This window comes from Myotis myotis, unplaced genomic scaffold (assembly GCF_014108235.1).
Source record: "Myotis myotis isolate mMyoMyo1 unplaced genomic scaffold, mMyoMyo1.p scaffold_m19_p_19, whole genome shotgun sequence".
Taxonomy (NCBI): domain Eukaryota; kingdom Metazoa; phylum Chordata; class Mammalia; order Chiroptera; family Vespertilionidae; genus Myotis; species Myotis myotis.
In genome coordinates, this window is record NW_023416323.1 from 20403806 (window position 1) to 20661006 (window position 257201).

Consider the following 257201-nt stretch of genomic DNA (forward strand, 5'->3'; position numbering starts at 1 on the left):
CCCTCTCTGTCTCTCCTCCTCCCTTCCACTCTCTCTAAACATCAATGGAAACATATTGTCAGGTGAGGATTAAAAGAGAGAGAGAGAGAGAGAGAGAGAGAAGGCAAGAGACATTTCTCACTAGATAATTATGCAACACTGTTTTAGGTATTTGATTATCTAAAACTTTGTTATTAGATATTTAAAAGAGATAGAATTTAAAGATCCAATCCCTTAGATAACTTGTAATGACAGAATTAAGAAAGAACAAGCTTTCTTAAAGAATATAGTCATAACTGAGCGCCTCAGAGGTCACAGAAATGGGATTTTTGCAACGAGACAAAGTTGGTAAGTTTAAAATGAAAATAACGATAGAGTTCCTTCTGAAAAATACAAACATTTTTAAAAGATGTCAGCTGGCTTGAAAAAAAAAAATCTATAGGTCAATACTACTGAGACTTTACAGCCAACAGGCAGGACAAACTCTCACCTGAGTTCATGTTCGCAAATATGGGCAAGTGGGCTATTCCTCACCTTACACCACACATTTCTATAATTTCTGAGCTGGCTAGAAAGAATACTTCAGGGCTTACTAACAAACTAGTGAAATGCTTTTCTCAACATTCTAAAACACAATTTCTTGTCCCTTATTGATTACATATGGCAAGAAAGAGAAGTATAAATGAAGATCCAGCTCTTTAACGCAAAAGTAGCTTCTCTTTCAAACACACTTATTACTTTTTGTTTTAGTAAATTCTGAAATTTCCTATAGCTAACTGATAAAGAAAACCTAAGATCTTTCATCTTATATCTGTGCAACTTGCAAAAAATATGGTTGGGGATTTCATGGTTATGATATGTTTATAAACATCCTTGTCGGCCTAGAAAGGTAAGTGATAGTCTACGAGGCTGAGGAGTGAAATGATCATCCCAAGGCCTGGATTCTGCTGCTCTGCAGTGGAGCGAAGCTGCACCCACTGGGCCCTGGACTGCTCTCCGTCCAGTGGGGAGCACCACCCCTTCACACAGATGCCAGGATCAAAGAGTCCCATATAAAGAGCAGTAAATATAACTCAGTAGCCACTAGGATAAGCGTTATCAGGTATGCCAAGCAGAGGTCTCGAAAATCCTACAGAACAAGTGGAGACCATAGAGTTGTGCGTCACATGTCAGGCACTTTGCGTTTTTTATTCTGTGCTAGTTTCCCACTTCATAAGGCCAGCCATCTGTGCACAAACTTTCGCGTTTAAAACCCAGAAAAATTTTAAGTCACTCTCGGAGGGTACTTTTCCATCCGGTGAAGAACATCACTTTGATCACAGCATTCTATATTCACCCATCAAAATTTACTGACTGCCTACTGTGTGCACGCACTGGGATTCGCAGATGATTAAGGGATGGCCCTGCCCACAGGACTTTACAATCCAGAGGAAGGGCAGTGCTACATCTGCCTCACTCTTCTGCTTCCCAGAAATCCAAGCAGAATTGTTAGCAGGTGCTCAATAATTTGTTGAAAAAACCCAGAGCAGGCTTTTCTGCACTAATCAGAGCCTCCTCCAAGGCTTGGAGGCTCGGAGGTTTGAGGGGCAGCCACTGAACAAGGACAACCTCGCCCTTCCCTTCCACCAGGTGCTTTTTAAGGGGGTCCCAGAACTCTTTAAATTGATGCAATGTGCAGTGAAGTGCATCTTATTCTCTCCCCAGATAATCAAATGTCTTCATCTGACCACAGGAGGCCTCCTCTTGAATCAAGAAAGCCAACATTCTGGAAGGTAATACTGCAGTGTTTTTAGTGGTCCCTGAAAAACATTTTGGGATCCTGGTTTGGTACACTGAAGTAGGAACGCTTCAAATGGGACCCCAATGAACCAAGGCAGCTAATGTATTTCTCTAAAAACCTAACTCACTGCCATGAGTAACTGAGGTGCCATAGCAAAGACAGCCCTATTTTTACCATGTCAGCATAAAGAATGTATTTCCTGTACATCACCTAGGGAACCCCCCACACTTATGATTAAAAAGGCACTTCTAAAGCACCACTGAAGAAAGTGCCATATTAAAGTGGTAGTGCAATATAATAGAACACTTCAATACAGACAATACACCATCCAACATCCCCCAAATGTCCCTTTTTGGTTGTTATAGTTTGAAAAAAGCCTACTGAAATAACGAATTAATGAAATACACAATGAATTTAGAAATTTCTTAGGCCAAATCTTTAGTATACCAACTACTAGTTGGTAAACATTGTTTTTAACCCCACTAAAGAAAAGAAATGCAAACACCAAGTAAAACTACAAATGTATCAATATTTACACTCAACATGAGTGTAATACAGTAGTATAAACTGAAGGGCCACAGGCTCAGAATTTATCTGAAGCACCAGGAGACAGTAATATACGTAGTCTGGACTACAATTCAAAGGAAACATACACAAACAGACTTACCAAGTCACGTAACACACACACACACACACACACACACACACACACACACACACACACTCTCTCTCTCTCTCTCTCTCTCTCTCTTTCGCTTTCTCGCTCTCTCATCTCTCTTCTCACACTTTTCCTCTCACAGGATATAAGTACTATCACAAAAAAAAAAAAAAATCACACAAAACTTCACTGTAAATTAAACACTTAAAAATCTTGGAAAAAATCTGCATTTGGATGTGTTAAACAAATAAACAAACAAATCTACTTTTGACTGTAGCATAGGAGAGATCCTTTAAATATTCACTTATTCTAACCTGAGACAACTTTCCTTCTGTTTGGTGGGATAATGAAAATAAATTGCACTTCCCCCAAAGATATTATATTTAAAATTTTAAGATCTATCCTTAGCCGCCAATTCCAACATACTCCTGGTAAAAGTGCCTTATGGAAAAAGAAGTATCAAAAATTTATCAAGAAAAGATGTTTCAAGTCATAAGTGGAATGTTAAAACACAAACCTGCATGAAATAAGTTAAAATTTATTTCACAATACTGAAATAACTGTAATTTACAAAAAAAGTCATGGTTAATTTTGGAACATAATAAAGTTAAATACATCCCTACACTCCAACATAATATTTTTATATTTATATATAGTAAAAAACAGTTTGGCACTTAACAGCTTTTGTTAGTTGTTGCATCCCATATTATGTGGCAAGTTTATTTTATAAAACATTCCCTAATTTCTGCAGCAATAGTGTCATCAAACTGAATTTAAAAAAATACTTTATAAAATGAATTGACCAAGTCATGCAGGCACTGACAATACTGCATCCGGGACCCATTCACGCCTGGACAATGAACTGTCTCCTTGGAAAGGCCTGGCATAGACCGGGAAGAATTTTAAACTTCAGAAATTTAAAAAAGAGAGAGAACTGCTGATTGTCATGGCTTTAATAAGATAACAATTACCACTGTAATGTACCTCATCTGCAGCTTCTGAATGTCAAAGTTGTGTTCTGTACAAGATATTTTACCAAAGCAAATTCATTTTTCAGCAATTTATCTTTTCTAAAACTGATACCTAATTGTAAAAAGCAAGTTTTCTTTCTTTGCAGTGGCCATGGAGCTTGCTTTGATTAATAAATATCCAAAGTATCCTTGGGAAAGTGTGCGGACAGTTGACTGGTACACAACACAAAGAAAAAAGACCGGCTTTGATTTACAGATTGAATTTGACTGTTACATAAATGTGTGGCAAACCTGGCCTCGTGTCCTGACACAGAATATAAAAACCTCATACCTTCTTTTACCAACATTTCTGCCAGAATGGAGAGTAAATGAGCCAAACACAACATTCTTTAGAACCCCCACAGGCAAGGCTCCTTTCAGCAACTTTGATAGCATTGTGTTGACTTCTAATGGGTATTAAAAACAACAACAAAAACTCTCACTCTTTTTTCTGTCATGGTGGGAAAACACAAGCGACATTTCATATGCATGTTAACAACATACAAACATTCCATATAGCAGTTTCCTAAAAAAATCCTGGTCTCAAATTTGCAACCAGAGGATAGATACATTTATACATTAATCTTTATGACAAAATGCTGTGCATAGAGCCATATTCTAAGAGAGAGAAAAAAGCTGTAGAAAACAATTAAAAATGAAGAATTCTATATTCAATTGACTAGAAACCTGATATTGCATAAAATTCAAATGATGAAGCAATCAAGCACTTTGAAGTCCCTGATTTCACACTAAGGTGGTGTAATTTGAATGGGAAATAAAATATCTTTAAAGATAAATGCTACTAATGACAGACTTTCCCCCCCATAGAAAGTGGGTAGAGTGGCATGGGAGTGAGAGATAGGAAAGGAGGAAAAGATGAATTTGCTCTACTATGAACAGAATGAAATTAGGTTGAGGTAGTGTATTCTACCAGCCAAACTTTATCATAATTTGTCTAAATCTCTTACTAGTGAACGGCATTGAGAAAATTCTACTACAAAGACTAGATTCTGAACACATGTTCGCATTCTAAGACAAGTTTTCAAATCCTAAACAGTAGTAAACAAGACTGTGTGTGCTTTCGGACAGATTTTTTAAAAAAGTTTTGATCCCTTTATATTTTGCCTGGACAGTTTTTTGTATGTTTTTGTAGTCACAGCAGACCTTTACTGTTTGTCTGACTCAGGCCTTTCTTTTGTAAAAGCTCCTACTCTCTAATGGCCTCCGATTTATAAATCGGTTCTGATGAACTGAAGGACGAGTGGCACTGCTGAGACCCTTCCCAACTCCACCAGTACCACCCAGAAAGTATGGCATGACGTACCTTAATCTTAATTAACACAGATTTTAGCAACTTCTTTTAAAGTCACATGAGGGCTGCAACTTGACTCACTCATTTATTGAGTCTTTACATTACTAAGATAGAATGTCACCAAACAAATTTTATCTTAGTTTCAATTCATCATAATATAGTTTAAAAAATATTCTCAGCACAGAATACTAATAGTAAATGGAGACTAGCTGGCATACAGTACAATCTAACATTTTAGGCACAATCCTTAATTTGTTGGGCAGGGTTAGGCATAATATTTCCTTCCAAGTGCAGAACAAAGCAGTCTTGGTATGTTTGGGTATATTGATTTGCATATATGGATTTTTGTTTGTTTGTTTACCAAAGCCAGGTACACAGCAGTCAGATACGAGTTCCCTTCAGGGAAAACGCACCTTAGTATTTTAACTTTAGTATTTTCCATTATGCCAATTCTCACTTCCCTCTTCCCTTTGACACTGACTAGCCTCCATTTGTCTATAGACACATCTAACTGGAGGAACTAATTCCTCCCAGGCAGTTTGTCAACAGTTACATGTTCTCCCAAACAAGAGCTGAAGCTCAAGCGTCTAAGCATTATAAAACCACCAGAGTTACCACACAAAGCCTGGCACGCAGAGCAAGGTTTGGCTGCCATCTCTGTCCCCCTCGCATAGAGCCACCTTATGGTGCTTGGTCAGGAGCTCTGCTTCGGCTCTGCTTCCTCTTCAAGGTGAATGAACACGGATACGGAATAAGCCTTGTTGAAGCTGCAGGCGGAAAAGCTTGCAATTTGCAATACGTAAGGCTGCACACCCAGTGCGGCGGAGGTCAGACGGAAGGAGTGGTTTAGTGTGGTGCCAGGTTCCTGTGCTCCTTTTAAACTCACGCACGTAGTCGTAATTGGTACCTAAACCACAGAATAAGCAGCGATGAGAGAACATGCCTCAGAATCACTAGGAAACAGTCCTGACAAATATCACCGTCACATTCTTACCTGTGTCAAGATCTCCGATAACATAAATACTGGCTCCTATGGGTACAGCTCCATAAACAAAAGAGGAACTGGCGGGGATGCATAAATTCTGGTCATTAAGATAGATCCACCTGAAAACAAACAGAAGGACAAGATTAAGGACATCAAAGGATGACCACACATCTAGAAGACTCCAGCGACAATAAAACTTGGTGAGCCTCCAACAGTACTAGACATCACATCAGTAAATCTCAACCCTACACTCCACCACTGATTTGCTTTCTTTTTATTTTATTTTACTTCTTTATTTTTAATCCTCACCTGAGGATATGCTTTTATTGAGAGAGAGGAAGGGAGAGGGAGAGGGAGAGAAAGAGAAACATCGATCAGGTGCCTCCCGTACGCACCTGACCGGCGAATGAACCTGCAACCTTGGTATGTGCCCTGATCAGGAATCAAACCTGCAATTTTTTGGTGTGTGGGACAACACTCCACCAACTGAGCCACCTGGCCAGGACACCAGTGATTTGTTTTGTCACTCTAGATCAGCCGTGGGCAAACTACGGCCTGCGGGCCGGATCCGGCCCGTTCGGCTGTTCTGTCCGGCCCGCGGAACCGAAAGAGCGGAGGGTTCTCTTGCTCTCCCCTCCGCTCCTTCACCAGCAGCAGTGTTAACATGGCAACGTCGGGAAACACGGCCGCAGCTCCTTCTTCTGAGTCCAGTTTAAGAACCCATTGTGGCCCTCGAGTCAAAAAGTTTGCCCACCCCTGCTCTAGACATTAGTTTTGCCTGTCCTAGAATGTCATATATATTGAATCATAAAGAATATGCACTTTTCAATCTGGTCCTTTTGCTCAGCACAATGTTTCTGAGATTCACCCATGTGTCGCCTGCATTAATAATTTATTTTCATTTCCAAGTATATTCCATTATATGGACATGCCAGCATGTGTTTACACATTCACCTGCTAATGCTCATTTGGGTAGTGTCTAATTTTGGTTATTGCAATAATGCCATTTTGGACATTAAGAGTGCAAATCTTTTTTGTGAGCCTATGTTATGAACTTGACTGGTTATATGGTTAAAAGTATATTTCACTTGATAAAAAAAATGCCTCACTATTTTCCACTGTGTTCTGCCACTTTGCATTCCGGTTAGCAATGTGTAAGAAGTCCGTCTGCTTGGCATTACCGCCAGTCTTTGTCATTTTATCTGTGTTAGTGGTATGCGCTGCTCTGCAGACTAATGACGTTGAACGTCTCTGCATGTATTTAATGGCCATTTTATATCTTCTTTTGTGAAATGTCTGCTCAAAGATATGCTAAAATTGGGTTTTCTGTCTCCTATTGACTTTAATATTCTTTATGTTTGTGGACACAAGTCCTTTGTTAGATACATACATCACAAAAATTTTTCTCGGCATGTAGACTGCCGTCATTTTCTTAATGGAGCCTTTTGAAGAACAGAAGTTTCCATTTTGATGCATTCCAGTTCATCCTTTTTTTCTGTTATAGGTCATGCTTTCTGTGTCCTTCTAGGAAATCTCTGCCTACTCCAAGGCTGCAAATATTTTCCTCCTGTGCTCTTTTCTGGAAATTTCATGGTGCCAACTTTTACATTTAGGTCTTATGGATACATTTCAAGTCAATTTTTGTGTATGGTATGAGGTAAGAAAGAGGCATGGTTCTTTTTCTTTTTTGTACATGTATCTAGTTGTTCCAGCATCATTAGCTGAAAAGATGTTTCTTTCCTCTCTAAATGGCCTTAGCACTTCTGTTGAAAATCAATTTAATAACCACTAAAAGGATTTGGGGCTCCCTGAAGAAGTGGTTGGTTCCACAGCTGAGACAGAAAATACAAGATGAGCCTGGAGCATCCTGTGCTGGCAGAGAGGAAGTGCTTAAGTGAGGATGGGGTGTGTCAGAGGGACCCGGGGGCCGATTCCCAATGGCCAGAGCTGGAACAAACTGCGTAACCAAATAAGGCTCGTATCAGATTTATAACTCAGAATAAAATAAACACCAATGCATCCATACTGATATAAATAATTGAATACATTAAAAAATAGGGAGAAGGGACAGGTCTTCTTTAGGGAATTCCTGTTAATAAATGTAGAAAAATGAGAGTAATAGAAAAATCACCATGGGCAAACACCACAGGAATAACTATTGCAGGCTAGTCCACTGATGGGTGCTAAATTAGTGGTGAGAGTTTGAGGAAAAACAATGCATGCATATTCATAAATTCTCTCTTCCAAGATATTTATTAATTATAAAGGGAAAAATAGCAACTTCATAGTGGAGAAACCCAACAGACACCATTTTAACCAGGTAATCAAGGTTAGCAACACAGTAATACAACATATTTTAAAAAAAATTTTTTTTATTGATTTCAGAGAGGAAGGGAGAGGGAGAGATAGAAACATTGATGATGAGAGAGAATCATTGATAAGGCTGCCTCCGCACGCCCCTTACTGGGGATCAAGTCCACAACCTGGACATGTGCCCTGACTAGGAATCGAACCATGACCTCCTGGTTCTTGGTGGATGTTCAACCGTGAGCCACACCAGCCATGCAGTAACACGGCATATTGACATCATGTTCTACCTGACGTGGTGCAGAGAAGGACATGGCACCACTACTGTGGTATTCCTGCCCCCAAATGCCTAACCACAGCCAAATCACAAGATATCATTAGACAAACCCAAATTAAGAGACATCCTTTAAAAATCTGACCAATGATCTTCAAGAGTATTGTGAAAGACCAGGAAGACTGGGGAACCGTCACACATGAAAGGAGACTAAAGAAATGCAACAACCAAGTGTACTGTCAGACCTGAGCTGGATTCTGGAGCAGAGGGAAAAAGACAGCAGGAGACAAGCTGGTCAAATTCAAATAAAGTCTATAGTTTACTTAATAATATACCAATGTTAATACCCTGGTTTTTAGATCTGAACTGTCTTTATGTAAGATGTTAACGTAAGAAAAAGATGGGTGAGTAGCTTATGGGAACTCTATTTTTGCAATTTTTCTACAAGTCTAAAATTATTCCAAAATAAAAGTTTGGGAGTTTTTGTTTGTTTGTTTTGCTTACACACACACACACACACACACACACACACACACACACACAAAACTAGACTGCTGAATAATGATGCTCACTCACGGTAATCTAACCAATTTCCCTTTTATAGCTAAAGGCACAACCTGGTCAGAGTAGATATTAGTCAGACCTTGGAAATGTCTCTAAACCATTGAGAATCACCGAAGTCCAGGCCGACACCCATTGCTGGAGCACACAGATGCACGGGCATTGCTCCTGTATCTCTAACTCTCTATGAGGTGTCTAATAAGCCAGAGGTGTAGTTGAGAGCATCTCGATGCTAAATAAAAATGCAAAACTATCTCACTGCAAACAGCACCTTTATTTCAATGAATACTATTCCAAGACTGTTATAAAAAAGTAACTTCCATAATTTTGAATTTCAAGAAACATGAAAGCAAATGATTTGTCCAAGATCCTGTACAAGTCAGAAGCAAAGCTAATAAGAGCTGCCATATTTCTAAATACTTCATCTACCATTGAATCATCTAACACCTGAATGTTGACTAGTATCCAATAGTTGTCTGGGACTGGGAACAGTTAATAGGAAAAGTGAAAAATCTAACAGCTTTCACTGAAAAGTGGAAACAGGGACCTGAATAGGCCTTTGAAAGAAACAGTTTGAAATGTCGAACTACAATAACTAACTGGCTTATTCGCATTTTTTGTCTTTAGGGCTAAACATAAATATCTAAACCCCGACATTTAATTTTTTCCCAGGCTCTGAATCAAACAAGTTGAAGAAAATCCCTATGCCTTGTCAGCCGCTGAAACGCACCGCAGGGCCAATCCCAGAGGAGACACACAACTCTTCTGAACAAACCCATTAAAAGACCATGTGTGCTTAGCAGGTCAATGTCACTTCTAAATTAAGAAATTATGATTACATTATCTGCAGAAAAAGCACACCAGGATACAATGTTTTGGAGTAATTTTACAGAGTTGAAAACTTAACATAATCCTTCTCTGGAATAAGTAATGCTGAAGAAACTGGTCTATGTGGATGATGTACCAAAAGCAGGTCTCTAATTCAGACTTCCTGGGTTTCAGAAAAGTCATCCTAGGTCAGTGGTCGGCAAACTCATTAGTCAACAGAGCCAAATATCAACAGTACTTCTTCAAAATAGACTCTCCCAGGCTGAAAACCGACTTCTGCGCATGGGCCACGAAGTTTCAATCGCACTGTACGTGCGCCCACACATGGTATTTTGTGGAAGAGCCACACTCAAGGGGCCAAAGAGCCGCATGTGGCTCTCGAGCTGCAGTTTGCCGACCACGGTTAGGTGATCTATTTTATATAGTGCTGAGGCTTCAAATTAACTAAAACTAACATGAAAACTGGAGCACATACTTGCTGTTGCTTATAAAACAGATATAAAAGGCATATGGTTTTCCATTTCTTTTTCTACCACCTATCACCTTGTTGACCTGGAACAATTTAGCTAACCCAGTCTTGTTCTGTCATCTTTAAAGTTAGGGATACCAGACACCATCACCAACCTCAAGTGACTGTTGAGAGGATGAAATGAAATTGCCAACATAAAGCACTTTGCATAGTGTCTAGTGCAGTGATGGCGAACCTTTTGAGCTCGGCGTGTCAGCATTTTGAAAAACCCTAACTTAACTCTGGTGCCGTGTCACATATAGAAATTTTTTGATCTTTGCAACCATAGTAAAACAAAGACTTATATTTTTGATATTTATTTTATGTATTTAAATGCCATTTAACAAAGAAAAATTAACCAAAAAAATGAGTTCGCGTGTCACCTCTGACACACGTGTCATAGGTTCGCCATCACTGGTCTAGTGCATAGTAGGCACCGTTAAGTGGTAGTAGATTTTTATAATGGCCAAGGCAATGTTACGCCTTTAGTTACAAGGTTTTTAAACACAGGCTTATTAGACATGGAGGCTATCATGATGAGTCTGCTGGTAACTCAGGATATAGCAGGGCTCAATAGCAGCAAGCTTCAGAGAGAGGAGAGCAGGAGGGGAAACAGCCAAGGAGAGGAGAGAAGGAAGGAGGGATAGGGGGAAGAAGGGGAAATCAACTCAGGAGAGAGAAGGAAAGAGGGAATCCTGGCTGGTGTGGTTCCGTGGTTAGAGCGTCAGCCCATGCACCAAAGGAAGGGTCTCGGGTTTGATTCCTAGTCAAGGGCACATACCTGGGTTGCAGGTTTGATCCTCACCCCAGTCAGTGTGCATGTGGGAGGCAACCAATTGATGTGTCTTTCTCACATCAATGCTTTTCTTCTCTCTCTCTCTCTCTCTCTCTCTCTCTCTCTCTCTCTCTTTCTCTCCCTCACTCCCTCCCTTCCTTCCACTCTCTCTAAAAATCAAAAGAAAAAATATCCTTGGGTGAAGATTAACAAAAATAAAAAAAGGAAGGAAAGAGGAAGCTTTAGTGAGGTTTCTGCTTTTAGGGAGGAAGGAACTTTTTTTTTATAAACATATTTTTATTTATTTTAGAGAGAAAGGGAGAGGGAGAGAGAGATAGAAACATTGATGAGAGAATCATTGACTGGCTGCTTCCTGCATGCCCCACACTGGGGACTAAACCTGCAAATCGGGCATGTGCCCTGACCAGGAATTGAACCGTGACCTCCTGGTTCATAGGTCCATGCTCAACCACTGAGCCACACTGGCCGGTCAGGAAGGAACTCTTAACAAGCTGATCCTCCTGCAAGGAACAGCTACAGGCTCTGGACAAAATACAACAAACTGCCTGAGGGCCTGGAGTGTGAACAAAAGCAGGCAGATTTGGGGAAGATGCTGAAAATTGAACAGGCATCTCACGTGGAGTATTTCCATTCCTTGGTAGCTTCACCGGAGGGCAGTGGCTTGGGACAGCTGAAACCCCGAGAGAAAACCCTGCCATCTTTCTGGCCATTGGAATCAGGGTAGACAGAGCAACCAGAATCACTAAAGAGTGTGTGTGTGTGTGTGTGTGTGTGTGTGTGTGTGTGTGTATCTCTGAAAGATGAGAGGTAGAGAAGAACCCCTAAATTTATGGGCACTCAAGTCTCAAGTCTTTGACCCCAGAACCACGAATGCTTGTAACTAAAGCTTGAAAGATAGACGGCCGCCCGCTGTGGATGTGACAGCCTGCAGTCTGAGTCTAACCAAGTCTACTGCCTGCTGAAGATCTCAGAACAGCACTCTAAAGCAATATAAGAGTCCTCAGGGCCTCGACAACGTTCAGTTCACAGCGTCCAGGATGCAATCCAAAATTACTCAACAAAAAAAGAGCCAGAAAAATAACTCATTCTCAAGGGAATAAATAATCAACAGACGCCAACTCTGCGATGACTCAGATGCTGAGATTATCTATCAGGCAGGGACTTGAACGCAGCTACCATGACTCTGTTCAGTAAGGGAGAGGAAAATGTGCTTATGATGAAACACAGGAGGTTTCAGCAGAGAAATAAAAAAAATGAAAAACTCTACCTGAAGAAGCTAGGAAAGGAGGAGCACAATAAACCCTAAGTAAAAGGAAAGGAACAATATAGACAGAAGCAGAAGCCAATGGAATGAAAACACACGGTGGAGAAATGACCAACAACAGCTGGTTCCTGGGAAAGATAAACGCAGTGGTAGGCTTTGTCAACAGAGGGTGCTGGAGGGACTGCAGGCCTATCCTGGTGCTGAACATGGTTAGCTCAATTTGGTAAGCAGTGGAGAAACAGGAAGACTCTCCCGCAGGAGATGATAGATCAGAGTGACATTACTCCTTCAGAAGCACAAGTGGGTGAGATGATTAGAGAAGACGGGTTAGGGTTAGGGGCTAATGACGTGCACAGAGGAAAGAGAATGCCTTGAAAGTAGGAGCAGAGAAATAAAGGTGGGGTGCATGTAAAACACATTAGAGTTTAAACAAGAAGATAAGACTTGACAGCTGATGAGACGTGAGGCACAGGAGAGATCAAAGAGGACCTTTTTGAGTATGGACAACGGGGAGGTGGTAGGATTAGTAAAAGAATGGGGGCATAAGGAACAGGAGTAGAGACACTGTCATTCTGACAAAGTCGTTCCTATGACTGGGTTTAACTTATGGCAATTTCTTTGCTCTCTTTCAGTTTGTTTTTTTAGTCAGAAACACAGAAAATAATAAGATATGGCATTTTTCCAGGAAAGTTTTAACCTAAAAATAGGGAACAAAGGCAGGAAAGACAAGAGATTATCTAAAAACAATAAATCCGATTTTATACAGATTGTTCATCTGGCAACAGTTTCCAGAGAATGCAAATATAACATACTTGGAAACATCTGATCTTTTAAGGAATAAAAAACGTTACTTTATTTCTATAGATATTTATGGGAAAGCCTATGTTTAGCAAGATAGTATGGGAGCTGAGAAGGTTGACTCTGGGGCCAGAATATCTGAGTTCAAATGCAAGCTCTGCCACTGGCAATCCATGTGTCTTTGGGCAGATACCTAACCTCTGTGTATTTTGGTTTCCTCATAAATAATAAAAGGAGCAAAAAGAGTACCTATAATGCAGAGGGTTGCTGTGAAGATTAAATGAGTTGAATGAGTTAATACACGGTGCTTAGAGGTACAAATGTGTTTAGTGTCATCCAAACAAGTAAGAATTCTATATAAACTGACCCCCACACCATCCCCTGTGGATGAAAATCTGTGTATAACTTCTGTCTCTCCCCAAAATTAACTACTAATAGCCTGCGGTTAACCAGAAGCCTTACTGATAACATAAACCGTCAATTAACACATATTCTAACAATAAACTGTATTCTAACAATAAACTAGAGAAAAAATGTTAAGAAAATCATAAGGAAGAGAAAATACATTTATATTGCTGTATGTATTTATTGGGGAAAAAATCTGCATTTAAATGGACCCACACAGTTCAAACCCATGTTGTTCAAGGGTGAACTGTATGCTATATTAACAACAGAAATTTAGCTTTCTTCATTTTATCTATGAACTAACATTCAGCTTAGAAATAAGAAAACTAAAGATACATGCATTTTATTTGTAAGTGCTTTTAAATAGCAAGAAAGGAGCAATTCTCTTATGTTTAACCATTATGAGCTGAAAGCAATACACTGACATTTAAAGCTTATCAACCAAAAATATGAAACCTGATAGAAATATAAAGGGCAGACTGAGAAACTTTGCAGCCTGATCTAAGTCCTATATACTCAAAACAGGGACAGAAAATGGTAAAATCATAAACAACCTTGATTATTCCAACCTTGATTATTATAGCTCTCTAGCTTGTACTATCTAAACAGTAATTCAGCCATTATAAAAAAAAAAAGCTTGTATCAATACTTTATCAGAAACCAAACACACTGTCCACTGCTGGTTAATGAAACTGGGCAGACTATCTCAAGATTCATTAGGGCAGGAAATTAATATACTACTTCATACCTTGGACTATTAACCCTCATAGTAGTAGTATGTTAAGGAAGAGAAATCTAGAAAAGTCTGAAATTTTGCCTCCCAGCCCCACCATAGCAAACATCCTCTAAACTGTTCTCACACTTTGTCTAATAAATTCTCCTAAGATAGTTTACCCCTGTAATTGAAAGGGAAAAAAGGCTATGCAAATACCCTAAATTTACAATACATTAAGTTAGGTAATATTTTTACATTTTACTAAAATCTTGGTAAGTGCTCACTGCTTGCTCTAATAAAAAATCATGAGCCCTGGCTGGTATGGTTCAATTGGCTGAGCAACATCCCCTGCACCAAAAGTTTGCCGGTTTGATTCCCGATCAGGGCACATGCCTGGGTTGCGGGCTCAATCCCTGGTAGGGAGCATGCAAGAGGCAGCCCATCAGTGTTTCGTTATTATAATGGTGTTTCTCTCTCTCTCCCTTCTTCTCTCTCTAAATCAATAAAAATTCTTTTTAAAAAATATGAAATTAGCCGAAACCGGTTTGGCTCGGTGGATAGAGCGTCAGCCTGCGGACTGAAAGGTCCCAGGTTCGATTCCGGTCAAGGGCATGTGCCTGGGTTGCGGGCACATCCCCAGTGGGAGATGTGCAGGAGGCGGCTGATCGATGTTTCTCTCTCATCGATGTTTCTAGCTTTCTATCTCTCTCCCTTCCTCTCTGTGAAAAATCAATAAAATATATTTTTAAAAAAAATATATGAAATTAAACATTATATTATGGCACCCCCTTCTGGTAACAGGACTGAAACACTATCACAAGATTAATTTTAGCATGGCAGCTTCCCTGCAGGATTTGAACATATTACTGCAATAAGAATATTCTTTAGTGGTTATAACAACAACAACAAAAAATACCACAAAAACCAAAAACCTATGAGAGAGGGGAAGGGGGGGGATGTTGGGAAGAATGCTACCCACTCCATAAGACATTTATGCAGCCTGTCAGAGGTAGTCTCTGGCACAACACTTCACTCAGTTAATTAGCATTTTGCTGAATGTCTAATACAGGCCAGTTGTAAAGCTGAAGCTAGGATTTAAAGTTGGCATGGTTGGACCATGCCCTGATGGAGCTTACGGTGAACAACTACAATCCAAGACTAAGACATGTACAGAGTATTATGAAATCACAGACTGAGGAACCCAATCAGACCTCTAGAGAGTGATAAATAAGCAGAGTTTTGGAAGAGGCCAAATTAACTGGATAAATGTGGGAAGGGAAATTTTAGGCAAAAGAATAGTATAAAAGCACAGATAATCATGACATGTTTGGGGGGGAAAATATACTGGGTTGAACAGTAGCAGAAAAAGAAGCCAAAGGTCATATCACAAAAGGCCAAATATGCTAAGTTAAGGAGTTCAATATCTAGTATGCATTAGACATAGATACTAAATAGATAATTCTGTTAACGTTGTAATTAGCTACTTACTAATAGGAAAGGAGCAAAGGGAAGGCCAGACATTATAAGCATGGCTATCTGGCAACTTTACCAGGAAGCTGCAATTTTACACTGGGAAGGGGTTCAACAAAGGGGAAGATGGATGCATGTAGAGTCAAGTTGGGGTGACATAAGGAAAATACTGGTCTGTCACTCTAACCTGGGAACGAAGATCATTGGCTTTGGGTAGAGCCAAAGCAAGCCCATGAAAATTTGGGAGTATAAAATCCCAAGGCTAAGGAATTCTCTCTCTCTTTGCTCCTGCTTCTTTGCACTTGCCCATGTTCTCTCCAGAGCCAGGTGGCCCTAGAAGTCCCAGGCCATGCAGACCCCAAACACAATGGATTGCAGATGGAAACACAAGCTAACCTAGCCTGATGCTGGACTGTGCAAATATGGAACGAAGGCTCTGGGCTGTGGCTTTAATTCTAACTCTGCTAAGATACAGCTGGACTTTTTCCTGTGGGACAAAGGGAGATGGGATCTTGGAAACTCAGGGGTTTAATTCCATGTAAATAAGTATCTCTCATTCTCCTATGCAAGTCTCAGAAAATTCCTTTTCTCATGACATCACAAGAAGCCCACTTCCACCAGCAACAGGTGGGGACAAGAGAACACCCCACCAATAACAATTCCATGAAGTAACTTGAAAACAAAACTAAATAAACCTAAAACATGACTTTGAAAGGAAAAAAAAAATTGCAGAAGCTACGTGAAAAAATTCATAATTACCTTTTAAACTCATCATGGTAGAATTCAGACTTGCAAGTTACCATCTCGCTACCCTGGATGTCCTCGCGACTTCTGACTCCCCCAAATACATACAGTTCCATGGCAACTCCACAGGCTACAGCTCCAAATCTGAAAGGCCACACAAAGCTGATTAGGCATTTGATTTACAACTCATGACCCAATTCCCTAATTCCTCTTCTGCTTGTTTTAATTCTGCAATATTCAGTGTTTGGTGAATATGCATTCTTCCTTTTTCAGGAAATGGATTATTCATTTAATTTTATATGAACTAAATGCCAAGTCAAATAAAAGGTTCATTTAAACGAAAAGAAGAGCAAAAGCCAGGTTTGGGGAAAGTCCATATGCACATTCTTTCACCTTCTCTCTTTCAGCGGACATATAGCAGTCCATTGCTGGGTCCTTGGGTCATAACATTCCACAGATTCAAAAAGTTTTCCATATGACCCTCCACCCATGGCATAGATTTTCTTTTTCATAGCTGCATAGCAGCCAATCTGAAATAAGAAAGCAACAGTGGGGAGGCAACATTTATTATTAAAGTTAGATAGATTAATATTCACTTATCTAAGAGCACTGTAAGACTTCTAATAGTAAAACTATGGTGTTTTCCAATATTACAAATGATTTAAAAATGAGAAAAAGAGAAAGGTACTACACATATTATTAATCCTCAGAAAAGAATTAACTTCATCTAATACTATTTCACTAATTAATAACCCTCTTATTCAGGGAACTTTCCAGTCTATCTTTTCATCACTGTTAAAGATTCCAAGATTTAATTCTATGGAGCAAGATGTCACTCAATTCCTGCCCAAATAATTTAGTTGAAAGGGCACAGACAGTGAGAGAACATATTATGAGTAGATGTCAGTATTTTAAAGGTGGACATACCTACAGCACTGGACAAAACTCTGGTTTGATGATAAATTCACTGCTCTCTCAGAGAGTATAAATAAAGACAGATGCTCTATTGAGCCAATGTGACCATTTGTGTCTTTATATTCTACCCAGTGAGCAATGGTAGTTCTTTACCTCAAAATTAATGTTTCTCCCTCGTCCTGCATGATGATTAAGAAAATAGGTTTAGAAGATGTGGTTGCTTCCTAAGTTAGTGCACTAACAAAGCATTTATCAAGTGTAGGCCTTGGACACAGCAGTGCCAGACAGCCACTGTTAGGTAAATGCTCACATACCCTCCGTTTCCCACCTTGGTGTATGGCTGATAGCAAAGGCAAACTACCAATAGAGGCAGAATTCTGTAACATTAATTCTTTTAACACTATCAATTGTATTAAAAGACTTATGTAGGAAATAAAAAAACATCCACTATAAAATCCAGTTTGTAAACACAAGATATGGTTCTCACCTTTCTAACCATGGTCAAATCAGGTTGCTTTGTCCAGGTTTTAGAATAAATATCATAACACTCCATGGAAATTAGCTCTTTTTCACCATCCTCTCCTCCTAAAATGTACAGCATTCCATCGATCTCCACAATTCCAAAGTTATGTCTTGCCTGAAAAGACATCAAAGATCTTTGTATACAAAAGGCTGTCATAATGAAAGCCGGTATTATGAATTTAATAAAAATTACAGATATGTTCCAGCAAGGACGTCCATGCTCAAAACCCTCTCTCTCAAACATTTCTGCTTTCCCTAGCAGCTCATTCTGTCTATCACAATAGACAGAGAACCCAAGCCTAGAAATTTCTCAAAACAAGGGAATTACCTGCATGGTAAATTCTCAGTCAGAATCAGTACTTTTTACTCACAATAGCTCACAAATAGAAAAAAACACACATTAACTTCTGGTTCAGTGAGATTCTTTGTGCAAGTTTATCCAAGTTGATGTGTGAAAGACAAGAACCACAGTAACAGGACTGCCTGCAGCAGAGAAGCAGTGTGGGAAACAGGTCTGTGCTAAGGCTATGGCAATGACAGAATCTGGAGGCATTTCACATTCATTTGTCAATATTTTCTTAGTGTCCCCTATGCACCTAGCATTATTCTAGCACTAAAGATAGAATGTCAGCCAAACACAGACAAACTCCTCTGCCATCAAGAGTTTGTGTGAACGCTCTAGTTGGTTTGACTCGGTGGATAGAGCATCAGCCTGAAGACTGAAGGGTCCCGGATTTGATTCCGGGCAAGTATCTCAGTTGCAGGCTCAATCCCCAGCCCTGGTCGGGGCATGTGTGGGAGGCAACCAATCGATGCGTCTCTCTCACATCGATGTTTCTCTCTCCGTCTCTCCCTGTCCATTCCACTCTCTCTAAAAAAACCAATGGAAAAATACCCTCAAGTGAGGATTAACAAAAAAACAAAAAGAATTTGCGTGAACTTTGCAGTATGTGAGAAGGTGTTACATGGTATGAAGAGAAAGAAGGTAGGGTAGGGGAGACAGGAGAACAGATGGACCAGAGGCAAGGTTGCCCTGACAAGGTGCTATATGGGCAAACATTGAAGGAAGCAAAGAACATGGGCATCTGGCAACGATTCTGAAGCAGGAGTATTTCTAGGTCTGAGAGACTGCGAGGAGATCAGACTGAGCAAGGGGATGGCACAGAGAGGAGAGCTGGGAGGGCAGGCATTGGCCTTAGGCAAGGGGGCCTGGCAGGGTTGCTACATTTTTTCTTATACTCAAGTGCAAAACAAAAGTGCCAAAGGGAAAAAACAAACATGCCGAACAAATAAAAAAGCAATGTTTTACCTCATTCATTGGTGGCAATGCAGTCCATGAATTTGCATCTGGGTCATACTTTTCTCCTGAGCTCAGGGTCTGCTTATTTTCATCTTGGCCCCCAAATACAAACAAAAATCCTTCTGCAAAAATCAAAGGAGACACACAAGAAAGTTAAAACAAATCTTCAATACCCACCTCCAGTTGAATATAAATGCCACAGCTGTAGAGAGAGAATGTAGAGAAACCTTCTCTGATAACAACAACAGATTTGAGATCTTTATCAGATTCCATTCCTTCCTTGGTGAGAGAGGAAGTCTGAGTCACTGACCATTTTACTTCACTCAGTATGTTTGAATGGATTCCCTCTACCCTACAGCATAAAAGGAAGACACCACCCACTCAACCCACCAAGCAGCTCTGGGTTATCTCAGTTCATCTATTCTGGGAAACTATTCAACCTTTCTTTTAATGGCTTTGAGGGGATGAAAAAGACAAATCTAAACCCCAGGCCCACAGCAAATGTGCCTCTCCGAAGTTTTAACCCTCAGGATGAAGTCCAACCAGAACTAGAAACCAGATTTAAATCTCCTTGCCTATCCAGGAAATCTCAAGATTTGAATTTGATTAATAGTAATTCCAAATTAATACTGTACTCAGGTATACAAAGAAACTAGACTCTATGAAGCAGACAATAGGAGGTAGTCTTGCAAAAAATTCAAATTTCAAATATTGAAATAATCAAAAGACTTAAACAACAATGCTTACTATGTTTAAGAAATAATGACAAATTTGAAGATAACTCTTCGGAAATAGGACTAAAGAAGTGACTAGCAGATTTGAAAAAGATTTAAAGAAAATTTCTAGAAATAAAAAAAAGATAAAATTAAAAGTTCAATAGATGGTTTTAATGGCAGATCCATCATATTAAAGTGGTAATTCATTAAATGGGAGATAAATAAAAAGAAATAATAAAGAAAGCAATATAGTGTGGCAAAAACATAAAAAACAAAGCAATGGTAGGAGGCAGAGGATGGAGTAAAAATGTCTAGCCATGTTTAATCTGACTTCCAAAATCAAAGGAAGAAAGGAGAACAGAGGCAATATTTTGAAGATATAATGAATAAGATCCAGACTCAAAAGGCTGAGCCACAGAGTCAAGATGACCAACAATCCCCAAATATGGTAAAATGTCAAATAAAATGTGCATGTAAGCACACTGTAATGAAATGGCAGAAAACTAAGGAAAAATATTTTAAATACAATCCTGAGAAAAGATAGATTTTTAGGCTGACAACAATAACAACCAGAAGTTAGTAGAAAGATATTTTCAATGTGCTGGAAAATAGTAAATACCAACCTTAAATTCTATACCTAGCAAAAATATCCTTTAAAAATGAAGGCAAAGTAATGATACTTTCAGACAAATAAATCTGAAGAGTTTGCTACCAATAGAACCACAATGAAGAAAATTCAAAGGGATGAACTTTAAAGAGAAGGAAAATGATCCTAAATGGAAGGTCTGAGGAGCAAGGAAGAAAAAACAAAGTGGTAACATGTGGGTAAGTTTACACAATCTACCTATAGATACATATATAAAACATAGATTAATGAAACATGTACATATGCAAATATTGTATTTATAAATGATCATGTATTTTAATACTACTAAACTAGAAAACATGAAAAATAGAGTATAAAAGTACTGGTTAACTTTAGGCTTTGATAATAGGCTCTGGTTTCTAAGGAAACCTTCAAAGGAATATACACAAAGAATATAACTTCTAAACTAGTATAGAGGGAAAGAATAAATGACCAAAAAAGTCAATCAATTAAAAAATGCAAGAAAAGAAGAAATGCAGAATGGCTGGGCAAATAGGAACTACTTCAATCATTTCACAACCTCAGTCCATACAACTGGACACAATCCCTCTCCTCATGGTTTAAAGTTTCTGAAATGTCAAACTCTCTAGGAAACTTTTGAAAATTAGTGATATAGGAACCTTTGTGGTTAGGTGTGCATGTGAGAAAATTCTAAATATGTATATACATCATGGGAGGAAAATTTAAGGAAGCAAGTTCTGAAAAGGTAGAACAGAGAAATCAGCCCTACATCCTGCTGGCTATACCACTCCATCCAGCTGTTTATTTTGACAATACTTTCAATTAACCTGGCACCCAGAAAATTATTCCATTTCTACACTATAGTATAGATTTAGCCATTTCTATAACATGGTATGGTGTGATAAAGATTTATTTATTTTTTTAAATATATATTTCTTTATTGATTTCAGAGAGGAAGGAAGAGGGAGAGAGAGAGAAACATCAATGATGGGAGAGAATCATTGATTGGCTGCCTCCTGCACACCCCCTTCTGAGGATCAAGCCCGCAACCCGAGCGTGTGACCTTGGCCAGAATCGAACCTGGGACCCTTCAGTCCGCAGGCTGACGCTCTATCCACTGAGCCAAACTAGCTAGGGCGGTGTGATATAGCTTTAAAAAATAAAGTAAGCATCCCAGAAGGACTGCTGACAAAAATTAGAATGAAGTAAAATGGTACTTGTGGGGTGAACCCAAAAGGCAGATCCAAGATTAAGAGAAAGGAGGCTAACGGGTAAGGCAGCAAAGACAACCTTTTCTCTCATTTCCTTGAGTAAGAGCTTTGAATACCGTGGAGCTATTTTCAAACTTGTAAAGGTCAACTAAAACATCCTTTCTGTGGTAAAATAACTTTATGTCATTGTTAAGTAATGTCTTCTAGAGTCTCATATGAAATGCCTGCTTTTACAATATACTCTTATTTTAGACACAGTTATATCTTGTGATTCTAAATTGAATTTCAAAGATGATGTGACTATCACAGCTAAGAGAAATTCTGTGTTCCAAGTATGGTCACACAGCTCATTGCTCTTCTATCAGTTAGGCAAACTCATTAGTCAACAGAGCCAAATATCAACAGTACAACGATAGAAATTTCTTTTGAGAGCCAAATTTTTTAAACTTAAACTATATAGGTAGGTACATTGTTATTAACTTAATTAGGGTACTCCTAAGCTGGCCTTTGCTAAAAACGTCCTCAATCTGATTGAGGTACGTTCGCTGAGGTCAACCCCTTCCAACTCTCCCATCCACACTCATCTATCTGAAACAAGTATACAAGACGAGTGTGGATAGGAGAGTTGGAAGGGGTCAACCTCAGCGAACGTACCTCAAAACAATGTACCTCCCCCGCACTGCATATCCCGTCACCCGAACGACACCCCCCACTTCTTCTAACGCCAATTCTTCAAAATAGACTCACCCAGGCTGAAAACCGACTACTGGGCATGGGCCACGAAGTTTCAATCGCACTGTATGTGCGCGCCCGCACGTGGTATTTTGTGGAAGAGCCACACTCAAGGGGCCAAAAAGCTGCATGTGGCTCGCGAGCTACGGTTTGCCGACCACTGAGTTAGGTCATTAAGTAATATACTAAAGTCTGAAAAATTGCTATGTATTATAATCTGGGGACAACAAGGACTGACAGAAGACACTCTTCTTACCATAGTCTTAAAAGTTAGAAATACATTAAAAATGTCATCACAGAGATAATAAAATTGTCTCTTTAAAAGGCTGTCAGCCCTGGTTGGTGTGGTTCAGCAGTTAGAGCATCAGCTAGTGAAGTGAAGGATCAAAGGGTTGAGGGTTCGAATCTGGGTCAAGGGCATCTACCTCGGATGCAGGTTCGATCCCTGGCCCCAGTTGGGGTGTGTGCAGGAGGCAACCAATTGATGTGTCTCTCTTACATTCATGTTTTACTTTCTCTCTCCACCCTCCCGCCCCCACCATCCCTTCTACTCTGTCTAGAAATCAATGGGAAAAATATACTTGGGTGAAGATTAACCAAAAGAAAAAATAAATAAATAAATAAAGGCTGAGTTGTTCTGCACAACCCAGAAATTACACATTACTTGATCATGTGTTTAAGTAAAATTTGCCACAGAACAGTACCTGCTGAGAGCACTCCATGGTTAATTCTTGGCATGCTTAAAGGGGCCAGTTCAATCCAAAGCTGCCTATTAGGGTCATAAAGAGGGCACATGCAGCGCATTGCTGCTGTTGGTTTCCGTGAACTAAAAAGGGAAATAGATTAGCAGTTAGTATGTTTTATGTAGTTCTGCTACAATAACTATGACTGGTTTGCCACTCCAAAAAATGTTTAAACCATTTAGAAAATCTACTGCTATCATGCTTTAGATACTGAAAAATATTATGAATTCTTGTTCACACAGAGATCTTTCTTCCCCTATACCATTTTCAAACAACACACACCCATACTTACACTCTTTCTTCTCCACCAACGGTCACAATGCACTCTGAGTAGCCCCGGGGTTTGAAATTGGCCAACATTGCCTCTCCTTGCTGTGGCTGGCTCAGTGGTATATTGCTGCACTCTTTGACAATTTCTCGTACTAATGGTTCATTCAGCATCTGTTCCCGCAAGTAGCTGGAGTCTAATCCTGAAACCCACAGTGCTGACATCACATCCTTCATGTGGACCTGCAGAAGAGGGTAGAGAGGATGGGGAGGAAAAATGGAGAATGTGATACATAGCTTTTAGAATATGGATTTCCCAACTCATGGAACACTGAAATTGTTGATAGAATATCACAAGGCAAGTTATAAATGCTAGTACTCCATGAATATGCTTACCAGCCCTGTTCCTTTCTATTTCCCATAGCCTTGATTTTTTAAAAAGTTTGATTTTAAAAAAATCAATTCATATTTATATTTGATGTATCACTGTAAAGTTTCAAGCAGCTTTCTTTACACCCTATAGGGTTCTCATAGCAATAAGAAAACTTGCAAGAACTCTGCTACAATTTGCTTGAATGTGCTGTGAATTAAATCATGTTTATAGAAGTATTATATACAGTAATAGCTTGATACAATATGGTAAACCAGTTAGTGAAAATGTTTCAACATTATTATTATATGAAAAAATTAGAAAAGACAAGGTTTATTAAACTGATAAGAACAGATACTACACTTGATCTTAGCCAAAAGGCCGAGAAGCGATAGAAAAGACAAAGTTTAAAAAAATCCTGAGTACTATATAATTATTTCTTAAGTAATTATTGTTAAACATATCTAATATGTAAATATGAATTATATATTTTTCATGATCCATCATTAAATCTGAACCAAATGATTATAGCATTCTACATACATAAGGTGAAACTCTTTAATGATAGTCTTTCTTGGTTTTGAAATAGTCATTTTAAGGTATACTCTTCTATACCCTGAGTATTAAAAGGTAACAGTTTTTACAGCATCATGTTCAGATTAACCAAAGGATGAAAAACTGCCTCTTGTTTCCCCAGCAGTCAGTTGACCTTAGCATCCTCATCACTTTCCGGCAAGAAGAGGGTAAGGGAGAAACTACTGATAGTGGACTCAGTGAATGGCACAAGCTGGAAAATGTTCTATCTCCTTTCCTAACTTACCCAACTAATGTGGAAAATAGAGCATCAACTGTATAACTATGCTGAGTCTACAAGCATAGTTTCTGAACATGCTCATAGGCCTACAGAATTTACATAATTATACAATAATCATTAAAACATAAGTCAATGGTTATCAAGAACTTAATAATGCAATTGTACATTTGAAAACTACTCTAAAACCTAATGTAGTTTTCATTGTAAGTATAGTAATTGAAGCTAGCATCTAATTTATAAGTACTGGACTTAAAGCCCTGTGATTTTGCTCCCTCCCCCAGTGCAAAAACAATTTGGATCTAAAGTCTGATATTCTTGAAGACCCTTCCTTCCCAGGCTCACTCCAAGAGCCTTCCTATTTGGACCTGCATTATCATGAAAACTTCAGAGTGCTCTCCTGCTTTCTCCCCAGTGGTGTCAATCACTCCAGGGAGAGCCCACAGCCCTCCCCCTTGTGCCAGAGCTCCCAGTGCCCCCCTTGCCCTGCTGCCTGCATCAGAGTTACTGAAGAGGTTAGCCAATGATTTAGGGTGATGAAAGTGAGTCTGGGACACTGCATTTCAATAATCTCCAGCTTAACCTGGAAATGCATTTTCCCATAAAGAACAACATACAGAGGATAGTATGTTCTGAAACACCAACCGCTTTAATGATCCTATGGGAAGATGCTTTACAGAGATCTTTTAGAATGTAACTTTGCAAGTCTTTCACGTTGAAGGAGAAAGACATCGATAATTTGGATTAAAAGTAACTAAATCAATGAAATAAGTAAAAAGGCAAAGTTAGACAACATTATAAACTACAAATACCTTTCTCATTTCTGTATCATGTGCTATCCATCGAATTACTGCCTCAAATACGTATCTTTCATTGCCAACGTTTAGCTTCTCAAGAGAAATCACTTCCTTAAGCTTCTGAGGACTCAGTTCTAGGAATTCTTCTGTGCTGCTGACATCTCGAAAGTGAGTCTCCAGGTATTCCGTGGCAAGGTAATGCACGTGGTGCAGACAGTAGTGAAGTGCAAAGTCACGGATCCCGATGCAGTTCTCAGCAGCAATGCAGCCTTCTAAAAACTCGCAGCACAGAGTCTTAAGATCCGTCAGCAGGAGCAGGTCCGCTGCCTGGACAACATCTTGGATGGTATCTTCATTTAGCCGGATCTGTCAGAATTTCATAAATATTTTACATTTGAATGTATATATTTAAAACCCAAACCACGAATCTATTAGGCTGAACCACATGAAAGCTCCATTTCTGTAGGTCAAAGATGATAAAATATTGGCGATTTCATATGGTTTAACATTGTACTTTTATCCAAGAAGAGTTTGAGTTCCCTAAGGAACCTTTCAATAACATAAGCAGTGGGTGGCTGGTTAACTTTTCCTACCATGTCCCTTGCTTTACCAATGTTAACTACCAACAACTCTTCAAGGTGAGCTGTCCAGTTGGCTTACTTCTATACTCAATTTAGAGAAAAACCTTAAATGACTGAAATGCTTAGGAAATTGAAAGTTCTATATTCTATGGTAAACTGAAGGTGATTTCTTTAAATAGTAGCACCAGGGCTATGGGAAATGTTGCCTCCAATATATTAAGTTAATGCCTTTGCCAAATGGTATGCAAGCTGAATGTAAGCCGCTTGAAGAAAGGGGCTCCATACTGCCTTAGAAGCCTTGTCTAAACACCAAACACTGTACTCGGCTTGGTAAAACAGATACAATTTGGTCCCAAAGCTACTTTCTGGAAAGAATCCCTTTTATAAGACTTTAATAATAATTTTGAATATTTACTTATCCTTAATTTTCTTAGTTTTCTGACTGATGCTTCTTCCTCCACCCACTTGACAGTTTTTCTATTCAACAGTAAGGCAATGTAAAGAAACAGGCCTCTAAGATATTGCCATGATCACAAGTGGTCCCAAGAATGGTATTTATCCTCCATTCGGAAATGGGAGGAGAAGGTTCAGAGTACAGAACAGCAAGAAACACTTTACTACAGTTCACACATTTGTATCACAGATTTAAAAAAATGTATAATTGCCAACCACCTTGGAAAGCAAGCAACAAAAATAGGAAGAAGTGTATGGGGTAAGCTACAAGTATGGAGAAATTTCCCGTTTACATAACATTAAATTTAGCCACAAGACAGTGGATAGCTGTAGACTATTCAAATGTAGGCATGTAAACAAAAACAAAAACAAAAAACCCCACTGAATTCTATTTCAGTAAAACTAAACTGCCATATCAGGAGTTTGCTATAACTTACCTTGTAACTATGATTTTAAAACCACAATTAATTTAAATTGGGAACAAAATCTGTAAATAAGGCTTTAGGTTTCAAACCTAAGCCTTAACATGAGTAACCTCTTACTGGCTCATAACTTGTTACAACTGCTGCTGAATCAATTTTACAAGTTAGATAAGAGCCTGGTTTTCTCCAGGATTTTAAGGGCTGCCCTAAAATTAATTTAAATTCATTTATTTGTAACAATCATATAACACATAACCTTACATCCACACACCCACCACCTAGTGTTTAGAGAAACGGAGATAACATCATGAAACTAAACCAAAAACTTCAAAAAAGGGTGACAATCACTGAGTTTGACTAGACCAGTGGTCGGCAAACTGTGGCTCGCGAGCCACATGCGGCTCTTTGGCCCCTTGAGTGTGGCTCTTCCACAAAATACCATGTGCGGGCACGCATGTACAGTGCAATCGAAACTTCGTGGCCTATGCGCAGAAGTCGGTATTTTGTGGAAGAGCCACACTCAAGGGGCCAAAGAGCCGCATGTGGCTCGCGAGCCGCAGTTTGCCAACCACTGGACTAGACAGAATGAATATATTTAGAGAAAGTGAACAGCACACTTAGAATATTTAGAAACATGTAGGAGACACAGCCTTTACAAAAAGGAAAAGTAACGTAAGATGAAGAAGGAATAAAGACAGTCAGGAACAAACTCTCAAAGAATAAAGATACAATGCATTCTCACTCACTTCTTCCTGTTAAAAAAAAAAATGAGCCCTAATTCACACCTAAGATTTTTCTTAGGAGTCCTCATGCTATACTTTCAATCACATAGCAGGCAGGGGTTAGAAGAGGGCAAAGAAAAGAAGTCTAATCACGTATCACTTTCCTCCCCAGGTTTCATTAAACCCCCAGAAACGTAAGTGGAAATAAAGGGAAATCAGAAAGGAAGAATAGGGGTGGTGCAGGGATATTGGTCCTGCTCAGGAAACAGGACCAATCATGAATACAATGCAGGTGCCTGTCATTTGTGAGTCTAGAACTCTTTATTTCTAAATATCCCCCTGCCCAAGGAAGTTCCCATTTCCATGCTATGGAGACAGAATGAGTTCCTCAACAGAATGGGAAAAAAGCAAAATTGGAATTAAGATTTAAAAACAAAAAGTCAGCAGTGAAGGGAGCATCCCACGGTCTTCACATCTCATGCTAGAAGGTGGAGCTCAGGATGTACAATAAAAAACGGGGACTGGGGAAGATCTTGCTCAGTCTGCCTTTCTGTAAAGAGCAGAGCCCTGGAAGAACACAATGGGCGCCATTAACAGGAGCAGAGACCAGGCAAGCACATGGCGACAGAAGATGAAGATGAAGGTTACGTGGTCACAGAATGGATGAAAGGAGACCCTCACCCTGAGCTTGAGAAGCCTCTACTTAGTCTTCCTTCCTTTGTGTCTCATCATACCTGCCCACTGAAGATGTAATCCAGGATCTCTCTCATAACCATTACCGATATCCCTTCAAGTTCAATCTTATAGGTTGATCCATCATCTTTTGGAGGATTATAGTTTAACTTTGTCCTAAGAAAGGAAAAAAAATGTAAAATTTCTATGAAAGAACAAATAGGCATAAATAATTATGCACTAAATATTCTATAAAGTTATGATAATTACCAGTATATGAACCCCACCTAGAAAATTCAGGTTGTTAACTTTAGATTAATATATATATATATGTATTTTATAACTTTCAACTCCTAAACATTTGTTCCTGGACTCAAAATGCTACTTCTTAAAAACACACACACCAAACAAACAAATAAACAAACAAATAAGACAACCAGATAAGATCCCTTGAACAAGGATCTCTACTACTTCACCTTGGGAACCTCAGGTCTTTCAGCTTATTTTTTCATGTATTTAATTATCCAATTATTTTTTAATAAAGTAACTAGGACCCCACAAACCTACCAACCAAAACAAAAGCTATGATGCTGACAACAACCTGCTTCTAACCAATGTTCCTCTTCACCACTCCATTCTTCTACTTCCGCCATCTGAAGTAACTATTACCCTAAATCCTATGTTCAATTTTCTCTTGTGTTCTTTTTGTATCCATGAAATATATGTGACACAATATTATTGTATTCATTAAATATATAATATATACATACTTATTATTGTATCCATGAAATATAATATAAACATCCATGAAATAAATAATATGTAAGTAAATGTATCTACATATAATTTTAAGTTGTTAATTTTATGAGTTTCATGTTGTCTATAATCTTTTGGGGCTTTTTTTTTCATTTAATATTACATTGCTAAGAGTCATTTACATTGCTGCATATCACACTGGTTCTCTGTTCTTTCTACTGTATAATACTCCACTTTCCTGTTGATGGGCATCTGGGCCATTTCCAGGTTTTCAGTATTGTGAACAGTATTGCTAGGACTATTTTCGTACATGTCTTCTTTTGTATTAGGCAAAACAAATTTCCCTTGGTGGTACCTCTGGGAGTAGAATTATGCTAATTATTCTCCAAAGTATAAGATGATAGTAAATGATTCTCCAAAGTAGTTAGAGCAGTTTATAGCCTCATCACGTATGTGTAAGAGAACCTGTGGACCCACAAATTCTACGACACTTGAATCTGTCATACTTCCTAAATTCTGCCAATCTGGTGAGTGAAATATAATCTCTCATTGCATTGTGATCTGCATTTCCCTCACAATCCAGGTGCTGAACATCTCTTCTTATGTTTGTGGTCACATGTATTTCCTCTTCTGTGGAACACATGTTCAGTTCCAATTTCTTCTTCAGTTTTTTACTGAGTACATTGTCTTCCTCATATTGAGGTGGAGAAGTCCTTTATTATATTCTTGATATTAATCTTTTGGCAGACTTGACACTTAATGTGATGAACGATAATTTTTCATGGTCAATGCTTTTTTGTGTCTTGTTTAAGAACTGGTACCTTAGCCAAAGTCTAAAAGAAACTCCTAATTTAGCAGAGGAAAGCTGAGACACTGTCTAAATTGCACTTAAGATCCCCCAAAGGATCGGAATTGGTAGTATGAGGAAGCTGTGAATACTAGTAGAAGAGTAAAAGATGAGCTAAAAATAGAAGAATGGATTGACAAAGTCTTAAGAAATAGTTGAATTCCCAGATCCTTCTTCCACATATACACACAACTCTCCTGCACAGTTCAGTAAGGCTCTCCCCAGTTCCAATTGAAGGTAAGTGGTTTATATTCTGAAATATAAAACTGAGGGTGGGTCTCTGGGCAGGGTGATATTAGGCTCATTTGAGGTAGGTGTACCATGCCAAAAACTGAGTTGAGTGTTTACATACTGAATGCTGAGACTATCAGTCTTTTTTCTCATCTCTGCTCCTAAAATGCTGAAAGCCAGACCTATGGCCTCCATGCAAGAAACTGGAAGACTCTTTTGGAGGATCTGATCAGCTCAAAAGGAAAGACTTAAAGATATGGACATAGATCTGCAACTAGAAAACAACCTAGCTTGATCATGCAACAGCGAAACCCACAGTCAATAAACCTAATTTACAGGCTCTGGGCTTCCAATACATTATGGAGCAGCACTTCTGAAACTTCTTCATGTCACACCACTCGTAGAAAATGTAACCTTACTCTGGGGCAGACAGATGAGGCTGTGCACAGGCCAGGGGCGGACAGAGGCCCTGCCTCGCCAGATGCTGCCCAGACACTCCAGGACTGACACCATCATTATCTTCACACACTTGTAACAGTTTTGTTTTGTTTTTTGTTAATCCTCATTTGAGGATATTTTTTACATTGATTTTTAGAGAGTGGAAGGGAGGAGGAAAGACAGAGAGAAAGAAATATCGATGTGAGAGAGACACATCGATTGGTTGCCCCCTGCACATACCCCAACCAGGGTCAGGGATAGAGCCTGCAACCAAGGTACATGCCCTTGATCAGGAATAGAACCCGGGATCCTTCAGTCCTTGGGACAATGCTCTGTCCACTGAGCCAAAACACTAGGGTTCTAACCTAGATTTTTTTTATAACCAGCCAGCCTACCAATCAAATGTCAGCAGAGAACAGGCAATTTCAGCTTCACAAGGTCTCAAAACAATTTATCCCCCATGAAACCTTTCTCAGAATGATGCTGGAAAATATGTCCCAACAAACAAGGCAGTGCATCAAGGCAGTGCATTTAGTATCCCCTGGATATTAAACAGGGAATAATGAAGGAGGGTGTTAGGATAACAGCTATGTACCAGTACAAGGAAGCCAGTCGATTTTGGTGTCAGTAGAAGACCTTGGAAGACCTCAAAGATGAAACTGATAGAATATATAATGACCTGAGGTATAAAGAGGATATTCAGATAACTTTGTTTCCTCCCCATATTTCATATCTGCTATTCCTGCCTCTATAGTTTCTACTGAACTGTTTTACTCAAAAGGTATTTCATTGCCAAAACTGGTTTGGCTCAGTGGATAGAGCGTCGGCTTGTGGACTGAAAGGTCCCAGGTTTGATTCCGGTCAAGGGCATGTACCTGGGTTGCGGGCACATCCCCAGTGGGAGATGTGCAGGAGGCAGCTGATCGATGTTTCTCTCTCGTCGATGTTTCTAACTCTCTATCTCTCTCCCTTCCTCTCTGTAAAAAAATCAATAAAATATATTTAAAAAAAAAAAGGTATTTCATTGTTTACTTGTTGTACCCTAGCTTTATCTATATGCCTAACACTTTCATTAAAGTGAAGAAAAATTTCAGTCAATTCTTAATCAAGAGATAAAAATAGTATAAGTGGTATGAATAATACCTAAAACATTAATATTTGGCTCTGAAATGCATCATGTACTATTTTGGCAGCAGATGCATCTTCTAATAATGTTTCACTTAGGATGTCATGATTATATTTTTCAGTCACTGTGCTGGTTATCAACGTATCAATTCTCGGATCCAAACTCACCATTTATTTATTTTAAATATTTTTTTATTGATTTCAGAAAAGAAGGGAGAGGGTAAGAAAGAAACATCAATAATGACAAAGAATCAATGATTGGTTGCCTCTTGCACGCCCCCCACTGGAGATCAAGCCCGCAACCCAGGCATGTGCCCTTGACTAGAATTGAACCTAGGACCCTTAAGTCCTCAGGCTGACACTCTATTCACTGAGCCAAACCAGTTAGGGCTTTATTTATTTATTTATTTATTTATTTATTTATTTATTTAATCCTTACCTGAGGATATTTTTCCATTGATTTTTAGAGAGAGTGGAAGAGACAGGGAAAGACAGAGAGAAATATCAACGTGAGAGAAACACACCGATTGGTTGCCTTCTGCATGTGCCCCAACCAGGACCCAGGCTGGGGAGGAGCCTGCAACTGAGGTAGGTGCCCTTGACCAGAATCAAATCCAGGACCCTTCGGTCCGCACCGATGCTCTATCCACTGAGCCAAACCGGCTAGGGCCCAAGTTCACCCTTTTTGCAGGCTCTGTGAAAATGGATCTGAGCCTTTAAAAATGATTCTTTTGTCAACTAGCAAGATGTTATGGTTTTCAGTAGAGGGAGCTGGAAGACACTGGAGGAGAAAGAGTTCGGCTTCTGGGCTCTGGTACAGCAGCTAGGTAGGCTGCTACAACATAGCCTGCATTTCAGTGTCAGGCTCCTGCTACAACAGTGGTTCTCAACCTTTCTAATGCCACGACCCTTTAATACAGTTCCTCATGTTGTGGTGACCCCCAATTTCATTGTTACAAATTGAACATAATTAAAGCACAGTGATTAATCACAAAACCAATATGTAATTATATATGTGTTTTCCGATGGTCTTAGGCGACCCCTGTAAAAGGGTCATTTGACCCCCAAAGGGGTCGCGACCCACTGGTTGAGAACCACTGTGCTACAACATAGCCTGCATTTCAGCATCAGGCTCCTGCTACAACACAGCCTGCATTTCAGCATCAGGCTCCTGCTACAACATAGCCTGCATTTCAGCATCAGGCTCCTGCTACAACATAGCCTGCATTTCAGCGTCAAGCTCCTGCAGTACACAGCTACTTCAGTGTCCAGTAGTTTTCCCCAGAATCTCCTTCAGGCAGTTCAGTGGTGGAGTGTTTCTGGTGAGATACCTCTCCATGAACACATTAGAAGGCAGATTTCAGAGGGCTGGTTTAAATCAAGTCCCACCAGTGTGGCTTCTCTGCCATGCAGAGAGCCATGGCTGTGCCTATCCAAAAAATTCTACATCTCAGCTGGGGATGGTGGCTACCTCTTTTATCAGGGATTCCTGTATTTTTTAGTTTTCTTTGTTAATAGAGGCCCGGTGCACAAAAATTTGTGCACTCGGGGGGGGGGGGGGGTCCCTCAGCCCGGCTTGTGCCCTCTCGCAGTCTGGGACCCCTCGGCGGATATCCACTTGCCAGCGGGGAGCAGGCCTAAGCTGCAGTTGGACATCCTTAGCACTGCTGAGGAGGTGGGAGATGCTCCCACCACCACCGCTGTGCTGGCAGCCGTCAGCCTGGCTTGTGGCTGAGCAGAGCTCCCCCTGTGGGACTGCACTGACAACCAGGGGGCAGCTCCTGCATTGAACATCTGCCCCCTGGTGGTCAGTGTGTGTCATAGTGACCAGTCATTCCCAGTGGTTCTGCTGTTAGGGTCAATTTGCATATTACCCTTTTATTATATAGGATTAGCCAATCTCTCATTACTCCAATCTCCTATTGTAGTTCATAATTCTTTTTTTTTTTAATCCTCACCCAAGGATATTTTTCCATTGATTTTTAGAGAGAGGGGAAAGACAGAGAGAAATATCGATGTGAGAGAAACACATCGATTGGTTGCCTCCTGCATGCACCCTGACCAGGGCCCAAGCTGGGGAGCAGCCTGCAACCGAGGTATGTGCCTTTGACTGGAATTAAGCCCAGGACCCTTTGGTCTGTTGGCCGACCCTCTATCCACTGAGCCAAACTGGCTAGGGCAGTCCTTTCCAATATTAGATGGTAAGAGTCACTCAAATCAATCATGAAAGCCCAGCTGGTGTTGCTCAGTGGTTGACTTAAGAACCAGGAGGTTGAGATTCGATTACCAGTCAGGGCACATGCCTGGATTGCAGGCTCAATCCTTGGTAGGGGGCATGCAAGAGGCAAATGATCAATGATTCTCTCTCATCATTGAAGTTTCTATCTCTTTTTCTCTTTCCCTTCCTCTCTGAAATCAATAAAAAAAATTTTTTTAAAAATTTGTGAGTCTTGGTTCATACTTATTGTTATTCATAGTTACTTCCTTCTTTCATTTCTTAGTCACCATGCCTTTCTTATTTAGTAACCTCATAAACTTGTTTTATCCTCCCTTTTTGTCTTCACTTTCCCCCCATCCCTTTAGTTTTTGTTCCATTCTGTTTTACATTTCTTTCCTTCAGTGAATACCCTAATTTTTACATGCTATTTTCCCCCCAATACCTACCAGGTGGCTATCCTTAGCACTCCTCTAGCCCAATACATTCTCTCCATAGCTTTTACCTTGCACATCATCTCTAGCTCCTCTGCCAAATATAACCGAGAATTCAATGAACTGAACTGAATGAGTTAATGAATTTTTTTTTTAAAGCTAAAGGATTAATAACTGATAGGTTTGTTTCTAAAGTTAGCCCATATATGTGTGTGTGTGTGTGTGTGTGTGTGTGTGTGTGTGTGTATATATATATATATATATATATATATATATATATATATATATATATATAAAACAGGAGGTATATATGGGCTAACTCTTCTTTTCTATGTTCTTCCATCTCTGCCCCAGCAGGCTATAGAGTCATATGTAAATAGCACAATATCTTTGTTTTTATTATATGATTGTCAATTTACAAACTCCCTCTTAGAAAATGCAGCAGTCATAAATATCACTTTCAGAATTTCATAACCCTCTTTGAAAAAATGAGAAATAATTAGGAGTATGGTAAAATTGGGCCTCAGGTATTCAGATATAAATATCCATGCCTATCACATTCTTCCTCAGTCTTCTGTTTCTAGGACAAGACATTCCCCTCTCTGCCCATTTTCTCATTTGTAAAAAGAAGAGGTAAAATGAGGTGATTTGCGAGCTCTTCCTCCCTGAACATTGCTGGACTAACCTGCTGGAACAGGCTGTGTGCACTTACTACAGAGATTGCTCCGGAGACACATCCTGCTGAGTCCTAGAGGACAGGGTCCACCCAACTCAATCAGTTACCTAGGATTTATGCCTTCTATCGGGCATGTGGTAGAAGTTTATTATTTTCTATTAAAGTTGAACAGAGGTGAAACAAAATCAATTTTCTTTCTTTGACAACACTAAAAAGTGGTTTTGTAAGAAAAAAATTGTCAGCTACTAGCTGGTAATAAAGCTGGTATTATTTGAAGTTTTACACCCATGAATGAGGTCTACAACTTTTAAATAAGTATAATAGAGCCAAAGTTCTGTTGGTTATATATACAGTCCTGTTATTACTGGCTTCTAATTCCTGAAAAAGTTGCATGTGTCTAAATGCCATAACACCCCAGATAATCAGACCTGGTTGTTTTCTTCCAAGAATCACTTTCCAGTGGTTCTCAACCTTCCTAATGCTGCGACCCTTTAATACAGTTCCTCATGTTGTGGTGACCCCCAACCATAAAATTATTTTCGTTGCTACTTCATAACTGCAATTTTGCTATTGTTATGAATAGTAATGTAAATATCTAATGTGCTATATGTGTTTTCCGATGGTCAAAACCCACAGGTTGAGAACCGCTGCTTTAGACAATACTGAATAGGATTTGATGTAACAGTGAACAAAGAATATGTCTAAGCGACTTTTCTTCCTCTCTGATGCAAAAGCTTGTCTGCAATAAAAGCAAGGAAACATAATCAAAGAGTGAAAGAGAATGTAAAGTTCAAGAAGTCAAGGGTGATTTGTAGCATTACTCATACAGTTTCAAATGATTCCTATCACATCAAACTATGTAGCTACCAAGAGCAGGCTCATTGAGATATGTGCAGAGGGGCTTGGGCCCACCACTCTATTTGCCCAGTTAGGCCTAAGTAATAATTTATGTTCCTGTGGGAGTCTACTTTACAGATGCCCCCACTTCCCTTTGTCTTCATGAGCTCCTAAAAACTGTATCAAAAAAGGATCTTCAGGCCCTAGCTGGTTTGGCTCAGTGGACAGAGTGTCGGCCAATCGGACAGGATTCCGGGTTTGATTCTAGTCAAGGGCACACACCTCAGTTGCATGCTGGATCCCCGGCCCTGGTCACAGTACATTTGGGCGGCAACCAATAGATGAGTCTCTCTCACGTTGATGTCTCTCTCTCTCCCCCTTCCTCCCAATCTCTCTAAAAATCAATGGAAAAATATCCTCTGAATTAACAACAATAGAAAAGATCTTCAGGGCAGAGGATTTTTAGGGCAGTGAAATCTCTCTGTATGATACCATAGTGGTGGATACATGTCTTTATAGTACATTTACCCAAATCCATAAAATATACAACACCAAGAGTGAACCCTAATGTAATCTATGGACTTTGGGTGAGTGTGGATCAGTATAGATTTATCAGTTGTAACAAAGCTACTCCTCTTGTGGGGCATGTTGATAATGGGAGAGGCTATGCATGTGAGGGACAGGGGTATATGGGAAATCTCTGTGCCTTCCTTTCAATTTTTCTGTGAACTTTAAACTGTTCTAAAAATAAAGTCTATTTAAAAGTGTACTCCTTTAGTCCCCATTCAACTTAATAAAATAAAAATTTGTAGGTAATATTTCCATCAACAGATGGCATCCTCTCATGTCAAGGCTTTTTATGGCCTGCTTTTTCCATCGATCTCGCAGTTCCTGCCACCCAAGAACTCCATCTACATGGAAGAAGAGCATTTACACGGCTATGAGACATGACCGGGGCCCTAGAGGAAGGCCCAAGGAAGCCCCAGGCACATGGTGGGATAAGAACCAGATGTTACAGCCGAAACCGATTTGGCTCAGTGGATAGAGCGTCGGCCTGCAGACTGAAAGGTCCCAGGTTCGATTCCGGTCAAGGGCATGTACCTGGGTTGCGGGCACATCCCCAGTAGGAGATGTGCAGGAGGCAACTGATCGATGTTTCTCTCTCATCAATGTTTCTAACTCTCTATCTCTCTCCCTTCCTCTCTGTAAAAAATCAATAAAATATATAAAAAAATTTAAAAAAAAAAAAAAAAAAAAAAAAAAAAAGAACCAGATGTTACAGACTGACTTCTAGGGAAGCTTCCCTTCCATAGCACCTTTACCTACTCAGGGTAACTAATCATTGAGGCTCTCTTCCTACAGGGCCAATCAAAGCCAGGGGAGCAGTGAGGAGAAGGAACCACAAGAAAGCACAGGCATTATGCTAGGTGACCCATCTGTGTCTGTCACCAGCCTAGTGTTGATACACTTTAGATCAGGAGGTGGCCAAGAAAAGGTACAACTGGGGCTACATTCCTCCTATTACAACTCTAGGAGTTGAACTTTATCACAGAGTGGAATTATAATGGAAATTCCATACTATTTATTTTCCTTCATTATTTTTTTTTTATTTTCCTCTATTCATGTCTCTCTGCCTCCAATTCTTTTCACCTAGAGAGATTACGGTTTTCACTTCTTTACCATCAAAACTTTTCCCTCATATACTAGTAGATCCTGGAATGACTCAGAAGTTGAAAGGGTTTTAAGAGTAGCTCCCCAGCCTGGCATCCTAGAATGTTCTGGAGAGCTTTTCCAGACCTGAGTCCAATCCCAGACAAACTAAGTCAGGTTCAGGACTGTGTATATTTAAAAAGTCCCCAGCTAATTCTGATATATTCCCTCCTCTTGGAATGTTCTCTCCATTTCCCACTCCCCTATTACCTGGTTTAACTCTTCACTGACTTCAGGTGAATGCTCTAATAACACCTCCAAAGAGCAGCCCAGGTGCCACACTATGTAAAATAACACTATACTCCCTTCCCTGCTTTATTCTTCTTCATAGAATTTATCACCATCTAAGAAACTGCATTTGTTTAATGTCAACATCCAGGAAAACAGGGACTTTGTTTTACTCACTGTTCTATCCCCAATCACTTCTGGCACTGAATAGGCACTTGATAAGTATGTACGGACATGGTAACAGCACACAGCCAGGTTCGGAACCACTGGATTTTAACCCTGCAGTGTCAGTTACTGAAATAAAGTGGCCCTCAAACAAAATGAGCACAACTGTTTAGAATGGCATCAGTAACCAGCAGAACGGCTGTGAGCTGTGAGCTGCCTTACACTGCATCCTGCAGGTTCGTCCACACAAGGGGGAGATGCTTCCCCACAGCACTCAACCCAGGGTGTGTTGTACAGCCAGCAATTCAAGAACTGGATGTCAAATGCTCCACTACTGCAAAGCCACCCAAATGACCATGATGCACTAGTCCACCTCCGTGCTGAGGCCAACTGGACTCTAAGGTTGGTTGTCGAGGAGGTTTGTAGTCTGTGAATAAACCTAATTATCCAGTGGACCATTTCACTTGCTCCGTTGACTTCTACTCACCATCACCAGTGCACTGCATGGGAAAATTAGGAATGTAAGTGATGGAAAATTGCAAGGATTAGGAAAGGTTTCTGGAAAATCAAGGGTTTACTGTCCAGGTGTTACCTCACCAACCAACCCTGTGATAATAAGCTGAAGCAGAGCTGCTTCTCCATAGAGGATGCAGAATCAACTACTCCAATGAGGCCAGGTCCACAGCAATCTCCCTGCCACTGACTATGCAACACAAGAGGATTCATAAAGTCTTCCATTTTCTCTTGATATCACATCATCCACTCTTAAGAACACAGCACTTTGTATTTTGACCAGCTCCAAGTAATCATGTCCAAATACATCAGTATCTGGAAGACATACGAGAACAAAAAGCATATGCTTTGAGAGTCATGTGATTTGAACAAAGGGGCAATTTATGTGAGGGGAGATAATGTTTTCTAAAGAGAGAACATGGAAATGCAAATTACATCTTAAGCAGGGAACAGCTCAAGGAAACTAGAGTTTGTTTTTGTGTTTGGGGGACCGGGAGGAAGGGAGAGGAGGCAAGACACACAGAATATCACAGGGACTGGATATGCACAACTACAAGTGACGTTAATTACACCTGGCAGCAGCACAGCAATCCCTGGAGGGAAAAGACAAAGTGTGGCCAAACCAATAAAAACCGCAGTGTCCAGGCGCAGTATTAAGTACTGTTCCAGGGATGGACTCAGAAATTGGATCTCAACTAGCTGGTGGTCCCCACCTCTGAGGAACTGGCAAGCCATCACTTCTAACCATGCGTTTCATGTCAGTAAAATGAAATGTTGCAGCTATTTCTAGTAGCATTATGTTCCAGGACCTACTACCTGTATGTCCCACAGTAATCCTGTTTTCCCAGCCTGCCACAACCTGAAAGCCTATTTCTTTTCCCGCATTGTCTCCATCTTACTAGGAAATGGCACTATTTTCTGCCCAGCTGCTTAAGCCTAAAATTTAGGAGTCCAACTAACAAAGCACAAAAGGAATGATTGAGTTACAAAGTGTAAGTGGATGCTAAACCTACCAAGTGAAAGTTGATGAGGAATGGAATACAGGCATGTTTCACTTCATTGCACTTCACCAATATTACCGTTTTTTACAAATTGAAGGTAAGACCATCCACCAGCAAAACAATTATGACTCGTGAACACTCAGATGATGGTTAGCAATTTTTAGAAAAAAATTATTTAATTAAGGCATGCATATTTTTAGACACAATGCTATTGCACACTTCCTAGACTACGGTACAGTGTAAACACAACTTTCTATACACGAGGAAACCAAAAAATCTGTGACTCCCATTACTGAGAATTCACTAAACCTGCACTATCTCTGAGGTATACGATATTCACATAATCTCTAAGTACTGCCCCATAATTTACTTGTTAATTACAAAGAGAAAAGTAGTGGATTAACCCGGTGAATACCATCTTTACCCACATGATCAAACTAACATTACCAAAGTTGGGACAAAATAACATCATGGGCCCCTGACATAATGCACTGAGGGGGACGCAATGTCCTCCTGTGTGAGTCTTACCAAAAATGCATCCATAACCTCAATCTAATTGTAAGAAATCAAACAAACCCAAGTTGAGGGACATTCTACAAAATAACTGACCAGTATTCACCAGTGCCACGGCCATGAAAGACCCAGGAAGGCTGACCAACTGTCATAGACTAAGGAAACCAAGGGACATGACAAGTAAATCATTGTAAACTTTGAAGCAGGTGCTATGCAAAGTACCAGGGAGTCAAAAAGCTCCCTGGGGAGACCTGGCAGAGAAGGCTTCACAGAGGTGGCACCTGATCTGGGTCTAGCTGAGTATTTTACAGGCTTATTTACAGCATACCAAGAAGGGGGACAGCTAAGGCTTAGAAGTAAAGAGCTGTATATTCAATGAATGACAGGCACAAGTCCTTTAGGAAGACAGGAAGGGAAAACAGAGATAAGATATATGGGAGAAGGGAGTGGAGAGGGGCCGGCTCCTGGAGGACCTGCACACCACAGAAATGATTTTGGATTTCAGCTTGAGGGAAATGGAGCTGCCCAGGATGAGTTTTAGTGTTTTAAAAATATTTTTATTTTGTGCCTGCCTGGCATGGCTCAGTGATTGAGCACTGACTTATGAACCAGAAAATCACAGTTCAATTCCTGGTCAGGGCATATGCCCGGGCTGTGGGCTCAGTCCACAGTGTGGGACATGCAGGAGGCAACTGATCAGTGATTCTCTCTCATCATTGATGTTTCTTTCTCTCCCTCTCCCTTCCTCTCTGAAATCAACAAAATATTTAAAAAAAATAAAAATATTTTTCCCCAGAATGTCCTTTCTCTGCTCTGGGATCCAATCTAGGGTTCCAAACTACCTTTAGCTGTTGTGTCTCTATGGTGTGATATTTCTTTAATCTTTCTTCATCTTTCACTTCAAAGACCTTGACACTTTGTTAAATACTGGTCAATTATTTAGTCCCTCAACTTGGGTTTGTTAATAACTTATGATGACACTGAGCTGATGCATTTTTGGCAGAAACAATATTGAAGTGTTGTCATGCCCTCCTCCACATCATATCAGGGAGAACATGATGTCAATATGCATTATTACTGGTGATGTTAAACTCAGCCACTTGGCTATGGTGATGTCTGTTGGGTTTCTTCACTACAAAGTGAAATTTATGATTTCCCCCCTTGTTACAAATAAATAGTATATTGAAGGAGATAATTTGAGAATATACAAATGTCCTTTTTCTCCTCACATTCTGGCCCCCTAATTTTAGTATCCACTGGTGGATCCTGTCTACAGTTATTACTATGGTGTGCAAAGGATGATTTTCTGTTCTCTTATTCCTTCTACATTTATTAATTGAAATTCATCTGTAAGAGTTGTCTCTTCAACCCCACTTATTTCTTTATTCATCTTTCATTTATTTATCCCTAGATACATGGGTGTTTATTTTATTCTATGGATTATAATGCAATGATATATATATATATATATATAAATTGATTTCAGAGAGGAAGGAAGAGGGAGAGAAAGAGATAGAAACATCAATGATGAGAGAGAATCATTCATTGGCTGCCTCCTTCACGCCCCACATTGGGGATTGAGCCCACAGCCCGGGCATGTGCCCTGATGGGGAATAGAACTGTGGCCTCCTGGTTCATAGGTTGATGCTCAACCACTGAGCCATGATGGCTGAGCTGGAATGTTATTGATACTCATTTTCTAGCTCAAATTATTGCAGGGGTGGCCATTGGGAGTTCTTTAAGATTGGCTTCTATGTTGATCTTCTTTCGAGCACCTCCTTACTTTCTGGCACAAATACTACAGGTTCGTGGTGTATTTCTCCAACCATGTCTCCAAAGACATTACTTTTAAGCATGATCTAACTACATTCTCGAAACATCACTCCGGCAGCAGCAGGGTGGAACTGAGAATGGAGGAAGACCAACCAGTATTATCCTATCATAACTCAGAACTAATAAAAGCTAGAACGTGAGCACTGGCAATGGTGAAGAAGAGACAGATTCCAGAGAGTTGAGAGGTTGAATGATAGGTCTTGGGAACAGTGAGATGCTGAGGAATGGAGGAAGAGGTGACATTCCCAAGGATCCCATGTTTTTCCTAGGGAGCGTGGTAGCATATTACCCTCCTCAGTAAATGAAGAACAGCCTTCTTGGGGGCAGAGGGAGCTGGGGCTGCCTGAGTTTAGAGTGGTCGTGTAGTGGGCTATCTATAATAATAAAAGGGTAATATGCTAATTAGACCGAACATCCTTCTGGGTGTCATTCCGGAAGAAGCCGGGGCCGGAGCAAAGCAGTCTGGGTCCCAGGCGCCTGCCAGCAGCGGCGACCAGAGGGAAGCAGCCCGGGTCCCGGGTCCCAGGTGCCAGAGGGAAGCCAGTGCCGGCAGCCGGGGGAAGGAAGGCTTAGTCTTGCACGAATTTTCGTGCACAGGGCCTCAAGTTGGAGCTAAAGGCTCAGGAGAGAGGGGGAGGTGGAGGCAGCTTTGGGGTGTATGAGATTGTCATGGAGAGTAGAGGGCGAGGACAGAATCTTGTGCCACACTGAGTCTAGGGACAGATAAGGAGAGTAAAAAAAGCAGACTGTAGGGGAAATGGGTCAAAAGGTCAGAGAAGCCCTGAGAGTCCAAGTGTCAAGAAAAGGACCAAGAGTGACAAATATAGTAGACAGGTCCAGTAAGATAAATTCTTAAAAGATTTGGTGATCATACTTAGCAAAACTTTAAAGAACAGTTTTAATGGAGTGATAAGATAGGAGTCTAAGTACAAAGTGAAGGAAAAAACAAGGTGAGACTGTGGACAAGATAAACATTTCTTTTAAAAATCTTGCTTGCAAAGTGAAGGAAATCATGCACTTAGGAGAGGACACAGAGGCTGCCTGCTTGTAACAGATGCATTTATTCAACATTTGCACATTTCCTATATGCCAGGCACTAGAAAAGACCTAAGCATACTTTTATGCTACAGAAAGGAGCCAGAAGAGAAGGGAAAAAAATAAAAAACACCAGAGAAGGATGAGGATATACGACAGGACAACATCCTAAAAGAAAAGGGAGAATATGGGTGGGTGAGCTGGGAGGTAGGGTGGGGGGAGGGTCAGGGAAAAGTAACCCCAACTTCCTGCTCTACAGAAGACTGACATGCAAATCATTAAATGACATTTAAACAGCATCAAAATTTATCTTCAGAGTTAAAGTTTTTAGACCGAAATTTTTAAAATCTAATACTCTAGATCAATGGTGGACAAACTACAACCGACAGTCTGTTTTTGTATGACCTTTGAGCTAAAAATGGTTTTTATATTTGTAAAAGGTTTTTAAAACCAAAACAAAGAATGTGTGATGGAGACCACATGAGGCCTGGAAAGCTTAAAATATGTCTGACTCTTTACCGAACAAATTTGCCAAACCCTGCTCTAAATGTTTCTACAATGGCAAACACACATTTTAAAATCCAGCTCAACAGATGTGCAAAATAACAACTTTGAGAAACCACTTGCAAAAGTGACAAGGCAGTGGTGAGAGATCTGAGAAAAAACATCAGATACACACTGCAAATTCCAGATTTTCTACTCAGATATGATTTTTCAGATGCCACTCATCTTATAACCTTTATATGATAACGTGTCTTTCTAGACAATAATCTGATTTCTTATAATGAGAAGAAGCCTGTTTCTATCTTCAAAAACAGAGGTACCTGGGACACAGACCCCAAAGTCGGTTTCCTGGCACCCACAAAAATACAAAGAAAATATACCCAAAGTTTTTTTCTGATTTGTTTCAGAAGAAAAGAGAACTGGAAATTAAAATGTCAAACCGGGGAATGATGAAGCAAATTATATGGAACAGCAATATTATGTAATAACAAAGAGCTATTAAAAATGATTATGGGCATTACATTGAGATACAAGAGGGATATGAAATGACTTCAAGTGAAAACATAATGTGTATATAGATCACAACTCTAACAATATATTAAGTACACTGTTCAGAACCAGAATTAATTTTGGGTGACATAAATAATTGAACTCTCCTGTGATTTCCCATAAATTTTTTTTGGTAAAAAAACAGATGCTTAAAATTTAAATCTAGTTCTTGTAATTTTTATAGTAAAGCAGTCTATAAATTTTATGTCTTGAAAGACAAGGTCTGAAAATGCATGTTAAAAATTTTAAGATGAGTTCAAAGACAGAATCATGATGCAGCAACTTGTGAAGCAGAAAATTCTTCTAGAATGAAACAAGCCTGGTTCCTTGTTCTGGTCACACCCTGACCTTTTAGAAATAGACATAAAAGAAAGATATTCATGCCTCGACCTGTCACACAGTTCCAGCTTTTTTACTTAGGTATGATTTTTCAGAGGCTATAAGGAGGCTCCTTCTAGAACCTTAGACCCCATGCAAAGGATCATCTCTAAGCCCCTTTTATTTGGGGGCACTCTTATAAGTCTTCTAATGAAAAACTGGCTGATCTGGCTCTTTTTGCTGCTCTATACAAATGGCACGAAATACTACAGAAGTTGAGTATTTCAGAAGTAGGTCCATATTTCTACGCATTTTCCATTCTCTCTTTCCCAATGTAGAGAGTTATAAGAAAGGTTCAGGCCCTTTCACAGGCAGAGGAAGTAGAGCTCCTGAATAAATTCACAGAGAAAGTAAGAATTTATATGAGTTTTTTGTTGTCTTTGAATTTATCCTTTCAAAGCAGCTCAAATCAAAGTATTAAGTGAAGGTTAAGAAACTATCTCTTTGTTTCTTTTTTAAAAAGGAGAGGTGGGAGTAGGGAAAATAAAACCCCAAAATGGGGGGAGAGGGAGAACAAAAACTACAGCTGAAGCACACCCCTTTCAGTTCCCTTTAATAAATGAGAGCAGCTCCTGCTTCAGCTTCACGTTAGCATTTTTAAACTCAATCTTAAAACCACCTTTTTGCTTCTGGCACTCCTTAATTTATAATCTACTGTCATAAACTTCTCCAAACAACCTGAAGCTGGAAAGTGCCTTCCAAAGTGTTGTCAAGGGAATGAATGCTTCTCAATGAATTCTTTAGTCGTGTTGTAACAAAAGCTCTCTCACTGGAGCTACTACTTCTGAATAAAGAATTTGGTCCCTTCTTCTCCCGGTTTCTTGGCACCAGAAATGGACTTGGTTGGAGCTGACTGTACCATCTAAAATAGCCCCAAAGTGAACCCTCTCTTGTTAGATGGGTTATTTTGTCCCTCTCCCCCAGTCCTCAATACATATTCAGCTACTAAAATGTTATAGCAAAAAGACTGATCCTATTTAGAAGCAGTGTGCATATAGCATCCTGAACTCTGATCTTATACTTCATCAGTACTTGCAAACGGCAGTCAACTCAACTCTCTTATGTACAGAATTTCACTAATGGATTTGGTGCCTCTGGCCCTGAGATAAAAAGATGGGCTTTAAAAGCACCCAGGCCATCTGTCTGTTCTATTTCTCCTCCCTGAATAGAAGTCTGATCACTAAGGCACACTGAAGGTACACAAACCACTCAAGGAGCCTGTGGGAGGGAGAGACTGTTTCACAGAATTGGACAAATGTGACAAAGGAAGGGATATTGGAGCAAGGTCCTGAAGGATGAATACAAATTGATATGCCAGAAAAAAACAGGAGGTCAAGAAAGGCAGAGAGAAGAAGAATGTGCAAAAACAAACACACATATTCACAGATACATGAAGTACTGCATCGAATTTTCAAGAAATAGAAGAGTGTAATTAAGGTGTTTATATAGCAATTGTCACCTCAAATTTACCACATCAAAGACAGATTATCTTCCTCACTTTCCTTAAGCAGCCAGGTTCAAAACCTGTTATCTCTTCCTTCTTCCTCATATGCAAATAGCAGACAGTTGCTTTCTTCCCTAACCCCAGACATCAGCCATTGGACTTTGCCATGCTCTGCTAATCTGAATTAACAACTCCAGTCTCATCTCCTCCCAGTCTTGAGAACAAAAAAGTTACCTTCTTAAAATAGAGCTCCATTCACATTAGAGCACTTTTGTTTAATAACTGAATAAAAATCTAAGTTAACTCAGCACTCTAGAACAGCAGTCGCCAACCTTTTGGACCACATGGACCACCAGTTGTCCGTGGACCACCGGTTGGCGACCGCTGCTCTAGAATACTGTTCTTACCTGTCCGCCCATATACACTTCCCACGATTCCTGTGCAAGCCTGTAGTGCAGTCCAGTGTACCTACTGCCCTGAGCGCATACACCTATGTTCCTGCACTTACACCTGTGTTCTACCTGAATGATCCTTCTTGCCCTTCTCTTTATCTACCCCCCACCACTTACTCTTCCTCTCAAGGTCTTGTTCAAATTGTTTCCTCCAGGAAAGCTTATGCAATCACCCAAGTAGTTCTTCCTCCTCAGAACTCCCATAGCTAGAACTATCCATACAATTAAAATAGCTTTTGTTCCATAATTTGTTTTTTCTTCACAATTAAGCTCTAAACTTTAAGAACAGGTTCTGGACTTCACAGAATATCTTTTACACTGTCCCTAGGTTAACACTCCCAGTAAGTGATGATAAGCATTGCTTACTGGTGATAAAGAACTTGGTGTTCCCTTTCTCTCACTGACAAGTCCTACTGCTAACATCTATAATCCAGTCACTTTACTCCGACTCCACTGACAAACCGTCATCCAAGGCATCCTGATTTCCTGTCCGAATGACTGCAGTACCCTCCTAATAAGACTACATATTCTGAAAACCCAGAAATACCTACCCATAACCCTTAAAATAAAACTTACACTCTCACGCAGACTAAACTAAGTTGGAAGATTTATATGGGTCCCTTTTCCACATCCCACCAGGTCCCAACACACATTCAGTAACTCGGAAATGTTCCAGCAAAAGCTGAAATCTCACTGGGGAGCACTGTAACCTGAACTTGGGACTCTGGGACCCTGCCCACCCCTCTACTCCTGTTTCATGCCACTCTACCAACTGCTCACCATCCGGTCATGCCTCCCTGTGCCTCCCCCACACCTTCCCAGCCCAGTTCTGTTCCTCCTCCCTTAGATCTTCCTCTGAGGGGTGCTCCCCTCACCCAGTCTACAGCAGCAACCATGTCCACTCCTCACACTTCTGTAACTAGACTTCTCCACTGTCTGCCTCCAGAGCAGGATTCCATGCATGCCGAAGCCGTCTGCCCAGTGCACGGCAGTGACACACATAACCACTCAAGGAAAGGTTAGTGAATGAACGAGCATATTAGGGAACCTTAATCAAGAAACCTCTGTTCTCTGCTTTTAAAAAGTTGTTTCTATAGCCCTGGCCAGTGTGGCTCATTTGGCTGAGTGTTGTCCCCATCCTGTGCATCGAAAGGTGGCCAGTTCGATTCCCACTCAGGGCACGTGCATATGGCTCGATCCCCAAACTGCAGGAGACAGCTGATTGACGTTACACTCTCAAATGGATGTTTCTCTCCCTCTCCTCTCCCTGTAAAAATCAATAAAAATATTTTTTAAAGTCATTTCTGTAAATGTGATTCGTTGGGGTTACTAATATAGTGGTGAATGATCAGATAAATAATTTAAATATACTTTTAGAGTACACTTTAAGAGTGTCTACTCCAAATATAACACTAATCTATTCTTCTTTCCCCCATCATTGAAATTCTGGTATGACTACGTAACACTAGGATATACAGTATTGAAAGATTGAGTGAACATCAAAAATAATTTAAAAACCGTTGGTTTTATATTTATTTCCTTTCCTAGCCCCATAGAGGCAGAAGAAATAAGCTGAGTGATTTAGGTCTCCACGGCCTCAGTTCTGACACTGTTGGTAGGAGACCACTGAATACTCATTCAAATGGCAGCCAGCACACAGGCAGGAAAATGAAGTCATAACTCTCCGCAAACTACTGACATGTAAACTCCTCGTCTGTCTCTTGCCACCACTGTCTCTCTAGCACCTACTGCTGCTGATACTGAGTATCTCTTGTGTATTTGTTGAATGAATGAAAACCTATAATCAAGCCCCCAGTCAACATTAGTTACATAAGGTATCTTTACTGGGAAATGCATCTGTGATGATTAACACACAGCACACTTCGATACTTTCAGACAATGCCAATTCTTGAACTGTAGTTTATTAATGGTAAGCACGTTCCCACGAACAGTGATGACATTTCTAAAGAGTGCAGTAACAGCTGTGACAGTGGGGAATGTTTTCATAAACCCCTTTCCCATGATCGGAGAGAAGAGGGTAAACAAAGGAAGCAGACAACTACTCTGTTCCTGCCCCACTGCAGGCGTGATAAAAAAAATGAGAATTTCCCTCCCTCCCTGCCAACAGGGATTATAATTTCCACGCAGGGGACAGAGTAGGTGGCTCTGCTCACCCAGGCCAGGCAGGAAAATAAAGCAAGCAAGCAAACAAACAAACAAACCACACCCAAAGGGAAGCTCCTAATCTGCTAAGGTAAGTCTGCACTTCCCATGCTAGCTTTGGTGTAGGGCAGGGGTGGGCAAACTTTTTGACTCGAGGGCCACAATGGGTTCTTAAACTGGACCGGAGGGCCGGAACAAAAGCATGGATGGAGTGTTTGTGTGAACTAATATAAATTCAAAGTAAACATCACTACATAAAAAGGTACGGTCGTATTCATTTCAAACGGGCCGGATCCAGCCCGCGGGCCGTAGTTTGCCCACGGCTGGTGTAGGGGGAAAGCTGGATGTTGGTGGGAAACTTCTTTTTCCAACCAAACGAAAGGCTATGCAAGAAGACACGGGTCCTGCTGGCCTTCAATTCCACCCCTGAAGTAGAAGTGGGCAATGGGAAGGGGAGAATGGAAACAATTATCAATGAACTTTCTAAGGATTCTCACCACTCTTCACCATCCTACTTTCCTCAAACTTCTGGCTACTCCCTGTGGAAGAATGTGCTCTACATGCTAGAAGAGACTCTAACCAACCACATATCACATCCTTAAATGTGAGGTTCCCTCTAATTCAGGGATTGATTGAAATAAAACTATGTTTCACAATATTTCTGCTCGCCTTACCATGTTAAGATAAAAATCACAAGCATCAAATGGTTTTTAAAATCATTCCTAAAAAGATACAGAAATACTTAATAGTGAAAGAATTACAAAATGCCTATGAGCAAAATTATGCAGTTAAGGTTTATTCAACAGTCTATTTTTTAAAACCAGTCCTTCCATCTTCCATTTATGATATACCCTGCTTCTCAAAGCTTTGTTGCTTGAAGGCTAACTCTTTTATCTAACAAAACATTTCACCAAGATCTTCCCTAAGTCTTCTATTTCTAATATCTCTCAATAGAGTAAGACATATTATAATGTATTCCCACAGAGAAATGGAAGCAGCAAACATTAGATCATCATTTTATGGCTAAGTCACTCTTTGGCAATAAATACTTAAGAGGACTTCACTCTGCTTTTCTGAGCACAACGGGTCAAGAGCTACAGCTGAGCCTTGAAGGGCATTTAGGTGGACACATGACCTTTACCCTCCATAGAGCTACAACTGTCGCCTTTTACCTGAGCCTTTGATGTCCTTCCTTCTTTGGACTCATCGTGTTTTAGGAGGCAAAGAAACCATGGGAAGCACTCAAATTCAAGGCTGCAACCATAGCCTTGTCACACCCTGCAGCCTAGAATTCTAACTTACAAATTATTCATTTCTATTGTACCTTCAGTACACAAAATGATAGACCCGTATCCTTCAGAAGGCTGGTACAGCTTCCTCAAGGACTTAAGCATAGTACTCATAAGCCCAATGACTCCTTATTTGTCCTAATTATGTCTCCTTTATGGATTATAAATAGATTTTAAGCCTCGATTTGATATCATGAGTTGAACTGATAAACAGTTTAAACAATGGATAAAGTGGTTATGTAATCTGGAGGCTACAGTGGTTATGTAGCCTACATCAGTGGTCGCCAATCTTTCGGACCTCACAGACCACCAGTGGTCCACGGACCACAGGTCGGCGACCGCTGGTCTACATAACGCAAATCTAAACCCAAAGACCCAGCATTTCTATGTGGAAAAGCACTTTGCTTGACTCTCTAAAATACATAATAAAAATGACTCTAAGAACATTTAAAGGACTTGTAGGGGAAAATACAGATTCAAGAAGAGGTAGAAGTGTAAAGGCACAGGTAGAAGAGTGAGGACTTACCAGTTAGTATTCATTAGAGCTAGGTATTACTTTTATCACATTATTATTACTCAAAATAATCCTCAGAAAAGTTTTTCAATAAACCTAAACACTCAATACTTCACTTTATGTTAAATTCACTTCCTTCTTTGGATTCATCGTGTGTTAGTCTAACAAGAATTTTATTGATTTGTTTCATCATTTTAAACCTTCCAAAAACCTCTCCAGAATTAGAGCATTTACTGCTATGAACAGTGACACCACAATCTTGTGTAAATAAACAAATAATTTAAAGCTGAAATGAGTAACCTATATTAAACTTAGAGCTCCAATTTACAAGTGCTTTGTTTCCTTAGAAGCCCAGAGAGAATACTTCTTTGATCTTCTGAAAGGGAACATACTTTAATATCACTTTTGAAAAACTCACATAAGAACAGGGTTTAATCAAACACAATTGCAAATACTAGAAAAAAGGTAAGGGGGGGGGAGGAGAAAAACTAATTTTCAACCATGAGATTGTAAGCCCTTCAGGATAGATTTCATCTTTTTAAGCAGTTGTTAAGGATGCCTTGCAGTAGGTGGATAAAAACAAACAAGGCCCAGATCCATTAAAAGATAATCAGGCCCCACTTATTTCCCATCACCCTAAGAGTACAGCAAGAGACAGGTATAGTCGATTTATTTTATTATTTATTAAATTTAATGGGGTGACACTGAATAAGATCATATAGGTTTTTAGAGTACATTTCTATGATACATGATCTGTATATTGTATTGTGTGTTCACTATCCAGTCAAATGCAAGGGTCTCAGAACCTGGAGCTTCGACCTGAACCCTTGAGCACTAAGAAACTTAGTTACAAGCTATTCAAAATCCTCTTGACAATCACCTTTGGGCTGAAACCACCATCTTCCAGTAATTCGCCAAAATGACCAACACAAAGAGAAAGAGGAGAGGTACCCACTATATGGTCACTAGGCCTTTTAAAAAACATGAAGTTGTTCCTTTGATTACATGCATGGGAATCTAAAAGAAAGGTGGTATTGTAGACATCAAGGGAATGGCACTGTTCAAAAAGGAGTGCCCACAAATGTTCCCATGGAAAAACTGGAAGAGACTACAATGTCACCCAGTATGTGGTGGGCATTGTTGTGAACAAACAAGTTAAGGGCAAGATTCTTGCCTGGAGAATTAATGTACCTATTGAGCATATTAAGCCCTCTAAGAGTTGAGATAATTTCCTGAAACGTGTGAAGGGAAAGATCAGAAAAAGAAGGAAGCCAAAGAGAAAGGTACCTGGATTCACCTGAAGTGCCAGACTGCTCCACCCAGACAAGCACACTTTGTGAGAACCAGTGGAAAGGAGCTGAGCTGCTGGAACCCATTCCCTGTGAATTCATGGCATGATAAGTATAAAAGACATAAATAAAAGCCTTCTGTATTGTTAAAAAATTCCTATGACAATCATTCAGGAGCTGCTATCTATACAAGGTGACATTAAACTCAAAGCACAAGTGGAAGAAAGGGACTTGGGGAGTACTAGCATGCTCTGCACACAGCGTACAATACCAATGGACCTTGATGCCATCAACTACAGGGCAGATTTCAGGTACCCAAAGAAAGGATGATAATTTCTATGTTACTATGAAACTTGGACTCCTAGAGAGATCATATTAGTCTCCTTAAGTAGTTTCATCAGCACCATCTATGAGTCAAACTTTATATTTAATATAGGCCCTGGAACACATCCAGATTAGCAGCATAAAATAAATGCTTGTTACAAAACAACTCTTCAGGGCTGGGTTTATATAGCAGAGTACCCCACCAAGAAGGCCTGCATGACAGGGCAAAGGGAACGCTTTAATGTCAATGTATAACAAAACTTAAATGATACATTTGTTACATATTTGTCAATATATAACAAAGCTTAAATATACAATATGTAACAAAACTTAAATGAACAGAAATAGACCCCATCCACACAACATACACACACAAAACACAACAAAAATAGCCTAGAGCCACACAATTTAGACTTACAGGGGCTTTGCTATTCCTGTCCAACCAACCTCACTCTGCACATGAGGAAACTATGTCTCAGAAAAGTTGTCCAATATGACTTAGGTTGGATTCTAGGCCCAATGTCTCCCCTCCACTCTCATCAGAACAGCTTTCTATAAAAACCTTGAGGGGGGGAGGGGATTGCCATTCTTGTTGTTGGCTGACTCATCAAAGGATCCCAAGATCTTGGGAGTAGAGGAGATCTCTCCTTTACTCTCCAGTACTCAAAGCTAAACATTTCCCAGAAAAACTGAAATTCTCAACAGCAAAAACAGGGTTGGAACCTGCACAGAGCCACTATGTTACTGCAGAATCACAAAGCAATCCACTTTCAAATCCTTTCACATACATTACTCCCTAAGAACCACAGCTCATGAGAGAAAGGAGTCTGAACTCCAAATCAGATCTATGGGATTGTGCCAGAGCAGAAGAGCCTCGGACATGAGCAAAGCAAACTTTGCAATATTCAGAAGAAAGGGAAATTTCCTGTAAGCCTCAGGGAACCTTTCCCAGAAGGTCTCAGAGTTGCTGAGAATGGAAAGATTCTGTGGGTCGTTAGGTCCATGAATCAACTTCGTCATTCTTAAAGGTCATCAGCTACGTTTAGATTTCATTTTTCCCATTAAATCAAAGGAAAAATGTCATTCAGAGATCAGAATGAGGAAAAGCTGGGAAGTGGGTATGTTGGGAAAACAGCATCTCACTTACATGATGGACTACACAAGGTCCTGCCTGACTTCCCATAGCATCTGTATCCTAAGGCTATATGACATACTCTACACAACCTTTTTTCAGGTTATCAATTGGGTTCTGTTGCTAAAGTTGAATTTTCTGTTTTTTTCCTTTTATACCGAAAAGCCTTTCTAGTGCAGTTTGATTGTTAAGATGATCAAGAGGAAAAGCAAATGTTAAACTGAAGATAAAGCACAGGAAAAGATTAAACCAGTAAGTTAGGTGAAAAGACTTTTCTATAGTAAGTAGAAAGTATGCAAATGAGTTGCTTTAATTCCTAGTTTACAAAGTTGGATTGGTTCCTTTTGTTGAGCATATAGAAGCAATATACAACATTGTTTCCAAACCATACCTTCAGAAGCTTATGACAGTTACTAAAACTAGGCTAACTATAGACTTTAAACAAAACTCAGATTTTTATAAAACTTTGGAGACTAGCAAACTTTTGAAAACCCAATCCATACATTAATGACATCACAGACCTAAATGCTTAAGCTTCAAAAGGGAAAGTAAGAAAATCAAATTCTGGAATATACAAATTCATTTTGTTTCAATATAATTCTTTAAAGTTCTGTTCAAACAAAACAGACCTAACTATATCTCTATATATCTATATCTATATCTATATCTATATCTATATCTATATCTATATCTATATCTATATCTATATCTATATCTATAACACACTAATGTGCAAACAGACCAAATGGCAGAACCAAACAACCGATCACTATGACATGCGCTGACCACCGGGGGCATGCGTGGAACATGGTGGACGTTGGCAGCAGGTGGCAGAGCGTGGAACATGGCGGACGTCGACCATGGCGGGATAGTAGAGCAGGTAAGCAGGGTCCCCAGACCAAGGCGGGCAAGCCTCTGGTGGTTACTGGAAATTCTTTGCTCCCGCGTGCTGCGGTCCCGCCTGGCACTCGCACCTGGTGCTGGCGCCGGCCCCGCTTGCACCCTCTACTTGCGCTGGAGCCACTGCTTGCACCTGCTGCTGGCGCCTGGTGCCAGCCCTGATCACTCAGCACCATCAGCGGGTGCATGAGTGGCAGCTACCAGCCCCAATCGCCCCTCAGGGCTTCTCCACCTCTCCCTGCTTCTGAGAGGCAATCGGAGTCAGCAGCCAGCACTGGCCCCGCTTGCACCCACTGTAGGTGCCTGGCATGGGTCCTGATCACTTGGTGCTGTCAGCAGGTGCGAACAGTGGCTGCTGGCCCCAATCTCCCCTGAGGGCTTCTCCACTTCCTTCTGCTCCTGAGAGGCGATCGGGGCAGCTGCTGCTGATGGCACCAGCTCCGCTTGCACCCACTGTTGGTGCCGGCCCCAACTGCTCTGTGCTGTGAGTGGGTACAAGCGGGGGCGGGGCCAGCACCAATATGGTTAATATCATAAAATTACTAAACACTTTGTTCCTAAGTAATACAGATTAGTGAAATTACTTTTAAGTGGCCTTGAGATTAATAATTTTAAAAGACCCCCCAAGAACATTCTACCACTTCAATAGCCAAATAAACTTCGAGCAATTAGTCACTGAAACACACACATACATTGACTGATTCATGTTTATCTGCAAAACCTCAAAAATATCCACCTGCCCTACCTACAGCACAAGATGGCTGAAAATAAAAATCAAGGTGCGGTCTTCCTCCCCAGAGCACGCCCACGCTGCCCCTCACCCCTTTTCCCCCACAGGCATGCAGCTCCTAAACTCGGAGACCCCATGATGGGCAGCAACAATTTGTCCCAGACAAACTCCCTGAACCTGTTCCCAAGGCCCTTTTTCTCTGACTTAATGAGCCAAAGCAGAGCAGCGTAGGCTCATTTCCCCAGTCCTTCCTTGTTTCACTGTCCCCAGCTTTCATAAACGTCTTCTAAAATTCATAAAAAGAAAAAAGAAAATCAAAATGAGGCAGTATATGAAAGTACTTGATAAGCACTTGAAATCCTAACACAGTATATGTCAGCAAGTAGTGGAGTGTACACAAAGAATAGGTAAATACAAGTAATGCTCTAAGCTGGTACAGTAAATGAGTAGGAGACATGGTGTCATTAGCTTGGCATCTAATTTTAGTTCAACCATTAAGCACCAATAACCTCATCGTAAGACAAGTCACTGATGCCCACTGAGCCCCATTTTCTTGTTGTGGAAAGTAACAGAATTGAACTGGACATCTGAAGTCCTTTCCGGCTCCTCTACTTTGATTAGTAATATTTCCTACCTAAATTACTGTATTAAATAAATAAATTTCACATAACTAAATATTCTCATTGTGTGCCACCATGTCACAAGTGGATACCCCAGCTTTCATAATTCAGCAGATAGAGCAGAGAATACTACCACCTTTTATAGACTTATGTACAGACCTGTGCCATGTTCAAAGCATTATTACATATTCCTTCACAGGATGGATCGAAGATTAAATGAGATGAAGACACATTGTATCCCTCACTTATCAGACTAGTGAGCCGAAGCCAAGATCAAGTCATCTACAACAACGCACAGCTGCAAGAGTAAAAGCTGGAGGGAGAAAGCAGCTCCCATGCTCTTCTCAGTCAGGGATAACAGAGCATCTGAAGTGGAAATGTAACAGGACCAACCTTCCAATGTCCAATTGGCTGTGGCAGAAAAGCAGGCAGTCCCTCCTTCGCATTTGCTAAACCACTAGGCACTTGTTTCTGGCTGCCAGGGACACAGTAATGAACAAAAGAAAAACCCCTGGCCTCACTGAACTTACATTGTGGTTGGGAAAGAGCAACAAGGTAAAGGAGTAAAATATAGGTTATATTATAGTGGTAAGTGCTATGGAGAAAAAGAAAACATGAAAAGGGGAGAGAGAGCATGTGTTTGGGGATTTGCAATTTTCTTTTAAGCTGGCAGGATGCCACTTAAAGAACTACAATAATAATGCATCTAGAGTTGTTCTACTAAGCATTTCCCCAAACAGGGAACACTTCGGATACCGGGAAGACTCTGGCCACTGATTCCAATTTGAGAATGATTGCTCAAACCTCTGAAATGCCAGCTATGAGTTGTCATATCGGCAATCTAAACACCCTACTAACGAAGACTCCCACCACAACCCAGCTTTAAAATCACAGAGTGAAAACTGATTTACAAAAGAGCCTTGAGAAGTTACAAGAGCATTTGAACTGCTTGTGAGTTAGCACGAATGTCTCCTTATGCAAAGATTAAAATGTAGTTTGGATGCTGAGTTCTGCTAAGGCAAAGCACTAAGAATGCCGTACGTACGCATCCTTTTGCTTTTTCTGACTTGTCAATTCTATTGAGTTCTCTACTATTAGTCTATATTTAACCAGCTTATTGGGAAGTTTCTCCAGCTTTTAGCATTTTTTTTCTCTTTTATTAAAAGAGCAACCTAGTTTGCAAGAAAGTTGCTGTAAGAAAGTAACCCCCCCCCCCCCCCCGCAAGATCTGACACACTTGGTTAATCACTATCTCATCAACCTTTAATCAGGTTAGTTGGAATGGCAAGTCAGGTTAAGCTTTGTTTCACTGAAGTTTTAAAATGCTTTCTGAGTCGCTAAAATCGCTTGGTCCTCGAGCTGTAACCGCATCCTGAGAACTGCAGTCGTCTAAAAATTCCCTACAGCTTACTTGGACCCGTCTGTCTATAACGCACAGACAGCCCTTCCTTTAAACGGAGTTCCCACAAGGAAGCGGAAAAGACACACTGGACAGAACTTCAGCCCTGGCGGTCGGATCGCCAAGCCGAGGAGAAGAGCCAGGACCAGAGGGTTTTCGCTCAGCCCACACCCGGCGTGGAGCTTGTTTGGCTTCTCCGCGCGGGAGCGGCGCTGCCGGCCGCGGGCCCCGCCGGCTGCGCGTCGCTTTGGAGGCGAGCCGCCGGCAAACTTCAGCCGGGATCCGCGGGCTGGGCCCGGCCGAGGGGCGGCTCTTCGCGGGCGCGGCCCCGCTCTGCTCGCGGGTCCGGGTCCCGGGACGGCCCGGGACGGCCCCTGGGCGCCTGCGGGGTTCGGAGGCCCGGGCGAGCGCTGGGCCGTGGGAATCGGAGGAGGGCCGAGGGACTGCGGCCCGGGTCCGAGGTCATCTACAGGGGGGGGCGAGGGTCCCGTGGGGCCCTGCCTGAGGGTGGGCGAGGACACCGGAGCTGTCCCGGGGCCCAGCAGGGGTGTCTGCCGGGAGGGACCCAGGCGGCTGGCCTGGGGACTCGGGAGCCACGCCCGGCCGGCCCCGCCCCGCCCCCGGGCTCGGGCAGCGCAGCCGCGCCCGGCCCCTTCCTCACCTGATGTACGGGCTGGCCGCCGCCAGGATGTTCTTCTGCACCGGGATCTCCTCCCCGTCGAGGACCAGGTGAGCGTCGCAGAAGCGGGACTCCTCGCGGAAAGAGCTGAGCGCTCGCAGCAGGCGCGCGGCGTGCTGAGGGTCGCACACGGCGCTACCCTCGGCCATCGCGGCGCCCGCTAGTCAGCCGGCCGGACCTGCTCCCCACGCCGCCTCGCCGGACCCCTAGGGCTGTCCGCGTCCGGCGCGCTCCCGTCTACACAGCCCGCGCGCCCGCGCCCGTCCGGCCCGGGTATCCGTGATCCGTGAACAAGCGAGAGCCCTCGCACCGCGCCTGCGCCATCCTCGGTGCGAGGGGCCGGTACCTTTAAGGAGCCGCGGCATCACGTCATTTTTCCGCGACGCCCCCACGCTCTTGCCCCCGCCCTCTCGCCTGTCGCAGCCAATCAGAAGCGTCGTTCTCCTGTAGGGCCCTCGGGTGCCGCCCCCGCGCCGTCAGAGGCTGTCCACGGCCGGGAGGGATCGCTGCGGCGCCGGAAGGCTGTGCGGCCGGCGGGGACTCTGTGGTGGAGCCGGTGGCCTCTGGACCCCCGGGTCTCGGCTCCTGCGCTCTAGCTGTGGCCACGGGCACGGTGCCATCCTCACCTCTCCGTCTGCAGCCTGAAGACGATGACTTCTTAGTGTTGTGGACTAGCCTGTGAGCAAGGACGCAGTAGGTGTAGTTCTCATTCTGTTTGAGGGAAAAGCCGCTTCCCAAGTAAGAGCCGAGACGCGAGAACACAGGCTCTGAAAAGAGCGATGAGGTCGCGGCCTAGGGAGGAGAGGTAGCAGAGGAAGCTGGAGACGGAAGCGGCAGGTCTTGCGTTCTGCAGGGCCTCCTTGGCCGTGGGAAGGGAGTTGGTCTTGGTTCCTGCAGGTGTTAGGAACCGGGAAAGGGCTTTGAGCGGGTGGTGATCACTCCGCGGCTGCATGGAGAGAGAGAGAGAGAGAGAGATCGTGTGTTCCAGAGACAGAATGGTGCTTCTATATTGCAGTACTTGAGGGAAGGGAACAGTGGCCTAGAAGGAAGGCTGATGATGGCGGTGCACAACAGTGGATGGTTTGCAAAGAGTAGACAGAATTGCGAGGGAAGGGGAGTCCAGGATAATGTTCTGGGTTGAGAAACTGCCAGGGTGTTGGGACCTTTCAGAGAGAGAGGCAACGCTGAAGGGGCGGAAGCGAGAGAGGCCAGACATCATCTGTGACAGGAAGCCACCCTGGGTCCGCTTGGCTGTTAGAGCGAGCCCTGTTCTGTCCGAGGTTTGCCCGTGGGAATGGGGAATGTAGCCGCCATTTCCTGCAAACAGGTGCTCAGTAAGCTTCTAAAGAAATTGCAATTTTACGAGGACCAAGGGCCAGAAGAATGTGACCCGCGTTCCAGATAAGGCGGGATGTGGTTCTCAAGGGATCAGCTCAGCCTTTTCTTTCGGCCCAAGGCTCCGATAAAGTCTTGGGTCTTTACCCTGAATCAGCCAAGGCTCTGCAGTTGCTGGTAGGAATCAGAGTATATAACTCCGCTGGAGTCACTGGCAAAAGGATAGATGAGAAGAAGGATGTTACCAGTGAAAGATCCAGAAATGTACAGTCCCTTCTTCAAACACAGCTCAGTATTTATGGGTGAAATGACAAAAATGTTTAGCATTAGCTTCAAAACAAAAGGAAGGGATGGAGGGAAGCAGGTGGGGGTACAGGTGCATCAAAAGTGGCTGTGCGTGATTGGTTGTTAAAGCCGGGTTAGGTGTACATGGAGGTTTGTTGTACTAGTCTCTATGTTTGAGTATGTTGTAAAAAACAAGCAACTCAAGCCTTTCTTCACCATGATACCTGCCCAGTATCCCAGGGAGCAATCAGCACTCTGTTCTCCCAAGTTGTTGCTGTGTTTCGAACATTGCTTTGGCAGGAAACTTACTGTAATGAGTTTATTTATTCATTCACCTGCTAGCTTGTGTATTTTAGTGTGTGTCTGTTTCCAAGTGCCAAGTACAGTGCCTAGTAGTGCTCAGTGAATGTTGGATGGAGGGATTACTATTTTTTAATTGATTTTAGAGAGCGAGGAAGGGAGGAAAGAAGGAAGGAAGGAAGGAAGGAAGGAAGGAAGGCAGGAAGGAAGGAAGGAGGGAAGGAAGGAAGGAAGGAAGGAAGGAAAAGAGGACATCGATATGAAAGAGAGACATCAGTAGGTTGCCTCCTGTATGTGCCCTGACTTGGAATCGAATCCACAACCTCACAACCTTCTGGTGCACGAGACAACACTCCAACCAACTGAGCCACATGGGCTAGGGCAGGTAGATGGAGGAATCTAAAAAAACTGTGAATACCAGGCACTTAATAAATGTTTTCTGAATCACATTCTACATTTTTAGTGTATTTGTCTTTTTAAGGTCAAAATGATACCCAGGACAGAGAGAGTTCTCTATACCATGTAGACATTTGATGGATTCTTATTGATTCATTGCTTGGAATGCCAGTCTACTCTTCAAATGTCAGAGGTTCCAAAACAAAACAAAGAGCTCAAATAACAGAATCACCCTCAGGTAACCAGTTATCCCGGAATGGGAGTGTTGCCTTAATTGAAGAGGTGAGTGGGGATTAGTCAGGCAGGCCCTTCCTGGTAAGGATGAACCTTCTCTGATGTTTTGACAGAAGGAAGGAATGAGAGGGCCTGGTTAGAGGATTGTAGACAGACCAGCATCATTCAAGTGCAAGGTAGTTGCTGGCTTCAGAGGGTCACCCATGCAACAGCAGAAGAACTTGTATTTGCTTTCAATACCACCCTCACTGCAGTATTCCCCACCAACCCACCTGCCTGAATAACTCACATTCATCCTTCAAAACCCAGCTCAAAATGACCTTCGGAGACCCTCCAACCCGCTTCTCATGGCAGAGTCCCCATGCTATGCCATGTTCATGTGTTCTGTGCTGCATGGCCTTCACCACACTGTAATTAACTGGTTTACAAGTTGGTTTGTGTGCTTCTCCAGAGTGCTTAGTTGGTGCCCCCTCATTCTTTTACTTAATTAGTTAGAGGTAGCAAGTTGAGTAATTGAGCAGGAGAGGCAGGATATAACACAATAGGGGTAGGTGGGATTACAGGGAGCTGAAGGACACACACCCATCTCAAGTGGGAGGATGCTCCTCGGCTGATTGCACGTGCCCAGTGGTGCCAAATCCAGCCATTTTTCAAGAGATCTGAACATTCAGATTCACATGTTGGATGTTTTTTCCAACGTTAGCCACTAATTCCATTTGGGAAATAAAGATACAGCATATGTCTGCAGACAGGATCTGGTTTTAATTCATTCCCAGAGGTAATCAGAAACCCATCTTGGTTTACTGAGAAGGGAGTTAACAATCAAAAGGATGCTAAGCTCTCAATAGACATTGTTGAGTTGAACTCAAGTGCCCCAAGAAAACTCATCCTAGTGCTGTAGGAAAGGAAGAAGGATTTTGGGGAGGGGCAGAGCCTACCCTTCCATCTGCTGTAGGAGCCACTCCTGGTTGGGCAATGGACTGTTTTGCAGCCTTTCTTGATATTGCTCAAACTGAGCTGGCTTTGATATTGTTTATGGCCATCAGAATGGTGTATTTGTTGTTATTGTCTCTCTACATTCCATAGATGTAAGACACCAGCTATTGTGAAACAGATAATCTAAGAGATCGGATATCATCCTAGCAGTTTCAGTCTCTGGTGACTATAACTGTCCCCTTCTGGTTTAGAGGCTAAACAACCCCCAGAAATAGGACTTGTTTTGTTTTGTTTTTGGTTTAAAGGATGCTCACAAGATATTAACAGTAGTCACTCATTCAACAGATATTAAGCACCTGCTATCTGGTACACATTGCAGATACAATGATGGTGAAAACATAATTACCTCATTGGTATCATTGTAGAGATTTTTTACTCTCTGTGCTTTTCTGATCATGTATCATTTTTTACAATCAGAAAAAAATAAGAAAACAATTGCACTTGCAAAAAGAAAAGAACAGTTTTGCTTTGCTTTGAAAAAATGATCCCCCAAAGAAGAGAAGAATCACCCTGGGGTTTTATTTTGTAATAAAAAAAAGAGGAATGGGAATCCAGTAAAAGAACTAATACAAAGGGAAAAAATGAATAGTTTGAAAGCTCTTTACAAGTCATCAAATCCAGTGGATTCATTTTATTGAAGAGAAAACTTAAGTAAGATGAGCACACAGCTTGGTCAGGGTCATACATGTGACCTCGTCGGGCGGAGCAGACAGCCCCAGAGCTTCTGCCTCCCAGCTCTGTAAGCTTTTCCATTACACCAACTTGACTCTTTGTAAACATTAATTTGGTTGAGACAGTCTCTTCTGATTCATTTTAAGGCGGTCTGCATATATTTTATTGGGTAAATCTGCCATTTATCCAAATCTATATGTAGCCCATTTCTTTCCAAAAATCTAAGCTCTTCCAAATTGCTGAGTCAGAGAACATCTCAGTATTTATAACTCTTTAGTTGCTTCTGTATATTTATACAATATTCAGAGAAGTGTCTCAGAAACCAGTGAACTAATGAAGTTGTAATGAAGGTAGTGACTGTTTCTGTCAAAATCGATGCTATACTCCTTAGCACCCAGCACAATGCCAGACACATAGTTAGGTGCTCAATAAGTACTTGCCAAATGAATAAATGTGAATGGGTAGGAGAACTGAGATTTTTCTATCCATAAGGGATTACTTAAGATGTTGTTTTCCGTAAGTCCCCACTGAACTCCAAGCTGGTACAGCTAACAGCCTACCTGACATCTTCAGTTGAATATCTAATAAACACCTGCAACTTAGCATGTCAGAATTAAACTTGAACCTAGTCATTCTCCAAATAAATGGCAGCACCAAAGGACAGAAACTTAAGGGCAATCTTGACCTCTGTCTCTCACACCTTTCATCCAATTCACCAACAAACCCTGCAGCTCTTCCAACAGACTGTCTCCTGAATCCTGCCTTGTCTCACAACCTCCACCAGTACCACCCTGGTCCAGACGCTAACTCCACCTGGACTCCTGTAATAGCCTCCTAGCTGCTCTCCCTGATTCTCCTCTTACCCCTTTAATCAGATCGAGTTAATCTGTCATTCTCCAGTGCAAAACCCTCCAATGGCTTCTCATCAAACTTAGAAAAAAAATCCAAAGTCCTTACCATGCCTTACAGATCCTATATGATCTGGCCTTGTACTTCCTCTGTGACCTTGTTTCCTAACACTCCTCTTCCTCTGTGTGCACTAACCAAAAGGGCGAATTTGCTCTTCCTTGAATAGGCCTTGCATATGCCCACCCCAGGGCCTTTTCATCAGCTGATTTCTCAGCCCAAAAGTTTCTTTCCTCATTCTCATAGCTTGCTCTTTCCTTCTACTTAGATCAGAGCTCAGATGTCATCTCATCAGAAAGGCCTTCTCTTATCTTGTATAATGCCTCCCCTTAACCTGTTCATTTTTCTTCATTGCATTTAATTACTACCTAATATTATACATGTTTATGTATTGTGTGTCTCCTACTATAATACAGGTTTCCTGAGGTCTGGCAGGAACTATTTTGTTTATCACAGCCTTTAAAACAGCGCATGGGATATAATATGTACTCAATAAATATACTGAAAAGAAGGAAGAAAGAGGGAGAAAGGTAGGGAGGAAGAGAGGAGGGGCGGGGGAGAAGGAAGAGAGGGAGGTGAGGGAGAAAGAAAAAGCTTACTGGACCTTTTCATCCCTTGCTGTCTAACCTGACATTTCCAATCTTACAGGAAGATGAATTATCAAGAATGATTCAAAGGACCTGAAAGGAAACTTCCAAACCTTAGAAGGTTACAATATAACAGCCCTGGGCATAGGTTGCCCTAATAATGTCTTCCAAACTAAGTCCAGTGCAAGAAACTTTATTTCACTTCCTAAAGGTACACCACTTTGCACTTGTACTCTGTAAATTTGATTTGGATGTTGGATGTTGTTTATATACCCAAAAGCATGTAAAAGATAGTGAATTTTTGTCCTCCCCCTAAAATTCTAGCCAATACACTTAGATCTGTTTAAACGTCTGTGAAGTCATTTGAGTTTCTTTAATTCATTGGTTTTCCTCACTGCCTCTCCCCTCTTTCTTCTATCCTTGGAGACTCTGATTAAGTTATTCCCCTTCTTCAGTCTCTTCCTCTGTACAACTGGGATAATCATAATAACTTCTAGAGAGTGGTTGTGAGGTTTAAATGAGAGGATAGGAGTAGTGCTGACAACAGGGTCTGGCACATAGTAGGTGCTCAATAAATGCTAAGTGTTGTTATGTTTATTATCAATCACGATTCTTGCCCAGCTTCTAGTTTACTTTCAAGTAAAAAATCTAGTCTCTTCACCTCTACAGTCAGGGCCCTACCAGCTACATCCTCTCCAGGTCTGAGTTGACAGCCTCACTTCTTCTTTCTCCCTGACATTAATGCTAGGCTTTAGGTGAACTTAATTTATTTTCTAACTCCATCTGACATTTAAATTTCCTACTCCAGTCCTTTAGACATCTCATTCGACTCCTTTTCTTTCATGCTCCAGCCTTTAATTTTATTTTTTAACATTTAAATTCACCTGATATTTTCTGAAATATGTTAGACCTCTTTAGCCAGCAAGTTTTGAAACTAATTAACTTTCACATTTTTAAATGCTTTTTAGTGATTTTACAGAGAGGAAGCGAGAAGGAGAGAAAGAAACATGGATGTGAGTTGCCTCCTGTCAGCAGCCCAACTGGGGACCAAACCCGAAACCTGGGAATATGCCCTGACTGGGAATCAAACGAGCAACCTTTTGGTGCATGGGACAATGCTCAACCAGATGGCCACACTGGCCAGGGCTCTTTTTTTAAAAAATCTGTTAAAAAACATTTTTATTGAGATATATCATGCAGTAAACTGTTCCATATGGATACACCTGTGAAATCACCAAGTGATTCACAGATCAAGATAAAAAAACCATTTCCAGTAACTGAGAAGGTTCCCTCAAGTCCATTTCCAGTCAATACATCCCAAAGGAAACCACTGCTCTGACAATATTGCTATTGATTAGTTTTTACTGTTCTTTAGCTTTTCTCACTCAATACTACATCTTTGAAATTCTTCCATTTTGTTGCTTGTGCATTTAGCTTTTCTCACGCAATACAGGGTCTTTGAAATACTTCCATTTTATTACTGGGACTATACCATTGTGCAAATATGCCACAATTTATCCGTTTTTTGTTGATGGATATTTGGATTGTTTCCAGTTCGGGGCTGTTATAATAAAGCTGTATGAACATCCTTAAACAAGTCATCAGGTGGATATAGCGCTCTTTTCTCTTGTAGCTGTGCCCAGGTTCAGTTGCTGGATCATAGGGTGAGCATATGTTCAGCTTTAGCAAATCCTGCCAAACAGTGTTCCAAAATGATTGTGTCAAATTATACTCCCACCGGTCACATGTGAGAGGTCCAGTTGCTCCACATCCTTAAGTAATTGATGGTGTCAGTCTTTTAATTACCATTCTGCTGGGTGTGAAGTGATATCTTGTTTTAATTTCCCTGAGAATAATGATGTTGAGCACCATTTTATATGCTTTTGACCACTTGGATAACTTTTTAAAAAGTATTTGTTCAAGTTTTGCATCATTTTAAAAAATTGAATTTTAATTTGATTTTTAGGAGGAGTTCTTTATTTTATATATATATATATATATATATATATATATATATATATATATATATATGTATATAAAAACAAATTTCTCCTCCCAATCTGTGACTCACCTTTTCACTCTCCTACTGATGTCTTTGATGAAGACATTATTTTTTTTCTTTTTGAAAAAAAATTTTTATCGAATTTATTGGGGTTACATTGGTAAATAAAATTATATAGGTTTCAGTTTTACAATTCTATTAACACATCATCTGTATATTGTATTGTGTGTTCATCACTCCAGGTCAAGTCTCCTTCCATCACCATTTGTCTCTTGCTTTACCCTCTTCTACTCTCCCAGCCCCTTTTCCTCTGGTAATCACCATACTGTTGTCTGTATCTGTGAGTTTTGTTTTGTGCGTAATCCCTTCACCTTTTTCTCCCAACCTCCTAACCCCCTTTCCCTTTGACAGCTGCCAATCTGTTCTCTGTATCTATGAGTCTGTTTCTATTTTGTCTGTTAGTTTATCTTGTTCACTAGATTTCACATATAAGTGAAATCGTATGGTGTTTGCTTTTCTCTGACTGGCTTATTTCACTTAGCATAATACTGTCCAGGTCCATCCATGATGTCTTTTTTTTATGGCCGAAAAGTATTCCACTGTGTAAATGTACCACAGCTTTTTTAATATACTTATCTACTGATGGGCACTTGGGCTGCTTCCAAATCTTGGCTGTTGTAAATAACACTCCAATGAACATAGGGGTGCATATATCCTTTCAAATTAATAGAACAGTCATTCTTAATTTTAATGAAGTTTGATTTATCAACCCTCTCTTTTTAAAAATATGTTTTCTTGATTTTAGAGAGATTGAGGAAAGGAGAGAGAGAAAAACAGAGGTGGTGCTGGAGCAGCGAGCCTCCTTCACATCCCCACTGGGGATCGAGCCTGCAACCCGACATGTGCTCTGATCCGGAATCAAACTAGTGACCTTTTGGTGCATGGGACTAAGCTCAACCAACTGTGCCACACTGGCCAGGGCTCAGCCTTCTCTTTTATGGTGAGTTCTGTTTGGAAATCTTTGCAATCATGATACTATCCTCCTATGCTTTCTTCTAGAAGCTTTTCTTTTCTCTTTCACATTTAGGTCTATGATCCACCTCAAATGCATGCATTTCTTTAAAAAAAAAACACAACTCAAAATTCAGTTTTTCAGAGACTCGCTCATTCATTCATTCATTCATTCTATCAATCACTTATTCATTTAACAGAATTTTTAGTCACCTATCATAAACCAGGCAATTGTGGGAGAACAAAAGCAATTAGAGTCAACATGTAAGGCACTTGTTGGCCAGCAGGGGAAAGGGTGAGACTTGCACTTAAACAACATCTAGAAAGTAGTAATTTAGTTGGAAAATATGAGATGGCCTAATTATTCAGATGTGCTGCCCAGAGTCATTTTCTCTTTGAACACAGGCAGATAGATTACATTTCCTACATGCCAGTGATCCTGTCTTTCTCATCCTTCATTGGCCCCCATGTCCTCCAAGTAAAAGTCGTAGTCCCTGTGCTTGGTACATGAGGTGTCCCACCATCTGGCCCCTCCTCACTCCTGACCCTCATCTTCTAGACCCCTCCATCTCCATCCCACAGCCTCTGCACAGACACCTGAACTCCTGACCAGAGCGAGCTGTTCATCCTGCCAGCTCTTTGTCTCTGCTTTCCTTCTGCCTGGATTCCTCCCATGACACTGATGTCTGAATATCTGCTCACTGCTCCAGCACCACCTCTGTGAAGCCTCCCCTGGTTCCTTTCTGCCTCATTGTTTGTGCCTTGAAGTCTACCTCTGGAGCCAGACTGGTAGGTTTGAACCCCGCTTGTCACTTTCCAGCTCTGTGACCCTGGGCATGTTACCTAAACTGCCAACCAAGTCTCATGTTCTTCAGTGGGAATGGTTGTGGATCCTGGTATGGATAGTTTTGTGCAGAATAAATGAGATTATCCAGATGCAATTGTTTAACACAGTGGCTAGCTGCTCTAGCACATAGTAAGGGCTCAGTAATTATTTGCTTAAAAAACAATAAAAATAGTTCTAACCATCATACAAATGACATTTATCAGCTAATATATTGGTCTTTTCAGTAGACAGGTGTTTTCCTTAGATTATAAATCACTTCCTTAATTTTTCTACAATTGCCACTGGAACTAGTACCCCCCTTGGAGGTCCTAGTGCAGTTCTCTATGCAGGGAGCTTTATGTCCGTTACCCCAATGAATCTTTACAGCAACTTACAAGGTAAGGACTAGGATCTCCAGGCTATGGTTTAAAAAACTGAGGCTCAGACAGCTGAAACTCTGTCCCATGTCCCTCAGCTGATTTGTTGAGGAACCAGGATTTTGACTCCCTGCTTCATTGCAAAGTTTGTGAGCTACTAATTACATATCCCATCACATCACAGTGAGCTCACATTTGATGAATAGAATGGAGTCTAATAAACCCAGAACCTACCCTAGTTTGTTAAAAGGAGCATGGGCTTATCTGCACTGCTAAGTCTCGAATGTGACCATCAAAGGTCAAGCAACCAGAGGCTGAGACCCTCCCGGCAAACAGATAGCATCTAGAGCAGGTGCTTTCCACTTTTCCCTCTTGGGAAATGGCGGTTTCATCATCAATAATTTATACTCTGTGACTTCAAGGTGTGCTCTTTAATTGATACAATGCTACCTTTCCAGAGGAACAGGTTGTCACTTTTCACAAAATTTGCCCTATTTAATGAAACTTTGTTGTCTAATTACAGACCATTTCCTCTATTGCTGTATCACAGTCCCAACCAGCAGTCTTAGGAAGATTGTTTTCAAGCAGATTCTGGAACCTTGACCTCTCCAGCCCAGTTGTAAATGTCTTGAGAGCTGGGACCCCACCGTACTTGTCTGTGTCTCCCAGGCCACCTGACTTGGTTAGGCAGGAATTCAATAATCATGTTTACTTGTTTCATGCTCGGTACTGGGCTAGGCCTTGGGAGGGAGAAAGGAGGAAGCAGATTCAGATCTTGCCCTCCAGGAGCTTCTGGTCCAACCCAGAAGATAAGACTCAAACATAAGCAACAAACATCTGATACGGGAAATGGGGGATGTGGTAGGGATTGTAGCAGAGAGCTACACTGGGGTACACCCCCGTCCCAAAGCATCACTTGTACTTCAAGATTACTGGGGGATGCTCGGCTGGCATGGCTCAGTGGTTGAGCATCAACTGATGAATCAGGAAGTCACAGTTCAATTCCCAGTCAGGGCACATGCCCAGGTTGCAGGCTCGATCTCCAGTGTGGAGCATGCAGAAAGCAGCCTATCAATGATTCTCTCTCATCATTGATGTTTCTATCTCTCCTCCTTTCCTCTCTGAAATCAATAAAAAATATTTTCAAAAAAAGATTGCTGGGGAATTCTTTGCAAATATGAGCATGTTACACAGTTCTATAACATATCATCTGTTATGTGCATGCATTTTAGGTAAAACAAATTTCAAGGTGCTATATTTGGTAGACCCTTCCCCCTGCCTTCCTCCTAGGCTAGGTGGCTCCCTCTCCTCTGTCTTGAGGAATGTTTTGGTGGGTGATAAGCATGACTGTTGGAATCAGGCAGAATTAGGTTTTCAATCACTTTCCAGCTATGTGAATTTGAGCAAGTGGTCTGAGCTCTCTGAACATGAGTTTATTCATGATTTTATGAGGCTTATGAAAATCAGTGTTTTACATAAAGCTTTTGTCATAAATACAGTAGCTTTTATGCATGTTGTGAAGAAATGAATGTTCATGGGACAGATGGATGGATGGACGGATGGACGGATGGGTGGAGTAGAGAACAAGTCAGTCTGTTGCCACATAGCAAAAAAAAAAAAAAAAAAAGGCACATATTCCCTTGGTCATTAATACTTTGCAATTCTATGGCATTTTGTACCCTTGAAACACTTTCGTATCCACACAAAAATCAAAGAAAGTACAGCCATCTCAATTCTGCCTCTGAGAAAAAAATGAGGCCTCAAGAAAAGCCCAGAGTCTTGCCAAAACTGAGATTGGTCAACTTGAAACTGCACCTGGTTCAGCATCTTTAACACAATAACTTGGGGACGTGTTAGGGGGTGAGGATGAGGGGAAGAGGACATGCCTTTTAAATTACTTCCTGTCCTTTCTGAGCTGTGTACAGCCTGCTAATTGAACTACATGTCATGGGCCATAAAATTCCAGAATCCACACAGCTGGGGCAGGGCAGAAGTTCTTCACTTTCCCTGTTGAGAAACTGAAACAAGCTATGGACTAGAATCTCCTTAACATACATACACACATAAATTCACATGTAACTTCAGGAAGCCTGTGGGCACCCTGAAGGCCCTCTACTATGCCCCCTCAGGTGCTCAAGACCCCTCTAAAGCAGGCATCCTGGACCTGACCAACTGCAGAAACCACAAACTCATTAGCTCCAGGCAGAGGAGTAGAAACAGTACATCCAACATAGCAAACCTCAGCAACTTCAGCCAGGGACAGCCTACACTCCCAACTCTGCAATCATCTCAATTCTGGAAAATTTATCTTTCAATGAATATCCAAAGCCAAGCCATCCTTTTCCCTACCAGCTTTTGGAAAGTTTTGGTGGAAATCAAAATTGAGGTCATCTGTGTTTTAGAGATGAAAATTGCCAGCGTGTTAATGGAACAGGGTGGAGACTGGTGAATAGGATAACACATAGTTATCTAGAATCAACTGGCTTCACCAAGGGCAATGCCTTCACTGTCATGTAAGCCAAGATCAGGTGTGAAAGATAAAGAACCAGACTCGCTGCTGGAAGGAAACATGTTAAGGTCATTCACATACTCATTCAACACTTGTGTATTGAGCAGCTACTATGTGCCAGGCACTGTTCTAGACCCCTAAGATATACATGATACTAAAACAGAGGAAAATTCTTGTCCCACATATAATCGTTGAGCCTATATCCTAGTGAGGAAGATGAACAAATACCCCTAAGTGTAATAAATAAATTGTATAGTACATCAGAAGGCAAAAAGTGCTGGTGGGGAGGGGGAAGAAAGGAAGTCAATCAGGATAAAAGGATTGGGGGGCGTGTGATGGAGGAAGAAGTTGCAACAGGGTCAGGAAATCTTCATTGAGGTAAGACTTGGGTGAGGTTTGGGCAAGGCTTGAAGACGAGGCTGCCAAGAAGATGCCAATAACAATACTAAATGGCTAATATTCAGGCATTCACTCACAAGTGTGTATTGGGTGCATGAAGATCTGCTTGAGGTAGGCTGAATAACAGCCCCCAAACACACACAGGTCCTAATTCCTGGAACCTGTGAATGTCACGTTCAGGGCAAAAGGAACTTTGCAGATGTCATAAAGTTAAGGATTTTTTAAAAAATAATTCTTTTATTTTAAAATGTTTTTATTGATTTGAGATAGAGAGAGAGGGAGAGAAACATGGATCAGAAAGCACCATGGATTGGCTGCCTCCTGCATGCCCTCTACTGAGGATCAAGCCCACAACCCAGGCATGTGCCCTGACCAGGAATTGAACTGACAACCTCTTGGTGCATGGGACGACGCTCAACCAACTGAGGACACCGATGAGGGCAAGTTAAGGATTTTATGATAGGGATATTATCCAGGATTTTCCAGCAGGCCCTAAGTGTATGCATTAGGGGCCTTATAAGCAGGGAACAGAGGGAGACTTGACTATAGAAGGGAAGAAAGTGATGTGACTATGGAAGAAGGGGGAGAAGGGTGATGTGATGTGATGTGATGTAATGTGAAGCCGCCAGCCAAGGAATGAGGAAGCTGGTAAAGTCAAGCAAACAGACTCTCCCCCAGAGCCTCCTCCTGACACCTTCATGTTATTCCCATAGAACTCATTTGGACTGCTGACCTCCAGAACTGTAAGCATAAACCTGTGCTGCTTTACGCCTCCACATTTGTGGAAATTTATTGAAGCAAATTACTACAAGTGCTATTGTAGACAAGGATTTGGTAATGCGCCAAAGTGACAAAAATCCCTGCCATGTGACGTCCTATCCTTGACCACATGTTCTGTGCCCTGGATATGCACAATCCCTTTGCACACCAGTGCTAGGAGATGGTTGTTACACGAGGCTGTGTAACTCAGAGACCTTGTTCTTTAACCATCCGAGGGTCTTCTGGTCATGCCCAATTAGACTAGGTTTGTGGCTTGATTTGCTCATGTCACCTCCGATGCCATTGGACTCCTGGGTGGATTGTACTACTCTGGGTGCCTGGGAAGCTAACCCCTTCCTCTCTCACCACACCAGGAGTAAGGCTCTTCCCAAAGAGAGGGTGACATCCTTCACTCAAGGTTATATGAATAGCATCCTCTACGTGAATTGCCCACATAATCTTAGCTAACTCAGAGGTGGGACTATGTGGCAGGCACTTCTTCTATGGGTTTTCAGAACAAATTTAGCCCTATAAGGTGGGTTTTTAGTATTCTCCCCATTTCACAGATGAGAAAACACAGGCACAGAGAGATTAAATAATGGTCAAATGTCATATGATCAGTAAGGGTTGGGTGCCAAGATTCAACCTCTTCACTGCTTTTAAGGCTTGTTAATAAAAATTAAGTAGTATTGAGCATCTACTATGTATCAGATACTCTTCATTTAAGCTCCACAACAACTCTTTGAATGAGAGAAAAGTACTATGTCTATTTTATGGATGATGAAACTGAGGACAAAGAGGATAAAGCCCAGGCTGTGAATCTAAAGCCCATTCTCACCTATTGTGCTGTCATGTAACTTAAGCACCCACTTTGTCCCAGGAACTGTACCAAGCCCCTAAAATGACGTGAATAAGATTAAGTCAATAAAAGTAAATGGTTAGGAAGTTGAACTTTGTACTAGACTCATTGGGGTGATTACTTCGTAGGTTATAAATATGTCTAATCACTGTATTGTATACCTGAAGCTAACATAAGAGAACCACCATGTGAAGTGCTAAAGCACAGTGTTTGGCACAGCATGAATTGTCAATACACATCAGTTGTTGTCATATTATTGCTATTATTATAAGAAAGCTCAGTTCCTGGCCTTAAATAGAGAAGAATGCACCAACGATGTAGACATTAATTATAATGGTAATTTAGAGAACCCTGACCTAGGGTTAAACCTCTTGTTTGCATAACCCAAATGTCAGACTGAAGGTGAAACCAGGGAACCCATCCATGTCTTTTACCTCTCCCAAAGACACCTGGAATAGAGTAGGAGATCTAGGAACATTGGTCACTTTTAATCCTCTTGGAACACAGTGGATGTACTTAAAGAAAATTCTAGCCTAGCTGGCGTGGCTCAGTGGTTGAGTGTCAATCTGTGTGAACCAGGAGGTCTTGGTTCAATTCCAGGTCGGGGGCATATGCCCGGGTTGCGGGCTCGGTCCCCAGTTGGGGGCAGGCAGGAGGCAGCTAATCAATGATTCTCTCTCATCATTGATGTTTCTATCTCTCTCTCCCTCTCCCTTCCTCTCTTAAATCAATAAAAAAATATTTTTTAAAAAAGAAAATTCTAGAAAATCCCACCAGGGCGTATGAGTCTGACTTGAGCACTTATATGCTGGACTTACCTGGTGCTCCACCAGGACCCTGTGATGGAGATGAGGAAGAGTTCTAAATCTCCATTGCAGAAAGAGCCATGGCAACCACCACTGACAGAGGATTTCATCTTGGTCTCCAGGTCTGTGAACCAAAGCTTTGCTGGGACCAGTAGAGGACTGCCCCAGAGTTGTTTCTCACTGGTTGAAGGAAACATCTTCTAGGGAATGATGGAGAAATAGGGGCTACATTTTTTTCTCTTCCTGGAAGATTTATAAACCCTAAAATGTGACTTTTATGCTGGGACAACAAGATATCCATATGCAAAAGAATGAAGTAGGACCCCTACCTGGTACTGTATATAAAATTTAACTTGAAATGGATCATAGTGCTAAATGTAAGTGCTAAAACTATAAAATTAATAGAAGAACACATAGGAGTAAATCTTTGGGACTATAGCTTAAGCAACCATTTCTTAGATTTGACACCAAAAGCAGAAAAGATAAAAATTAGATAAATTGGACTTCATAAAACTTTAAAAATTGGTGAATGTCCAAGGGCACCATTAAGAAAGTGAAAAGACTACATACAGAATAGGTGAAAATATTGCAGATCATATGTTTATAAGGGACTTAAATCCACAATATATACAGAACTCTTACAATTCAACAATAGAAAGACAAATACCTCAGTTTATAAATGGCAAAGGGTTAAGAGATTAACCAAAGAACTTACTTACATGCACAGCCCATGGACACAGACAATAATGTGGTGAAAGCCTAGGTGAGGTAGGAGCTGGGTGGAGGGGGGCAAAGGAAAGGGAAATGGGGATGTCTGTAATACTGTCAACAATAAAAATATACATTAAAAAATAAAAATAAAAATGGCAAAGGATTCGAGTGGATATTTCCCCAAGACAGTGTACAAATGACCAGTAAACACATGTGAGATGTTCAACAGCATTAGTTATTAGGGAAATGCAAATCAAAACCACAGTGAGACTCCATTGTATCTAGGACGACTAAAATAAAAACAGCAGACAATAACCAATGAGGGAGGATGTGGACATACTGAAACTCTCATACCTTGCTGGTAGAATTGTAAAATGGTATAGCCACTTTGAAAACCAGTTTGGGAGTTTCTCAAAATGTTAAACATAGAGTTATCATATGACACAGCAATTTCACTCCTAGGAATAGACTCAAAGAGAACTAAAAACATATGTTCACATAAAAAGTTTACACATGAATGTTCACAGCGGCCTTATTCATGATAGTCCCAAAGAGGAAACAACCCAAATATCTACCAGCTGACAAATGGATAAGCAAAATATGGTCTGTTCATACAGTGGAATGTTACTTAGCCAAAAAAGGAATGAAGTACTAGTTCATGTGACAACATAGAGAAATTTGAAAACATTATGCTAAGTGAAAGCAACCAGTCACAAAGAACCCAAACATTGTATGATTCAATGTATATGAAATGTCCAGAATAGGCAAATCTATATATAAAGTAGAAAGTAGGTTTGTGATTGCCTAGAACTGGGGAAGAGGGGTGCAGAATAAGGGGTGACTGCTAATGGGTACAGGGCTCCTTTTGGGAGGTGATGAAAATGTTCTAAAATTAGTGGCAATAGTTGCACAATTTAAAATATACTAAAACCATTAAATTGTACACTTTAAATGAGTGGATTTTTATGGTATGTGAATTAGATCTCAAAAAAAAGGTATTATTTTAAAAAATGACTGTCCATCCTTGAAGAAGTCACTGGAGACTTCTCTTCAGTTAATGCCAATTCCATGCCACCTGAGAATAGATAAATTGGGGGTCTGGTTGGAACTTGTCTTTTCTGTGGTCCTCCTTTTTCAAGTTTCCCATGTTGTCTCCTGATTCCAGATCCAGGCACCACCCCTTTCTTTATCGGGATCACCCATATCACCTAGTTACCTGGTACTATCCTTCACATGTCAGCTGTCCCTGGCTCCCACCACAGCATTTTCTTATCCCCATCCCACTGAATTGTGTTGGCTTGTTTCCTTGGTACTGTGTCCTGTACTATGCCATTCGCTCCCTGAGGACAGTTGAGATACTGGTTTTGCTTACCATTACATGCCAACACGAAATGAATGAATGAATGAATGAATGAATGAATGAATGAATGAAATGAATATATGACTGAAAAGAACAAATATATGTACTGAGTGGAAAGATACAGAGAATAAGAAAGAATAAGGAGCCGAAACCGGTTTGGCTCAGTGGATAGAGCGTTGGTCTGCGGACTGAAAGGTCCCAGGTTCGATTCCGGTCAAGGGCATGTACCTGGGTTGCGGGCACATCCCCAGTGGGAGATGTGCAGGAGGCAGCTGATCGATGTTTCTCTCTCATCGATGTTTCTAACTCTCTATCTCTCTCCCTTCCTCTCTGTAAAAAATCAATAATAAAATATATTTTTTTTTTAAAAAAAAGAAAGAATAAGGAAATGGAAGAAGGGGAGATTTGGACTAAAGTCATATTAGCATGTACTCATACCCACTTTTTTTCTGTTTCTGAGAAATAAGGATTTCTCAGCCCTACAGCCACATTGATCATTTGAGTCTCTCAGATTCTAGAATGGCTACTCGGTTTCCTATGAATCAACCCAAACCCATTGGCCTTTCAAAGAACACCCTAAACCTTGTTTTTCTAACTTTGGCTCAGGAATCCTAAATTGGGAATCTAGCCAAAGAAAATAACAAGCACCTGAACACAGAGCTGGGGAGAGGGGTGAGCTCTTGAAACCCAGGCACAGAATTACTAAACTGGCATGACTTGTAATAGCCAAAACCACCACCAACTTAAATGTCCAGCAGCAGGGTAGTGCACATCATGTCACGTCCCAAAGATGAAGTAATATATACTCATTAGAAGAATTTAGTGACCTAGGAAAATGCGTGAATCATTCGTTGTGAAAAAAACGACAACAGGTTATTAACGGATGAGTAGATTAGAAAGTGATTGCTAATATGCAAACTGTGCACACAAAACAATTTTTAACTGGGGAAAAAATACCCACACCAGAATGATTGAGGGGTTTCCTTTTTGTGGTGTCTTCCTCATTTCTTTTTTTCTTTTTTAAAAATATGTTTTTATTGACTTTAGAGAGAGAGGAAGGGAGGTAGAGATTAAGAGAGAGAGAAATATCAATGTGAGAAAGAAACATCAGATCAGCTGCCTCCTGCATGCCCCCTACTGGGGATGGAGCCCTACTGTCAGGAATCGAACGGGTGACCTTTTGGTACAACAGAGCGACACCAGCCAGGGCCTTCATTTCCTTTTCTTAATGTATCCAGGTGTTCTACAATGACCATATAGGACTTTAATAACCAGAGGGAGGGAAATCCCCCAGTTCTCTCACTCCACTGCTGTTTCTTAGGAAATTCACTCTCCACCTGCTTCTTTCAGTTAACCCACATCCACCTGCAAATCCTCATCCTGAGCTGCACCCTCAGCCTACAAGGACTTTGCTGGGTGCTCCGTCCAACCACTTCTAGGAAGCCTTTCCTGATCACCAGGAGAAGAGGCTGGCTGGGGCCCCATAATGCCACCACATATCCCTCTGCTCATCTTTGTCTGAGGAAATCTCCAGCTTCTTGGCTGGTGCTTGACCTCAAGAGACCATTTCCCAGCAGCTGGCGTAGCCAGGCCTGTGTGCATCTGCACCTGGCTGATGAGTCCGCTCCCCTAACCACTATGGAAAACAGTCTGGCGATTCCTCAAAATATTGAGAATAGAGCTAATATACGACCCCGCAATCCCTCTCCTGGGTATATACCCGAAAACCTTGAAGTCATATAGTCACAAAGATATATGCACCCCTATGTTTATTGCAGCATTTCTCATGGTGACCAAGACACGGAAACAACCAACGTGTCCTGTGATAGAGGACTGGATGAGGAAGATGTGGTTCATATACACAATGGAATTCTACTCAGCTATTAGAAAGGATGAAATAGCGCCATTTGCAACAACATGGATGGACTTTGAAAACACTACGCTAAGTGAAATAAGTCAGTCAGAAAAAGCTAAGAACCATAAGATTTCACTCATATGTGGTATATAAAATGGAAACTCGTGAACAGAAACAGCAGTGTGGTGGTTGCCAGGGGGAAGGGGGTGGGAGGTGAAGGAAGTCCTAATATATAGTGACAGAAGATTTGACTTTGGGTGGTGGGCACAGGGTGCAATATACAGATCTTATAACATAGAAACCCACACCTGAAACCTCTATGCTAATGTTAACCAATGTCACCCCAATAAATTTTAAAACATTTTTAAATGAACCCCCAGAAGGAAGTTGGTGTTGAGGCCATGGTCTCACACTTATTGCTGGATAATGAGGAAGGTGGCCATGACTTTTCTGTCTGCATGTCCTGATTTGCCATGGGAAAGACTTCTCATTTAAAAACCACCCAAACAGTCTTCAAACAGCTTAAGAAGTGATCAAAGGTGTTTGTCTTTAACCTGGACAAGCAACCTTCTTAATGGAGTCAGCCCAATGCTTGGTAACTTTGGTTGGGAAGAAATGAACACGAACCAATACTGCTGATGTAGCTAGAATGCACTTAGATTTTCCGCGAGTTGAGTTGTCTGGGGATATAGATCCAGCTTGTTCCTGAATTGGAACTGACTTAGAGAAACCCTTGAAGGAAAGGGGGAGTATGCCAGCAAATGCTTGAGAGCTTACCGTGTGCCTGGAATCCATCTTAGAGCACTTGTGAAATGTTGTGGCTTTCCCAGAGCAATAAACAGCTGAGTGATTTTTCCTGTAGAGCTTCCTGGTCACGTACTCCACCCACCTGGAGCATAACAAGGAAGGCTCGAGGATAGGATGGACTGTCTTGTGGTGCTTTGAAGAAAGGCGCATGCGTCTTAGCTCCTGCGGCATTTTGAGCTCGTTACCCTGGCCTGTGTATGAAGTGCGATGGAATTAAGGTACAAGAAAAGTCAGATATCATGGGAACTGACCTTTGGTGCTTTTGAAACTGAGAAAAAAGGATTTGTTGTGCCAAGCTTCCTCATCAGTCTGGTATTTCACCTCTCATCTTAAACAAGGTAAACAAACCACCACGGACATATTTTTCTTCCCCGCAGAACTGCACCCTTTTCATGATTAGGTCTGGGTGCTGTTTGGCAATGGGAATTGAGTAGAATGGAGGTGGGGAAGCATTTTTTCATTCCGCCCTCTTCTCAAATATTTAAAGTAGAATAACGAGTAGGTGAGTGACTATCATTGTCACAACCCTTTTCCACTCCTGCCACCTGAATACGGACATCAATCACCCTTTTCTTCGGCCACCACAGATGGCATTTCCTGATGTGCCCTGCAAGACCGGAGGTGCCGAGACCTCTGGGGGAGAGTCTGAGGAAGATGGGATGGTCTTCATTCTGTCATCTTTAGGGTCCGGGTTTTTTTTTTTTATGAGATCTGTAAGCTTTGCATGAAATGGGAGGACAGAAGAGGTTCTGAGGGACCAATAGGGGAAGAGCTAGGCTAGAGATCACAGATGGCAGGAACCTGCATGGGAATTTTGTGTGTTGTCATTGGGGTCCATGTGAACTGTCTTCCTCATCTTCCCAGGAGATCCTCAGTAAAATAAATATCCATTTCTTGTTGGTACATTATTGAGTTGAATCTGTTTGTTGAGGGAATTCATTCATTCAACAGATATTTATTGAGAACCTGAACCTGCCTGCAGTGTTCTAGATGCTGAGGATAAAGTAGTGAGTAAAACATACCCAACAAGGGAACAAATTGGATGAATCTTCAAGGAATTCTGCTGTGTGAGAACAGCCAATCCCTAAAGGTCAATATTGTGTGATTCCATTTACATAACATTTTCAAATGATAAAATTTTAGAAATGGTGGTTGCCAGGGGTGAGGTATGGGAGAGAGGTAGGTGTGGTGATAGACAAGCAACCCGAGACATCCTTGTGTCAATGTACTGTTATTCAGTTTCTTGACTGTAGTCCTGGATACAGGAATTTATACATGTGATAAAATTGTATAGAACTACACACACACACACACACACACACACACACACACACACACTACACTGCCCGCCCCCCCCCCCCCCCCCCCCCGCCCCGACACACACAGGTAAAACTGGGAAAATCCAAATAATATTTGTGGATTGGTCTATGTCAATAGTCTGGTTGTGATATTGTACTAAAATGTTACCATTGGGGGAAACTTTAAAGTTCATGTAGAACAGCGGTTCTCAACCTGTGGGTCACGACCCCTTTGGCAGTCGAATGACATTTTCACAGGGGTCGCCTAAGACCGTCCTGCATATCAGATATTTACATTACGATTCATAACAGTAGCAACATTACATTTATGAAGTAGCAACAAAAATAATTTTATGGTTGGGTCACAACATGAGGAACTGTATTTAAAGGGCCAGAAGATTGAGAACCACTGCATTCTCCTGTTATCATTTCTTAAAATTGCACATGAATCTATAATTATTCCAATAAAAGTTTAAATTTAAAAAATGTCCCTGACCTGATGGTGCCTACATTTGAGTAGAAACTAAGTATGGCTTCAGGGTAGCTGCAGGGCAAAAGCCAAGACCATCTTCCCCCCTCCCCCTTGGAGTATTCATGCACTGTCATGGGAGATCCCATCCCATCCTTGTGACGTGTCATGAATCCCCTCCAGTGACTGAATGCAATCTAGACTCGGGAGTAGGCAGGTGCAACACTAAGGGTGGAATCCCAGGCCTCCCTGACCCCCTGCCATAGGTATCTGGGAACTATCCAGCCTGCCTTTGGTTCTCTAAACCAGGCACCAGGCACATCCCATGGGACCATGCTTGGCTTGCTCCTAGTTTCCTACATCCCCACCACCATGCTCCTTCCACCTCTGCCCCAAATGCCTGATCTGTCCTAACAGCACATTCACCTTGGAGAACCTTCTTTCCTATACACATGGGTGTGGCTTGCTGCCCTGGTTCTCAGCATCAGGCAAGTGCTCCTCAAGCCAGCCTTGGCCTGGGACTCAATCCTGGATCCTGGGCCCTTAGCCATGGCCAGTTGGATCAGTGTCCAGATCTTTAACCCCCTCCTGTAAAAGGCGATTCCCACACCCATCTGTTGAAGCTTTGCTCTACAATGAGCCATCAAGCTTACTACCAACCATCTAGTTCTGCCACTGTATTTTATTGCCTTAGAAGAACTTCAGAGGAAGGAAGCCATGTAAAAATAAAATAAGGTCTGAAGAGACTTTAAAGTTTTTATTATTTTATAGTATGTCATGCCTTGCATAGAATGACCACAAAGCAACATGCCTTCCTGGCCACATAATTTACTAACAGGGCATGGTGAGAAGGCTGGAACTCCCAGACATACAATGTAGCCCACTGGAAAGAATGGAGGGAGGAAAGGGAGAGAAGGGGACAGAGGAAGAAGTAAAGATAAATGTTTATCTCTTCTCTGTCATTCTAAGAGCGATGAATACATGACAACATAATTTCTGATTCATGGTCATTGTCTTTATAGGAAAAGAGCTTTCTTTCTTCTTTCTCTTTCTTTCTTTCTTTCTTTCTTTCTTTCTTCCTTTCTTTCTTTCTTTCTTTCTTTCTTCCTCCATCCCTCCCTCCCTCCCTCTCCCCCCCTCTCTTTCTTTCTTTTCTTTCTTTCTCCTTCCTTCCTTCCTTCCTTCCTTCCTTCCTTCCTTCCTTCCTTCCTTCCTTCCTTCCTTCCTTCCTTCCTTCCTTCCTTTCTTTCTTTCTTTCTTTCTTTCTTTCTTTCTTTCTTTCTTTCTTTCTTTCTTTCTTTCTTTTTCCTCACCCAAGGATATTTTCCATTGATTTTTAGAGAGAATGGAAGAAAGAGGGAAAGAGAGAGAAATATCGATGTGAGAGAAACACTTCGATTGGTTGCCTCCTGCACATACCGACCAGGGCCCGGGCCAAGGAGGAGTCTGCAACCGAGGTACATGCCCTTGACTGGAATCAAACCTGGGACCCTTCAGTCCAAGGGCCGACGCTCTATCTACTGAGCCAAACTGGCCAGGGCAGAAAGGGGCTTTCTTAGAAGTGCTAGAGCTATCAATAAATATTTGATCAATGCTCAAAGTTTTTATGGCCAAAATGAAATGAAAGAAAGATACTGATAAGCTCTATCTCCAAACCTTTGTCTCAAAGCAAACACCGAAAGAATAAGCACCAAATGAAAGGAAGGACCCAGAGAGGGATCACACCTGTGTCCCCGGGAGCCTACCCATGGGGCCGCTCACACCTGTCCTGTCTGCGATGAAGCCCTGTCCTGGACTTCCTGGGAAGGGGCCTGCTTCCTTGGGTCCCAGTCTGTGTCCGGGATGAATAACCCATGGAGATCCAGGTGCATGTCCACATCAACATATGCGCGAGCTAGTTCTGCAAAAGTTTTGGCATCCAGAATAAGCAGAAAAGGCAGCTTTTGGGGATCGGAGGAGACAATGGCCGATAAGAGAATTCCTTTGGGGAAACAAAAAGAGACACTTTGTAAAAGTGCAGCCTTGAACCTCCTCCAGCTGGAGGGACGAGCTTCTCAGCTATGTTTCCCTGTCCTCTATGAATGTCAGTATCTATCAAAACAGAAGGAAAGTGAATTTTATATTCTGTGTGAGCCGAAGAGAAAGATCAGGGAACTGGGAGTCAGGAGACCTGCTTCCAGCCCTGGCTAGGCCAGTCCCTTTACCTCTCTGAACCTCAGTCTCCTCAATTGTAGAGTGGGATAATGTCCCTCCCCTCACAGGCTTGCTGAGAGGATCTCTTGCATGATGAATCATAAAAGCACTTTGTAAATTACTGCATGTGCTGCAAAATGGCTATTTCTCTAGTGTTTAGAAACTGACTATAGAGAATTGGTTTCGATGCTGCATTTAGGCTAATATGTGTCACTTGGCTAAATTCAGACTAGTTACACTCAAATGGCATTTGAATGAGCCCAATTCACCTCAAGGCAGCCTCAGCTTCCCCCTCTGTACAATGGAAACTTTCTAAGCACTCACTCTCAAGGAACAGGGGGTTAAACAAAATAATGCACATAAACTTCCAGCTAACATTTGTGCTTTGTCCCAGGGCCTCCCAGGTTTCAGAGTGGTTGAGCATAACTGAAGTCAGATTGGCTTGGTCTCAAATCCTATCTCTATAAGCGCTGGGCGTGTGACCGTGGGCAAGTTGCTTCATTCTTTTAGCCTCTCCTGTGGTGAAGAGAAGACAATGCTACTCTCTGCCCATGGAGAAAATGCATGGCACACACTCTCAAAGCCCAGCGGAAGGCCGGCCTCAGCAGGAGGTGGTACCCACAACCCCCCACCTCGGAGATGACAGTGACACGAAGTCCCCAGCCTGGAGCCATGCCATGCATGATCAGTAGGTAGAAAACCGCTCCCTTCTCACCTGAGGGAAGCAGCTGGCAGGCTCTGTGGGGCAGCCCCACCCAAGGTTCTTGTTACCATCCTTAGCACCCTCATGGGTGTAGGCAGGGCATTTCTGGGTCAAAGTCAGAATCAAGGAGGAAAAGGACCATCTGTCATATGGAAACCCAGAAAAGCAAGGTGGGCCTCAAACACACATTTCTAGGTGCTCCTTCCCCCAAAAGTTACATGCTTAGATAATGAAGAACTCTGACCCTGCCATGAAAGTGAATTTTAAAACCAAGATTCTACTCTGGGAAAGGGTGGTACTGCTCACTGGGAAGTGGGCTTTTGTGTAGTGAATAATTCAATGCCAGGAGGTAATGGCTAACCTGCGGCCAGCCAGATAACCTACCCTCACAAAGGGACTTAATGGAAGCTTTAAGCCAGAGTCAGCTTGACCTCCAGAAGGGCTGAAGACTAAAGGTCAACCACAGTTACGTGGCCAACCCCCCCCCCCCCCCAACTCCCCACAGGCTCTGACACCAAGGCTCCGGGAAGTGTCCTTGGTCGGTGATACTCCACGGGTATTGTCGGGAGAAGGTGGCATCCATGACTTTCCCAGAGAGAACAACTGAAGCTCCATGCATGGAACTCTGCTGGACATTGCCCCCAACACCTCTTCTCTTTTTATCTGCATCCTTTAGCTGAGATCAACCATAACCATGAGAGGAACAGTTTTCAGTGTGTTCTGTGATCCCTTCTATTGAAACCAAGGGTGGTCTTGGGGACCACAAAACTCGTAGTTGGTGTCAGAGGTATGGGTGGTCTTGAGGACTCCCTAACCCTGCAGTTTTGGATTCATACAGACCTGGGTTTCAAAGCGTGACTCCCCCAGCTGTGTGATGTGGGCAGGGCCACTGTCCCCAAAGGATGTCTCTGTCTGAGGATGTGATCACAGGCAGAGTACAGTGGGTGGGCTCCCCTTCCCCGGGTCTTACCGTCATCCTCCTCTTTGGCATCTGGTGTAGGCACAAACACGGGTTCCGACGGCCAGCAGTGCTGCTCTCCCCATCTTAAGAACGACTTTGTGAGAATGTCATATTTTAGTATCTGCACATCCAAAGAGGAAAACATGGAGATGACTTGTTGGAAAGCATGCTTATCTCACAGAGAAAGAGGATTAAGCCCCTCCAATGTAGACTCCAACATGACATCTTGGAGTCATGAAAGCAATGAGCTTCCTCCTCTAACTTGAAGCAAAGGTCCTCCTGCCACCACGTAGCTGACACTACACACTGAATTCTTTTCAAAACAAAAATCTTGAATTTATTTGGTGTTTGGTATCACATTGCAATTTTTCTATAGTTAAATAAACTAACATATTCAATGCAAACATTTAAAGTATAATACAGCCCTGGCTGGTGTGGCTCAGTTGGTTTCGCATCGCCCTGGGCACTGAAAGGTTGCTAGTTCAATTCCTGGTCAGGGCACATGCTCGGGCTGGTGGCTTGATCTCGGGCTGTTGGGGACTTGCAGGCGGCAGCCAATCTCTCTCTCTCTCTCTCTCTCTCTCTCTCTCTCTCTCTCTCGCCTTCAACTTTTCCTCTCTCTAAAAACCAATAAAAAAATCTTTTTAAAAAATAAAGTATAATACAATTCTTTTGTTGTTTTAAAAGTACAGATCACTGGACTTCTCTTAATCACCAGGAAGCCTGTTTCCCGTAGGGTATGGGGTTAGTGGGAAGTCACTTGTGGGGTGTGTACGTGTGTGTGGAAAACTTTATTTTCTTAGTGTGTACTTTTTTGCAGTGTATATTTTTTTCAGACTTCCCATTGTATTGTTTAAAAATGAAGATAAAAGTGGTATCTGTACAGCACTTAGCCTATCCCGTGGGATACAGCAAGTGTTCCACAAATACTAGTTTGAAAAAAACCACAACTAAATCTTCCAAGTTTCAGCTTTACCCTCCCTGCTTGAGCGGTTGGGCAGGGGATCCCCCTGTATACTTCCTTATCCTCATTGCCTACTACCTTGTAGCACATAGTTGGCGTTCGAAAAACACGTACGGAATAAAGAAATCAATGGATAAACTCCAGCCATGGCCTCTTTCCTGAGCTCCAGCCCAGTAGGTACAGCTCCCTCCCTGGGCTCATCATTGCTTCAAATGTATTGGGTTCCAAACTGGCCTTACTCCCTGACCTACCTCCTGTCCCCCAGGGGACCTCCCTCTTGCCCTCCATCTTCTAATCAAGGTCACCCAGTCTGAGAACCTAGCTTTGTAGACAGACAGGACTGTTGCAAGCGGTGATTACCCAGGAATCAGTACCTTGTTTGGGATGGGACTCCTTTGAACTTCAAAAGCAAAGACATACCGATATCGCTTCCCGTTGTGAGCGTAATTGATCCGAGGCAGGTCTAAGCCTAGAAAGAATGACACAGCTGACAAAGGCCCATCCTGAGGGCTAGGACATCGCCCTTTGTGCAGGGCTGGGCACCCTCTCCACAAAAACATCTCCCAGGCCAGGATCCCTGAACTCCATTCAGGCCCTGGATTGGATCAGGGTAGTCACCAGGCAGGGGAAAGGAACCTCTGATAATTATCCTGGCTCTAGTAGAAGGTTCAGGAGCAAGGTACTTAAGTATATAAAAATCTTTAATTATCCAAGATAGAAATCAAAAATAATTGCACGATTAAAATCAGAAGCCACTGCAATTTTTTAAAGCTCTTGGAAAAAAAAGTACTCATGTGTGCACACACGTGTGTGTGGGTGTGAAAAGAAACTTCTGAATCTGTGTAAAGGAGTGTCAATGGGGAATAATTAAATAAATCTGTCGAATTCATATAAGAACCTTATGTTAAAATAATATCTACAAATAATTTTAATAACATGGGAAAGTATCCATTTCAAAAGATTAAGTGTAAAAGGCTGATTATAGAATTATATCCACTATGCTAAAAAATAAAGCGAAAAGTTTAGAAGCATTGCTGGGGTGATAACTTCCTTATAGTTTATATTGTACACTAGATTTCTCATTTTGTGAAATTTTCATTGTACTTATTGCTTTTAAATTAAAAAATACCCTTAAAATTTTGTCCATGTGAATGCATATATATTGATATATGCCTGTTATGTCAGATTCAATTTGTAAAGCTGAATACAAAAATGAAAGTCCCCCTCTGATGAAATATGCCAGGTAGTTGGAGCCAACTGCTGATGAAAATATAATGTCCAAGAAAAGAGGAAGCAGGCATGGGGACAGCTGCCACAGAAAGGCCTCCTGAGAAGGACCAAAGCATAAATGCTTCTCAGGCTCACTGAGGAGCAAAGGGGAACAGATTCCTGAGATGGGAAGATGTATAATCTTACAGGTGAGTAACCATGAAACTTACAAGACACAGGTCATGATGAATGTGATGAGGAGGGACCTCCCACACACTTAAATCGGAAAAAGATGCCCATAGCCCGGCCAGCATGGCTCAGTGGTTGAGCCTCGACCTATGTACCAAGAGGTCATGGTTCAATTCCCCGTCAGGGCACATGCCTGGGTTGCGGGCTTGATCCCCAGTAGGGGGCGTGCAGGAGGCAGCTGATCAATGATACTCTCTCATCATTGATGTTTCTATCTCTCCCTCTACCTTCCTCTCTGAAATCAATAAAAATATCTAAAAAAAAAAAAAAATGCCCATAGTCAGCCTGAGACTTCCCATGATGCTCCTGGGCCCCTCAATCATGATCTGGGACTCCCTTCCCCCACACTGTAAATGGCCAACCATAGGCACTTGGTTAAGTAAAGTCTGACTCATCCCAGCAAATTCTGCATGGCTTATTAAAGATGCATTCTTGAAGAAGAAGCCATTTCAGAACATTCTAGATAGTATGGTATAGTACACATTCCTAAAAGTATAAATGCAGAGGTTAAGGGTTTTTGAGTCAGAGAAACCTGGGTGCATATCCTGGCTTTGCTGCCTGTTACCATATTGTCCTCAGCTTTGCTGTCCTCAGTTCTAAAGGAAGAAGAGGTCGTGCCAACACCAGCCTGCTGGAGTTGCTCTAATAGTAACGGCTACATCTCTCGGACTCTCACTACCCTGAGCTCAGCCCCTCGTGTGTGAACTCGTTGAATGTGGATGACAACAGGATGAAGTGCCGTGATGAAAGGAGAGGACGGCTGAGCAGCTCCTAGAAGAGTGCCTGGCATCCGCCAAGCAGTCCACACACAAGAGAGGAGACTGGGTGGGTATTTCCAAGGGTTGTCACAGGTGGAGGTATTATGAGGGATTTATTTATTGCCATACTTTACAGTATTGCCCACGGTTGCTATAATAAACAGGAATTCTCAGAAACAAAAGGACTATAATATTTTAAGTCTCCATCTCCCACACCACATGGTGGATGAGAGAAAATGGAAGTTGATGCCTTAAGAATTAGAAATGGGCCCTAGCTGGTTTGGGTCAGTGGATAGAGCGTCAGCCTGCAGACTGAAGGGTCCCGGGTTCGATTCTGGTCAAGGGCACATGCCCGGGTTGCAGGCTCAGTCCTCAGTAGGGGGCATGCAGGAGGCAGCTGATCAATGATTCTCTCACATCATTGATGTTTCTATCTCTTTTTCCCTCTCCCTTCCTCTGAAATCAGTAAAAACAAAACAAAACAAAAAAACACACATATATATAGAATTAGAAATGGCCCTGGCCATTTTTTCTCAATGGTTAGAGCACCAGCCTGTGGATGGAAGGGTCACGGGTTCAATTCCCAGTCAAGGCAGTTGGTTGCACGTTCAATACTGGCCCTGGTTGGGGCACAAGCAGGAGGCAACCAATCGATGTCTCTCTCACATCACTGTTTTTCTCTCTACATATACTCTCTTTCTGTCCCTCCCCACTCCCCCTTCTCTTACATTCTCTCTAAAAGTCAATGGGGAAAAAATATCCTCACTTTTTAGGTGAGGATTTAAAAGAAATTTTTTTAAGAATTAGAAAACGAGATCTGTATTTTCACTTTTAAAGACTCTGAGAGTCTGGGGTGCCACACAGATTGGTTGTTGGATCCATGGGGCACTGTTTACAGAACTGATTGTTAGTGGTCAAATCTGAGGTCATCCCAGGAAAGTCCCCAGACCAGCACCCTTCCAGATGCCTGGACCTGGCATGGGGCAGCCACCTGGGGAGCCACGCCTTGCCACGCCCCGAGTATCCTGGGCAAGCCTGTTCACTACGAACTCAAGTGTTGAACTCAGACCCAGACTTTTGTCACATGGTGATAACACTGAGCACAAAAGCGTGGTCCCCGCCGCATGGACTTGTTATATTCCAGGGCGGAGGTTCTCAATCAGGGCCATGGTGCCCCCCATGGACACTGGCAATGTCCGGGCATGTTTCTGCTTATTCCAGTTCAGGGTGGGGGTGCTCCTGGCATCTGGTAGGTCAAGGCTTGGGATGCGGCTCAACATCCTACAATGCCCAGGATGGCCCCACCATAAAGAATGACCAGCCCCAGGTATCAGCAGTGCCAGGTGGAGGAGCCCTGCTCTAGTGGGCGTGACTTCCATTCAAGGGTTTTACGTTGTGTGTATAGCTCAATCTTTCTGAGGCCTGGTTAGCTCCTCTGTGACATGCTGACAGCACCTGTTATGTGGGCTATTGTGAATGTGTAGAGGTAGGGATCCAAACGTGCTGTGCCTGTTAGTCCGCATTCAGTACAGCACAGCATTTGGGGGGGAGGGGCAGCCGTGAAAATCACCAGGTCCAATGACCACCCAGTGCCTTCCTGGGTGGGGTTTGAGGGCATATGAAAGACAACTGTACCAAAATGCTTTGCACTGGGACAACCCCAAGAGCCTTCCTCTTTGTCCCTTGTCCATGCGTAGCATCTCTAAATCAGAAGGAGGTTACATAAAGAGGCCTGGGGGGGCTTCATGAAATTCTGCTCTTCCCTAAACACAGGGATAGAGGATGTAGTTTACCTTCACAGAGCAACTCTGGTTGGCAGTAGACTTGGTCATCTTTTTCCTTCAGGGCTCTTGCTGTCGTAGATGCCAGTTTGATTAAATTTGAGCCCACTTCTGCATTCTGAAAGAATCAATTTTCCAACAAAAATGAAAACTTGTTACCCAGAAGAAACATTTGTTTTACTGTGTACATTTTTAAAAAAATGCTTCTGTGTATGCCATCTTGCTGTGTTCTCACATTACTCACAGGAAGCAGCTATTTACATAACTGGTATTCTTAGTTAAAAATGCGGATTGGCGATTGTAAGTGACTCCTCCAAGATCGGATAGCTGGTAGACGGTAGGGCAGGGGCCCCTAAAACCGTGGCTCTTTTTTTCTACCATGGGCCACCTTATCCCTCACAGGTGAAATTAATGAACTTTTTAAACACTGGATGATTCACCTGTAAAAGGCTGCATCAGTCATTAAAAGACTGTTTATAAAGAGTTCATAATAACATGGGAAATGCTCATGATAGAATACTGAGTGAAAAGAGCAGCAGAGTAAATTGCATACGCAGTCTGACCTCAGCCAGCGAAAATAATTACATTGAAAAGAGCCTGGGGAGAAATAGACCAAATATTAACAATATAGCAGGCAGTGGCAGTATGAAGACCTTAATTTCTTTTTCTATGTTTATCTATATCTTTGGTATATTCTCCTGTGAAAATGTATCACTGCTGAAAATAAAATAAACATGCAATAAATTTTACTTAGGAGAAAAATATCTATCAAGGACATTCCTTGGTCTCAAGTTTCAATCAGACTTTGCTCTGTTCAGTGCCTTACTGCCATCATTGTAACTCAGGAGAGGGATTTAACACAATTGATTGAATATTTGTTGAGCATTTGCCACTCCCTATTTCTCCACATACTAGTTATGTGAGTTGAGTAAGTTACTTAGTATCTCTGAAATTCAGTGTTTTCACCTGTATAATGGAGTATAGTATACGCATTGTAGGAATAGTATATGTGTCGCTGAATTATTGTGCAGATTAAATAATCCATGCAAATAATTTAAAGAGAGCCTGGTTGGCAGAAAGTGCTAGATAATCAGCTGCTGTTGATGATATGGCTGTTGTATTATTGCCACTAGTACTCCTACTACTACATTACTGCCGTTACCACAGGGAGAGAATGAGAAACAAGCCCCTGTCTTCACAGAGTTTACTGGGGAGAATTATTGTTATGGTTGACTTTTTTTTTTTTTTTAAATATATTTTATTGATTTTTTACAGAGAGGAAGGGAGAGAGATAGAGAGCTAGAAACATCGATGAGAGAGAATCATCGATCAGCTGCCTCCTGCACATCTCCCACTGGGGATACGCCCGCAACCCAGGTACACGCCCTTGACCGGAATTGAACCTGGGACCTCTCAGTCCGCAGGCCGACGCTCTATCCACTGAGCCAAACCGGTTTCGGCGGTTGACTTTTCATTTAAACTTTTCTCTACGTTCCAACTTTTCCAAAATGGGCTTTTATAATTAAAACAACCCTATTTGAACAATCGCTGCTTTTGGCTGGGAAGGACAGGAAATTTACTGCATCCTAGCTATTAAATTGCAGGGGCCGTTCAAGGTATTTTTATTAGTTCAATCCCTCAATTGACAGAAGACTACACTGAGGCCCAGAGAAGGAAAGTGGCTTGTCCAAGGACACACAGAGAGAAGCAGAGTCTGAGCCCAGACCTTCACCTGGCGATTCTTCTACTCAGAAGCAAGAGCACTGCAGGCAGAGGACAAAGCAGGTGCAAAGGCCCGGAGGCCGGCCCGTTCCCATCCTGCAGGTCTCAGCTCAACATCCCTTCCCCAACGACTCAATCTGCAGGGTCTCTGAGGTGTGTGTCCCAACCTGCAATCATCTCTTTAGGGAGCTGCTTCCTTCTTTTATGCTCTTTCCCTGTGAAGACAGGGACCAGATTTTGTTCAGTGCATGGCACATAGCTCCCAGGGAGTAACTGCTAAACAAATGAGTGAATACATGACTCAGTAAGCTTTTCCTTTAACTGTCAAGGGGCAAAACGTGCCTTGCCGAGGGGTTGTAAGAATTAAATGCGATAAAGTGCATTTAAGAGTCACTTAGCACCCAGCACATCTACGGTTTCTTATAAACAAAAGCTCCGAATGCCTCCACCTGTGATGCACAACCAATAGGTGGGAGGCCCCTCCTGGTGACTTGCTAGTCACATGACAGCAATAGGCCTCTCGTGCATGTCCTGGGCTTGATTCTTAGGGAGTCGATCTGCAGAGCCGTCTTAGAACTCCAGCCTGAAACTGGTCAGACTGGTTGAGGGATAAACTGAATTTTTCCACACACAGCAGTAATGAACATGACTCGGCTGCTTTCAGTGGCCAACATGCTCCGCTTTGGGAAGAAATGGCTTTCCAGCCAGAATTCAGCAAAAATTCTGCGAGCTTACTTTGAAATCCCTAAATTCTAGGGGAGAAGAAGTCATCTCAGTAATTCCCCGAAACACGGACTTCGGGGTTCAGCAGCCCTGGGTGTGAAATCTGACTCCACAGCTTTCTCTGTGAACTTGCTCAGCCTCCCTGGGCCCCCTTCCTCCCTCGCTTGGCTTCCTCGTTTGTAAAACCGGGGGGGGGGGCATTTGTAACTTTTGGATGGGTTCCTTTGACCTGCGTCTGAGGATAATGGCTAGGATTAAGTTAAATAATGGTTATGAAAACACCTGGCCCAGGGCCAGACCCATCATAATTAGTAACTGGGAGCCAGGCAGACATGCATTCAAACTCCAACTCAAATCCCACTGACAATTCCGCGATGTTGGGCAGGTGGCTCTCATCTGTAGTCACGGGATAATGAATCATTCAGAGGGCTGTCATAGAGATGAGGTGAGAAGCATGCAAAGCATGTAACCACCCCTAAAACTGCAGGACCCCAATGAGAATGAGGCCCACCAACCCCAGGTCTAAACATAGCCAATGGTTAAGTAAAAGGCCGTTCTCTCCTCTGCCTTGGCACACAGACCTTCACAATGTGGTCGACCGGTGCTGTCCAATACGGCAATCACTAGCCACATGTGGCTATTTAAATTTAATGTTTAATTGAAATTAAATAAAATTTAAAATTCAGTTTCTCAGCTGCACTGGCCACATTTCAATAGTACATGTGGCTGGTGGCTACTACGTTGGGTGGACAGATAAGCGTTCCTTCATTGTAGCAGGTTCCATTGCATGGTGCTGGTCCCAAGTGTGAATTAAAAATTCTAGGAACTCCTGGAGTCTGGAGCTGGAATAGGGTAGTGGAACGAGGGCCAGCTTTTAGGCCCAGGTTCTCTGCCCCTGCCCCTTTTCTTCCCACTGCATGGATGCGCCAGCCAGCACCACCAAGCCAGCAGCCAGCCCTGGCCACCGCGTGGGCCTGAGGAGGACAGGAGCAGGTGCTGCAAGCAGGCTGGGGCTATTTGGGCAGGAAATTCAGGGATCCAGGGTAGCCAGTTCAGGGGTGGGGTGGGGGAGGGTCCCTCTGGGTGGGCATCACTCCATAGCCCTTTAACTCCTCACTCTGGGGGGAAGGGGAACTGCTGGAGAAAGGCCAGAGCAGGGGCCCCTCTTGCTGAGGTCTAAGAGCAGAAGAGTCATCTTAACACAGGGCCTGGGGCACAGTGAACTCCCATGGTGGCTGTCTTATAATATGGGTCATTTTTACATTTGGAGAAAAGACAAAAACCAAACCAACTGAGCTACCCTTTCTAGGTCCAAGATACCTACCCTCCTCCCACCCCCTGCCCGTGAAGGCCCCTATGTGTGGATGGCTGTCAGGAGGGAAGTCAGTGTTTACGAACCCACCTGCAGGACAAGGGCAGGGCACCTGCAGGGACTGTCTGCACACGCCTACGCCCCTCCCAGCCCAGCCCTGCCTTCCACAATCCCCACGCCACTCTACATAAACAGGCCTCTCCTTCCTTTGACCCCAGCTGGCCCAAACACAAGAGAATCTGGGGCAGCTAGGAGGCCCCAGACTTCTGAATATACTTCACTATTCTCATTCTACAAGGCAAACACTTAACACTTGGGAAATGTTCCAAATGCTAAAGGAAGACCTTGTGCCCTTTTGGAGACCTTGATTCATGTTTTCATTCATTCAAAAATATTTAAGAGCTTAATGAGAACTCTTTGAATGCCAGACGCTATGATGGGTGCAGGGGATAAACTGACAAAACAGAGTCCTGGCCCTCTGGGAGCTTCAGCAGGAAGAGGAGACTGAACACGTTCATTACAAAGAGCTGCAGGTGCCATTAGAGTGTATAGACTCATCTGAGGGGAGTAAGGATCTTGAGACCTGCAGGATGACCAGGAATTTGCTTCCTGGATGTGAATTAGAATCCACTGCGGGCTCTGAGGCCATGCCCACCCCTGGACCCCACTCCTGGAGGATGTGGGCTGGGGCCCAGCAGGAGCTGATGTGGTCTCAGAGCCCCCAGGTAAGTCTGACCTGCAGCCAGGACTGGAGTGGAGATCTGATGGGAAGAGAATGGAGTTGCAGGCGGAGGGACAGGGATGTACAAAGGCCCCAGACTGAAGGGCATTAGAGAAAGAGTGGCATGGCCTGCAGTTCTTCCCTGATAAGCCTTTGGATGGGATGAAATGAGAGCTGCTGGATCTGGGCATAGAGGCCAGACTGATTTCCAGATTTCAATATGCAGGCGGGGTTACTTGAAAATGAAGCAAAGAGACATTTTTTAAGGGACAATAAATAGCAATTAGAACGCGTGGCCAGAGCTACCCTTCCCAGACTCACTCTTCCCTTGCAAGTTTCAAAGCAGCAGATGGCTCACTCGGCGCCTTTTAAAAATATACATGCTAAACGTCTTAGCTTGGTTGAGAACCAAGATGGCGGCATAGGTTAACGCCGGAGTTTGCTGCTTTGAACAACTACTTCAAAAGTGAAACCAAAAAACGGAAGGGACATCACCCAGAACCACAGGAACGCTGGCTGAGTGGAAGTCCTACAAATAGGAGGAAAGAGAAACGCATGCGGACACTCAGAGGAGGTGCAGTGCTGAAGTCAAATTCTGAGGTGCGCAGTGCGCGAGCGGGCTGGCGGCGGAGGGCACGGTTGGCGTTTTCAATCGGGAGGGAGTCGCAGACTCTGAGCTCCAGATCCGGGCGAGTCTTTAGGGACCCAGACTCAAACGGGAGAGGCGGGACTGTCTGGCTTCGGTCAGAGCGAGTGCAGCTTTCTCTCCGAGCTTTGCAGCGGGTGCTGGGACTCAGAGAGGCAGAGCCCCTGGGGACAGGACTGAGAGCCGCCATAACTGCTCTCTCCGGCCCACCCTGTTGATCCTGTGCGACCCGCCCTGCCCAAACCCTGCACGGAGGCATTTGCCGGATAGCCTCAGGCAAAGGCTAGATTAGCACCTCCCTAGAGGACAGAAGTTCTCTCACTGCTGACACAGCTGATTCTCATAGCCACTTGGCCTGGAGGTCAAACCCTCCCTGGTATTAGCTACAACAATCAAGGTTTAACTATAAGACTGTGCACAAAGACCACTAGGGGGTGCACCAAGGAAGCATAACAAAATGCGGAGACAAAGAAACAGGACAAAATTGTCAATGGAAGATATAGAGTTCAGAACCACACTTTTAAGGTCTCTCAAGAACTGTTTAGAAGCCGCCGATAAACTTAATGAGATCTACAAGAAAACTAATGAGACCCTCGATCTTATATTGGGGAACCAACTAGAAATTAAGCATACACAGACTGAAATAACGAATATTATACAGACTCCCGACAGCAGACCAGAGGAGCGCAAGAATCAAGTCAATGATTTGAAATGCGAGGAAGCAAAAAACACCCAACCGGAGGGGTGGAATGAAAAAAGAATCCAAAAATGCGAGGATAGTGTAAGGAGCCTCTGGGACAGCTTCAAGCGTACCAACATCAGAATTATAGGGGTGCCAGAAGATGAGAGAGAGCAAGATATTGAAAACCTATTTGAAGAAATAATGACAGAAAACTTCCCCCACCTGGTGAAAGAAATGGACTTACAGGTCCAAGAAGCGCGGAGAACCCCAAACAAAAGGAATCCAAAGAGGACCACACCAAGACACATCATAATTAAAATGCCAAGAGCAAAAGATAAAGAGAGAATCTTAAAAACAGCAAGAGAAAGAAACTCAGTTACCTACAAGGGAATACCCATACAACTGTCAGCTGATTTCTCAACAGAAACTTTGCAGGCCAGAAGGGAGTGGCAAGAAATATTCAAAGTGATGAATACCAAGAACCTACAACCAAGATTACTTTATCCAGCAAAGCTATCATTCAGAATTGAAGGTCAGATAAAGAGCTTCACAGATAAGGAAAAGCTAAAGGAGTTCATCACCACCAAACCAGGATTATATGAAATGCTGAAAGGTATCCTTTAAGAAGAGGAAGAGGAAGAAAAAGGTAAAGATACAAATTATGAACAACAAATATGCATCTATCAACAAGTGAATCTAAGAATCAAGTGAATAAATAATCTGATCAACAGAATGAACTGGTGATTATAATAGAATCAGGGACATAGAAAGGGAATGGACTGACTATTCCTGGGGGGGAAAGGGGTGTGGGAGATGCGGGAAGAGACTGGACAAAAATCGTGCACCTATGGATGAGGACAGTGGGTGGGGAGTGAGGGCGGAGGGTGGGGCGGGAACTGGGAGGAGGGGAGTTATGGGGGGAAAAAAAAAGAGGAACAAATGTAATAATCTGAACAATAAAGATTTAATTAAAAAAAAAAAAAAAAAAAAAAAAAAAAAAAAAAAAACGTCTTAGCTTGGTTCCAAGGAAGCAAATCATTTTCGAGCGTGACAAAAGGTTATAAAATACGGTGGTGTGTGGGCAGTGGGAGGGAGTCTTTCCTCTCTGTCTTTCCCCGGACTGAGGTCGACATGAAGTGGGGGCGGGCTGGGCCTTGGGATTTGCCACCTGTGAGCTTTGTGACACCCCCATTGCTTCCTGGAACCAGGAGCTGCGGTTTGAGGCCCTGCCCAGAGCAAGGGGCACAGAGGGCGGTGGCTCATGTGAAGATTATGTGGGACACGGCCAGTTCATTCAATAGCCCCAGGGAGAAAGCTAATTCCTTTTTCTCTTCCAAGCTTTCTGACAGGTCAAGAAACAAGTCTCAGTTAGGTGCCACTCAGTCTTTAACAGGTAATACATTTTGGAACTTTCTTATTAACAAAGACATTAAGTCTTGGCTAGAGTGTAAGACCTCTGCTTTATTTCCATTTTTTTATGCTTATGATTGCCTGCTATTTGCAGCAAGCAAGGCTGGCTTTCCATTGGGTAGTGATAAGTTTTCTTTCAACAGTGAGTGATTTAAGCAAAAATATGACTTGTAAATGTTAAATAGAGGTGATAGGAAATATGGTGTAAATCACAACAGAGATATGCAGATGGGGAAATGCCAGAGAGACAGGAACAACCAACAGACCTGGTATTTAAATGCAGGCCTTGCTCACTGGTTGGGAGATGCCTGAACTCCAGCACTGAGGAGCCTGGCAGTAAGGAGCCTGGCAGTGAGGGTGGGAGAGGTTCCCTGGGCGCTGTGGGAGTGTCCCCTACCCCTCAGGCCTGCAGAGCCCCAAGAGGCATCAGTGCGACCCATCGGGGTTTCTTTCCAGGAGTTATACCCCTTACCATCCATAAGGATGGGTTTAGAGACAGGCTGGTGCAGATAATAACCTTGGCCCTGCCATTCTGAGTTGTGTGACCTTGGGCACATTCATTAACTTCTCTGAGCCTCAGTGTCTTCATCAATTAAATGAGTCTAATATAAGGACCTCTCCCACAAGTTGGTTGGATCATTAAGTGAGGTAAGGAAAATAAAACACTTAGCAAAGTACCTGGCATATAGAGTGCAGTTAGTAAATATGAGCCATCAAAATTGAATTGAAATGAATTTGGCTTCATTTAAATTAAGTCATGAAGTCAGTGAGTTCTGGAGCCAGAAGCCTCTGTAGCCTCCAAAACCAAGTCCAGAACTCTGGCAGCATCACCCTAATTAAGGATAATATCTGACCTAGTGGTCATTTTTAATGCAAGAACAGAACTATTCAACAGCAGGGCACCTGGTAGGCAAATGGTGTTGAATCCCTGCCATAAGCTGTCAGGAAAATAGTAAAACGATGAATCCCTGCCATAAGCTGTCAGGAAAATAGTAGAAGAACATTTAATGTCATGGAAAGATATTTAGATATACAAATAGGTGGGAAAAGCAGTACACAAAAGAGTATGTACACATTCAGCCATGTATGGACACATACTACAACACAGATGAACCTTGAAAACATGATGCTGAGTGAAAGAAGTCAGTCATAGAAAACCACTCCCGTATGATCCATTTCTATGAAATGCCCGAGAAATATATCCTCAGAGACAGGAAGTAGAGTAGTGGTTGCCTAGGGCAGGGGGATGGAGGGATTTGGGAGGTGTTATGATTAAGGAATACGAGATTTCTTCTGGGGGTAATAAAAATGTTTTAAAATTGATTGTGGTGATAGTTGCACAACTCTGTGAATATACTAAATGCCATTGAATTACAGTTTAAATGGGTGAAAATGGGTAAATTATATGGCATGTGAATTATATCTCAATAAAGCAGTTAGTACTAGCTGGTTTGGCTCAGTAGATAGAGCGTCAGCTTGTGGCCTAAAGGGTCCTGGGTTCAATTCTGGTCAAGGGCACATGCCTGAATTGCAGGCTCAATCCCCATTGTGGGGCGTACAGAAGGCAGCTGATTGATGATTCTCTCTCATCATTGATGTTTCTATCTCTCTCTCCCTCTCCCTTCCTCTCTGAAATCAATAAAAAATAGATTTAAAATAAAAAAATAAAGCAGTTAAAAATATGTACAGTGTAATTGATTTCCTTTTATAAAATTAAATCACACTACATAAGTTTAATCACTAAATCAAGATATATATCAATATGTATGTAGTATATACAATATACATATACTGTATATACATGTCAATTATGTGCATATATACATATATATCAGTGTGTCTGTCTAGCTAGCTAGCTAGCTATGGAGAGAAAGAGAGAGAGACTGACTTGGGGGGGCAATACAAATATATCTACAAGGGGTTTATGGGGAATTTCTTTCCTTTTTACTTAATCTATATTTTCTAGTTTCTACTATGACTATCTACTATGGGAAAATAATAAAAACCTTTTTCTGTCTCTCTTTAAGAACAGCTCATTTTGGATTTCAATGTCAACCAACTCAGCTTCCTACCTGGCACTCCTGTCTCCCCAGGAATAAAACGGCCTTCCTTCAAGCCATTACCTTGTCCGTGCAGAGGGGCACGGCGAACCTCTTGAGGGTGGGGACAGGGATGATCCTGGAGTTCCCTTCGAAGCCTTGTTTCAGGTTGGCCAAGTAGAAGCAGTTGTACAGGCTGCTGTCCTCGTAGGCGATGACGTCAAACAGAAGGCAGCCGTCCTCTTCGTAGGCGTTGATGTGATGAAAGACCACCATAGGGTCCGTGTAAAACTTGGTGGACACGAGCTTCCCAGTCCTTTGGTTGACAATGTGAATGTAAGTCTGAAAGAAGAGGCACATCCAGTGGTCAGCTCCCCCTCTGTTGGCCCAGCGTGGCGGCCTCAGGTACGGGACAAGACCCAGCCCTGCCATGTACTGGCTCATGCCCGGAGTGTCCCTTCCCCCTTCCGACCTTGTGTCCCACTCCAGAGTGCCAGCCCCGCAGAGCACTGGGTATGTGGGGCTGTCACTTGCTGCATGTCTGGGATCACCTCTTTCCCACGGAGAGGAAGTTTGTGGGCCAGGGCTTCTGTGTCCCCAGGACAGTGTTTGGGGAAGGCCCCGGGGGGTGCACTGTTTCCCTTGGTTGTGATTCCAGGTGGGCGGCAACATGCCAGCTCCCTGGAAATGGCCGAGTTGGAGAGAACTGGTGAGGTGCCAGAGCTCTAGGGCTTCCCAGGCTCCATCCACAGCCAGAGCCCCTAACACTCTGAAACCACACCTTCCCTTTTGGGTCCCCTCTCCAACCTGCACCACAGAGCCTGCAACCGGGATGCGGTTGCCACAGCAACACCCCTGCCCTGGAGGGCTGAGTGACCTGGTTCTAGTTAAGGATCCCACATGGGTATCTGCTCATGAGGCCAGGCGCTGCACACACTCTGGGTGTCACGAGGTGGTGCCACCCTGGGTGGTAATTAGCCATATCTGCAGCCCCAGTTGCCTAATCCAAAGGGAGGGGGTGGTTCTATCCTTTGGCAGCTCTGGCCCTATCACCCTCCTCCTGAAAGGAAGGGAGGCCCACTCCTGGCTGATCTTTCACCACCTCCTCCCTGCTTGTTTGCTTCTCTCTCGCCTTCCTCAGAATCAAGCTTTGAATGTTGGGCAGGGTGCAGAGGAGGAAAGCTTTGATAGCGTGGTGGTGGGAGTCAGCAGGACAGTGAGTACAGGGGTAATTATTTTAGGCCTTTTCTTCCCTAGGATCCCAATCCCTGGGTCTTTCAGAAAGTTCTCTTCGAAATGTCTTCCAAAGCTCTCCCAGGGTTCTCAGCCTGCCCTCCAGAGCCGGGGAATCCCCAGGGGCCTCAGGGTGGAGGCACAGAGGGCCCTGCAGCTCCTGGCAGTGGGATGCGCCTCAGGTATTTGAGGATTTTTTATTTTTGGTATGAGCACTCTCTAAAGAAGCAGTCTTTCTTTGCATTTTAAGAGAGTGAACACATAAATGAAAAACACTGCAGACAGGTTGACAAAAAGCTCAGCCCCTTTTTAATTGACATCCTGGGAGAAGTCAGAGATGTGGGGAGGCAGAACAATGGAAGGCACACAAGAGACTACCTATGGTTCACCCTATGAGTAAACAATGTGGCCTAACTTCGCCATTCCCAAGAAGTGTTTGGGGGATTTAACTGGCTCCCCTGCCGCCCCCTTGCCCCACTCATTCATTCCACAAATATTTATAGAGGGTCTATGACACAGACAATTTCTCAGGAACTAGAGAGACAAAACAAAACCAAGCCTCTGCTTTCCTGCAATTTATATTTCAGTTGGGGTGAGGCCGACAGCCCATGATCAAATATATCCTCTGTCAAGGATGATGAGCGCTACTGAGAAAAGTGAAGCAGACCCGGGGATGGAGAAGCCTGGGGAAGGGTCTGTTATAGATAAGTTCGCCAAGGAAGGCCTCGAGGTCAGGGGGCTGGAGCTGAGACCTAGAGTAGTTTCGGTAGGAAGCCATGCAGGGAAGAATATTCCAGGGGATAGAAAACCCAAAGGTTGCTGAGGCAGGAATGTGTGTGGCTGGTTTGAGATACAGGAGGAGGTGGAGTGAGCAGGGAGCCTCTGGTTGGGATGAGGTGTGTAGGGATTTACAGGCCAAAGAGTGAGGCCTTTGGATCTTATTCCAAGGAATATGGAAAATAAGTGGAAGGCCTTAGCAGAGGAGGGACCACACCTAAGTCCTTTGTTCCTTTGAACACCTTACGCTCCTCCCTGAGAAGAAAATATAAGCCTTAAAGAGCCGGGGGGGGGGGGGACGACGACACACATTTGTATATGTACATAAAGATGTGTGTGGTGCGTGGAAAGAGGAACAGAAGGATGTCAAACGGATATGGTAGTTCTCTCTGGAGAGGGCAATGGTTGGGGGGAGGAGTGGGGACGAGGTGGGAAGGGGCCTAATAGGTTGGTTTCTATACTTCCATATTATCTGAATGGCATGGAAGTATAGAAATTACTTGATATATTTCACAAGTAACAGCAGCAAAAAAATATATATACATACACATGTACATGCATATATATAGACATATACACATTTATACACATATACACATGTGAAGACATATATAGACATCATACCTACATGGACACACTCACATGCATTCACACATACATACTTGGTGCACCCAGGTGTCCCTACATGGAAGATGTTTCTGTTGTACTGTCTGGTGGAACGCTCTCATTATGATGTCTGAACAATCTATGGCCCCCCTGCCCTGACATTACACAGCAGCCACAGGGGTGCTGAAAAGGCCTTGTCAATGGACAATGGAGGCTGAAGGAGCCCAGATATTGGTTAGGACTGAGGTGAGTGGGGACTGCCTTGGTTGATGAGGCTACCTTTTCAGGACAGTCTTCTTCACTGACTTATTGATTTGGGACCATAAAGGCCCAGCACCCTTGCCCTAACTCAGGACCTCTCTGAAGGACCACCCTAAGTTCAGACCTCTCTGGAAGGTTGGCTGATGCCTCCGGGGAGGCTGTACGGTAGCTTACTTCCTCCTTTCCTACGAAAGCTCCTCCGTGCTGACCTCCGTCTCAGTGTCCAGGGACACCTCACTCTGGCCGTCCTCATGTTGCGTGTCCTCATGAGGCCCAGCCAGGGCTTACCTTGTCCTCCCTGTGGAAAGCCAGGCAAGAAGCCCAGCTCACTCCCCGGATGTACGCAGTTGCCATCTTGAGAATATCCAACTTGAAGGGCTGCTCGAGAAAAATGATGTAGTTCTCGGTGACCCCGAAGCTGTGGTAATAGCTTGGGGAGAGGAGGGAGCGGGAGGGGATGGAGCAGAGCACCTCCGTGTGCTGCAGGGGGCTCTTCCTCTTCATCCTGTCTGGAGAAAAGCAAGACTCAGGCACCAAGCAGGGCCTGGATGCCCAGACCACAGCACCATCACCTGCAGCAGAGCCCCTCAAACTGACCTGGTCACTAAGAACCTTGGAAAAGGAGCTGACGAGGAAAGCAGGTGAAGGGGTGCTGCCTAGCTGATGCGGGGCACAGGCCCACCCCACTCTGAGACCGGGTTCTGCATCTGAAAACAGTGAACCACAGTCAGACCTCTGGGCCAGGGGTCCACAACACAGCCCCGGGTTTAACCCGCCTCCACCTGCTTTTGGATGAAGGTTTATTTGAAACACAGCATGCTTCCTCCTTTATGCAGGGGCCACGGCTGCTTTTGCTTTCGAGCCACAGCAGTGCTGCTGAGTAGTTGCAACAGAGACTACCTGTCTGCAAAGCCTCAAATATTGACTCTCAGAAATATTTACTGGAAACGTTTGTCAGCCCCTGTTCTGGAGCAATGCTCTCAAACTTTGATGTGCATATGGATCAGCTGAGGAGCATAATGAAACATGGAGTTGGGCTCAGCAGGCGGGCTGGGCCTGAGGCTCCATCAGGCTGGCCCAGGGGAGGGGCCAGCTCCCAGGCTAATGCTTGGATATTTAGCTGAGGACCCTCATTTGACATTGTGAGTTAATAGAAAAAGCATATTTTGGCGTCTGCCCCCAGGCCCTGGCACGGGGCTCCTAAAACCTGTGTAGTTTCCTAAGTAGTGAGAGCATGAGGAACATCCCTTGTTCTAATGTTTGGTCTTTGACCCCATCCATGACCCCAGGCTCCTGAAAGCTCTGTAAACTCCCAAGTGGTAAGAGCATGAGGAGCATCTTTTGAGCTGACTCTGGGTGGGCTCCAGGATGGGGGCTGGTCACCAGAAAGACCAAGTCATAATTACAGCTTGGAATTTTTCAATTCCATCCCTCATCCTCCAGAGACAGCCGTGGGCAAACTACGGCCCGCGGGCCGGATCCGTCCGTTTGAAATTAATAAAACTAAAAAAAAAAAAAGACCGTACCCTTTTATGTAATGATGTTTACTTTGAATTTATATTAGTTCACACAAACACTCCATCCATGCTTTTGTTCCAGCCCTCCGGTCCAGTTTAAGAACCCATTGTGGCCCTCGAGTCAAAAAGTTTGCCCACCCCTGCTCCAGAGAGGAGAGAGGGGCTAGAAATGGAGTTAATCATCCATCATGCCTACCGAAGAAAGCCTCTGTAAAATTCCAACAGTATGGGGTTCAAAGAGCTTACAGGTAAGCAAACACATGCACACTCGGAGCCTGATGTACCCCAACTCCATGGGACAGGCATTCCTGAGCCCCGGAACCTCCCAGACCCTACCCTCTGCATCTCTTCATCTGTATATTCATGTGTATACTCTATTGTGGCCTTTAATAAACTGGCAAACGTGTTTCCCTGAGTTTTATGAGACGCTCTAGCAAATTAATTGAAACCGGGGTGGGGAGGGGGGGCCTGATTTGTAGCCAAGTCGGACAGAAGCTGTGGATAACCTGGGGACCTACTGCTTGTGATTGGCATCTGAAGTGGGTTGGGTAGGAGCAGTCTTGTGGGACTGAGCGCTTAACCTATGGGGTTGTCACTATCAAGTAGATAGCCTTAGGATTGAGTGAAATCACAGGACATCAGCGGGCATTACAGAGAACTGCTTGGTGTGGGGAACCTCTCACCCCCCAGCCAGGGTCAGAACTGTTGTGAGTGTGTGGGAGTGTCAAAGTGAAGGAGACACAAAGGTGGGGAAACTGGAGTTTTCCTAATACAGACATGTATTTCAGAGGGTTTCATGAATTTCTCTTGCCATTGCCCATTCTGAAACACTTGGGAGAGACTAAGTACCTATTGGTGATGAGGGGTTTTTCCATATATTGTGACCATCAAGGTAGGCTGTATAATTCGCATTTTATAGATGGGAACCTGAGACTTGGTGGAATGACCTATCATTATGGCCAAAGTTGCAGGGTAAACCAAGAAGACAGCCCCTTCGCCTGGCTCCCTCCTCTGCTATGTGTTAGGGGTCATAACATTCACGGCATGAAGGACGAGAAAAATGAGATAATGGAGGAGTACGAGTACCTCGCCCAGTGCCCAGGCACGGAAGGTGCTCAGTGCCGTTCAGCTTTCTTATTCCTCTGCAAGCATGAGTCACCCATGGGCCAAAAGGCCTCCCCTCCCAGGCCTGGGGCTAATTTCTAACGAGCCGTCTGCAAGCGTCTCTCCCTTCCTTGTGGCCACCTGTGCACACTGTGAACAGCTGGCTGGTGGGAGGGAGGCTGTGGCTTGTGGGTTAGTTCTTTTTTACACAAAACAAATGAAGCACAAAGCAAACCAAAATGAAAAGCACCCTGGCCTGGCAGGCAGGAGATGGGTGTGATCCTAGGGAAGCCGCCAGCAGGGAGCAGGCGCTCGGGGTAGCTGCTTGCATGACGTTACTGTAAGCTGTGACCGTGGCATGTCACCTGATCCCCTGGGCCTCATAGTCCTCTGTAATATGAGGTGGTAAACTCAAATGCCTAGACCACCCCCAGGCCTGACATTCTAGGATTCTAAGCTACACCCTAGATACATTTATTGGTTTAATTAATAGGAGTTCCATTTAACAAGAATGCTCATTGCACCTTCTGACTTCAGGGGCTTGCTCACATCTGCCAGCAGAGCCTGGTAGCTTGCTTAGGAGGTCCTACAGGACTGGGGAGAGGGAGCAGCCGGGAGCACAGATGGAAATCAGTTTTCCTAAACCAGGAGGCCAAGCCAAGCACCCGTATAGTTCTGCCCTATCTCCAGCCACCACGGGAGGCCTGGTCTCCTGGGTGAGGTGCCCACGAGGGTCCTGGACAAAATAAGGCCACAAGCCCCACCTTCCTCCCCCTCAGGAACACGCAATCGCAATTGGCCTGGGCTTCCCTCCAGGATCCCTGTGCTAAGTGGAGAAGGTCCAGAAGGCCTGCAGAGCAGGGTGGGGAACTGGAGTTGATCCCAGCAGGGCTGAGCTCCCTGAACAACCCTGGGAACCTGGCTTCGGGGGCTGGCATGAAAGTGGGTGGCACAGCCCTGACATACAAAAGTTGGTCAGAAGACTAAAAAAATGACGGAAGGAAGGAAGGAAGGAAGGAAGGAAGGAAGGAAGGAAGGAAGGAAGGGAAGGAAAGGGAAATGGGTAGATGAGATATATATGGATGGATGTGTGGATGACAAATGAGTGGATGGATGGGTGGATGAAGGATGAATAAATAAATAAATAAATAAATAAATAAATAAATAAATAAACTGTAAACTACAGAAAAGGTTAGGATAGTAAAGGATTCACTTCTTCTGAAAGAAAGCCCAGCAACATCTCTTTTCTCCTAGAGAAGGGAAAAGAGCTCATGGTCATCTGGACCATCTGGGAGGGAATGTGTCAGACTGAGTCTGTGTCATGAACAAAAGTCAGAACTCTTCAGAGAGAGCCACTTGGTGTCCGTGCTTCTTGTACCCCCAGGACGACCTACCTGGTGCTGCGGCAGGGATCTTAAAAATCACATATTTTGTCTTCCCCTTGTCCACAATGGATGTGCCTATGTTGAGAACATTTCCAGCCGAATCATAATGAGGATGTGCTGTTGCCATATTTATACCCACATATTTACGATAATCAACCTGAAAAATATGACAGGCACCTGGTTTTAAAAAGAAGAGAAGTTGAAATCCTATGAATAGCTGACTGATTCTAGGTTCAAAGAGATGAAGGCTAGTTCTGCACATTGTCTCATCTGAAAATAAGGCAGACTTCACCTTTCAAGAGAAGGTTTATTCTTGTGAACTGATATAACCTCATGGGGGGCCTCTACAGCAAATAGGTTGCAGGGGGTTAGTGAGCCCTGTGTTTTCTGTGGCAGTTTTTCAGATCCTGCTTCCTGGCCCTGTCGGGGGTCCTCAGAGTGAATACAGGACACCTCACCACAGAGAGCTCTCAGCAATGACCTGTGCAGAGAGGCAGCCATAGTGCTAATTTTGGCCACGGCTCTGTGTCATTCTGCTGAAGTCATTTAAACCATCTCCTTTTGCATTCCACAGAGGCAGAAATCTCCAGGCCTCTCTCATAGGATTATTCTGGGAATGGAGAGGTTACAAAAACATTTGTTCAGCCCTGCCCAATGTGGCAAAGTGATAGAGTGTCGGCCTGTGCACCAAAGGGTGGCAGGAGGCAACCAATCCATGTGTCTCTCTCACATCAATGTTTCTCTCTCTCTCTCTCTCTCTCTCTCTCTCTCTCTCTCTCTCTCTCTCTCTCTCTCTCTCTCTTCTCCTCCCTCCCTTCCTCCCTGCCCCTTTCCATTCTCTCTAAAATCAATGGAAAAAATATCCTTGGGTGAGGAGTAATAAAAAATATACACATAAGACAAAAAAAAAAGGTGGTCAAAGCAAATTCAACTAGCAAGCTCAATAATGGCCCACTCTGAACAAGCCGCAGCTGTAAAACAATGAGGTGGCCTGGGAACTTGCTGTATGCCCTTCCTCCCCAGGACAGCACAGCCCCCCGCTAAAAGTCAGGCAATCCTCTGTTCAAGTAATACTCCTTTCTCTCCTAGGATTTCCTCTCTGCGACTTTGTGGAACTCATACATCAGTTAGACCTATGCCACCTCGCTTAAAAAGAGCTGGATATAATTTCACAGCTAAGAAAAGCACTCCTTTTAACAGACCATTAAAATGTATGATTAAGTCATTGAGGCTTTGAACGGCCAGCTGGAAAAAAATTGAAAGTGGGTCTATTGATTTTGACAAAAATGTTGACTTGATTCGGCCCAGAAAAGGTATCTGCTTGGGCATTTATTTTTGTACTCTTGCTCTCTGTCTAATGCCTCCCTCTTCAGGTCAATACAAGGTAGGGCCACTGCGATTCCTGGGAGGTCCAGCATAGCCATTCACTTAGACACTCACTGAGCTACCACTCAGAGCCAAGAATTATGGACTCTATTAAAGGTTGAGTTGTGGTCTTCCAAAAAGATATGTTGAAGTCCTAACTCATGGTGCCTGTATTTAGAAATGGGGTCTTTGTAGATGTAATCAAGTTAAAATGAAGTCATGCTAGATTAGGGTGGCCTTCATCCAATGATCTATATCCTTAGAAGGGACTAGAGCAGGGGTGGGCAAACTTTTTGACTCGAGGGCCACAATGGGTTCTTAAACTGGACCAGAGGGCCGGAACAAAAGCATGGATGGAGTGTTTGTGTGAACTAATATAAATTCAAAGTAAACATCATTACATAAAAGGGTACAGTCTTTTTTTCTTTTTTTAGTTTTATTCATTTCAAACGGGCCGGATCCGGCCCGCGGGCCGTAGTTTGCCCATGGCTGGACTAGAGTGATACATCCTATCTATCAGTCAAGGAACACCAGGGATTGCTGGCAACCACCAGAAGCTGGAAGAGGCAAGGAATGATCCTCCCCTAGAGAACACTGTCCTCCTTCAGAGAGAACATGGCTCTATGGCACCTTGATTTCAGACTTTCGGCCCTCAGAACTGTGAGAGAACAAATTTCTATTGTTTTAGGCCACCTGGTTTGTGGCGCTTGCTAAGGTAGCCCTAGGAACGAAAACAGCCACAAAAATGAAAAAACACAGTCCCAGCCCTAAAAAAGCTTAGAATCTAGTGTAAATGCCACGAGTTCTTGCAGTCCACATGGCCTCCCCTTAAGGGATTCCTGTCTTGAGTCAAAAACTGATGCTCATTGTAAATTCAGTGATACCTTTTCCAGAGTTTCCAGAGTCTGTGGGTTGATTTTCCTGATGTAATTGGTCTCCGTGGTCACATAGACGTCTTCTCCACACTTCATGAAGTTAATCAGGCAGTTGTCTGTGAAATCTGGGATGGTGTGGGACAAGTAGGTAAAAGCTCTGGGGAAGAAAGCAAATGTATGGGTCAGTGGCTGGGTCTACCCAGCTGGAAAATTCTGCTTGAGATGATTGTAGTTTTCTTAACACTTAAAATGTGCTACTTCAACTTAAGGCAGAAAAAGTGCTGAGTCCCAAAATGTCACTTGAGGACTCAGATATCAAGTGGCCAAAGGTACCACCATAATGAATAAACTAAGGAGTGACAATCAGCTGGACAACATGGCCACCAACTGAGCCCTTTGGGCTCTCAAAAATCCAAAGGTCTCCCGCACCAAAGCCAGAAAGAACTAGTGGGTTATTCTGAAGATTTTAAAGAAGCTCTATAGAAACCATACATGTACCCATAATGGTCCCTAAAGACTAGCAAAACAACTAATCTTTGCTTTTGGCAGGAATGTGAGTCCACACTGGTTACCTCAAATTTGTCCAGGAAATGAGTTGTTGTTGTTGTTTTTTAAAGAAAGCAAACTAATTTTAAGTTAAGAACCCATAACTAATTTGATCATAAGGCAAACTCAAAAAAGTTAAGGGATAAATGGGGATAGAACGAGACTTGACTTGGGGTGGTAAACATACTACAATATACAGATAATGTATTATAGAATTGTATGCCTGAAACTTGTATACTTTTATTAATCAACATCATCCCAATAAAATCAATTAAAAAAAAAGAAAAAGAAAAAAGGCAAACCCAAAGCAGAAAAAAAGGATCCTGGATTCCTGTATTGGTTAGTGCTCCCCCTACTGGCAAGTAATATAACAGCAAGGATGCCCCAAAGGTGGTTTTATATTCATTCCCTCCCCTCCCCTTTTCTTTGCTGCCTCTTCCCCCTCCTGCAAATGTGAGTTTAGAGCAATTCTGGAAAAGCAGAAGCCATCATCCATCTCTGGGCCCCTCTACCCCTAACGCATTTCATAATTCTTTTATAATATATAACGGGTACCAGGAAGGGGATACTGACAGCAAGCCCGATTCCGTGGCCAACAATTTAATTGTTAAATATGTAATACATTCATACGCATCATAACCCAGATGATTTAAAATATATACAACTAAAAATCTTCCCCTACCCTTTTCTCCCATTTGCCAGTTTCCCACCTCCTTTATGCATCTTTCCAGTTTCTTTTTGCATGTACAAGCAAAATAAATCTATATTTCTTCCTGCCTTTTTACACAAAATATAGCATATTTCTTGCTCTTTAAATTATTTATTGATTTCAGAGAAAGGAAGGGGGGAAGAAGGGAGGGAGAGAGAGGAAGGGAGAGAGAGAGAGAGAGAGAGAGACAGAGAGACAGAGAGACAGAGACAGAGACATCAATTTGTGGTTCCACTTATTTATGCATTCATTGGTTGATTCTTATATGTGCCCTGACCAGGGATCAAACCCACAACCTTGGAATATTGGATGACACTCTAACCAACCGAACTACCCGGCCAGGACTTTTGCTATTTATATACCTTGATTTTTTTAACTTAATATATCTTAGAAATCCTCCCATTTGATACATAGGAAACATCCTTTTTTTTTTTTTTTTTTTTTTTACTTCTGCCTGGTACTTTTTTTTTTTTTTTTTGTAGTTTTACTGTTAGTAATCTAACCATTCCTCTGTTGATGAACATTTGGGTTATTTTCAGTTCCTCATTATAACAAATAATGCAGCCATGAATAACCTTGTGCATTTATCATTTCAGCAGGAACAAGTATGCCTCTGGACTGAAGGGAATGTGCATTTGCAATTTTGATAGATACTTTCAAATTGCTCTCCCACCAGCCATGTGGGAGAATACCTAATAATCTGTCAGTTGCTCTTTGCCTCTCTTGCTATCAGTGACCAAAAATTGCATAGCGAAGACAGGCCAAGGCCAGTCACGTGACATTTTCATCTCCCCTAAAGACCATCGTCAGAGCAGCAAACGCTGGTTGTTTTGACCATCAAGGACATCATAAAGCATGACCAGATTAAAAATGGACAGTTACTTGGACAATAGGTTTTTGCTGGGGTCTGGATAGGCCATTGTTCCAAACTCTGACACCACAATCCTGTTTGCCTCCATATTGGCGTTGTAGGTATCACTTCTCAGGTATCTGCTCCTGTAACAGACTTCACCTGAAAGAGAAGAAGCAGAATCATCGCAGGCTAACACCTTCACCAGGCTTTCACGTTGATTTCAGCCATCCCAGGGGTTTTACGGGGGGATATTAGGGTGAGCATGATAGGCATGAGCTTTACCCCTGAGGAGATGCAAGTCTCCACATGGATATGAATCCTTGCTCCATCATCTACCAGCCATGCACTTGACCTTGTGTCACATGCAGGCTTAGCCCCCTTCACTGTGACATGAGGATCCTGATACCTTTCTCACAGAATTACTTTGGCATTTAAGGCCTGTATAGCACTTGGCATATAGTAGGTGCTCAATAAAAGCTACCTATGCTATTGAGATGCAGAGTAGAGTGGACAAGGCTTTGGGCCATTGTCACACATTGATAACTGACGACTGCTGAAATTCTGGATTGTCAGACAAAATCCTGGAGGCAGAAGGATCAGTTAGGGCTTGGTGAGGCTACACACACTGGTCTTTAACCAAATGCTACACAGAACCTGCTCTAGGGACATCCTAGTCTCCCCTTGAACTGGCCTGTTCTTTCCTGGCTTCTCTCTGAGAGTCACCACCCACAGGCACTGGCTAAGGTGCTTTGGCCCTGTGGTGCTTTACTTAAAATGTTGAATTCTGTTTACTTGAAATGCAAACACCCAATCCAGGCGGCCCATTTCATGTAAACAACCAGCCCCAGAGCACGGAGCACTTGGAGTCACAGGAAAATGTCTCTGGAATTGCTCAAGGCTGACATTAAAGAAGGAGTCACCCCCCACCCCACCCCACCCCACCCCCACTCCTGGAAGAGTCCAATTAGCCACATTCCTTTTAAAGCAGCGGTTCTCAACCTGTTGGTCGCGACCCCTTTGGGGGTCAAAAGACCCTTTCACAGGGGTCGCCTAAGACCATCGGAAAACACATATATAATTACATATTGTTTTTGTGATTAATCACTATGCTTTAATTATGTTCAATTTGTAACAATGAAAACACATCCTGCATATCAGATATTTACATTATGATTCATAACAGTAGCAAAATTACAGTTATGAAGTAGCAATGAAAATAATTTTATGGTTGGGGGTCACAACATGAGGAATTGTATTAAAGGGTCACAGTATTAGGAAGGTTGAGAACCACTGTTCTAAAGGAAAACAAGTAAACAGTCTCCTGCTTGGAATCTTCTATAATAAGATCTGGTTTCGGGGGAGGGGAATGGCTATACACACACACACACACACACACACACACACGCGTGTGTGTGTGTGTGTGTGTGTGTGTATGTTGGTCAGCTAACTTTCCAAAGGTTTAACAATCCTTGGAGCTATAACAATTGAAAAAGCTTGCAAAGGCTAAATTCTCAAGATCTCTCTTGTCTGTAAATCTTGGCAACTCTGGTTCTTAGAATTCCCATGTTCCAATCCTCATGGGACAACTTTGACTCTTATAAGAAAATTATTGACTATATTGTTGAGGGAGACCTGGATTCATGCATCTCTATGCCTGCTTTATGAAATGCCTTATTTTGAAATCATTTTATTTTATTTTATTTTTTTTTTATTTAATTAAATCTTTATTGTTCAGATTATTACATTTGTTCCTCTTTTTTTCCCCCCCATAACTCCCCTCCTCCCAGTTCCCGCCCCACCCTCCGCCCTCACTCCCCACCCACTGTCCTCATCCATAGGTGCACGGTTTTTGTCCAGTCTCTTCCCGCATCTCCCACACCCCTTCCCCCCCCAGGAATAGTCAGTCCATTCCCTTTCTATGTCCCTGATTCTATTATAATCACCAGTTCATTCTGTTCATCAGATTATTTATTCACTTGATTCTTAGAATCACTTGTTGATAGATGCATATTTGTTGTTCATAATTTGTATCTTTACCTTTTTCTTCCTCTTCCTCTTCTTAAAGGATACCTTTCAGCATTTCATATAATCCTGGTTTGGTGGTGATGAACTCCTTTAGCTTTTCCTTATCTGTGAAGCTCTTTATCTGACCTTCAATTCTGAATGATAGCTTTGCTGGATAAAGTAATCTTGGTTGTAGGTTCTTGGTATTCATCACTTTGAATATTTCTTGCCACTCCCTTCTGGCCTGCAAAGTTTCTGTTGAGAAATCAGCTGACAGTCGTATGGGTATTCCCTTGTAGGTAACTGAGTTTCTTTCTCTTGCTGTTTTTAAGATTCTCTCTTTATCTTTTGCTCTTGGCATTTTAATTATGATGTGTCTTGGTGTGGTCCTCTTTGGATTCCTTTTGTTTGGGGTTCTCCCCGCTTCTTGGACCTGTAAGTCCATTTCTTTCACCAGGTGGGGGAAGTTTTCTGCCATTATTTCTTCAAATAGGTTTTCAATATCTTGGTCTCTCTCATCTTCTGGCACCCCTATAATTCTGATGTTGGTACGCTTGAAGCTGTCCCAGAGGCTCCTTACACTATCCTCGCATTTTTGGATTCTTTTTTCATTTTGCTTTTCCAGTTGGGTGTTTTTTGCTTCCTCGCATTTCAAATCATTGACTTGATTCTTGCGCTCCTCTGGTCTGCTGTCGGGAGTCTGTATAATATTCGTTATTTCAGTCCGTGTATGCTTAATTTCTAGTTGGTTCCCCATCATAACATCGAGGGTCTCATTAGTTTTCTTGTAGATCTCATTAAGTTTATCGGTGGCTTCTAAACAGTTCTTGAGAGACCTTAAAAGTGTGGTTCTGAACTCTATATCTTCCATTGACAATTTTGTCCTGTTTCTTTGTCTCCGCATTTTGTTATGCTTCCTTGGTGCACCCCCTAGTGGTCTTTGTGCGCAGTCTTATAGTTAAACCTTGATTGTTGTAGCTAATACCAGGGAGGGTTTGACCTCCAGGCCAAGTGGCTATGAGAATCAGCTGTGTCTGCAGTGAGAGAACTTCTGTCCTCTAGGGAGGTGCTAATCTAGCCTTTGCCTGAGGCTATCCAGCAAATGCCTCTGTGCAGGGCTTGGGCGGGGCAGGTCGCACAGGATCAACAGGGTGGGCTGGAGAGAGCAGTTATGGCGACTCTCAGTCCTGTCCCCAGGGGCTCTGCCTCTCTGAGTCCCAGCACCAGCTGCAAACCTCGGAGAGAAAGCTGCACTCGCTCTGACCGAAGCCAGACAGTCCCGCCTCTCCCGTTTGAGTCTGGGTCCCTAAAGACTCGCCTGTATCTGGAGCTCAGATTCTGCGACTCCCTCCCGATTGAAAACGCCAACCACGCCCTCTGCCACCAGCCCGCTCCGCGCACTCCGCACCTCAGAATTTGACTTCAGCACTGCGCCTCCTCTGAGTGTCCGTATGTGTTTCTCTTTCCTCCTAGTTGTAGGACTTCCACTCAGCCAGCCTTCCTGTGGTTCTGGGTGATGTCCGTTTCGTTTTTTAGTTTCACTTTTGAAGTAGTTGTTCAAGGCAGCAAACTCCGGCGTTAACCTATGCCGCCATCTTGGTTCTGCAAATCTTTGTTTTTTTAAAGCATTTCTTCTCAGGCCTCTGCTGAAGGCCACACGTCATTTTTCTGTCTTTTTGTTTTCTTGCTCCAAAGTCTTATTGGTTTGGCACTAACATAGGTTCTCCATGATGGCTGTATACTAGAATCACCTGGTGCTTTTAAAAATTTCAAGAGTCTGAGCCCCACCTCATAGCACCCTGATAAGCTTGGGTGGGTGGGGCTGGGCAGCCAGGCTGGAGGTCCTCGGTGGAGGCATTTTCCAAACCTCTGTATGCTCAGGGTCATCTGGGAAACATTTTAGAAACATGCTAGAAACAGATGCTTTGGCCCTACTTTCAGGATTATGAATCTCTGAAGGTGGTGGTGGTGGCGGTATATGTGTGTGTGTGTGTGTTTGTAGCTTTAATTAGCATCCCAGGGGGTTCCAGTGCAGGAGGTTCACAAACCACCTTTTGAGAAAAACTGACTTTGTGTTCTCTACAAATCCAAGAACCCCACTTGCCCTGTGCATGCCCTCTTGAGTCCTGTATAGTATACTTATCACTTTGGGTTTGTATTTCTATTGTTAGACAATGGGGAGCCATTGAGAGTTCTAGAGGAGAGGAGAGGAGGCCAGGCTGTGCCACACCAACACTGACCATCTGGCAGGCCCAAGAGGACTGGGCTGGGGAGATGGGGAGGGATGGTAGCTGGCAGGATGGGGTAATGGGGGCAGAACTGAATAATGATTGGGAGTTGGGATTCTGGATTTAGAGAGTATTGGGTTTATATCTGACCACCACCACATTTTAGCTGTGTGCATTTGGACAAGAATCTTGGCCTTTCTGGCCTTAGACTCTCACTATAAAATTGAGATAATAACAGTAGTACCTACTTCAGAAACTATAGTGAGGGCTGAGGTGTGAATGGGCATGAAGCACTTAGGCCAGTGGCCAGCAAGCACTTCTTGTAGTGAGTACTGAAGAGATGGGTGGGAAAGGATTGCTTCCTTCTACCAAAACAATCTTTACTTTATTTGTGTCATTTCAGCTCCATAAAGAGTTTTAAAGTGCCTCTCTTTAAAGGGCAAGAACAGGACAAGGGAAGTAACTGGGTGTTCTCTCCATACTTCCCATTTTCCACCCAGTTTCAGATTATGAATAAAACTGTCTTTCATGCTACTGTATTATATCTATTCTAATTGTTTAACTTTATTACTGTTGCACCATTTATACAATTATATCATTTCAATGCATCCATGTGTAGTGTGATGTTTTGACATCTTAAAATACCTTTCTGGCTGGGGAGAGACTGTCCCTCCCTAGACTAGCCAATTCTTAGAGGTAGCAATGGGCCCAGGATGTCTTTGATATGCAAACTAATTCAGAATCAGATGGAAGACAGGAGGTTCTATCTGGTTCTTACACCCCAGGAGCGAATATTCCTCTGCCTTAACCATCGCAGGGCTAGGTGCCAGGCAACTAAAGACCACCACCATAGCCCAAAGTCCATTGAATTATTCATAATGAGCCAATCCTGCTCTGTCTTGCCTTTCCCTCGAAACCGCAATAAAGGCCGTGGCCTAAGCATTTTCCCTGTCCTGTCTTCTGCCTCCTGACCACCCTGGTGTTTTCCTATGTGGCCTTGCGTGATGTACTTTGCCTCCTGTCCCTAGGACCTGTAAGTATAATAACCTTTGTTTCCTGAGCTTCTCTGTGTCTCCTCTTGTGGTCACACCTGTCTGACCATCTCATAAAAGGATATAAAATAACTTCTTACCTTTGACAATGAATTTTTAGTTTGAAAACCTACTAGAAGCTTTTGAAATCCTGAACAGCATGGGATAACTTTGGTCGTTTGCTTATTTATCCCATGCTTCCATAAGACAGCCATGGCTCGGCCACTCCCTGCTGGTTCCCTTGTCCCTGGGAGTCTCTATGGAAGGATGCCAGAGCTACTGCTTGGTAAGCTGTGAGGGGGCCACTTAAGCAACCTGCTATTTCTCAGGTATGGGTGTGTGTGTGTGTGTGTGTGTGTGTGTGTGTGTGTGTGTGAGGGGGATGGCTGCAAACTAAACTCCAGACAACACGAGTTGAGACCTCAGCCCAACCTGGATAAGTCACTCAACCTCTCGAAAGTTTCCATTTCTGCACCTGCAAAGAGGGGACCAGAACACCTCCTACAGCATCAACATGAGCACCAGACATGGCCACAGAGGACCTGGCAGGCTGGTGAGGCAGAGCCTCACAGAAAGGAAGCCACCTTTTATGCACCTCAGCCAGCACAGTATTTATTCCCCCCAGAACCATTGGTGACTTCTGTCTAGTAAAGGAGGAGATTGTTAGAGCTTGGGGCTATCAGGAAATATGGAACCACCCTCTCTGCAGCTCAGTCTGAGTCAAATGTCTAAGTTTTTGCAAACAGAGCTCATGGTTTTCACAAATAGTATCTCCATTCCTGAAACGTTTGAACAAATAGCTGGCATAAAGTCAATAATTGCTGACTGGCTTGGAAGAAATAATAGTTATGCAAAAATAATTGTTAATGCTTATTGAGCATGGATTATATGCCGGATATTATACAAAGCTCCTTACACATATTAATGCCTTTAAATTCCACAGCAACTCTATGAGATATTTGGCCAAGGTCACACAACATAGGTGCATGTTAGCTAGGATGGTGGAGCTGGGATTCAAACCCAGAAATAGTGATGATGGTTTTTAATCTACTGAGCGTCTCCCAGGTGTCAGGCCCTTGCTAGTCATCTATACTTCTAAGCATCACAACAGCAATCAGGGGAGGATGATTATGCTCTTTTCACTGCTGAGGCCAAGGGAGATGAGTGACCACAGATTGCCCAGCCTAAAGCACAGGGGTTAAAGAAAAAGTTCACCGAGCTGAAGTTCTTAAACATGAATTTTCCCACCATGTGCCCCTGAGCTTATTAAAGCCTCATGCAAGCCATCCTGGGCCTCTTGGAGAACTCAGCTCATGCTACTGTGACATAAACCAGCCAGTGGCCAACAGCAAAGAGTTTACCCTCCACTTTTTGTTGTTGTTAATCCTCACCTGAGGATATTTTTCCATTGATTTTTAGAGAGTGGAAGGGAGAGGAAGAAACACAGAGAGAGAAACATCGATGTGTGAGAGACACATTGATTGGTTGCCTCCACACATGGTCTCCAACCAGGGTGGGGGATCAAGCCTGCAACTGAGGTATGTGCCCTTAACGGGAATTGAACCCGGGACCCTGCGGTCTGTGGGTAGACGCTGTATCTACTGAGCCAAACCTGCTAGGGCTACAATCCACTTCTTGAGCCAGTACCCTGAAATCAGAATTTCGCCTTATCGGTGGCACTCCCTACTTTCTGCCCTATATTCTGTGTCCACTCAGGGAGAGCTACTGAATGTATTACTTGAGTGACATGGCTCTCCTGAGCAATACATTCGACTTTGATCTTTTCAGCTCTGTACTCCCCCTATTTTGATTTGATGCATGTTTGATTCCAAAGCCTGTAATCTTCTGCCTGTGGTTGCCCACCTTATTGAGAATACATATTATTTTGCAAGTTGAACTCTTTGAAAAAGAACCTTGGCCACCTTTTCAGGGAGGTTTATGCTTATGGTGGGCTGAATAATCACCTCCCCAAGAGGTCCATGTCCTAGTCCCTGGAACTGTGAATATGTTCCCTGACAGGGCAAAAGAGACTTCATATATATAATTAAGGTAATTACTTAATTACTTTGAGAGTGATGGTGATCCTGGATTATCTGATGTGCTCAATGTCATTATAAAGATCCTTATAAGAGGGAGATAAGGAGGTTAGAGTCAGAGAAGGATATGTGATTACAGAATCAGAGAGACAGAAACAGAGAAAGAGAGAGAGGTAGCTTTGAAGAGGAAGATGGGACCATAAGCCAAGGAATGCTGGTAGCTTCTGAAGATGGATAAGACAAGAAAGTGAATTATCTCCTAGAGCCCTGAAAGAATGCAGCTCTGCCAACACCTCGATTTTAGCCCAGTGAAATCCATTTTAGACTCCCAACTTCCAGAACTATAAAAAAAATTTAATTTGTATTATTTGAAGCTACTAAATTCATGGTCATTTGTTACATCATATAGAAAACTAATATAGTGCTTTTACCATCTCTAATTGTGAAGCTGTGGAGCAAGGCTAGGCCATCAAACCAATGGTTGTATCTGGTCTCCCCCACAGTGTGCTTCCCAGGCCCATTTCGAAGCAGTGTTCCCTGTAGCCAGGTTGGGATCTTGCCTGTTAAGAGAAAGAATGTTTAGTTTCCAGTTTCCATGTCTAAACCAAAAAGCTAGGAGAAATGACCATGGAAAGGAATTGAGGTCATACCACTCACTACATCCATTCATTTACCTAGCAGTCATTTCCAGAAAGTGTGTCATATGCCTGATATGGTGCCATCCCTGAGGAGACCAAGAAGAAGAGGCATCGCCCCTGTCCTTAAGTTGTTCTCTGTCCATTGAGAGACAGAGACAGAAGAATGAACAGACAGTCAAAATGAACTGTGCTAAAGGCAATGCAAGATGCAGCCAGGGGGTGAGGGGAGTACAGTACGGTGAGAGCTGCTTCCTAGGGGAAGCAACTTGGATGAGACTGGAGGGAAAGTTGCCTGAGGAAATAACATTTTAGAGCTGTGCAATCCAGTATGGTAGTAGCCTCCAGCCCCCTGTGGCGATTAAACACTTAAAGTGTGGCTAGTCCAAACTGAAATGTGCTGTAAGTATAAAATATACACCGGGTTTCAGGGACTATGAAAAAATACAAAATATTGCATTAGCAATTTTTAAAATATTGATTACATGTCAAACTGGTCATATTTTGGATATGTTTGGTGTGCAAAATAAAATATACTACTACAATTAACTTCACCTGTTTCTTTTTACTTTTCTGAATGTGGATATTATTAAACTGAAAATTGCACATATGGCATGCATTATATTTCTATTGGACAGCACTGCTCCAAAGATAGAGTACTGTAGCGGATGGTGTTGGTCCCCACCCACATCCCCTGAGGGCTTTGTTCTCCTGCTGGGAGCTGCTCTGCTCATGTGCTGGACAAGCTGACGACGCTCTATCCACTGAGCCAAACCGGTCAGGGCTGGACTGTAATTTGAGTGAGAACATCATAAGTATTGAGGTTAGAGAGGTAAACAGGGGCCAAGTGACAAAGGTCAACAAGACCATACTCCAAGGGCTTTGATTTTATGTTCAGAAGAATGGGACACTTTTGACGGTTATAACAGAGAATAATAGGATCAGACTTTTTTAAATCCTTACCTGAGGATATGCTTACTGATTTTAGAGAGAAAGGGAGGGGGAGAAAGAGAGAAGAAACATTAATGTGAGAGAGAACATCTGCAGGTTGTTTTCCACATGCACCCAAACCAGGGATCAAACCTGCAACCTCTGGGTGTTCGGGATGATGTTCCAATCAGCTGAGCCACATTGGCCAGGGCAGGATCAGATTTTTTTCTTTTTGACATTACAAAAAAATATATGTTTTTATTGTTTTAGAAAGAGAGGAAGGGAGAGAGAGAGATAGAAACATAGATGAGAGAGAAGCATCGATCACCTTGCCTTCTGCACACCACCCACTGGGGATTGAGTCTGCAACCTGGGCATGTGCTGGCCTGGAATTGAACTGTGACCTCCTGATTCACAGGTCGCCATTCAACCACTAAGGCATGCTGACCGGGCTGCAATTTTTTTTTTAATTCTTTATTGTTTAAAGTACTACATGAGTCTTCTTTTTATCCCATTGACCTCTCCTTTGCCACCCCCACCCCCAAGCACAAGCCCTCACCCCCCTACTGTCTGTGTTGATTAGTTTTGCTCATATGCATGCATACAAGTCCTTTGTTTGATCTCTTACCCCCCTCACCCCACTCCCACCTTCCTTCATAGGTTGTATAGTCTGTTTGATACTTCTGTGTCTCTGGCTCTATTTTTGTTCATCAGTTTGTTGTTCATTATATTACACAAATGAGTGAGATCATGTGATATTTATCTTTCTCTGACTGGCTTATTTCGCTTAGCATAATGCTCTCTAGTTCCATCCATGCTGTTTCAAATAGTAAGAATTCCTTCTTTTTTACAGCAGCGTAGAATTCCATTGTGTAGATGTACCACAGTTTTCTAATCCACTCGTCTGCTGATGGGTGCAATTTTTTTTTTATTCAGAAAATTCACACAACATAAGATCCACCATTTTGAAGTGTATAATTCAGGAGTTTTTAGTATATTTCCAATATTGTGCAACCATCACCACTATCTAATTCCAGAATATTTCCATCACCCCCCAAAAGAAGCTCTGTACCCACACATTAGTCATTCCCACTCCCCAGCCCCAGTCCCTGGGCAACCACTGATCTACTTGTTGTCTTTAAGGATCTGCCTCTTCTGAACATCTCATATCAATGAAATATGCTCAGATTTAGGATTTTGAAAGTTGTCTCTGGCTGTGCTATGGAGTGTGGACAGCAAAGAGACTTGGATGACAGAACTGATAGGACTCTGAATTGGACTAAATACAGAGGAAAGGTCTGAGACAACCAAGATGGCGGCATAGGTAAACACCTGAACTTGCTGCCGCACACAACCACATTAAAACTACAACTAAAAGACAAAACGAATATCATCCAGAACCACGGGAAGACTGGCTGAGTGGAAATTCTACAACTAGAAGGAAAGAGAAAAGCACATTGAGTTCGGTAGGAGGAGTGGAGGTGTGGAAGTGTGGAGGTACAGAGACGTGCGTGAAAGGGGCTGTTGTCTTCAATCGGGTGGGAGATACAAGCTCCCAACTGCTCTGAACTCCAGTTCTGGGCAAGAATTTGGGGACCCAGACTCATATGGAGAGAAACTATACTGTCTGGCATTGGGCCAGAATGTGAGGGCAACTTTCTCGCAGAGGTGCTTGCAGTGTTCACTGTTCCTACACAGGGCCGCGGGACACAGACCCCGGGACCTCTCCAAGGCAGAGCAGACTGGTAGCCATTGTAGTTTGCTCCGCCCTGGTGACTCCCTGATACCCCGCACCACCCAATTTACAACCCCACCCAAGCTGTGAGCAGAGGCTTTTGCATACAAATGGCCTGGCCTTTCTCCGCCTAAAAACCTGTTAAACTGTAGCTGGGTCAGAGAATCCCAGAGCTTCCAAAAGAAGGCCTAAGGCTCATCAGCAGCCTGCATTCCTTCACAGCTGTGCCTCATCTGGGCACCTCCAAACCCCAAACAAACAGGAGGAATCTGCAGATCTCTCTGTAGTTCCTGCTGGGTGGCCTCAGGCAGTGGCTGACTTTGTACCTCTTTGGAGATTCAAGAGCCAGTCTACCCAGTGGTCAGAGTGAGACAATCCAGATTACAACTCTTCCCATCCATAAGAGACACACTCAAGGGGGCAGACTCAGTGAGCTCCGAAGCCCCACTGAAGCAAATCCTGCCCCGTAAGGGTGTCTCCAGCATGGAAGTTCTCCCATTGTAGACACAACTAGTCCTCACAGTCAATTGACTTGGAGGTCAATTCCTCCTAGGGATACTAACAGCAATCAAGGCATAACTACAACAAGAGTGTGCACACAGCCCACAAAGGGGTGTACCAAGAGTGTCCATCTCAGGTAATTAGGGAGGCTGAGCCACTGGGCCCTATAGGACACCTAGCACACAAAGCCGCTCTATCAACACAGGGAAGCAGCCAAAATGTGGAGACAAAGAAACAGGTCACAAATGACAGAAATGGAGGAAAGCAAACTACTGGATATAGAGTTCAAAACCACGATTATAAGGTTACTCAGAATCTTCTAGAAACCTCCGAGAAATATAGTGAGACCCTCAAGGATATGAAAAAGGATCAATTAGAAATTAAGCATACACTGACTGAAATAAAGAATAATATACAGCCCTGGCTGGTTTGGCTCACTAGATAGAGCGTCAGCCTGGGGACTGAAGGGTCCCAGGTTCGATCCCGGTCAAGGGCATGTACCTTGGTTGCGGGCACATCCCCAGTAGGGGGGGTGTACAGGAGGCAGCTGATTGATGTTTCTCTCTCATCGATGTTTCTAACTCTCTATCCCTCTCCCTTCCTCTCTGTAAAAAAAATCAATAAAATATATTTTAAAAATTAAAAAAGAGAGAATAATATACAGAGATCCAATAGCAGACTAGAGGATCCCAAGAATCAAGTCAAAGATTTGAAATACAAAGAAGCAAAAAACACCCACCGGAAAAGCAAAAGGAAAAAAGAATACAAAAATATGAAGACAGTGCAAGGAGCCTCTGGGACAACTTCAAGCATACCAACATCCAAATTATAGGGGTGCCAGAAGAAGAGAGAGAGCAAGATACTGAAAACCAATTTGAAGAAAGAATGACAGAAAACTTTCCCTACCTGGTGAAAGAAATAGACTTACAAGTTCAGGAAGCACAGAGAACCCCAGACAAAAGGAATCCAAAGAGGACCACACCAAAACACATCATAATTAAAATGCCAAGGGCAAAAGACAAAGAGAGAATCTTAAAAGCAGCAAGAGAAAAACAGTCAGTTACCTACAAGGGAGTACCCATATGACTGTCAGCTGATTTCTCAACAGAAGCCATACAGGTCAGAAGGGAGTGGCAAGAAATATTCAAAATGATGACTAGCAAGAACCTACAACCAAGATTACTCTACCCAGCAAAGCTATCATTTAGAATTGAAGGTCAGATAAAGAGCTTCACAGATAAGAAAAAGCTAAAGGAGTTCATCACTGCCAAACCAGTATTATATGAAATGCTGAAGGATATTCTTTAAGAAAAGGAAGAAGAAGAAAAATGTAAAGATAAAAATTATGAACAACAAAGTGACAACAAATACATATCTATCAACAAGTGAATCTAAAAATCAAGTGAATAAAAAAATCTGATGAACAGAATAAACTGGTGAATAGAATCAAATCAGGGGCATAGAAAGGGAGTGGACTGACAATTCTCAGGGGGAAGGGGGTGTGGGGGTGTGGGAAGAGACTAGACAAAAATCGTACACATATATAGACGAGGACAGTGCGGGGAGGATAAGGGCAGGGGGTGGTGTGGGAACTGAGTGGAGGGGAGCTATGTGGGGAAAAAGAGGAACAACTGTAATAATCTAAACAATAAAGATTTATTTTAAAAAAAATAAGGAGGAAAGGGGAGGGGAAAAAAGCCAGGTAAGTCTCTTCCCTTGGGACACTAAGTCCCCTTGGGGGGACTATTCAGAGAGACCCAGGATGAAGGAGCAGGTGAGAGGTGAATTGGAGCATAGAGTTAATGTCATAGATACATAGGAACAACATTTATTGAGCACTATGCAATTTCCAAGGCAAATTCTCAGATGAAAAGCTCCAATCTGACCTTCCTCATAAAGAATGCTCACTGTTTTCCTCTCCTCACGTAAAACATCCAGTTAATTTCTCCAAAGATGAACTTTGAACATGAGCTGCCCCACATGCTGTTCCCAGAACACAGAGCAAAAGACAAGCTGGGGATCTGAGAGTTCAGACCCAGTCACTAGCCTGTATGTAGAATCTAAACAAGACGGTACCAGAAAGTCAAGTTGCAATGCAGAAGAGGAGAAAGCCAGAGAAATAAAGGAGACACAAGGAATGGGTCTTTTGGCTCTGCAGGCACTCCATGCCCAAACCACCCCTGTGGTATCTGGGAGGACACCACATCAGGTTCCCCATGCCTTCGGGTGAGCACATGCAGGAGTGGGAACTCGCCCCACTTCTCACACCACTTTGAAATTAATTCAGGATACACACATTTGCACAAATACAGCACCCAGTTGGAATGGGCCACATTTTGCAGAATAATCCCGTTGTATACCAGTATATGCCAGATGCAGCATTCCTGGGACTTTTCTCCTGGAAATAGTGAGGACAGTTCCCTCTCTATTAACCGAGTTATAATATACAAAAGCACACCTAGATTGTCACAGAGAATGTGTCTGGTTTATGGGTCATTTTTTCCCAGGTACTGTTTTCCAGAAATAACTTTAAAAAGCAGAAAAAAGCATACATCTAAACATCAGAGGAGCCAATCATTTATACAAAACACTCACCTGTCACTTTGGCCCTCACAGGCTCTGGTTGTTCTTTCTTATTTCTGCCAAATAGTACCTCCATCGCACAGGCCCCAAGGGAGAGTGGCATTGACAGTGAGCAGAAGCTCCTCTGTGTTCAAGGCAACTGCTCCCTGGCTCCTCCTTGCGCCTCCGGCAGCTTCCCTTCTGGTGTGCCCTGTTTCTCCCTTGGCTTTTCCCTCTCTGAGTGCCTGGTATCTCTTCACCTACCAGGGGGAAGCTGCACCTGGGCTTCTTATGTTTGGTCAAATGTCAATTCCCCAGCCACATGTCCTAGTTAATCTTTAATCCTCCTATTGTCTCTCAATTTTCAGTTCCACTTTTGCTTTAAGGGAGAAAAGCTAGTTTCTTGCTGGGCTTAGATTGGAGAGATAATTTAGCAGTGCATTCAGCTTGGGTATGCCATCTGAAATAATCCGACCAGGAGGTGGGGGTGGTTTATAATCAGGAGAGAGGCTGTCAGGACCATCAAAGACACCTGGACTCAATGATGAGCACTCATATTGTCTTGAAGAAGAAGAAGAAGAAAAGACACCTGGAATCAGGGAGTGCCAAGAGCACGCTAATCATGTGAATCCCTGCTGCACATCATGAGAAGTTCTGCAGAGATGGGAAAGGACTTTTTGGTTCGGTTTTAAATAAAGGTTCCTGAGCCTCCTACCCCACTCTCCATCCCCACCCCCCAATTCATATATAAAGAGCAACTTAATTCGTATTTCTCTTTTGAAGAAGTAAACATAAAATATTTTATGTACCTATTTAAACAATAAATGGAGGAAACCAAGAACAAACTTCAGCTTAACTTCCTGGCCTATCAGGAGGGAGAAGCGATACCTGAATTTGATTTTAGGATCTCCCTATATTTGTGCATCTTGATGCGATGCCATTGCCTAAAATCTATATTCAGTTGCTGGGAATGTTGGGTGATAAATCCGTGAGCTCTTAACTTGTGCTGCTTAAAGAAAGAACCAGCCATTCCCTAAGGAAAGGGGGTGGTGCGGCCGCTGAGTGGAATTACTGTCAGGCCCGGGAGGAGACTGTGTTCCAGTAGCTCAGAGCTTAGTCCCGACAGCAGCTGGCTGTGCTTTCCTTTTGGCTGCACATTCCTTTCACCTGGCTGGGCCCCACTCCAGAGCCATGATTCAGAATCCCTGAAGATGGAGCCCAGCCATTCAATGTCCTAAAAATGTCTCTAGATCAGTGGTTCTCAACTTGGCTGCACATTAGAATCACGTGGGAATCTTTTTAAAATCCTGATTTCTGGGCCTCATCCTCCGGAAATTCTTTCTTTGTTATGGGGTGGGGCCACAACATTAGTAACAAAGAAACAGAATTTCTGGAGGATGAGGCCCAGAAATCAGGATTTTAAAAAGATTCCCAGGTGATTCTAATGTGCAGCCAAGGTTGAGAACCACTGCTCCAGATGAGTCTCTGTGTGCAGCAGACATTGAGAAGCCCAATCCAGGGCAGATGTACAAACTTGTGTTGATACCAGATTCACATTCCTCCCTTTTCTGTGTGTCTTGTCCCCTTTGAACCTCTATTTCCTTAACTGTAAAATGGGGGCATAATGACATCAAAATCTCAAGGTTATTGTAGATCAAAAATCTAGCAAAAGCACCTGGCCCCAAACAGTTATCCATCAATGTAATTGCCTCCCTATTCAGCCCCCTTCTCTCAGAAGCCACTTCCGTTTGACCTTCATTTTCCATTAAATCCCGTAATACTTTCCAGTTTATTCTGCCATCCGGTCTAAACATGTGTATCCATGTCAGGGTTATTTATTCCCAGGTTGTGAAAGCTGCATTCTCACTTTGCAAAACAGGATGGCAATACATATGTCACAAGGTTTGTTGGGAGGATTATATTGAAATTATAAATGAAAACATGACATATTCTCCTTTATTAAAAGTATAAATGAAAACTGACATGTTCTCCTTTCTTGTCCATTTTGTGTCTTCAGAAAAGCAATGCCCCCAACCATTGAGCTCATTCTCTGAGTCAAGTGCTTTGCAAAGCACTCCACATGTAACAGCTTGCTCTGGCCTTATATAATCGTATGAGATGGGTATTCTTAGCATCATTCTAGAGATGAGAAAGCTCAGGGAAGATAACCAACTTGCCTTAGGATACACAGCTATTAAGAGATCGAATTAGGAAGCCAAGTCAGGCAGTCTGACTTCAATGTGTACCATAATCTGTGACAATTCCACACAGCCCCAGTGCATGATGGATGTTTGCTAGATTTTTATTGAATGAAGTATCAGGTGGTTGTGTTAACGAGTGGAGGACCATGAGAGAGCCAGTGTTTAGTTGATACCATTGCCTTATTACAAAATACTGAGGCACCAAGGCAAGCTCTCTTCATTTAGGTCCCTTCTGCACCCTGGGGACAAGGATTCAGAGATAAGGATTTTTTTTAAATAATGCTCAAATATATTGATCATACTGATAGATATCTGTCTTAGTTTTGTAGGGCTACCGTAGCAAAGTACCACAGACTGGGTGGCTTAAACAACAGAAATTTATTTACTTACATTTCTGGGAAGTCCAAGATCAAAGTGTTGGCAGGGCTTCTGAGGCTGTTCTCCTTGGCATGCAGATAGCCTCTTCTCACTGTGTCCTTACATGGTCTTCCTTCTGGGGGCCTGCATCCCTAGTGTCTCTTTGTGTGTCCAAATTTCCTCTTCTAATGACACCAGTCAGGCCCAGTTACTGTGGCTCAGTGGTTGAGCATCGACTTATGAAGCAGGTCACAGTTCTATTCCCAGTCAGGGCACATGCCCGGGTTGCGGGCTCGATCCCCAGTAGGGGGCGTGAAGGAGGCAGCTGATTTAATGATTCTCATCATTGATAATTCTCTCTCTCTCTCTCTCTCTCTCTCTCTCTCTCTCTCTCTCTCTCTCTCTCTCTTCCTCTCAGAAATCAACAAAAATATATTTTAAAAGAAAAGAAGAACACCAGTCAGATTGGATGAGGGCCCAACCTAATGGACTCACTTTAACTTAATCACCCCTTTAAAAATGCTATCAGCCCTGGCCGGATAGCTCAGTTGGTTAGAGCATCATCCTGATATGTCAAAGTTGCAGGTTGGGTCCCCAGTTAAGGCACATGTAAGAACCAACCAATGAATGCTCATTCTTTAAAAAAAAAAAAAAAATCAATAATTAAAAATAAATAAAATAAAAGTGCTATCAGTCACATTCTGAGGTACTAGGGGTTTGGGCTTTAACATATGAATTTTGGGGGGACACAATTCAGCCCATAACAATATCATGAAGGCTCAACAAGTTAATGGAAGATGCTTTAGCTGAAATTAACAAGAATATCTGCTGAACTCCTGAAAATGTGCATTCATCTTGGACATCATGTCATCTGTTGGGTCCTGGTAGCTCAGAAGCTCACCTGAGTCATCTCGTCAGGATCCATTCCGTCCGACACATTGCCATCTTCAGAGAGGTGGTTTCTCATCCATGGGCTTGCTCAGTTTTGCTTATGAATGACTGCCTTCACTCCAGGAATCGTCCTGGCATAGTAATATGCAAAAGCAGGGACATATCAGTAGGTGGAGACAAAAGGGGCATGTTCTCTTCACATCTCTCTCCTTTAAAGCTAAAGGAAAATCTTTCCCAGAATCCCTGATTTTTTTCTTAGTCTCACTGGCTGAACTGTGTCACATGATCATCCCAGGCCAATCCCTGGTGAGGAGGAACTGGAGTGCCCTGATTTCCTTAAATCAGGAGTCTCTTCTGGGGGCAGCAGGTTGTCACATGAATGATATCAGGATTTCATTACCAAGGAAAAAAGGAGGGAATGGCTTGGGATAGGCAACCTACAGGCAGTACAGCATTCATGCATTCTTACATTCATTCACATTCAATATATATTTACTAAGCATCTACTACATGCTATAAATACAGCAGCGAATAAAACACTAATTCTGTGCCTTCTTAGAATTCACACCGACTACACGCCAAGTTCTAGGGATACAGAGGTGATCTGTGAGACTCGATCTCTGCCTTTTTGGGCTCCCGTTAGGTTCTTTTTGTTTGGGGTCGAGTTTGCATATCCCAAAGGACATGAATTTCCCAGAGGGGTTAGGGACTCTCTTCATGTTGACCCTTCATCCTTCCTCTTTATAAACAGAGATAACAAGCAGTAGCTGCTCTTCCCCAAGAAGCTCTGGCATTGCTCTGAGCCTGAGGAAGCCTGATCACTGCTTTGAGGTGTTTACTAACATGGGAAGAGCAGGACAAGGGACTTGTTAGTCTCCTGGCCCATCCTCCAGCCTCTGACAAATGCCATTCACTGGACACTTGACACATGCCAAGTACTATGCTAAGTGTCTTATTAGCAGTCTTTTCTCTAATCCCTATCCATCCCTGAAAGGGAATCATTAGCAATTTTACTTTTATAGACTCAGAGATGCGGAGGGTCAAGGTCAACAGCTGGTCAATGCATAGTCTTTCCCACTACACAGTAGTGCCTCCCACCTTTTGAAGATCCTGGTTGAGGAGATATGAGAGCAAAAGCGGATGTTCCACAGACAATGTTTTTAGAACGTATTTGCTGCCTCAAATGGGATGAAAACTGGCCAGTGCATAAGAGAACAGGGCAACGGGCACGTAAAGGGAGGTAACTCATCTTATAGATGGTTTCAGTTGTCCTTTGGAGAGTCTGAGTTGCTCACAGGGTGAGCCGGAAGGCTTTGTCTCCTCCCTTCAGGGGGGAGAAGGAAGGGTGTTCACCCCTCTCTGGTTTTGCACACACCGTATCTTCTAATCCTGGCACAGGCCTGGCAGGCAATTATTAACCCCTTTGTATTGAGGAAGCAACTGGAGCTTGGTGAGGTTGTGCCCCTAGGCCAGAGATCACACGACATGTGGCAAGGGTAGAAGATTTGAACTGTGCCATCCTCTTACTTCATAAATTGGGGGAAGGATTCCAGAGGAGGAGGCTACCCTTCCCTGAGGCCACTTAGTCCACATATGTGTGATGTCCATAAAACAGTCATGAGGTGAAAAAGTGAAAGCTGAATTCAAAAAGAAACATTTTTGTGCTATAAAAAACAGCAGTCTTAGTTTGCAATTCTGTAGCTCCTATTACAAAGTTATTGCCTGAAGTGAGTTAATATTTCCCTTTCAGAGGTAATGTTATCATATCTAAATTACTTTGCAGTTTTCCAATTAAGTTAGCTTCTAAATGGTACCTTTAATTAGCCAGGGTGATGAGCTGAGCAGATAATGTGGAAATCTTAGATAACAAGGTTCAAGGTGGCAGGCAAAGTCCCAGCAGAGGTGCAGCCGCCTCCCTGAGGGAGAAGCACTGGAGGTGAGCTCCGGAAAACCCCAGTTCTCCGCAGGCCTGTGCAGGAGGGAGGGAGTGGTGGGAGAGCCGCCCTAGGACTCCTGGAGTGAACACTTCACCACTAAAGGAAAGACCACACATTAGGCAATGAACACTTAAGAGCATTCATTAATTCCACAAAGTCCTACTGGACAGCAGAGACTAGTGTCATATTGGGTATTAGAGATTAAACAAAAGTGGGGGTAGGGGGGGAATCATAGCTCCTGACTTCAGTGAACTCAGAGACTAACAAGGGAGAAAGGAATACAAATAGTAGTAGTAGTAGTAATAATAATAAGCCACTCTTGGGAGGTAGAATTGATGAGATTGAAATACAATGGCTATTGCTGTTAGAAAAAGAAGTGCCTTCTAATGAATGAGCTGGAAGACCTACATTTTCCACTGTGTGCTCAGGCCCAATCAGTGAGGCTGGACAAAAAATTCAATTTAAATAGTAACTCCTAGGTTATAGCCTGGATTGTAGTTCTGACATTTCTACTTCCTAAATAACCTTTCAGATTCTCTCTCTCTCCTCCAGCTCTCCAGCCACTGTCCTCACTACCGTGTGCCTCTTGGGAACAGCCTCCTCACGGTCTCCCTGACTTCAGTCCCAACCCCTCCAATCAACCTTCCTTGCTGCCACCAGGTGACCTAGCTGAAATCCACACCCGATCCTGTCACTCTCCCATTTAAAAGCCAGAGTTGAGCACAGTGCCTGGCACCTGGCCTCACTGTGCTACATCATGTTGCCGCGTTTCCTGGGGCTGCCTTAACAAAGAACCACAGACTCACTGGGAACAGACCTGTCCAAGCATGGGCTCTCCCAGAAGCTGACCCCAAGGCAAGGATTCAAATGCAAGTGGTTTATTCAGGAGGTGACCCGGGAAAGGCCAGCAGCAGATGGGGGAGTAAAACAGGGAGGGAAGACACTAGGTACATTGTCGTTGCCATCACGGACACTGAAGCTGTCTGGCTGGGGGACGCGGAGATGCTGTGAACCTGCCGCAGAGTGATTTTGAGGGACATGGGGGACTGGTCCACCACTGCCAGTCAGTCAAGGGTGAGAGTTTCCCATGAGAGGCGTTAACTTCCAGGCACTTCCATCCTGTCCCTCGTATGCAGAGGAAGGCAAAGAGCCATGGGTGCAAAGAGCAGTTAGAAGCCTTACATGGTAAGTGTGATGGGTTAAGGTGGGACATTGACAGTGTCTACAACAACCCTCAGGAGAGAACTCAGCCCAGGCTAAAGGGTAAATGCAAAAAGATGTCCAGTGTTGACTAGAATAGCAAAACTGAACACATGGTAAACAAATGATGAAAACCACACAAAATATCTAGCAATGTGGGGATGGTTTAGTGATGTCCATTTAAATAAAGGAGGCACAGCTACCACCATGCCGCTTTCAAAGACCTTGAGCAGCATAGAAAAGACTCACCATCAGATGCTAAGTGGGAAGTGCAGGATGCAATGTGAACTAGTGATATGTACACTATGGTTGTGTGTAGGTAAATATCTATCTTCAAGCAAGAAGCATTTAAGGGAACCACAAAGAATTGAAAATGTATGAGGGTGATGGGACCAGGAGAATACTTTTGCTAAGTTGTCTTTTCAGCCGAGTGGAGAGCAAAGATTTACTATGACTAATTAAAAACACCAATTCACGAGAGAAACCAAGATGGTGGCATAGGTAAACACCTGAAATTGCTGCCTCACACAACCACTTCAAAATTATAACTAAAAGACAAAATGGACACCATCCAGAACCACAGGAAGGCTGGCTGAGCGGAAATTCTACAACTAGAAGGAAAGAGAAAAGCACACTGAGACTCAGAGGAGGTGAGGAAGTAAAGTGCAGAGGTACTGAGGCGCACGTGGAAAGGGCTGGCAACTGAGGACACGGTTGTCGCTTTCAATCGGGAGGGAGTCTCAAGCTCCCGACTGCTCTGAACTCCAGTTCCAGGCAAGTCTCTGGGGACCCAGACTCATACGGGGAGAAACTGGACTGTCTGGCATCAGTCGGAACTCAAGGGCGGCTTTCTCTCAGAGGTGCTTGTAGGAATTACCACAGGACACTGAGACCCAGGACCTCTTAGGGCAGGGCTGAGGATCAGCCATAGCTGTTTGCTCCACCCTGTTGATTCCCTGAGACCCAGCCTCACCCAAACTGTGTGCAGAGGCTTTTGCATATGAATGGCCTGGCCCTTTGTGATCTAAAATTACCTAACAAACTGCAGCTGGGTCAGAGAGACCCAGAACATCCAAAAGAAAGCCCAAGGCCCCACAGCAGCTTGCATTGCTTCACATCTGGGCCTCATCTGGGCACCTCCAAACCCCAAACAAAGAAGAGGATTCTGCAGATCTCTCCGTAGCTCCTGCTGGGTAGCCTCAGGCAGAGGCTAAATTAGCACCTCCTTAGAGATCCAAGAGCCAGTGTACCCACTGGTCAGAGTGGGACCGCCCAGATTACAGCTACTAAGATCCATAAGGGACACACTCAGGGGCAGACTCAGTGAGCACCAAAGCCCCACTGAAGCAAGTCTTGCCCCATAAGGGTGTCTCCAGCGCAGAAGCAGTTCTCCCACCATAGACACAGCTGATTCTCAGACAATTGGCCTGGAGGTCAATTCCTCCCAGTGATACCAACAACAATTAAGGCTTAAACTACAACAAGACTGTGCACATAGCCCACAAAGGGGTGCACCAAGAGTGTCCACCTCAGGTAATTGGGGAGGCTGAGCCACTGGGCCCTATAAGACACCTAGCACACAAAGCCACTCTATCAACACAGGGAAGCAGCCAAAATGTGGAGACAAAGAAACAGGTCACAAATGACAGAAATGGAGGAAAGCAAACTACTGGATATAGAGTTCAAAACCATGGTTATAAGGTTTTTCAAGAGTTTTCTAGAAACCGCCTATAAATTCAGTGAGACCCTCGATAAATCTAGTGAAACCCTCAAGGATATGAAAAAGGATCAACTAGAAATTAAGCATACACTGACTGAAATAAAGAATATTATACGTAGAATTCAACAGCAGACTAGAGGATCGCAAGAATCAAGTCAAAGATTTGAAATATGAAGAAGTAAAAAACACCCAACCGGAAAAGCAAAAAGAATTCAAAAATATGAAGATAGTGTAAGGAGCCTCTGGGACAACTTCAAGCGTATCAACATCCGAATTATGGGGGTGCCAGAAGAAGAGAGAGAGCAAGATACTGAAAACCTATTTGAAGAAAGAATGACAGAAAACTTTCCCTACCTGGTGAAAGAAATATACTTACAAGTCCAGGAAGCACAGAGAACCCCAAACAAAAGGAATCCAAAGAGGACCACACCAAAACACATCATAATTAAAATGCCAAGGGCAAAAGACAAAGAGAGAATCTTAAAAGCAGCAAGAGAAAAACAGTCAGTTACCTACAAGGGAGTACCCATATGACTGTCAGCTGATTTCTCAATAGAAACTATGCAAGCCAGAAGGGAGTGGCAAGAAATATTCAAAGTGATGAATAGCAAGAACCTACAACCAAGATTACTTTACCCAGCAAAGCTATCATTCAGAATTGAAGGTCAGATAAAGAGCTTCACAGATAAGAAAAAGCTAAAGGAGTTCATCACTGCCAAACCAGTATTATATGAAACTAGGGGCCCGCTGCACGAAATTCGTGCACTGGGTGTGTGTGGGGGGGAGTGTCCCTCAGCCCAGCCTGCCCCCTCTCACATACTGGGAGCCCTCCGGCGTTGACCCCCATCACCCTCCAATCGCAGGATCAGCCCCTTGCCCAGGCCTGATGCCTCTGACAGAGGTGTTAGGCCTGGGCAGGGGACCCTCATTTCCCCCCCATCACTGGTTCTGCCCCCAGCCCAGGCCTGATGCCTCTGGCCCAGGCGTCAGGCCTGGGCAGGGGACCCCCAGACCCCTCCAATTGCTGGCTCTGCCCCTTGCCCAGGCCTGATGCCTCGGCCAGAGGTGTAGACCCCCATCACCCTCCGATCGCCTGATCGGCCCCTTGCCCAGGCCTGACGCCTCCGCCAGAGGTGTCAGGCTTGGACAGGGGACTCCCATCTCCCCCCGATCACTGGCTCTGACCCCCGCCCAGGCCTGAGGCCTCTGGCCCAGGAATCATGCCTGGGCAGGGGACCCCCATCTCCCTCTGATCGCTTGCTCCACCCCCCACCCAAGCCTGATGCCTCTGGCCCAGGCTTCAGGCCTGGGCAAGGGGACCATCATATCCCCCCAATCCCCGGCTCCGCCCCCCGCCCAGGCCTGATGCCTCGGCCAGAGGAGTTGACCCTCATCACCCTCCGATCACCAATCACCGGATCGGCCCCTTGACCAGGCCTGAGGCCTCCAGCAGAGGTGTCAGGCCTGGGTAGGGGACTTCCAGCTCCCCGCGATCTCCCGCTCTGCCCCTGCCCAGGCCTAACACCTCTGGCCGAGGCGTTAGGCCTGGGCAGGGGACCCCCAGCTCCCCGCGGTTGCAGGCTCCGCCCCTGCCCAGGCCGGACGCCTCTGGCCGAGGCGTCCGGCCCGGGGAAGCGGGGACCCGCAGTGGCAGCGGGGGGCACCGCGATCACGCGGGTTCCGCCCCTGCCCCTGCATGACGCCTCTGGCTGAGGCGTCTGGCTCGGGCAGCGGGGACCCGCAGCTGCAGCGGCCCCGCGATCGTGGGCTCCGCTTTAGGCCCAGGCAAGGGACCCCTACCTCCCCGGACTGCCAGCTTTGACCGTGCCCAGCTCCCATCGCTGGCTCCACCCCTACTTCCTGCTATCACTGGCCAGGGCGGCAAAGGCACCTGATTCCCCGATCATGGCTGGGGGGCAGGGCAAAGGCAGCCCCAGGGCTGCCTTTGCCCTGCCCCCCACCTCTTAGCTCCCCCCTGGGTTTCCGATCACTGTCAGTGGCAGGGGGCTTCTTCCTGCTTTCCCTTTCGCCTCCCTGCATTGTGCCTACATATGCAAATTAGCCGCCATCTTTGTTGGCAGTTAACTGCCATCTCAGTTGGCAGTTAATTTGCATATAGCCTTGATTAGCCAATGAAAAGGGTAGCGCCATACGCCAATTACCATTTTTCTCTTTTATTAGTGTAGATGCTGAAAGGTATTTTTTAAGAAGAGGAAGAAGAAGAAAAGGTAAAGATAAAAATTATGAACAACAAAGTGACAACAAATACGTATCTATCAACAAGTGAATCTAAAAATCAAGTGAATAAAAAATCTGATGAACAGAATAAACTGGTGAATAGAATCGAATCAGGGGCATAGAAAGGGAATGGACTGACAATTCTCAGGGGGAAAGGGGTGTGGGGGTGTGGGAAGAGACTGGACAAAAATCGTACACCTATGGATGAGCTCACTGTGGGGGGTGGGTAAGGGCAGAGGGTGGGGTGGGAATGAGGTGGAGGGGAGCTATGGGGGGAAAAAAGAGGAACAACTGTAATAATCTGAACAATAAAGATTTAATTAAAAAAATAAAAACACCAATTCACATAGATCAATGTACTCCACACTCCCCTGCCACTGTTTCCTACTGGTGCTTGAATTCTTGTCTCAGTTAGCTTTTGGGGGAACCCAAACTAAAATTGGTCTATTCCCAGGACTGGCGTGTCTGGGCCACAGGGCATGAACATCTTTATGGTTCTTTTCATGGTTCAATTTAAACCAAACTCCTTCTCTTTCTGTTTTCATTTGCTGATCCCCAAAATCAGCATCTGGCGGCTCAGACAGCTGCTTCAGATCATTGGAAACACGTTCACACGTGTCCAGCCATGTCCTGCGTCCTTTCTTCATGTACACAGAGGCTGAGGAACTTTGGGAGTTGACATCATCAAGACATATTCTGTGCCCAGGAGCCTGCAATTTATCAGAATGTAAACAATGTGAAAATGGAATTTAGCCTGCAGATTGTGTTCCTTATCAAATGTCTCCAAGCACGTTCCACCGGCAGCACAAATTAAGCCTTTACCCAGAAGATACATTATCTCTGTGTGAGGCCTTCCACATAGTTTTCTAATGGAAGTCATTAGAAGTTTGGCTCTCACAGATAAGAGACCAATTCTGCCCATCCTGTGAGTCAGCAATGACATCGAATCCTGCCTTGGGCTCTGTCTGGCAGGGATACTCCGGAGGGCTTGCAAGGGCTTCTGGGAAATCAAAGGGGGACAAGAGTCAGCCCCAGGGACCTGGGTGACAAATGTTCATTGAGTCCTACTATGTACCAGCCATAGGATAGATAGAGAGTTTAAGAGACATGATTTCTTCCCCTCAAAAAATTCACAGAATAAGACAACTCAAATGTCTATCAATGGATGAATGGATGAACAAAATGTGGTTTACTCATATGATAGGATATTATCCAGTCATAAAAAGGAATGAAGCACTGACACAGGCTACAAGATCAGATGAACTTTGAAGACACTGTGCTAAAGTGAAAGAAGTGGGTCACAAAAAGGTCATCATCATATTGTATGATGATGCCACGTATATGAAATGTCTGGAATAGGCAAATCCAGAGACAGAAAGTAGACAAGTGGTTCTCTGATGCTTGGGGAAGGAGGAAATGGGGTGAAAATGCTAATATATTTCCTTTTGGTGGGATGAAAATGTTCTAACACAACCTCGTGAATATACTAAAAAACATCGACTTGCCTTAGCCAGGTGCTCAGTGGTTAGAGCATCATCCCACGGACTGAAGGGTCAAGGGTTCGATTCTAGTCAAGGGAACATAATTCTGTTGCAGGCTCAATCCTTATGTATGTGGGAAGCAACCAATTGGTGTGACTCTCTCACATCAATGTTTCTCTCTCTCTGTCTCTCCCCCTCCCTTCCAGTCTCTCTAAAAAAAAAATCAATGGAAAAAATATCCTTAAGTGAGGATTAATAAAAAAACAAAAAATATAAAACATTGACTTGTAAAGTTTAAATGGGTGAATTGTATGGCATGTGAATTATATCTCAGTAAAGCTTTTATTGAAAAAAGAGAAAAACATTCAGAGAAGAGAAGCATATTATTATATGAAGCAAGTTCTACAAAGTTCACAAACGAAGTGATATTTGAGCTGAATCTTGAAGGTGATCAGGGAAGGACTAGGAAGAAAGTGGCTCCTGGCAGAGGGGACAGCACAGGAGCACACAGTGTGAGGAAAGGTCTCCAGCAATCGATGAAGATAGAAAGAGCTGTGACTTTGAGCTTGTGGAGGATGGGGTGGAGGATATTTTTCCATTGATTTTTAGGGAGAGTGGAAAAGAGAGAAAAGACAGAGAGAAACATCGATGTGAGAGAAATACATCAATTGGTTGCTTCCCGCACGTGCCCCAACCACGGTCCAGACCAGGAAGGAGCCTACAACCGAGGTATGTGCCCCTGACCGGAATCAAACCCTTGACTAGAATTGAACCCGGGACCCTTTGGTCCGGAGGCCTACACTCTATCCACTGAGCCAAACCAGCTAGGACCATATATGTTTTTATGTAAATGCATTCCAGTGGTTCTCAACCTTCTGGCCCTTTAAAACAGCTCCTCATGTTGTGACCCCCCAACCATAAAATTATTTTCATTGCTACTTCATAACTGTAATTTTTCTACTGTTATGAATCATAATGTAAATATCTGATATGCAGGATGGTCTTAGACAACCCCTGTGAAAGGGTCGTTTGACCGCCAAAGGGGTCGTGACCCACAGGTTGAGAACCGCTGCATTAGACCATCAACAATGTCTCATACTTTGCTTTTAATATTAACAAAAATATTAGATATCCTTCCAAATTTGTATGCAATGAATTTGTTCATTTTTTAATGGGTATGTATGATGTACCACATTTTGATAGACCAATTTCCTATCAATGGACATTTAGGTTGTTTCCAATTTTAAAAAATCTGCAATAAATAATCTTATACATAATCTTATACATAGTACATTTCACATATGTATGAATTTATCTGTAGGTGAAATTCCTAGAAGTGGAATTGCTACATTATAGCGCTTGTGCTTTTTAATTTTGTTTTCAGAGTTCAACTTTCTATTGAACGCGTTACAAAAGAAGTTTAGTCCAAAAGACCAAGGCCTGTGTCATCATCAGACTCCAAAGATTCTTCTTTCTTTGCCTCCACTTTCTTCTCCTCAGCTGGGGCAGCAGTGGAGGGGGCAGGACCATTGGCTGGTACAGCACCAGCTACTGGGGCAGGTCTGCCAGCCCCTACATCCCAGATGAGGCTCTTGATGTTGACATTGGATAGAGTTTTGCAAACAAGCTGGACCAGAAGGGTTCAACTTTTACACCAGCTACTTTAATAAGGGCACTGATCTTATCCTCTGTGACCATCACCTCATCGTTTTGCAGGATGAGGTCTGAGCTGGTGTGGGTGGGCACTGGGTGAGTGCTGCCAGCCATGGTGCTAGTCGCTGGATGGAGTGAGGGCCTCACCCCAACTCGGCCTTAGCTTCATAGGAAGAACCCAGCATCTTACCAGCAGCTGGGGAGAGGGACTTAAATTTTGACAGGTATTATAACACTGCTCACAATAGAGGTTGTACCAATTTATTCTTCCATTGGCAATGGGTAAAAGAGCCTGGTTCCCCACCTTTTGGGGAATATGTTTGGAAATATTGTCAATTACCAGTTCATGGAGAGCCTTGAATACTAAGCAAAGAAGTTTGAACTTGATCCACAGACCATGGACACCCACCGGAGGGTTTAAACACTGGATGAGGATGAATAGGTTTGAAGTTTTTTGTTTTGTTTTTTTAATTATTATTTTCTAAATATATTTTATTGATTTTCCACAGAGAGGAAGGGAGAGGGACAGAGAGCCAGAAACATTGATGAGAGAGAAACATTGATCAGCTGCTTCCTGCACACCTTTTACTGGGGATGTGCCCGCAACCAAGGCACATGCCCCTAGCCAGAATTGAACCTGGGACCCTTCAGTCCACAGGCCAACGCTCCATCCACTGAGCCAAACCGGCCAGGGCAGGTTTGAAGTTTTTAAAGCTTATTTGCATGATAACATCAAATTAATGTTGTAGGAAATTTTTATTCTCTAACAGACAATGAGTGGTAATGTGATGAATCAGAGAGGGTGAGGGGGAATCTCCATTAGGATTTAAGCCATGCTGGAGAAAATGTGATTATCATTTAGGTACAGCAGCCATTCTAGATAATAAGATTGGATATGAGTGCAATCTGGTTTTTTTACAATCCCATAACTCTAACTTTCCTGCCATTTTTCTTTTATCACATCCTTCCCACATGCTGATGGCTTCTAATGAAGCATTTGGCCTTTAAGGGTGACGACATAAAACCAATAGCCAGGAATTTTTATCGGAAGCTAACAGTTGAGCAAACGACAAGAGGACAGGTGAGATAGCAGCTTTATCTTTCTCTAGAAGAACATTCTGCAAATTAATTATATTTAGAACTGGCATTAAACAAAGAGCTGGGGAAAACAAAGCAGCAGACACATTCATCCTGAGTCATTGTTTCTTAAACAGGAGGTGGTCGCTGTTATTTGATGCAAAGAGAAAAGGAAGATGGATGGCAGATGGCTGTGAAGGCAACAGCATATGAAGGACGGACAGCCAGCTCCATCCAGACTCTCCAGCTGGTTCAAGGATGAGCGCAGCAGGCTTGGTCCTCCTGGGGCTTGCTCTGAGGTTGATGGCCACTCCTGCTAAGCCAGAGGAGAGGAGCGTTTGCTCTAAGAACCAAGTGGCTTTCAGAGACTCTTGCTATGAATTTGTGCCTTTTGGCCGCTCCTTCTATGGTGCCCAGAACTGGTGTGAGGAGCGAGGAGGCCATTTGGTCTTTATTCACGACGAAGGCACCCAGCAGTTTCTGCAAAAGCACATGTCTCAGGACAGGGAATGGTGGATTGGACTCACAGGGAACTCGGCTCAGAATGGAACTACAGAAGGTAGGTGCTGTGATAACCATGTTTTATGGGAGCTAGTGGCTGCAATTCTCCCATTGCTTTCTACCCAGAGCTCCATAAAACAAATTAATATGCCCCATTCTCAGGGTAAGCAAACCCTCCTCTTTGGTTGTTTAGTGGATAAAATAATTCATGCACAGTATTTAGCACAGTGCCCGGCACAGAGCTGACACCAGAAATGTGCATTGTTTTGCATATGCCTCATATTCATAATATCTATGAATTCTTTGGTTCTTGTTAGAATAGTGTCCAGCACTATCCTGAGTGCGTCATGTCCATTATCATGTGAATCCTCACAATAACTGATAATATAATTATTATTGCTGTCTTTATTTTACAGGTGAGAAAACTGAGCCTTGGGAAATAATTACTAAGCTATTTTCAAAGCATTTCCACATGTCTTCCTCCCTATGAGACTGACGCAGGTCAAGTGCTTAGCGTGGTTCAGTTCACATGGGTTAGTCTCATGTTAATGGTTCTCCCAGGAACTCTCACTTAGCCTTTCTCTGGGAGGGCTCCTTCCTCCAACCCCAGCACAACCAGTTGAGTCCTTCTCTATGTACCTGTAGGACCCTTTTGACATGACTTTAGTTATTTAGGTGTCTTCCCCCATAGACAATAAGCTCTTTAAGGGAAGGAACCATATTCTGGCCAATCCCTCCCACCCCCAATGTCCATACATATCCAAGAATGGACACATAAACCTTTGTATTTAATCCTTACACCGGCCCCATGAGGTAGGCTTTGCTACTCTTATTTTATGGGTGAGGAAAATGAAGTCCAGAGAGAGGAACTGCCTTGCTCAAGAAAACACATCTAGGGAAGGGCAGTGAGGTATTGAGCCAGTGTCCCGCCATCTCAAACTGCTCTGTGGAAGATACTGGGTTTTAGAAAATAAAAACTTGGTCTGTGCTAAGTACCTAGAGAAATATACCAGAGTGGATGGAAATGCTTTAATAAAGGGGCAGATGGGAAGCTCATTTGAGGAAGGTCACAGCCAAAGAGATGCAATTTCTACAATGTGTCTTCAGCCAATATCTCTTGAATGGTTTTTTGCTTTGTAGATGCAGCAATTTGTGGATTTCCATTCGTATGCATTTAAAGGAGTCGGGTCTATTTAAAATATTCAGGGGATACTGCATGGCTTTACAGAAAATGAAGTAGATCTGAGTAGGCTGATATGTAACAGCTTTCAATAAGTAATGTTATTTGAGAGGCAAGAGACAGTGCTGTGAGCAATATGATGGCATTTTTGTAAATAGATTCAGGTACTCACGGGTGCTGCTACATAGATAAAACGCAACATGGAACAACACGCAAGAAACAACAATAATGGGAGTGGTCCATAGTTTGGAAGAGGGAAGATGCTTTCATTTCATTCTCTTTTTACTCTTTAAAAAATTTTAACCATTTGTATGGATTTCTTTTCTTTAAAAAATTAATAAATAGCCCAACCAGCATAGCTCAGTGGTTGAGCACTGGCCTATGAACCAGGACACTGGTTCGATTCTGGGTAAGGGCACATGTCCAGGTTGCAGACTCAATCCCCAGTAGGGGGTGTGCAGAAGGCAGTCGATCAATGATTCTCTCTCATTGATGTCTCTCTCTCTCTCTCTCTCCCTCCCTACCTCCCTTCCTCTCTGAAATAAAAAATATACATATTTTTTAAAATTAATAAATACATTTTTGAGTCTTTACAGCAAATATTTTCTATGTAGTGTTTTCTAGATCTCTAGTGTCCTTGAAATGCCTCTGTATCTCCCTCCCTCCGTCTCTCTCTGTCATGCGCTCTCTCTCTCTCTCTCTCTCTCTCACACACACACACACACACACACACACACACACACACACGTAACATCCTTGGGTTCAAGGCTCTGAAGAGTCCTGAAGTAAGGAAAACTGTTTCTGCAGTAGCTCAGCAGTGCCCATTTCTATTTGTCAAGGACCCCCTTTCTATGTGAAATACCTTTTAACTCCCTAGGGCACACACTGTGCTCTTCTTTAGGTTACGGTTAGATAGAGCTGAAAGCATCATTTATTTAGTCAAGCCAACTTCTACAGGCTCTCCAACTTGGGTTCCCGGTGTTTAGGTCGAGTTCTTGTGTTTGAGTGTTGGAAGATAATGGGTAGGAAATGCTCCATTGCTGGCACGGGAGAGGCCCTCAGCACTGATTGAGCACCTACTGCTCACAAGGAGCTGAGCTGGGACAAGCCTTGCACATAAAAAGGATCAGAAAAAGTCCTGGTGGTTGTGTTCCCTCCCAGGACCGGGGATCTGGCTGGACACCTCAAATGTGAACTATAGCCACTGGCACGGAGGGCAGGCCTCTTCTGCTCCCGACACCTGCGGTTACATCAGGAGAGACCCTTCTGCCAGGTGGGCTGCCTCAGACAACTGCGCACAGCTGTTCGCCTTCATCTGCGAGTTTGGTGAGCCTCTGTTGTAGAGTCTACTTCCTTTGCCCCATCTCTTCGTGTCTCTGTTTCCTTGTTTTCCTGTGTGTCTCTCTACTGCTATCTCTGTCTCTCTGAGTGTCTCTCTAAATGCCCACTTGTCTCTGTGTGATGCTCCATGTCTCTCTGTCTCTGTCTCTCTGTTTCTATCTCTGTTTCTCTCTAAATGCCCACCTACCTCTGTCTATGTGCTCAGTCTCTCTGTGTGTCCCTCCATCTCCCTAGCTCACATCCTTGCTCTCCCTGTCCATTTACCTGCCTATTAGTCTTGCTTGTCTCTCTCTGTCTTTTTTCCTCATATATCTGCCCACTCACCCTTAACTCCTGCTCCCTGGCCAGCCTAAGTCTGAGCCCCCCATGCCCACATCCCACCAGCTCCCAACTGTTCTTCTCTTGTGCCCTTTCTAGCTGCTACCCATGCCCGACTCCCAATGTAGATGCTGGGGACTGTGTATAAGAGACCCTGCCGGAGTGGGATGTAGCCATATACCAGGTCCTACCCACCGGGGGGGGGGGGGGGGGCTGGGATTGGGGCCTGGCCTTAGAGCTGAGCCTCCTGGTCCCCTGACCCACAAGCCAGGCTTGATGGAACCTTCTGGGCTTTCTGGGTCCAGTCCCCTCCCTGGCTCTAAGCTCCTGGTTCCCAGGCCCTGTCCTGGGTTGAACATTCACAGGAGCTCCTGCTCCATTCTTCTCCCCTAGCTTTAAATAGATGCACTTTGCCCTGCCTGACTACTTCTGAAAAGGTGGAAGCGCCTGTGAAGCCCTCCCTGGTCTGTGCATTATGCAACTTCCCTCTTTCTATCACAGCCTCCCCAAGTCCCTGTCCCCTCCACCACCCCAACTTCAAGCCTGTCTCTCAGACTCTGTCACTCCCAGGGCCTTGGAGCCGTGCATGAGGTCACACTATGAAGAACTAATGAGTATCGAGCAAAAGTTCCAGCACTGAGCCAGACACTCCATGTACATTTATTCACCATAATAGAAGTCTGTCCACCATTCTATTGTAGGCCTATTAGAAAGCTAAAAAAAGTGAGACTCAGAAAGGATAAGTTCCTTGTCCAAGGCCAGAGAGCTGGGAAGTGACAGAGATGAGACCTAAAGCAGTTTTGCCTATGGAGAGAGAAAGAGAGAGAGAGAGAGAGGGAGAAGGAGAGGGAGAGGGAGAGGGAGAGGGAGAGGGGGAGAGAGAGAGAGAGAGAGAGAGAGAGAGAGAGAGAGAGAGAGACTGGCTTTGGAGATGGAAGAGGGGGCCACAATCCAAGGAATGCTGACAGCCTGTATAAGCTGGACAAGGCAGGAAACAGATTCTCCCCTAGAGCCTTCAGAAAGAACCTTGATATCAGTGTAGTGATACCCATTTGTGGACTTCTGACCTTCATAACTATAATATTATAAATTTGTGACAATTTGTTACAGCAGCCATAAGAAAATGAACACAGATTTGGTCTCTCCTACTCTGTGGACTTCCCACCAGGCAAACAGGCCTGAGTGTGAATTCAGCATTTCCCACTTTCTGGCTGTGCACACCTGAGCCGTCATTCTTTTGCAACAAATGTTTACTGAGCAGGTGCCAGGAAGCAGGGTTTGTGTGGGGCTCTGGCACAGTGACCCCACTGAGCCCCATGTTCCTAATGGGGAGAATAATAGCTCAGCTCATAGGATTGGTATAAAGACTCATTGAAATCACTCATTCATTCAACAAAAGCTTGTTTGGCATCTATCATGTACCGGACATTGTTTTCAAATAAGGCTCAAGGAAGGTACTTGAAATAGGTAGAATAGTAATTGCTACTTGAATAGCCCATATTCTGAGTGTACAAACTCATTTAACCCTCCTAATGACCATATGGAGTATGGGGTAGAGTCCCCCCTATACAAAGGAGGCACAGAGAAGCTAAGTAATTTGCAGAGGTCACACAGCCACTGGGTGGCTAGGCTGGATCTGCCCTTGGGCAGTCTGGCTCCAGAGTTACTCTCACCCATGCTGAGTCTGCTTCTGCTGTATCCTTGCATCTCACAGTCCTGACCCCTGAGACTCTTCCACTTCCCATCAACGAGGCCAGTGGTCGGCAAACTCATTAGTCAACAGAGCCAAATATCAACAGTACAACAATTGAAATTTCTTTTGAGAGCCAAATTTTTTTAAATTTAAACTATATAGGTAGGTATATTGTTATTAATAATTAGGGTACTCCTAAGCTGGCCTTTGCTAGAAACGTCCTCATTCTGAGGGGTTGACCACAGCGAACGTACCCCCACTTCTTCTAACACCACTTCTTCAAAATAGACTCGCCCAGGGCAAAAACCGACTTCTGCGCATGGGCCACAAAGTTTCAATCGCACTGTATGTGCACGTCCACATGTGGTATTTTGCGGAAGAGCCACACTCAAGGGGCTAAAGAGCCGCATGTGGCTCGCGAGCCGCGGTTTGCCGACCACTGAACCAGGCACTTGCCCACCCATGACCATAGGCCTCCTATGTATCACCTTACCTTTGTACAGGTGTCGGCCAGAGTCTGGCCTGCGAGGGCCATGATGCCACCATGCACTGTGGTTCCTGGGAGGTCATTCAGATCCGGGATGCTTTCTACGGGCGCCAGACTCCCCATTATTGCACCCAGGACACTGGGAGCCCCTTGGACCTGGAGGAGCAATGCAGCTGGGTCAGCGTCAAGGATGAAGTGGCAGGTAGGGCCCAAGGGCTCCACAGCTCTGGCTGTGAGCTCAGGGCAGTTCCTGGTGTCCTGTGCCCAGCAACAGGTTCTGGAAGGCTCCACTAATCCTCACATATGACCTTGAGCCTCCAACATTGGGAAAACTAGCCAGTCTCCGCCACAGCACTGAGTTGGGAAGCAAGGGAGTTACAGCTCACTCCTTCACTTTTGCTCCCCACCCAACTTGGATGCAAGAAACATCACTTTCTTTTTTTAACTTAAAAAAAAATTAAATACTTGAAATACATAGACAAGAATAAAAAATACTTCAATGAACTCCCATAGACCCACTACCCAACATTGTCAAATCATATTTGCTTAAAATTCCCTCATGAAGGAATCAAACACAGCATTGGATATACAGCCAACACTCCTGTGAAGCCCTTCCTGGTCTGCTCCTGTCATAAAGTCAGCGCTTGTTAATTGCATGGGTGGTTTTGTATTGCTGCCTTCTATGTATGCAACCCTAAGCAATATATAGTATTGCTTTGCAGGTTTTTAGTGTTTATAAAAATTGTATCATATTGTATGTCATTCTGCAATGTGCTTTTTTTCTCTTTTCCTTCTTTATTTTATTTTTTGCTCAAAGTATTATCCATCTTGATACATGCAGTGTTAGCTTATCTGTTTCATCTATTGTATGTGCCAGAATTTGTCTCTTCCTCTGTTAAGAGTGTATGGGTTGGGTCTTAATCCTTGGTATTGTGAATAATGCTAAACAAATGTTTCTGGTGGCATCTCTTGTTCACATGGGAGAATTTCTCTAGGACCTGTTTTTCAAAATTAGATTAAATCTGCCTCTGAGCTGCCTTTGCCCCCTGGGAATGATTCGCTTTAGGCCATTTGACTAGATCCACTGGACCAGTGGTTCTCAAAGTGGGGTTCCTGGGCCAGCAGTGTTAACATTACCTGGGAGCTTGTTAGAAGGAAATTCTCAAGCTGCCCTCCACATTGAGACACAAGCCCTCCAGGGAATTCCAGCACAATCCACAGTTTGAGAACCACTGGGAGGGACTCTGAACTACTTGGGGATAGGAACCCTACTTCTCTCTCCCCCAGTACCTAGCACAGTGCCTGGTCTCCAGTAGACACCAACTGGTATTTGTTGGGCGGATGGTGGGTAAATGAATGAACGTGAGGTTATTCATCTGTGTGAACCTATCCCTTTATGTCCTTCACGCCATTTCTGCTTCTGCTGGGATTCGGGTGCTTCCCAGAACAGTGCCAGGGGCTGCAGGCATGCCAGGTGGCAGCAAATGGGACCTTCTCTGGAGACCTGTGCCCCACCAAGGGCAGCTACCTCTGGGTACAGTACCAGTTTCGGGAAGGTGAGTCCCCAGCTTGCCTTGGCGTGGGAATTCCCTTCTTATTTTCACAACAGGCTCAGCAGAGAGAGCAGCTACCCTGGGGATTAATCTACTGTGTACTAAGAGGAACTGATAAGCCAGAAATGTGTGTGTGTGTATATATATATCATCTCTCAAAGTCACTAGCTTATTTTTTTAATAACTGCATAATATCCCAGTATAAGATTATGTCAAAATGTATTTAATCAGTTCCCCTGCCTGTTGATAAACATTTAAGTTGCTTCGGTCTTTTGTTGTTACATATCACTCTGCAGTGCTTTCTTGTACATTCTCGTGCATATATCTTGACATGTACCTGAGATTATTTTTAAAGGAGCGATCCCTAATAGTGGAAATGCTGGGTCACAGGGTCTGCATTTTATTTTATTTTAAATTTACCTTTCTTGTTAAAAGTATTACAGAAGACCCCCCTTATACCCCCCCCCATTGACCCCCTCTACCCTTCTACCCGCTCCCCAGGCCTTCACCACACTATTGTCTGTGTCCATGGGGAGTCTGTGCACTTTAAATGTTAATAGGTACTGCCCAATTACCCTTCAAAATCGCTGTATCGATTTATATTTCCACTAACAGTGCATGAGGGCGCCAGTGTCTCCTACGGCTGTGAAACCACATTATGCCGTTTTCCAACACATTAATCGGTCAGAACAGCTACTCCTATTGAGGGCGTGTGTAATGATGCAAGGAGCTCTGAAGGGGAAAGATAAGTCAGTGAATGTTGGGATTCCCAGGGGCCATCCAGGAGAGCAGGGTCAGTGGGTACAGGAAAAGGGAGGACCACATGGAGGAGAGGGTACAGAAATGGGAGGGTGGCATGGAAGATACATTCTACCAGGGACAGTAGTCTGCTGAGCACGCTTGGGTAGAAAAACAGTGAGCAAGGTGTTGCAATTCTATTTTCTTGGAAGAGGAGGCCACATGTTTTGAAACATGTTCCATTTGGTGGTTTTGCTAATGGATAGAGTACCTTTTGTTCTGCCAGGCCCGGTGCTGCTGTCATTGGACAAATGTGTAGTTCAGAGCAAGGGACAAGCTGGATTTAGCAACTACATGGTCCAGATTTTCTGCCCCAACTTTGTTTCAAACATCCTGTCCCCTTGTGAATCAGTGTGTTCTGATCACAATCAGGTTCTGATTTGTGAAAGGGGGAACTTTATTCAGACATCCCACCCCGACTGTGCCCAGAAGGGCCTGGTTGCATGTGACTTTCCTCAGGTAGCTGAGAATCTGACCTCCTGAAAGTCCCTTTTATTTGCAGTCAGCCTCTTTCCTCTTCCCATTTGTGCTCAGAAACAAAGATTATGCTGCACAAATTAGCCCAGAGCTGTGTGAAGACCCAGAAAATTCTGCCCTTCACCCCATCCTCCATGCCAACTTTTGAAGCTCAAGGTTTTGTAAAATTTAATGTGCATTAAATGGCTTACAATGAATCATCGGCCACCTTAGCCAAATAGATTTTCTTAAAGGTGCTTAGCCTTTTGTCTTTTTAAACATTATAAAATGCATTTGGACAATCAATAGAATCCTGGCAAATAAATTATGGTACATCATGTAGTTATTAAAAAGAACAGGGCAGCTCTAACTGAATTTATATAGAATAATCTCCAAGATATACTATGTGAAAAAAATGGAAGGTGTCAATTAATGAATATAGTATGCACCATTTGTATAAATAGAAAAGTACATATGGGTTGTGGGTATCTCTAGAAGGTGAAACGGGATATTGATAACAGTGGTTGTCTCTGGAAAGCAGAACGGGGGGAGGGGGGGACCGAGGTTTGGCAGTGGGAGGGGGTTGTACATTTCAAATTATTGGTCATATATTACCTATGAACAAAAAATAAAATTCAAAAGAACTTTAAAAGTAAAACTAAAATTTTGAAAACTTTAAAAGTCCCACCTAAAGATGCAGGACAGGTGGATAGAAGGGAGTCAGTTTTTAACATGCAGTTTTGCTCTGCAAATGGCACATGGCCCTCTGTGTTTTCACCTGCAGGCCTGCAGCTGACGGTGTCCAATGAGAGTTTCGTCTTCGATAATGTCACCATCTCCCTGATGTGGCTCCTCTCTCCCTACACTGGAAACCTGTCCTGTATCATTATCACGGGGGATGGCCACACTTTTGATCCCTACTACCCCCCCAGGTAAGAGGAATCTCTGAGCCTTGATTCAGGACGTTATCAAGTCAATTTTTGCTGCATAACAAAACATCCCAAAACTTATAATAGTATTTATTATTTGGCATGTGTCCAGTGGTCAGCTTATCGTCAGCGAGGAGCATGTGTTGCTCATCACCCAATAGGCCAGCTCAGGCTCACTCGAGTGGTGGCAGAAGAGTTTCTAGCAGCAAGTGAGAGCAAGGCCCAATGTGCGGGCATATTTCAAATATACTTGGGTCACATTTTTTAATGACCCATTGGCCAAAGCGAGTTTCATGGCCACGCCCAGATTCAACAGGTAGAGAAACAGACTATACCTGTTGATGGAAGAAATAGCAGAGCCATAGCACAAAGGGGCATGCATATGAGAATGGGAGAATGGATGCTCATCTGTTTTTCATTATGGAAGCCACACAAACGGGCATGGAGAGCTGGTCCTTTTGGCTTGGCGCTGTGTAGTCTCTCCAGGGTCACTGTCTGAGGAGTCGGTAATGGGGTAAAGAAGATGCTCACCTGGGAGTGCTTTTCATTGGTAAGGATTATAAAAGTAATAGTAACAATATTCATAATAGTCCAGCCGGGCAGCTTCACACATAATCTCACTAGAGCTGTGCTGTCTAATGTAACAGCCACTCACCATGTGAGCTACTGAGCACATGACATGTGGCTGTTCTCAGTTAAGATGGGCTGTAAATGTAAAGTACACGTGGGATTTTCAAGACTGAGTTCCCCCATCTGCCCAAAATGAATGTAAATATCTCACTAACAATTTTTTTCTCACTAATCATTTTTATATTGATTACACATTGAAATGATAGTACTTTGGATGTATTGGGTTAAAGAAAATAAATTGAAATTAACTTCACCTGTTTCTTACTTTTTTCAGTGTGGCTATTAAAAAATTTTAAGGAGAAACTAAGATGGCGGCATAGATAAACACCGGGAAATTTCTGCTTCCCACAACAATCGATAAATGCATCAAAAACACAAGGTGGACATCATCCAGAACTACAGGAGGGCTGGCTGAGTGTAAATTCTACAACTAGAAGGAAAGAAAAGCACACTGCGAGCAGGAGGAGCTGCGGAGGTGGCGTGCAGAGGTACGGGGGCTCGCGCGCGCGGAAAGGGTCTGGCACCTGAGGACACGGCTGTCTTTTTGAATCCAGAGGGAGACACAAGCTCCCGACGCCTCTGAAATCCGGTTCCGGGAAGTCTCTGGGGACCCAGGGCTCATACGGGGAGATACTGGACTGTCTGGCAGCGGGCGAGCTTGAGAGCGGCTTTCCCTCAGAGGTGCTTGCAGCCATTGCCGGGACACTGGGACTCGCGACTCCTTAGGGCAGGGCTGAGGCTCCGCCATACCTGCTTTCTCAGCCCTTTGATTCCTTGAGACCCCGCCCCGCCCAGGCTTCGGCAGAGGCTTTTGCATATGAATGCCCCGGCCATTTGCAACCTGTAATTACCTAACCGCAGCCGGGCCAGATAGACTCAGAGCTTCCAAGAGAAGGCCCAGGCCCCACAGCGGCTTGCATTGCTACACAGCTGAGCATCATCAGGGCAGCTGATTCTCGCTGCCAATTGCCCTGGAGGTCAATTCCTCCCAGTGATCCTACAACAACCAAGGCATAGCTACAACAAGACTGTGCACAAAGCCCACGAGGGGGTGCACCAAGAGTGTCCACCTCAGGTAACTGGGGAGGCTGAGCCACTGGGCCCTACAGGACACCTAGCACACAAAGCCACTCTATCAACACAGGGAAGCAGCCAAAATGCGGAGACAAAGAAACAGGTCACAAATGGCAGAAATGGAGGAAAGCAAACGACTGGATATAGAGTTCAAGGCCACGTTTATAAGGTTTTTCAAGAATTTTATGGAAACCGCCGATAAACTTAATGAGTCCCTCAATAAGTATAGTGAGACCATGGAGGACATGAAAAAGGACCAACTAGAAATTAAGCATACACTGACTGAAATAAAGAATAATTTACAGAGATCCAACAGCAGACAAGAGAATCCCAAAAATCAAGTCAAAGATATGAAATACAAAGAAACAAAAAATACCCAACCGAAAAAGAAAAAAGAAAAGAGATTCCAAAAATATGAAGATAGTGTAAGGAGCCTCTGGGACAACTTCAAGCGTACCAACATCAGAATTATAGAAATACCAGAAGAAGAGAGAGGGCAAGATATTGAAAACCTATTTGAAGAAATAATGACAGAAAACTTCCCCCACCTGGTGAAAGAAATAGACTTACAAGTCCAGGAAGTGCAGAGAACCCCAAACAAAAGGAATCCAAAGAGGACCACACCAAGACACATCATAATTAAAATGCCAAGAGCAAAAGACAAAGAGAGAATCTTAAAAGCAGCAAGAGAAAGACAGTCAGTTACCTACAAGGGAGTACCCATACGACTGTCAGCTGATTTCTCAACAGAAACCATGCAGGCCAGAAGGGAGTGGCAAGAAATATTCAAAGTGATGAATAGCATGAACCTGCAACCAAGATTACTTTATCCAGCAAAGCTATCATTCAGAATAGAAGGTCAGAGAAAGACCTTCACGGATAAGAAAAAGCTAAAGGAGTTCATCACCACCAAACCAGCATTATATGAAATGCTGAAAGGTATTCTTTAAGAAGAGGAAGAAGAAAAAGGAACTCTTACCATTTGCCACAGCGTGGATGGAACTGGAGAGCGGATAAATACCACATGATCTCACTCATTTGTGGAATATAATGAACAACATAAACTGATGAACAAGGACTGATCCAGAGACGGAGAGGCATTGATTGGACTGTCGGGCTTTGGAGGGAGGGTAGGGAAGTGTGGGGGTAAGGGGGAAAGATCAACCAAAGGACTTACATGCAGACATATAGGCCTAACCAATGGACACGGACAACAGGGCGGGGGGTGGGGGGTGAGGGCATGAGCGGGGGGGGGTGGGTAGAGGGTAACGTGGGGACAAGGACACATATGTAATATCTTAATCAATAAAAATATATTAAAAAAAATTTAAATTACACATGTGGCTCCTACTATCTGTATTGGATGGTGCTGAGCTAGATAATCATTATCATGTTTTCACAAAGGTACAGTGTTGTTGCCCAAGCCACACAACGCTGTGATGCAGTCAGGACTGTCTAGCCTTGAAAGGAGCTCAGGCTCTGAGGTCCCTGGTGGATTATACAGCGCATTGTATCTGGGCCTGAGAGCACTGCCCCCCCCCCCCACCTTCCCCCTGCTCCCACACACACATCCTCCAGGAAACAGTTACCTCCCCAACCTGAGAGTAGCTAAACCCAACTCATAGTATTTCAAAGTCCTACCTGGGCCTGGGTAAGCTCCGATGGCCCAGCAGGAGGGTGCCCCAGACTGTTTCAGAAAATCTAGGTCCTCTTTGGATCCTGAGGCTCCTTATAGGGACCCCCAGTTCAACATGGATTCCCTGGGAAAGCATAGAGGCCCAAAAGCTTCTCTTTGAATCCCCAAATACCTCCAGTTCTTCCCTGTGGGAGCTAGAGGTTCTGGTCCTGTGGGTGCCAGCATTCCCAATAGCACTGGTTGCAGTGAGGCAAATAGGGGGCCAGCCCTGTCCACAGCCCAAAGCTGCTCCAGTGAGTGCAGGTCTCAAATTCAGCAGTGCTTTGAGGTCTCAGGCATTGTGCCAAACACACTGTGTCTGAGGCTGGGGTTCTAATCCAGGCACTGCTAATGTGTCAGACCCAGAAACAATCCCTGGCCTTGGGTTTCTGTTTCCTTCACTGTCATATATATATATATATATATATATATATATATATATATATATATATATATATACACTAGAGGCCCAGTGCATGAAATTCGTGCATAGGTAGGGTCCCTAGGCCTGGATGGTGATCAGGGCCAATCAGGGCCTTCTGGCTGCTGGCCGAGTCGAGGCCTTCCTTCCCTGGCTGCTGGCTGCCAGCTGGGGCCTTCCTTCATTCTCCGCCACCCCCTGGTGGTCAGCGCATGTCATAGTGAGTGATTGAACTCCCTAGGGGATACTTTGCATATTAGCCTTTTATATATATAGATGTCTATATATATAAAAAGCCAAAGACTGGAATGCCAAAACAATCAGAATGACTGGAACAACTGGCTGCTATGACACCTACTGTGGCTGGCCAACCTCCTGTAGCCCCTCTCCCTGGCTGGCCCTCTCCCCGATCGGCTCCACCCACCCCAATCGGGGGTGTGGCCAATCGGCCAACATCCTGCATCCCCTCCCTCCTCCCCCCCGCCAGCCCGGCCCCCATCGGGCCAGCTGGACCCCCCAACCGGGCAGGAATTCGTGCACTGGACCTCCAGTGTATATATATGACAGAAAAAGGAACAAATCAAGATAACAATAAAAATGGGTGGTATAAAAAGAACACAGGTTGTAAAACCAGAAAAATCTGAATTTGAATTCCTGTTTCATTGCATACCCACTGTATAACTGTCCATTCACACTCCCTCTTACAATATCTATTTCCAAACCCATATAAAACTGTTTGGGCTATCCACAAGATAAATAAGGGTGCATGAAGTTAAATAGCTCCAAATCCCATAGTAGTATCAGAGCCAGGAGGGGGATTAGATTGGTTTTACTATAAAGTCTATGCTCTTTCAATTACTCTAAAGCTACAATGACTAAAGCAGCAAAAAAGGAAATGTTTACATGAAAAACACACAAATCTAAGTGGACCCTACAGATCACCTGGACACTATTCAAAGTGTCCAGGTATTTATCTTTTGTTTCACTCTCTAAACATTTATTGGACAACTACTATAATCCAAACATTGTGTCAAATAGTAACAGGTGACTGTCTATGGTGACATCCCAGGACTGTCTGGCCTTGAACGGAGCTCAGCTACATGAAAGAAAGGAAGGAATCCAGGATCAGTTTTGTTTTGTTTTGTTTTAAGGGTGGTCACAGAAATAGCACATAAAAAGGAATGCCCACTTTGAGATTAGAGGTGATGGCACTGGAAATGAAGACTTCAATAAAGAAAGGTTGTGTCACATTTATATTGATGGCTGCCTTGATTGGAGTAAAATGAGAAATTACACGTGAAGATGCTTAGGGAAAAAATGTTTAATACAAATATCATGGTATTTTCTGTAGGTTTCTTTCCATTTGCTCCCATTTCATCAATAAAACAACAAATGCCAAGTTAAATAATCCTAACCCCCACATTTTATAGAACTTGAATTTGGCATAAGTCAAAATGCACTGTCTGTAGCCCTGCTAAGTCTTTCAGTTACATAAGGACCTTCTAGCAATAAACAAACAGTAGTTAAAAACTGGAGCAAATGGAACAAAATGCAAATATCTGTCAACTCTGGATGGTGAGTCCAAGGGTGTTTGGATTCTGGATTCTGCGTGTGATTAAATTTTTCATAATCTAAGTCAAACAACAATAAGTGATGCTTTACATTTGCAATTCCTTGGGCATTTGCTCTAAGTGAAAGCGACTGTAATTTTTTTTCTCTTTCAAAAGAAATAGATGGTGATATCCTCTGCCATCACCCAACCTGAACACTCAAATTTCCTCTTCTTTAAAGACTTGTTAGACCTTGAAACTACTCACCCACCTTCTTCTATTATTTTTATTAAGATTGGGAAATATATTTCTGGTGCTTTCTAATCAGTCTTAGCAGTCTCAGAACTCAATTTACAATGAAAAATAGCATGAATTTTAAGTCGAATATTTTGTGCAGACGTGACTGTGTTTTTCTTTTATTGTGTTCATACAGACTCCTACTTCTGCTTAAAAACGGAGGCTCCATTTCCATCGTAGAGAAATAACATGAGCTAATGGGGAGAATCCAGCCTCCATTAGGAAAGGCATAATGAAAGTCAAACAATATCTCCTTGAGAAGTTCTTTCTCGCCTTGCACTCCCCATGTCTTGTGCACATTTGCATGGCAGGCTGTTTTGTTTCTCTGTTATGGAAAACTTTCTACATTTCTGAAATCATGGAACAATTGGCATAAGGTGAAATTTGTCCAAGTCTAGCATTAGGTAACTTAGCGCCACCTACTGACAGATCTAGGGATTGCTGCTATTCAGAGCCACACAGCCAAGTCTGGAGGGGGACGTCCCTGGAAATGGATCATTCACAAGCCAGGATAAGCCTTAGAGTGACTGAGATGTACACAGGCTGTTGGGAGGCGCAGAAGAGAGAACTCTGTGAAAGCCAGGTCAGAAAGGACTGTAGAGCCAAAGTCCTTGGTGGGGGACCAGAAATAGGAGGCAGGAGCAGAGAATGTAGAGCAAGGGAAGTCATGGATGTGGAGGGTAACTGTGAGCACCTCACTATACTGGGAGTTCAGGGGTATGTGGGGAAAATGAAAGACGGAAAACGCAAAGGGGAAAGGTGATGAAGAGCCTTGATACCTGCCAGTATAAAGACATTGTTTTTAGGAGCGTGTGCAGGTTAAGCACCAGGACACAGGCTCTGATTTGGGGTGCAGGTTTCCTGGGGGATACTAAGATGGGGCAGGGGGAGATGCAGTAGCAGCACAGGCCCCCCTGACAACTGTGCAGCCATTGGATTCAGGATGTCCCTGGGGAAGGGATGTCACCTGGGAACAGATGGCTCTCTTCGGCTAATAATTCCTGGAGGTGGTTCAGCTGTGAGCCCTCAGCTGCTATCACGCCAGGATGCTGGGCAGGAGTGGTGGGGTGCAGGCCTCGGTCTTGAAGGGTGGAATCTGGGTGACACGCCACCACATCCACTACAAAGGATACACAGGAATCTTTAGGCCATGGAGTTACAAGCTCTGTGATTATTAGTACTGCCAGTATCAACTAATATCCACTGGGTAACTTTAAGGAGTAAATGGGACTACAGAGAATAACTGCTACAGAGTTGATTCTAAAGATTAGGTAATTGTTACTATTATATTAATATTACATGAAAGTATGTATTAATTTTATTTAATAGGCTAAGTGCATAAATGTCATCCTATTATACAAAAAGCTACAATATATGAGACTGTTACATGCCAGATACTTATTCAGCCATGGCCTCATTTGAACTTTACAGCTCAGCCAGGAATAGCTCTCACCTCATTTTATGGACAAGGGCACTGAGGCTCAGAGAGGTTAACTGAGTCATTAGGTTTTACAGGTAATCCTAGGAGCTCTAGGAGATCTCATTTCCAGTTTCCTACCCTTTCCGTTCTGTCACAATGCCCGATCTGGTCAGATGGCCTCATCCACCAAGCTGGCTGGCAATCTGTGAGCAACATAAATAAAATGACACAAATTATGGTGTTCTTAACAATTGGACATTATAAGCAAAGATAAAAAATGTGAGCTTTCTTCTCCACTTTCTTTTTAAGCTGCATCCCATCAACATCAACCATCAAAGCAGTATATACAAATCAGTGGATGTTAGAGTCTTGAACCAATTTTTAAACATTTTTATTTAAGCATAATACATGTACAGGAAAGTGCCCCAAAAGATACGGAACAATTAATTTTTATACAATGAACCAGCACCTAGATCAAGAAATAAAACATGGCCAGTCTCCCAGAAATCCCTCCTCCACCCCATAACCCTCCAAGAATTCTAACATCATCAAATAGTGTGACCTGTATTTGAAACTTATATAAATGGAATCTGATAAAGGACTGTTTATTCTCTTTTTTGTCTGACTTCAGTTCAGTAGTATGTTTTTGAGATTCATCCTTACTGTTGTGTATAATTAGGATTTCTTTTTTATTATCTACTTATATAAAAACCCTGGGTGTAACATAATGGCCAGAACTTTGACCAACTGGAAGGAAGTCAATCCTGCAGGGGTTGTCTTGGAAACGGCTGCACCCTCCTCCCGAGCTGTTTCCCAGAGCTATTTCCTGTAAGGGTGGGGTTTGAGGCAGGAACCCGCCCTTCGAGTGTGGAGGCATATCTTTATAAAGTGTGCCGTGCCAGCACAGCCAAGGGTGAACCTGAGTGGGGGCGGCTGAAAGGCTCAGAAAAAACAGACAAGAGAATGAAATCTGGGTCTCAGTGGGATGCTGCTTCTCTGAGAGGTAGCGACCACGCCCACAGCCCTGTCTTTATTTTATAGCAGATGCCACGAGGCAAAGTAAGGGCATGACCAAGATGTTTACAACATTCTCCTGGGTTTCAATCCTACTCAACTACATGCACCTGAACTCTATCAAGCCTACATCACTCAGGCACGTGGGGCCATGTGTTTGGACCATAGATTCAAGCTTACAACTATAGCTGTTGGCTATAATTGTGCTGGGAGGGTCCTGCCCTCCAAGCTGGGACTTGCACGTGGCAATGAGAGGACTGTGCCCTCTCATCAGTCCAAGGCTTGAACCTGTCCAAAACACTGTAGCGGCTCCCCAGAATAAAGTTTTAATACATTATATTAGAGGTTGTGGTGGTACTGTTTTACCCACAGTGTCTACAGGAATTGCTGCAAATTTACTTCTCGGTGGAAGAACCATTCATTCCCAATATAAATGACCAATTCAAGCACTCTGAAAGTGTTTTCACTCTTAATGTGGGTGTATAGGGAGATATTAGAATAAGTTTAATCAATTTATCAGTCACTGTTTGCATCACTGTTGTTTTATATAATGTTTTTGTTGTTTTCATATCATGCTTTTATTGTTTTCATATCATGTTTTTGTCATTTTTATATCATGCCTCTGTTGTTGTTATATCCTTTTGTTACTGTTTATTTATTAATAAATTTATATTCTTTTCATATACATTTTACTAATTTCCTTTCATTTCTCACACTCCTATTAGAGAGAAAGGGCAAATAGCAATATTAAAATATCTCCACTAATTAATTCCCTTTTAAAAAAATACATATTTTATTGATTTTTTACAGAGAGGAAGGGAGAGGGATAGAGAGTTAGAAACATCGATGAGAGAGAAACCTCGATCAGCTACCTACTGCACACTCCCCACTGGGGATGTGCCTGCAACCAAGGTACATGCCCTTGACCAGAATTGAACCCGAGATCCTTGAGTCCGCAGGCCGATGCTCTATCCACTGAGCCAAACCGGTTAGGGCAATTAATTCCCTTTTAATGTGCACAAATTTCGTGCGCCGGGCTACTAGTTGTTGTATAGCATCTCATTGTGTGAATATATCTCAATTTATCTGTCCATTTTAGCACTGGTAGGCATTTTGAGTGATTTTCCACTTAGAGTATTATAAATTGTGCAGTCATGAACATTTTAGTGCTTGTCTTTGGTGCACATCATACACATTTCTGTTGGGTTTATATCTAAGAGTGGAATTGCACAAATCCATAGGATTATAACACAAAGTTTTGAGTTGTTGTCTCCCTCTCTTTGTATTCCAAGCATATCTTCCATATGCTGGCAGCAGTTTCTAAAACCACTTTTAGGGTTCTCCTTTAGTGAGATCAGTGGGAGAGAAATCAGAAAAAAAAAATCAATTTCTCTGCTTTTCAGTGCTAGACAGTTTCAGTTGGTACCAGAGTTTAAAAAACTTAACAAATTGCTTTTTCCAGACAGATCACTGAAAAACTGGCTGGATTTTGCTATCCAAAACCATCCTTCACATATCCACAAAGAGTTAGCATTTTCTTGTTCTAAAATCTACATTATCTGATATTAACAACGGTCACTGCAGCATTCTTCTGATTAGTGTCGGCTGGTAGATCTTTCTTCCATCCTTTTATTTTTTTTTAACCTATCTATATCATTATATTTATAGTGGGTTTCTTGTAGACAGTATATGGCTGAATCTTGGTTTTTTTACTATCCCATACGGAATGTTAAGAGCATTTACAATTAATGTAATTATTGATTTAGTTGAATTTAGATCTATTATTTTGGTATTTGTTTTCTGTTTTCCCTCTGTTTAATCCCCGCCCCTGGTTCCTCTCCTTTCTTGACTTCTTTTTGATTACTCAATATTTTTAGTATTCCATTTTAGCTTAACTACTGGTTGTGTGCTTTTGTTTTGTTTTCTGTTATATCTCTTTGTATTACTTTTTTTAGTAGATACTTTGGGAATTTCTGGATACATGTCTAACCTTTCACAGTCTACTTAGAGTTACTATTATACCACTTCAAGTAAAATGTTGAAGCCTTACTAGCATAAGCTCATATTCAGCTGCACACACTGCTACAGCCATAGCAGCTGTTATGACTGGTGTCCATTCTCATTGGTCACAGTTTCTTTTCTGATTGGTCACAAAGGCCATTCTAATCATGTCCATTCTGATTAGTCAAAGTGTCCATTCTGATTGGTCATAGCAACGTTTCTCATTGGTCACAATGTCCATTCTGATTGGTCACAGTGATCGTTGTGATTGGTAACAGCATCTAATCTATTCTGATTGGTCACAGTACCCATTCTGATTGGTCACAGAATCTATTCTGCTTTATCAGAATACCCATTCAAATTGGTTCGTACCCATGCAGTTTCAGTGTTAAATATTTTGAATACCACCCCTTCTCTCAGTAGAGACCTTCCCAACTAAAATCCATCCTCACCCAAGCCAGCATCTTTCCTCAAGGCACAGGTCCAATTTGAGATCTAGATAGAGGCCTGTAGAGGTGAAAGCATGACCTCACGTGACCTCACACTACCTGAAACCTCATTCAGAACAGTGACTTACAGGAACTCTAACCAGGCTTTACATACAGTACTTGGGACTCCTGTCTGTGTGGTGTGTTTGTTGGCTGAAGATGGTGGCTGTGTGTAACTGGAGAAGCTTAAAATAATCCTTCATGTATTTATTCATTCTACAAATATAATTGAGAGCATACTCTTTTCCAGGTACGGGAAAGACAGCAGTAAACCTGAAAGTCAGGATTCCTGTTCTCGGGGGCTTACATCACCATCATCGTCGTCGTCATCATCATCATCATCATCATCGTCGTCATCTTTATCATTATCATCATCATCACTCAAACAAGAAACACACTAGCCTAATTACTTTCAGAAAGAATCCTAATTTGTTGGTTGATATCATATTTTAAGAGTCAACCACAATATTTAGCATTCAGTAAGGACAACCAGGCCCAGCCTGTAAGGGAGCACCATCGTGATGTCAACAGGCTGACTTCTCCTGTGAACAGGGTTTCTGGCAGTTAGCTGTGGGAGCAGAAGGAAATGCTTCACCTGCTCCTGCCTGAAACAAGACTTGAGGTTAATCCTCATGCATATATATCAGCTATACCCTTAGCCTTCCCTTTTTAGCCTTCCTCCCTACAAAAATATGGCAACAAGTAATCTAATACTTTTATTACAAACTTTTAAGTTTTTAGGTAACACATTCATAGTATAAATAAATTAGAATATACAAATGAGCAGAGAGGACCCAAAACTCATGAATCCAATACTCAGAGATAATCACTGTTAATATTCAGGGGCAAGTATATCTTTACTTATGTCTTTATAGCTATATCCATATCCATGTCGATTCCCAGAATCTCACTTCAGAGCTTGAGTTTGAATTATCTCAGTATAATCAACTACATGGTTGTTATCACATTCCTAAATGTTTCTTGCCCCACCTAGAAATGGAGGTGACTTACACTGTGCTATCAGATAACACAACCCTGACTGAATCCATCACACACCGCCCTGCTCCCCTACAACCTCACCCTGGACAGAGCAGCCCAGCAGGGTGTGGGTCCAGGGATGCACCACCTGGAGACCCGAGCCACCAGCAACACCACCACCTCTGCACCCTCCACAAACATCACGGTTCACTTCATGAAGCCTCTGCCAGGGCCGCAGGCCTCCTGGGCTTCTGACCACTTGGAGCTTGGACAGGATCTACTGGTCAACATCTCAGTGGCTCATGGCATCCCAGAAGAGTTGACCTTTGAGGCAGCAGGACTCAATGCATCCTCCTCCCATGAGGAAGAGAGCCTTGGGCGGCCATCTGGGATTTACCATGTGGCAGGTCCTCTTGAAGGTACTTGGGATTGATAGCTCCCTTCCAAATCTCCCTCCTCTTCCCTTCCTAACTTAGAATCCAGGCTCCTGCCAGCCAGTTTCCAGGGTGTCCTGGACACAAGCATGGTTAAGAGCATCCAACCTGAGTCACAAAACAAGACAGAGATGGATATTATCTGTCCTCATGAGAATATTGACAGGGGTTCTCAACTTTGGCACTTCAGACATTGGGGACTGGATCATTTTGGTTGTGGAGGCTGTTCTGTGCATTATAGGATGTTCAGTAGCATCTCTAGCTTCTATTCTTTAGATGCCAGTAGCACCAGCCTCCCAAGTCTTGGCAACCAAAAACATCTCCAGACAAAGCCAACTGCCCCTTGGGGAACAAAATCACCCTCACTGAGAACCATTGGGGGAGAGCAGGAGTATTCCAATTTCTTCCATCAGTTCTAGAAAATAGTGTGTTTGGGAAACTGCAGCCCATGCCCTTAGGGGCAAGAGAGGTAAACACTGAAGCATGGGAAGAGAAGAGAGAGGGACAAGAGAAGAAGTGTCATAATTCTTACTGGAATAGAGACAGGGCAACTGACTGGCTGGCAGACAGACTGGCTGGCACCAGCCAGGGGAGGAGACCACGCATACATTTGCATTTAATATAAAAGAACAGGGTCCTTGAGGGCAGTCAGGTTAGCAGGCAGGAATGTGATGAGGGCCCAGAGTCTCCAGCTCACCCAGGACCCTGCCTACAGCATCCTCTGCCCTCAATCTCAGAGGTGTGCAAAATAGAGGGTAATATTATGCAGGTGTAGGCCTACCATGCTGTCAGTAAGGGATTTGGCAAAAGAGATGACAGAAAAGACAATAGATTCAAGAAGAAAAGCATAGGAACTTAGCCAGATAATAAAAGTCCAGTTTGGAACAGGAAGAAGCCAAAATGAAATGATGATGGAAACTATACATAATAAATAGACTATAATTCAAATGCAAATTAATTTTTGTCTCCTATAAAAGTTACTCAGGGGATAATAGATAAATTTTAAGCATGCCCTGTGACTTTATGGCTTACTCTTAGATCAGGGGTGGGGAACACCCAGCCCGCTGGCCATATAAGGTCCACAAAATCATTTGGTCTGGCCCTGCCAAGGCATTAGGGGTGAGTTAATTAAATGTTTGACCAAAGATAGCAGGCTTATTTTGTTGTTGTTAATCCTCGTCTGAGGATATTTTTCCATTGATTCTTAGAGATAGTGGAAGGGAGGGAGAGAAACAGAGAGAGAAAAACATCTATGTGAGAGAAACACATTGATTAGTTGCCTCCTGACTGGGGCTGGGGATCAAGCCTGGAACCCAGGTATGTGCCCTTGACTGGAATCAAACCTGGGACCCTTCAATTCATGAGCTGTCACTCTATCCAGTGAGCCAAACCAGCTGGGGCAGCAGGCTAATTTTTAAGTTGATAATTTTGTATGGCCCACAAATAATGTTATAAATATCCAATGGCAGTAAAAAAGGTTCCCACCTCTGTCTTAGAAGGTAAGCAATCTTCTCCCCACAAGAAAAACAGACTTGGATGACTCCAGTGATGAAGGGGCGAGGAGGAAGACAAGGGAACAGGTAGGACAGGAAGGCTCTCACTTGGAGGGGCTGGCCCAGTCCTGGCTGGCCTTGGTCTCAGGGCCCACCACATATTTGCAACTATCTTTGTAAGAGCTTCTCTGGGCTCTCAAGGCCCCGGGCTGCGCCCCTCTGCTCCAGGGCTGGGTGCCACCTCTCCTTCAGCTGGTCACATCCTCCCACATGCCTCTTTCTTTACTACCAAAGAGGTGTCTTTAGCTCACTGGTAAACATAATGGTTTGCTTTTGATCATTTCCCTATGACCTGAATGTTTGCTATGTTCCCTAAACCATTTCCAAAGACAGGCAGATTCCCCAAGATCTTCAGCATACCTTGTGACTTTGTCCTTTGGCAACTTTATCAATACCACCAAAGTCTGACACCTGTTCCGACTGTGTTCACAGCTCCTTCCAGTCTCCAAGAATTATCTGGAACAAATGCTGAGGAAAAGAATGTATTTTTAAAAACACTTAACCTCACAAGAAAAAGATGTCCAAGCACTCTGTTTTTGGGGGGTTTTGTTTTTTGGGGGGTTTTTTTTGTTCTGGTTTTTCAGAACACTAGGAATCACTGATATTTCTTCTGCTTGAAGAGAGACCCAGATGGATTGAAATTAAACAAAGCATGCTATTTGTGTTATAAATCAATAGTAAGATATCTAGGATATGTACATATCTTTTAGCCATCTTGGAAATTAAACATCACACTTCTAAAAAAATATTAATGGGTAAAAGAAAAAAATCACAAGGGAAATTTAAATATATTTTTGAGTGATAATGACAATACAACCTACCCAAATTTGTGGGATGCAACCAAGGCAGTGCTCAGAGGCATATTTATTTCTTTTAATATGTATATCAGAAAATAGGCTTGCTTCTTACAGGGCTTTGATATTTCATCTTCAGTTAACACTTTGAGATGAGATCTGCCTCTCTTTTCTCATTAGCTATTATTATTAAAGTACTACTGCTTGGTCCCAATTCCATGATAAAAGTGCATTCATGGGCAATGTGATGGTTTTTATAGCAAGACTAAGTCTTTGACTCCTTGCTGTTGACATTGCTCATGCATGCATTTATTCAGTAACAAAGACTTACTTTGCATCTACAATGTTCAAGGCTTAGTTTTAGGGACTGGAGATACAATGGTGAATAAAAAGACATGATCCTGCCTTCATGAACCTTACTGGGTGAGATTAACAAACAAATTAGCATATAACTAGGAATTTTGATATGTCTAACTAGAACCAATAGGGTGCAATGAAAGCAACTAAAAGAGGGTGATCTAGCAATTGTGATTAGACAAGGACTTTTTTTAAAATTCTTTATTGTTTAAAGTATTCCATATGTCTCATTTTCCCCCATTGACCTCTCCCTGGACGTTCCCACCCCAGATAAGGAGTCTTAAGAGGTGACATTTAAGGGGGAACCTACTAGAAAGTAGAATAAGAGCTTTCTGGGTGCATGGATTAGAGGGCTCTGAGGCCTGTGTGGAGGAGGGAAAGGATGTAGAAGATAACACAGAGATGGAGAGATGTCAGATCACATGGGGTCTAAGGTGCCAAGGCTTCAGGTTTTGGGTTTTATTATCAGGCCATGGGAGACCACTGGGGTTGAATTCTGCTGTAGCCTCATGTTATTCCAGGTCAAGCCCTATGAGCATAAGCTGTTTAACAGGTCCTTCCAGAACTGACTCCAGGAACACAGTATGCTGGCTGATCCCTCTTCCTAGAATCCACATGCTCTCCATGTTGCCAGCTCACTTTCACTCCTCCTCACAACAGCTCTCTTTGGGGTCCAGTCCTCTGGGGAAGCTTGCCCTGATGCCAGCTGTCTGCTTTGTAGAGGCAACAGCTCGGTGCCCTCCTCTGCACTAGACACAAGAGGAAACACATCACTAGTGTCTCTCATTTGATCCACAGCAATCCCGGGAATCAGATGTTATCAAACCCTCGGAGGGACAGAAGCTAAGAGGCTTAGATACTGGCCAGAGGTCTCAGGGCCAATGATTCAGCCTGAGATCTGGCTGCCCCAAGGCCTACATTCTTAACTTAATGCCCCCCTCTCATACACTCTCATAATCTCCTGGGCCCCCTCTTTTGCAGCAGTGAGCACTCTGTGTTTTAATCGTTTCCTTGTCTGTCTTCCCTACTAAATGGAAGGACAGAGGCCTGGTCTATATTCCTGTTTGTCTAGGCATCAAGCACAGGGCCTGGCTAGAGCAGGTTCTGATTATGCAGTTGAACACATGGTGGACCTTTAGCACTGAGCCCACATTCCAACTAAAGTTACTTACCCAGTGACCATCCCAAGGGGAACCAGGCAGATCAGACAAGGTCTGTCTCCATTCCACACCTTGGCACAATTGTTCTGAAGTAGAGAGTGGGATGCTAACTGTGGAGAAGTGTCTTACAAACCAGCTGCTTTTTCTGCAGAGAGATAAAGGGGATGTGGAGGTATACGTGGAACCTGGTCTATGTGGATCCTTTCACGACAGTGACTCTGCACTGGCTGGATAGTGACAAGGATTTACGCTTCCACTGGTCATGTGGTAGGTGGCGTTAGAGCTCTGGAGCTGTCCTATTTCACCACAAAGCGATGGATAGCAGTTAGCTTTGCTGTTCTTTTTCTTAACCTTCACACCGGCATACTCATGCCTGACATTTTGTGTATACTGTATATGCCAGAGGCTGCAAATTCCAATGGAAATAAGAGGTAACAGTGAAAAACCAAGGTGGGTTTGGTCCTAGAGGCACGCAACAAGGAGATGCATTTAACTGTAGAGAATTTAAGAACTATAACAAACCTGAAAGTCGGTCTGCTTTTGTATTATCACTACAAACAATGCCAGTGGCAAAATGCTCCTCCCTCTTTGGTGGGTCCTTCCTTTCACCTCCATGCCTTAGAACAGAGGTTCTCGGAGAAAACCAAGATGGCGGCATAGGTAAACACCGGAGTTAGCTGCCTCGAACAACCACTTCAAAAATACAACTAAAAGACGGAACGGACATCGCCCAGAATCACAGGAAGACTGGCTGAGGGGAAATTCTTCAACTAGACGGAAAGAGAACAGCATACAAGACTCAGAGGAGGCGCAGTGCGGAAAATACAAAGGTGCAGAGGTACGCGCAGAGCGGGCTGGTAGCTGAGGGCGCGGTTGTCTGTTTCAGTCCGGAGGGAGTCTCAGGCTCTGAGCTCCAGTTCCGGGCGAGTCTCTAGGGACCCAGACTCAAAAGGGAGAAGCGGGACTGTCTGGCATCGGTCGGAACGCGAGGGCGGCTTTCTCTCTGAGGTTTGCAGCGGCTCCTGGGACTCTGAGAGGCAGAGTCTCTGGGGACGGGACTGAGAGCAGCCATAACTGCTCCCTCCACCCGTTCTGTTGAGCCCGTGTGACCCGCCCCACCCAAGCCCTGCGCAGAGCCATTTGCCAGATAGCCTCAGGCAAAGGCTAGATTAGCACCTCCCTAGAGGACAGAAGTTTTCCCACTGCAGACACAGCTGATTCTCACAGCCAGTTGGCCTGGAGGTCAAATCCCCCTAGTATTAACTACAACAATCAAGGCTTAACTACAACAAGACTGCACACAAAGACCACTAGGGGGTGCACCAAGAAAGCATAAAAAATGCGGAGACAAAGAAACAGGACAAAACTGTCAATGGAGGATATTGAGTTCAGAACCACACTTTTAAGGTCTCTCAAGAACTGTCTAGAAGCCGCCGATAAAGTTATTGAGATCCTCAAGAAATCTAATGAGACCCTCGATGTTGTGATAAACAACCAACTAGAAATTAAGTATATACGGACTGAAATAACGAATATTATACAGACTCCCAACAGCAGACCAGAGGAGCGCAAGAATCAAGGCAAAGATTTGAAATGCGAAGAAGCAAAAAACACCCAACCAGAAAAGCAAAATGAAAAAAGAATCCGAAAATACGAACATAGTGTAAGGAGCCTCTGGGACAGCTTCAAGCATACCAACATCAGAATTATAGGGGTGCCAGAAGATGAGAGAGACCAAGATATTGAAAACCTATTTGAAGAAATAATGACAGAAAACTTCCCCTACCTGGTGAAAGAAATAGACTTACAAGTCCAGGAAGCGCAGAGAACCCCAAACAAAAGGAATCCAAAGAGGACCACACCAAGACACATCATAATTAAAATGCCAAGAGCAAAAGATAAAGAGAGAATCTTAAAAGCAGCAAGAGAAAGAAAGTCAGTTACCTACAAGGGAGTACCCACATGACTGTCTGCTGATTTCTCAACAGAAACTTTGCAGGCCAGAAGGGAGTGGGAAGAAATATTCAAAGTGATGACTAGCAAGAACCTACAACTAGGATTACTTTATCCAGCAAATCTATCATTCAGAATTGAAGGTCAGATAAAGAGCTTCACAGATAAGGAAAAGCTAAAGGAGTTCATCACCACCAAACCAGTATTATATGAAATGCTGAAAGGTATCCTTTAAGAAGAGGAAGAAGAAGAAAAAGGTAAAGATACTAATTATGAACAACAAATATGCATCTATCAACAAGTGAATCTAAGAATCAAGTGAATAAATAATCTGATGAACAGAATGAACTAGTGATTATAATAGAATCAGGGACATAGAAAGGGAATGGACTGACTATTCTTGGGGGGGAAAGGGGTGTGAGAGATGCGGGAAGAGACTGGACAAAAACTGTGCTCCTAGGGATGAGGACAGTGGGGGGGGTAAGGGCAGAGGGTGGGGTGGGAACTGGGTGGAGAGGAGCTATGGGGGGGAAAAAAGAGGAATGTAATAATCTGAACAATAAAGATTTACAAAAAAAAAAGACCAGAGGTTCTCAACCTGTGGGTCACAACCCCTTTGGCGGTCGAACGACCCTTTCACAGGGGTCGCCTAAGACCATCCTGCATATCAGATATTTACATTACGATTCATCACAGTAGCAACATTACAGTTATGAAGTAGCAACGAAAATAATTTTATGGTTGGGTCACAACATGAGGAACTGTATTTAAAGGGCCAGAAGGTTGAGAACCACTGCCTTAGAAGAAGAAAGTGATGACGCATTTTCTGGCAAACCAAAATTGTAACAATAGTGCTTATTTTTAAGAAATGGCTGTCCTGGTCCTGGCTGGGTATCTCCCTTGGTTAGAGCACCATCCAATATGCTAGTTGCAGGTTTAATCCTGGTCAGGGCACATACAAGAATCAATCAGTGAATACATAAATGAGTGAAAAACAAATTGATGTGTTTTTTTTTCTCTCCCTCTCTTTCTTTCCTCCCCCCCTTTCTCTAAAAATAAATAATTTTTAAGTTACAACAACAAAAAAAGAAATGGTTGTCCTCCTTTTCATAAGGATATATTCTAGCTACATACATATTTTTTAGAAAGAAAATGAATGCCATTCATACTATACATATTTCATTTGCTACCCTTTTTAATTGAACAATATATCCTACATACTTCAATGTCACAGTACCTTTGACTCCATCTTGATATTCACAGTAGTTGCATAATGGACTGTCAATTGATGCATGATCATTTATCCACAATTGCCTTCTTTTTGGACATTTTGGCTATTTTCAAATTATTTGCCTTTACAAACACTGTAATGAACATCTTTATAGCTGAATCTTAATTTGCATCAGTGGTTACTTTCATAAACACATTTCTAGAAATGCAATAACTGGGTCAAAGTCATGAAATTTGAAGAGTTTTTTTTGGTTGGTGTTGTTAATCCTCACCTGAGGATATTTTTTCCATTGATTTTTAGAGAGTGGAAGGGAGGGGGAGAGTCAGAGAGAGAAAAACATCTATGTGAGAGAGACACATCGATTGGTTGCTTCCTAAGTTACATGCCCTTGGCCAGAATTGAACCTGTGACCCTTCAGTCTGAGGGTCGAGGCTTTAACCACTGAGCAACTGGCTAGGGCTAAAATTTTAAGGCTTTTGACATTAATTATTAAGTGGTCAGAATGTCCTTTTGCGTATTAGTTCTTGTTATTTAAATTAATAAAGGATACCATGCAGAGTTTAGGTAATTGAGCTGATGACCTGACCCCTGGACATGTCTTTGGAATGACTATCATATTTGGGGCAGGGGATAAATATCAATAAACAAATTTGAAGGGCAAAGAATACAGAGATTTACTGAGCTGGTTTCATAAAGCAGAAAATGACATTGCAGCCTCCCAGATGGAGGGACAGCTCCCCAAGTCCCCAGTGCACCCCACAGTGACATACAGCTGTGGACAATTACTTCCATGTGGAGTGAGAAATACACCAGTGACAAAAAGCTGCCCTGGACATTCTCCCAGGCGGGCACCTCTCATTATATGCCAGCCTGCTCACCAGTGCAAGTTACTGGCACAAAACAAGGCAACATATTCTGCAGGTTTGCTCAGAGTCTGGGTGAAGCACAGGTCATTTTCCCAGAAGTATCTTTCTGCAGTACCATTCCTGCAACCTGCAAGTGAAATTTTAAAAAATATATCAAAATCTCTATTTGAAGCTGATTTTCTTATCTATGACCCTTTTCTTCTAAAAACCCCAAACCAGAAGGTAGCCACATGTGTGAAGTTCAGAGTTCCTGGATGGACAGTGTTTGCCCATCTCTGTTTCTCAGGACGTTGCTGGGCTCAGTGGAACGACTGTATTGAGAGGCAGCTGCTTTGCACAGACCAGAGGGAGTTGGGGGTCCCTCCGTCCTGCCTGCCACCACCCAATTCTGCAGTGACCCTGCACCTGGCCATCTGGAGAGGCCAGGAGCTGGAGAAGCAGGAGGAGCAGTGCCTTTATGTGTCCTCCCCCCTGAAACTCAAGCCTCTAGTCAGGTGGGGCTGAGAGAGCGAACCCCTGCAGTGATGAATTCATTCATCATTCAGGCACCATTTACTGAGAACCAAGCTCATCTGGCATTGACTTAGAGCAGGGCTTACAGTGGTGGTCAAAACCAGACCCGGTCTCAGTTCTTATAGATCTCAGTTACTACCTTGTGGTCAGCAATGATTCGAAAATGAATGAAAGAAGAGAACATACTTCTATGACAACTTTCTTAACTTGGGGTCAGGGAAGGCTTCTCTCAGCAGAGATGAGAAATGTGAAGAGGAATTAAGTTGGCCAGGGAAAAAGGGACTGGGAAGGAAACAGAGTGATAAAGGAGGGAGAACAGAACAACCTGGATGCGAGAGAGGCTGGTGTGGGAAAGAGAGGCAAGAAGAAACTGAAGAGTAGGCAGGGCCTTGCAGTCATGTCAAAGACAGGATTTTGGTCTTTATCCTAAGAGTTTGGGAAAGCCATGCAAGAGTTTTAAGCAGGTTCAGGACATGATCACGTTTTGCTTCAAAATGCTCTGGTAGCAGGGTGGAGGAGGGCAAGAGAGAACTCAGGGAGATTGCTTAGGCTCTTGCAGGAATCTAGGTGAGAGCTCAAGATGGCTTGGTCTATCAGCCAGGTCCCTGCAGGAAGCAGATGGCTCACTCAGACCAGGAGTTGATGAGAGCTGGATGAGAGTCTATTTACAAATGTGGGCAGAAATGAGGGAACAACCTGGGGATGACAATGCAGAACTACAACAGGGAAAAGCCATTATCCCTCTTACTAATGCAGAAGTAAGGGGGTGGGGGATGGCGTTACTAGAAACCTCGAGGATCTGCAGCTTGCGAGAGGTGCCCCCCAACAGGAGCTATGGTCTTGGCTGGAGGAACACAGCCTCTGCCAGCTGCAGCCTACCAGGGGAAGTTGTAAGTAAATAAATACCTCAGCCTCTGTCCTCTCACCCCCAACACCAGCCAGTGCTTCCTATTGGCTAAGCCCAACAGAAAGCCAGAGGGTGCAGGAGCCCAGGTGATGCAGTCTACAGGGATCAGTCTTCTAGTACACAGAGCCCTGGAGTTGATGGACAGTGGGCTGCAGGGTAAACGGAGAATGTCTGGCACATTCGTCCTAGGATAGACATGAAGACAGGAGTAGGGAGATCTAAAGAGCTTCTTTCAAGTTATAACTGGAAGGACCTGGGAATGGATTGAACACACAGCAAGTGCCAAAGTAATTCCCACTGGCTCAAGGGAGGGGGTATTATAGAGAAAGCCCAGGATTCAAATTAAGACATGTTGTTTCACATTCCATCCCCCTACTAAGGAGGATGTCACTGAAACAACTCATATATAAGCTCCCCAATCTGGTTTGCTGGTCTGTATATGGGGATTCTAATATGACACTCATACGGTTGTGGATAAGCTAATAACAGTGGAAGTCATGTATAAACTGTGGCATGCATGCTATAAAATCAGAGCATTCATTTATTATTATTAGAATGAGGAAGAATCATGGACAATGCCTGCTCTAATCCCCTCACAAGGAAACTGAGGCTGAGAGTTCATGCAAGGTGTCAGGGAGAGAATTCAAGGCCAGCGTCCTATCTCAGCCTTACACACTTTCCATATCATTACCCTGGGCAGTGCATGAAATGGAAATTCAGTCAGGCACAGATCACTCCACCTTCACGGCCAAAGCTATTTCCCAGTTTTGGTTGGGTGAGGGTTGCTTTTATTCCATCTTTCACTTGAAAAAAGGGACCTTTCTCACCTTCTCAAAGGACTGAGAACAACTGGACAAAAGACCAGGCAGGTAGGTGGCCACGACGTCTGAATGAGCTTCCTCACTCTGTTCTCTGTCTCCCTTTCAGCTGTGAGAAGAGCTGCGGGTCAGTGAATGCCAGCGAAGATGTTATGCTCAGTCAGGGTCTCCATGGGGAAAGACTCCCCAGCAGCCATGTTCAGCTGGTATTTAGATGACACTCCACTAGAGAAGGTGAGGACACTGGCAACCACTCAAAAATGGAAAAGTTTCCCCACTTTGACTTTCATATGCCCAGGACTAAGCTGGGGTGGGTCAACTCCACCCAGAGCTGGTGGAGAGGGAGTAAAGGGGTAGGGCACATTCCCCAAAGGAAAACCAGGGCATTGGTCAGAGAAAGAATGGATGCCTGGGAGCAAAAACAACGGGGAAACACCACCGCAGATGCTGTTGGTGCCCCAGCCCTGTGGCCAGTAACTGTGCAGCTTATGTGTTCCAGAGCTCCCTGTGGGATCAGGCTGAGGCTGGACACCCCCTGAGACCACTTCTTTGCCTAGTTTCATTCTCCACCCTATTCTGCTTCCTTCCCTTCCCTACTGGTTTTCCCTAAGAGCCCTCCCTCGATAAACTATCTGCAGGTAAATCCTCATCTCAGGCTGTGCTTCTAGGGAACCTGACCTAGGACAATACCCTGACCAGGTTGGAGACTGCACATCCAGGCTGACCTCAGGAAGCACACAGTGCCTGCTACTCATCCATCAGAATAAATCTGAAAGGCCTCCCAGGGTTAGAAACCAGGGCCCTGCTGAGGTCTAGTGGCCTGACTGTAAACTCAGGGGCTCTGGACTGTGCTCTCTTTCAGATCCAGCCCCTCCCAGCAGCCTGTAGACTCCGAGGATTTTGGCCAAGATCTTCAATCCTCCTCCAGAGCAACACATCCGCGCTGCTACTCAACAGCTCCCTGCTGCAGGCCTGGGGCCCGGCCAGCCGCATCCAAGTCACAGGTGGGAAGACCTCCCTCAGTCTCTTGTCATGGATTCGGTCTGTTGCAGAAAAGGAGCCAAGAAAAACCCAGAAGCCTGAAATATGGAACATCAGGCTCTGGTGTGAATCCCATCGACCACCAGCTTCTAGCTTGGAGGGTTTAAACAAGGGATTTAACCTCTCTGTGCCACAGTTTCCACACATGTAAAGTAGGTGTACTAAAATCACCTGCCTCCTAATTGTATGATGCAGGGTACATGAGACAACACCAGCGGTGCAAGCAGATCATCCTGGGGTCGTGCAGCCTGCATGTCTTGCCAGGACAATCAGCACTTTTTACTTAAAACAAGCCCAGTGCGCAGGGCAATGTAGATTCTCAAAAAGATAAATACTGAGAGTGAAATTTTTTTTCTGAATGGATTCCTTTGACTCAGTATTTCTCAAAGTGGCTCATAGACCACCCACACTGGGATAACCTGAGGTACTAATATAGAATGCATACCCCTGGGTTTACCCCAAACTTTCTGAATTAAGTCTAGGCCAAGGAATGAGTTTTAATTAAGATTCTCTTTATGCCCAGTTCTTCCAGGTGCATACTCTTTTTGAAAAAACTAGGAGATTATGCCAGGTGATGCGGGATGTTGGTGCAGCAGGTCAACTTGGGGGTAGCGGGGGTTACTATTCTCAATGCTGTGGGGCCTGGAAAGAGCATGGTCTCAGGTGGGATCAGCCTGTTTCCAGATCCTGGCTGTGGCCCTACCTTGCTGAATGACCTTGAGCAAGTCATTGCTCCCAGTATACTCCCTCCTCACCAAACTCTGAGGAAGCTCCATTTTTACAGCCCCATTTTACAGATGAGGAACTGACTCTCAACAGCTTAAGTCCAAGGTCACATGGCTAATAAATGGCAGAACTAGGATTCAAGCTTAGGTCTGTCTGAATCTGTTCTTCCATCTCTGCCCAATTTCTCAAAGTGAGATGCTGGGATGTCCTGCATCAGGGCATTTGTTAGATTTCCAGATTTCTGGGCCCATCTCAGAACCTCCAGAGAGGTCTGAGGCTCAGGGTCCAGAGAGGGACTTGGGAATCTGCATGTTCAGCAAGTTTCCCAGATGATCCCAAAGCATGGTGGGGTTAGTGTGACCCACACAGCCCTAAGCACCCTTTGTCTTCACTTCCTAGCAATGACCAGGCATGTCTACGGGGAGGACACCTATGCTATCAGCTCTCCGCCTCCCCCTGAGGTGCCCACCTGCATCATTGCCCCGGAGGAGGGCACCGTTCTAACAAGTTTCGCCATCTTCTGCAACACCTCCGCGGTCTTGGGCCCCCTGGAGTACTGCTTCTGTCTGGAATCAGGTACTGGCCAAGGCTAGGCTCCTCCCTCAGCACTCGGGCTCCTCCTTTCCCAGAACAGGGCCCGTCTCTCTCTGGAAGCTGCAAAGAATATGTTCCATGTATGAGAGAGGTTTGCAAGATGAAAACTCCCCTAAATACCCCATCCCCACTGCACAATACCCTGTCACCACAACCCAACCCAGGACAGCAGTAGGGCATCAGCAGGAGAGATGGGGTGAGCAGCCACACTGCATCTGTTCTCCAGTTTATGGATGGTCGACCCTTGGAGAGCTCATATGCATCTTTGTCTCCTCCCAGTGGGTTTTGGCATTTTGGGACCCTCCCATGAGCTCTGAAAATATTCTAGTTAGATTAAAACTTTCTTCCAAACCTGGACATCAGGAGTGTTGCTGGGGCACTCTCCAATATTCAGCACTGAACACTATAAAGATATAAATTGAGTGCCTTGACCAGGGAAAGGTGGACGTAAGCTATCCTGCGAGTGTGGTTTTCATGGGGTGTCCCTCTTCGGAGGCCAATGGCAACCAGGTAGGTGTCCCAACCCAGATGCAGACCTCACACCTACCATATACCCAGCTCACACCAGCTTTTCTAGGTGGATCTTTCACCACATCTTGAAGATGAGGAAATTGAGGCGTGGAGCTGAAAAAATGGTTCCAGAGACCATAACTTCTGAGAGGCAGTATGGTGTAGCGGGCCAAGAGCAGGCTCTAGTCTAGAAGGAGACAGACTGACTTCAAATCCTGCCTCTGTTGCTTACACGCACCTCCCGCACAGAGTTAGTTGTCTAAAGATGAAAAGGGTTCATATAAGTCAAGTGTTAGAAGCTTTATAAGTGCTTACCCTTTGTTCCCTCAATTAATGGCGTCCCATCATGGTCTGCCTCACTCCTCCACCCTCTCTCAGTCCCTGCTGAAGGTCCCACACTAGCCTCGTGACAGTAACCAAAGGTGGCATATGGAGACAGGTCTCTCTCCTTTCTCTCTCCTCTCTCTTCTCTTTGTCCTCTCTCTCCCCTCCCTTTCCTCCTTCTTTCCCCTCTCTCCTTTCTACACACTCCTGCGTTCTTTTCCAGGCGGCCACAGTGCCTCAGATGCTCAAAGTTGTGGAGCCAGGACGCCCTCCTGCTGGGGAGACTGCCCACGGGCCTTCCAGCCACACTGGCCACCCCCTCCATTTTCATGTACACCAATAGGTAACCAACTGCACTGCAGGTCCCCAAGAAAGCCCGTCCCCTGACCTGGCTCATTCCAAGACCCTGCGGCAGGCAGAGCCCAGGAGACCAGCCTTGGAAGTGGGAGAAGTGACAGGACCTAGAAGTGGAAAGGGCTTCTCACTGAGAGATGGTCCCGGTGTTGGGTTGCCCTCTTGGATCCCAGAACAGTTTCCCAAAGCAGTATCCTGATCACACACAAGGTCAAAGGTTATAAAGATGGGGCTGGGAGCCCATAACATCAGAAGTCAAGTGGATAGGGAAGATAAGCCTGGAGAAATGTCCACATCACAGCTCACTTATCCACTCAACAAAATATGTATTGACCACCAGAATGTTCCAGACACTGCTTTAGGCACTGGGGGTACAGCAGTAAATGAAGCTGGCTAAAGCCCTGTCCTCATGGAGCCTGCAACCCAATGCAGGGGTATTGGCGGCCTTTTATGCTGCTGCTACTGACACAAACATGCAGAACCATATAAGGGGATTGAAACAGAGCAGCCTATTCTGATGGTAACGCAGGCCTCAGCTCTTCCTCTGACACAGGCTCTCTCCTCTCTCCCGGCACCTCTGCTCTTACCTTATGGCCAGAATTCAGCCCCGGAGCTGGCAAGACTCCTCTGTGCACATTGCTGCTGCCAACTCTGCGACCTTCACCCTGCCTGCTACCTCCTCCCTTGGCTTCATGCAGGACTGTCAGGAGCCCGTGGACATACGGGTAACAACAGTAATAACCTGCTTGGGAACAGCCCTTTACAGTTTGCAAAGCACTTTCACAACATCTGCTCAGTTATGTTGCTTGATCACAGTCCTGTCAATTACTCAGTATTATGATGCCCATTTTACAGATGAGATTCAATGACTTGCCCAAGGCCACGAGCAAAGTGGGAGAGCTGGGATTCAGACCCAGGCCTTCTGACCTCCAAATCCAACTTTTTCCACTATGTTCTGGAATTTCTCCAGCAGCCTTGGTTCAATTAGTCATTGTAAATGGAGCTCTTTTAACTTCATTCCATAACTAGGAAATGGCAAACCAGGGCTCTTTTCCATTTCCAAATTAGTATGTACCTGACTCTTTGCTCCTTGAGCCCCACTGAAAGCAAACAAACTTCTTTCTCTCAGAGACTTGTTAGCTTTGCTAGAAGAAAGGCTCAGACTATTGTACAGCCTAGTAACTGCTCAGCTATAGCCAATCTGGTTGGGTTGCCTATGCCCAGCTTTCTGAGTCTACAGCGCTGAAGGGTAGACACACACTAGGAAAAACAGCAGCAGCTAAAGGCAGGGACCCCATTTACCCCTAAGAGTGAGGGCCCCTTGTCCATCCCATCTTAAGATACCTCATAATTTCCATAGGGACCTTGTCGCCTTCCAGCCTTTGGGGTCCTGGGCCAACACTCCTTGTTCTTGGTTCCAGATGATGAGTTTCCCAAAAAACCCTTTCGCAGCCCAAAGTCACTTTGATGTCAGCGGAACTGTTGGGGGCCTCTCTCTGACCAGCTCTAGTGGACAGCTCATACCCATGAAGAATCTGTGGGAGAATATGGAGGTAGACATTCAGTGTGCTGTCAGAAGTCAGGTGGTACTTCTATCTTTTTCAACTTGGTTGGGACTAAAAGTTGGTTGGCTATGGAAAAAATATATTAAAGAGGATAATCATTAAAAGTGATCCTTACCCTGCCCGGCCGGTGTGGCTCAGTGGTTGAGCATTGACCCATGAACCAGGAGGTCACATGTTCTATTGATGACAAGGAATTGAGGCTCCTAGAGCTGCTATAGGGCAGACCTCTCTGCCTCTACAGCCTGTGCTCCTAACTTGATCCACACTTTCACCAATACTACCACTAGTTCACAGGGCACCTTCGTGCAAATTACAAAAAGTCTCTGCTCTTTCTGTGCAGCCGCAACCCTGAGCTGTGGTGCAGAGCTTCATGACCATGGCAAGCTGAATAAAGACCCCAAGATGTCCATGTTCTCATCCCTGAGCCTGTGAATATGTCACCTAACATAGTGAAAGGGACTTTTGCAGATGTGACTTAAGTTAAAGATCTTAAGATGATCCTGGATTATCTGGATGGGCCCAATGTTATCACAGGTCCTTATAAAAGGGAGGCAGAGGGGGAGATGACTACAAAAGAAGAAAAGGCAATTTGATTACAGAAGCAAGAAGGCAGGTGATGGGAGGAAGGAGCTATGCGTCAAGGGATGTAGGCAGCCTGCAGAAGTGGGAAAAGGCAAATCAGTGGATTCTCCCAGAGAGCCTCTGGAAGGAACCAGCCCTGCCAATGTTAGCTCTATGAAATGGATTTTGGACTTCTGGCCTCCAGAACTAGAAGATAACAAATTTGTGCTGTCTTAAGCCACCAAGTTTGTGGTCATTTGTTATAGCAGCTCTAGGAAACTAATCGAATGAGCAAAGCACAGAGTGGATTTCAGTTCCCCCAGTGCTCACCTTGCCCAGCTCTGCCCAGCAGCCCTGATGCTCACTGGCATTCCCACCCTGGCTCACCCCTGATTTGGTTGTTTCCGATGACAGATCCTGCTGCCTCGGTTTTCAGGACACAGTGAGCCAACTGTGTTGAATCTGACCAGTCCTGAAGCTCTGTGGGTGAATTTGACTTCAGGGGTGCAGCTTTGGGGATCCAGCTGCACTGGAGACCTGACATCCCACTCACACTCAGCCTGGGCTATGGCTACCACCCCAACAAGACCAGCTACGACGCCAAAGCTCACCTTCCACTAGTGACTTCTCCAGGTAGTCACATCATCAGACCAGTTTCTCAAGCTGCTTCCTGGGAGTGTGAGCAGCTCAAAACTTGAGCATCAGAAGCCAAAGGGAAAAAAGAAAAAGAAAAAAAAAACACACTTGCTATATTAGGTGAGTACTTACTATATGCCCTGATAAGCACTCACAGAACTGACCTCATTGCAATCCTCATAACCCTCAGGAATGGGAACTATTGCAATCTCCACTTTCCAGATAACAGCAGAGAGGTTAAGCAACTGGCCAAAGTCACACGTTCAAGAAGGACAGAGTCAGAATTTGAACCCTCATCTGTTTGACTTGGCAGCCATGCTCTGCACACTAACTGGGAGTGCCTCGTTTAAGCTCCTGATCTCAGGAGGAGAGGGTACTGCTAGCACATTGGGGAGACCATCAGGGTCAGCTTTCCTGGCAAATTATCTCAGTCCCCCTTTTCTATGATGTTAGCCAAGTCTCCACAAGGCTTCAGGCTGACCTTAAGCCCCATTTCCTGCAGATGGGCTGTCCACAGGGAAACTGAGCCCAGAGGTCCTGCACTTTGGAGAAGGTGTCTACTATCTGACTGTGATCCCCGAGTCTGACCTGGAGCTGACCCCTGGCAGAGACCTCACAGTTGGCATCACCACCTTCCTTTTCCATTGTGTGTTTTGGGATGAGATCCAGGAAACTTGGGACAATTCTGGGTGCCAGGTAAGAGGAGGAAGTGAAGAAGACATAACAGCTTGGTGGGGTGTGTCCTGCTCCTTTAGGGTCCTGTTTTAGTGCCTCTGGTATACCATCAGCTCCTCCTTGGGGCCTTTGCATATGTGCCTGGGAATGTGTCCCCAATCCCCATTCAGTGAAGTTAACTCCTCCATCACATTCCACCTGAAATTTCACTTCCTCCAGGAACTTCTCAATGCCCTGCTTAGCTCAGATTTCCTACTGTGAACACTCAGAGCACATAGGCCCGTCTCCTCCATGGACTAAGCAGAATAGTAGTTCACATCCACTCAGATCACTGAACAATGTCTGTACCCTCAGTGCACTGGGAGTCACATGAGACAGGAACAATGTGCTTTGCTCACTGTTAGGAACAAATGACCACTGAACACATGGACAAATGGCTGGGAAGCCCTGCTGACTCAGTTGCGGAGAGAGGCCAGAGTGTCATGTCCAAAAAGTCCTCTATGCCATGGTGCTGTGTTCCATGTTTTCTTGTGTTATCTCATCAAATCTTCACAATAACCCTCTAAGGTAGTTGGTATTCACATTCTACAGATGGTAAAACAAAGGCTCAGGAAATTCAACAAAGGCTCAAGGTGACCTGGGATGAGTCACCCCGCCTCTTAGAGCTTTCCCATCTAGAAATGAACACAAAGATACTTGTAGTTGTAGCCCTGAATCTCTCACCTAGTAGGTAGAAGAGTTGGGACTCAAACTCAGGTCTGTCTGCCTCCAGAGAATAAGCTTTAGCGATATGAGGCACTGTTTCTCCGGAGCCCCGCCCAATCTCACTGAGCCCCTGGGATGGCATGTGGCTCTATTAACTGCAATTAAATCCCTGTCTTGGGTCAGTTCAGCTCTTCTCCCTAGGAGGCAAATGTGCTGGTAGCAGCTATTGGCTTTGATGCCATCAGAAGCCATCGCTGTGGTATCAGTATCCCCCTCCCCACTTCTATGCTACTGTATATGCTGTTCTCTTCCCTGGAATGCCCTTCTTATCTATAATACCTATTCACCCTTCAATCTCCCACTCCACTGCCACTTTCTTCAAGGAGCTTCTCAGATGCCTGGAGTCTCCCTCTGTTGGATTTCCACAGCACTTCATATCCTCCCCAAGAACAGCAGCCTCCATTTCTAGCTCAAATTTATCACACATCTGTCTCCACCTAGAGACCATAAATGCCTTATTTCATTTATTCTACAAATAGCTACCATGTGCCTGGCCAACTGGTGGGGATATAATGGTGAGAAAAACCAGTGAGCTTTCAGTTTAGCAGAGGACACAGACAAGAAACTGATGGCACATGCCATGTCAAATTACACCAGTTACAAGTAGTGTAAGAAGTCAGGTTGCAACAGAGTCACAGAAGGGGACTCAGAGCAAGCTCCTTCCAGGTCTGTTTCTGCTGCCATGTCAACTCCTGCCCTGGCTTCCAGCTGCCACACATGGGGAGCTCCCAGAGCACAGGAAGAGATGAGAGGACACTGAGATGTCCAAGGCACAGCACCTGCAGCACAGGCCTTTGTTCCTTATGAACAATACCCTGGTTGTGTTGTGACCTCCTAGAGTCCTTGCTCCCAGAGGCTGTTTGATCCCCATGTTGCTGGCACAGAGTGCCCACTACAGGCTGCCCTCAGATGCCCGAGGCTCAGAATGTGTAGGGGCTGGCAGCAAGGGCTCCACCACTAGACAGACTTGGGTCCAATCCCACTTCATCAATTCTAGCAAGGTGACCTGGGATGAGTCACCCCGCCTCTTTGAGCTTTCCCATTTGGAAATGAGCACAAAGATACTTGTAGTTGGAGGCGGGAACTTAGATGAGATTAGGGGTATAAAGTACTTAGTGTGGTGTCTGGCACACAGTGAGTGCTCCAAAGATTAAAGAGATGGCTATGTTAGCCAATCTGAACATAGAGAAGACAACACTGTACATAAAATAGAAATCAAGGAGACAATGAACATGGGATTCAGCATGGTGGTTGGGTGGGGAGAAGCATGAGAACAGGTTTGGAAAGGACAACTTCGCTAAAAGTAAGTTATTGGGAAGTTCATAGCTTTTGAGTTGTGGGTTCTTGGGTGCTTATTATGTTATTAAAAATATATACTTACTGACCTAGCTGGTTTGGCTCAGAGGATAGAGCGTCCGCCTGCTGACTGAAGGGTCCCAGGTTTGATTCTGGTCAAGAGCACATGCCTGGGTTTCAGGTTCGATCCCCAGGTGGGGCGTGTAGGAGGCAGCCAACGAATGATTCTCTCTCATCGTTAATGTTTCTATCTCTCTCTCTCTCCCTTACTCTCTGAAATCAATACACACACACACACACACACACACACACACACACACATACATACATGAATGTGGATGTACAAAGGTCATATGTGAAAGTGTGTCACAGACCAAAAGTACCCAATATTGTGCACTTGCTGCTCATTATAGATAGATGTAAATACAGATACAGATATATAGAGGTCATTGAGGACCATAAATAAGTAAATGCGATCATCAAGTTTGCATGGAAAACCACCAATGAATCCTCTAAATAGCTAAAGAAGGTTCCAAATCTATGGACTACAGACCTTATCACGGGGTAAAGGCAGAAATATTGCAAGGGGTCTGAGAGCCATACTAAAGGCGCAACTACTGTTGCAAGAGGATGCACAGATTAATTTCAAATTTTCAACGAGGTCCTCATGCTGGAAAAGGTTGAGAAAGCGGCTTTTCCTTCCTCTCCCCAGGAGTCTTATGAAAACCCAGAACAGCAAAGATCTTAGACATAAATCAGATCTGGTCTCAGGGCTCTCAGCACTGAGATGGTCTTGTTACTGGCACCTGTTTGGGTTTCTTCTCTGAAATTAGCCCCACCCCTTCCGGGTGTGCCAAGTGTTCCCACAAGACCCACAGCTGTATGCCAAATGCTCTGGCCAGAATTGGGAAACAGTGAGAAAAACAACAGAGCACACAAGGGACTAAGACCGATGTGAAATCCACCAATGAATAGTTGGTGCCATGCCTTTGCTGGGTGGCTCATTTAAGGGAAAAGGGGCATGTTTGGAATATGGCAGATTCTTCCTTACCAGGCATTGAGCAGAGTACTTTCCGCATGCCAGTGTTTTCTGCTTCCTCCTACCTTCACCTTGTGGTGGACCCTGAAATGAATAGGTGGTTCTGGGTTGTGGGGTTGAATTAAATCATCTTTGCCCACCAAATGGCCCTGGGGGGAGAATTCAAACTGGCCGAGGGCTTTAGGGAAGGCCTGCTTCTAAGTGCAGGGTATACATTAAGAGCATAGCTAAGGTTTCTGCCCTTACCCATTCCTGTCTCCCTGTCCCCAACCTCACTGTCCCATACCACACGGGACAGCGTGCTAAACTCCATCCACATGCCCTGCCCACTCAAGCTGATGATCCTGAGGAATAGGTCAATGTGGGTCCTAGAAGCAGAGAATTCTGAGGCTCCAGGTCCCCAAGCCTCAGTTTAAAAGTGAAAGGGTAGGATAAGTCAAGTGAGGCACCGGGAGAACAAAATTTAGGGAGGACTCATTCTCAGGGTCATCCAAGGCCTTGCCCTAGTCCTAGCTGGGTGGTATGTGCTGTGGTGCGAGTGTCTCCTCAGCCCCAAAGCCTCATCCTGTGTAGAGGGGCACAGCCCAGGGACAGCTAGAGTGGGACCCTTCTAAGGAGAAGCCCAGGACAAGGGCTCCAGGTGCCTACAGCTAAGGAGGGGGGTCAAGTTTAGGGAATAGTTTCCTGTGCTGAGACACCAGCTTAGAATGAAATATTTACCCTTCCCTTTTCCTTTGCTGTTCAGTGTAAGATGACCAACTTAAGATGTTCAGTTTGAAAAGCAGGAAAGTCCCCAGCAAACTGAGATGCATTGATCATCTTGGATGTCCTCTCAGCACCTAGCCCATTGCCTGGCCTAGATTTAGCATTTGACAAATATCTGTAAAATGAATGAGCATCAGGTGAGAGAATGGACTGGAATGATGCACACCAAAGTGTGATAATGGTTGTTTGTGGAGGGTGAGGGACAGAGGGGACTTTAGCTTGCCCTGCAATACTTATCTAAAAAAGGCAAAGCAGACTGACAAGGTGGACAGTTGCCCATTGATAGGGATGGATGCAAAGATGTTAGTTAAAGGTAAGATTCTCCTCATTTTAAAATTATTTTTTAATTAAATTTTTAAAAACCCAAACAGAATCCTGAAGCTGGTCTCCCAACAGGCTCTCCAGCCCCTCCCCAGGACAGTGTCCACTTCTCATCACTCTCCCTTGGGCTCGAGCCATTCTGGAATGTACTCGCATTGCCACCAGGGCCTCTTTGCAGTTGCAGGTGGGGCCACGAACCACTCCCTTCCAGACACACTGCCTCTGCAACCATCTTACCTTCTTTGGAAGCACATTCTTGGTGATGCCCAATGCTATTGATGTCTGCCATACCAGAGAGCTCTTTGCCACCTTTGAGGACAATCCTGTGGTTGTGACTACCGTGGATTGTCTCATCGTGGCCTATGCATTGGTGGTGATCTGGGCAAGGAAGAAGGATGCTCAAGATCAGGCCAAGGTGAGATTGTATGGTCTTGGGGAATGGGAGGGAGAAGCAGGTGTGAACCCTTGCAGGAGCTCCAGGGAATGGAGCCCAGATGGGAAGCCAAGAGGCTAGATACAAATCTAGGCCATGGCCCCTGTAATCATCTCAGGCAAGCCAGTCCCCAGCCTCTTTATCTGTAAAAATGTTCTTTTTCATAAAATTATCACAAGGATTATGATACTGATCATTTATTGAGGATTTACTATATGCTAGGCATTACCCCATTTAATACTCACAATAGCCCTAAGAAGAAGGTACTGTCTTGAGGGTCCCCAAGACCACCCTCAGATTCAATGCTTTGCTAGTAGGACTCACAGAACCTCAGAAAAGCTGTTATACTCATGATTATGGTTTATCACAGTGAAAGAATACAGATTAAAACCAGTAAAGGGAAGGGTCCATGGGAGATCAGGCGAGAGCTTCCAGTTGCCCTCTCCCAATGGAATTGTACAGGACAATGATGTGTGACAATATGTGCAAAGTATTGCCATCAAGAAAAGCTCACCTAAACTTTGGTGTCTAGGGTTTAATTGGGGGTCAGTCATATAGGTATGGAGTGCGCACATGACTGACTTTCCTTACATAGTCTCCAACAGTCTGACCCTGCCCAGGGTCAAATTGATACAGCATGGCTAAAAGCCCGCACTATAAATCACATTGTTAGCACAGACTACCTGCTGTGGCCCATGGCCCCAGGTATTGAAAGACACACTTATAATACTGGATCTTCTGGGGAGTTATAGATTATCCTTCAGGATCTGGACAAAAGTCAGTCCTTTCTCTGAAATGTGCAGGGTTTGGACAACCCAAGCTTGCTGAGTTCACCCTTTACTGCACAATACCTCTATCATCTTACAGAGGAGGCAACCAAGGATCTGAGAGCACAATTAACTGGTCAAGAGCTACCCTCCCGGGAGGCAGAATTCAAACCTTGAACTCGGATAATAAAGCAGGTCTGAGGATAGAAACAAGATCTAACAACAAATTGTGCAACAAATTACAACAAAGTTCTGATTATTTTTCCAATATATGCCCCATGCCTGACACATAGTGGGCCTCCAATAAATATCTGTGAGTGAGTGAGCACATAAATGAACACTAGTATGCAGGTGCAAAGCTCTGAAACATTTCCATTCTCTGCCCTCTCCCCACATAGCAACACCTCTTGGATGTTAAGATGATATGGCACTTAAGATAAATAGCTGCAGCATTTATACTGCTGTCTTTGATTCATTCAAAGGATTAAACATTAATACTTTAAGTGCTTAGCTGTAGGTTGATTCCACAAGGCAGAGTCTGAGATGGAGTTTAGCATGCAGGGTGTTTATCAAGCAGTGCCCGGGATCAGCCCATGGGAAGGCAGGGAAGGAGATAGGATGAGTAGAGGGAGAAGCTGAGCTGAAATTCAGCCCACTGACTGCCCTGCTGACCCAGAGAGAACTCCAGAGCTCTCCAGAATTGGGTTGAGATGCCCAAGTCTTGATTACACCTGGGCACCACATCAATCTGCCACCTCCCCAGGGGGTGCCTGACCTCAACAGAGGTGGTTCTTGCATCCCTGACAACAGCACCTCAGCAACTGGGGCAACATGCCCTCCCTTGACAGATCTGAGCAGTTCATCACAGCTTTTGAAAATATTTTTTATTTTTTGCTTAGCTACCTTAACATTCATTCCTTTTAAAATCCCTCAAAGGCACAATATGGTTATCAAATGCTATAACAAATTATATCAAATTTTGTATCATTCACCAGATTAAATATTCTCAGCTTAATAATACCAAGTTCATTTCCTGACTACTTTGGGTCATATTTAATAACAAATGCATTTTGTACTTTTTCTTTTAAAAGTGTTTGTTTTTCCCTGTTCTCACCTGATGGAGTAAGTAAATAGCATACATAATTTTGCTTCCTCCCTCTAATTGTCTCTGTTGGCTGCTGTGAAGTGGAAAAACCCACTGAGCAGAGCCCTCCTGACTTAATCCTTCTGTCCAGGTGAAGGTCACAGTGCTGGAGGACAATGATCCCTTTGCCCAGTACCACTACCTGGTGACAGTCTACACTGGACATCGGAGAGGGGCAGCTACTTCCTCAAAGGTACCTGACCATTCAAGGTGGCTCAGTCAATCAGCATGTGCCACTCAGCAAAGTGCTTGCCAGTCCATTGTTGGGTTACTTTAGCAGAGTGGATTTGGCGCTGTAGAGTGTATGTTTCTTGTTGTTGTTGTTTTATCTCTTGCTTTTTGTTTTTTTATAGAAATCAGCTGACAGTCGTATGGGTACTCCCTTGTATGTAACTGACTTTCTTTCTCTTGCTGCTTTTAAGAGTCTCTCTTTGTCTTTTGCTCTTGGCATTTTACTTATGATGTGTCTTGGTGTGGTCCTCTTTGGATTCCTTTTGTTTGGGGTTCTCTGTGCTTCCTGGACTTGTAAGTCTATTTCTTTCACCAGGTAGGGGAAGTTTTCTGTCATTATTTCTTCAAATAGGTTTTCAATATCTTGCTCTCTCTCATCTTCTGGCACCCCTATAATTCAGATGTTGGTACGCTTGAAGCTTTCCCAGAGGCTCCTTACACTATCTTCATATTTTTGGATTCTTTTTTCATTTTGCTTTTCTGGTTGGGTGTTTTTTGCTTCTTCGCATTTCAAATCTTTGACTTGATTCTTGCACTCCTCTGGTCTGCTGTTGGGAGTCTGTATAATATTATTTATTTCAGTCAGTGTATGCTTAATTTCTAGTTGGTCCTTTATCACAACATCAAGGGTCTCATTAGATTTCTTGAGGATCTCACTATATTTATCAGCAGTCTCACCAGTCTTTTCGAGGGCCTTACTAAATTTATTGGTAGCTTCTAGACAGTTCTTGAAACACCTTAAAAGTGTGGTTTTGAACTCTATATCCAGCAGTTTGCGTTCCTCCATTTCTGTCATTTGTGTCCTGTTTCTTTATCTCCACATTTTTTGTGCTTTCTTGGTGCACCCCCTTGTGGTCTTTGTGCACAGTCTTGTTGTAGTTAAGCCTTGATTGTTGTAGGTAACACTGGGGGGGATTTGACCTCCAGGCCAATTGGCTGTGAGAATCAGCTGTGTCTGCAGTGGAAGAACTTCTGTCCTGATCTCTAGGGAGGTGCTAATCTAGCCTTTGCCTGAGGCTATCCAGCAAATGCCTGTGTGCAAGGCTTGGGTGGGGTGAGTCCCAGGGGATCAACAGGGTGGGCGGAGCGAGCAGTTATGGCTGCTCTCAGTCCTGCCTTCAGAGGCTCTGCTTCTCAGTGTCCCAGCAATTGCTGCAAGTACCTTGGAGAGAAAGCTGCCCTCAAGTTCCAACCGATGCCAGACAGACCTGCTTCTCCTGTTTGAGTCTGGGTCCCCAGAGACTCGCCCGGAATTGGAGCTCAGAGCCTGAGACTCCCTCCAGATTGAAAACGACAACCACGCCCTCAGCCGCCAGCCCGCTCTGCATGCACCTCCGCACCTTAGTATTTTACTTCTGCACTGCACTGCCTCTGAGTCTCGGTATGCTTTTCTCTTTCCTTCTAGTTGTAGAATTTCCACTCAGCCAGCCTTCCTGTGGTTCTGGGTGATGTCCGTTCCATCTTTTAGTTGTATTTTTGAAGTGGTTGTGCGAGGCAGCAATGTCCGGTATTTACCTATGCCGCCATCTTGGTTTCTCCCCTAAATTATATTTTTTAGGTAAACTGATTAGCTGGCATCTAGCTAAGAGGTCAAACTGAGCCTTGAGGTCCTTGAACAGGCTGACAGAAGGTAGTAAAGAAACTATTTCACTTATTTATGGATTCTCTGGAATCCTTGAACATTTAGCTGTGGGGCATACAGCAGGTTGTCTCTGTGATGTCTCAGCATCTTTAGTTAAGTCTGCCCTCCCTACACCATATCCCTTATCAGATACATTATCCCTTGCAGCAGCCTCCAAGGTTCCTTTACCAAAACTGAGGGCTCCAAGGAACACAGGTTGAGAACCATTGGCATTTTTAGTCTGTCCTTATTTTACCAAAATTGACATTAGGCGTCATCAGTGTAGGGCATTTATCTGTTTACTTTTTATTTTTTAACCTTATTATTTATTTTTATTTTTAAAAAATTGTTTTGTTTTTATTTATTGCTGTGTCTTAGGTCTTCAACCAGCTCTCTAAAACAGAGTAAGTGCTCAATAACTATCTGTTCAATTAATGTAGGATTCAAAACAAAAAGTAGGATTCAATTTTATCTATCTCATGAAATAACCATCTCATTTCTGTTTCACACTGAAGAGTCCTTAACAGGAAGTAAAACCTGTGATGCACAGGCCATTTCTCTTCGTGGAGAGCTGCAGCCGCATTTTAATCTGATACCGTTTTAGTCTGATTTCCCCTAGCACAGAAAATTAGGCATGCCCATCAGCATCACCTGGATAGCTTTAGGAAAACACAGATTCCTGGGCCCTATCCCTAAATATTCCTACTTGGTAGGTATGCGGCAAGGCCTGGTTATTTTCAACATAGGGGGCACTCATTCATTCATGTCTCAATGCCAGGCCCTCTGGGAGACACTGGGAATATAACTGTTAGGGGGGAAACCAGTTCCTGCTCTACAGCCCTTACAGATAAACATATGGGAAGTTTAAAAAGGCCACTGGACATCAATACAGATAGTATCACCCCAAATCTTCATACAACTAAAAAATAACCAGGCAGGTCCAACATGGGAGGAGAAGAGAGGATGAAAGGGTCATGCTTGCTGGTTTTCCTTGTGTTTGTTTGTTTTTTACATTTCCAGTGAAATACTGTCAGTGGGGCTTGGTTACCATGTGAAGCTGGCCACTCTGGTCTCTGGATTTCAGGTGACTATAATCCTGTATGGCCTGGATGGAGAGAGTGAGCCCCACCACCTGTCAGACCCTGACATTCCAGTTTTTGAACGAGGAGGAGTGAATGTCTTCTTACTCTCCACCCTGTTCCCCCCGGGGGAACTGAGGAGCCTGTGGCTGTGGCATGACAACTCAGGGGATTGGCCATCCTGGTGGGTAGGGGTTGAGCAAACCACAAGAACCTACTAAGCCCTAGGCCAGGGCTGGGCACTGTGCACTTGCTGCCTTGCTGATCCTCACAGCCTCTGAAAGACACATGGAATGGATTCCTATTTCACAGATAAGGAAACTGAGGGTCAGAAAGGACCACCAGAAGATAAACAATCCAATCAAAAAATGGGCAAAGGACCTAAGTAGACACTTTCCGAAAGAGGACATACAAAAGGCCAAGGGAAATATGAAAACATGCTCAAAGTCACTAATTATCCAAGAGATGCAAATCAAAACAACAATGAGGTATTATCTCACACCTGTCAGAATGGCTATCATCAACAAATCAACAAATGACAAGTGCTGGAGAGGATGCGGAGAAAAGGGAATATTCGTGCACTGATGGTGGGAATGCAGACTGATGCAGCCACTATGGAAGACAGTATGGAGTTTCCTCAAAAAGTTAAAAATGGAACTCCCATTTGACCCAGTAATCCCACTTCAAGGAATATATCCCAAGAAACCAGAAATACCAATCAAAAAGGATATACATGTACCCCTATGTTCATAGCAGCACAATTTACCATAGCTAAGATTTGGAAACAACCTAAGTGCCCATCAGCAGATGAATGGATTAGAAAACTGTGGTACATCTACACAATGGAATACTATGCTACTGTAAAAAAGAAGGAATTCTTACCATTTGCAACAGCATGGATGGAACTGGAAAGCATTATGCTAAGTGAAATAAGCCAGTCAATGAAAGAAAAATACCACATGATCTCACTCATTTATGGCTAATAAAGACCATTATAAACTGATGAACAAAAGTAGATACAGAGGCAGAGCAGCATCAAACAGACTGTCAAACTACAGCGGGAAGGCCGGGGAGGGTTGCGGGGGTGGGGGTGAGGAGGGTAAGAGATCAACCAAAGGACTTGTATGCATGCATATAAGCATAACCAATGGACACAGACACTGGGGGGTAGGGGAGACCAGGGGGATGTCAAGGGGCGGGGGGGAAGGAGACAAATGTAATACTCTTTGTAATACTTTAAGCAATAAAACAAAATTTAAAATAAATAAATTTTAAAAAACACATATATAATTACATATTTTTTGTGATTAATCACTATGCTTTAATTATGTTCAATTTGTAACAATGAAAATATATCCTGCATATCAGATATTTACATTACGATTCATAACAATAGCAAAATTACAGTTATGAAGTAGCAACAAAAATAATTTTATGGTTGGGGGTCACCACAACATGAGGAACTGTATTAAAGGGTCACGGCATTAGGAAGGTTGAGAACCACTGGCCTAGACAAAAGGTAATTCTGCCCTGTTTTAACATTCCAAAGGATAGAGGAGTAGAATGTGCAAGGCAGTTCCTCTGGGATGGTAACTCTGACTCAATTTTGAAGTGGTTCTGCTGATATTATTTTTACAATATGTATACTGGGTAGAATATAGAATAGCCCTTTGAAGTGGGTACAAGATATAGAAGAGAAAATTGAGTGTCTAAGAAGTCAGGGAGCTTGGCTAAGGTCAACAAGCTTGGCCAAGGTCACTCAGCTAATGGGGTGGAGTTGGATTTGAACTTGAACCCCAGTGGGTGGTGTCACCCTGACTATATCCACTTTCTATTACAGTTCCCTGAGATCAAGCAAGCCCCTTCGCGGCCTGCCCTGGTGGTGTGTCCTGGTGGGCTGGCTCCTGATAGCCGCCACCAGCAGTGTGGCAGCCACCAGCGGTGTGGCAACCTTCCTCACCATGCTATATGGTTTGCACTACGGGAAGACCAGCTCCCTCAAGTGGCTCATCTCCATGGCTGTCTCCTTTGTAGCGAGTGTGTTTGCCACCCAGCCCCTGAAGGTCAGGACCCCTTACTTTCTCTCCTGCCAGCTGCCGTGTTCTAACTTCAGCTGTTCCTTCATCTATTTGTTCAACAAAACTTCATGGAACACCACCTCTGTGCAGGTCCCAGGGCAGGAACAATAATGAAGATGAGTACCATGATGACCCAAGTTTTTGGCCACCCACTCTGGGCCAGGCTTAGTGGTTTACTGAGATGCTGGCATTTCATCATCACAATCACCCTCAGGAAGGACATTGCCTCCATTTTATAGATGAGAAAACCTGAAGTTAGAAGTTAAGGTCAGCCTTAGCTGGTTTGGCTCAGTGGATAGAGCATCGGCCTTCAGACCAAAGGGTCCCAGGTTTGATTCTAGTCAAGAGCATGTACCTTGGTTGCAGGCTCCTCCCTGGCCCAGACCCTGGTCAGGGCTCATGCAGGAGGCAACCAATTGATGTGTTTCTCTCACATCGATGTTTCTCTGTCTTTCCCTCTCTTCCACTCACCCTAAAAATCAATGGAAAATATCCTTGGGTGAGGATTAACAAAAAGAAAAACAAAATATCATAGAAAGGATATTTTTTTTAAAAAGAAGAAGGTAAGGTCATCCAGCCAGTGAGGCTCAATGGTTAAGTGTAAACCTATGAATCAAGAGGTCATGGTTTGATTCCCAGTCAGGGCACATGCCTAGGTTGTGGGCGCAATCTCCAGTAGGCAGGGTAAAGGAGGCAGTCGATCAATGATTCTCTCTCATTGAAGTTTCTATCTTTCCCTCTCCTTTCCTCTCTCTGAAATCATAAAAGCACTAGAAAAGAAGAAGTAGTAGTAGTAGTAGTAGTTAAGGTCATAAGCATCCTGCCCTAGACTACATATATAAATAGGAATAACACCAAATTTCCTCAATTCTAAGATGCTTTTACTTGTAAAACAGGCCAGCAATTTACAGGAATTTGACCTTCAGATAAAAAACCCAAGTCAACTATTAGAAGATGCAATCCTATTTCTGAAATGTAAAGTTACTGTCAGAGTAGACGAAATATTGAGCCCTGGCCTGGAGTTCGAGGTCACAGCTTTCCCTGGAAAAAAATCAGGTGGTAGGAGTACTGTGTGTGTGGGGGGGGGGGGGGGGGGGTTAGGGGAAGCTAAAGAAAGGAGGAGGCATTTTCAGTGAGTCTTTACGCCTGTGAGACTCACCAAATCCCCTACCCCATTACCTCCCCTTGGCCCTCTGCCTTGTCATCAACAGCCTTTGTCAGAAGATTTCAACAGTTCCTGACACCTCCCCCAACCTAGTCTGAGAATTTTAAGAACAGAGTCCTGGGCCTTTCTGTTTCTAATCAAACCACACAATCCTATTATACTGTGTACTGTTGGGGAGGAATAAACTTTCCTCTACCCTCAAGGTGCTTTCAGCTGGTCTAAGAGTTAAATCTACGTGAGACAGATTAATAAGAGGAAATAACCAAATTTAATACACACATATGAATGGGAACCTGATATACATGAAGGAGTCAGAGAACCCACATACATGAGAGGTTCAAAGACAGAGAGGGAAAATGAGATATTTATGACACTCTGAGCTAAGAATCACCTTGGGGCTTCAGAGGGGAGGAAGGTCATTGCAGGATGATACAGCAGGTGTTCAGCAATTAGTTTACCTTGCCCTACAAATAGGTCCTAAAAACTGTAATAACTCTTACTATAGGCAAGGCCCCCAATTTAAATTAAGAGAGAGGTAAAAATTGCTCATGAGCTTGCAGGGCCTTGATTCCCTCAACTCAAAACAATTCACATGCCAAAAAAACTTATTGGAGAGGCCTGTTCTGAATCCTTACATCAGAGATAGTATAAAGGCTAACCACTTAATACAAGAAGAAAGGGAGGAGGGAAGCTTAACTCACCACACTGGAGTATAAGCCAGGTGCATGTAAGCCCTGGCCCTCACCCTTCATAAACATGTGCCCTCTCTATAGAGGATGGGCTAGTTCCTACCTGACTTCCCCAGAGTATGGCTCCTGGGACAAGGATATAAAAGTGGCCCCAGTCCCACCCTCTCTCAGACCAGTAGTTGATAGTTTCCAACTTGGGCTTGGGGTTCACCATGCGTATTTTCCAGGTGCTGGGGTTTGCTGCCTTCTTTGCACTGGTCTTAAAGAGCGTGGAGGATGAAGAGGAACCTATGGCCTCTCTCCCAGGATATCTATCCAGCCCAGGTAATGGTGCAGGCAGGGGTCTGGAATCTGATAAAGCTGAGAAAGCCCTAGAGAGCCCAAGCACTGAGTGAGTGGTCCAGGCCTCAGATCTTTGCTCCCCATCTGCTCTTCTCCCCTGACTGGTGAAACATCCCCAAACCATCCAGAATAAGTGACTCCATTGTTGCTTGAGCAATCTTATTCCTTCTCTACTGGGCCTTTCTATCTGACACCTAAGCATGACTCCTTGGCCATTAGAGGCACACATGGGGCCGTGCTCTGTGCTATCATTCTCTGTGTAATCTCAATCAAGCAGCTTTCTTCTCCAAGGCTCAGCTCCCTGGTCTTTAGAATGGAAAAAAACACACACACACATACACAAAAGCATGTGGGTGGGCTGCGAAGATTGCTATAAGTTAGAATTCTAGAAAAAGGATCTGCAAACCATAGCCAGGGGCCCGAATCTAGCCCAACCCCTATTTTTGTAGTTTTACTAGAACATAGTCAAGATGAGCCCTGTTGGAGGAGCCCCATGACCAGACCCCTTCCCCCAACCTGATTTCTTACTTCCCAATAGAAACTCCTGAGGGTGCTGACAATAAGAGAATTACAAAAGCAAACAAGCAAACAGAACAGAATCAACACTCTTATAGTCTATGCAGTTCTCTGGAGCTTCAGGGAAAATAAAACAGGAACTAACAAAAGCCCATGTATCTACATCATTATGCAGTGTAGTTTTTACCCACACGGGCCTGTATTCTTCCATTCTAAATTAGGGTTTTGGCTTTGCAAATCCAAAGGTCCATTAAAATCTTCTTCCTAAGACAAGAGTAATTTTTCTCCAAGGAGAGGCCACCCTCCAGACTAATTAAATATTCATTAAGTCATTCCTTTGGCAATTATTCAGGGAGTACTTGCTGTGTGCCAGACAGTGTGATGGTCTGGGAACATAATTTATATGAAATCTACTTGTAATGTATAATTCATTGATTTTAGTAATTTATAGAGTTGTGCAACCATCATCACAATTAAGATTTGGAAAAGCTTCATCACCCCAGATTACCTCTTGCCCATTTGAAGTCAATCTCTACTCCCACCCCAGCCCCAGGCAACACAGCATTGACAAGATGGAACAGGTTGCTGCCCTCACAATGAACAGCCCATGTGGGAGACACATTAAATAATTAAATGCACAAGTAGACATATAAGTGTGAATTGTGATGAGAACTAGGTGTGGGAGAAGAAGAGAGAGCAGGCCTCTCTGCTGAGGTGGTACCTAAGCTGGCTCCTGGAAGATGGGGGCCAGGAGGGATTATACACTGGAAATGTGCAAAGGCCCTGAGGTGATATGCAGCTTGTCATTTTACAGCAATTATTGACAGTGTGGGCGAATCATTTGGGATTGGGGTGGAGGGGAATGGTTCAAGATGAGGGCAGAGAGGTGAGTGGGGAGCAGGTCACTCAAGGGCCTTGTAGGATCTGGGTCAATGTTAGGGTTTCAAAGTGTTTTAAATAGGAGAGCAGCATGGCCTATTCGTGATTTTAGAAAGATTACTGTGGCTACTCTTGGAGAACAGAGGTATTATGTTAAAAGTGGAAGTGGGGAGGCCAGAAGGATGAACATCAAAATGGTCCAGACAAGAGATGACATGTGCTGGCAGTGAGGGTGAACAGAAGGGAATAGATTAAACAAAAAAAATAGTTGGTCTAATACACCCCTACCAGAATGGCTAATGTGAAAAAAAGTGGTATCACCAAAGGCTGACAAGGATGAAGAGAAACTGGAGCATTCATGCATTGCTGGTGGTAACATAAAATGGTATAGCCACTCTGGAAAACAGTTTGGCAGTTCCTTTAAAATCTAAAAACAGACTTACCATATGCTCCAGCAATTGGACTCTTAGGCATTTATCCAAGAAAAACAAAGACTTATATTCACATAGGAACCTGTGGCCAAATGTTCATAGCAGCTTTGCTTCATTTGAAATAGCCAAAAGGTATTTGGCCACTCCAAAGAATCTACCCAAGAGAAATAAAAATATATGTCCACACAAACACCTGTACTTGAATGTTCATAGCAGCATTATTCATATTAGCCAAAACTAGAAACAATCTAAATATCCATCAATGGGTGAATGGAAAAACAAAGGTAGTATATCCATACAATGGAATACTACTCAACAATAAAAATAAACTAACTGCTAATATATACAACAACATGGATGAACTCCAAAAATTGAAAGATGCCAGATACAAGAAACTAGGTACATATGATTACATTTATATGAAATATCTTGAAAAGGAAAAGCTTATAGAGGCAGAAAGCAAATTAATGGGGCTCAGGGTGGAAATAGAGTGAAAGTGGGAACTGACTTCAATGGGACATGAGGGAACCTTCTGGGGGTGATGAAAATGTTCTAAAATTGGATTGTTTTAAATTTACTAAAATCACTGAATTGTAGACTTCCAATGGGTGGATTTATGAAAATTATATCTAAATAATGTGGTCTGAAAAAGAAGATGCTGGAATTAGACATGACAGGACTTTGAAATACTAGTTACCCTCATTCTTCCATTCTTCAAAGTTTTGAAAGTGATGGGATCCATCTTAGAATCCAGGAATGCAAGGAAGATGGCATCCAGGAGTAAGTAACCCTTCAGGGAGGGGAAGGCATTCATTTTTAGTACCAGGAGCATTCCCCACATGAAGAAAAAGGGATGGAGTTCTGGGCACTGGAATAGTATGGCAGAGCATGGAGGGCAGTGTTGGGTCCCACAAAGGAGGAACTGTGAATCCTAGCTGTACCTGGTTGCAAATGTAAAGCCTGATTCGACTGCCCATGGGGGAACTGTCCTTGTGTTCTGCTTTCACAGACCCCTCCACCTTGTTCTGAGTACGAAGAAAAAGCAGAAAGGATGTCTACCAGCTGCCTCTGACTGCCAACATTGAGAAGAAGAAAACCACTCACCTCAAGGAACAGAAAGCATTTGCCCTAACCAGAGAAATCTTGGGTAGGCAGCCAAGATTACCCATGAGCAATCTTCCCACTTGGCTGGTTCTCAACACAGACTTGAAAAGAAACTGTGCAACCTCAGATGAGCCCCACACTGCATCTTGGACATTTTCCCAAGATATTAGCTCACTCCAGCTTCTGCCCAACACTTAAATTCTTTCAATGGCCCTTCAGATCAAATTCCCCACTGTGGCTCCATCCACCGCAGGTCACTTCTCTCGGCCCCTTGTGCCCTGAGCTCCAGTGACACAGGATTCTACAGCTTCTGGGATGCTGTGCCCACTCCCGACCCCAGGCCTTTGCCCAGGCTGTTCCATCTAGTCTGCTAGAATGTGCTTATCCCTCCTCCCTACATTTTCTTATCGCTAAGTCCTCTTATTCTTTCATTCTCAGCCCAAAGACTATTATATCTTCAGGCAGGCTTCCTCTGACCAAAAGCTTTAAAGCCTATGTATATCTTAGACTGGGTTCCCCACAAGCAGATTTGGGTACATATGGTTGGTTTGGGAGGTGATTATGGGGAACATTGGTAGGGAAGGGGAAAGTGCAGGGGGAGAGAAGAAAGCCAGTGGCAAGTGGGGTGATGAGTGGTTTCCATGTGGACAACTGGGGCTCAGTCCTGCTGGGGACCTCAGTGGGAGCATGTAGTACACACCCCCAAGTTGTAACCCACTAGGTCACTGGTGAAGGCTGCTCCTGAGGAGAACATAGGCCTTGCAGCGCTCCTGGCCTGCCTTCCCACTGGCTGATCATGATCCTGGCCAAAGCAGAGAGCAGGGAGGCTTGTGCAGGAGGAGTAGCATGTGCAGAATGAAGAGTTCCAAGGGTGTGTGGGCAAAAGCCCTGAGAAGTCATCGCAGGAAGAGGTTTCCATGATGCAGATTCCCAGGCCCTGACCCCAAGATTCTGATTCAGTAATGCTCCTCATTCCCCACATGATTCTGATATCTGACCTCCTAAACTAAATCTTTGTACCTTCTTTGGCCCTTACATCACACTCACCAGTCTCCTACAAGACAGGTGAGCTCCATGAGGGCAAGGAACACATCTGTCATCTTCACCACTCTCTCCCCAGCATTACAACATGGCAGATGCCCCATTTTTAAAAAATTCTATTTAGGAAACACTTATATAACATGAATTAGAGCAGGCACTATTTTAAGTGCTTCATAAATATTAATTTCTTGACTTCTTTATCACAACCCTGTATAATATAGTTATTATCCCCATTTCATAGATGAGGAAAGTAAGGCACAGAGGGTTAAATCACTTGGAAAGGGCATATAGATAGAAAGTGACAGAGCCAGGATTTGAACCTAGCAGAAGATTCATGATCTGTGAACTCTCTTTCTGTTGTCTCTATAAAAATCAGTTCCGTGTCACCAGAGAGGTGAATAATTGGTCTACAAAACCTCAATAGTTCTGATCCCATTTGCCATTCTGTTTCCTTCCTGGGCTTGATGGGAGTGGGGACTCTGCCTGACCAGGGGCTGTGCTTCCTTTCCCAGCATACCTGGGCTTCCTGTGGATGCTGGTGGCCTATGGACAGAGGGACCCCAGTGCCTACCACTTCAACAGACACCTTAAGCATAGCTTCACCCAAGGCTTTTCAGCTGTCCTGGGCTTCCAGGAGTTCTTCATGTGGGCCAACACCACCCTTGTACAAAACCTGTATAGTCATCACCCAGGTATGGTCCCCTTGCCCCAGGACCTGTGTCAGCCACCTGGTGTACTGTTCTTTCTAGGAACAAGTGTGGGTCTCTGTCAACAACAGCCTTAGGACCATATGCTTTAAAGGAGAAACACTCGGAAGACTGTGTGTAAACAGAGAAGGGCCCTAACCCTCTCCTGATGCAGGGTGGAGAACTTCCTAAATGAGAAGTAACTGAGCATGAATCTGCTAGGTGGAAATGGTGTCCCGGGCAGAAGGAACATGAGAAAATATGAGGCATGGCACATTCTCAGAACTACAACGTGTTGTTTGGCTGCAGTGTGGGGTAGGAGTTGAGTAGCAGTGAGAAGCAAAGCAGAAGAGAGAAACGGGGGCCAGATCAGGAAAGGTCTCGAAGTTCATATTTTATGCTCAAGGAAATGAGAAGCATTGATGGTTTCTACCTGAAGGAGTAACATAATCAAACTTGTAGTATAATCAAACTTCCAGAAGGATCACTCTGGAAATGTGGAATTTGGAGTACAGGGTGGGTAAGTTAGTATGCTGGGGAGAAATAATACAGCTGATGCAAGGCTAAGGGACAGGAGAGATGGGGAGACAAGGATGAATGAAGACAACAATGAAGAGGTAGAATTGATGGCCTTGTTGACCATTAGGATGAGGGTGTTGAGGGAAAAGGTACAGATGGTCTCCAGATTGATGAATAGGTGGTGAGGGTGCCATTCCCTAAAATTAGGCAGGAAGTAGACCATGTCCTGGGTGGGGAGATGGTGGAGCCTGTGATTAGCCATGAACTTCTCTTGGCTGTCTCCACAATGGGTACACTGAAACTTACATTAGCATCCAGGCCAGGAAGCTTGGAATGTGCTAAGATAATTTTGCTTACTTGATTTACTCATTTGCTTACTTAATTAACTTATTATCGATCTTCAGGTTTCATCACTGACGGGAACTCCAAACTGGTTGGCAGTGCTCAGATTTGCCAAGTGAGAGTCTGGGAAAACTCTTGCCCTCTTGCTCCCAGGTTGTGGATTTCTCTTGATGGGTGCCATGCACCATATTCCCTGGATGTTGAAGACCTGTCAGACTATGGGGAACGCTGGAATGCCTCCAACCTCAATAGCAGCAATGGCTTCTCCCAGGCTTGGCAGTACCAGAGCCAGAGCCAGCGCCAAGGGTATCCCATCTGGGGCAAACTCACTGTGTACCGGGGAGGAGGTTACGTGCTCCCCTTGGGCACCAATCGCCAAAGTGCAGCAAGGTAAGGCTAACTTGATCCATGTGGAGCTGAGGAAAGACATTTGCTGGAGTCCAGCTCTGAGTGTCTTGTGCAGGCTTCAAAACAGAGCTGAGCCAACGTCATTTATGTCATTGTGGGGGATTCAGAATCATTCAGGTCATATTTTTCAGGACCCTGGAAACTGCAATCTCGGAGTTGGAAGGGAAGTGCCCCTTCAGCATTCTCAGCCTGGTGACCTCAGTCTAATGCAGGGATGGACAGCTCACACTTACACAGAACTGTCCACCAGGCAAGTGAGAAGTGGTTAAGGCTTAACCTTACAAAGAATCATACAGGGTCTATATGCTACTGTTTCATGGATGTTGGCAGAAGACATGAGACTCCTGAGTTAGAGACAAAGGACTTTATTACAGCAAAAGCTTGTAGCAGAGCTTCGTGGTAGTTTGAGTCAGTTCCCTGCCAAGGGCCATGGTGGATATTTACATATGCAGTGAGTTGCAGGACCAAAGAGAAACAGTGAGCTTGGAAGTGTTCACAGTTTTCACAGTGGCAGAAGCCTGCTGTTTGTCCAAACAAAAATGCCACCTCATCCCTCAAGGTTGTCCACTGCAAACACAGCCCTGAGAAATGGCCTGGGTGAAGCTTAGCCAGGACCTAGCATTTCTGGAACACCCAGCACAGGGACGGTCAGGGCCCATGCAGACTGCCTCTCCCAGTGCATTCTAGAGTCAGAGAGCCCTGGATTGAAACCCTGGCACTGCTCCTATTAGCTGTGTAGCCCCAGTCTCTGACTCTGTATTATTACAACACTGAGGTTGTTTATGATGGCAGGGCCCCCATCCTGCCTACAACACAGGTAACAAACCCCTAAGAGAATAACTGGCAGGAGTCCTCTGAGATTAAGGACAGGCCCAAAATAGTCTATTTCTGATTGAGGTCTTTTCCTACACTTGGAATAACTGATACTCTCTCCCTGCTTCAATGTACCAAGCAAGATGCAGACACACAGGAACAGGGCACATTTTAAAACAGTCCCATCATTATTGTTCTAAGTAATAAAAGCTATCATTACTTTGCACACATACACACACCCATTCCATTTTCTGTGCACAATGATCCTGACGCTGGTGTTAACACCATTGTACAGTAGATGAGGAAACTGAGGCCTAGAGACGTTATTAACTTGCCACAGGGAAGTTAGGATTTGAGGTCCCTCCAGCACATGCCCTTTCCACCACATGAGCAGGCAGATCTCTAGGAACTAATCTCATGGGAGTTGCCAGCCCAAGATGAACATCGGCAGCTGTAGGTGCTCCTGCCTAAGCCCCTGATGTCTTATGTGGCTCCTCTAACACCACGGTCCTCATACTTTACAAAGCATCATAATCCCCTAAAGGGCTCATCAAAGCACAGATCCTCAGGCCCCATCCCTCACGTTTCTGATTCCTGAGGTCTCGGTGGGGGTTGAGAATCTGCATTTCTAACAAGTCTCCAAATGATGACAATGCCAATGCTGCCAGTCTGGGGACTCCACTTTGAGAACCTCTGCTGTAACAGTTAGGAAACACTGGTGCCAACACATTACACTATGGAATGGGAAACTGGGACCACTCCCAGGAGCAGCCCTAAGGCCTGGTGGCCCAGGGAGCAAAACAGAGGCAGAGGGAGTAGTTTCAACAGAAAGCCCTGGCCTCCTCCCCAGGGCTGAGGGGACAGGGAGCCACTTAGGGAACAGATGCTCCTAAATGCCCCTCTTCCCGCAGAATTCTCCAGTATCTCTTTGACAACACCTGGCTGGACAGCCTGACCAGAGCTGTGTTTGTGGAGTTCACTGTCTACAACGCCAACGTCAACCTGTTCTGCATCATCACTCTGACCCTGGAGACCAGCGCCCTGGGTAGGCATTTGCCTGTGAACCCATCTGCAGTGTTCCAGAAGATAAACCCTCCCCTCCCTCTGGGCTAGGGCCCAGCCCCTCATTGCCAGAGCTCCAGGGCAAATGGTGGTCTGGGAAATTCAGGGGTGGTTCTTGGTTCTCCCTGGGCACCAAAGGCAAGGCTTTAGGGTTGCTCCATCCTTATTCCTAGCTGCCCCACACCCCCCTCTTTGGCCTTGTCTCTCAAGTTATCCTAAGAGAACTAGTTGGGGTTTGAAAGCAGTTCATACCCCTGAGCTTCCCACTCTGGTGGTGGTGGGGGGCTGGCAGTGAGGGGCAAGAAGGGGGTGATCTGGTAACAGATACCTTCACCTTAAACAATATTTTACTTGTACCTCAATCTACAGTGTGAAATACATTTTACATCATAATCCAACACACACAAATATACACAACTGATATAACAGCTTCAAAAATATTTCCCTTAACTACGTGATACACTGATATTTTGCATTCTGTTCCGCTTTCTATTCTAGTTCTTTCTCCCCATCCCCCCACCTTTTACCATCTTTTAATGCTAATCACAATTTTTTGAAAACATTGACCTAAGGTCTCTTCAGCTAATAATCAATTTGTCTAAATGTCAACCACCTTTCTTTTGATAAGGAAACATTTTTAAAACATGTATTACTTTTATAAAACACTGTAATGTTTGTAGATTTTTAAAATTTTCAGAACTTTGAAAACACCTTCCATTATCATTATCATATCAATTTCCATTACCATTCCCCATTGTCAAAAATTTATTTCAAATCCTTATTTCGAGTTTATTTGTATCTCTTTTATTTTCCCATTTATTTTTGTCATCTTTTTGGCTTTTAAAAAAAATATGTTTTTATTGAATTTAGAGAGAGAAAGGGGGAGAGGGGGAGAGAGAGAAACATTGATGGATGAGAGAGAACCATCGATCAATCGATGGTCTGCCTTCTGCACACCTCTACCAAGGATGGAGACTGCATGTGTCCTGATCAAACCAGTGACCTCCCAGGGCATGGAACCATGCCCAACCAAATTTGCCACATTGGCCAGGGCCATCTTTTTGGCTTTTTCAGGACCTCTAAACAACTTACACCTGATTCAATTATGTATCTCTACAAATAGAAAGTGTGAGATAGATGTCAGATTTGATTGATGCAACAGGCCACTGATGTCAGTAAGGACTCAGGCTGTTTGCATCTTTCCATCTGCCATTCTTTGGGTTGGCTTTGCTTTTAAAAAAAAAAAAAAAATCCTTACCCCAGGACATGTTTATTGACTTTTAGAGAGAGGGGAAGAGAAAGAGAGAGAGAGAGAGAGAGAGAGAGAGAGAGAGAGAGAGGCTTCAATGTGAAAGAGAAGCATCAATTAGTTGCCCAATCAGGCTAGGGATCGAACCTGAAATCAGCTATGTGCCCTTGTGCCCTGACCAGGAATCAAACCCATGACCTTTCAGTGTACGGGACGATGCTCCTATAGGCTCCTATAAACCCAGCCAGGGTGGCTCCTGGCCACCCAGCCAGGGCTTGGCTTTGTTTTTGTAGGCAGTAGCCTTATTAATCAACTTAGTTTTTAAAAAATAATTTCAATACAAAAAAAAGAGGGGAAAACACAAATAGATAAAGGATGATTCGGAAGAGGGTTGAAGTTTAGGCATATTGGTCAATAGACGAATGGATTCTTGGTGAACTGTATTTATTTATTTATTTATTTATTTTTTAATATATTTTTATTGATTAAGATATTACATATGTGTCCTTGTCCCCACGTTACCCTCTACCCCCCCCCCCCCGCTCATGCCCTCACCCCCCCCCGCCCCCCCGTTGTCCGTGTCCATTGGTTAGGCCTATATGCCTGCATGTAAGTCCTTTGGTTGATCTTTCCCCCTTACCCCCACCCTCCCCTACCCTCCCTCCAAAGCCCGACAGTCCAATCAATGCCTCTCCGTCTCTGGATCAGTCCTTGTTCATCAGTTTATGTTGTTCATTATATTCCACAAATGAGTGAGATCATGTGGTATTTATCCGCTCTCCAGTTCCATCCATGCTGTGGCAAATGGTAAGAGTTCCTTTTTCTTCTTCCTCTTCTTAAAGAATACCTTTCAGCATTTCATATAATGCTGGTTTGGTGGTGATGAATTCCTTTAGCTTTTTCTTATCCGTGAAGCTCTTTCTCTGACCTTCTATTCTGAATGATAGCTTTGCTGGATAAAGTAATCTTGGTTGCAGGTTCATGCTATTCATCACTTTGAATATTTCTTGCCATTCCCTTCTGGCCTGCATGGTTTCTGTTGAGAAATCAGCTGACAGTCGTATGGGTACTCCCTTGTAGGTAACTGACTGTCTTTCTCTTGCTGCTTTTAAGATTCTCTCTTTGTCTTTTGCTCTTGGCATTTTAATTATGATGTGTCTTGGTGTGGTCCTCTTTGGATTCCTTTTGTTTGGGGTTCTCTGTGCTTCCTGGACTTGTAAGTCTATTTCTTTCACCAGGTGGGGGAAGTTTTCTGTCATTATTTCTTCAAATAGGTTTTCAATATCTTGCCCTCTCTCTTCTTCTGGTACCCCTATAATTCTGATGTTGGTACGCTTGAAGTTGTCCCAGAGGCTCCTTACACTATCTTCATATTTTTGGAATCTCTTTTCTTTTTTCTTTTTCAGTTGGGTATTTTTTGTTTCTTTGTATTTCAAATCTTTGACTTGATTTTTGGGATCCTCTTGTCTGCTGTTGGATCTCCGTAGATTATTCTTTATTTCAGTCAGTGTATGCTTAATTTCTAGTTGGTCCTTTTTCATGTCCTCCATGGTCTCACTATACTTATTGAGGGACTCATTAAATTTATCGGCGGTTTCCATAAAATTCTTGAAAAACCTTATAAACGTGGCCTTGAACTCTATATCCAGTCGTTTGCTTTCCTCCATTTCTGCCATTTGTGACCTGTTTCTTTGTCTCCGCATTTTGGCTGCTTCCCTGTGTTGATAGAGTGGCTTTGTGTGCTAGGTGTCCTGTAGGGCCCAGTGGCTCAGCCTCCCCAGTTACCTGAGGTGGACACTCTTGGTGCACCCCCTCGTGGGCTTTGTGCACAGTCTTGTTGTAGCTATGCCTTGGTTGTTGTAGGATCACTGGGAGGAATTGACCTCCAGGGCAATTGGCAGCGAGAATCAGCTGTGTCTGCAGTGGGAGAACTTCTTTGCTGGAGACACCCTTCTGGGGCAAGACTTGCTTCAGTGGGGCTTTGGTGCTCACTGAGACTGCACCCTGAGTGTGTCCCTTATGGATCTGAGGAGTTGTGATCTGGGTGGTTCCCCTCTGACCACTGGGTACAGTGGCTCTTGGATCTAAGGAGGTGCTAATTTAGCCTCTGCCTGAGGTTACACAGCAGGAACTATGAAGAGAACTGCAGATTCCCCTTCCTTTTTTTTGGAGTTTGGAAGTGCCCTGATGATGCTCAGCTGTGTAGCAATGCAAGCCGCTGTGGGGCCTTGGGCCTTCTCTTGGAAGCTCTGGGTCTATCTGGCCCGGCTGCGGTTAGGTAATTACAGGTTGCAAATGGCCGGGGCATTCATATGCAAAAGCCTCTGCCGCAGCCTGGGTGGGGCGGGGTCTCAAGAAATCAAAGGGCGGAGAAAGCAGCTATGGCGGAGCCTCAGCCCCGCCCTAAGGAGTCGCGAGTCCCAGTGTCCCGGCAATGGCTGCAAGCACCTCTGAGGGAAAGCCGCTCTCAAGCTCGCCCGCTGCCAGACAGTCCAGTATCTCCCCGTATGAGTCCTGGGTCCCCAGAGACTTCCCGGAACCAGATTTCAGAGCCGTCGGGAGCTTGTGTCTCCCTCCGGATTCAAAAAGACAGCCGCGTCCTCAGGTGCCAGCCCCTTTCCGCACGCACGAGCCTCCGTACCTCTGCACTCCACCTCCGCAGCTCCTCCCACTCGCAGTGTGCTTTTCTTTCCTTCTAGTTGTAGAATTTACACTCAGCCAGCCCTCCTGTAGTTCTGGATGATGTCCACCTTGTGTTTTTTATGCATTTATCGATTGTTGTGGGAAGCAGCAATTTCCCGGTGTTTATCTATGCCGCCATCTTAGTTTCTCTCCGGTGAACTGTATTTAGATGAAATGTCTTTAAATGGGCCACTGTGAAGTAAACTGATGCTAAGTGGGTAGGTATGCTTTGGCTGAAGATGACTGAGTGCACACACAGCAAGCACCAAATGCAGAGGGGAAGGAGGAAGGTCTTCCACTGCAGCTACCTTTGTCCCTTCTGATCTGCCCATTATCTTTGACATCAGTAATTGTCCCCATTCAGTCTCTTGGGTTTGTGGGTCTGAAGGACGTCTATCTTCTCTTTTGCCCCCAGCCAGCCTCCAGAAAGGCTTGATTTTGAGTCATCCCGCTGATGACTTCTGGTTAGAAACGATGGCTCTGATTGGGAGCAGAGGGTGGGAGTGGGGGCAGTTGGGGGGTGGTGGTGGTGAAAGAAATGCACTCTGCTTCCCAAGAACCTTCTTTACATGCACAGACCTGCAGAGCCTGCGCCTGTATCCCTTCATTGATGGCTGGCACCCCTTTGTGGTGGCGGCAGAGGTAATCTACCTCCTGCTCCTCCTCTACTACATGGTCATGCAGGTGAAGGTGGACTTGTAGCTCTATGTGCAAGGGAAGGAGATGGTGGTGTGCCCGTTCCCTCTCCCATCCTTACCCTCTTCCCTGGAGTGGGGTCTGAAAGAGGGGGAGGAAAAGGTTCTGTTTACCTGTTTGTCTAGGCAACCTTTGGGGGGCCCTTCTGCTGGTCCTGAGGGCTGAACTACTTCAGGAACCCAACTTTGGCACCTCAGAGGAATTAAGAACTCAGAGGGTGGTCCTTCCTCGGTAAGGAAGGAATTGGAGCAAGGCTCCCATTTCTGCTGAACTGAGACTTTCCAAAATGCTGGAGGTGAATATTCTCCATAGCTGGGGTTTCTCTGAACTCATATTGTGGGGGTTCTTAGCACTTTTGTTCTCACGGTGATCCCTGAGAATTAAGAAACATTCCCCTTGCTACCTTTACCACCATGTTGCACAATGAAGTACAGATTTTGATAATGACGATGGGAACACATCCAAAGCATATTAGATGTTGTTTTCCAAAAATGGAAACCAGATACCTAAAAGGGGCATCTTAGGTCCCCAATTCCCTGCTCCAACCACCACCACAGCAACCACTTTAAGAAATATACTTTGAGGGCTTACTAAGAGGCAGGGGTTTTGCTAAGAAACTTATAAGGATTTTCTCCTTTAACACCAGGAGAAAGGTCCTATGGATCCATTTCAGAGTAGGAAGCTAAAGTCCAGATATGAAGTAATTCATCCAAGTTCAGAATTAAATCCTGAGAGTCTGACCACAGATCTTGACACTCAACCCTTATGCCACACCATCAGTCTCAAAACTGGCAACACACATGCTCTCTGAGCATCCAATTCAAACTCATCAGTCAACAGTCATCAAATAGCAACTTATGTCTTATTGTTTCTCTAAGAACATCATAGGAGGCCCATTTAACAACTTTCTGAGCTTCATTCCTCTTCTCTCGATTGCCCCTAAGATGGTTCAGGGAACCACCTTTGGAGTAAAGACAAGCACAGTTCCGGCCACAGCCTTTGATAGAACCTCTGGTTCCTTTCCCAGGGCAAGCTTAGGAGGAAGCAGAAGTGGCGCTATTTCCACAGCAAGTGGAACCTTCTGGAGTTGGCCATCATTCTGGCCAGCTGGAGTGCCCTGGCAGTGTTTGTGAAGAGGGCCATCCTAGCGGAGAGAGACATCCAGCGATATCAGAAACAAGGGGAGGAGTAAGTGGCTCTGCCTCAGTCCCAGGTCCCACCTCTGGTTCTGCTTCCTCCAGCTCTGTGTAGCTCAGGGGGCCTTTAAAGTTGTGTTGACCCCCAGAGGATAAAGGGGCACTCTAAAAATTAGCTATAGCTATCGCTTAGATTTAGGTTTGTGGTCTGAAGACTCTAAGACAAAATAAAACAGGATCTTTTGCAAATCTTACTTAACAGAGGACCCATTGACTCTGTTAAGATCCCTCCCAGCCTGCTGAGCAGGGTTTTTTCAAGTATTTGTGTGATCAACTACATCTGCTACCATTTACCCAGTGTCCACTCTGTGCTAGGCAGGATGCCCTAACCAATCAGATCCTCATGAGAACTGATGGAGATAAATGTTATCATTACCCCATTTTATAAATAAAGAACTTGACATTCAGAGAGATAATATGACTTCCCCAAGGTCACACAGCTAAAAAGTGGCAGAGAAGTAATTTAAACCTACCTTGTATGTCTCCAGGATCCCAGTTTTTACTTTGAACCATTGCGTTTCTTGACTCACTGATTTTATAGATAGAGCTAACATTTATTGAGTTATTGTTGGATGCCATACACAGTCATAACAACACCACCTTAAAATCATCTACTTTCACCTTTCTGAAACTTCTGAGATATTATCATCGTCCCTTTTTCACAGATGAGAAAACTGAGGCTCAGAGAGGTTGAATTGTCTGTGCAAGGTCACACAGCAAGGAAACTCAAGGCCTAGAATTTGAACTCTACACTCCTAACCTCTACTCCAGAATGTCTCTCATTCAACAAACCCAAATTGAGTTCTACTTTGTGCCACACCCACGTTGCCACACCAAATATACAACAAAAACACTACCCTCTCTACAAGCCCCTGTCCATAAAAATGCCTCAGTATCAATAGAATTCTTTGAGCTCAAAAGTTATCAGAAGTACTTTTATTTTTATTTAAGTTGATTGTAAACCTTATGCAGAACAGTTATTTTAAAAACTTAAAGATGGTTTAGCTTTTGAAGGGGTCTGCAAAAGATGACACAGGAGCTAAATCCAGCCCACCACCTGTTTTTGTAAGTTATGTTTATTGGAACACTACCTCACTCATTCATTTATGTGTTATCTATGGCTGCTTTCTGCTAAACTGGGTTAAGTCACTGGGACGGAAACTGGCCCCCAGGGCCTCAAATATGTGCCACCTGGCCCTTTACATTAAAATTGTCTACTCCTGCTGAGAGAACAAAGCCTGAGTTCTAGGAAGGGACAATGGTGAGTCTGTTTTAGGTCACGCATGACTGAGATCATTGGCAGCCAGTGTGATTGTTGTACCAGCACTGTCCCCACACTAGCCATGCTTTATGATTCCTTACAATGATCTAAGCACATTCTTTTTTTGACATTCACACAAACTGGTTTCTTGATTAGATGAATTATAAAACAATTTTACAGCAAGAGAGTACTCTTTTTTACACTGAGTGTCAGAAAACAAAAGAAATCTGCCACTTTTAATAGAAACCTGAATATAGTTAAGTTTGGCATTATAGGAAACCCTCAGTTGTATTTGGATTAGTCAAATAACCAAAGTTCGTGTTTATTTCAGAAACTTGCAAATTTTGTTTTCTTGTTGAAATAGATAAACCATTTTGTAGTTAGATCCTGAATTTTAAAAGTACTTTTTAAGACCAAATTATATGCTTCATATTCATAGTCTCCCTTTAACCCAATGGTTCTCAGGCCTAGCTCCTCAGCAGAATCACTCAGGGGGATGATTCAACTCTGATGCTCAGGCCTATTAAATCGGGATGTCCGGGGACAGAGCCCCAGCACCAGTATTTTTAAGGTTTTCCTGTTTTTTCTAAAATGTAGATGAGTTTAAGCTCGCTGCCTTAATTAGAGCTAATTGCCATCATAAAAGAGGGCTTACATGGTTATTATTTCCACATATATGAACAATTAGATGACATGAGAGAAGGTTGGGTATTTTAAAAGGGGGAGGAACAAGGTGCTGCAGGAGCCGAAGGAGGAGGCCACCATCCATACAAGCCACCCCAGTCTGCTCAAAAAGGGAGGAAAGTTCTAGAAGGCAGGAGATTAGGTAGAAGAAAGACTTTCACTAGGGCATCATATATGTATATGAAATGCTTTTAAAAACTTGAGATCATATAATTTTGTTCTATAGACTGTTCCCATCTGTGTCATTAAATATAAATCTATGCCATTTTTAATGACACACCAACATTAAGACTGAATTTAGAGCCCTAACTGGTTTGGCTCAGTGGATAGAGCGTCGGCCTGCAGACTGAAGGATCCCAGGTTCAATTCCGGTCAAAGGCATGTACCTTGGTTGCGCGCACATCCTCAGTAGGGCGTGTGCAGGAGGCAGCTGGTCGATGTTTCTAACTCTCTATCCCTCTCCCTTCCTCTCTGTAAAAAAATTAATAAAATATATATTTTTTTAAAAAAGAATGAATTTAGAGGGCAAAGGCATGAGAGGGGCATGAACGGCAGGGTGGGATAGGGGAAGAACCTGGATTTTGGAATCAAGACACTCCTGGATCCCAACTGTCATTCTTCCACCACCAGTTATGCCTCTAATTATGTCACTAGCTATGTGACATTATGCCAACTCTCTGTCCTTACCTGTAAAGGGAGACAGCATACTCCCTCATCCGGTGGTTTTCAGTCAGATGACACAATGCAATTACTAGTAAAGTTCATTAGGCCCTCACTTAGCACAGCAACTGGATGGTACTTCCATCCCTCCTTCAAATGTAAGGGCAATAGGGACATTCAAACAGGAGAAAGTGGCATCTAGTGACCCCGAACCAGGAGGGGAGGTTCATAGTACTCCCTCATCTTTGTCCTCTTGACCTGGGGAGGATCCCTCCTTTGTCATTCTTCCATAGCCCTGCAGCCATTAACCAAGACTGCTAGGTAACGGCCTCACGAACTAACTGCTGAGGCCCCGTGACCATCATCACCATCACTATCCCTATCATAATTATCCTCATCATCCTCATTACCATCATCATCGCCACTGTCGTCTCTATCTCCTTCATCATCATCATTATCACCATCATCCTCAGCATCACCATCTCATCATTACCTGGCTTGGGGGATTGGGACAGCTCTGTCTCCCAGACCTGTTGTAGGAAGTGGTGGCCTTTGAGATAAGTCTAATCCTGGGCTGAAATGAGTCCAAATGAACTCTGGCTGAGCTGTATACAGTCTCTGAGACCCAATCTTCCTTCTTGGTCCCAAAGGGGTATCAGTTTCAGTGAGACAGCCACAGCTGACGCTGCCCTTGGCTACATCATTGCCTTCCTGGTACTGCTGTCCATGGCAAAACTTTGGCATCTGCTCAGGTTAAACCCCAAAATGAACATGATCACATCAGCTCTACACTGTGCCTGGGGAGACATTTCAGGCTTTGTCATCATCATCCTTATCATGCTCCTGGCTTACGCCATTGCGGTGAGAGGCTCCTTTGGGAAAACCTCAGGGCTGGTCTCCTTGGAAGCAAAGGCTTCTCAGTGCTAGGGGATTGGGAATTAGGGTAAGGGAAACCCTGGGAACCTGAGGGAGATGGTGAGTCTTCTGAACCTAGGGCCTTTTAGCTGGGAGCTCATGAACTGGTCACTCCAAATGGAGACCTCAGTTGGGTAAGAGTGAGGAGGTACAGTCTCAAGACTGAGAGGGCCAACTATCTCCAATGAAGGATTCCTTTCTGTATCCAGACCCTGCCTGGATGTGCCAGTTCTCCCAGTTGCTCAAACGTGCACAAAGCGCTCCTTCTGTGTCAGGGGATGTGGAGATGAATTGGGCAGTCCTGTTCTTGAGCTGGGGCAGAGATGGGGAAGTGAGGATGGATGTATCTGCAGGCCATGTCAATGCGTGATTCCCTACACATGAGGCATGAAGTTAGTAGGGCCAACGCCATTTTATTCAGCCCCTTAACACTGAGAGCATTTAAAAATTCACATTTCTTTTGTGACTGAAAAAAAAATTAAACTATCAACTCTTTTTCTATATCAAGAAATGTGAGAAACAAAGACCCTATAATACAGTGGTTCTCAACCTTCCTAATGCCGCGTCCCTTTAATACAGTTCCTCATGTTGTGCTGACCCCCAACCATAAAATTATTTTTGTTGTTACTTCATAACTGTAATTTTGCTACTGTTATGAATCATAATGTAAATATCTGATATGCAGGATGTATTTTCATTGTTACAAATTGAACATAATTAAAGCATAGTGATTAATCACAAAAACAATATGTAATTATATATGTGTTTTCCGATGGTCTTAGGCGACCCCTGTGAAAGGGTCATTCGACCCACAAAGGGGTTGCGACCCACAGGTTGGCGACACACAGGTTGAGAACCTCTGCTCTAATACATCCTGATCTTCATCTAAATATGCTCCCCATGCTCTCCAAGTCCATGATTCTCATCATAACCCTGGCTCCCACTCCTGACACTGTTCAATCTTGACTCACTCCTCACCCTAACCCCTTTCTGAATTATCATTCTGGTTGCATCCAGTCTCTCATGTTACACCATGCCCTGATCTCCATACCATCCAATAATCTATCTTATCCTAGTCCCCACTCATCTCTCCCTTCCCATTCCTGATTCTTTCCCTGACTATCACCTCAACCCTGACCCTCTACTCCATCCCTGACCTCACTCCATCTTCCTTTCTCACCCTCAAAAATAGGGTGAAATGCATTGATGGAGTGTATATGCCGAAAAGCTGGAGTCTGCTTTTGTCAAAAGTACCCCATCCAACCTCTTAGTTCATGTGGATTTATTCAGTCCTCCATACCCAATGCACAGACTGCAGGGAATTACAGTGTCCTCTGGGAATAAAGTCACTGACTCAGAGCCAATGGAGTGCAGGGATTCCCTCTGACACAGCCCCCTGTGGAAATCTTTGGGGTGGAGAATGTGGTGGTGAGGGAAAAGTACGGTGTGGAGAAGGTCCTGTTCAGCAGAAGAAGCCTATTGTCCATCCAACCCAGCTCCCCCTGTGCAAGAAGGATTGGGCCTCAGAGAGCCGTTTCATTACTGAATTTTAGAACAGCCATCTGAGAGAATGTCGTAGGAGCCTAGTGGGTGGTGTGTGAGCCCCAGAAGTGCACATGCATCCATGCAAAACTGGGTGTGTACTTCCACCAACTTCCATGCCTCAGTAGGTACCAGTAGCTTAGCCAGGCCAGGCCAAGGATGTGGCTAACTCAGACCACTGACTCTGTCAAACAACAGGCTTTAGGGAACTGCATGTTTTCTTTTGCTGCTCATGAGGACTCTTTCCACAACAGTCAAACTTGATATTTGGTTGGAAACTCCGCTCCTACAAAACCCTCTTTGCTGCAGCAGAAACGATGATCAGCCTTCAGGTAGGAATCTTCAACTATGAGGAGGTAATGGGGTAGGGCAAGGGAACATGGACACTGCTATCTACACCAAGCCTTTACAAAAATTAGAAAAAGCAGTCCCCTCAAATGCCTTCCCAGTGGATATCACCCCTGTATCCATGGCCTGGCGAGTGCATGGTAACTATGGACAAATAAAAAGGCTCCCCTTCCTCCAGGCAGACAGCCCCAATCCAAGGCCCACAGCTCACCCTGGGGACCCCAGCTTACAGAAGAACATCAGGTACAGGCTACTCAGGAGAGGGCTGTGCTAGGGGGTCCCTGGAAGGGAATGCTCCTGACCCTAGCCAGAAATGGTACCATATTTGGAAAAGGCAGCCGTAAGGAGTAGGGATGCTGCCCTCTCACTCTCCTGGCAGCTGTTGAGAGCACTGCCCATACTGCCAGCCTCCAAGCAAAAAGGACTCTTCTGGCTCAAGGCTCTGCCTAACTCTGAGGACCAATTTTCCTTCTGAGGGTATCTAGTGGGTGAGGTGGCCGATAGGACACAGGACTCTCAGGGATGACTCTGGATTTCTTCCTAACAGGTCCTGGACCACAGCCCAGTGCTCAGCTCCTTCCTAATTGGGTCCTGCATTGTTTTCATGACATTTATTGTGCTGAATCTACTTATCTCTGTCATCCTGGTGGCCTTCAATGAAGAGCAAAAATACTATCAGGTGAATTCCTTTGGCCTATTCTTCAATAGTCATTGACCTTGAAATAGAAAAAGGTTGGCTGAGCAGCATTAGACATTAGGGGAACTTGAGAGACCCTGAAAGACCACTGTAGCTTAAAGCCTTCATTTCATGGGAGGGGAAACTGAGGACCAGAAGAAGAAAATTACATCACTAAGATCATAAGCAAATGAAGGACACACTAGAAATGGGTCTCCTGATTCCCAGTGTGGGACTGTTCCTTACAGCGGTGATTCTCAGCTCCGATTGTACATTATAATCACCTGGGGGCTTTTGGAAACTACTACTGTTGTACCTGAGACCACTAAAAACAGAATCCCTGGGTGAATGATGCAAGCATGGGTATTTCTGAAATCTCCCTGTGTTATTTTAATGTTCAGCCAAGGTTGAGAACCCATCTATAATAATAAAAGCATAATATGCAAATTGACTGAACAGCCAAACAGCAGAACGACCATCCAGACAAACTTCCGGACAAAGCCGGCAGCCAGGGCTGCAGGGGCCGAGGCAGCCGGGATTGCAAAGGCCTACTCTTGCACAAATTTCATGCATCGGGCCTCTAGTTATAAATAATGAAAGAAAAGTTAGATAATACAAACAAACTTTAATACTTCATGAAGTGATCAGTATCCATTCAGAGAACTGCAAGGTAGGATGGGAGGCAGGAAGTTTTTATAGGATAAAGAATAAAAATAAAAAACAAGGAAGAGAAAAATGAAAAATATCGATTGGCTGGGGCCACAGAGTCAACCTGTTTGGGGTGAGAAGGAAAAAGAAATAAGTACGGATAGAGCCCAGAGTTGGGTTGGTGTTCGGGGACTGGATGACTGCAGTACTGCATTTCTGTCAAGGGGAGCATTTACCAGGACACATATGTTGTCTAAATTTCAGTTTTTTGACATGGCACCCTGGGCAGGAGCAGCTCCACCCTGGGCCTAGAAATTTATTTCAACAAGTCATATGGTGACTTTGGTTTAAATTTTGAGAAACTGCCAAACTGTTTTCCAAAGCAGTGGAACCATTTCACATTAACAAGAGCAATATATGAGAGGCTTTGTACATACATTCCTAATCACGTCTGATGAGGGGGTGGAGGAATTCTGTCATTTTCATCAGAGGGGAAGAAGGAACCCCTCCTTGGGATAAAGTGGAGAGAACACAATCTTGAGATTCCCTGAAAGAGATGAATCCCTGGATTCACAAAAGCAAGTCAAAAAGTCAAAGTGACTTTGGCAGGGACCAAGTTACACAAGAAAACCATGGTTTCCCCTTAGAAAGAAAAGCCCCCAAAGAGGATGTATCTATATATGTTGTGTGTTCTTTCTCCCTCTGCAGCTGTCGGAGGAAGGAGAGATTGTCGATTTGCTGCTGATGAACATACTCGGTTTCCGGGGCGTTAAATATAAAAAACAGGAGTCTGGAAACTGCAGTGAGCAGCCCAAGTTGCTGTCAGAGGCCCAGCCTCCTCCACCTGCACCAGTGGCACCCCGGGTTTAAGCTGTTCGTCTACACACGATCATCTGTAGAGTCAGCAGAAGGCCAGAGCATTGGGCCTACGCTTACCATTGATTCTGTAATCTCTCCAAGTCAATGTTTTCTGTGTCCATGGATAAGTTACCAAGAGTGGCATGTACAAAAGCTAATAAAAAATGTATTTACATACACATACAATTGCCACTACTGTGATATACTGTTCAAATGTATTTCCTTCTAGAAATAAAAATAGTGCGGACTTCAAGGGGGAAAAAAAAACTCTTTTATAGACTAATTATTTCATTAGTCTTTTACAGACTAATAATTATTATTTTCTTAGTCAGGGTTTGCCTTTGAATGGTTCTAGTTCAGGGTTTCTCAAACTGTGTCTGAGAGACGCTGATGGATGCCATTAGTTTGCTAGGGCAGCCGGAACAAAGTACCACAAACTGGGTATTAAAACAACAGAAGTTATTGTCTCAGAATTCTGGAGGATAGAAGCTCAAAATCAAGGTGTCAACGGGGCCACGCTCCCTCTTAAGGCTCTCCAGAGGAGTCTTCTCTTCTAGCTTCTAGCATTTGCCAGCAATGCTCAGTGTTCCTTGGTTTGTAGATGCATCACTCCAATCTCTGTCTCTGCCATCACTTGGCCTTCTCTCCTATGTCTTTCTCTCTGTGTCTTTTTCTCTTGTCATATTGGATTGAGGGCTCACTCTACTCCACTATAACTTTGTCTTAATTAATGACATCTACAACAGTTCCTATTTCCAAATTTGGTCACATTCTGAGGTAATGGGTGTTAGGACTTCAATGTATCTCTTTAGAGGGCACAAGTCAACCCATAACAGGTGTCATGACCCCAAAAATGTTTCTGGAGCAAATAAATGTGGGAAACACTGGATTATAAAAGGCTATCCAAGTTCTTTAGCATGGGAACTGTCAGAGCTTTTTTAAAATTATTATTACTTTATTTTATTTTATTTTAGTGTGTGTGTGTGTGTGTGTGTGTGTGTGTGAGAGCTTTTAATATGGTAAATGTGCATTGTGAGTCTCCTGGGGTGACATGAGCAAGAGCACCAAAGTGTGTAATGATTCCCAAACATCTTTGACGAAGGCTGCAGTTAGTGATTCTCAACCTTGGCTGTATGCTAGAATCCCTAGACTTCATCCCAATACATCAGAATCTCTGGCTGGGATCCAGGTGTCAATATTTTTTAAGCCACCCAGGTGATTCCAATGTGCAGTCAGACTTGATAACCATGCCCCTAATTCTGAGAACTACAGATCTAGATAGTAAAAGGCTTTCAGATGTCTGTGGATAAGTGCATATTTCCCCTCCCCCATGCAGGGGAAGCACCTCACACATCCTCTCCAGGTCACCCTGTCTTGTCCCTCCTCACACATCCATTGTAGCAGATACCCTAGGTTGCCTGCTCCCAATCCATTCTATGCTTTCCTCCTTGCTATCAGAATCTTTGAGACCATGGGGAACAATCTGAAGATGGCAGAGCAGAAAGATGAGAGGAGCATGCATCCCTGATGAAGTCTTTCAATAGCTGATGTAATCAAGGCTGGAGTCAAACTACTACCTTTTATCTGGACGAGAAAGCTTAAACGTCTTTTTATAATGGTTCAATCAGTATCAGACCCTGATACCCTGACAATCAAAAACCTAAAATCTATTATAAAAAGAGAGCCATATAACATGCAATATACATAAAACCTTGGTGATTTCATTATCTTCCATCCACCCAAAATCCCATGACTATTTTCTATTGTGTCAGGTATGGATACAAGCTATATATGGAGAGATGCTCATCAAATAACCCATAGCAAGGTGTACACATGTCTCCCGATAAGCCGGTACAGAAACCTACCCAGAGACACACAAAACAGTCTATTTTAAATAGGAAATCTGGAGAAGTTGTAAATTCTTCATTTCTCTTTCTCAACTTTCCCATCTACTCTCCACTTCTCTATTGACTGCAAATATTCAAGCTGCCAACTCTTTCAACCACATTATGTATTAAGGAGAGACTGTACCATGATGTGACCCCTGACAACCTTGAGTTAGCTAGATCCAGGCCACAGGAGATTGCTTCCCTTAAATCTCCTCACAGACTATCTGAGCCATCATTCACATATGCCCCAAAGCTTGCTGGCTCCTGGAACAGGCTGTCACCCTGCCCAGGGCAAATAGGCATTTCTCCCTACCTGGAGCAGATTATGCCCCAGTACACCTACCCATCCTGCTCTGTTCTATATAGTTCTTATCACCTGCCATGCCCCACTTCACTCCTAGGCAAGTTAGTTAAACGTTTTGAGCCTCCAGCTCATCTATGAAATGAATTTAATACTTACCAGAAAGGAGTTTGGAGAGGATTAAAGATGTTTGCACAGTCCTGTGGTGAGCAGTTAGACAGACATGAGCAGAGCAAGGACAATGGGCCAGGTACAGAAGATCACCAAGGCAGAAAGCCCTGATGGCCTAGCAATTGTAGGGTGGGACCTGGTCCTCAGAGTGACTTTTCCTCCCCTGGTATTACCCTGGTTATGCGGTTTGGACCCCCTGACTTTTCCTCCCTAGAGATAATATCTAGGCCTCAGTAGTATTTCAGTTCCAAGCCCAGAAAAGCAACACAACCAGACAAGCAATGCCAAGGCTGACCTCAGGACCAGCTGCACTGAATCAATGACCCACCTGCCCTGGCACCAACCAACCAATCAATGGAGACCCTGACCCTGAAAGGACACACCTAGAAAGCTGCTGAATATTCTATTGTGATCTTCACCTGGACCACCCTAAAATCTACACCCTTAAAGCCCTTAGGACAGGACCCAGGGAGCTCTCCCTTCTCTGGGGGCCGCCATCTTGAAAAGGCAAAGGCCAACCCTTCCCTTTGAATTAGCCAATTGAGAAAGACTGTGCACTTGAGCTCCAATCAAGAGTGAGGGACAAGTCACATGCATCATGGATTATAATGCCGAGAGGACCACCTGCTAGGTGTGTGTGTGCTCCCAGGCCATGTATGCGCACCCTTCTACATAGAAGATATTTGCCTTGCTGCCTGGCTCCTGAGTATGTTTTGTGTTCTACCAGAACCCCTAATTGGGGGGCTTGCCTTATTTCTTACACCTCCAGAATTTAGCAATTCTTACTTCTAATAATGGCAATACATTTCTTTTCATGAACTCAATAATGCTAGTTTCCAATTGTGGTTTTATTAACCAAAACTTTGACTAGAATGTCATGTCTAAGAGAAAGCAGAAACACACAATGAAGAAAAGAAAGTCTCTTTAATAAAATTTTTCTCTTGAAAAATTGGAAAGCCACATGCAAAAGAATGAAACTAGATTACAGTTTGTCCCCATGTATAAAAATTAATTCAGAAGGATCAAAGACCTAAATATAAGATCTGAAACAGTAAATTACATAGAAGAAAACATAGGTACTAAACTTATGGACGTAGAAAACATTTTATGAACTTGACCCCAAAGGGAAGGGGAGTAAAGGCAAAAATAAATGAATGGGAGTGTTTCAAACTAAAAAGCTTCTGCACAGTAAAAGAAACTGATAACTAAACAAAGAGGCAGCTGACAAAATGGGAGATATTTCCAAACAATAGCTTCAACAAACATTTACTATCCAAAATACATAAAGAACTCATAAACCTCAATACCAAACAACCCAATTAAAAAATGGGCAGAGGACCTGAATAGACACCTCTTCCAAGAAGACATACAAACAGCCAACAGATACTTGAAAAGATGTTCAACCTCACTAGCAATTAGGGAAATCCAGCAAAAATAGCTCAGTGATTGAGCACTCCACCTATGAACCAGGAGGTCTCTGTTCGATTCCCGGTCAGGGCACATGCCTGGGTGACTGGCTCCATCCACAGTAGGGTGTGTGCAGGAGGCATCCAATCAGTGATTCTCTCTCATCATTGATGTTTCTATCTCTCTCTCTCCCTCTCCCTTCCTCTCTTAAGTCAATAAAAATATACTGGGGGGGAAAAACCTACAATTAGATATAGCCTCACACGTGTTAGAATGGCTATTATCAACAAGACCAGCAATAACAAGTGTTGGAAAGATTGTGGAGAAAAGGGAACCCTCATTCACTGCTGATGAGAATGTACAATGGTACAGCCACTATGGAAAACAGTGACAAAATTGCCTGATTCCTCAAAAAATTAAGAATAGAGTTACCATATGACCCAGCAATCCCTCTCCTTGGTATGTATTCCCAAAACTCGAAAACGTATATTCACAAGATATGTGTGTGTGTGTGTGTGTGTGTGTGTGTGTGTGTTTTTCTTATGTTGGCCTGCTCTAGCCTCCTTGCCAAGATGCCCTTGCCAGCCACAGCCTCGATGCTGGAGACACTGTGGTGAACCTGTTCTGCTGCTCCCACCTCCCCTGGCCTCCACCTTAGGGGAGAAGTGCTTCGCTGTGTTCTTTGGCAGAGCACATGTAGGATGGGATGTAGAGTCAGAGGGGAGAATGACCCTGTCTCCAAATCTATATCTAAACTCTCTGTGAATTTAACTCCTCTTATTTTTCTCCCTAACCTCAGTCTCGATGAAGTGTGTCCCCTGAGGCTGAGCTGGGGAAAGGGAGAGGATGACATGTATTAGCCATGCCCTCTAGTGTCCTTTCTCCCTTATCTCTGTAGTCACTCAAGAATGCAGACTGGTGCAGCCACTGTGGAGAACAGTATGGAGTTTCCTCAAACAACTAAAAATGGAACTCCCATTTGACTGACCCAGTAATCCCACTTCTAAGAATATATCCCAAGAAACTAGAAACACCAATCAGAAAGGATATATGCACCCCTATGTTCATAGCAGCACAATTTACAATAGCTAAGATTTGGAAACAGCCTAAGTGCCCATCAGCGGATGCATGGATTAAAAAACTGTGGTACATCTACACAATGGAATACTAAGCTGCTGTAAAAAGGAAGGAACTCCTACCATTTGCAACAGCATGGATGAACCTGGAGAGCATTATGCTAAGCGAAATAAGTCAGTGAGAGAAAGATAAATATCACATGATCTCACTCATTTGTGGAATATAATGAACAATATACACTGATGAACAAACATAGATCCAGAGACAGAGAATCATCAATCAGACAGTCAAACCTCAGAGGGAAGGTAGGGGAGGGTGGGGGTAAGGGGGAGAGATCAACCAAAGGACTTGTATGCATGCATATAAGCATAACCTATGAACACAGACACCAGGGGGATGACGGCATGAGGGGGGCGGGGGAGGGGGGCGGTAGGGAGCGGGAGGGCAGTGGGGGATAAGGACACATATGTAATACCTTAATCAATAAAGAAAGAAAAAAGGGGGAAAAAAAGAACAAGTATTGACTGACCATTGTAATAGACTGAATGTAAAACAAATTCCAATTCTCTGCACTTTTCTATGCTCTTTGTAATGAGACATTCAGCTCCTCCCATTAAGGAGTGGAATCTCCCCACCCCAGTGAATCTGGGATAGCCTGTGACTTGACTGGCTTTGGTTTGGCTGAAGTAAGAGTACTGTATGTCTGTTCCAAGCCTGAGTTCCACTCATTCTCTTGGCTCCTCCGCCATGCCCTGAAAACAGCCTGGGTTAGAATGCTGGCTGATGAAAAAAAAATGCTTCAGCCCATAACCAGACCAGAAGAGCTGCCCTCTCTGCCAAACTCAGCCCCTATACCCCTATATTCACTGCAATTTTATTCTCAGTGGCCAAGACATAGAAACAGCCAGTGTCTTGTGATAGAGGATTGGATAAAGATGTGGTTCATACACACAGTGGAATACTACTCAGCCATAAGATGAAATACTGCCATTTGCAACAATATGGATGAACCTTGAGAATATTATGCTAAGTGAAATAAGTCAGAAAAAGTTAACCATATTATTTCATGCATATGTGGGATATAAAACTGAAACTTTTTAACACAAAGAGCAGTATTGTGGTTGCCAGTGGGAAGGGAATGGGAGTGGTAGGGAGTGAAGGGGGCCTTATGTATTATGTATGGTAATGAAAGATTAATTTGACTTTGGGTGGTGGGCACACAGATTCTGTATTATAGAAATACTAGAGGCCCAGTGCACAAAATTTGTGCACTGGGGGGAGGGAGGGGTCCTTCAGCCCCCCTGTGCCCTCTTGCAGTCTGGCAGCCTTCAGGGGATGTCTGACTGATGGCTTAGGCCCACTCCCGGCAGTAGGACATTCCTAGTGCTGCCGCTGAGACAGGAGAGGCTTCCGCCATGGTCGCTGCGCTCACCACTAGTGAGCCTGGCGCAGGGCTTCTAGCTGATCAGGGCTCCCCCGGTGGGAGTGCACTGACCACCAGGGGGCAGCTCCTGCATTGAGCATCTGCCGCCTAGTGGTCAGTGTACATCATAGTGATCAGTTCTTCCCCATTCAGTTGATTTGCATATTAATTAGCCTTTTATTATATAGGATACCCTAAAAACCTATATGATCTTATTAACCAGTCACCCCAATAAATTTACTTATTTATTTTTTTTAAATATATTTTCTTGATTTTTTACAGAGAGGAAGGGAGAGAGATAGATAGTTAGAAACATCGATGAGAGAGAAACATCAACCAGCTGCCTCCAGCACACTCCCCACTGGGGATGTGCCTGCAACCAAGGTACATGCCCTTGACCAGAATCGAACCTGGGACCCTTGAGTCCGCAGGCTGACGCTCTATCCGCTGAGCCAAACCAGTTAGGGCCACCCCAATAAATTTAATTTAAAAACTGTAGTTATGTCAGCATGCCCTTGGGCAATGCCATCTCCTGGAATGATTCTGTTTAGACTTGACTGAATACCACTCTGCCTGCCCTAGAACCTCTGTAGGAGGGAAGGATCGCATCCTTTAACAGGACTGGGATTGCCCTGCATTCCCTGGCCCAAAGGCTAGGGGATGCCTACAACCCTGGGGCCTATCCACCCAGGACTCAGGCGAGTTGGGGAAATGGGATTTGCTGATCCATCACTTCAACTGCCTGGAAGCAAGTCCAGAGGTGTAGCCCCACCCCTCCTGAGGAGGCCCCGCTCCGCAGCCCAGCAGCCCAGCAGCCCAGCAGCCCAGCAGCCCAGCAGCCCAGCAGCCCAGCAGCCCAGCAGCCCAGCAGCCCAGCAGCCCAGCAGCCCAGCAGCCCAGCAGCCCAGCAGCCCAGCAGCCCAGCAGCCCTGCCTGGTCCCCGCCCATCGAACTAGTCCTCTTCCCTCTCCTGCTGCCCCTTCCGGGCTTGAGGGCCTTCAGCAAGTTCCCGCCCTACGCGTCGCCCTACCAAACCCCACCCTCTGCACTTCCAGGCTCCGCCCCCGCGTGAGGGCCACCTTCAACTCCAGGGCTGCCCCTGCTCCCGCCTCAACCCGCTAGGGCGGCCTTGGAGCAGTGCCGCAACTCCTCCAGCGAACATGGCGCTCCGGGCCGCAAGGGCCGTGCGGGCCGCGGCCTGCAGCCTGCGCACCGCGTGGGCGCCCGCTGCGCCCTGCCCGCTGCGGCCCTGGGGCCTGAGGGCGGGCGCCATCCGGACGCTGCGCACTGGTCCCAATCTGCTGTTGGGTAAGCTTTGAGTGGGCACGTGGGGCAAGCTGGGATGCCTCAGGTGGGGGTGAGCTGGGACGCTTCCCCCCTCGCCTGATCCTTATCTCAAGTCCCGGTTGCCGATCGCCCGGGTCTAGCAAGCCACGACTCCTGAGCACACTTCTTTTTCGCTGGGATCTCTAATTGTGCAGCCCCTCCTCCCCTCCCTAAGTGGCGTGGCTGACACCGCAGCCTTTGTCCTGCAGGTTAGGGAGGCGGGAGGGGGGTGGGGAGGGAGCCTGGAGCACGCGTGATCGCAGTGTCCGGGGCAGGAGTCTGCCGCTGGCTCCTGGAAAATCCGGCCAGTGCCCCTAAGCTTCTTGACCTTAGGTTATCTCTCATTTGTGGGCATCGTAGACCCTAAAAGTGGCGACTAATAATAGGCTTTTAGTTTGCTCCACGGATCTTATCAGTAACTCTAAAGTAAAATTAAAGCAAGAGCAATAATTGAAGTGAAAGCACTGGATCTAGATTTTTACTAGTTAAAGCGAGCAAAACTTTTGAGTCAGTTTCCCTCATCAGGAAAATGGAAATGATAGTCTTACCTCACAGAGTTGTTGGGAGGGTGAAATAATAGTAATGTAACTGTTGTACATAAAGCCTGGCACATAGTAAGTACTGGATAAATGTTATTAAATTTTAGTTCATAGAATGAAATAGCAAAAAATGGACCGATGTTAATATATTTTATCTGTCTAGTGACTTTGAAAGAAATACAAACCTTTAATAGATTACTCAAAACGCCTAATTTTCTGAGGCTCAAAGCTCAGTAAGAAAGTAATTATTTACATAATCTCCTGTCCACTTTTTTCCTGTTGGGCCAAGGGTTAAAGAATTGTACTAATCATTGAACCTAAATAGGCTGGCCTAGAAAAAAGGCTTAGCAATGTTGCTGCCTCTTCCTCTAAACCAGTGGTTCTCAACCTTCCTAATGCCGCGACCCTTTAATACAGTTCCTCAGGTTGTGCTGACCCCCCATTTCATTGTTACAAATTGAACATAATTAAAGCATAGTGATTAATCACAAAACAATATGTAATTATATATGTGTTTTCCGATGGTCTTAGGCGACCCCTGTGAAAGGGTCATTCGACGCCCAAAGGGGTCTCGACCCACAGGTTGAGAACCACTGCTTGCTTGCTCAGTTGCTAAATTGAATGTGAGAGCCATCTTATTCTTAAGATTATCTTTACAATTGGATAAAATGGCAAGGCCAAAATCAGGACAATGGTCTCAGAGAAGTCATTTATAGTTCTCCAGCCTTTTAGAAGGTATGTTAGGTTTAAACAGCCTGTTCTAGAGTTGTAAGAGAATGATAGGGAGAATTCAGTGTTGTAGCCAAATAATTATATACTAGATATTTTGCTCAGAATCCCTTTTACTTAAACTTTTAAATATTACTTCACTCCAACTTTTAAGAGTTTACTATATGCCCAGCATTGTTTAGAAATGGGAGTACAAATAAAATAAACACTGCACTTGTTTGCTTTGTACTTATAATCTACCATCCTGGAGAAAATTGATAAATGGGCTATATCTGTAGTATGTTAAGTTCTATGAGTGTGTTTGGGGTTATGGTGAGAGGAGAGTAGTACAGAGTTCTATGGGAATGTGCTGGATGGGCCCAGGAACCCAGTCTTGAAGGGCTAGACTAGGCTTGTGGCAGGAAAGAGCTTCTAAACTGAACTATGAAATAGTCAAGAAAAAGTGAAAGGTGGGGACAGTGTTGCAGTCAGGACATAAGTATAAACCTTAAGCTTTTTTTAAAAAATCCTCACTGGAGGAATGAAGATATTTTTTCCATTGACTTTTACAGAGAGTGGGAGGAGGGATGGTGGGAGAGAGACACACACATCGATTGGCTGCCTCCCAAACTCAAGCCCCCACTGGGGCAAGGGATTGAACCTGCAACCGAGGTACATGCCCTTAACTGGCAATCGAACCCACGACCCTTTAATCAGCGGGCCAACACTCTAACCACTGAGCACACCATCGAGGCCAAATCTTAAGCTTTTTAATAGAAGGATTAGATAGACTGAAGCATTCAGTTATTTGAAGTGGAATAAAGTAAAGCAAATTCCTTTGTGACAGATTTTGCAACTTTTTCCACTGAAGAATATAAAATTAAAAGCTTTTTAATGCTAAGAGGAAAAGAAAAGAATAAGCTATGCTCTGTTTACATTCTGTTGCGCATCAGAGCTGTGTAATCAAAGCAACTGAATGCTGTTTTAAGTATAACTATCTTTGGGTAAGGGAGAAGAGTGAACCAGCAAGGCTTACTTTAAAACAGTATTGGAATTAATGAACCATTTTCCAATTCACTTCTGATGCATTATTTTTGGAAAAAATCCTTGATTTTGGAAAGTAATATATATTTAAGATAGTATATACTTTTAAAAAATTACTTATTTCTTAAAGCAAGAACTTTTCACATTAAATCCTAAATAATTTTTTCATATCTCTTAAATTTTGGTCAGTCTTTCTTCCAGGAATTGTTGAATATTTGACCATATCTTTTTTTTTTAATAAACTTTTTTTTATTGATTTTAGAGAGGAAGGGGGAGGGAGAGAGAGATTGAAACATCAATGATGAGAAAGACATTGATTGGCTGCCTTCTGCGCCCCCCCACATGGGATCGAGCCCGAAACCCTGGCACGTGACCTTGACCAGAATTGAATGCGGGACCCTTCAGTCTGCAGGCCAATACTCTATCCACTGAGCCAAACTGACTAGGGCAGTGATGGCGAACCTTTTGAGCTCAGCATGTCAGCATTTTGAAAAACCCTAACTTAACTCTGGTGCCGTGCCACATATAGAAATTTTTTGATATTTGCAACCATAGTAAAACAAAGATTTATATTTTTGATATTTATTTTATATATTTAAATGCCATTTAACAAAGAAAAATCAACCAAAAATGAGTTCGCGTGTCACCTCTGACACGCGTGTCATAGGTTTGCCATCACTGGACTAGGGCGACCATATCTTTGAAGAGAAACTCATAGAAAAAGCCAAGGGCTAACCTGTCCAATGAAAGATCAATAGAACTTGACTTTCCACCTGTTCATGGCTTAGCTCTGAGGTGACTGTTGAGTTATCTTAATAGTTTGCTTCTTTAAATGATGGTAGCCTATTTCTTCCACACAGGCCTGAATTCCAGTAAAATGGAATTTTAAGAACTTATTTAAGTTGTAATTTACTAGGTCAATTTCATTCCTGTAAGATTCCACTTTGCCTGCAAGCAACCAACTTGCAGGGAAGATGTCTTAGGTCAACTTTAAAATGGCACGTTATTTTTTTAGCTTAAATAATTTATGAGCAGTCTGTGCTCATTCCAAAACTTCATCACTCCAAATCTGTCTTCAGAGGGACAAGACTTTTCTGCAAGACAGACCAATTAATAGATAAATATACATTTGAAATAGCCTCAAATTTTTTGTGTGTGATTTAGACTAAGTAAGGTTAGAGCAGATAATCAAATCACCAAAAGATGCGCAAGGTGTTCACATCGAGCCATCTTTGTCTAAGTGATAGCACTGTTAAGATGTACCGTCTAGTTGCGATCATTTTTTCCAGGGCATGTACTATTGAAAGGCAATGTCAATAAGTCAGACCAAATACTGGGAAAGTTTTGCCTTTTGACAGCATTGATATAAAAAATGCATTATAAGAAGTGATGCTACTGCTTTTCTGAAATATTGGTCTTCTATTTTAGTGCGTAAATTCACAGAGAAACATGAATGGATAACAACAGAAAATGGTATTGGAACAGTGGGAATCAGCAATTTTGCACAGGTATTGGACTGTCTCGAAATAGTTAAAGTAGTCTGCTTTCACCTAAATTGGGTTGTCTCTGTCTTTTAAAATTTGTTTATTCTGCCCTTAGTGTTTTAGGCCCTTAACAGGCCCTTAGAGAAACATCAATCATAAGTGAAACAAGTGAAAAACATAACCTGGTTAGGAGAGTATGTAGTGTTAGAGATATTGAAAGGTTAACATTTAAAATTGAAGGTAGGAAACAAATCTTATTCAAGAAAGAAATGTGTTCGTTTCATATTGGGGAAGTTAAGGAAAGAAGCAGCAAAAGGGTAGAGTGTTGATAGTGTTTTGTGGATACAGTGATACACACATGACCAGGGGAGATGAAGAGGGGAAAACCTAGATTGGCACAGATTACGCAGAGGGAAACCTTTTATTTAGCCTATCTATTTCTCTATTAACTCCCCTATTCCCACTGATCCCATATTTGAAATATTGTGTAAAAGAAAACGTTAAGTCAAATGGCAGCACCAGTTAATAATTTTAAACTGGATCTCTGGGAGGTGAGGCACTATGGGGAAAGGGGATGATAACTGATGGAAATATAAAATACTTTATAGAAATGTTGGAATATCAGGTATTGAAAGTCAATGACAAATATATCTTCATTGGTATATCTGTGTACCTACTGAAGTCCAATACAGGGTGCTTGTGAAATACTGTGTAGTGTCCATACCTCCTGGAATTTATCTATGAGTGTAATTACCTACATGGAAAATGACATACAAAACATTACAAGATGGATAACCTGAGTGGTGAAGTGGGTGGTAACCTGATGGAGAGATAATTTCTTATTGGAGTCAAGGTCTTCAAAGCGTATAAGGCATGTGACTATGCGTTGAAGAATTAATGGGTAAGATTTAAGCAAATGCTGAGGGAGAAATGGCTGCAGAAGTGAAAAAATGCAAAGTGTGATTCTTCTCAGGGAAGATAGTAATCTTTTGGAGGATATACGGTTTGTAACCAGTCACTATGGCTGTGGGAAGTCCAGCTAGTGGCCTGTTTCTTTGTAGGTCCTGAGCCAAGAATAGTTTTGTGTTTTAAAGGGTTGTAAGAAAAAAACACAAAAAGTGTGGCCCATCAAATGTAAAATTTGTGCAACTATCTGAAATTACAGGGGATTCGGTGTTTGGCTTGCTCCTATTAGGAGGTTTAATTATATTTCTTAGAGTTTTTTTGTTTGTTGTTTTTAGGAAGCATTGGGAGATGTTGTTTACTGTAGTCTGCCTGAAATTGGGACAAAATTAAACAAGCAAGGTGAGTATTTTTCTTACCTTGGTTTGTCATCATTCATGCCATAAATTTTCTTTACCTAACCTTTACCTTGAATAATAACTTTTAAAAAAATCTTCACCAGAGGATGTTTCCACTAATTTCAGAGTGGGGTATGGGGGATAAGAGGGAGGAAGGGAGGGAGGGAGGGAGGGAGGGAGGGAGGGAGGGAGGGAGGGAGAGAGGGAGAGAGAGAGAGAGAGAGAGAGATCAGTTGCCTCTCTTACACACCACTGGCCAGGGCTTGAATAACTTCTATGCACCCAGGATCATTAGAGTGCTTTTCACTCAAGTAACAGGAAACTTAAAAGAGCGAGGAAGGGAGAGGGAGAGAAATATCAGTTGTTTGACTGGAAGTTGAACTGGAAACCTTTGGTGCACGGGACGATGCTCCACCAACAAAGCCACACTGACCGCGGCTAGGGATTTATATCTTATACTAGTATAAATGGTCTGGACATAGGTGAAGAGAGGATTAGTTGAGTGGCTCAGTGAAGGACATGACCTTTTTTAGTACTTTTTCTGCCTCAATGTGTCACAGTTCACAACATGGCAGCAAAATCTTAAACACTGTCACATTCTCAAATGACAATGTCCAAAAGCAGGAAGAGACAGACAGCCTTTCATTTTTATTCTCTTACATCTCATTAGCCAGATATGGGTTATATTTGCTACCCCTAGTTGTAGGGATGATAGCAAAGAGAAAATGAGCATTTTTAGACATCATAATGGAAGGTAGGAAGAAGTAGAGGGAAATGGGTGTTAGCCTCTTTGCTCTCCACTCCACATATTCATATTGAGGCCTATTAAGTCTAAAAAGTAAAATCTGCTTTTCTTTGAGGTAGTAAAGCATATGAGCTAAAAGGGGTCAGAACCTGGTTTTCAAGCCTGGTCTCACAATATATTAGCTGTGTGATTTTGAGGAACAAACATAATCTAGGTCTCATCTATAAGTTAGGATAATAATAATAATAGTATCTACTTCATAGAGTTATAGTATTGAATGAAATTTAGCATAATGTAAGTATCTTTGACAGTATTGGCCATCTCTTTTTCTGCTTAAACTTTCCCCATCATTTATCTTGTTTGATATTTTTCTGCTTCCTGTCTCTCAACATCCTGGTCAGTCACATCCCTCTTTTTGAACGGCTTCCTAGAAACCATTTCTGATGTCATAATAAAACCCCCAGTGTGGTTAATGATCTTTTTTTCTATACAACAACGCACAGTTCTCATTTTCTCAAGTTCTTTTATTTACTGTACCTGCTTTGCTACTCAAGCAGACCATAAGTTTCAGAACATCTCTTTATAGTAAGTGAATGTCATGAGCCTTTTGTGCATTAAAAAATTCTACTAATATAAATATGCTGGTAACATACTTAACTTAAAAATGCCTTTTAAAAACTTTCTACAAAATGTATTTTTAAATTGATACATATGAAAATACATCGATCTTAATTATACAATCTAATGGCATACTGCATGAATCTTCCCAATTGTCTGATTTCTTTTATCCAATGTCATGATTTTTGATATGCATTCATGTTGACCAGTTTTTTTTTATTGATTTCAGAGAGGAAGGGAGAGAGATAGAAACGTCAATGATGAGAGAGAATCATTGATCAGCTGCCTCCTGTGCACCACCCACTAGGGATTAAGCCCTCAACATGGCATGTGCCCTGACCGGGAATTGAACAGTAACCTTCTGGTTCAAAGGTTGACGCTCAACCACTGAGCTACTCCAGCTGGGCAGTCGTTCAGTTTTTAGTTGCTGAAGAGTGTCCCACTGTATGAATAGACACATTTTTATCCTTTCTCCTGTTGATGGATTTTCATGTTATTTCTAGTTGCGAGTTATCATGAATAAAGCTACTATAAACTGTTTTGTATGTCTCTTTTTGTGAATATATGTACTCATTTCTCTTGGGTAAGTACATACAGGAGTAGTATTTCTGGTTCATAGTGTAGGTATATGTTTAACTTAATAAGAAACTGCCAGTTTTCCATGTTTGTACCATTTTACATTCTCATCAACAATATGAGACTCAGTTTTCCAGAAGCTATAGATCTCATTTTGGTTTAAGCTTGAATTTCCTCAGGAACATTATTGTTGAGCAACTTTGTGCTTTTTACTAACATCTTTATTTGTGAAGTCTCTAGTCAAGTCTTTTACCAATTTCGTTTTTTGGGGGGGGGTTTTTTACCATTGACTTTTAGGCATTCTTTTTGTTTGTTTATCCTCATAGGAGGATATTTTTCCATTGATTTTAGAGACAATGGAAGGGAGGTCGGCAGCCAGGCAGCTTGAAGTGAACATGAGGCTTGCTTGCTTCAGTGACAGAGGACTCCAACGTTCCCCGCCTGCTGCTGCAGGCCTCTGAGCTGCAACTCTAAGCAACTATGTTACAAATATAGAAGCTAAACAAAACCCCAGAAACCTGCTTTAGTCTGTCGGGCTTCAGCCAGCAGGATCACAACATTGTTTCAAATACAGAAGGTAAACAAAGGCCAGAAACCTGCTTTCAGCAGCGGAGGCCTAAGAGCTGGAGCCAAGCCTCAAAGCTAAAGCTGGCCCAGAATAAAAAAGAAAAAAAAGGAGCGGTTGGGAGCTTCAGTCACCCGCCAGCCTGAAAACAGCCCTCAGCCCCTCACCCAGACTGGCCAGGCACCCCAGTGGGGATCCCCACCCTGAAGGGTGTGTGACCAGCTGCAAACAGCCATCATCCCCTCACCCAGGCTGGCCAGGCACTCCAGTGGGGACCCCCACCCTGATCCAGGCGATGTCCCAACCCCCACCCCACGGGCCCTGCTCTGTGTGTGATGGGGTAGAGCCATAACCTCCCCATTGGCCCTGCCCTGACTGTGACAGTGGCGGCGCCCCAACCCCCTGATCGGCCCTGCTGTGTGGGTGATAGAGGGCGATGCCCCAAACCCCTGGTCCGCCCTGCTGTGTGTGTGACGGGGCGGTGCCCCAACTCCCCTATCGGCCCTATTCTGTGACAGGGGGGAGCTCCTCAACCCCCTGATCGGCCCTGCTCTGTGCGTGACGGGGGAGCTCCCTAACCTCCTGATGGGCCCTGCTCTGTGCGTGACAGGGGGCAGTGCCCCAACCCCCTGATTGGCCCTGCTCTGTGACAGGGGGTGGCGCTGCAACCTCCCCATTGACCCTGCCTTGAGTGTGACAGGGGGCGGTGCCCCAACCCCCCAGTCGGCCCTACCCTGAGCGTGACTGAGGGTGGCATCACAACCTCCCAATCTGCCCTGCTCTGTGCATGACAGGGGGCGGCGCCCCAACTCCCCAATTGGCCCTGCTCTGAGCCCAACCAGGGGCTGCACCTAGGGTTGGGCCTGCCCTCTGCCACCAGGGAGCAGGCCTAAGCCAGCAGGTCGTTATCTCCCGAGGGGTCCCAGACTGTGAGAGGGCACAGGCCAGGCTGAGGGACCCCCCCGCCCCCCCGAGTGCACAAATTTTTGTGCACCAGGCCTCTAGTCCTATATAATAAAAGGCTAATATACAAATTGTCCCCTCAGGAGTTCTACCAACCAGGAGTTCGACTGCTTGCTATGATGTGCACTGATCACCAGGGGGCAGTGCAGAAGGCAGGAAGGCTCCAGCCAGCAGCTGGATGGCCCTGATTGGCCCTGATCGCTGGCCAGGCCTAAGGACCCTGCCTGTGCACGAATTTCGTGCACTGAACCTCTAGTGTCCCAAATATTTTGGTATGTTGTATTCTCATCATTCACTTCCGACCACTGGATATTGTCTTATAGGTGACTAAGGCTCTATTAATTTTTCAGCCTTTTAAAAATATATATATTTTTGTTGATTTCAGAGAGGAAGGTAGAGGGAGAGATTGGAACATCAATGATGAGAATCACTGATTGGCTGCCTCTTGCACACCCCTACTGGAGATCAACCTTGCAACCTGGGCACGTGCCCTTCATAGGAATGGAAGCTGGGACCCTTCAGTCTGCAGGCCTGATGCTGTATCCACTGAGCCAAACCAGCTAGAGCCAGCCTTTTTTTTTTTTAACTGTTCTTTAGATTGGTTAATTTTAGATTATCATTCTTCACATTCACTGATCCTTTGTTTTACTATATCCAGTCTGCTGTGTATACCATTCAGGGGATATTTTGTTTTACGTAGTTTACTTTCAGTTCTAAAAAGTTATTTACAAGTATTCCTCCATATGTTCACTTATTATGATGATCTTTTTTAAAAAAAGTCTTTTAATATGCTTATAATAGCTATTTTAAGGTTCTCTGGTAATTCTATCAGGTGGGTCTGTAGGTTGTTTGGGGATCTTTCTGCTGACTACTTTTTCTCTTTTCCATCCTCATTTTCCAGCCACGTTGGCAGCCCCATACTTCATCCTTTGACCCTTCAAAGAAATAAGACTGGTTTTCTACTTGTGTTCTAATTACACTGTGGTCTTTGGATAGCATGGTGTTATCAGTGTATGCATTGTATAAAAGAAGATCTCAGATTGGGTCCCATTTTTTTTTTTCCAATCATTAACTCTCCTTTTGGTTATCCTACAGATCCTTCACATAATTGTTTTTTGTTTGTTTGTTTGTTTGTTTGTTTGTTTTTGGTGTATCTGTAGAAAGGTGAGTCTGAGGTACTGTACTGCTACTGGAATCTTCTGAGTTGTTTTTTTTTTCTGAACCATAGTAAATTGAAAGAAGATTGAGTTTTAGTGAATTCAAGCACTTCTGGTATTCAAATACATCACCATTTGTTTACTCTGTCTAAAAGAAATAGGTCTGCTTTATTGAGGATATTGATACTCTTCTCATAGGTGATACAAACATGACAAAATCTACGATTTTATTTTTAAATAAAGATACTTGGAATTTTATCATGATTGAACTTGAAGTGGCCAATTTTCTATATTGGCATTTTCAGGTCATTAACTTTTGATATTTAATATTTTCTTTCATTTTCTTAATTTAGATGAGTTTGGTGCTTTGGAAAGTGTGAAAGCTGCTAGTGAACTATATTCTCCTCTGTCAGGAGAAGTAACTGAAATTAATACAGCTCTTGTAGAAAATCCAGGACTTGTCAACAAATCTTGTTATGAAGACGGTAAGTTGTTAATCTAAGGTTAAAAGCAAGTTTTAGCGAATTGACTTTATCTCTTTACACTTTTTGGTACTAAATAGAGATGTTCTGCTTTTAATAAAAAAAAGCACAGATTAGCTGAATATCTAAGGTTATGTTTATTAAGATCATTGTTGATTAAAATAAAGCATGGCCTTGTTTTACAGGGTTCTTAGTATTAAACACTTGCAAAATATTTACTTCTTCAAACATAAAGTGTCTATATTGGGATGTAGGGGATAATAGAATAATACTTATTTCATTTATTTTCAGTTTTCTCACATATTCATCTTTATAGTTACCCAGTGAGGTAGGCTAGTAGCAATTTTCTTCATTTTGTAGATGAAATGAGGTCCAGAAAGGATTTATCTGTTAAGGTCACACATCCATAAATGGTAAAATTAGGATTAGGTTGTAGTTCTCTGTTGCCTATCACCACGGCCCTTCTAACTCTCTACTTTCTATGTCCTTCACATCAGTAGTTAACAGTGTTGGTGTTCCTCTTATTAATGAAAGATATACCTAGTCTCTTGTATACTTGGATCCCTATTCAGTGTCATTTGTTGATGCTTATTACAATCTAACAGTTCTTAATCCATTATAGTGGAATCTATTCTAGTTGTAATCTTTTCGATAATGATATGCAAGGATATTAATTTAATTCTTAATGTTAAAACTTAAAATTCCTTGAACAAATGAGTCATTGAGGTAAATAATACTACATTAATTTTGAGGCACTAAAGAATTTATTTTAAAACCAGTGTTGGTAAGGATGTGGAGAAATGGGAATCCTATTGGAGTGTTTGTGGGAATGAAGATTGGTACAGCCACCATGGAAAACAGTATGGCGGTTCCTCAAGAAATTAAAAATGGAACTACCTAATGACCCAACAATTGCACTACTGGGTATATAGCCAAAGAAACCCAAAATATTAATTCAATAATATATGCTCCCCTATGTCCATTGTATATTATTTACACAAGTGCCCATCAATAGATGAGTGGATAAAAAAAGCTATGGTACACATATACATTACTCTGCCATTAAAAAGAATGAAATCTTATTATTTGTGACAACATGGATAGACCTAGAGGATATTATGTTAAGTGAAATAAGTCAGGCAAAGAAAGACAAATACTATATGCTTTTACTTACATGTAGAATCTACCAAATAAAATAAATGAACAAACAAATAGAAACCAATTCACAGATATAGAGAACAGACTGATGAAGAGGGGCATTTGGAGGGTTGGGTGAGAAAAGTCAAGAGAATAAGAAGTACTAGTTAGTAGTTACAAAATAGTCAACATAGGAAATCAAATCAATCAATAATATTGTAATAATTGTGTATATGTTAGGTGGGTACTAGAAACGTCAGGGGGCAGATCACTGTATAAAGCATATGACTGTCTAACCACTATGCTGTGCATCTGAAACAAATCCAAAATAATACTATATATAAGCTAATTTAAAATAAAACTATTTTACATTTTTTAATGAACTTAACTCTTTAAAAAGGTAATTTGGAATATAAGATACTTTTCTTTGGTTGCAGGTTGGCTGATCAAGATGACACTGAGTAACCCTTCAGAACTAGATGAACTAATGAGTGAAGAAGCATATGAGAAATACATAAAATCTATTGAGGAGTGAAAATGAACCCACCTAAATAAAGTAGTCTGAAACAACTTATCTAGCATAGTTGTCTTAAATTAGTAGTAGATAGAAGATTTAATAATTCCAATGAAAAAAGAAACTACAACAATGCTACTGGATGAAAATACCCCTTAACCATCTAATGATGGCAGATAAATACAATGTGCATCTTTTCCACAACTCCCTATGGTTTTTAGGCTAGGCTACAGTTATAATATTCAGAATTCCTGAAATTATCCATGGTAAAATCTAGTAATAAAAATTATATATTTCAAGGATAACATTGTTATCTTAAGCCTTATATAATACTGTAATTTGCTTACTTCGGTCTCTGGATTTGGGTCACAATACTTAATGATCTTTCCATTGGAAATAACAGGCAATAGATAAAAGTTTTTGTTGTTACGGTGTCATGTGATGAACAATACTGTCTCAATTTAGCAATTACCGAGTTTGCTGGTGCTATTTTTATACACTGAAGTAGCAGCCTCGCAGGAAAATAAGAAAGTTTAATAATAAAACATTCAACTTCATTAATTTTTTTGTTTTGCTGTTAATATATCATTTAGTGACTATGCTAGTATTTGTGAAGATGTGAATTTTAACTTATTGAAAGTTTTTGTTTGTTTTAAGGTAATTGAAGCCATAACAAGGAAAGATTCCAAGAAAATGTTTCCTTTTAGTTATTCATAAATGTGATTTTTCTTAAGCAAAAATCTAATTGCCTGATAATATTAAGTACTTTTTGGTCACCTTTAATATCATGAAAAAGAAACCACTGATACTGTTTTTCTGTCATGCTAAGTTAGAAAAGAGAAGAGGAAAAACAAGGAAAGGTGAAAGTTTGATGAGTAAGGCACATAGATGGCATCCTTAAGAAAGTTAAATCATTCAGGTTTTCACAACGTAATCGGAATGGAAGTGAAACTTTTTGAGCTCAGACACTGACTTAGATAGTTAATGTTCTTTATAGTTTAAGCATATTTACAATCCCAAATGATATTTTAATTCAGCCAACTGTAACGTGGATATTTTTGGGATATTATATACACACGTAAATATAAATACTAGGTATACCAGTTAATAATGCGGATTTTTTCAATAGATGGAGTTACACATGTTGATATATATGCAATTTGATGTGTATGCTATTTTGTTGTTTTGACAAGCTTCAAAACTTCATATGTCAAATTTGCTGAAGGTGTTAACATCATAGATATTTTTACACTTAAAAATGTCGAATTTCGTGCCAAAAAAAGCACTTGTGGGAAGTTTTAATTCATTACTTTATTTTGAAGAAAAGTGCTGCTAAATACTTCGGGAAGCTTATGGTGAACATGCTCCATCTCAAGATACTTGTGAACGCTGGTTTAAAACGCTTTAAAAGTGATGATCTCAATGTGAAAGACAAAGAAGGTCCAGGTCAACCAAAAAAGTTTGAAGACCAACAATTACAAGCATTATTGGATGAAGATGTGTGTCAAACTCAAAAATGACTTACAGAAAGATTAAACGTTGCTCAGCAAACAATTTCCGATCATTTATAAGCAATGGGAAAGATTTTAAAGTAAGGAAAATGGGTGCCACATCAACTGAACGAAAGACAAATGGAAAACCGAAAAGTCATCAGTAAAATGTTGCTTCAGCGGCACGAAAGGAAGTCTTTTTTGCATCGAATTGTGACTGGTAATGAAAAGTGGATTTATTTTGAGAATCCCAAATGCACAAAATCATGGGTTGATCCAGGTCAACCATCAACATGCAAGGCCAAATCACTTCAAAAAGAAGACAATGCTCTGCATTTGGTAGGATCAGGAAGGTGTGGTGTGTTATGAGCTTCTAAAACCAGGTGAAACTGTTAATACTGATCGCTAGCAACAACAAATAATCAATTTGATCCACGCTTTGATCATGAAAGGACCAGAATGTGCTAGAAGACACGGCACAGTAATTTTGCTTCCTGATAACACACCATCACACACTTCAAAACCAGTTAAAGACACATTATAAGGTCTTGCCTGGGAAATATTAACCCACCCGCCATATTCACCAGACCTTGCTCCTTCAGATGACCACTTGTTCCGATCGATGGCACACGCACTTTCTGAGCAGCACTTCAAAGCGTACGAAGAAGTGGAAAACTGGGTCTCTGAATGGTTTGCCTCAAAACAAGAAAAGTTCTATTGGGATGGTATCCACAAATTACCTGCAAGATGGGGGAAATGTGTAGCTAGCAACAGACATTACTTTGAATAAAGTACTTTTGATGTTTCTCTTGAAATTATCGTATTTTCTTTGATTAAAAATCCGCATTATTAACCGGTACACCTAGTATATATGTGTACTCACACAGCAAGAGCACACGAATTCTTCCATCATTTTCCTGTTACTAGAAGAAAAAGAAAGTATTCTGACTAACACGTTCTGATGGTGAATGAACAGCAATGAGACTCCAAAGGGAGTAGAGAAATAAATAACATCTTTCCTGCTCCTCAGCAGACAGAAACCATTCTTTCCAAGACTGCCAATGGCCATATCACTGTTGAGATGTATCGTTGCACTTTTAGCAAGAAGGAATCCGAGATACCCTGGATGATTGTCTTTCTATTTTTGTAATTATTATTCAGGGTAATTAATTTGACTATCTGCTTTGGAAATAAAAATGGGTAATTATATACATTTTACTTTTTTGTTTTGAAGGTGCTCTCATATATTACCTTCTTTAATGTGCATAATAATAACCAGAGGTAGATAGCTACCACCATTTCACAGATAAGGTGATGGAGAGAATAAGTGATTGTTAAAAAGCTGGGCAGTCATGGTTAGGATTTTCACATTTCCTGGTTCCACCTTTATCAGTTTTTTAGCAAATGTTACTATTAAAAAAATACTTAAATGGGAACGGGGGGTGGGGGGTGGGAGGGGGAAGGATGAATGTTCTATAAAGGTGGGAAACAAATGGCCTTTCTAAAGTGAAAGTACATCAGTGATTGTAGTCTGAAAGAGATGAGCAGTTTGATATCATCTCCCAGTATTTTTTGTTTGTTAATCCTCACCCAAGGATATTTTTCCATTGATTTCTAGAGAAAGTAGAAGGGAGGGGAAGAGAGTCACAGAGAGAAACATCAATGTGAGAGAGACACATTGATTGGTTATCTCCCTCAGGCCAGGCGCCCCAACGAGGGCTGGGGATCCAACCTGCAGCCCAGTACATACCCTTATATATGTGTTTTACTATGGTCTTAGATGACCCCTGTGAGTCGTTTGACCCCCAAAGGGGTCGCGACCCACAGGTTGAGAACCTCTGGTATAGGGCCAGTTGACAGTATTTTTAATGAAAAACCACTAGGGGGCTCTGCATAGGCATGCTAATGTGAAAATGAGGCTGGTATTTCAGATCAACTTAGCAAAATAGAAATTTTGAATTTTTCTAAATTTCCCCAATTTTGGGGGGGCTGATAAAATGTACTGCTTACCTTCAGTTTATAGACAATCATGCTAACTATAACTGCCTTCATTACTGCTCTACAATCTATTACAGACTCAATCACACATTTCCCTTCCTCAGAAAAGGCCCTCACTTTACATCAAGATTAAAATCTTTTTCCTGCAACATGGCTTTAGTACTGACCACCTACCACCAGTATTTTTCCCCCTCTAAACAGACTTAATTTTTTAAGAGCAGATTTAGGCTCAAAATTGAGCACAAAGTATAGTTTCCATATACCTCCTGACCCCATCTTTCTCTGTTTGGGAGCATCCCTTTGCCAACTCTGAGATACTGTACTAGAACTGATGATATCTTGATTCAATCTATATTAGCTTGTTATAAACAACTGGCCAAACACACTCATCCCTTAATGTTTCTACTCAATCATGCTAGCAGGCTTTTACCTGCTAGATTTCATTAGTGATTACTAGTACATTTAATACATGCAGGCCTGACTAGTGTGAAGGAAATCAGTTACCAGATCTTCCAACTTTCACATGTACTTTCTTTCAGTCAAGAAGTTTAATTAATCATTTAGTGAATCTTAGTTAAGACTGGTATACTTCTCAGAAATTGAGAAAGTAGGTTTAATGAGTGGATAACATTCTGCTAAACAGATGTTTTTAAGTTTTGTTTTCAATAGAACTAAAGGAAGACCCAACCAAACTGTCAGCTGATAGATCATTAATTTTTTTTTTGTTGATCACCATGTGAATTCTGGTGTGGAAAGGAGTTTTTTAAAAAGTTAAGAGACTGCTATAACAAAACCACTTTCATGTGCATCTTTATATGAACAAGGTATCTCAGCTTACATCTATGAAAAACCTGGATATTAGAATAAAATTCTGTGGAGGATGCAGAATAAAAATAAAATTATGAACTTAAGGAGAAAAAGCAAAAGAAAAATTTCCATCTTTTAGTTTATTCATGTATTTTAAAATAAATGTTGATAGGTATCAAATTGTCATTAAATTTAGATTTCTTTCAATACTATTAAAAGAGTAATGTAACATTTTAAAATGCGTGCTTTCATGATACTCTGCATGTTACATCCTTGGCTACTATTTATGTTTAAGATTAAAATTTTATGTTTTAACAAAAAAAAAAATTGCAATGGGGTATGAGTTTTGTCTACAATTCTTTTTAGAAGCATGCAGGCATACCATTCCTTCCAGGCTGTGAAAGCAAATTATCCAAATATGTATGTTTTAGGTAAAGAAATGATAACTTAAAACAGATTCTATACAAGTACTTTGTTCTAACATCGTAGAATGTGATATTCGAAGACGTTATATAAAATAGTCTTTGCATGGGCTTGAAAGGCTTTCTAATTATGTTCTGTAAAAAAGGCAGAAGTACCTGTCTTTTTTAAAATATATTTTTATTGATTTCAGAGAGGACAGGGAAGGGAGACAGAGATAGAAACATCAACGATGAGGGAAAATCATTATTAATTGGCTGCCTCCTGCACGCCCCCTACTGGGAATCAAGCCCGAAACTGAGGCATGTGCCCTTGACCGGAATCGAACCCGGGACCCTTCAGTCTGCAGGCCCACGCGCTATCCACTGAGCCAAACCACCTAGGGCAGGAGTAGCTGTCTCCAAATGCCTTTTAACCACTGCTCTAAAGGACTTACATTCTAATATTTTTCAACAGCACAAATAGTCACACTTCTAAAACCACAATCAAACCTGAGTTGGGTCGACGCTCTACCACCTAATGCCTAGGCATAGGTTCCCACCCCTGGCTGCACCTCTGGGTGCCCAAATGTACCAGCACCGAAGGTGTGAGAGCCCTGCACTGTCTTCAAAGAGTTCCTCCGTTGATTTAAGGACGTGACGCTACTTTTCTTCATTTGTCTTTTTTTTTTTAAATCTCCCAATGCCCACTTCACAGAGCTGTACGGCTACACAAGTTCAGGAAGTGTTGGTTGTACCGCCAATGGATTCGGCCTAGTACTGTCTAGGCACGTAAGCAGGAGACCAATGGATCCTACTATTACGTTTTTTGGCCTACATCATCCTAGCACCATCGTTCTCATGGGGGAGGGGAGACTAGTGGTCAGCTGGCAACGTCGGGGACATTTTGGGCTCGCACGCTACTAACCATCCTGCAATGAACACGGCGGCCTCACCTCAGAAAAATTCGGCGCCAGAGCGAGACTGTCTGATGAGAGGCCCTGTGTCTCCGAGGAGAAGCCAGTCGAAAGGGCCCTCGCTTTCTAACTCCAGGGTCCGGGGGGCATCCAGCCCCTCGCTCACTCCCCTGACTGGCGTTTATGGCTCCACCGTACCGCGCCACGCCGCCTCAGGCGCCAGCAGCGGGCCTGGCCTCGGTGCAGCTTCCCCCGCGGCGGAGGGCGGGCGGCCGCGCAGAGCCTGCTGGGAGCACGCGCTCACAGTGGATTGCCAGCGTCGCCTCCCGCGCTCAGTTTGTTGCGCGAGACGGGCCCTGCGTCACTTCCGCTATGAGCCCCCGCGGGCCCGCCCACCACCCCTCCCTTTCGTGCGTCGTAACCCGGGGCAACTGTCGCCCGCCGCCGGCGAAGACTAAGCTGCCGGGGGCTTTCCACCGCACTGGCCCCACATGTGAGGGTGTGAGTGGCGGCGGCCGCTTCCCCGCCCCCAGTGCAAGGCCCCATCCCACTTCACACGCAGCAGAGCGAGAGCCCTGCCCAGTAAGAGAAGAAGCTGCCCTCTGAGACGGGGATGCAGAAGAGAGAGGTACCAGCACTGGGCTTGAGGGCGGGGCCTGGGGAGCAGCCGCACGGTGTGGGTGGGGCAGTGGGAGGGGCCGTTGAAAGGGCGGATCCCTATGAGGGCGGAGCCAGTCGTGGAAGGGGTGGGGCTTGGTGAGGCAAATGGGGAGGTTTTGCTGGAGTGGTTAGCTCTTGAAAGAAGAGAAGGCATCTTTTGTGGCTGGGTAGGAACTGCTGTTGGAAGGGGTGGAGGTAGATGAGGAAGACGGAAGGATCCAGGAAGAAGTGGGGGTGCCTGAGGGAAGGGAGGGACTATTAAGGGAAAGGGCAGAGCCTTTCCTATAGGAGAGACAGGTTGGGTCTGTGTTTGATGACTTGTTTTTCAGGTGGACTGTAAGCTGTATGAGAGCTGGGCATTGCTTCACGCTCTATCCCCAGTCCTAGGCATCTGATAGGCACTGAGTGAGTGAATGAATGTGAATGGAAAAAGTGGAAGAGTTGTAGACTGTGATTGGAATAAAAATGGTCTGATCCGAGGACAGATCGTTGTAGGAGCTGCACTCCTATGAACAATCAAAGCTGCTGTGCTCTGTGGGCACATAATAAGCATAAGGCACACATAATTAACATGGGGAAGTAAGACTTATACTCTTAAAAGTGTAAACAATTTACTCAAATTGGGTGGCGCTTATGCTTAACTTTGAGGCAAAATTTCAACTTACAGAATTGTGTTTCAAAATTATAAATCAGATTGAAGTCCCAATGACAGTTTCCTTCAGAAACTATATTACAGTGATCAGCATGCCCAGGTCAATCTTCAAGACCACTTCACATGGGTGAAGCTTAGCTCTGTATTAAGAAACTTAACTAACCCTGGCTGGTTTTTCTCAGTGGTCAGCTGTAGACTGAAAGGTCCCAGCTTTGATTCCAGGCAAGGGTATGTACCTTGATTGCAGGCTCAATCCCTAGATCCCTTGCCCTGGTTGGGGCTCGTGTGGGAGGCAACCAATTGATATTTCTCTCTTTGTTTCTCTCTCCTTTCCACTCTCTCTCTCTCTCTCTCTCAAAAAAAAAAAAAAATCAATGGAAAAATATCCTCAGGTGAGGATTGAAAAAGAAAGAAAGAAAAGAAAGGAAGGAAGAAAAAGAAACAGCTTCCACCATGGCTGTTTCTATTTATTGATTTCTTCAACACATAATGATAAGGTCCACAGGAACATCCATTTAGAAATCCAAGTGAAGCTGCCAGAAACCCATCTTTCCCTGGCTGAAATTCTGACATGGACTTAAGATTCCTTTAAACCTGAAACTTCTAGGAAGATGAGGGTAGGTATGGAGACATGGTGTGTAGAGCCAGGGAAGTGGTAAGGAGTTTTGAGGGATTACATCCTGCTTTTGACTTAAAAACCATGGGCCTTTCACTTCTGACGCATCAACATCACCCCACTGTTAATTGATTGCCTGACTATGTAGACAGGCAATGGCAAATATGTGGCAAATGTGCAACCACCATCCTTATTTGTTCCCTGACAGTCTTCATTAATCACAGAACTCTTTCCCATAGTGGCCAAGTCTTATGATCCTTCTCAACACAACACCCTAGGTAGCCACTACGTGTTTGGAACTGATAATTTGGAACATATTCTTCATACCTAATGTAGATAATAAATGTAAAAAAAATTAATGGACATCAATGTAAATGTAAATTTCCTTAACTCTTGGTAAGATTCCTTTTTGTTTTTAGTGGTGTTGCCTAAATAGATGGATCAGGAATCCTGTAGCATGTAGAAATGTAGGCCAGATAATTGTGTATGAGGTTGGATAATTAGTAAATACCCAATACCACAGATATCTATAGGACATTGTCCTTTATCCTCTCCTCAACATTTATATCAGTGATTTAGATGAAGTTACAGAAGGTATGTCTATTGACTTAATGAAGTTTAAAGTAGGAGTTGGAAGAAATGATTCAGAATGATCTAAGCAGGTTGGGGTGATGATCGAAAAACCAAGAAAAAAATTTCTTAGAAGAATCTGATCAATTTGGATGTCTACATCTAGCAAATTAGAAGAAAAAAATATATTTAAAGGAAATCAACAGCATGGGCATGAAGTCAAGAAGACAGGGATTATTAACAATTCATATTAGAAAATCTAGAAGTTATAGTTGACCTTAAACTCAGTGTTCTTCAGGATTGAGATATAGGCCCTGGCTGGGTAGCCCAGTTGGTTAGAGCATTGTGCTGATATGCCAAGGTTTCGGGTTCCATCCCAGATCACAGCACATACAAGAATCAACCAATGGCCTGTCCTGGCGTGGCTCAGTAGTTGAGAGTCAACCTGTGAACAAGAGGTCACCGTTCGATTCCTCATCAGGGCACATGCCTGGGTTGCAGGCTCCATACCCCATTGGAGGCAGCCAAACAATGATTCTCTTTCATCATTGATATTTCTCTCTCTCTCCTTCTCCCTTCCTCTCTGAAATCAATTTAAAAAAAAAAAAGATTCAACCAATCCAACGAATGCATAAATAATTGGAACAACAAATCTCTATCTCTCCCTCTCTCTTTCAAAAAAAAAAAAAAAAAAAGATTGGGATATAGCATTTAAAACATATAGCAATCTTTGTTGAATTAATAGGTGTAGATCAAAGGGATCCAGGTTTCAAAACAGATACTTCTAGGCAAACCGAATTTCAAGTACTGTCCTAATTTCCAGATACTACATTTTAAAGACATTGGTAAGTGACTGTGCATTCTTAAGATGAGGGAATTTGAGATTCTTATCTGAAGAAATGAGAACTATCTTCAGATATTTTCAGCATTGTCATGTGTTGCTTTTGGGAGGAATGCCAGGAACTGAGAAGCAAAATCTTCAGGCTTGCAGATGTCTTGATTTGAGAACATTCCAATTAAAAAAAAAAATTATATTTTTGAAAGTATTACAGATATCCCCTTCGTTTGTTTGTTTTTTCCTATTGACCCCCGCCACCCCGACCCTGCCCCTCCGAGGCCTTCACCACTTCGTTGTCTGGGTCCATGGGCTATGCATATCTGTAATAATAAAAGCGTAATATACTAATTAGACCAGATATCCTTCCAGATGTCCTTCCTTTTGGACAAAGCCACAGCAGGCAAAGGGTGGGGGGCAGGACACAGCAGAGGCAGCAGAGGCCCCCGGCTCCTGCGGCAGTGGGCAGGGGCCAGGGCCAAGGCCCTTGCACGCATTTTGTGCATGGGGCCTCCATTAGTTCAATGCCAGAGTGAGGATAATGTGGAGCAGAGACTACAGCATCAGACAATGGACATGTCACATGTGTTAGAAATAAAGTTTTATTGTTTTTTATCACTGGGGGGAAATTAGGATTGCTTGTTATTAATAGCATAACCTTGCCCATCTAGACTAATACTAGGTAGCTCTAGCTAACAGACAGTGACCATGCCAAACTGACCTGTACCCTGGTAAGGCAGACAGGGCAACCTTTTCCAAAAAGAACCTGGCAGGGCCCTAGGCAGTTTGGCTTAGTGGATAGAGCATCAGCCTGTGGACTGGAAGGTCCCAGGTTCCATTCCGGACAAGGAAACATGCCTGGGTTGTGGGCTCTATCCCCAGTGTGGGATATGAAGGAGGCAGCAAATCAATGATTCTTTCTCATCATTGATGTTTCTATCTCTCTATCCCTCTCCCTTCCTCTCTGAAATCAATAAAAATTTATTTTAAAAAATGAAAGAACCTGGCAGAGTGAGCCTTATCTGGGACAAAGTAAAAACAAAACAAAATCCCCAAATTCAGAGTTTTATGGATACTTTAAATATCAACTTTTAACTTCACTTTTATTAAGATGAATTGGGCACATTATCACCTTCTCCATCAAAGAAATACAGAGAATACAAAGTCCCTTTCTAAACTAATATCACATCCTTCTCTGTCTTCTTGTGTCTTCTGCTATCCTTAGTTTCTCTTCAGCTACTAGCCTTTGGAAATTTCTTTATGTTCTTGGTCAGGTGCCCTCTACTTCACATAGTTTTTTCTCTACTTACTTGTAAATAGTAAATATGGTCATTGTTCTCAGTTTACATTGATTTTAATCCCTTGTACTCCATTTTAACTTAATATATATAATTAATTTCAGAGAGGAAGCCAGAGGTGGGGAGAGATAGAAACATCAATGATGAGAGGGGATCACGGATCACATGGGCTGCCTCCTGCATGCCCCCCACTGGGAATGGAACTCACAACCCTGCCCTCCTGGTTCATAGGTTGACACTCAACCACCGAGTACACCAGCTGCGCTTAATTTTTTTTATATTATTATGGGAAGGTTCACACATATAAAAGTAGAAAGAAGTAGCCCTGGCCAGATAGCTCAGTTGGTTAGAACATTGTCCTGATATGCCAAGGTTGTGGTTTCAATCCCCTGGTAAGGGCAACCAATGAATGCATAAATAAGTGGAATAACAAAAATCACTCTTTTTCTCTCTCTCTTTCTCTCTCCCTCTCTCTAAAATTAATCAATAAAAAATTGTTCAAAGTTAAAAAAAAAAGTAAGTAGAGAGAATGCAGTTAACTTATATGTCCTCATACCCATCTATAACAAACAGAGCTTATGACTAAATAAACGTAATTTATTTTATCATAATCTCTCTAACCACAACCAGCACATGCCCCACACCTCCCACACCCCTTGCATGATTATTGTGAAGCAAATCAAAATGGCTTATCTTTAATTGATAAAATAAAATACACTATGTTACAGTTTTTTTGCTGATCATTTGCTTTCCATTTCTGTCTTTAAATGCTACTAGAGCCCTGGTGGGGTAGCTAAGTTGGTTGGAGCATCATATACAACAAAAGGTTGCTGGTTTGATTCCCTATCAGGGCACATATCTAGGTTGGTGTTTCAATACTCAGTCAGGTGCATATGGGAGTCCATCGATTAATGTTTCTCTCACATCTATATTTCTCTCTCCCCCTTTCTCTCTCAAATCAATAAAATCATAAACTTTGGTGAGGATTTTTTTAAAAAAAGCTACTAGAAGAGATATTTTCTAGATCATAGTGAATTTCCATCTCTGCTTCTTAGATTCTCATTCATCTTTATTTTCTAATATCTTAAGTTCCTTGATCAGTTTTTCTTCATGTTTATTCATGTTTATCCAAGCATGTACTTTGGGAGCTTGGACCTCAGTCAACATTTTCTTCTTTGTATAATTTGGTTTGAGTCACTCCAATAGTGTATGTCATGGAATTTAATACCTTCTGGCCTACATCTGTGTGCCTTCCTGCTTTGTACTCCAAATCCAATTTTTAGTTGCATCTGCAAATGCATTTTCCCATGGTAGCATTTTACAATATGATCTTTGTGTTTTCTTAATGTGATTTTCTTGGAAAAAAATTAATAACTGGACTTTGATGTTTGCTTTATACCAGTGACTCTCAAACAGAATCAGATTGTTAAGCCCACTGGAAGTCAAGAAGTGGAATAGTATGAACTTTTGATTTACTTCAAATATGTAAAGTAGGCATAATTTTACTATAAAAAATATGAGTATTATATCAGTGCAGATTTCTGTCTTCCAACATAAAAGTAAAACTGTATATAATTAATTGTAAGAAGTACATTTCTATTTGTCATCATTACAAGTGCTAGAAGACAAGAATGGGCAGTGAAACTTGAAGGCACACTTATAGACAGAAAACTTAAAATTAAGACTATCCTTTCCACTAACTGAATTTTTTCTGATTAGGAAAAGACCACCAATATTGTTTTAGTTGTGGAGCATCTTGATCCAGCTTGCTTGAAGATACCAGGGTTCTGGAGGAGCGATCCGGTATGTAGGAATCTGACCATTTCACTAAGAATACTATGTTTACTAACAGAGATGATTCTTAGTTTTTAGTCATAAGGAGGCAATATAGTTCTCATGATCCCCCATTAAATGAGTAAAGTGCTTATACAAATGTACTCATTATAACAAATATATAAAGTGCTTATAGGAAAGATTTGCACATAGTAATAGCTATATTATGGTAAGTTTTATTATTAAGTTGTTATTGTTACCTGGCTTTCTTTTGACACTTTGTAGTATGATGTGACTGGAACCTTTTCTGGTGGCCTCACTGGGTCCAATTCTACTGACTCCAATATACGGGCTTATCCAATATTGCATCCTTGGCCTCTGCTGTTCCTCTCTCTAGATCAGTGGTTCTCAACCTTCCTAATGCCTCGACCCTTTAATACAGTTCCTCATGTTGTGGTGACCCCCAACCATAAAATTATTTTCGTTGCTACTTCATAACTGTAATTTTGCTACTGTTATGAATCATAATGTAAATATCTGATATGCAGGATGTAGTTTCATTGTTTGCAACCCACAGGTTGAGAACCACTGATATATAGAGATAGCGATATAGTCTTCCTCTCAGATTTCACATATGCTCATGGCATGTGAGAAATAGTTGAAGGCACCAGAGATGGTTAACCTGAAAGAGAGAAGAATGCATGAACTTTTTCATAGGACTGTTGGGAGGCTGGGACAGTGGGCAATCTCTGTATCAATTATTCTTTAACCTTTTGTAGTAGCAGACTGCTTTAAACTCAGATGCAGGCCCTTCTCTGAAGAAAACTTGTTGAGCATCTTCAGAGGCACCATAGACGTGCTCGCTTCGGCAGCACATATACAGAGGCATCATAGACTTTTGATTTTTAAAGATATGTTTTTATTGATTTTTTAGAGAGAGAGGAAGGGAGAGGGATAGAGAGATGGAAACATGGACGAGAGAGAAACATGGTCAGCTGCCTCCTGCACGCCCCCTACTGGGGATTGAGCCTGCAACCTGGGCATGTGCCCTGACTGGGAATTGAACCAGGGACCTCTTGGTTCATGGGTTAATGCTCAACCATTGAGCAACACTGGCCAGGCATCATAGACTTTCTTTTTTAAAAAAAATATATTTTTGTTGATTTCAGAAAGGAAGGGAGAGGGAGAGAGAGATAGAAACATCAGCGATGAGAGAGAATCATTGATCGGCTGCCTCCTGCATGCTCCCTACTGGGGATCAACCCTACAACTCAGGCATGTGCCCTTGACGGGAATTGAACCCAGAACCTTTCAGTCTGAAGGCCGACACTAACATAGACTTTCTTAATCCCATCCAAGGATGGGAAGGCTTCCTATCACAAAGCCTTGCTCTGGAGGGCATAGCTAGGACCAGGCAGCGAACCAGGAAGAGCAGTGCTGGTTCAATATAAGAAAGAGCTTTTGAACAGAGTAGTAGGTCTCCAATTTTGCTGGATTTTAGAATCATCTCAGGTGATTTAAGAAATCTGGCCTGGCCGATGTGGCTCAGTGGTTGAGCGTTGATCTAGGAATCAGGAGGTCACGGTTCAGTTCCTGATCAGGGCACATGCCTGGGGTTGCTTACTCCATCCCTGGTAGAGGGTATGCAGAGGGCATCTGATCAATGATTCTCTCTCATCATTGATGTTTCTATCTCTCCCTTCCTCTCTGAAATCAATAAAAATATATTTAAAAAATAATTCACATTAAAAAAAAACCCTGATGGCCAAGTTGTGCCCAGTCCAATTATAATCAGAATCTCTGTGGTGGGGTCTGGGCATTTTATTTTATATAAAGCTTCCCAGCTGATTCCACGGTGCAGCCAAGTTTGAGAACCAGTAAATTATTTTGCCACTTGAGAAGACTCTCTAAGTAGTGAACGCCTTGTCAGTGGAGATACTTTAAGCAAAAATAAACATTCTTCTTATTGATTCAAGCATACTAGCACTACTTAATCTCTCCTAAACAATATCTGTTTCTTTGCTATAATAGCCTCAAGTTTTAAGTTTATTTTATTATTTAGTAAATGGCTTTCCTTTTGATTCTCTGCTTTTTTCCTTTTGAACTGTACACTTGATAAGTCTAAGGGGTTCTCTGGTACAAATGTATTTGTAATTTAGAAGAGAAAAAGGTCAGAATGTATGTATAAGAGCTTCTTTGGCCTGCACAGTGACTGAAGTGGAATTTCACAATATGAGAGGATCCGGCTGGTTTACACAACCTATCAGGTCCTCAGTCATGCTGTTTGTAAATAAAATAGCACTTCTAGTTTTTAGTCACTTGTAATATAAGTGTTTTTCTTTCAGATCTCATTCATTTCCTCTGATGTCATACTGGAAAGATTAGGATGTCCAAAGATATTTGACCTTTCATCGGTAAATGGAATTTTATTATCATCTAAACGCCACTCTAAGCCTAAGTAAATAAGCTGAAACGGTAATTGAACAGATATGTTACAAGAAGTTATTTGTCTCTACCTCAACAGAAAATGAAAAAAATGTGGGTTTCTGACAGGGATCATGTTGGGGTGAGAGAAAGCAAGGTATGTGGTCCCCAGTGGACTCTATTTCATTACAAGCAAGGACTTCCTCAAGAAGGCACTAGCTGTTCATTAGCACTCAGCTGGATCATTGGTGGCCACTGCTTAGGCATTAGAGTTCATCGATGCAGCTTGTGCAGGCCCCAGGAGGAACATCTGTCTGTGGGAAAGTATTGTAATCATGCCATTTTCATATGAGCAAACAGGCCAGAAAAGTAACTCATCTAAGCCTTACACAGCTAGTAAATAAGATTGGAACCCTGGCTGTTTGCCACTCAAGTCTGTGCTGATAATTAGGATATAAATTTTCTAACCCTTTGGATTATAAATGTCAAGTCCCATTTTCAACTTGGGAAAAGCATCAATTAAGGATAGATAGCATCATCATCGTCATCACTTCCACCACCATCACACTGTCACCATCATCTACTATATTAGTTTCCTAGGACTGCCACTCCAGAGGGCCACAGACTGGGTGGCATAAACAACAGAGCCTGCCCGTTCTAGAGGCTCGATGTCCAAAATCAAGGTGTTGGCAGGGCTGAATCCTTCTGAAGACTGTGAGGAAGGATCTGATCCAGACCACTCTCCTTAACTAGTAGATGGCCATTTTCTCCCTGTGTCTTTTCATATTATCTTCCCTCTGTGCACGTCTGTGTCCAAATTTCCCCTTTTAATAAAAACACCAGTCATATACGGTGGATGAGGGTGAACTTATTGACCAGCTTAGACCATATGCTCTACGAGTGTCCTCAGAAGCCTAAGGATCCCCAAGCTGATATCCAGAGTTGTTGGGAAGAGAAAGAGGAGAAGGCCTGGGTGCATAAGTCACACACATCCACTACAGTGCTCTTGTTATTAGCACAATATCATCTGGACATTTTTGGAGTGGAGGGTAGGGAGGTTACATTGCTTACTACAGTCTGTACTCCATCATGAGGGATAGAGCCTTGTTAACAAACATCTTCCTCTCCTCTCTTCTTCACTCTCAACTTTGGTCTTTAAATCCATTAGTCTCTAATTAAACTTATACCTATCTTTTATATTGTCAATAGTTGGCAATGGATGGTTTTGTAATATTTCTTCTGAGTCTATTCCTGAATGTGTTGAAAATGTTTCACCTGAGTTACACTTTAAAAAGAAAAGTAAAACTGAGTTCAATCCGCATTTCAAACTACAGGAAGAAGATGTTAAAAACTTTAAGCAACCATCAGAGTAATCACAGTAATGGATCTCTGTCAGAAAAATGAGACAGAGTTAGAAAATGGTGAAAATAATCAAATTCCAAGCACAGAAGAATCTGAATTAAACTGTACTTATTCAGATGAAAGAAAGGAAAAGAACCATGTTTGTTGTCTCCTCAATATCAGTGACATTACGCTTGAACAAGATGAAAAAGCCAACAAGTTTGTTATCGGAACTGGATGGGAAGAAGCAGTAAGTATCTTCTTGAGTTAGGTGTCTTGCACATCAGTGTTGTGGTTGTTGTTTTATAAAGTGTTTTTTTATTTTTACCGATTTGAGAGAGGGAGGAAGGGAGAGGGAGGGAGGGAGGGAGGGAGGGAGGGAGGGAGGGAGGGAGAGAGAGAGAGAGAGAGAGAGAGAGAGAGAGAGAGAGAGAGAGAGAGGAGAGAAACATCAATTTGTTGCTCCACTCCTTTATGCAGTCGTTGGTTCATTCTTGTATGTGCCCTGACTGGGGATCGAACCCACAACCTTGGTATATCAGGATGACACTAACCAACTGAGCTACTCCGCCAGGGCCTGAACATCAGTGTTCAGATGCAAGCCTTTTTACTTTTTTCAAAAATAGTTACTATTACCAAAAAATGTGTAAAAAGTTAAATATAGAAATATCTGGAACAGAGGTAAAATATTAATGATGAGGATATTGAGTATTTATGTCACTCAGTATTGGCAAGCACAGTATTAAGTGCTTCATTCCACCTCACAGTAGTCCTATGTGGCAGGTATTATGAACAGCCTCACTTTTTGAACAAGGATACTAAGGCACCCAAAGGGTGAAATAATGTGCTGAAGATCACCCAGCCAGTGGCCAAGTTCTTCTGGACTCGAAACCTGAGCTCCTTAACTACTGTATTAAATTCCCCAAGAGACCTGAGGCTTCTGTCCCAGTGATTCTACTCAGAACCCTGTGGGTTTAACCGTAAACTATTCTTAGAATCAAGAATAGCATCCTAAATTTAGAACTAAAAAGTAATTTGATCTACTGTTTCTCAGGTGACACTTGGCAATGTCGCAACAAGGGGCAAGGGGAGGAGATGCTACTGGCATCTGATGGGTGGAAGCCAGGGAGTGCTGCTCCACATCCTACCAGGCCCAGGTCAGCACTCTAGCAAGGAATAATCCAGCCCTGTATAATTCAGGCTGCAATACCTGAACACCACGGACAGGGTGGCTTAAGCAACAGACAGTTATTTCTCCCAGTTCTAGAGGATGGGAGTTTAAGATCAGGTGCCAGCATGGTTGGGTTCTTGGTAAGGGCCCTCTTCCTGGTTTGCCCTCACATGGCTGCCTTTGTTGTGTACAGGGAGAGGGAGAGAGAGAGGGAGAGGGAGAGGGAGAGGGAGAGGGAGAGGGAGAGGGAGAGGGAGAGGGAGGAGGGGGAGAGGGAGAGGGAGAGGGAGAGGGAGAGGGAGAGGGAGAGGGAGGAGGGGGAGAGGGAGAGGGAGGAGGGGGAGAGAGAGAGGGAGGAGGGAGAGGAGGGGGAGGGGGAGGGGGGAGGGAGGAGGGGGAGAGGGAGAGGGAGGAGGGGGAGGAGGGGGAGGGGGAGGGGGAGGGGGGAGGGGGGGGGGGGAGGGGGAGGGGGAGGGGGAGGGGGAGAGGGAGAGGGAGAGGGAGAGGGAGAGGAGGGAGAGGGAGAGGGAGAGGGAGAGGGAGAGGAAGAGGTCCCTTGACTCCTCCTTTTCTTATAAGGACATTGATCCCATCATGAGGGCCCCATCCGTTTGACCTCATCTAATCCTAATCACCTAAAATGCTCCACCTCCAAATACCATCGTATTGGAGATTAGGGTTTAAACATGGGACTTTGGGAGGGACACAAACATACAGTTCTTAACAAGCCCCAAATAGTAGTTGTGCCAAGGTTGAAAAACCCCAGTCTACGTGGTTTATTTTATAAATGTGGAAACTGAGGGCAAGACAAGGCACAGTGATTCGCCCAAGTCCACTTGACAGTTGAAGTAATCATGTCTTCCAGAGCCCTCCTCTAATACTCTCTCTACTATACTGCCCCCACCACATGTATGACCTTCCAAACACACGTTCCCATGCCAGGTAAGTCAGGGCTACAGGCTGTCCTGTTTATGAATTTAAAACTTTCTAAGTTTAGATGGTTCAGTTTACTATGGAAGGTAACTGCTTTAAAATACACATCTAGCCCTGGCCGGTTTGGCTCAGTGGATAGAGCGTCAGCCTGCAGACTCAAGGGTCCCAGGTTCGATTCTGGTCAGGGGCACGTACCTTGGTTGCCGGCACGTCCCCAGTGGGGGGTGTGCAGAAGGCAGCTGATCTATGTTTCTCATCGATGTTTCTAGCCCTCTATCCCTCTCCCTTCCTCTCTGTAAAAAAAATCAATAAAATATATTTTTTAAAAAAAATAAAATAAAATACACATCTAAGGGCTGTTGGCATGGACCTGCCTCTGCTCATCCTCTCTCCCTCCAACGTGCCCCCCCACCCCCCGCCCCCCGCCCATGCAGCAGTCTCCTGGATATGGTAAACAGAGCCTGGAAGGACAAGAAAGTCTGTCAGGGGGGGACAAGGAAAAATAGTTTTGAATTGATTTTTATTTAATGTACATCTGAAAAAATATATAGTCAGCACATCAAAGTGGGCAATTACAAATCTATTGCTTAGTGTTTTAAACAACCTATTGCTAGTATTTCAGATTTAAAAATACTATTTATATGAGGCTAACATAGGTATTGAAAGTAAAAAAACAACAACAAAACAAACAACATCTGTTTAAAGAAAAATATTAGTTCAAATGGCCAAAATGGGAATGGGACCAAAATTGGAGCAGCCAATCAGCTGAGAGTAATATGCTGCTTTATTTTCAGGTTCGAGGTTGGGGAAAGACTTCTCCAACTGCTTGCATTTGGCCCAGAAAGAAACGTAAGAAGGCGAAGGTGGGAGAAAGTGTCAGCGGCTGCTTACTCTGTGTCAGTCTCTCCCAAGGGACTCCCGAGGCTGGGCCTCAGACTGAGGCTGGAAGCTTGGAGTCAAGGGCTCTGGCTGAGGCAGGCTCAGAGGAGGATCGAGGGGGCCCCTCCCAGACTCAGCTCCCCACTGGCTGCCCCGCCACTGCCTCCAGGAATATTAGCAAGATGTGCTCTCCCTCTCATACTCAGGGAGAGAAAAAAAGTCTGCAAATAAAGGAGTTTTTTTGGTGCATGGAAGAGTGGGCCATCCCAGAGACTGGTAGGGACCAAGACTCCAACAGCAGGACTGATCAAGGTCCCTCCATCTCAAACTCATTGAATTCCAAGGCCCTTTTAGTTCTCCCTCCCCTGAATTCTTCAGCCCCACATGGCGTGGATGTTCAGGTTAAGAAGAGTAAGAACTCGCTCGTGCAGCCAGAAGAGAAGGTGCTGAGTGTGAAAAAGGATGAGTGTGTGGCTTGTGCATATGGACTGAAAATAGTTGAAGGGAAAGATGGAAAGAGACCCTTTGAGCTGGCCAGTCACCTTAAGGTCAGCTGCGTGCAGCCTTTTCCTTCGCCAATGGTTGGGACAAACCTCCTGGCCAATCCAGAACTGGGCAGCCTGCACTGGTCCCTCCTGCCTAAGAAAAACCTGATGTGCCCTCCCAATCCCAATAGTGTTCACTGTCTCAGGACTATGCAGCTTTTGCAAAAACAGAAAGAGCAAAGCTACAAAGCCAAATTCAAAGCCAGGGAGCTGAGACCTCCCATGAACACCCAAAAGTGCATTCTCAAGGAGGCCAAGCAGGAAAACAGGCCCCATCCATTGGAGACCAATGTGTTCCCAAGACCTCTCTTGCCATCCCTCACAGTGAGCAGAGTTGTTATTCCCACCTCCACTCACAGATTCCTCTGAATTGCCACAATATAATTTCCTGGGAATAAGCACCTTTGGAAACTCATTCATTCTCTTTCTCCCCTACCCCCACCCCATTCTCTTCTAGTTTCTTCCGTTCCCTTCCCTCCCTTCCCCTTTTCCATCCTTTTCTCTCCCTCCTTGCCTTCTTCTCTGTCCATTTTTTTTTAAAAACAGAGGAAATAAACTCATTGTATGGATTTTGATTTATTCTCAGAACACCCATATTTATGTGTTACCTGCTTCAGTTGCTTAGTCATTTATAAAATGCAAACTAGTAATGCCAGTCTCAGCCTCTGCTTGCTTTATTTCTCTCCCGCTGGAAGCCAAGTGGATGGTGGGGAATCTGAAGAGGGTCTCTCATGGTGATGCCCCCAAATCACCCTTGAACCCACTGGAAAGGGCTCTTCTCACCCCAGTGCCTGAAGCTAAGTGTACTGGCCTTTTTTTGGACCAAATTATTACTTGTCTTTTTAATTTAAAGATTTTTTTTTAAGATATTAAAGTTGGTTTTTGTAGGGAGAGAGAGAGCGAAAGATTGACGTGAGAGGGAAACATCGATCTGCCTCCCACATGCCCCCCACAGGGATGGAGCCTACAACCTGGGCCTATGCCCTGACTGGGAATCAAACTGGCAACCCTTCGGTGCATGGGACTATGCCCAATCAACTGAACCACACTGGCCAGGGTTTCCTGATATTTCTAAACCGGCAGATATCTGTCAGTTGCCTCACTTTTTTCTTGCAACAAAGATTTGAAACATTGTTTCAATAGAAAACTCCAAACCGTGTCTAAATGAATATATTTGCATTCAGATGAAATATCTGTATATTATACCCATGAGGATACTATACCCATTGTATGCTATATGTCCAAAGTGACATAAATCCATGGGTTTACCATGTTTATTGTATCCTAAGTGTCCAAAGTGATATATCTTTGTATTGTAGCCTCATGCTAGTCTCTGTGTCTGGGAAATTTTAGCCACTGTTCCACAAAACCTGCTTGGAAAGCAGGTTAAGAATCATTATTTGAGAAAAAAGTCACTGTGATTATTGTCACCCCACATGCTTCCTCCTGCCTTACTCTGCGTCTAATTGGGAACTCTACAACTCCAGACAGACGCTTACAGAATGGGGCTGTTACATTCTCCCTTCCCCTGATCCTTCTCCCCACTCATTTTACTCCAATGCATATTTCCTGAAGTTGTCTATAAATTAAACATTGTTTGTAAACGAGTTATCGTTTAAATGCCAAGTGACAATGCTATGTAGAGAAATGCTCTGGAAAAAAACCACCACTTTGTAATGAATAACCATTTAGCTGCCCTGTAATTACAGTTTGAATTTGCTTTCGTTAGGTTGTACTTGCACTCTGTACTTTCCATTCCCTAAATGATGACTGCATTTGTAAACATCTGCTTTCTGTAATTGCTCTTTAGTTTAGGGTTTTTGTTTTGTTTGGTTGGTTTGTTTCTTTGAAACACCAGAAATACAGGAATGATTATAGTACAGCATTCATTAAAAGGTATATTTTGCCTACTTAAGTTGGACACTTCTTTAAAGTCTAGAAGCAATTTGTAGCTTCCATCCATCCCTTCTTCCCTGAATGAAGGAAACATCTGGATTCCATCCTCAAGAAAAGACCTTGATTTCCCACTGTTTCTTGACAGTGGGGGTGTTGGAGCTGGTACTGTTTGAGGACAATCTAGGAATGGCAGCCTGCCCACCTAAGTCAGTGGTTTTCCAAGTCCCCTGTACAAACAGCAGAATAATAAGCTCAATATGTAAAAGAGTCAAAAGTATTTGATTGGGAGGGAAGGGTATGGACCACCATGAGTGAGCAATGGAGCCCCACCTACTTAGCCTAGATACATTTACTTTTGAGATATTTTTAAAAATATGTTTTTATTGATTTCAGAGAGAAAGGGAGAGGGGAGACAAGGAAACATCAATGTGAGAGAGAAACATCCATCAGTTGCCTCTTGCATGCAACCCAACTAGGGACTGAACCCTCAACTTGGGCATGTGCCCTGACTGGGAATTGAACTGGTGACCTTTCAGTGTACAAGACAATGCTCAAACAACTGAACCACACTGGCCCAACTACTTTTGAATTCTTGAGGCAGTTTAAAAACACTGATATGTTACAACTTAATATTTCTTTCTTATGAAAAATCCTTTTGATGAGATGGAGTTATAAATTCTACAGATTTGGGGGTAAACACCTATCCTATATAATAAAAGGCTAATATGCAAATAGACTAAACAGCAGAACAACCAACCAACCAGTCACTATGACGTGTGCTGACCACCAGGGGTGTCAGCAGGTGCGAGTGGGGCCTGGAATCATCAGCACGTGGGAGAGCAGCAGGAGCAGGGCTGCTGGCAGCCAGGGAAGGGGGGTGTGGCAGGAGGGGCTGGGCAGGGGTGTGAAGGATGGGCCAAGACCCGCCCCTGTGCCCACTGCAGCCTTGTGGCCCACAGTTCCTTTCAAGGTGCACGAATTCATGCACTGGGCCCCTAGTATAGGAATAATTTAGAGTTAACAGGAAGACCAGTCTGAACAAAAAATGGGCCAATATACGAAAGATTCATAGTATCCATCTTTTTGGGAAAATAATTAATTTGGTCAACAAAATATTGAGTGGAACATTCCTCTGTGAATGTATAAGAATGTCCCCTTGGCATCCCTTTGTTAGATAATTTTATTCATGCACCTGATGAAGTCCCTTTAGGGATACGATTTGCATTGGCCCAGGTTTCATTTGTTTCTCTGTGGATAAAGTCATTGTAGACCTTGTCCCAATTTCCATTCAGAAAATTGGGACGCCCAAACTGGTCGTTGATGTCCAAGACTAGATAAAGGCTAAATGTTTACTAGAATGCAGGCCTCATCAGGGTTCTAGGTCACTAAGAAAACTCACAGGGGAAATAAGGAGTCAAGCATGTTATAATACAGGTCCCAGTGGCCTTCTTCCTATCTCAAGGAGATAGGTTTTGGTTCCTTTAGTCCTTTCCAAACCAAGCATGAAGAGCTCTGTGTTTCATCCCTCAGTCTATTATTTTTGGATGTCTCATGAGTTAAACTTTACAAAACTCCCATTTTTCTTGTAAATTTAAAAATCACAAAGCAGAATTGGGGTAGCGTCCAACACAGGGCCTGAGGTCACATTGGGTGAGGCAGGGTTGAGGTCTGGGAATGCTGCTGAGGGTCTAGGTGAGGCAAAGGAAGGGCCAGAGGGGCAGGAGATGTTGAACAGACAGAATGTCAACCTGACAGAGAGATGAGGGGGTGACATGTTTGAAGGGCAAGGGGGAGATTTTAAATCTATTCTGATTCTAGACCTGGCTACATACATTTGGACAAGTACGTAGGACTTTGGATACTCAGGGAGACTTTCCCTAATTTTTAGCTTTACTCTCTTTTCATTCTGGACTTTGCCTCTATTGTGGAATTAACCTGTACTTCAAAGATCATGCTATAAAATGATTTGAACCCAGAATCAAATTTGCTTTCAATCTCCCCCTCTAAGTGTAGGAGCCTCAGGACCCAGTGAGACCACAGAAGCCCAGCCCATCTCCCTGTGCGTGCCCCTAGCTGGCCAAGCAGGCCAAGCTGCACAGCTGGTGGCCTCACATCTGGGGCTTTTGGGGTGTCTGGACTTGGGCCCACTTGGTACTATGGTTTAGGGGCTCCTGAGAAGCAAGGTGGGGAAGTAAGAAACAGAGGGGCTCCTGTGGCCATGACAGAGGACAGACCAAGGCAGTTGCTGGTCCCACAGGGAACACTTTTCTGCTGTCTGCTAGGCCCGTGGTCGGCAAACTGCGCTCGTGAGCCACATTCGGCTCTTTGGCCCCTTGAGTGTGGCTCTTCCTAAGCCTTAGGAGTACCTTAATTAAGTTAATAACAATGTACCTACCTATATAGTTTAAGTTTAAAAAATTTGGCTCTCAAAAGAAATTTCAATCGTCGTACTGTTGATATTTGGCTCTGTTGACTAATGAGTTTGCCGACCACTGTGCTAGGCTACCTGGGAGCCATGAGAGACTCAAGGTGATGCTCTCGCTGCCCAGGCTAATCTACTAGCTGGTCACACAATACAACAATTCCACTTGTTTTCAAGGCATTGCTGTTTCTAAAAGTTCAAACCTCCTTTGGGGCATTATCTCTTTATCCTGAGTGTATGCATGTGCATCAGGGATCAAGTTCTTCTGTAACTCCAAGAGAATCCAATCAGAGAGATTGCGTTTAGTCAGGCCAGGTAGAGTCTGGAGGGTCCAATATGTCTCCCAGGTGGGGGACAGTTGGAGCACTGGGTGGAAAATACCACATAAGGCAGGAAGGAGGGCTGGAGAATGTCTTTCCTGTGGTGAGGATGATGAGGTATGTAAAACAACAACAGATTTGTGGTTTTCCTGAATGTACTAATCAGATCAAATATGAATAGCTGAATCATTTATTTCCCTTAATGGATAAGTGACTTCAAAGTTGTATAGAAAGCCTATGGGCATGGTGAGTTGTTATTTGGACCTTGAAGGATCTTCAATCTTTAATAGTCCTCACAGCTCAGCTTTGTAACTTGTTGAACTAAGGCTCTTTGCTTGGGACCCTGTTAATCAATCCATGGGCTATCTTTAGCCCCTGGTTCTTTTCTTCATCCTGTTTTGCCTGAATTTTCCCTGTACCAGTCTAAGTACCAGCACTCTGTTGCCTGGCTGTGGTGTCTCAGTGGATTGAGCGTTATCCCATAGACCAAGAGGTCCTGGGTTCAATTCCCAGTCAAGGTACATGCCCAGGTTGCAGGCTCAATCCCCAACAGGGAGCAAGCTGGAGGCGGCCGATTAATGATTGTCTCACATTGTTGTTTCTTTCTCTCTCTCTCTCTCTCTCTCTCTCTCTCTCTCTCTCTCTCTCTCTCTCTCTCTCTCTCTCCCTCTCTCCCCCTTCATCTTGGAAATCAATAAAAAATAATTTTTTTAAAAACAGCGAACTTGGAAATATTCTATAAACTAGTCTTATTTTCAGCACCACAGGAGGGTTATGACTATTAACCAAGTCCTCAGTGTGAAAGGGCTGTTAGCAATTTCATTTGTTTTAATCTGCATGTTGCTGTGAAGAAAACTCTAATCTCTGAATAAAACATTTAATTCAGGACAAATACCACTGGTCCTGATACTCTTCACTTGTGAAGGTGCAATTTCTGTGGCAATTTACCCAAATCCTTTTGACTGATTTCCCTAATGTAATTTCAGGTAAATGGAATGTCAGAGAGACACTTGTCATTATGGTAGCTATTTAGAGAACTGTAAATCTGAAGACCTACTACTCAGGTACATATCTTGTTAGAGAACAGTGATTTAAGTAGTTTAAAAATATACCACATCTTAACCAAAAAAGGTGAAAAAGAGAAAAAATTGACACTAGATTACAATTCATTAATAGTACCAGACTTCAGTATAGCTAAACAAAAATTATCATGAACTGAAATAGACAATATAAATAACTCCTAAAGCATAACTTGCCAAAGTTTGGATGGTTTCTCAAAAGTGTAATATAAAATCTTAATTTTCGAAGGCTCACTTTTTAATTAGGGAAAAGTTTTTGAGGAGCATTTTAAGGGTAAATATTCTTTTGTGATAAGTTAATTCAGATGCACAGACTTCTGCCACATTTTTATTGCGGCATTAACTCTAGATTTTCTGAAGTCACTAAATTTCTCGTTACAGCACAGGAAAAAGGAGATAAAGTAGGAGAGGGATCAATATCAAATTCAGCCCTAAGCAGCAACAAGTTTGAGATGCAATCATAAAACCAAGTATTTCACCCGGGGCATGGAAAACGCAGTGGATCATCAGAAAGCAAAGAGTAAAAAGCCGCAAGCAGAAGGAGTAAGAAGATGCCAGGCCTGGAACAAGGTCTTATTGACACATACCATGTTATTAAGCTCACTCCTTTAGGGAAAAAAAGTCTGTTGTTCACATTGAGATAACATTTATACTTTTGAGAATGACAGTTGCCATGGAGACAAATTTTTTCAAAAATTTTTTCATTTTCTGAAATTTACTGATAAGCTAAAAAAGAGAATCACTTGTTTCAATTTTGTTATTTTTCCAGCCTTATGTTCTGTAATATTAACTTGCTTGAGAGTAAAGTATCAACAATTAATGGAAGAGCCTTGGCAATAGTTTTTCCTATGCTTGCCAACCTTCACTATTTTGAAATTGTGGATTTAGAATAAAATTACAAATGTACTTATTAGTAAGATAAAATTTGGAGTTCTTGAAAAGTTGGTTGAAAGAACTGAATGAATATTGGTACTCTTCTAGTTCAAGAATTATAGAAAATGCTTTTATTCATTCACATCATTTGGGCACTTGCTTCTTTCAAAAAAAAAAAATATATATATATTGTTAATCCTCACCCAAGGATATTTTTCCCATTGATTTTTTTTTACATTTGAGGATTTTTAAAAAATATATACTTTTATTGATTTCAGATAGGAAAGGAGAGGAAGAGAGATAGAAACATCCATGATGAGAGAGAATCATGGATCGGCTGCCTCTTGCACACCCTCTACTGGGGATCAAGCCCACAACCGGGCATGTGCCCTTGACCAAGATCGAACCCGGAACCCTTCAGTCCACAGGCCGACGCTCTACCTGCTGAGCCAAATGGGTTAGGGCTTTCCCACTGATTTTTACAGAGAGTGGGAGGGAGGAAGAGGAAGAGAAAGAGAAAGAGGGAGGAAGAAAGAAACATAGATGTGAGACACATTGATTGATTGCCTTCTGCACATACTCCAACAGGGGCTGGGGTTCCAACCTGCAACCCAGGTACCTGCCCTTGACTGGGAATTGAACCCCAGGCCCTTGGGTGTGCGGACCAAGGCTTTAATTACTGAGCACACCAAACAGGGTCAAACATGCATATTTTTAAATGTAGTACCCACTTTTATTAATGTTTTAGAACCCTGACAAACTAAGAATCCTCTCCATTTGCTCTCTAGTCTGCCTCTCTTGATAGGTAAACAATGTATCAGTGTATCTGCTAATAAAAACAGTTCACATGACTTAATCCTTTGGATGTAAACATTGCAAAACAATAGTATTTAGCAGACTATCTTCTAGGCCATAAAAACATTATAATAGCCAACATCTTGCTTTAGCAACTGGATTAAAATTCATGTCATTGAACAAAGTATTTTAGATGCTGGATTATGAATAAACTAAAGATAGACCTGTAATCTTTGGGTGTCAAATCCAATCAGTGGTAGTTTAACACACTTCAGATGAGAACACACACACATATACTGTGAAATATAAGGGAAATAAACTGCACAATACTTGGGACTTCAAAGCCTTCATCCCTAAATCCACCCACGCCCCCTGAATTACTTGAGCCTTCTGAGGACAAGTTTGAGAAGCACTAATCTAAAAATACTGTAAGTTCTCTTCACAGTCAATATTAGATGACAGGCTTTGAAGTGCAGTTTTCTACTGGAATTAAGAATGACACTCTAAAATTAAGGCCATAGGCCTTGGCCTGTGTGCTCAGCGGTTAGAGCGCCATCCCAAGCACCGAAGGGTTGTGGGTTTGGTTCCTGTTCCAGTCAGGGCACATACCCATGTGTGCATAAGGTAGCCAATTGATGTTTCTCTTTCTCTCTCTCTTCCTCCCTCTAGGATCAATGAAAAAAACCATATCCTCCAGTGAGGATTAAAAAATAATTAAATTAAGGCCATAAAGGATGACATGTAAATATCAACCTGTCACTTGCCACTATAAATAAAATAATACAACTTCACAACTAGATTGGCACTGATACACTTTCTTCCCAAAAAGTAGCTTCAAATCTTCCATGGCATCGTTCAGGTAAATCTACAAAAATTTTCTACCTTTATATTTCCTTTATGTCAAGGGTAATAGAAGCAGTGATTTGATTTCCCTGTAAATTAGTGACCAAAGAACTACTTATATTTTAACCTCCCCTTTTTTTTTGCTCTTAAGCCAGAACCACATTATTTACAAAAGTCATCACAGTATAAAATGGTCACATTTGGCAAATGTATTAATTGAAGTAAAAATAAATTTTCCAAAAACTTTTATCGTAAGGTGTATAGTTTTTATCAA

At 43.4% G+C, this 257201-nt stretch overlaps 5 protein-coding genes, 1 long non-coding RNA gene and 1 pseudogene across 12 annotated transcripts; 4 read left to right on the forward strand and 3 right to left on the reverse strand.

Moving 5' to 3' along the window:
• Positions 1 to 2935: 2935 nt before the first annotated feature.
• Positions 2936 to 57451, reverse strand: GAN (gigaxonin). Of its 2 annotated transcripts, XM_036346664.1 has the most exons (11): positions 57141 to 57451; positions 28298 to 28412; positions 25401 to 25751; positions 23433 to 23650; positions 23102 to 23223; positions 19141 to 19253; positions 17797 to 17946; positions 16788 to 16924; positions 16410 to 16538; positions 5734 to 5843; positions 2936 to 5646 (listed from the first exon to the last, which is right to left on the reverse strand). In XM_036346664.1, the coding sequence occupies exons 1-11, from the start codon at positions 57305 to 57307 to the stop codon at positions 5465 to 5467; spliced, it is 1794 nt and encodes a 597-aa protein (XP_036202557.1). In that variant the 5' UTR covers positions 57308 to 57451; the 3' UTR covers positions 2936 to 5464. The 2 variants fall into 2 exon arrangements, with proteins under 2 accessions (XP_036202557.1, XP_036202558.1); XM_036346665.1 differs by lacking the exon at positions 28298 to 28412 and having other exon boundaries at positions 57141 to 57269.
• On the reverse strand, positions 24063 to 24170 carry LOC118674882 (annotated as a pseudogene).
• Positions 57452 to 57690: 239 nt separating the features above from the next.
• Positions 57691 to 78177, forward strand: LOC118674646. 3 transcript variants are annotated; one of them, XR_004973689.1, is made up of 5 exons: positions 57691 to 57851; positions 62931 to 63080; positions 65677 to 66671; positions 76267 to 76443; positions 77206 to 78177. It is a non-coding gene; the product is annotated as an uncharacterized LOC118674646 (long non-coding RNA). The 3 variants fall into 3 exon arrangements; XR_004973691.1 differs by lacking the exons at positions 76267 to 76443; positions 77206 to 78177 and adding an exon at positions 67609 to 68147; XR_004973690.1 differs by lacking the exons at positions 76267 to 76443; positions 77206 to 78177 and having other exon boundaries at positions 65677 to 65871; positions 66465 to 68147.
• Positions 78178 to 80350: 2173 nt separating this feature from the next.
• Positions 80351 to 122162, reverse strand: BCO1 (beta-carotene oxygenase 1). Of its 2 annotated transcripts, XM_036346902.1 has the most exons (11): positions 121917 to 122162; positions 115952 to 116080; positions 108251 to 108380; positions 106123 to 106270; positions 103883 to 104030; positions 100156 to 100376; positions 97075 to 97332; positions 87748 to 87853; positions 84113 to 84207; positions 82784 to 82895; positions 80351 to 80898 (listed from the first exon to the last, which is right to left on the reverse strand). In XM_036346902.1, exons 1-11 carry the CDS (start codon positions 122005 to 122007, stop codon positions 80675 to 80677), a joined length of 1662 nt encoding a protein of 553 aa, XP_036202795.1. In that variant the 5' UTR covers positions 122008 to 122162; the 3' UTR covers positions 80351 to 80674. The 2 variants fall into 2 exon arrangements, with proteins under 2 accessions (XP_036202795.1, XP_036202797.1); XM_036346904.1 differs by lacking the exon at positions 115952 to 116080.
• Positions 122163 to 136738: 14576 nt separating this feature from the next.
• On the forward strand, positions 136739 to 209977 carry PKD1L2 (polycystin 1 like 2). Its single transcript, XM_036346812.1, is given in 39 exon segments — positions 136739 to 137197; positions 139481 to 139645; positions 142175 to 142360; positions 143604 to 143714; positions 145750 to 145897; positions 155075 to 155079; positions 157459 to 157522; positions 157524 to 157948; positions 159862 to 159911; positions 161892 to 161929; positions 161931 to 162007; positions 166077 to 166284; positions 168138 to 168186; positions 168188 to 168262; positions 168891 to 169032; positions 170195 to 170371; positions 170948 to 171060; positions 171447 to 171481; positions 171483 to 171566; positions 172176 to 172302; positions 172999 to 173130; positions 174118 to 174205; positions 174208 to 174336; positions 174842 to 175035; positions 179385 to 179615; positions 181636 to 181737; positions 184481 to 184659; positions 186316 to 186538; positions 188635 to 188731; positions 191585 to 191722; positions 193233 to 193412; positions 194330 to 194657; positions 196400 to 196537; positions 201039 to 201165; positions 202205 to 202365; positions 205629 to 205839; positions 207690 to 207791; positions 208331 to 208462; positions 209816 to 209977. Coding segments are annotated over 39 exon segments (5634 nt in total). The 5' UTR covers positions 136739 to 136896.
• A 7302-nt stretch (positions 209978 to 217279) lies between these two features.
• On the forward strand, positions 217280 to 229949 carry GCSH (glycine cleavage system protein H). The gene is made up of 5 exons (XM_036346580.1): positions 217280 to 217541; positions 221279 to 221358; positions 222576 to 222639; positions 227613 to 227744; positions 229316 to 229949. Exons 1-5 carry the CDS (start codon positions 217394 to 217396, stop codon positions 229411 to 229413), a joined length of 522 nt encoding a protein of 173 aa, XP_036202473.1. The 5' UTR covers positions 217280 to 217393; the 3' UTR covers positions 229414 to 229949.
• Positions 229950 to 234392: 4443 nt separating this feature from the next.
• CUNH16orf46 (chromosome unknown C16orf46 homolog) lies at positions 234393 to 249610 on the forward strand. 3 transcript variants are annotated; one of them, XM_036346854.1, is made up of 6 exons: positions 234393 to 235630; positions 241353 to 241436; positions 243752 to 243820; positions 243931 to 243987; positions 245165 to 245421; positions 248070 to 249610. In XM_036346854.1, the coding sequence occupies exons 5-6, from the start codon at positions 245212 to 245214 to the stop codon at positions 249066 to 249068; spliced, it is 1209 nt and encodes a 402-aa protein (XP_036202747.1). In that variant the 5' UTR covers positions 234393 to 235630; positions 241353 to 241436; positions 243752 to 243820; positions 243931 to 243987; positions 245165 to 245211; the 3' UTR covers positions 249069 to 249610. The 3 variants fall into 3 exon arrangements, with proteins under 3 accessions (XP_036202747.1, XP_036202745.1, XP_036202746.1); XM_036346852.1 differs by lacking the exon at positions 243931 to 243987; XM_036346853.1 differs by lacking the exons at positions 234393 to 235630; positions 243931 to 243987 and having other exon boundaries at positions 241245 to 241436.
• Positions 249611 to 257201: the final 7591 nt, after the last annotated feature.

Bases quoted from the DNA above. Each gene is read 5' to 3' on its own strand.
- GAN (XM_036346664.1), bottom strand. From the start codon at position 57,307: ATGGCCGAGGGTAGCGCCGTGTGCGACCCTCAGCACGCCGCGCGCCTG. The intron at 28,413-57,140 runs GTGAGGAAGGGG...TTCCTTTCTTAG, and splicing joins GCGGCCAGCCCGTACATCAG to GACAAAGTTAAACTATAATC. The intron at 16,925-17,796 runs GTGAGAACCATA...TTCTTATTTCAG, and splicing joins ATTTGACCATGGTTAGAAAG to ATTGGCTGCTATGCAGCTAT.
- BCO1 (XM_036346902.1), bottom strand. From the start codon at position 122,007: ATGCCACTCTCCCTTGGGGCCTGTGCGATGGAGGTACTATTTGGCAGA. The intron at 106,271-108,250 runs GTAACTGTCCAT...TTTCTTCCCCAG, and splicing joins AGCAAAAACCTATTGTCCAA to AGCTTTTACCTACTTGTCCC. The intron at 100,377-103,882 runs GTAGGTCGTCCT...GCTTTTCTCCAG, and splicing joins GATCCCTGCCGCAGCACCAG to ACAGGATGAAGAGGAAGAGC.
- GCSH (XM_036346580.1), top strand. From the start codon at position 217,394: ATGGCGCTCCGGGCCGCAAGGGCCGTGCGGGCCGCGGCCTGCAGCCTG. The intron at 221,359-222,575 runs GTATTGGACTGT...TGTTGTTTTTAG, and splicing joins GAATCAGCAATTTTGCACAG to GAAGCATTGGGAGATGTTGT. The intron at 222,640-227,612 runs GTGAGTATTTTT...TTCTTAATTTAG, and splicing joins GACAAAATTAAACAAGCAAG to ATGAGTTTGGTGCTTTGGAA.
- CUNH16orf46 (XM_036346854.1), top strand. From the start codon at position 245,212: ATGGATCTCTGTCAGAAAAATGAGACAGAGTTAGAAAATGGTGAAAAT. The intron at 245,422-248,069 runs GTAAGTATCTTC...CTTTATTTTCAG, and splicing joins GAACTGGATGGGAAGAAGCA to GTTCGAGGTTGGGGAAAGAC.